This window comes from Myxocyprinus asiaticus, chromosome 28, assembly GCF_019703515.2.
Source record: "Myxocyprinus asiaticus isolate MX2 ecotype Aquarium Trade chromosome 28, UBuf_Myxa_2, whole genome shotgun sequence".
Taxonomy (NCBI): domain Eukaryota; kingdom Metazoa; phylum Chordata; class Actinopteri; order Cypriniformes; family Catostomidae; genus Myxocyprinus; species Myxocyprinus asiaticus.
Genome location: NC_059371.1, coordinates 11,237,330 through 11,472,500, shown reverse-complemented (window position 1 = coordinate 11,472,500; position 235,171 = coordinate 11,237,330). Strand labels below are relative to the sequence as shown.

The following is a 235,171-nucleotide window of genomic DNA, read 5'->3' as shown; positions in this document are numbered from 1 at the left end:
GGAAGTATTTTCCACTCATTTTTACAATAGGGATTTTGTTAAATTCTTCATAAAAGAGCTGTAAGCCATAAACCAAACCAACCAGCTCAGAGGTGAATCACAGCATTACAAACTTTTATGTATTTAAAAACCAGACAAAAAGGCAAAGGTGCAAGACTGTGTACTTAAAGGGATAGTTCACCCAAAAATGAAAATTCTCTCATTAGTTACTCACCCTCGTGTTATCCCTGGTGTGTATGACTTACTTTCTTCAGCAGAACACATTTGAAGAAAAATATGTTTGCTCAGTAGGTCCTTAAAATGCAAGTGAATGGTGATTTCTCATTTGAAGCTCCAAAAATCACAGTCAGTCAGCATAAACATCATCGATACGACTCCAGCGGTCAAATGAATGTCTTCCAAAGCAATACGATCACTTTTGGTGTGAAAAAGATAAATATATAAGTACATTTTTCTTTTTTTTTTTTTTTACTCTAAATCATGCTTCCTGTCAGCAGCAGTACACGTGTGTGACAGTCGCATTACCATTTGAAACACGTGAGAACTAACGCATGTGCGTCACAGCCGAAGAGCAGTGCTGTTTACAAGTGAGGAGGAGGAACGCTGTACAGTTGGTTGGTTGGTTTTGGTTTAGATCTGTATTTATGTTTCTTTCCTCACAATGGTGCATTTCTGTGCTTATTTTGGATGTCTCAACGTGAGATTATGTCAGTATCATGGCAATGGAATACGTCACATGAGAAACTGCTTGAACTCCACACTCTCATGAAGCTCACCAGAAATGTTTGATTGTAGTTAAAAAGAATCAGAATGAGCTTTATTGCCAAGTGTTCTCACGTACTCAAGGATTTTTTTTTATAGTTAGACACAGAATATAAAAAGAGGTATATGCTAGCGTGCTTCTAAAATAAAAATTAACTTTTAGTAAAAATTAAACTTTTACTTTTGAGAAACTGGTCCCAAAATGTACTTAAATGTTGATCTTTTTTTACACCAAAAGTGATCGTATAGCTTTAGAAGACATTAATAAGAGCTGGAGTCATATCGATGATGTTTATGCTGACTGTCTGTGATTTTTGGAGCTTCAAAAGAGAAATCTCCATTCACTTGCATTTTAAGGACCTACTGAGCTGAGATATTTTTCTATTTTTCTTCCAATGTGTTCTGCTGAAGAAAGTCGTACACACCTGGGATATCATGAGGGTGAGTAAATGATGAGAGAATTTTCATTTTGGGGTGAACAATGGGTGAACAATGTCTTTAACTTCTTTCATGTGGCATGACCTACAATCCCATCAAAAACTTTGCGAAAGACGTAATGGAATCAAAGCCAATGGAAAAATATAAAACTATTGATATAAAGATGTTGATCATAAGCACAGAAACAATATATTTAAAATGTATTGCAAAATATTCAGATATGTACACACAAATACAGTAGTATGAGTTGTGAAGTTAAAGTTTTCTCCTATAATTTTTGCTATAACTCGCGCTTATTAATTTAAGGTGTGTGTTCACTTAAGGATCTTCTAAAAGTGTAGATATTCACCATAAATTCAGCAATTAAACACAATTTTCAAAAAATAAAGTTGAAATAATGCAGACTGGTGGCTTCAACAGGAGCATATACTGTACCATTGATTTACAACATCGAAGCTCACATCGGTCTGTTTTTTTGAAGGTTTAGAAGTTATCATTAAATTCTCCTGTGGAGAAAATTATGGGATTTTACTTCTGGAACCAGACTGTTGTGCTCTATTGGCTATTAAAAAAAAAAAAGAACAAGCCCTTCAATATGTCTGGGTCCAACTTCCTGTTTCAATAGGAAATATGTCAACATATGAAACAAAATTGTGTTCATCAAACAGTTTTAATGGGGTCTTGAAGGGCTGCTAGTAATCTGTAAAATCAGTGTTAAAAACCAAGCAAGTGAAGGTCTGCCATATAATTATAAATTACCAGTGTTACAGTCTATTTTGAAACATTAAACTGAAAGTATCTGAAGTTCATGTGGCCATTTTAACACAGAGAAATGCACCACTTCTCCATTGAGAGGTCAAAGTTGTGAAAAAGAGGGGTGTTTAAGTGTGGTTTATAATTAACCCTCATGTGAATGTGTTGCAGGGATAAAGAGACCAGTCGAGATGAGTTCATCTTCTACTCCAAGAGGTTAATGCGGCTGCTCATCGAGAGAGCGCTCTCCTTCCTTCCGTCTCAGGTGAGAAAGAGGATGAATAGAAAGCGAGAGAGACCGGAGAGAGAAGGATTGATGGGAAATCTTTAGATCCGGCCCAGTAACGGCACACAGGGCAGATTTGAGTGTGTGGGTATGGAGGCCTCGCCTTCAGCATGGAAACTTGGCTCACTTATCCACCGCAGTGGAAATTCAGACTAACATAGGCAACATAAGAGAAATCAACTTAGCAATGACCTTTACACATATAAAAGCTTGCCGGAGAAGTGCAGTGAGCAAGTCAAAGTAATGATGATGCTGCTGCTGCTGACATTTTAGTGTGGGTTTTAATCAGAGACGAAGATCAGTTTAATTAGATTTGATTCGCTTGGGTTTGATTTGAAGTAACAGATTGTCTATTGTGTGCCTCAGGTCCATTTTGTTCAGACCCCACAAGGAGAGGATTACGAGGGCAGAACCTTCCATGGGAAGAGGGTAAGAGAACAGTGTTGCTCTAGATTCATTGAGATGTCTTTATGTAAAATCTCTTGTTGGTTCAGTATAATTGTATGCTTGTATTGGCATTGTTTTCTGTTGTGGATTGGAATGCATGAACCAAACAGAATAAGGAAGCTTAGTATAAAATTGAGAGCACATAGCCTAAAAAATTCTCTTTTGCCCCCTCACCATCACCACCTTCTGTGTTTTGAGTAGATTACGGGTGTGTCAATTCTCAGGGCGGGAGAAACCATGGAGCCCGCGCTCAGGGCTGTGTGCAAAGATGTCCGCATTGGCAAAATTCTCATCCAGACCAATCAGGACACAGGAGAGCCTGAGGTACCACCCCTTTTTACCACTACAACCTCCCAAATGAGACAAATCAGAAAGTGAGATGGATATTTAAATGTATTCAAGGTTTGCAAAAAGGAGCTTAAAATAGATTGAGCCCTAAAGGTATGAAGCAGTGCAGAGATATTTATATGATGCAGTATTTTGTGCATACTCTTTATTTTACCCCTTAAAGTGTAATTTTTATTAGATTTTGAAGAATTTGTTGTTTCATGCTTTTTTTTTTAAGTGTAGTGTAAAATACGTACCAGACATACTCTTGACATGCTTTGTGAAATTTTCCGAAACATTCTTTCCTAAATATTTATGCCATGTCCTTAGACTTAATTAGGATGTGATTCATAGAGTAAATTTCACCATGTGTATGTGTGTGCTGGGCCACATTAACACATAGGCTTACCTGGGCTGGGGCCCCGGCTGCAAGGGGGCCCCCAACTTCCGGGAGGGTCCCATTCGCGGCATCCATCACGCTATTTTCCCCCGTCAACGTTCGTGGGAGCAAGCGCGTGTAAAGGTGTGTAGTGGGAGTCGCAAATTTAAACATTGAGACGGTGCACAACAAAGATAGCGATCCATGTAGCTCATGGTCACGGAGTAAAAATGTCCCACTTAACCCCCCCCACCCCAAAAACTATTTTTCTCAATAAATTAATGCCATCTAATGTCCCTGGTTGGACAGTTTCTTCATTTGACATGAGCTCTATAATTTAGGTTTCATAATTCAGTATATGCATCGATAAATTGCGTTCAGTTGACAATGTATGGTCAATGCTAATGCTGTTAAACCCATAAATAAACACATTGCAGGCAGGTGCTCACAATAAAAAAAAATAGAAAAAGCGAGCTCACTGTCGTAGCTTGCAAATGATTATTAGTTTACAGCATTTCCAGGGCTCCAGACTGCGACTAAAACGGTCGCAAATGCAACCAAAAATAATTGATTGTGACAATAATTTAACATCTAGTCGCCATTGGCGACAGTCGGGTTGTGTGCGTTCATATGCGGTTTCGTCAGATACCATCTTGAGTTATTGAATACATCTTTAGAGCATGCACTACCAGTGTGTCTGGCGCCGCTTTTCACCCGTTTTCTTTCTGACGAGCTCGCTACACCGCATGCAACAACAAACCCAGCGCAAGAGAGTCGTGAACAAATGACTCTTTTGAACCGAGTCTTTTTCATGAATCACCCGAAAAGAACTGAGGGTTTGAACTCAGGAGCTCAGGTTAGCAGTTCGAATCAGATTCACTTTCTCAGCGAATCATCCGTCAGTGTGTTCACAACTGGGAGCACAGACATTTCAAAATAAGAGTCCCATATGTATTTCAGACTTCTTTATAATTAAAAGTCCCATATTGTGCACCACTTTTTTACTTCTGGTAATTATTGATTAGGATTGGAGTAGCACAATAAACTGCATCTGGGATTTCATTCAGTTTGCACTCTTGAAGTCTCTGTGTCTGGACCATCCGGTAACAGGAAAGAAAGACAAAAAGGGAATATTTTAAACAATTAAAATTGTGTATATATATATATATATATATAAGCTTTTGACACTTAGGACAATTGAGGGACTTGTACACAACTATTACTCAAGGTGCAAACATTCATCGATGCTCAAGAAGACAACACACTACTATATGCATACTGTACTTTCTGTAAATATCTGTAATGTAGATTCTGAAGAGCAGTAATCTTTTATGTCTTATATTTGTATAAATTATGAAAGGGGTGTGAACATTTATGAGACAAAAGGGAATTCAAACTTATGTTTATTAAACCTCCGATGAATGTGTTATCAGCTGTCTTCCTTCTGCTTTCTATCTTGTTTCTGAACAACAATCTAAATCGAGCAATTCTGTGATTTGGAAACTAAAAACAGCCATTTGACTCCTTAATGTTTCAGTTTAGGAGCCAATGGCTCCTAAGTAATTTTTTTAGTCTGGAGCCCTGATTTCGGTCAGAGAACAGAACCAGAGGAGTTTAATGTAGTGGGCTTCCTCCTGCCAGTGTGAACTTCAAAACATATTACGCTAAAGCTTCATGCCAAACCATTTTTATTGACCTCTTGGACTGTTTGATTCACAAAAGAGCCTCCAATGTCAGCAAAACATGCAATAACAGTAAGTTTCTCACTTTCTATGAGACGCTATTGTGTTTGCTAAATTAAAATTTTGCGATGTAAATGCACTTCATTCATGAAAACTATTCGATTACTGTTCCGCATAGATGTTTAAAGCATTTACTAGTGAGTCTGGTGCCTTCCTTACTTGCCGTTTTCACGGCTGTGGATTATGGTAATCGTGACCCCCATTTACAAATGTTCGGAATACACTAACTTGCACATTTAACTAACGATTCTGCCGTGTAAGTACATTTTTCAAGAAGGTCAATTTTACGTGTAAATTACTGCCAATTTACTCACATATTTACTAAAGTTTTATGAATGAGGCCTAATAAACGGACTGTTCCGCCTGACTGTTCTGATTTTTTTATTTTATTGTCATTTATTAGTGTTGTATTCTAGTGTATAGATGCCATGGTGCCATGTCGCATCCTGTGTGGACAGACAAATTGCTTGTCGCTAGAACCTTATCACATAGCATTTGGTTAGGACATGGTTTTGTAGTGTAATATCTGTAAGACTGTGAAGAATTGAATGTTGGCGTTTCTTTTTTTTTTTTTTTTTTTTTTTTTTTTTTGGTGGTTGGGGGGGGTTTGTTTCTTTTATTTATTTGATTGATTTTTTTAAACATATTATGAAAACTGCACATGATTTTATGCTTAATTATTTATTTGTGTAAACGTTTGTCTTTATGTGCATGTCCAGCTGCATTATTTGCGTCTGCCCAAAGACATCAGTGAGGATCATGTGATTCTGATGGACTGCACTGTGTCCACTGGGGCGGCAGCCATGATGGCCATCAGAGTTTTACTGGTACGAATGTGTTGAAACCTTTTTTCACACAAACATGCGCACACACGTGCACAACTCCGACACCTCTGTTAACCTAATGGAATTCATAGTGTGCTGTGGCACAGGCACACACGCCTACTCAAGCGCCACATGTAGAGCAGCCAGGTTTTTTTTGTCTGTAAGTGTAGGCGTACAGTATCCGTGAAACCTCACTGTCTGACAGTGGCCCTACAGTATGACATACCTTTTTCACATTCTCACATATTATTTCTACAGTTGATTTGAAACTGAACTGTATTCATGGTATTTTTTTTTGGCTGTTGTTTATTAATGTTTCTTCAACTATAGCCACTTTTGGCCCTGTGGATACTCCCTTAACACACACTTTTCACACTCTCACTACTTCATTTCATTTTTCTACTAACAATGTCCAACAGTGGACATGCATGCATCACAGGAGAATCCTGGCATTTTTTTCTTTTTTTTTTTTATATATATTTTACCGGTACCAGTAAATGTAATTTTCACCGCTTCTTGAATATTTATTTTGTTTGATAAGATTCAGTGGTGTAAACTACATTTTAATTTTTTTTTAAATGAATGGCAGACTTATTTGTCATGCTAAGGCTAATTTCATAGCTTGCATTCATATGTTATAAATACTCACAATTAAATAATTTCACACTTTTTTTCATCATTTGACAAAATTACAGCTTTAATTGAAGTGATATTTAGCATTTTTCTTTGTTGTCTTCACATCCCCAGCCTCATATTTCATCTCAAAGGACAGTCGTAATTTGTGTAAAAATGTAGATAAATAATTTTTTCACGATAAATATTGGAATATTTGGGTTATTTCACTCTGTTTAGATTATCAGAGTTTAAAAATGTACGATTTTTATGATGGATTTTCATAGTTTAATGTTGAAAGTCTGTATCTAGGCTAAAACACAGTTAAAACAATGAAGTCTATACATAAAATGCTTTTTAAAGTAGCAAAAATAAATGATGGAAGCATTGTAAAAGTGTCCAGTTAAGTATTGTAAAAGTTATCTTGGTCTAATGACCATGATGTGATCACCACTAATATTATTTTAAGATAAAAAGTATCAGCTGTTGAAAAAGTGTTTGACTGAACAGAAATAGTGTTAAAGCAGTTTGCGTTTAAGCAAGAAGATCAATGTCTCTGTCTACTATTTGTGGCTGTAGACATATTCTATTTCATCTATATATAGACACATTTTAAGACGTGTGTTTGTGTGTGTAGGATCATGACGTTCAGGAGGGTAAGATCCTGCTGGTGTCTCTACTCATGGCCGAGATGGGTGTGCATTCAGTGGCCTATGCTTTCCCTCAGGTCAAAATCATCACCACTGCTGTCGACAAGAAGGTCAACGACCTCTTTCACATCATCCCTGGCATAGGTGAGACAGTGAAGCCCAGCTTAACTTTGGTTGCTTTAATATGACTAATTTCCTAAACACAAAACATGTTACACACTTTATAATACTTCCATAAGGTCTACATCCCTAAATAAAAAGAAAAGAAAAATCTTTTGTTTAAAGAAAAGAAAAGAGACATTATTTTCATGACAGTTAAGCACATTCCCGCCTCCAGTTCTCATTACTGTAATGCAAAAAGAAAAACTTTTTTACTATGAGAAATGTAAAAATAATATTATAACGAATAATAAATAATGAAGTCATAATAAAGTGATAATGAAAGTATTTGTTTATTGCATTTAATTCATGCCTATTTTAGTCAAACAAAAATCAATATTACAGTATTTTATGTTTGTTTATTTGTTTAGCAAACACTTTCATGCAAAGTGATTTACAAATGAGGAATGCAATGTAAGTGTTTCATGCTAAGGAGCCAGTAACATCCGTTGTGCTGCAGTACAATTTTTTTTTTTTTTTATAAAGAGTAAGTGCATTAACCTCTTGAGTCAAGTGCTCAACAAGAGATTCGTCTTTAGATGTGTCTTGAAAGATGCAAGGGAATTGGCTGTTCGGGGGCATTGGGAAGATTATTCCACCGGTAAGGAACAATGAACGTTTTTTTTTTTTTTTTTATTGATTTTTTTTTTTTTTTTTTTCATGCCCATGTGTTCATATCATGAGGCACCACTCAGTCACCGATCACAGGCTTCTGAAATAAGACAAGAAAGAGTTACTGTTTCACTAATGAGAATCCCCATTGAAAATAATGGGAATTTAAAAAAAAAATTGCTTCGTTTTCATGCAGTAATCTCACAGTGCAAATAATAGTCCTTAATGGTCCTAAAATAGGCCTAATTTTCTTTACGCAAATTCTAATTGCTTACCCTATTTATTTTGATTTGGGTGCACTGGACAGGTTTTCATGAGAGTCACCCTAATATGTTTGTTTTTTGTGTGTGTTTTGTCAGGAAATTTTGGAGATCGTTATTTTGGCACGGATGCACCTCCAGACTGGAGTGATGATGATATGGATGAGCCCAGCTACTGAGACCTCTTCTGTACACTCCTATCACCTGCTGTCACTCACCTGGGCTTAATAAAACACAGCAAAGACTATAAGACCACATCTTATCAGCAAGGACTTTATGGTGCCCTGTCTGATAATTAGTAGACATGCCTGATATTTGTACATACACTTTTTAAATATTTTTTATACTTTGCGCTCCCTGAAATGTTCTACGGAAATGTTTTTGTGTGATATTTATGAAGGTTTTATTATATTTCGTTTTAGTTGTTTTAAGTGGGTTATTTAATGTTTTATAAAACTTTCTACAATATATTGTTTGATTGTAAAGCACATGCAGTTCATTAGTTGCCATAAGTGTTTGCTGCCAATTTTAGAATCTGCATTTAAGCATTTAGTCAGTGACACATTACTGGTTGTCATGGCATACTGCGTATCACATCCTTATTAAATTTTTTTTTCTTGGTTGTTTCTTGCAGCAGTCAACCTTTCTGAGAGCAAAATAAGTCTCAGAGCGTTGCCTTGCTACACACAGACTGTGAGTTTCTTTGAAGGACCACTTCATCGGAAAAAATGTGTGGGCGTTGCTTTGTTTTATTCTTTGCTTTCTCTCTTGTTTCACCTGCAGATGGCTGCTGACCAAACCACAGGCTGTTACACAGACAATTACACTTTCAACAAAGAGTCCTCAGTCATGTACAGCCACTTGGGTTATTTGGTTTAAAAGCTGTATAATGTTTATTGCATAAAAAATACCATGTGATCATTCAGTGTAAGGATATTACTTTCAGTGGAGGTTATTTACTTGTCATCTAATGTGATTGTAGGACGAGGAGCTTAAAGGTTCGACTTAACGCTGCAGGGCTTGATCAGTCTATCGCGCAAGCAAGAGTGAGAAGCTCCGATGTTTAACGCAGAAGTTATCGCAACAATTTTTAGGTTATTGAAGTTTTTTTGTTGTTCTACTATTTTGCAAAAACAACAAACGTGTTGTTGTGATAAGAATTACCTAAACGGATCTATTTTGACCCACAATTGCGCATCTTGCATTTGTCCAGTGAGTCTCTATTTGCCTTTACCATATATGGTTTAGATGTGCTGCTTGTTGGCATTCTTGTCAAGAACATACAGGGCGTATAAGAACAAAACTACCCCACAGGAAACATGGGGGTCTAGTCTGAAATTCAACCAAATGAAGTGTAGTGATAGGTTTTATTAATGTGCATTGATATGTTTGTTTAATCATTTTTACCCCACTGAGCACTTTGCGATATTGTACATAGTCTGAAAAAAATATTTAATCATAGAGATATGGTGTAACTGTGTGTGCGCGCATATATTGTTTGATTACCCTACCATACGATTTGTATTTGTAGTTAACCAAAAGTATGATCTTTAGTTCTCCAAGGTTGCAAAATACTAAGCGATGTCCTACTTTCTAAGTTGACATCTGCAGTGAGAATGTCAAGGCCTAGTGAATGTATCTATCTGACCTTATTCCCACAACAGGAATAAAAGTCTTCAGCTCTGTTATTTGTTAAGCTGTATGGTTTGTATATTTATTACACTCTGTGGAATACTTGATTCTGATTGGTCAACTGTGGCATTCTATGTTGAAATATTTTTCTATAATGGCCACTAAACTATAATTGACCGTATAATTTCATGTCTCCCGTATAACCCCGCAGACTCTTTCATTCTCGCATAATAAAATTATTTCAGTACAAATCAACAGTTCATGTCTATTTAATCATTGTATTGGTCAAACTTTACAATGAGGTTCTGTTCATTAACATTAGTAAAAGCATTAGGTATCATGAACTAACCATGAACAATGTTTTACAGCATTTATAATTCTTGGTCAATGTTAAATTATAAATTTATATCTGTACATTGTTGGTTCATGTTAGTTCATTATGCATTTACTACTTTAACAAAGTACAACTTTTAATGGGAAAAATGTATTAGTATGTTGCAATCGGTATTAATAAAAGTACTGTATTGTTTATTGTTTATTCATGTTAACTAATATAGTAAACTAATATTCATGAATACAGCGTTATTGTAAAGTGCGACCACTTAATTGTTGTAATAAGTGGCGAAAGGTACACACTTTTGATTGCAAAAAATACTCATTTCATGTTGGGGTCCTGGTTACCCTGTTGGTGTTTATTTGATATTTTTTATTGCACGGGCTTCCTGTGTAAAAATGGGCACTATTTTAAATAGAAGAATTATACTCATTTTCTAAAAGGCCAGCTGCCCTTTTATTATACGTATTTTATTAAATTAACTTTTGTTTTATTACATGAAGTTTAATATAATGGAAATGTGGCTCAAATTAAATAATTACTTCAGTACAGAGAGAATGTTCTATACATTTGGTTTTATAACGGAGAAAGCGGGATTGAACACACAGGAAGGATGTTGTGGTTGTCCTCTTGATATGGAAACTAACCCAGCTATCTTTGATCAGTTTCCATAATTGACTCCACTCTAATACAGATGACAGTTAACACAACAGTATGAAGTAATTACCCTTCAATATGTTGTCTGCACCGAAAGGTCAGCTGACAGTTTTTATCTTATAAGTTCAGTCCAATTCTAATTAGTGTTAGTATTCAGAAAATGCTGCTTTGGCACAGCGCTGAATTCAATTGAGAACATTTGCCTCTTCTTTGACCCATTTAATTGAGTTATACAGTTTTTGGTTAATATGACTCAGACTTGGGCATAGTGTGGTAATGACTAACAAGAGGGGGCAAGAGTTAATATTTGACTTAAAAATGATTAGAACTGCTTTGCTTCATAACCCCCCTTGAACATTGGAGTTTTGCACCAACATTCTTCAAAATGAAGGAACCATTGAAGAACCTTTATTTTTCAGAATGTACCTCTTCTTAAATGAACATGTGAACATGAAAAAATTAACTTTATAGCCTTTGAATTATTTGACGGCACTCAAATTTCGAAAAGAAAAACAAAATCTGCATTTGTGCTCTTGCTTTTTCAAAAGAACAATAACCATGTCATAAGACATAAAAAAGGAGTTGAGATGAATGAAGCTCTAGTGGCCCTCAATATTGAGATGTCATGGAAAGTTTACCACAAGCTTGTTCATAGTGACAAACAGGAAGGAGGCGTTTTGCTCGTGTGTAGCAGTACTATAGCATCTCCAGTAGCTCATAGGGGCCCTTTAGGTTGCAGAGCTGAGGTGTGTGAGTGTTTGCGTGTGTGTGAGCACGAGTGTGATGGTCCAGTCTCTCCAGAGATACAGGTGTGGGCTTCAGGAGACGTTTCCAAGACCTCAAAACTCTCTCCCAGTGTGGACTGACATGGAGCACATTAGTCATCTCTGTAGGTAATGCAGAGGTGAGTGCATTTCAATGCAGCATGTACCAGCCCATGATAAGTGCCAGTTTACATGTTGACGAATGAGAGACCATGAACCACTTTTGTAAAGTTCATATTTCTTCAAGATGTTGTGTGTGGGCTGCATATGCAGTTATTTTATCATGTAAAGTGAATAGTGTATAGCGGTCGATGAGGTGTGTGCCAATGCATTAGTGATGGTGAATCATAAAACTTTACGCTGGTGAACATCGTCCTGTATCAAAGACAATGGCAGGGGTAAGGTTTTTATGATTGATTTGATTCAGACCGACTCTTAAGCACGTAGAGGGAAAGATAGATGGTTAAAGCTGTGGGACGTTACTGTTCTGAAAGCCACGAGGCCAATAAACTCAAGCAGATCTGGACTAATTGTCTTTAAGTGGTAAAAATACAATACTGGGCATCCTTCTAAATGGTTTTATTTTTTGGCATCACATTTATAAACAATTCAGAATTTCCAGATATAGAGAATAGAATATGTAGAATATAAAGATTTCCAAAAATGTGACAATATCCACATGGAAAAGGCTTAAAAACATACAAAGCACATGACTTTAAGCATATATAGACTGACTTACTGTATATAGCGATATATAGACTTATGCATGCAGTATATGTATAGTATGGCATTATGTATACAGTATACTGCATATATATATATATATATACAGTATATAATGCCATACTATATGCTGAATATAGTATGTTGGTTAAGAATATATTGTTTAACAAATCTCATTGCTTATTTGGAGTATCAGATTTCTATTCAGCAATTTTATACAGATGAATAACTTTCATGTACATTTTCTTATTGAATTCTAACACTTTGGTCTATATATGCTTCATTTACTTCATGTGGAGTGTCTAAAATCAGATTCTTAGAAAATTATGAGAATCTCTTTAGAATTTGTTACAGACACAACACGAAACCAGATTATGGATCCATTATTACACATTTGTCAAATGGAAAATGTAGATGACATTTAACAGAATACGTATTGATTTGCATAGTTCAACGTTTTTCTTTGCTTTTTATTTTATTTTTAATAGCACATTCCCGTTTGATTTAAATAGGCCTGTGCAATGCATGGTTTTCATTTCACTGTTTCTAGTTAAATATATAAACCTTCCAAACCACAATTATCAAAGCAGGTCAAAGCAGTCTAGACATTTGCTGATCAACTGTTTTTTCTGTGTTTTTTTTTTTTTATCAGCAAGAGAAAATGGAAGTAATCTGTGATCAGGGCTATATGCCCATGAAGTATGAGCAGTGCTTTTGAGGACTGTCCAACCTGAGAATGCTGGAATTTTTGGTCAATCTCAGGTTCGTCAGCCCATGAAAAACTGCCTCACTCGAACCCGCGCTGATGCACCAATGGGCCTTCAGAGTGATTGCTAAAGTAAATCAGTGTAGCTTTGTTCATGTATTATTGGTAAATATACAGCTGAAGTTGTCATTTGTAAGCTTTAACTTGATGTAGGTACATATCTCTCAATAGTGAGATGTTGTATTTGCAGTGTTGTATGAGGTCCTTTTTTTGTTGGTTTTTTGTTGTTGGTTGGTTAAATATATTAAATACTACTTATATGATTTAATAGCAACTCACTGAAGCAATTCAACTGATTTAAAAGTTATTCGATATATTAGGCCTACATTATATAGACATTAATTTATTTTTGGTTTAAAAAATGAAGTTTAACTGATCAATGAATCAATTACACGTTTCTTGCATTGTTAGTATTTTATTTCTGTATATCCACTTCATCCAGCGTTTTGTTTGTTCTCTGTTTCAGACCACTTTGCTAACCCATATCGCCAATTCACTGAAAAGAACCGACTCAGAAGAATGAGTCATTCTTGAAGAAGAACTAAATTAATGAGGATAAAATGGTTTCTTAAATTAAATCAAAATAGTAAGTCCAGCCCAAGGACAGAGATCAGAAGACCCTTCACATTTGCCTTTTTTGTCTTTCTCCTTTTATTTATTTATTTATTTTTTAAACCTCTCCCCTTAAAGGAATATTTTTTTCAAAAATAAAAATCTTCTCATCATTTACTCAGCCTCATGCCATGCCAAATGGTGATAAGAACTTTGAAGCTCCAAAATCGCATAAAAGTAATCTAAACAACTCCAGTGGTTAAATCCATTTATTCAGAAGCGATATAATAGGTGTGGGTGAGAAACAATATTTAAGTCCTTTTTTAATATAAATCTACACTTTCAATTTCACTACCAAATTTTCCTTCTTTTGCATTTTGGCGATTTGCATTCTTCGTGCATACAGTATTGCCAACTACTGGTCAGGGCTGGTCAAAGTTGAAAATTTATAGTAAAAAAAAAAAAAAAAAAAAAGAACTAAGATTTTCATCTGTTTCTCACCCACACCTATCATATTGCTTCAGATGACATGGATTAAAGCACTGGAGTCAATTGATTGCTTTCATGCTGCCTATATGTGATTTTTGGAGCTACAAAGGTCTGGTCTCCATTCACTTGCATTGTAAGGATCAACAGAGCCGCAATATTCTTCTAAAAATCTTAATTTTTGTTCAGCAGAAGAAAGAAAATCTGGGATGGCATGAGGGTGAGTAAATGATGAGAGAATTTTTTGGGTGAACTATCCCTTTAACCACCTTTAACCATTTTCCCAGGCAACCAATCACAGTCCTTCTAAAAAAAAGACATAAAAACATGAATTTAACATTAAAGGAAAAACATGAATAACTCTTTTTTTTTTTTTTTTTTTTTTTTTTTTGTACGTTACAGTATGATCAGTTTTCTAAGTGGTGTAATACTTCTCAAATATCTCTTATCTGCAGCTTTTCTGGTCCAGTCCTTATTTGTGACTTAGGACCGAACAGTCGCAGAGCCGATCGGTGTAGCAATCTGATAATGAACAAGAGAAACCCACTTAGAGTGGATCACTGGGTTAAAAGATTAAAACCTTCAACAAAGTAGCAGAATGGTGAAATAGCAATCCGGCTGACGCATGTCTCTTTAAACAAGCTTAATTAAATGAGCTTTCCAAGTGCTTTAAAACACTTAATGTGTAGTTTTATGCACATTTCCCCAAGCTTTAACCTTGAGCCCCAAAGTCTGTTAGGTGTCATTCTTGGAATCTAAGATTCAAGCCGTTGACCACACGTGTGGGACCATTTGAAGCAGTTAAGTGAGACACATTTGGTGAGACACAGTGGTCCATGAGAATAGTGGGGGAAGGTAAATCTGTTCTAGTCTGTCTAGTTCTTTCTCTTTTGGGGAATTCAGAACAAAGCTACGATGGTGCATTTTTAAAACATGTTTGGCGTTCCATCCCCTTAAGTTATTGTATATACTTAAGGGAATCTTGTACAAGTAAGGTAGATCTTTGTTGGACTGCTTGTTACACACTTAGCTTAGCTATTACACACATGATCCTAAGTAATCTGCTTAGGTCTTGTGAGGGTTCGGTAATCTGTTATCTCAAGTAACGGTTTGCTGATAACATACAGCAGAACATGGAGCCTCTGATTGCATGTGCTGCATGTGTTCTGCTGTCTGTGTGTGAGTCTGCAATAGATTACCGCAATAAGACACTCACAATGCACCACTAGGGGGAGCATTGCCCATGTGATTGTGAAGAAATTAACTTGTAGCCTTTTAACTAGAGAACAACACTGATCAAAGACACGACCAGAGACAAATTCAGCAGCATTCAAAATCAGTTTAGATGTTTAATGTTTTAACTGAAAGGTTGAAAAAAGTGTGATATATCATAAATATGACATTTTCTTTTTGGTTTGCATGGGGCAATTTCTTAGTCATTTATGAAAGCTTCACTCCCAAAAAATATTTTAGCCTATTTTTAAGATTTACACATTTCAATTTCATAACAAAGTTCCATCAAATTGAATTGCATAATGTTTAACAACATTGAAATTAATAAAACTTAAAATGTTTGGGTTTTTGTAATTGTATTTTATTATAAATTACTTAATTTGATGGAATTTTGTTATACAATTGAAATATGTAAACCTTAAAATATTTTTTTGAGTGTATAAATTGGTTAGATAATTTAGTTGTCCACAATGTTTTATTTATTAAAGTATTTATTTTACTTGAACAAACAGCACCATCACAAACAGAAGCAGTGTGTACTCGTGTTTACATTCTTATTGGAGACGAACAATTAGCTTCATTATAAGTATTTTTGAATAACCCTAACACAAACAGATAAATGTTTAAGTCCTTTTTCCTTTACTTTCACTTTCTCCTTCTTCTGATTTTGGTGATTCACATTATTCGTGCATATCGCCCCCTACTGGGCAAGGAGTAGAATTTATGACATAAAATGATTTAAATATTGATCAGTTTCTCACACACACCTATCATATTACTTCTGAAGACATGGATTTAAACACTAGAGTCATATGGATTACTTTTTACGATGCCTTCTTGTGCTTTTTGGAGCTTCAAATTCTGATCACCATTCACTTGCATTATATGGACCTACAGAGCTGAGATATTCTTCTAAAAATCTTCATTTGTGTTCTGCAGAAGAAAAAGAGTATTACACATCTGGGATGGCATGAGGATGAGTAAATCATGAGAGAATTTTCATTTTTGGATGAACTATCACTTTAAATGAATATTCCGGGTTCAACACAAGTTAAGCTCAGTCAACTACATTTGTGGCATAAAGCTGATTAACACAAAAATTAATTACATTTGTCCCTCCTTTTCTTAAAAAAAACAAAACAAAAAAAAAACAAAAAAAACAAGGTTACAATTTTTGGAGGGTTTAAAGGCAGAAATGTGAAGCTTCTAATTTTATAAAAGCACACATTAATTCTGTTAAAGCTCATGTCTTTTTTTTAGCTGTAAAGTTGATTAAATCATAATTTTTACAGTCATTTTAGGGTTTTAGGGTTTGTTGACATTACATCTTCATGGCAACAAAGTTGTAAAATTGTCTATAACTTTACACAGAAAAGGTTAGTAAGTGATTTTTATCACACTAAAATCATGTTAACTCATACTGTTTATGTCTTGTGGCTATACTTTTGAAACAGTGAGTATTTTAACGTTTATGGATTGGCCCCATTCACCTCCATTGTAAGTGCCAGTTTTGAAAATGAACAATCTAAACAAAATATTGTAAAAACAAATTCTTGTTCACAGTGAAAATGTTAACATTCACAAAGAACAAGAAGGGTGCCGATCAATCTAATAATCCATAAAATATTACATTATCCTTGTCCTATAAGCCTGTTCAAACTAAGCACAATAATGCAGAGGCGTAGGAAGGTATGTAGTCAGAGACTACTTAGCCCGAGACAGAACACTGTTATTAAAATAAATGGGAGAAACTGGAACACCCAATATGGAGAACATATGAGATAAACAATAAATAAATATAAACAATATAGATAAGGTTGTAGAGACTGTAGAGGATATGACCAAGAATGTGTACTTCCTCTTTGAGTTAATCCCCATTAACAGAAACACTGCAGTACAACAACAGGTTTCATCTTTAAGGGGAAGAACCACACATACTGTACTGTAGGCATGTGAGTGTGCGAGAGCAGGTTTAAGTGGTTTACGAGGATTTTTTTTTTTTTTAGGTTACAAACTGGTAATTTTAAGGGTATTATGCTATAAATGTGATTTATGAGGACATTTCTAGTGTCCCCATAATTCAAATAACTTAAAAACATATTAAACGATGTTTTATTGAAAATGTAAAAATGCAGAACGTTTTTTGTGAGGGTTAGGGTTATGGGATAGAATCTATAGTTCATACCGTATAAAAATAATTATGTCTATGGAGAGTCCTCATAATGATAGCTGCACCAACATATGTGTGTGTGTGTGTGTGTGTGTTGATGAAAGGTTGGGTCTCTGCAACTCATAAGAAGCTGAGTTTGTTTAGGGGTTGAGAGATATCTGGGTAAGAGGTCTGTTCTTTAAGTGTATACTTTGGCTTAAGAGAGAGATGGATGACTGTGTGTGAGTGTGTGTGGGTATGTGGAAGGTTAAACGCCATCTGGATAGATACATTTGACAGATAATTCATGTGTGTATTTATGTGGGATTTGAGGGGTTTCTTCGCTATAGTTTGAGGTCACATTTGTCCCCAGAAGTGAGCTAAATTTGACAAAAACCTCCCTTTGGGGACATCCAGGACTGTCCTCACTTGGAAAAAATGATTAATAAATAAATTAAATACGTTTGTTTTTTATGTTTTTAAAAACATTCTCTTATGGTTAGTCTTAAGTAATTATTATTAGCTTCATATAAAAACAATAGAAGTCTATAATGTCCTAATTTAAATAAGGTGCGTGTGTGTGTGTGTGTGTGTGTGTGTGTGTGTGTGTGTGTGGGCAGGTTTAGGTGGTTTACGAGGACATTTTAGGTTACAAACTAATAATTACAAGGGTATTACGCTATAAATGTGGTTTATGAGGACATTTCTAGTGTACTAGATGATACTAAATGTTTTTTGTTTTGTTTTTTATGTAAAAATGCAGAAAGTTAGGGGATAGAATCTATAGTTCATACAGTATAAAAATCATTATGTCAATGGAGAGTCCTCATAAGGATAGACGCACCAACATGTGTGTGTGTGTGTGTGTGTGTGTGTGTGTGTGTGTGTGCGCATGCATGCGCGTGTGTGTGTGTGTCTGTATGTGTGTATGGGTGTGTGTACATACTGTAGGCTTTGTGTGCTAACAGTTTTAACCAACATTTCAACTTCTCTTTCTTCACTTCTCTGAGTTCCACACCCCCAATGACAAATTGGCCTCCAAAAACACAGGCCGAGGGGAAGAGACGACCAATGATTCTTTTGTTCATTGATTTTGAAGGTTTTTCCACTAACTCTTTTCATCTCATCTCTCTCTCTTTCTTTCACATATAAAGTCAGGTGATCAGTGCCTCAGAAGGATTTTTAGGTCATCTGTGCCTCATCACAGGCTCTGTCTGATTTCACATCCTTCTCCATGATGAGAGAATGAGGGTTTTGTGTTAAAAGGGCAGCAGTTAAAGTTTGTGTCAATCATGAATGCAAGCTAGAACAAGAGGCTAGCAGTCTAACTGTTGTGTAAAATTGACTTTTTGCCACATATATGCAAACTAAATTATTTTAGTGTAAAATAGAGAAGCGAAATCCCAGAGATAATTATTAGTGGTGTTTGCATCAAAATCAAAGTATACTTTAGGTTTAAGTGTCTGCATACAGTAAAATGCATACAGAATACTTTATTTGACAGTGCGCACATACACAGGTGGTTGACGTATTCGCGGTACGACTGCTATGAGACACTGAACTATTCCTCTTAAGAGTTTAGACCCATAAAGATGTCTTTACATTCCTTCAGACTGGAGCTATAGAAATGCAGGTATCTCCTGACCTCCTCACACACATGTTCTTGAAGTCCACATCCACTGTTTTTGTTTCCACTTTCGTCTCATGTTGCTTACCGGAGATTACATCTTCTTCTAGTGCTTCTCCGTGAGAGGAAAGGCTCAATTATAAGTGTTGCCACCTTGTGGACCCACTAATTATTGCAAATAGTTCCAGCCTGATTCTGCGTGATCAGAGTACGCGCGGTTAGAAAAATTGGGCCGCACGTGTTCAGTGCACGAGCACTCTGCTGATGATGAAACTTGCGTCATGTGTCCTGTACGCATACACCTAGCTTTCGCGTCTGACTGAAGTATACTTTGGGCTTAAGTCCATTCAAATTCTGAGTTCGCAGCACCATAGTGAAAATAAAAAATCGTAAAGGCTCGGTCTAGGGTTGCCAAATTTTGCCACGCAAAAACGGGACACTTGAGCTTTTTGAGTGCTACAGTACGAGACAGGATCCCCCTTAAGTGTTTCACTGTCCAACTGAGGTCCTCCTTGAGCATTTTACTGCTTCAATACAGGACAGTAGGCATTCTGTACGCAACGTCTTCATTTCGGCCCAAATATGGCATGTCCCGGGCCTGGCTAATACAGCACAGTTGGCCAGCTAACGCGGTCTCATTTCAATTTTGCATGACAAAATGCAGTCATCTCAATGGGAATCCACACGATCAGGAATTTCACCTGATGGACTTCCGGTGGTGAAGAATTTCCCTTCATGAATTTTGTGTGGGGTTTGCAACCCTCAAGTTCGATTAAATTTGATGTGTTAATTCGCAACATTGGATAGAAAGTAACTTGGTTTGGCAGTGACCTCTATGTGAGCAGTACTTCGGACACAGCTACACTGAATATTCACAATGGGCGAGAAAATAATTTTAGCAGTGAGTTTCTTTATGACTTCTATCTCTCAAAGTGTAAAATGCAGCATTAAAAAAGGCTGCTTGGCAAGTAGTTTTAGTGGGTTTCATATCTTAACCATGTCAACGAGCCTGGGCTGCGTTTCCCTAAAGCACTGTACGCCAAGTAGATCGTAGAAACCATTGGCGCCAAAGAAAAGCACCGTAAGTATGTAGAGGTGAGTTCTTATGACTAGGGCCAGTAGAAAAACAGCCAGAACACCCTAGTAACCACTTAGCAACAGGCTACTGTGTAATGCCCTGGCAACAACTAACAACATGCTAGCATTGTGGCCACAAGTTTTGCATAGGCAAAAAACGCTCACATTTTCTTTAGAAATTATAAAAGTTTTCCGCTATTCCAGTGGCGTACAATTTTAAAGAATGTCATAAGTGCCAAAAGCTCACTAAAACTACAACATTATCAATTGCACATAAACCAAGAGGGAGGTGAATGTGAGTATTTACACAACTAAATAACTCTAAACATTTTCTGCTGTGATGAAATCCATTTTTGACTCAGATTTGCAGTGTGTTAGGAGAACAGTTGTGCTCTGCTAAGCCATTAAGACCTAAATACACAGAGGCACTGAGCTGACTAGAGGCAGGATGCATTGCGTGCAATCTCCCGAAAGTCTAAGATAAAGCCATCGGGGGTTGTGGGTCTTGGATAGGTAGTCAACAGGGGTCACAACCTCTTCTATCCCTTTCCTTCCCCTTTGTTGTCTCCCTCACTCTCTCCTGTTCTTCTTTCATTGTCTGACCCACTTTGCCTCAGTCTGAGTTGACTGCTTATAGAGACTATTGATTGGGGTTCTGTTTGCTTCTCCCTCACAGCATTTTACTCTCTCTCTCTCTCTCTCTCTCTCTCTCTCTCTCTGTCTCTCTCTCTGTCTCTCTCTCTCTCTCTCTGTGTTTCTTTCTCCATGTCCCCTGTGAGATCCAGTGCTCATTTCTGAAGGATTCTTTTTTTAAATATGTTGGAATGAAACAGCTGTATCCATCTCTTCCTCTCTCTGTTGCTCAGAATTTCTCATAACTTCTCAGTTTCCAACCGCTCTCACTCTCTTTTTTCAGAATTTGTTGGGCATGAGTAAACCAGTGTGCGTAAGAGTGTAAAAGTGTTCTTAAAATGTCATTTCAGTCGAGGATGTGACAGACAAACTTTCATGACTTTTATGTTGTTATATTGTCACGTACACACTAAATACGGTTGCCACTCGTCCTTATTCCTATTCTTTATACACAAAGCTCCGTTATTTATGTGACTAACAATTGAATTCACTCTCCTAACATTAAACGGTTTCATGACAACTCTTGTAATAGATGGCAAAATTGTAAGATATCGTACTGCTTTGCTCGTACGAAAAGATACTTGAAAGTCTTTATTCTCCCATAGAAACCAACATCAATGAACAAAGAGAGTTTTAAATTGATACAATACAGGCATCAGATTTTAGCTAGCCTCCTATCCAACTCTGTATATTTAAGAAAGGAAACATCTGTGAAGAAATTTGTTTACTCATTCTATTTCTATGTATACAATACCAATGACTGATATATGTCAATAACCTGTTGTTTTCTTTCTTACATGATACACAAAAGTTACTGTCCTATAAAAATCATGGCTAGGTTTATGGCCCCCCTCGATCTTGGGGATGGGTGGGGGCTGTTCCCCTCAGTCGTTTTTGACTTCAGTCGGGCCCTCGAGCATTTCAGTCGTACCCTTTCGGTCAGCCAACACAGGCACTCCTTTCACTTTTTTACACTTTATGGTTAGGATTATGTTTGGGTTAGTGGTTAAACTTAAGAAAAAACTTAAAATAAAAGTTGTACGTTTTTGTATGAGCCAACTCGTAAGAGTTCTTATGAGACCGATTTGTAAATTCAGACTGATCTCGTGAAAATCAGTCACAAGAGGGGAATGTTTTGTCTGCTAAAATCAGTCTGCTTTCTGAATTTCTGAACTGCTCTCCAGTGGCCGAAGCCGGAACTACAGTTGTGAAAGAACTTACTTCTTTGAATGAAATTAAAGGCACAGTGTGTCCAGTTTTATACATTTTCTGAGTAGTATTAATTTGTTATAATCCAATCCTAGCCCAAAACCTAAACATAACCCCTACAGTACTGAGATCAAAACAGCATTATTTGGCCTACTTTTTGAAACATAGTATCTTGCTAGCTAGAGATCAAAAGGGATGAGACATCAAAGGCACAGCACAGGCAATTTTCAGGTAATGTACATCGCTGAATTTAAGTGGCAAGACATTTGGAACTAACACTGTAATTTCCAGTGTGATTATGTTGATAAATCCCAGGGAAGAAGTATGCTTCATTTGAAAATTTTCTTTCTCCACCATAGTGTCTTCCACCAACCATGCGTTCCACCAAACATGGCACCTCTGTCGACAGCAGTTTACTAGAAGTTACCAGACAATAATATATCTCCAGTCAGCAAGCGCTAATATCACTTCATTCGCTAACACTGAACAGATTAAACTGGTGGCATCCATGTTTCTTGTTTACAGTCACGAGACGCCCAACATTATGTCAATCGTCAAGTCCAGTATCCCGTACACACATGGAACGATGAATTGCAGTAGTCACTTACAAAATCTTTCAGTTTATGTGTAATATGTGGCTTGTGCATCTTAAGGTGTACAGTATATCTGTGATTGCTTTTCTGTGTGCAGGATTAATTTGACTATTATATGACTATTTACTTTTCCTCATAGATATGTGGGTTTCTCCCTTTTGTTAGATATGATGCCATCTTTCAATTTAACACACACTTGCGGACTTAAGTGTTTTTCTGAGTTGTACTTGAGAGAAGGTGAGGTCAGAGAGGGGGAGAGGAGATTTGGTGAGAGAAGAAATGAAAAAGTAAATTAGAGGAGCTGGTCAGGCGAGAAAGGGAGGGATGGATTGAGGAACTGAGAAATGCAGGGATGGGGGAGGAGTGACCTGATGATGGAGTGTTTGTGTCTTCATCGGCATGAATTTGCTGAGGGGACAAGACAAGTTCTTGTGTATTAGTGTGTGTGAGTGTGTGTGTGTTTGTGTACATATTTGCATGTATTTTTGAGTGTCTTTGAATCATTAGTGGTGCTTAAGGCTTATACTGTATGTAGAGTTAGGCATTTGATCAAACCTCTAACCCAAAGTATTAAACATGCGTGTAACTCGTCCAACACTGTTTGTGCAACGGACATTAATGATAACTCAAATTTAGTGGCATGTCGAGGAGAGGTGTGTTCTTACCTTTCTCAATTATCTGAATTATGATTTTTCTTAGTGGATGATAAAACGGGCAATAACAAATACCTTAGACTTACTTTAAATAGGGAGACCTGAGTCATAACTACCTTAATGCATTTTGGAAGACACTTTTATCCAAAGCAACTTACAGTGCATTAAATGTATATTTTTGTCTGGTATGTGTGTTCCCTGGAAATCAAACTCATGATTTTGAGGCTGTTAGCACCATCCTCTTCTAGTTACAGCTACAAGAGCATATCTGGGGTTAAAAATATTATAGAAACTTGGAGGTGGGCTCTTTGTACTTGGCCACTAAAAAGAAACTACCTAGCAACCACCCAGAACACCCTAGCAAAAACATAGAATACCCTAGCACAGTGTTTCTTAGCACAGGGTTCTTCCTCCACTGAAAGTTTTTGCGAATTTAATGATCTCGCATTTGATGCTTTATGCGCGTTAAATGGGCTTATCATCTGAAACAAGCAATTTGCGTGACTGAAGCTAGGCAAATAATCTGCTAATGTCCAATGTAAAATTGAAACAAAAAATTATTGGTGTGTGTGGAAGTGAGTGTGTTTGTGTGTGGCCGTATTTGTAACTTAAGAACTAAAAAGAAATGAATAAAGATAGACAAGATTGAAATATCCAGGGCCATATATTAACGCACAAGCTTACCGGGGGGCCCATGGCTGCAGGGGGGCCCAGTAGTGGCATCTGCCACCTCATTCTCCACCGTTGACATTCAGAGGATGACGCGTATGTAAACATGTTCAGCGGGAGATGCTTATATAGGGTGCTTCTCAAACGAAAGGCTGCAGCCTAGTTTGGTTGTGTCCTTCCTAGACCAGTCCTTTTGAGGCTGTAGGCTAGGCTCCTCCTCTGCATTCAGTGCTAGAATGAGACATCTAGTAAGTGCGAATGGCTACACCATAAAGAACAAGCAGCATCAAAGATGACAGATGTGGAAATTGTGCTGATCCTCTACAAGTTCTTTGTAGATATGGAAGAAGAAATCAGAACAGTGCAAGTCGTGCAATAGCACACAGAAGGACTCGTTTTCCGGCATTTTTTTTAAAATAAATTGACACGTTTGGATTATGGGTGATTGAAGGCCGCAAAGGATGCATTTGATGCATCCTCCAAAATATGCCGAATGGAGGTTGCAAAACGAGGCTGCTTTCCAAGGGCCCTCACAATTGAGATGGACTTCATCGGTAATTGATGACGTGGCAGCCAAGATATCCAACCTAACTAGGCTGCAGCCTTCCGATTGAGAAGCACCGATCAATATGGAGATGGTGCGCAACAGAGAAACCCATCTGTGTAGCGCATGGTTATAGAGTACCAACTTTCCGCCTCCACCAACCCCCATGTATTTGTAACCTAAGAAATACAAAATGAATAAAGACAAACAAGGCTGAGATATCCGGAGTGAAAGCATTTAGGTGATAGATTACTTACACACATAAGGTTAGTGCAGCTGGGTTTGTGTGTATGTGTGATGAGAGATTTAAGCCCCACATCTTGTACAAGGAGACCCACCCTAATAATTTCCACACTCCCACAGGATGAAAAGGGTTAAAGGACGCTCAGGGTGAGGCATCATGTGAAGGCGTGGGATGCTCTATCCGTCCGGCCTGCTTTTGCGGGTAGAGAGAAAAAGTGAAGTCAGAAAAGGAGACGTTAAGGGGGAAGAGTGATAGAGAGCAACAGAGGGAGGGTGCAGGAAGAGCATAATTGAATGGTAGGGCCGCTGATCAGGATACACAAAGAGAAATTTAATCATCATCATCTGAATAACAGATGAACAGACACACTCAAACACACGTAATTCTATTTAAATATGCTAACATGCTACAACAGAGTTAATTATAATATGTATAACTAGATTTTAACATCTTTACAAGAAAATGTGTGTGGTGCTAGCAACCACTATGCTAGCTAAGGGTGGTTGCCAGACAGTTGCTATACAGTTGCTAAGGCATTCTGATGCTTTTTAGTGTGCTAGTATGTGGTAGCTAGGGTGTTTCAGGTGGTTGCTAAGGTGATCTAGGTGGCTCATTGTAACCCACTCTTAAAGTAATATTCCATCCAGCCAGGTCTCCTAAGCAACCAAATTGGCCCTGTTGCTAGGGAGGGTAGAGTCACATGGGGTAACCTCCTCGTGGTCGCTATAATGTGGTTCGTTCTCGGTGGGGCGCGTGGTGAGTTGAGCGCAGATGCCACGGTGGATGGCGTGAAGCCTCCACATGCGCTATGTCTCCGTGGCAACGCGCTCAACAAGCCACATGATAAGATGTGTGGGTTGATGATCTCAGACACGGAGGCAACTGGGATTCGTCCTCCGCCACCCGGATTGAGGCGAATCACTACGCAACCACGAGGACTTAAAAGCACACTGGGAATTGGGCATTCCAAATTGGGTGAAAAAGAACAAAAAAAGATTACGAGGTAAAAAAAATATTATAATAATAAAACATTTGCATGGATGAATCGTTTCACAATAAGATCAATAACATGCATTTCGAAAATAGATAGGGTGAATTTTCATTTCATGCCGACTTTAGTTTTTGTGGTAATCAGCATTTTGCCACAAATGGTGTTGATTGAGCTTAACTTGTATTGAACCCGAAATATTACTTTAAGATATTCTGGTCCCATGTGACTCTGGTGTATTTTTCAATGTTCTGTATTGAGATTTTTTTCACCAGTTTTATTGTTTGTGAGGTAAAAACAATAAGTCAGATCAATTAGTAAAGTTAAAGCACACCTTTCCTCAACAACCACATGATTTGAGGTGTCATTCATGTTCATAGCACGAACAGTGCAGGAAAAGTCACACACCAAAGAATAATATTTAAGGCCTCTGCACACTTCCTACGAAATTGAAGAATGAACGGTTGTGGTGTCATTTAGAACAAAATCTAAATTACACCATTTAATGTTTTTAAGTTTGTTTTGTTGGTTCATAACAGCTCGTTGGGGTGCACTTTCAGGAAAACTTCTTACCGGCCGCTAAACACCTTACTGCCATTGGTCCACATTATTGGTATGTGTGACCTGGAGCTCCACCTACTTTGAGGCTGACAGCTAATTCCTGTTAATTCAGTTAAGATCAGTCAACATGAATACAATGGTGTGCAGAGTTATTACTGAGCTGGTGCAAATTTACCTACATCTGTACGATCGTTCGCATAGAGACATTTTCTAAGATTAATCTACAAAAAGAATAAAATCTTCTCAAATACTCTTAAATGCCCATTCACTCATGTGCCATCTGCAGCCAAAAGCCATTCACACATCTGCCCAAAGTAAGATATGCCTATCATCATTCTTATGTCTGTATTCTACCCATTAACACTCTTTTATACACCCATCTTTGCAGTAGTATCAGTATCATCATAAATTACATTCGGCACATAATATGGTTACGTATCATGTATCAAGAGCATTAGCGCCATGCAAATGCAAAAATAAACATTACAAATTACACATTATCTACTGCATATATATTACTTTAAATTATCGAGTAGTTGAAACAGCTTCTTTTACTGATCTTGTGTGAATTCCACTCATAGAATGAGGCATGAAGTCATTGATAACACATTTTAATGTCATATTAGTTGATGTTTTACATGTAGTCTTGAACGTTCTCATATTTAAATGCACCTTTAAACACCTCCCACAGTGGCGGGTCCGGTGTCTGAATGTTCACAAACAGTATGTCGTTGCTCAGCTTATTCAAACTTCTTTTTAGCTCTGAGCGAAGAACAAAGAAGAACTTCACCGTGAGTGTGCCATTAGGGTAAGAACAGTGGTTCCCAACCCTGTTCCTGGAGGCCCCCCCAACACTACAAATTTTGGATATCTCCATAATCGAACACACCTTATTCAATTCATTAGCTCGTGTCAGAAATGTGCAGTGTTGGGGAGCCTCCATGAACAGGGTTGGGAACCACTGGGTTAGAAGTTTGTTCAAATCACTGACCCTAACACTGTATGTCAGCAATTCACACAATATTCATGGCTTAAGAATGGTCACACTAAGCTCCATGTATCTGCCCTTGTGACACACAGTCATCCTCCACACCAGCACATACCCACATACAGCAGCTCCACATGCCCCTACCCTTTCAACCCACGCTATGTGTTCTCTTTTTTTCTCTCTTTCTTCCTCTCATGAAAGTAAGCTGCTTAAACACCTACCAGCAGTGACATCACAGGGTCTGGTGCCAGCTACTTTCCAATACATATCCCCTTAGTGCAGGAGGGAAAGAGAAAAGGACCAAGACATAAAAGAGAGAGAGAGTGGTTATCGTTCTTTCTGCACTCATGTATTTTCCTAATGTCCTTTCTGTCGCTCTCTGTGGCAAAGGCAGTGGCTGGGGGCCTGTGCTGTCACATTAACCGCTGCTTAGACACATGTAGGCCACCACCTCACTAGTGTGGATATGGGTCTTCAGCCTCTGAGACGATTATGCCAAAAAAGTAAAAAAATAAAATAAAAAAAAACTGATGCTCCCCAAGAGATTTAAGGTGTAGGCTGTTAGAGGAGAAAGAAAGAAAGAAAGAAAGAAAGTAAGTAAGTAAGTTGCTGTCTGAAGGACAGGTCAATTCACAGCTTTATTAGACATGCAAAACCCTAAAACTATACCAAACATTCAAAATAAATAAAATGCATACCTCTCTACCTTGCTACAAAATAGACTAAAATAAAATAAACGCTCAACTGAAAATTATGAATCAAAGAGAATTGATGGTTGTTAAAGGAATAGTTCACGCAAAAATGAAAATTCTCTCATCATTTACTCACCCACATGCCATCTCAGATGTGTATGACTTTCTTTCTTCTGCTGAACACAAATGAAGATTTTTAGAGGAATATTTCCGCTCTATTGGTCCTCACAATGCAAGTGAATGGTGATCAGAACTTTTATGCTGCCTTTATATGCTTTTTGGAGCTTCAAAGTAATCCATAAGACTCCAGTGCTTAAATCAATATCTTCTGAGGTGATATGATAGGTGTGGGTGAGAAACAGATCAATATTTAAGTCCTTTTTTAACTATAAATCTTAACCTTTGACCAGCCCCAACCAGTAGGTGGCAATATGCATGAAGAATCTGAATTGCCAAAAAACAAAAGAGGAAGAATGTGAAATTGATCTGTTTCTCACCCACACATATCATATTGCTTCTGAAGATATCGATTTAACCACTGGAGTCTTATGGATTACTTTTATGCTGCATTTATGTGCTTTTGGAGCTTTAAAGTTCTGGTCACCATTCACTTGCATTGTATGGACCTACAGAGCTGAAATATTCTTCTAAAAATCTTTGTGTTTTGCAGAAGAAAGAAAGTCATACACATCTGGGATAGTGTGAGGGTGAGTAAATGATGAGAGAATTCTCATTTTTGGGTGAAAAAAAGAAAAATTCCTTTAAGTTAAATAAGGCTAAGTAAGGCTAATATAAAAGAATATACTTTACTTAGACAGCTTCTCGCTGTTGTGACCTTCCCAACAGATTGATAAAGGGCTCAAGTTCAAACACTCAATGGACATGCTTTTTTCTTGTCTTTAAAAAAAGTTATTAAGAAACTGTATGTCAGTGTATGTAGACTACATAAGGCACAGGGACACATTTTATCTTGTGATTTGATTTTGACCTGTGCTGCACAACGCTATTTTCATTCATTCACCTTTTTTAGCTTCTATTAAAGAGACTTTTCTATAGTGTAGACACAGCAGCAGGAGTCAGCAAAGTAAAAGCACAGGGAGCTGTAAATATATATATATATATATATATATATATATATATATATATATATATATATATATATATATATATTCTGCAAATGTCAGAATTAGTTTTAAATAAGAGTTTGTGAGCATAACAGACAATATGCACAATCTGTGAATCTGTCCGACTTTGGAGTGCACAACTTGAGCTGTCTCTGCACACAGCGCATGTGCTGCCCTAGACAATGCTGCAACACTAGAACATGCGTAAATCTGCAAGTGCTCAAAAGCAAATTAAGTTATAGATTATTACTTTTTATAATGGAGCAGCAAATCGTGGTTATTGAACAGAAAAAAAACTAGGAAAGATATAATAGTTTTGCAAAATATAACATTTTAGCTGGGGGCACACTAGTCGAAGTGAGGGGTGCACGGCCCCCTGAAGCCTCTCGTAGTGCTAATGCTGAAAGGAAGGAAGAAAGAAAGTAAGAAAGAAAATATTTTAGAACAAAAGAAAGACATTATATTTTGCTTAAAGAAAATTAAACCTATTTTAGGAACATTTAAATTTTTTCCCATTATAACATTATTTTCATAACAAATAATCACAATTTCTCATTACCATTAATACTGCACTGCATTACAGTCTTGAGATTCTAATGAGAATCTCCATTGCAAATAATGGGAATTATTAAAAAAACTCAAAAGTAAGATGTCCAGATGTATTAAAGTAAGGAGAATTGGGTATGAGAGAAATGTGTTTAAATGTGTCAAGAAAATAATGTTACATTCTGTAGCAAAAAAATATAATGGTCCTAAAAATAGACTGCATTTTCTTTTGGTGTGAAATGTGACCTCATGTTTTCGAAAGACTGGCCTAAACAGAAAAAGTGTAACGCAATGAAGAAGAAAGCAAGAGGGGAAGAACACTGGACACAACAGGGGTGGCTTTTGACATTCATTTTAAGGAAGTTCTAAACAGCTCCATCATGTACAGGAACAAGGGTGTTTCCCTGTAAATCACACATTCTCGTGGGCAACAAAATGGTTGTCTGAAAAAAGTTATGGCCTTTTATTGACATCAGTTCCTCTTGTGTTTTACCCCTAAATGTTTTTCTACATGAAACCACACTGTGAAATCTTCAAAAACTCCTGGGAAAAAAATTGTGCAGAAATCACCCGAGGACAACAAAGTAAAATACATGAAACTACTCTGTGCAGATCCTGAAAAGCATTTGTTTTGTTTGTCTAATGAAAGAATACATTGCATTGATTTCTTGCATATAGCGTGCACACACACACACACACACACATGCATATGTACATGTGTGAAATAGTGTAGTTCCCATGCAGAGCCAGAGCGGATGACCTAAGTACACTCGTGGCCAAGCACTGCCCCTTCCCTATGAGGTCAGGGGTGATTAGTTCTGGTGTAGGAGTGTGTCATGGCCCCTAAAGGTCAGGGAAGGTCAAATTAAATGGCTTGCTGCTCTGCTGGAGGTCATTAAATCAGGAGGCATCGAGGATTAACTCTTTCCTCCCCCTCACTCAACACACACACACGGCTCTCAATGGACCTTCAAACAGCTCGTGAGGGTGTAAATGTTGAGATAGCTGTGAAGAATACAGTAACATGAAATTCAAATAAAAATGACTTGACTATTTTCTCTGTAACATTTTTATCAAATCTTTATTTTTACTTTTTAAGATTAACATTTTTATTGATTCAAAGAAGACAAAGAAATACAAAACATATAAACAATGAATCAACATTTAACTCGCACTACTACCCCTCACCCTCCCCAATCAAGAACCCCACCCCGGCCCTAAACGAACATCCCCGTGGTCTTACATAAGTACACACACACACTGAAAAAAAAAAAATATATATATATATATATATATATATATTTTAATAAATACATTAAAAATAAAATAAAAAAAATATAATAATCATACAGCTCTAAAACTATGCCTCTCTCTCCACAGTCCCTCTCCGAAAGTCCCCCAAAAACATCAAATAATTACCTAATTTCCCATTAAATGAATCCCAGATCCCCAGCCTTCTACACGAGACCTCCTCGAAGGTTGCCACCATCCCCATCTCCTCGCACAACTCCCGAATTGAGGGCGCTCCAACTGAATTCCATCTCCTTAAAACAATCTGCCTGCCTATCATAGCACTGGTCAGGACCCAATTTTTTATGTATTTATCTCCTACGTCTATGGCAAAATGAATTCCGAGTGCCCAACAATTCACACACAATACTCTGAAACTTCAACCAAAATTCCTAAATCTCAGCACACCACCAAAAAACATGGGCCGTGTCTCCATCCTCCGATTGGCAACGCCAGCAGGTGGGTGTGTTTTTAAGACCAAGCCTATACAATTTAGAGGGGGTCCAATAGAATCTATGTAAAATCTTGAATTGCATAAGTCACACCCTTGCATCTCTAGATACAGACTTGACATTCTTTAGAATCCCAGCCCACACTCCCTCCTCCAATACCAAATTAAAATCTTTCTCCCATAATCTCTTGATAGAATTTAAAGCTCAGTCCCCCAGACTCTGAACTAGCAGGGAGTAATACACTGATGCCTCATGACCTTTTCCAAAAGCAGTAATCACAAATCCCAGAGTGTCTGCCACTTTAGGGGGGTGTATGCTACTCCCAAAAACAGAGCAGGTGGCGCAACTGTAAATACCTAAAAAACTGAGATCAAAATGTTGAACCAAATTATCAAAGGATTTCAACACTCCACTCTCATATAGGTCACCGAGCGTAGAAACCCCCCTCACAATCCACTCTGACCAGCAGTAGGGGAACTTATCAATACATAATTTTGGGTTCAGCCAAATGCTCGAAGCAGCATTCAAATAAATGTCCGAATCAAACACTCTGGACACTTTTGTCCATACCGAGTGCAAATGTGAGATAACGGGGTGTAACTTAACGTCTCCGATTAGTTTGATAGAGAGTCTTTGCAATGGCAAAATAGGGGGAATAACTTCCTGTTCAATACAAAAGAAATTGTTTGTACCGCTGCTACCGGGTGTCTATAAAGTAACTTAATCCATTCAATAAAAGTATTTCTGAGCCCATATATTTCCAAAACCTTAAAAAGATAATCCAATTCTACCATGCCAAACACCTTTTCGGCGTCAAGTGAGATGGCAGCGACCGGAGTCTGATCATTCGCCACTGACCACATGATCTTGATGAAACGCCTAATGTTATCAGAAGAGCTGCGGCCCCGAATAAAGGCCACCTGATCTAGTATTCCACTACAGATTACAGAATACATGTTGTAAAATTTAATTTGTAATGTATTTTGTTAGATTACTCAAGGTCAGTGACATATTCTAAATACTTTGGATTACTTCTTCAGCACTGGTAGATTTTTTTCACTTGTTTTGACTATAAAAACTCTGCCAGTACAGTAAGACAAAATACATATGTTAAAAATGCATTCTCTGAAAAACCTAAATATCTTATGCTGTGTTGTTTCTAAAACAAGATACAGTGCATCCGGAAAGTATTCACAGCGCTTCACTTTTTCCACATTTTGTTATGTTACAGCCTTATTACAAAATGGATTAAATTCATTATTTTCCTCAAAATTCTACAAACAATACCCCATAATGACAACGTGAAAGAAGTTTGTTTGAAATATTTGCAGATTTATTAAAAATAAAAAAATAAAAATTCAAATGTACATAAGTATTCACAGCCTTTGCCATGACACTCAAAATTGAGCTCAGGTGCATCCTGTTTCCACTGATCATCCTTGAGATGTTTCTACAACTTGATTGGAGTCCACCTGTGGTAAATTCAGTTGATTGGATATGATATGGTAAGGCACACACCTGTCTATATAAGGTCCCACAGTTAACAGTGCATGTCAGAGCATAAACCAAGCCATGAAGTCCAAGGAATTGTCAGTAGACCTCCGAGACAGGATTGTATCGAGGCACAGATCTGGGGAAGGGTACAGAAAAATTTCTGGAGCATTGAAGGTCCCAATGAGCACAGTGGCCTCCATCATCCATAAATGGAAGAAGTTTGGAACTACCAGGACTCTTCCTAGAGCTGGCCGCCCGGCCAAACTGAGCGATCGGGGGAGAAGGGCCTTAGTCAGGGAGGTGACCAAGAACCCGATTGTCACTCTGACAGAGTTCCAGCGTTTCTCTGTGGAGAGAGGAGAACCTTCCAGAAGAACAACCATCTCTGCAGCACTCCACCAATCAGGCCTATATGGTAGAGTGGCCAGACGGAAGCCACTCCTCAGTAAAAGGCACATGACAGCCCACCTGGAGTTTGCCAAAAGGCACCTGAAGGACTCTCAGACCATAAGAAATAAATATTGAACTCTTTGGCCTGAATGGCAAGCGTCATGTCTGGAGGAAACCAGGCACCGCTCATCACCTGGCCAATACCATCCCTACAGTGAAGCATGGTGGTGGCAGCATCATCATGCTGTGGGGATGTTTTTCAGTGGCAGGAACTGGGAGACTAGTCAGGATCGAGGGAAAGATGAATGCAGCAATGTACAGAGACATCCTTGATGAAAACCTGCTCCAGAGCGCTCTGGACCTCAGACTGGGGGGAAGATTCATCTTCCAACAGGATAACGACCCTAAGCACACAGCCAAGATAACAAAGGAGTGGCTACGGGACAACTCTGTGAATGTCCTTGAGTGGCCCAGCCAGAGCCCAGACTTGAACCCTCCAGAGAGATCTGAAAATGGCTGTGCACCGATGCTCCCCATCCAACCTCATGGAGCTTGAGAGGTCCTGCAAAGAAAAATGGGAGAAACTGCCCAAAAATAGGTGTGCCAAGCTTGTAGCATCATACTCAAAAAGACTTGAGGCTGTAATTGGTGCCAAAGGTGCTTAAACAAAGTATTGAGCAAAGGCTGGGAATACTTATGTACATGTGATTTTTTTTTTTGTTTTTTATTTTTAATAAATTTGCAAAGATTTCAAACAAACTTCTTTCACATTGACATTATGGGGTATTGTTTGTAGAATTTTGAGGAAAATAATGAATTTAATCCATTTTGGAATAAGGCTGTAACATAACAAAATGTTGAAAAAGTGAAGCGCTGTGAATACTTTCCGGATGCACTGTAAATCAAATTGATCTTGTTTTAAGGATTTTGAAATATTTTTACGGGAAAAAAATACAAAAATTATTATCAAGAATAAGATTTTTGCCCTAATAAAGACCAGTAATAAAGAGTCTACCTGTGCAAGTCCACCGAGCAAGGACACCGGCAAGGTGCCACTCACCATAGCACTTAAGTATCTTTTAATTTTATCTCTCTCCTTATTTTCCTTGTACATACTAACATGTCTACTTCATGAATAACACATGCTTTCAAGCACATCCCTGTTATCTGTTACAGACCATTTACACGATATTGATGCAAGACCAAATGCAACCCACACAACCTACGGCCACTTTGCACTTCAGCACCTGCTCCGTTTTCTTTCTCAGTGGGACTCTGGAACTGCAAGTCAGCTGTGAACAAAACTGACTTCATTCCAGCCTTTGCCACACAGTCCACCCTCAGCATCCTGGCACTGAGAGAAACATGGATACATCCAGAGGATACAGCAACACCTGCTGCTCCCTCCAACATCTTCTCCTTCTCTCACACCCCTCGACACACCGGTAAGGGTGGGGGAACAGGTTTGCTCATTCATAACATTTGGACTTTTTCACCACACTCTTCATTATGTAACAATACTAGTTTTGAATTCCATGCTATTACTACAATGCAACCCACAAAAATACATGTTGTTGTCATCTATCACCCTCCAGGTCAGCTGACAAACTTTCTTGAGGAGTTGGATGTCCTGCTGTCCTCCTTACCAGAGGATGGTAGGCCACTTGTGGTTCTTGGTGATTTCAACATACACCAAGACAAGCCCCAGGCCACTGAACTGATACTCTTCAGCAACTCACAGATCGGGCAACCAGCTGGACCTCATTTTTACACGTAACTGTACCAACTCAAATATTCTTGTTACTCCTCTACATGTCTCTGATCATTACTTTGTTCAATTCAACATGACTCTCCCATCTACATTAAAACAGACTCCACCTTTGGTTTCCTTTCGCCGTAAACTCCGTTGTCTTCCACCCTCACGCCTTTCCACTGCTGTCTCTACCTCTCTTCCCACACTAAATCTATTTTCCATGCTTGATGTAAACACTGCCACAGACACACTAAGCTCTACTTTAACAACCTGTCTAGTCAACATCTGTCCTATCTCCTCTAGGCCAGCACGTACTACACCACCTAGCCCCTGGCTGTCTGACGTCCTTCGTGAACATCGGACTAACCTCAGGGCAGCTGAGAGATGGCGGAAATCTAAAGATCCAGCAGATCTAGGTAAATATCAGTCTCTGCTTGCAACTTTTTCAGATAACGTTAAATCTGCAAAAACCTCCTATTACCAGAACAAGATCAACAGCACCACAGACACTCGCAGCTTGTTTAGAACATTCAACACACTTCTCTGCCCTCCCCCTCCACCACCTGACACATCACTGACAGTAGATGTCTTCGCCACATTTTTTACAAATGTATAAACCATCAGCAATACATTCTCAGCACCACACCCTGTCAAACACCTGTCCCCTGTATTCAACTCTTCTGTCTCTATGTTCTCTCCTCTGACTGACACTGAGGTCTCTAAACTCCTCCTCTCCAACCACCCCACCACCTGTTCCCTTGACCCCATTCCTTCTCACTTTCTCCAGGCCATCTCTCTGTCCATCCTACCTGCACTCACACAAATAATTAACACATCTCTACTTACAGGCACTTTTCCCACTACACTTAAGCAGGTTTGAGTAACACCGCTACTGAAGAAACCCACACTTAACCCCACACAAATAGAACACTACAGACCAGTCTCTCTCATCCCATTCATGGCAAAAACACTTGAAAGGGCAGTTTTCAATCAAATCTCTGCCTATCTCTCACTGAACAAGCTGCTGGATGACAATCAGTCAGGCTTCAAAAGTGGACACTCCACCGAGACTGCCCTGCTGTCTGTCACTGAGTTGCTGAGACAGGCGAAAGCTGAATCAAGATAATCCATCCTGATTCTGCTGGACCTATCTGCAGCCTTTGACACAGTCAACCATCAGATCTTACTCTCTACCCTCTCCTCGCTGGGCATCACAGGAACTGTGCTTGACTGGTTTAATTCCTATCTCTCAGGTAGGTCCTTCAAGGTAACCTGGAGAGGTGAGGTATCCAAGCCACATCAGCTACTTACTAGGGTACCTCAAGGATCAGTGCTTGGGTCATTTCTCTTCTCTATATACACAACATCACTGGGACCCATCATTCAGGCACATGGTTTCTCTTACCACTGCTACGCTGATGACACGCAACTCTACTCGTCTTTTCAGCCCAACGACACCACAGTGACTGATCGAATTTCAGCCTGCCTGGCAGACATCTCGGCCTGGATGAAGGAACACCACCTGCAACTCAACCCAGCCAAGACTGAACTCCTTGTCTTTCCAGCCAACCCTGCTGTTGAACACAACATCACAGTGCAGCTGGGTGCAACTACAGTAACGCCTTCCAAAATGGTCAGAAATCTAGGGGTAACCATCGACAACAGACTAAATTTCTCAGACCACATCTCAAAGACCGCAAGATCATGTAGATTTACACTCTACAATATCAGGAAGATAAGACCCTTCCTCTCTGAACATGACACACAACTGCTTGTCCAGCCACTTGTCATAACTAGACTGGACTACTGTAATGCTCTCATTGTAGGCCTCCCTGCATGTGCAATTAGACCCCTGCAAATGATCCAGAATTCAGCAGCACGTCTGGTCTTTAATAAACCAAAGAGAGTGCATGTTACACCACTCCTTGTCTCTCTCCACTGGCTGCCAGTTGAGGCATGTATCAAATTCAAGGCTCTGATGCTGGCATACAGAACAGTCACTGGGTCTGCTCCAGCATACCTAAAATAATTTATGCAGAGCTACGCGCCCACTAGAAGCCTGCGGTCAGCTAAGGAATGTCACCTTGTTGTACCAACACAAAGAGGCACCAAAACACTTTCCCAGACTTTCAGCTTCATCATACCATGATGGTGGAATGACCTTCCCAACTCCATCCGTGAAGCTGACTCACTCTCTGTCTTCAAAAAACGACTAAAAACACATCTTTTCCATGAGCACTTAACCAGTCATTTAAAAAAAAAATTCTTGTTGCACTTTAATCTGTTTTGAATACAATTCTGATGCTAGTGAAACTTTGTAGTATGGCACTTTTCATACCACTGTCTCCCTAAGATGATTCGCTTTTGTTTTCCTCTTTTGTAAGTCCCTTTGGATAAAAGCATCTGCCAAATGAATACATGTAAATGTAAATGTAATATCAAAGGCCTTACTAGAAAAAAAATTGATTATGATCCAACGTGAATTTTCTTGATAAAGAAATATGATCGTGCATGTAAAATGGCTAGAAATAGCATTTTAGTTTAGCGGAAAGCTGACAATTTACACAAGGTTAATTTCTATTTCTTCTGCTCCAAACTTACTTCAAACTTGCTTCTCTGTCTGCTCGTATGAATGTAACACATCATAAGAAAGTGTTTCACCGCTGTTTAAATGCACTTTGGATCGCATCATTTATATGTATAAATGTTTTCCATCTGAAAGGACTAAATATTAAATGAAACAAATGACAATGAAATGCAAAGTAATCTCTTCAGTAATCAAAATACTTTTTGAATGTAACTGTATTCTAATTACCAATTATTTAAATTGTAACTGTAGTGGAAGACAGTTAGAATCAGAATCAGAATCAGCTTTATTGCCAAGTATGCTTACACATACAAGGAATTTGTCTTGGTGACAGGAGCTTCCAGTGTACAACAATACAAAAAACAATACAAAAACAGCAGCAAGACATAGATAATAATAAAAAATAAAAATATTATACACATGCGTACATACACACACAGACACACACATACACATACATAGTGCAATCTAATACAAATCTGTTATCTGTTATGTACAGTGCAAATACAATGTGCAAATGTTTTTTTGTTTTTTTGTTTTTTTGTTTTCCAGAGGAATGAAATGGCAGAAGAGGTTGGATGTGTTGGATAAATATAAAAAAGACTAAACTGTGTATTGCACATAGTTATTGCTCAATGGGGCAATTTAACTGATCATGAGATGGATAGCCTGAGGGAAAAAATTGTTCCTGTGCCTGACGGTTCTGGTGCTCAGAGCTCTGAAGACTCGGCCAGAAGGCAACAGTTCAAAAAGGTAATGGGCAGGGTGAGTGGGGTCCAGAGTGATTTTTCCAGCCTTCTTCCTCACTCTGGAAGTGTATAGTTCTTGAAGGGGGGAGGGGGGGGGGGTGCAACCAATAATCCTCTCAGCAGTCCAAACTGTCCTTTGTAGTCTTCTGATGTCTGATTTCGTAGCTGAACCAAACCAGACAGTTATTGAAGTGCAGAGGACAGACTCAATGACTCCGGAGTAGAACTGTATCAGCAGCGCCTGTGGCAGGTTGAACTTTCCTCAGCTGGCAAAGGAAGTACAATCTCTGCTGGGCCTTTTTCACAATGGAGTCAATGTGTGTCTCCCACTTCAGGTCCTGTGAGATGGTAGTGCCCAGGAACCTGAATGACTCCACTGCTTCTACAGTGTTGTTTTGAATGGTGAGTGGGGTCAGTGTTGAGGTGTTTCTTGTAAAGTCCACAATCATCTCCACTGTTTTGAGCGTGTTCAGCTCAAGGTTGTTTTGACTGCACCAGACAGCCAGCTGTTCAACCTCCCTTCTGTATGCAGACTCATCGTCATCTTGGATGAGGCCGATGACAGTGGTGTCGTCTGTAAACTTCAGGAGCTTGACAGAGGGGTCCTTGGTGATGCATTCATTGGTGTAGAGGGAGAAGAGTAGTGGGGAGAGCACACATCCCTGGGGGGCACCAGTGCTGATTGTACAGGTGCTGGCAGTGAGTTTCCCCTGTCTCACAAGCTGCTGCCTGTCCGTCAGAAAGCTGGTAATCCACTGACAGATAGACATGGGAACAGAGAGTTGGTGTAATTTATTCTGGAGTATAGCTGGGATGATGGTGTTGAAAGCTGAACTGAAGTCCACAAAAAGGATCCTTGCATATGTCCCTGGTCTGTCCAGATATTGCAGGACATGATGCAATCCCATGTTGACTGCATCATCCACAGACCTGTTTGCTCGATAAGCAAATTGAAGGGGATCTAGAAAGGGTCCAGTGATGTTCTTCAGGTGGGCCAACACCAGTCTCTCAAATGATTTCATGACCACAGACATCAGGGCGACAGGTCTGTAGTCATGAAGTCCTGTGATTTTTGGTTTCTTTGGGACATGAATAATGATTGAGCGTTTGAAGCAGCATGGGACTTCACACTGCTCCAGTGATCTATTGAAGATCTGTGTGAAGATGGGGGCCAGCTGGTTAGCACAGTTACTTATATTTTGTATTTTAAATACGTATTCCCATTACATGTATTCCGTTACTCCCCAACCCTGTCTATATTTATAAGAGATGTCATAACTTAATCGGTAAGCCAAATTTTTTGACAAAATTTGAACTTCTAGCTGAATCAGGGAAATTGGACGGTAACTCTTACACTCGCTTGGTGATTGTATGGCGCCTTGGGCGAAACCCGCTTCAACACGCCCCCAAAGTTGTTGATCGGGGGTGTGGGGGGTTCTGTGTGGGTGCCTCGTGCCGCCCCCCTGCAAGATGCTACCATGGGCAACTCCCCATGTCGCCCATGCCTAAATCCGCCACTGGGTGGAAGCTTTCCATTCTTTAATGATTCCGTATACATTTCTAACAAATGTGGTGCCAGTTCTGTAGCATAAGATCTAAAAAATTCAGCGGCAAGCCATCTGGCCCCGGAGCTTTGCCTGTAGGTAAGGCCTTAATTACCTCATCAAGCTCCTCCAAGTTTATCTCATTGCTCATTCATCAGTTTAGGGAGATCTAATGGTTTCACAAAGTTTCTAATGTCTTCATCAATAGATGAAGACGTGGAACTATAAAGATGAAGATAGAATTCTTTAAAAGCATTATTAATATCAGATACATTTTTCACCACTAGCAATTTTCACTGAGGGAATGGTAGAAAAAGACTCTCTCTGATTTATATATCTAGCCAATAGCTTCCCTGTTTTATCCCCCGGATTACTGCCTTGCCCTGAACAGCCAAAACTCCACTTTCCGCGACAAAATAGTATTATATCTGTATTTCAATCGGGTCAATTCTCTGAGGCCATCAGATGACATTTGGTGCTTCAGCTTTGCCTCAGCATTTTTAATATTCCCTTCTAACTCCACGAGTTCTTGTGCTTTGGATTTTTTGATGAATGAGGCATACTGTATGATCCGGTCCCTAAGAACTGCCTTAAGTGCCTCCCAAGCCATGCCCACAGAGGATACTGAGGACCAGTTGGTCTCCATATAAACAATGATTTCAGACTTTAACATTTGTTGGAATTCAGGATTTTGCAAAAGGGATACATTAAAGCGGCAACCATATGACCTCTAAACTCACCAGGGCGTGATCTGAGACTAAGATGTTTCCAATTGAGCAATCAACAAAAGATGAAATGAGGGACTTAGATATATATATATAAAATCTATTGTAGAATAAATCTTATGGACTGATGAAAAAAATTTATAGTCCCTACCAGATAGGTTCAAAAGTCTCCAAATATCTGCAAGACCACGATTTTTACACATCCTGTGAAGTGTCAATGTTGCTCTAGAGGGCTTACACACTTTTGCTTCACTATGATCAAGGACTGAGTCCATCAATAGATTGAAGTCTCCTCCCAATATTATATCATGAGGGGTGCCAGCGGCTTGCAACATCCCTTCAAGATATATAAAAAAGCTCTGATCATCAACGTTATGTGCGTAAATATTAGCCAAAATCAACCTTTACCCCTGAATGTCTGCTAAAATAATAATTACTCTTCCTAATTTATCTTTAATCTGTTTGAGACATTTGAATGGTAAATGTTTACTTATCAATGTAATGACTCCCCTGCTCTTACTTGAGCCAGCATTAAAGAAAACATGTCCACCCCATATCTTCCCAAATTTTTCAGCTTCCTGCTGGGAAAGATGCATTTCTTGAAGAAACACTATATCATATTTCTTACATTTAAGAAAAGAAATAACCTTCCTTCTTTTTATGGGGTGCCCCAACCTATTCACATTCCACGTGAAGAGAGACAATCCATTCATATTAACATATAACATTTTGACATATAAGAAAAAATATATTGTGTGTAAAAAATTTAATTATAAAGACCACATTCCACATTGGTGCAACAATCAACCCCTGAACTTTCCCCAGAAAAAAAAAAAAAAAAATGGAAGAAAAAAAAACGTGAGCATTAACCACATGCACGAAAGCTCCAACCGGCGTCCATTCCTCTAAACTCAAACAGTCCATGTACGCCTACAAGAGCCCCCATGACAACTTTGCCGTCGGATTGCTCAAGTCTGGTGTTTCTATACAAAAATTTGTAAAACAGAATTACACAACAGAAGATAATCTATAAAACAAACTCCAGCCAAAAAGTGGAATAAACACACACACAAAAAACATGTAGATTCATCCACTTAACTGTCTCGAAGGTGTGTGCCTCCACAAAACAAGTTCCAGCCGCTAGAGGAACCAGCACAAAAAAATGTAACAATTATTTTTATTCAGTTCTTCAGACAGTCAAACTCACTCCAATGTCCTGCAAGAAATATTCCACAAAACCAACTTCAGCCAATAGGAGGCATAAGCACCCAAAACGAGCAGATTCATCCACAAGCTGTCCTGAAGAAATGATTCTACACAAAACAAACTCCAGCCGCTAGGCGGAACCAGCACAAAATGAAACAAAAAGGTGCCCAGTTTCCTCGGACAGTCAAGTGTATATTCAGTGAGTCAGGTCCATTAGGCGGCAACATGAAATCACAAAATGGCTTACTCACTTGTTTGTCTTTATGTAGGCAATACTTGCTGTGGGCATGAAAATTCTCTACGGCAATCCTTAGTATCTATTCTCAGTTTGGCTGGAAACATCAGAGCAAAAACGAACTTCCGTTGATGTAAGAGATTCTTGCATTCCCTGAATCGATCACATTTCTCTCTTGTCAAATTCGCAAAGTCTGGGAACAAGAAAATGCTGTGGTTCTTCCAAGAAAGCCTTCCTTTACTCTTCACCTCGCATAACACGAGATCTTTATCGGATGATCTCAGAAATTTGGCCAGAATTGGTCAGGGCCTATCTCCCTTCGCGGATCTGCGAGCAGGAACTCTGTGAGCTCACTCAATTTCCTGCTTATGGCCTGTTATGTCGAGCAGACTCAGGAAGAGCCCGTCTAGGAATTTCACCATATCTCGGCCTTCCTCATGCTCAGGAATTCCAACAATTAGGACGTTGTTTCATCAATTACAATCCTCCAAATCCTCCAGTTTTTCCCAAACACGTTCCAAATCCACCTTGGTCGCTAGCGGATTAGCAGCCAATTCCCTCTCTGATGGCCCCAGATAATCTATCCATTTCTCAAAGTCCGACAATCTTGTAACCAACTCAGAGAATTTCATCTCCATGGAAGTGATCGATCGACGTATCACAGCAAGATCCTCCAAGTCTGCAATGACCTTTATCAGCATTGCCGACACATTCATCAATTCACGCCGGATTTCTTTCAGGTCACTATCCGAATTGAGTCCAGGGCTTTCGGCCTGTTTCTCAGGGGAATCAGCTTGAGCACGTAAGTGTCTTTTAATGTCTCCAGAGCCTGAGGATTTTTATTTTTTTGACATATTGTCTTCCTAGAACAGTTAAGAATCAGGGTGTATCGAATCTCACCGGTTTATGACATAAATAATTTTAAAACTAGCAAAGTGCGCAGAGCTCGCCATTCACACATCTGCTCCTCGCATGGCATCACGTGACTTCAAGTCTTTATTTTTAAATAAAAACCCTACTAAAAACAAAGCCCATCGTAAACCAGCCAAAGGTAATTTGCTGGTCTAAGTTGGTTTAAACGTTTAGCTGGTTTAGTTGGTTGCCTAGCTGGTCTCCCTGACCATCTGACAAATGCCCCAGGTCCCTCATAAAATTTTTTTATATAAAAACCCTGCTGGAAAAAAAATACATTAAACCAGACTAAGGTGGTTTGCTGGACTTGTCTGATCTCCCAGTCCCAAGCTGATTTTCAGTTGGTCTAGCGGGTCTCCCAGTCTCACCAGGTCACATATGCCCAAAACCCCACTAAAACCATTTTTATATAAAAACACTGCTGGAATAATAATAATAATAATAATAATAATAATAACAATAATAAACACCTTAAACCAGACTAAGGTGGTTTGCTGGTCTCAGCTGGTCTCCTAGCCTGGTCAAGCTGGTTTTCATTTGGTCTAGCGGGACTCCCAGTCTTACCAGGTCACATATGCCCAAAACCCCACTAAAACAATTTTTATATAAAAACCCTACTGGACTTAAAAAAAAAAAAAAAACAACATCAACAACCTTAAACCAGACTAAGGTGATTTTCTGGACTTGGCTGGTCTCCTAGCCTGATCAAGCTGGTTTTCATTGGGTCTAGCAGGTCTCCCAGTCTTACCAGGTCACATATGCCCAAAACCCCACTAAAACAATTTTTCTATAAAACACTGCTAGAAAAAAAACAAAAAAAAAAAAAACACATTAAACCAGACTAAGGTGGTTTGCTGGTGTTGGCTTGTCTCCTAGCCTGGTCAAGCTGGTTTTCAGCTTGTCTAGCGGGTCTCCCAGTCTTACCAGGTCACATATGCCCAAGACCCCATTAAAACCATTATTACATAAAAACCCTGCTGGAATAATAATAATAATAAAACACCTTAAACCAGACTAAGGTGGTTTTCTGGTCTTGGCTGGTCTCCTATCCTAGTCAAGCTGGTTTGCAGTTGGTCTAGCAGGTCTCCCAGTCTTACCAGGTCACAGTTGCCCAAAACCCCACTAAAACCATTTTTATATAAAAACCATCCTGGAATAATAATAATAATAATAATAATAATAATAAATAAAAAAATTTAAAAAACACTGTAAACAAGACTAAGGAAGTTTGCTGCTCTTGGCTGATCTCCTAGCCTAGTCAAGCTGTTTTTTGTTTTTTCCCCCAGCTTGTCTTGTGGGTCTCCCAGTCTTATCAGTACGCATATGCCCAAAACCCCACTAAAACCATTTTATACACACACACACACACACACACACACACACACACACACACACACACACACACATATATATAAACCCTGCTGGAATAAAGAAAAAACACCTTAAACAAGCCTAAGGTGGTCTGCTGGTCTAAGATGTTCTCCTAGCCTGGTCAAGCTATTTTTTTTTTTTTTTTCAGCTTGTCTAGTGGGTCTCCCAGTCTTATCAGTTCGCATATGCCCAAAACCCCACTAAAACCATTTTACATATATACATATTATATATACTGTATATATATATATATATATATATATATATATATATATATATATATATATATATATATATAAACCCTGCTGGAATAAAGAAAAAACACCTTAAACAAGCCTAAGGTGGTTTGCTGGTCTAAGATGGTCTCCTAGCCTGGTCAAGCTATTTTTTTTTTCAGCTTGTCTAGTGGGTCTCCCAGTCTTATCAGTTCGCATATGCCCAAAACCCCACTAAAACCATTTATATATAAAAACCCTGCTGGAAAATATATATGTAAATATATATATATATATATATATATATATATATATATATATATATATATATATATATATAAACACCTTAAAAAATCCTAAGGTGGTTTGCTGGTCTAAGCTGGTCTTCCAGCTTGGTTTCCAGTCTAAGTAACAGAAGCCCCAAAGCCCTCTAATGATTTTTATATAAAAACACTTATGAGAGAGAGAGAGAGAGAGAGAGAGAGAGAGAGAGAGAGAGAGAGAGAGAGAGAGAGAGAGAGAAAACACCTTAGAGCAGCCTCAGGTGATTTGCTGGTTTTAGCTGGTCTCCCAGCCTGGCTAAACTGATTTTCAGCCAGTTCTAGCTGGTCTTCCAGGTGGGTCAAGTGGATGTTTTACTGGTTTAGTTGGTCAGCTAGCTGCTCTAAAAACCTTCACCAGCAAACTGGACAAGACCAAGTTTGGTCATCAGCTAAAACCAACAATGCACCTTACGCTGGTTTAAACTGTTTCTTTAAAAATTCTATATTTTTCTATTTCAATTCTTTTTTTAATGAAATTTTCTGATTTTATATTTTGGGTTTTATGTTTGTTTCATGGAACACTTCAAGAATATTTCAAGTATCTTCTAAAAGATAAATTTGGAAGACCCTTTCTCTATCAGGTCTATAAGGTTGTAGTATTTCAAGAGAAAAGAGTAAAAAAGAGGGAGAGATGTCCTAGAAGCGTTGTGTTCCCTGACATCATTAAACAAGCAGTATAGTGTTCCAACCCAGAGAGCTCTATCAGAAGGGTGACCTCCACAATAAGATGATGTTTTTGCTTCGGGGCAAGAAAAGGTTGTTTTGTACTGTAATCCACCCCCCGCCCCCAGCCCCCTTACAAGTACTGAGAAAGTAAATGAGATATAAGGTGACGAGAGAGACGCACACACATGGAGTGGAGCTGGTGTGGGAACAGTGGTGTCTGGGTAGCTTTCATTTTTAGGTTTAAAAAGCACAGACACTGAGGGGAGAAAGAAAGAATGCTAGGAGCTTGTTAAAGCCAAACAGGAGGCAAGCCTTCAGTCTGTGTGCTTGTAAGCTGGGGAAGGTCACCTCTGCAAAGAACTGCTTAGAAAAGAAATGAGGGAGCGGGAGAGAAAGAGAGAGGGCCTTGAGTGATTTCTGAGGGGGCAGAGGCAGTGGGCAGCAAGGGGGTGGGTTAGTGATGGTCAGCCAAGGCCATTTGGTGCTACAAAAGAAATAAGAGGAGAAGTGGAAATGGAGTGGGCGGAGTGGGAAGAGCGAGGAGAGAAGACCGGGTTCAGCCCAGCTCACAGCGCAGGCCATCTCTAACATGAAGGGCTCTAACTGCAGTAAAAGCCTTGTTTTAAGTCAGGTAGTCTTCACACTTGTTTTCACACTTGATTCGACTGCCTGATCTGAACCCGATTTCGACTCCACCCCCCTTCCACTGCAAGTCTCACTGAAGTATTTGGTTTCGAACAAAGGTGCATTTGCATCAACAACGTACCACAGTGAGTACCAACAAGAGTACCAGCGGCAGCTGTTTACCACTGTAACCAGGTAACGACTCAAGAGAACGCCTGAAGCTTTACTGATTTAGTCATGTTTTTCTCCCTTTGGTTTTACTACAAATGAACATGCACAGATTGCCGTTTGTGTCTGTCAATGCGGATTCATTGCAAGAGATGCAGAGAATGTGATCAGCTTGCTAAAGGCAGATTTTGCAGAGACAAGCAGCAATAAGAAATGAATAGTACTATAAATCCAGAAACACTCTATGCAAGTACACAAATGAAAATAAAAAATTCCCTGCAAAAATCATAATGTAGAAATTACATTGACAAATTTAATTTATGCACAAATAATTTTTATTATTTTAATATTTTAGCTAATAAATGTGTAAAATATAACACATCTCTATCGCAGTGATCGGCCAAGTAACATAAGTATCTGCTTTCTTATACATTAATGTGTCCAAAGAAGTCAATGGACGCACGGCCTGTAGAGCGATATTGAAGCCGTGCTTCAACGGGATTCCATAGCCACACATGTACCATTAGATGTCAGTGATTTAAAGATTGATTTTCATTGGACCAGGGACCAAAAATGGTTCAAGGAACGAAAACAAAAACTGAAAACTAACTGAATTTTTAGCAGAACGTAACCGAAAACCAGAACAAATTGATTTTCAATTGTTCCTGAGTGAAAACTTTATTTTTAAATACTGGTAATCGGTTATAACCGGTTAATTTGTTCTGCTAATTTTTTCATGAAACTAAAGGCCAAAGGGTTTTGCATATTTTCGCTTATTTTGGTGTGACAATTGGCTTATTTTTGGCTTGTTTTTCCAGACAATGTTGCTTGTTTCTCTTGTGAGATCTGGCAACACTACAGTTGGTATTTCACCCACCAGTTAGCGCAGAGTACTGTCATTTTAAAAATAATGTTGTTATCTGTTCTTTTATTTTGTTGTAACCAGTAGCCTTTTGGAAAGGAGGCTGCAGAACTTATGAACCGGAACGAAAAAAGACAGTTTTTGCTCAGAATGAACCGAAATGAAAAACATTTCGTTTTTTTGTTCCTGCATTGGATGATAGGCTCTAAAGACATCATTTTGAGTCCCGTCTGGATGGTGTGCATCTCTATGAATCTATTGGAAGCTTCATGAGCACTATTTGCATTGGTAACATTCAATTGAGTTAACTGTGCTTCCACACTCTTGAAAATCTACCAGCTGCCACTGTGTTGTACACACTTGACATGCGTTCTGTCATTACTGTTGTGGTTACAAATCTAAGCACTCATGGGGGCAATAGACCTTCAAATGTCTGTGCCACTAAACCCGATGTATTATTATTAAGGTAGCTAGCTATAAACATATAAAAGTCGATTTTAAATAACTTCTTTAAATTGTTTCTCCACCATCAAAGTGGTTAACCTGAAAGAAAAAGACATTTTACACTGTACACTATAGCGCCCCTTGCAGCCACACTGACAGTGCAATGTTGACTTGTGCTGTGTTATAAATTGTTGGTCTGACACATTTCAGAATACGATGCATGAAATAGCATTTGCGAAACCACGCATTTCTATTCATGTACGTGTGTAGAGCATGTTTTGGGACAAACAGGTAAATTATGTGGCTTCGATAGCAATTCACTTCCAGAAAATATGCTGCGTTCCATTTAATTCGGAGTGTCAGAATTTCTAACTTCCGACTAGGAAAGGTGCAGTGGAACACCATTTTGGACTTCCGACTTGGAAACTCAAGTGGGAATCTTCAGCTCCTATGGGGTGTTCGAATTCTCAGTATTCACAAAATAGTAGGTGAGAAATACCTGGATGACTCACAGTAATTTTTCAAGTGAGATTCTGAAGTGCACATCAACTAGACATTTATTATCCCATAATCCCATGGGAGCTGAGGAGACGTGAATAAAGGCAGAGAACTGCAGTTGAGGCGGCTTATTTTAACTGAGTGCTATATTACACAAAGAAAGTTGTTCCCTGTGGTTGAATTGTTGCTTGTTTAACAAAACCAGAGTAGATTATTTTCACGACTGTTGTTGAATCTATTCATACTACTTACCTTATCAGTCGAGATGTACATCCATCATCAAATGCAGTACATACCCTGACAGTATGCATTTTCGGATGCAGAGTATGTGTTGAAGACTACTTCAGGTTGACAAGATTAGACTTGACCAGACTAGACTGTCTGATGGACACGTTGACACCTAAGAGCTGTCCTGTTGTTAGATAGTCTGTCACTTATCTTATATTACAGTACAACACATCTCTCTCCCTTTCAGTTTCTCTTCTTCACTGCATCCATCCTTTTTTCTGTTTTTTTTTTTTTTTTTTACTCATTAACTTCTGTGAAGGTGACATTGTTTTCTTGTCATTCTGTTTGTGTGTTGTGTGTTTTAAGGTGGGGGTAGCATAGGAGTTGGTGTTGGTTTTTGTCAGCTGTCATTACATCACATTGCACCTACAGATGGACACCCCGTCACCGCACTCCCCGTAGGAAACCGCACCATTGCTGAATAGAATAGACACACACCTGGTCTCCCTTCGCATCCACTGACAGACTGTCGGCAACGGAACGCTATTCAGCTCACTGGCAAATTGATGGTGAAAGGTAGTGGGGGACGGTGCTTTGAAATCCATCTATGCTATTTTTATGACAGTTTGTGTTTATATATATTTTACGGCCGCTTTTTTGACGCAAACGATTATTCCACGGCACTGCACGGCAGGGGGGCCTCAATTAATTTCAGAATTCAGAAAGTTTTTAAGGATGCTATTTATATTTCTCCTCCTGTTGTCACGGTTCAAACGCATGTCAGCACTTGAATTCCATTCTCGTTTCCTGTGTTGCCTTTTACAGGAGTGTTTTCTTTTAATTACTTGTCCACGATCCGTGCGTACATGTGTGTTAGTGTATTGATGAGTTAATATCTGTTTGTAGTGGCCTAAATAACAACGTTTTAAGGCAGCAACAACATGCAAGGCCTAATTTGTCGGATAAAATATATGATTTCTTCTAGTGTAGATCCTGTATCCCCCAGGCCCACGTGGAGTGTTGCCCTCCTGCTGGGTGTAAACTAATGGACCCATAAAACAACTTAGACAGGGACATTCACAAACACACAAGCAAAGACATGTTGTATCAGTCTGATGTAAGATCATTGTTGCTGAATACAACATTTGGGTCCAAGTTCAGTCTGTGCTATGATCCACTACAGCCAAGTCTGAGTGTATTTGTAGAGTGGTTTGGAAAGTAGTATGATAATCACTTTCATAGGCAAAGTTTCACTTTTATATGAATATTTTAGGTTCAATACAAGTTAAGCTCAGTTGACAGCATTTGTGGCATAATGTTGATTACCACAAACTGGCCTGACTGTTGTATCTAAGATTAAAAGGTGAGAGACACAATTCAGATAACAAAGTTCTGAAGTTCTGACAGATTTCAGTGTCAGGATTGGTACATTCAAACTGGTATATCTCTCTGAAAATATGCTAAATAAGCAAAAATCATGGTTCCTGTCATTTACAGAAGTAGGTAGGTGACACTTTCCACACAAATTGAAAAAATGGAGAGAGCGTGATTCCATGCACCCCGTCCATGCTTTCCAAATGTTCTCACCACTAGGGGACGTGTCTCACTCTCCACGCATTGGAGAACACGCACGGTGGACAAAAGCATTTATAGCAGAGCTCACTCATCTCTACACGCCCCAGCTGAATGCACACACTCTCCCACTTGCATTACCCATCAAAATCAGCAGTACCCAAAGGAAAGAAAAACGCACATCTAATCTGAACTGGACACATGGTTGAATACCAATACCAATACCAGTAAAATTGGTATAATAAACAATCAATACCAGTAAAAAAAAAAAAAAGGGATTTTCTTTTTAATTAACTATTATTATTATTTTTAAAAGAGTGAGGAAAATAATCATTAATAATAGTAATTATTATTATCATTATTTTAATTATTATTAGTATTAAATATATATTTTATAATAATGTGAATAATTATTAACTGTTATTATTTATTATAATTATCTCTCTTATATATCTTGATAAATAGATAGGTACATATTTATAATTATTGAGATTCATTACTATTATTAATTTAATGATGTGATGACATTTTCAGTGGCTGCAAAAACGAATAAAATACACCTATTTTCCACGTGTCATATAGGTTTGCTAAGCATAGGCTTTATAATTACAAGGTAAGGATGTTGCCTTCTGTAGCTTCAGAAATGACCCGGATACTTTATGTTTGTATGAGTTGAGCTGGAGTTGCCCAGGGTTTGATGGCGAGCGTGAGCGTTTGTTTGTACTGCCTCATTTCCTGTATTTGACTCTCAGTCGAGAGAGAGAGAGAGAGAGAGAGAGAGAGAGAGAGAGAGAGAGAGAGAGAGAGAGAGAGAGAGAGAGAGAGAGATTGGTTGGTTCCTGATACCGAGACACGGAAAAACAGGGAGGGGAGGGAGAAATACAGAAGACGAGCGCTGAGAGACGGAGAGCGAGCGCGAGCGAACGAGGGAATTACACTGACGTTCACACGCGCGTTGCGCGAGACAAACTAACTACTGATATTTTTGACGTGCTCACTATTTCAATCCTATCAAGACCGACAAATTGGGGCTCCGAAGCATCGACATCGCGCTAACCCAGAACTCATGGGTTAACAGGTATGCCTCTCTCACCTTTACACACTATCAGTAAGAGCAGTTCCTTCCCTTCATACTGGCGGCTGAAGCGGCTTCAGCGCTCACGCGTAGCGCATTTGCATTCATAGTTGACTTCTCATCTGAATATATGGCAGAGATATGAGCTCGCGCTCGTAGACAGGTATTCGGCGCACAAGGTAAGTTCAAGTTGTGAGTTTCCGCGAGGCCGCAAATCGTGCCGCGTTTGTTTTATTTTCTGCGTGACAGCAACCTTTTTGACGTCTCCAGGTGAGAACATGTTCATGAAAGATGATGCACGCGTTTGGCTCATGAGAACAGCTGTCAGATGTGCAGAGCAGCCATTCATTCAGGATATACTTTTATTGGAGTGATGAGAAGACTTTATGTTTATTTCAATTTTACCTGACTGTTAATATATATGTAGGCCTATTATAATATTTTCCTCAAGTTTTGATCCTTAAGTAATGTCCTTTGGGGGTCAGTGCTTGTGGCATTTCAATGAAAAGCTCACACAGCTTTGGCATGCAAAGGGCTTAACCCCTCTTCTCTACTCTTCTAATTTAACCTCCAAAAGGGCAATTTCTCCAGCTGGAGATTTCTGCTGCGTCAACACCCTAAACTCAGTGTACTACCAGAAAAGGGAAAGGGAAGGGGGTTCTATTATTTTACTTCCCGTACATCGAAACCCAGGGTCGCGACGGCCATTACTTCTCTCAACTTGAAGAAAGACTCTGCACTGTGAGGGAAAGCGTCAGGTCTCGTCGTGTTACTTCGCTGCTCTTCGGGTTATTGTCTGTTTTTACCCCGTCTGCCCCCTTAAAGCTGGTCAGTTCCGTCTTCCTCCATTTTCTCCTCGCTGACGGGTTGGTTTTAAGGGGAACGACCCCACTTGTTTGGCTCGCCGACGGCAGAATGACAGCGTTTATAGTGATATTCTCGAACCCGCGTCTCTAAAATGATACATGTGAATCCAGCGGTTCTATAGTTACGCGCTACATTGTATCGTTCAAAGCGTCTGTCAAAACAATGTGCCGTTCGCAATCGATTGTGATGTTTTTTTCGCGCCTTGTCGGATTGGGTTTGCTACAGGTGCACCCGATTCTGAAGAAGGATTGGTTGGACACATGTGTTACTGTATATGCTCAATGTTGCGCGTAATACAAATTGAGCCACACACGCGTGAGTATTAGTGCTAAATTTAACGCGCAAAGATGAGTCAATTGAGCACATGAACTGGTTATGAAAGGAACTGTCCTCATGACCATCTACAGAGAATGATGCCTATGGAGACATGACAGCTTCCTTTCCCCATCATTTTTATTTGTCTTCTCTGCCTCTCTAAAGTTCATGGCTTCCATGTTAATTAAAGAATGAGTAAATTAACCTGACAATGACACCATCTATCCTTATTTCCATTCAGTAGCTTTACAAAAAGTTGTGAATGTGGATATTGTGATGTCTTGATGTTGATAGTGTTTTAGTGATGTGTTAACTGTGTTTACATCTAAGGGTGCTGGTAGGTGTTTGTTGTAGCAAGGAGCCCATCCACCTGTCTCTCACTCCTGGGACATAAAACACACCTCTAAAGACACTATGCACAAGGTACATACAGGCAAAGGTGCTGTGAACCTCATACAGCCTCAGAAAGACTAAGATTGTTGTGTTGTTATGTACTTTATATACTTTAATGCCTCTCAGCACTTTCGCTCTTGATGAAAGTATAGATGTCTGAAACACACACACACACACACACACACACACACACACACACACACTTGTTTTTATATCATTGTGGGGACTCTCCATGCATTTTATGGATTTTATACAGATCTAACGATAATTTCTGTCCCCTAACCCTAAACTTCACAGAAACCTTTTTGCATTTTTACATAAAAAAAAAAAAAAAAAAAAAAAAAACATCGTTTAGTATGTTTAATAAGCCATTTCCCTCATGGGGACCGTTGGCTGGGGACATTTGGTCCCCACAATGTAGTATAAACGTACACACACAAACACGTTGGGTTTTCATGTTTTATGAGGACTCTCCATAGACATAATGGTTTTTATACTGTACAAACTTTATTTTTTATCCCCTAACCCTACCCCTAAACCTAACTCTCACAGAAAACTTAAACCTAATTTAGTATGATTTATAAGCTGTTTTCCTCATGGGGACCAACTGATTGACCCCACGTCAAAAATTTCAGGTTTTACTATCCTTGTGGGGACATTTGGTCCCCACAACGTAGGGAATACCTGGACACACACTCACACACACACACACATCAACTCTTCAGCAAAAGCTGTAATTCTAGTGGGCAGTGTTGGTGTACCAGCATGGTCTCCAGGTGTATTTGTTTAATGGTGAATCTCTCTTTTTCTCTCTCTGTGTGTTTATTTGTATATAAGTGGGAGAACATTTTAGGGTGGAGGGGGATTTTGATCCTCTGTGCTTATTGACTTCCTCGCAGGTGTGGCTGTATTGTGTCAACAGAAAGCAGGGGAGGGGAACTGTTTCTTGCTGCACGGGGTAAAGGGAAGAGAGGGGCAGAAATGAGAGTAAAGAACAACACTGTGTTCTTGGAAGTGTTTTAATGGAGCTTGAATATCATACTTGCTCTTGTCTGGTGCTTGATGAGCTGTTATTGTGTTGAATGATGTACGCAGTACCTAAATCTCAATAAAAGGTGTAGTTTTTGCAGTACATTCAATATATTTCTCTGTTTATTCATTTTTTACACAGCTTTCTGGGATAGGCCTACTTAAAGGAATGTTCCAGGTTCAGTGCAAGTTAAGACAGCATTTATAGCATGATGTTGTTTACTACAAAAAATGATTTCAACTTGTACCTCATTTGTAAAAATAAAAAGTAGTTACAGTTACAGTAAGGCACTTACAATGAAAGCAAATGGGTCCAGTCCATTATCATTAAAATACTGTTTCAGAAGTATAGCCACAAGACGTACACATCATACTTGTTAACATGATTTTAGTGTGGTAAACTTGCTTACAGTGTTTACTGGCATTGCGTCATCATGGCAACAAAGTTGTAGTATTGGATTTAACTTTACAAAGATAAGGTTAATAAGCGACTTTATCCCACTAAATTCAAGACTTCTTTTTCTACACCCGCCATATTGCCATGTATATAAAAAATTATGTTTATGTATTGTGGCTACACATTTAAAACAATATGTATCTGAACGTTTATGGACTAGCCCTGTTTAACTAGCCTTACTTGAACTGCCTTTTTTTGTTTTTATAAACAAGGGACGATTCAAAATAATTTTGTGGAAATCAACATTATACTACAAATATCATTGATTGCTGTATTGAACCAGTGACAGTTTAGCCGGAGATGGAACACTTGTTTTAAAATCAGTGGGAGAAATTGGAACGCCCAATATGGCAGGTGTAGAAAAGGTAGTCCCACCTAACAGATAAAAGAGTCAATCACATTCTAGATAAGGACATCACATGCCAGTTACCTCGAACGCGCATGTGCATCAGCTGGACCAGCATGAAAATTTGCGTTTTTTAGTGTGGTTTGTGCTAAAGAAGCACAATTTATGATACCATTGTCGTCAGATATCACTGTTGATTTTAAATATGCTCTTTGATCGTAATCTTGACCAATTGTTTTGGAGATTTTGGTCTTTTCCTATTTAAGTTAAAATGAGCTGTACTTGAATGTCGCTTTTTTCCATAGAAAATAGCTGCCTGGGAGCGTTCCCAAGATGTCAGTTAAGTGGACTGACTTGGCTTGATAGGACTTTGATGGAACCCAGAACATTCCTGATTGGATATTTGCAGCATTCTACATATTTTTGTATAATGACCGCTAAACTATTTTGCGACCTGCTCCATCATTTGGAGTCTCACCTTTCTAATGATATAATTTTTATATTTCTATCCCAAACGTTGCTGAGTTGTAATCATTTGTTTCGAAGTTTGTTGTAGTTGTTTGTTTTGTTGTAATGCTTACATATACATGTTCTGTGTGTGTAGACTTGTGAGTGTATCTAGAGGGAGGCTCAGATGGTGAGTTGAACAAGAAAGTGCAGTACAATGTTTATTTAGGGTAGTTGCGGTTGTTAATCCGAACATTTGCAAAGAAAGGGAAGATATGGGGGAGGAGGTGGCTGATGGTGTAGAGGGATAGAGAGACACTGAGAGAGATATAGAGAGGGGGTAGTTGAACTGGCCTATGTGTGTGCTTGTTGAAGGGGGGGGGGGGCGGTTGACACGACATAAAGCTGAGCTCTAAGTGTGTGTGTGTGTAGGTGGAAGATGGCTGCTCTCACCAGGCTGTGGGCTGTTTTGTGTGAGTAACAGGTTAGAAAGCTTGAACCTGCTACAACACTGGGGACTGGCTTCTCCCCCACACTGTAGAGACCACACAAAGCCCAATGTATATGTGTGTGTGAGTGCTCTGCTCACATGTTGATCTGTCTGCATTTGTTCTATTTAATGGCTTAGAAACACACTCTTGAATACTGTACATAAAACATCTGGATGGCGTGACATCACATGTTGATCCATGTCTCTCGTATGTCACTTCCTGCTCAATTCACATAAATATTTAAAGTTAAACGCAAACACTTCTATTATAGCACACAATCGTTTTAATTTTTAATTTTATTTTTACATCCTCACAACAGATGTGCAATCAAACTCGGCCCTCACCGAAAAGAAAAATCGTTAAAGTGGATTGTGGAAGTTCTTTTGTGTTCGTAGGGATGCATACAGGTGCGCTTCACTCCCTAGAGGTGTTTGGGGGCCAGTGAGTCTGAATGTGTGTGTGTGTGTGTGTGTGTGGAGTGACAGCTGTTCTCATCAACCACTTAGACGTGTTCATCCTCCTAGATTAGGCACTCGGTGTGTGGGTTAAACCGGAGCCGACCTCCCTGGAATCGGCCCACAAAGCCTGTGTCCTCAGGTGCCTTGTGAATATTTCAGTGGGGGCTCTCAGGCTGTGTGGGAAGCCCTAGGGGAGGAAGCGAGTGAAAAAAGCCCCTGGATATGAGATAGCACACCCTAGGCGAGTGCCTCGCTGTGGGCTTACACTCCCAGGCTGAAAAAGAGGATGTGGTCTTGAGGCTTTTCCCCCTTTTTTCTCTTTTCTACTTTTTTCTTGCTAAATCTCCCTCTCTATTTCGCTGTCCACCTTGCTCTGTGTTTGGTGAAGCCTTAAAGGGATAGCTCACCCAAAAACACACAAACTTTTACAACACCCACTGCCCCAGTCACACTTTGTCGTTGCTAGCTTACTTTCTGACCACACGTGGTCTTAAATACAGGATGTTTACACACATGGAGGCATGCTAACCCTTACCAATTAAAACCATCCTCCTCAACCCCTTTAACATGGTGATTAGTGGTTAAGAGTAAGCAGACTTTATCTAGGCCTAATATACATCCCTGCTGAGCTTTAAGTGCAAGTATTAAACGTTTTATTAATTGTTAATATTGATGTTACCTCATGTTGTCTTCAGACTTGTTACAAGGTGTTGGTTAGCTTTGCACTGATGAGCAACAAGTGGTGTGTTTCAGCTTTCAATAACAAAACAGGAGTTTATGTCCTTTAATTGAAGCTCACTCATTGTATGTTAAATTACTAGGGTCTTTTTGTCAGGTGAAACATCTGAGGAGTAGGAGACTTAAGCAAATCTCCATTTGCTTCCATTATACGTCATTGCTATCTGGGTGAAAGAAAAGCAGACATTTACATGCACTTTAAAAGTTTGATTTCAGACAGACTAAAACAATAATTCGTATTTTAAAAATGTCATGTACTTTAAGTGATTTAGCCAGACTGAAAATGTACCAGTCTTTTGTGAAGTCAGGATAACAGACCTAGATAACGCAATTGTAGCTCTGCTTTGTCCAGCATGTGCTTAATACTAGGACTGGGTAAATAATATAGATTTTCCAATGCATTGCGATCTTCGTTTAAACGATCGTGATATCGCTTCTTAAATCCCAAGATTGATCTTTTACTCTACGTGGCAACCCCCTATAATGCAAGTAATTCACTCGCTCAGTGACTGATTCACTCACCAGTGATTGAGTAGTGTAGTGGCGAAGAAATTAATAGCACCATGATTCTTTCAATGTGTGTTGAAAGTAAAAGTTTGGTTTAACTCGTTCTGTGTGTCCTAAAACGAGATCCACGCAATCCTTATGTCATTGAATAATGTCTCTTTTAGTACCCTTTCTGTTCCTTACCATCAGTAGTTGATTTAAAAAAAAGAAAAGAAAGAAACATTTCATTCTAATCGCATATCTTAAAGCGAGTACAGATTTAGCACGTGTTCTACATATCAATGTAAATAATTGTAAATAGTACAAAGTATGCAAGTAAACATGTAACAAAAATATATAAGCAACATAATAGATGCTATTTCAAGACATTTATTGATAGAATAGAGTGAATTTGAAATTTTGTCAAAAGCTAAAATGTGACCAATATGATGAAAAACTACTGATAATATAATTAGTTAAATTAATATTTTTGAATTGTACCTGGAAGGTTATTAAGAGCATTAGCTCAGATAATTTATTTTATATGTAAGCAAAATGGACATTGTTACAGAAATATACCCATATGAATCAATATCGAATCGAGAACTTCAGAATCAAAATAGAATCAGGAAATCTGTATCAATACCCAACCCTAATGTATACATGTTACTCGTAATTGGCCTCAGCATTGTGCGCATGCTCCGAAAGATTAAGGTGAAGCGCAACGTCTATTTAACATTTCCTTAGCTGACATCGTTCCTTCAAATATTCGATTACGCAGAGTTTCATCTATACTTGAAAAGACAGGTGAAGACTGTAGCTCGACAACGCGAAAACCTGCTGCAGCACGAATTTAACTGAGCATGTAAATGTATTGTGTAAAGTATTCAAGCAATTTTACATTGTGATTTTTCCATGGTCTATTCCATAAAAGTAATTGTATTGTTTAGAGGTCGCTCTGAGAGATTTTAAGGCCTTTATCTCATTGAAGTATCAACTTTGATTTAGATATTTCCCCCATTTAGAAGTCCTTACGAGAAATACTAGGGTGACCATACGTCCTCTTTTTCGGACCTTAAAAAAGTGTCCGGCCGGGATTTCTAAATTTGCAAAAATGTCCGGGATTCAGCTTTAGTTGCATTATGATGTGCATCTGGTCTAATACTTCACTGTGTGTGCATGCATATTTGCATTGCTTTAACCCCTCTTTGTAAGTCCCGCCTTCTCGCACACCAGTTGGTCGATTATAAGAGGCTTGCAGCAACTATTGGCCAAATTCCTGCCTGTCAATCTCTCCACGAACGCACGAAGCACTGTTGTGTTCGGCATCAAACAATTGCTTGACAGTAGCAGCAAATGAAACGGAAGTGCAAATTTACAGAAGATTTGCACAAAAAAATTCCCATGCTTTCATCCAGGTCGAGATCCAAGGGAAGCAGAATGTATGACATGTAAAGCTGGCACTTATGTGTCAGTTGCTAATAAAGGTGCAAGTGATTTAGAAGCACACATTAGCTCTGCAAAGAATAAAGGGTCAGCAAAAGGTGAAAGTTCATCAGGTAAATTAACGGACTACTTTTTGCGACCAGGTAAAATTGTTATCACATTGCTTCATTTTCCATGGCCATTCAAAATATTAGTAATAGTAAATGAAGGTACACTCATGGCATCAAATATTTTACATGGACATTCAAAGGAATGTTGGAAATTTTTATTTATTTATATATATATTTATGTTATGCTAATAGAGTGTCTTTTTCACTGTATTAAAATTTGCATTCATAGTAACACTTTTTTGAACCCTATTATCCCCAGGTCATGCTAGAAATAGAAATATGCAAATGAGACCAATGTTGACACAGTAAAAGTAGAGAGCTATAAAATCAATGTGGCTCAGAAAATATGGTCATGGACAAATTTATAAAGAAATATTTGAGTTCATAGTTTGACTTTGGTATCTTGGCAAATGTGAGCACAATTTGAGACATTGTTGAGATCTCTCCTGGAACGCTATAAGAGACATTTGTTAGGGTATTATCACCACAACTTCTTGCAACCAAAAAAGCCATCCTTGTGCTTTCATTTTTCTTTTCTCTTCCTGTATGTACAAAGCCGAAAATGTTAGCATTCAGTGCTGGTCAGGGAAGCCATTGCCATATCAAGCGTTCTCAGGTGAGTCTGTGTACTGTCAGTTGTCCATCCTCCACAGCACTTCTGTCTGTCTCATAAAAGCCCTGTTTATTTTTCAGAGGATGGTTAAGTCTGTGTCTATACTTTTCATCCCATCCTGTTTGCCAAGAGCTAACCATTAAGGGAGGGTGGAGACGCTCCCAACGCTAGCACATTTACCCCACAATACCACAGAACACTTTTCCTTCTCCCTGTGAACTTTGGAGAGCCGATGCAGCCCCATCTCATTGTTAGGGTGAAGGTTTCCTTTCTTTAAGACCTTGTAGATCCTTATCTAAATGCTAGCTTAGCAAATTCCCAAAGCAAAAGTCAGAGTTGGTTAGAGTCCAGCTTGAACATAGCTCACGTTCACAAATCCACATAAACCATTTAAGCATCTGTGCAACTGGTTTTAAATCGGTAGCGTCCACTTGGTCTGCGCTACCGCAGCACTTAGGAGGTGGTATTACAAATGTCATGGACATTGGAAGCCCTCTGTTTTTCCAAATGTTTTGTATGATGTCCTGATCTGCATTAGTCCATTATCAAGGGTCTGCAAGAGGAGTTCATTGCCAAGTGCTAAAGTGCTGTTAACAAGGCCTGTTTAACATGCAGTACTTCCCCCTCAACATACAATTATTCCACTGCTCTTTCTATTAGCATGTAGAGTTTGCCTGCATGCTTTTAATTGAACTGATTTACTGAATCCCAGATCAACTAGTTTCCGTTAATTAGTTCTATCTTAAAAGTGCTATCAGAACATAAAATATTCATCACGGTGAAGAGGTACATTCGTGATGGATAGATAAGTGTCCAGTATGGGAAACTCTCAAACTTGTAGTGATTGTGCCGAGAGAAACCTGGCTTCATATTCTGGCATTTTGCAGTAATGCCGGTCTTGCTGTAATTTTCCCCTGGCCTGTCAGTTGTCAAAGTGCTTCAGTGAGGATTAGCACACTGTGACAATATGCAAAAATCACTTTGGGTGGAACATCTGAATAATGTATAGTAAAATGCATGTTGTCAGTTTGTTGGACAATGCCAATCCATTGTGGACTTTGTCCTTCACACTTGACTCTTCGATGGGCAGATCCAGCTTTCCACCCTTGCCAATCCAATGTGCACTTGACTGACAGTCCTGGAAAACGGGTGTTGAAAATGTGCCCTTCATGGCTCCATTTTTTTCTGTTGTACCAAAATGAAATAAGAACCCCACTCTCCGAGACAGAGCACCCCTGCTGCCAGGTGAGCTTGCAACAGTGCCAAACTGCACAGGAAATCTCGGGAATTGTTTTAGGGAGGAATGGGTAAGGTGTGAACCAGTGGTGGCTGGTGTTTTTCAAAAGTGAGAAATCATAGACTTTGGTTTTTGGTGCCTGCAATGTTGCTCCCAATAGCTGCTCAAACTACTCAAACAATGACATTTCTTAACAAATAATTAACAAAGCACAAAACATTTTTTGCATCAAAATAAAATTTTTAAGGCAAAATATTTGATTATGAAAGCTGAAATAAATCTGTGAATTCAGATTGCAAATAACTGTGCGTGTATCTCTGAGTTCCAAACACTCTGTGCTTGAATAAGGGTTGTTTTTACATATCATACTGTATGCTGTCAATCATGTACATCAACTTTACAATTATTGGCTGTTTGTTGCAAAGTCCCGCCAAATTGAGAGCTTGACCAAAAATATATAGAGAAGCCGGGCTTTCATGCAGGTAAAAATTATATTAGATGCAGATCCAATGCAGATAGCACTTATGAAGCTCTCATAGACTCCCAGAGAAGCACAGCATCTGAGCAGGACCTAAAATGACATCAACATTGATCTTTTGCGCCATTGATATGAATGGTACAGGTAACTGCCTTAGACTCATATTGAAGCATGGCTCTGTGAGCCGGCACGTCACTGTGGGCCTGCCTTAGACTCGTATTGAAGCATGGCTCTGTGAGCCGGCACGTCACTGTGGGCCTGCCTTAGACTCGTATTGAAGCATGGCTCTGTGGGCTGTGCGTCCACTGACCTCTATGGACAAATGTCCATGTTAAAATAAGCGGATTGCGTCTTGAACAAACAGACCGATAGCGGTGTGTGATATTTTACTTGCTAATATACTAAAATGCACGAAGTTTAATGTGTAATTTATATAGATTATTTGTACATACTGTATATTAAACTCATCATTGCAGTGTTTCTTTTGAAATTGTAGGGGAAGCTGAGCTTACCGTGTAGTCTTTAAGCAGTTGTTACTGGTGTGAACACTGTGACACATGAACTAAAGGGCAGCATAACTGAAAAACCCTTACATCTTTTTTCTTTGGTCTAGGGATGGGTCAGGGTGGTCGACTAGTCATTCAAAAGTTTCTCCACATCTTCATCCTCATTTAAACAGAGACGCAACTTCCCTGAGAGTGTTTTAATGCGCTGATAGTCTATAGCTGCCATAACCATTAGACTGCTAGCACGCTAAAAGCAACACTTAAACTTGCATCTGGAATACATCTGTAAATCCTTTATAACACTACAACTACAGTCATCACAACCATTTTTGTAACAAATTCACTGCATTTAATAAGAAGTTTTTATTATTATTATTTAATAAAAATAAGACAATTACAGTCTGAATTCAAATCACCTTTAGTGAGCAATGTTACCATTTGTATACATAATGCATAGGTCTCCATTTTTTGTAAGGTCTATGATAGTTTCATGCAACAATATGGAATGTAAGAGATAATGTAAAAAGCGAAGGGGTCTTGTATTACCCTGAAGGGGTCTATTTTCCAATGATAACCAGCTGACTGTAGATTATACAGCTTATTGCACGGCTTCTTACCAAATAAATAGTCAAATGGACATATAACAATAATTTGAGTTCAAATGACATTGTTATGTGAAAAGAAAGAGATCACATAGTCTTCAGAAACAGTTGAATTCCACCTCTTCTTTGCATTGGAATTCTGTTGGTGTTTATATTGCAAAAATGACTGCTGTTCATTATAACACTTAGTACTGGACTGGCGAAGAAACACCGAGGTAATCATACAGGGCTTCCTTAACACTGACCAGTTGACTAGTCATTCAAACAACCCACCTACTAGTCGATTTTGAAAATATGTAGTTTTGGAAAGATCAGCTTGAATTTCCATGCTGGTCCAGGCTGATTTGTGCTGGTTTGGTGCTGGTCTAGCAAAGCATGGTCTTTTCTTGGTTGATCAAGGGAGGCTTGCTGGTTAAGTTTGTTCTCAGATTTAAAAACGGCGTTATCAGTGTTGTTGTTGTTTTTTTTTTTTTTTTTTTTTTTTTTTGGTTTAGAGGCCTTTTTTCTTGTTTTGTGAAAGGAACAAGAGGTAGGCACAAGAAAGTCCTCCCCTCCCAACCCACCCAAGGGTTTGATCAGAGTGAGTGTTGGTTGGACACTCGATACTGCCACCTCACAACGTGGGAATGTGTGGCTTTCTTTAAAATTAGGTTTGTGAGGTGGGCGGTGTTGCAGAATGATCGTGATCACCAGAGCAACACGCTAGCCTTGTTATTACCAAATGCAGTATGCAGCATTTTATATATACTGGTTGGTCATTTTGTCCATGTTTAATAAAGTGCTTTTAGCATCCTAATTTCAGCAGGTTAACACCGTAGCCATTTGATCAAGGCATTGTACGATGAAATGTACAAAAGCAGGAAAAATAGACAGTATGGGACAGGAGCAAAGCGTCTGGTGACAAGGTTGACTCTTGGCCACACTCATGGTTGCCATGGCAACACAAGCCTGGGTAAAAACACTGGCTATTGTGTTAAGCTATACTTGATTATCAAAAATGAAACAAAAGAAGCTCTTAGATGTCATTAATTATTTAGTATGGTCATATCAGCTTGAAGGGAGTTGATACGGAATGTTTCGAGTTCATGTACATCACAATAAAATCTGTTATATGACTTGTAAGATCCACATGATCACTAATCTCATGGACTCTCATTCTCTCTTTTTCTCACTCACTTCTCTTTCTTGCACCATGTTTTGATAAATCGTCAGACCAAGTAGATCCACTGTTCTTTTTTCTCTGTATCTCTGTCTCTTTCCTCCCCAGTCCTCCTAGAGACAGTGACAAAAATACATCGAGTTGAGAGAAATGTTGATTAAATATACTTGTATTTCATTCATTATTCAAAAGTAATGGAAAAAATAGTTCAATCTAAGTAAAAATGAACTGTTTTACACTATAAAGTGTTCTTATTTAAATTGTTATTACAGTACTGAGTCATTAGCTTAGCAACATGCTAACTTCAAATGCTACTGGAATGAATCGTGACTTAACTGCTTAGAAGGTCGCTGCTTTTGTAGGCAGTAAACAGCAAGCTCACTAGGTTTTGAGACAGAACTATAGTGTAAGTAAAGATAACAGTGAATATAAACAAACATGGAACAGTGTGTTTGAATGTCATAATCAGCTATTTGAAGAGGAGGAATACATTTCATTAGTAAACTGTGAGGCCACTGTGTTATCCTCTGCCCCACTCTTTGTTTCTTTCACCGACTGTCAAATTCTCTGCCATTCTCTCCTGTTCTTTCCCCATCAGTTTTAGTATTTGGCGAGCTGTTAGGGGTTATCCAGCATGGATGGTTTTTAGAAGGATGCCAGTGTTTTGTTGACAGCCTAGCAGTCATGCTACAGACACCCCCTCCTACTGTATATGTCCACCTGCACACTCACACACACACACACACACACACACACACACACACACACACACACACACTCTCTCTCTCTCTCTCTCTCTCTCTCTCTCTCTGAGTCATTGACAGGAGACAGTGTTCCTGATGACAGACACCTCCTGCTAGGACATGTTTTGTGTGTGTTAGTTTTAATCTGGAACTTTAAAAAGCCTGTTTAATCTAAAGTTTTTTCTAACTAACCTTTAGAGAAATGGATTTTGAGAGACCATTGATGCCACTAAACTCTGTTACATTGGGTTCGAGGTATGCATTTCTATGCTTTTCAAGTCTCGTTTTTGCTGTTTAGTTTTGAGGTGGTGCTGGTTTAGATGGTGGACCAACATAGCCATGCTATGCCAAAGCTTAGATGGAGAAGATGGTTGACTATTAAGCCCAAAGTAAGTAGTACTTCGTTTTTTATGCGTATGCTAGCGTACAGTCGAATGTTCAGCTTTTGAAGTTAAACTCCATCTGACTTTGTGCGCGAACACAGCAGGGCCAACTCATGGACACTACGACTGCTTTGCGATTCTGGACTTTTTCTCCTCAGTAGTTTAGATCTTTCAGGACTTTCAGGCTCGAGTTATACAAATGCAGGTATCTCCTGACATCCTCCCACACACGCTCTCGATGTGCACATTCAGTGTTGTTGTTTCCACCTTCGTCTCTGGTCGTTCACTTGCATTTAGTTCATCACAGTAACGGCCCAATGGTGAGTGTTGCCACCTTGTGCAAATAATTCCAGGCGCATGCATAGACTATGCGTGCCTTGCTGATGACAAAATTTATGTCACACACCCTGTATGCATTAGGGGTGTAACGATCAATCGATCTGGATCGATACCAACGATCCAATGTTATCGATACAATGCGTAAATATCGATATAGACAGTTTTTTTTTATTTTAATACTCTCATGTCTGCCACGTCCTTACACATTTACGTCAGGCAATGAAGCAACTTTATTAAATTAATTTCACTTTATGAGTGCTAAATACGCTTTTCATGTGGGACAAGGATATGCGCAGGGCCTGTGAATCTAAATTGCGCTCTGCTATGCGTGCGCGCGCGTCAACCGGGCTTCCCGCGAAACGCGAGCTCCAGACCAGTGACCACATCAGTGCGAGCATGTCAACCAGGCTTCCCGTGAAATGCGAGCTCCAGACCAGTGACAGGATCAGTGCGAGCACGTCAACCGGGCGCTACTTAAAATGCGAGCTCTCGTGACAAGCGCAGAGCAGCACACATGCGCGATTAATTCGGGCTTCCATCGATATCATTGCACATGCGACCATTTGAATTTTACATGATAATTTGCTATTTAAAAGTACCTTGGAGCAGTTCAACCATCATGTGAAATGTCTTGACAACGCCGACATTCTGAACAGCACTAACAAGGGAAAGAGAAATTGGAATCAAGTGATGGGTATGCAAGTATTTTGAATTGGATTAAACTGAAAAATAAGCTATAATCAAAGGATAGATGATCACTTTTGTGTGACGTTATTTTTTATATTATTGTCTGTATACTTTTTTCAACATCTGATGTACCTTATTTTGTTGTGGATGTCCCAATGTGGATACTAAATTTGCACTTTTCAGAGAGCTCAATAAAATATTCAAATTATATTTTGGTTGTATTTGAGGGCAAAACATTTTAATTGATTGTGTAAAATAGGCACATAATATCGGAATATCGATCGCAGGGCCCTGAATCGAATCAAATCGAAAACGCATTGCGGCAGACTTTGAAGTATTGGCAAATATCGGATCGCAGGCCAAGAGAATCGATATAAGATCGTATCGTGATGAAATGTCCGATTTACACCACTAGAACGCATATGCTAGAGTTCGCAACAAGTGAACTGTGAGATTTATGAAGTAGACATACTGAAGTAGTTTAAGTCTTTGGTTCTTTTAATTGTGATGATTTTAGCTCACATTTAACAAAAACCCACCAATTCACTATCTCAAAAAATTAGAATATGGTGACATGCCAATCAGCTAATCAACTCAAAACACCTGCAAAGGTTTCCTGAGCCTTCAAAATGGTCTCTCAGTTTGGTTCACTAGGCTACACAATCATGGGGAAGACTGCTGATCTGACAGTTGTCCAGAAGACAATCATTGACACCCTTCACAAGGAGGGTAAGCCACAAACATTCATTGCCAAAGAAGCTGGCTGTTCACAGAGTGCTGTATCCAAGCATGTTAACAGAAAGTTGAGTGGAAGGAAAAAGTGTGGAAGAAAAAGATGCACAACCAACCGAGAGAACCGCAGCCTTACGATTGTCAAGCAAAATCGATTCAAGAATTTGGGTGAACTTCACAAGGAATGGACTGAGGCTGGGGTCAAGGCATCAAGAGCCACCACACACAGACGTGTCAAGGAATTTGGCTACAGTTGTCGTATTCCTCTTGTTAAGCCACTCCTGAACCACAGACAACGTCAGAGGCGTCTTACCTGGGCTAAGGAGAAGAAGAACTGGACTGTTGCACAGTGTTCCAAAGTCCTCTTTTCAGATGAGAGCAAGTTTTGTATTTCATTTGGATACCAAGGTCCTAGAGTCTGGAGGAAGGGTGGAGAAGCTCATAGCCCAAGTTGCTTGAAGTCCAGTGTTAAGTTTCCACAGTCTGTGATGATTTGGGGTGCAATGTCATCTGCTGGTGTAGGTCAATTGTGTTTTTTGAAAACCAAAGTCACTGCACCCGTTTTATTTAAATTATATTATAAATTATAAATTAAAGATAATTAAAATGCATCACATTAATGTGGCAGATGAGTAAAGCATAGATAAGACAACACAAAAATTGGCTTTAGAATTCAGTATATATTGTTTTTTTACATATTATTGAACATAAGCCAATCATTGGCCTACAGTTCACAGTAATACATTTTGCAATTTAATTCGTCAATCAGTCCGAGATAGATTTATGCTCGTGGTCAATACCGTGTACTGTGCACAAGATGTAGGGACATGCGAAAATTTAAGCATATCCTAGCCTTAAGGATGAGAAAGTCATTTTAAAATGATAATAAAAACTGCATTCCGACTTTATTGGTGTAAGAAATTTAGATAAACATTATAACTGAACTTCAGTATAATATACAGTACTTATTGTAATAAGTTAAAAATGAAAACTAGGGATGTTTGTAACAACTAATTTCACTGACGTTTAAATGTACATTTTGGAGTCGACTAGTCTAAAATCTAAGAAACCCTCTGAAAACAGTCAAAAAACATTGTGTGTTTATGCGACCCATTTAAAATACTTAATCTGTTCCAACAACAGCCAAATCCAACACTAAATTCTGCTGAAAAGGTACATTTATCTGGTACATGCTCGCCTTGCATTATGATCATTGTAAAATAAATGTAGAACATGGCACACATTCACCGAATCAACAGGCATATTTATTGAAAACAGTTGAATGAATAGTGCAGGACCAATAGAGCAACCTTAATAGCCTGTTCTAAAAGGATTTCACCAATTAAAAGTTACTTAACATATTAAAACACTCAGGACATTCTTGAAAATAATTAACAGGTTAGCCAAATCTAGCCTATAGTGCCTTAGCCTATGATCTTATATGACAGCTGTTCAATTAAGAATGTTAACCAATAACAGTTATGATGTTAAAAAACAAACAGGCCTTTGAGAAATGTACAATAAACCTAATGTATTGTTCTAAATGTAAACGGTCCTGCTCGACCCGCTCTGAGCGGGATTCGAACTGCCGCCAGCTGGCATGGGAGGCGGGCGCGCTAACGAGGAGGCTAAAGGCTACAGCCCCTAGCGTCAGTCGCTAGCGCACCTCTTGAGGCCAGGGGAGTGAGGTTCACACATAACCTTGTGTTATATTAATTAATATATTAAATAATATGAATAATATTTAAAATGTAAGATTAACATGACAGTAATTTAAGCGCAGCCTTTTTAAAAATATAAAGCCAAACATAAATGTGTAAAAATGTCAGCCTGATCTCATGAAATTTATGTGAACATGACAACATTTTTTAAATTCAAAATTTGCATGTGGTATAACATGTTTGGCTGCATTTTCAGTGAAATGTCCAGTCAGGGGTGCCAAAAGCGAGTAAAATGATGTCATATTAAGATGAGGTGAATTTAGATGTATGTTTTTAAAACATACCTCTCTAACCTAAAACTTTTGCCTGAACCTTACCAGTAGTGTTTTAAAAATATAAATGACACATTAAAAAAGACATCCTTATCTAATCAACGCCTAAACCTAAAAATTAGTGTTTTAAAATGCAGAAACGAAATGAAAAGCACATATTCTGAAGCAACCATGTCATTTCGTTTCACTTCTATGACTGTCACATCACGTGTCAGCTTGAGTTCATGACTGGTAATTGAACTATGATCCTCCGAGTCAGAGTCCAACGCTCTATGAGGTGAGTTACCGGACAAGCTAATCATGTTAGAATTGGATATATGTAGGTGGGTCTGTGTAATAGAGAGAAAAATAAGTATTTAGTCTAAAAAAAACATAATCACACATTAAAATCATGATTTGAGTGACTAAAACACACAGTTGTTGTAGCACCTCTAGTGTTCATTTCACCTGGAAACTGCAAGGAATTGTACCTGGAGACACATATAACAAGTTTTGCAAAAATGTATATAGAGTCACGTTTTCAGTATGAGACCAGGTTGAAACATTTTGAACAGTTTAATGAGGAAAATATTGCCCAACTAGTAATTCCAGTGTCGACTAGCAGCATCAGTACCGTTTAATTGACTAGCCTTGCACATCCCTAATGAAAATCTAAGTTCAATAAAGTTTGCATTCATGGACCTTATCTAGTAGTGATGAGCCTTACTGTTGTGATAATGGTTTGTCACAGCATGGTGTGTTTTTGTGTGTAAGTGTATGAGTGTGCACCGGAGTGTGTGCTTACAGGAATGCCGTGCCTCAGTGCCGCGTGACAACACCAGTTTGTTGTGACACCTCTCACGGCACAATCTCCAGGAAGGTGTTAAAGATGAGTCGTCGATTCGTGAGTAGCAGTAGCCGAGCTTTAGGGAGTCATCGCCGCGCCATTTGGTGCATCTCAAATGATGACTGTGTGTGTGTGTGTGTGTGTGTGTGTGTGTGTGTGTGTGTGTGTCAATGTGAGCATACACTCATAAAAAAAAAAAAAATAAATAAGTGGGAGAAATCAAGACAGCAAAAGAGAAGGAAGAGGTGGAGATTGTGCTGGAATTTGACTCCCACTCGGTAGCGAGGCTTGTCATCAACCTCTTAACCCAGCTCTTAAGAGAAGCCCCTCCGTGATCATAACTGGACAAAGATACACAACTCATTCACTAAACTCACTCTACTCTGTTGTTGCTGTTGTCTCTTTAAGTATTATGACATGTGACAGTTGCAAAGACGTGAGCAGCTGCTTGAATAGCCAGATAAACTGAACTAGAAAAGGAAGGTTTCTGAAGGCAAACTTCGAATGTTGTCTGAATATTTGAATATCTGAACAGATTTTGAAACATTAGGTATCACTCACTAACCGACTTAAAAATAATTGCCACAGACAAAGAATGGGCATCACACACCAAATGTCTTGGGATCACACACTAACCGACTTTCAAGTCGATCCGATCCCATCACAAAATTGCGTGGAAACACATGCCCTGGCCTTTTAGGAGACATCTGACTGATGTAAACAAACATTAATTTGGAAACGGCTGCTGTTGCTGCTGCTACTCTGAGATCTGTGTCACAAAAGAAACAGGCAAAGTGCATTTGGGTGCGTACTTGGGTGGGAACACAAGGCCAGTATGGCCTCTAGAGACTGCAATGCAAGTTAAGATGAACTCAAGCACTTGTTCGCCATCTCCATTTCTTGAGCTTTGTGGCCCTGCGCACTTGATTTCCATTGGCTGCTCACCGTGACTTAAGATTTGAGTTGTGGAGCATCATGCACTATGAAATTTCGTGTTGTGTTGGATAGTCGGCTCAAAAATATAAAACATGTTTGATATCCTCTGATAAGATTGTGTGAAGGTAAGAAATTGGAGTCATATCCATTATATAATCTGCAATTGGGGGGTGAAATGTGACCTGCATATGTTCTTGACAGATTTTCTGAGATTAACCTATCAATGACCTTATTACTGGTAATGGGAGTTAATGTGTGACAACCAAGACCCCACACACAGGGGATTTAAGACCCCCTATGGACTCTCCCACCAATATCTTCATCCCATTTCTGAGGTACCATTCTACATTTTATGTTACATTAAGTATATTAAGTATTTTAAATTTACACCTGCATGTGTGTCAATGGGACATGAAGAAGTTTGGAGTAGTTCCTAGTTCTCTTGTGTCAACTTTCCACATGCCATCATCACTATGACTGTAAGTCACCCTAGAACATTTCTCCGGGATCCACCCCTGTTTATTTTACTGGCAAATCCAATCTTGACTCCCTTTGTAATGGCAGCTCTCGTGAAACAAAAGACACTCTGTCAGGTTATCTCCTGCTGGACTCCCTTCCTTTCTCCCTCTCCTCTCTCTCTCTTTCTCTCCCCCTACCATTTTCTCTTTTCATTTTCATACAGTGGTAATGAGATGTTTCATTATTTGCATTTCACAGCTTTTAATAGCAAGAGAATTTAGGCTAAGCCCTGGGTTGTTGGAGAGGGAGACTCCACTGGAGACACGGCGGGCTTCAGGGCCTCTGAGGCGAAGAATAGCCCAGAAATACACTAGGACAGAGGGAAAGAAGGAGGGAAATAGTGAGAGAGAGAGAAAGAGAAAGAGGAGGACAAATGTCAGGTAGAGACACACTGTAAAGAGTGCCTCTGCTCAGTCTGGTTTTATAGACCCCATGAAATCAAAATTGGAGTTTTGTGGTTTTTAGTCCATGTGTGTTAGCTTTGAGGCCATCTATAAGCTAGAAGTTGACTAAATGAACTTGTGGCAGGTAAACATATTTAAAAATGCAAAAATACTGATGACTTGTCTTGCACGACAATTTTTTGTCCAATCAGATGCTGTCTTAAAGGAGAATGTCCGTCCTCATAATAACAACTGGCTCCATCATCACATCATTGGGTTTTTAAGGGTTAACAAATTAACTGCTTTTTGCCTGGCATTAGCATTTTCCACTGTTTCCATCAATTAGAGAGGGAAAAAAAAAAATCTGTATTTAAAAAAAAAAAAAAGGGGGGGGGGGGGGGGGAAGGTACAAAAGTATTGTGTAATGGACTGTGATTCTAAGATCATACAGGTGAGAAATGAAGTGAGAAAAGTGGTGTTTTTTTCTGAAATGTATGGACATTGCTCAAAGTTTGAGAGCCAGCAAACTTTGCCCTGATGATGAACAGAAATGTAAACTGAACTTTTCAGCTAAGTGTACCAGGTTGTAACTGAAGAGTACAAAAAGGTCTTTGTGTAGGTTATGAGTTTGCAAGGGAGAAGAGATGTCAAATCTATCTGTTCTTAGTGATCAGGTTAAAACAAATAATTGTAACAATATAATTTTTTCCTACCTAGTCTCATTTTATTATACCTACCTGTACATTTTTGCAAAATGACTTCTAAAGGCCAAAGAATACTTGGCGCATCCACGTTGCTGATCGCTCGCGCACAGTATGCGTGATGTAAATTTCGCCATAATCCAGTCCGCGTGGCCGGCCAGATTTTCTAGAATATAATATAATAATAAAATATAATATGATTAAAATAATATAATATAATTATTATAATTACAGTGAATATTACACACCTACACAGTAGTGATATATTTCTGTAATTCTGTAATTGTTTTACTTTCAGTTACTCTCTGTTTTTGACAGTAGTTTCTCACCTCCAGAAAAAGCAGATCGCTACATGTCTAGTTTGATTATTAAACTGCAAAATGCTGTGATTTCATTAAATAAATATAGTCTGCATATGCTGTGCGCTTCAGAATGAATGCATGCTTTGCTCTCTGTCATCTACTACACATAGAGTCCGTGTGTGATGCTCATGATGCGTGTATTCAGTGGCCAGCTTTACAGTTACTTAGAGCGTGCAACACATGCAGACCAAATAATTAATGCTGCCTTTTGGGGTTAAATAATCACACTAGGACATTCTCAATTTTAATTTCATTACTTGTGCACACAATTATTCACTTTTATTCCAAATGTGTCAAATTCTGTGACATTCCGCATTTCAGAGACAATTCTATTTTATCACTGGATTCTGCTATTCAGTTTGGGTTTTCCACATCACGGAAATCACAGGGCCCTAAAAATGCAGAAAACTTTTATTAAAGTGCATGACTTGTAATGCGATAAATGTTATTGTTTGCATTACATAAGTAACAGCATTTACAAGCTTGTTAAGACACGATCTAATCGCGACATACCTCAACTGATAGAGCATTGCACATGTGATTCAAAGGGCCGATGAATGAGTCCTGAAGAGCATGCAAGTCGACACGAGCTGAAAGTTCCATAGAAACACCACAAAATTAGCACATTTGATTTTATGACACTACAGGTTAGGTTTAAGGTTTAGAGGTTGGATTTGTTGATTTAAAACTTTATAGAGCGATAACCTTAAAAACCCTAATCTTTAAAAACCTAATTGGTTTGGGAGAACATTTGGTAACACTTTACAATAAGGTTTCATTTGTTAACATTAGTTAATGCATTAGGTATCATGTACTAACAATTAACAATATTTTTTTTTATAGCATTTATTAATCTTTGTTAATGTTACTTAATAAAAATATATGTTTATAGTGCATTAACAAATGCTGACAAATACAACTTTTGATTTAAAAAATGTATTAGTATATGTTGAAATTAACATTAAGTTTAATTAATGCTTAATAAATTTTGTTCGTTGTTAGTTCATGTTAACTAATGTTGTTAACTAATGTTAACAAATGGAATCTTATTGTGAAGTATTACCGAACATTTAACACACACTATTAGTGCCACACAGTGGACATTTCACGTGTAATGAAATGTTGCCACAATTGTGTTATTTTCGTGTGATCAGGCTAAGTTTTCTGCTGTGTTGGAACTGCCAACTAACTTCTATGTGTGTGCAGTAAATTACAAATTCTACTTTATATTAATTTGGCCATGCTGGCAAGGAATGTCTAGACATATACAAAGTTTTATTTTAAGAATGTATTTAATGGCAAAATTGAACAAATGTAACTACCAGTTTGTATCATATTGAACTGAATTCAGTGTGCATGTGGTGAAAATCGGAATACAGTTGAAGTCAGAAGTTTACATACACTTAGGTTGAAGTCATTAAAACTAATTTTTTAACCACTCCACAGATTTTATATTAGCAAACTATAGTTTTGGCAAGTCGTTTAGGACATCTACTTTGTGAATGAAACGAGTCATTTTTCCGACAATTGTTTACAGACAGATTGTTTCACTTTTTATTGACTATATCACAATTCCAGTGGGTCAGAAGTTTACACCCAATAAGTTAACTGTGCCTTTAAGCAGCTTGGAAAATTCCAGAAAATTATGTCAAGCCTTTAGGCAATTAGCCAATTAGCTTCTGATAGGAGGTGTACTGAATTGGAGGTGTACCAGTGTATGTATTTTAAGGCCTACCTTCAAACTCAGTGCCTCTTTACTTGACATCATGGGAAAATCAAAAGAAATCAGCCAAGACCTCAGGAAAAAAAACTGTGGACCTCCACAAGTCTGTTTTTTCCTTGGGAGCAGTTTCCAAATGCCTCAAGGTACCACATTCATCTGTACAAACAATAGTATGCAAGTATAAACAACATGGGACACACAGCCATCATACCGCTCAGGAAGGAGAAGCATTCTGTCTCCTAGAGATGAACGTAGTTTGGTGCGAAAAGTGTAAATCAATCCCAGAACAACAGTAAAGGACCTTGTGAAGATGCTGGAGGAAACAGGTGGACAAGTATCTATATCCACAGTAGAACGAGTCCTATATTGACATAACCTGTAAGGCTTAGACAATGCTCCAAAACCGCCATAAAAAGACCAGACTACAGTTTGCAAGTGCACATGGGGACAAAGATCTTACTTTTTGGAGAAATTTCCTCTGGTCTGATGAAACAAAAATTGAACTTTTTGGCCTTAATGACCATCATTATGTTTGGACAAAAAAGGCTGAGGATTGCAAGACGAAGAACACCATCCCAACCGTGAAGCATGTGGGTGGCAGCATCATGTTGTGTGGGTGTTTTGCTGCAGGAGGGACTGGTGCACTTCACAAAATAGATGGCATCATGAGGAAGGAAAATTATGTGGATATATTGAAGCAACATCTCAAGACGTCAGCCATGAAGTTAAAGCTTGGTCGCAAATGGGACTTCCAAATGGACAATGACCTCAAGCATACCTCCAAAGTTGTGGCAAAATGGCTTAAAGACAACAAAGTCAAGGTATTGGAATGGCCATCACAAAGCCCTAACCTCAACCCAATAGAAAATTTGTGGGCAGAACTGAAAAAGCTTGTGAGCAAGGAGGCCAACAAACCTGACTCAGTTACACCAGTTCTGTCTGGAAGAATGGGCAAAAATTCCAGCAACTTATTGTGAGAAGCTTGTGGAAGGCTACCCAAAACATTTGACCCAAGTTAAACAATTTAAAGGCAATGCTACCAAATACTAACAAAGTGTATGTAAACGTCTGACCCACTGGGAATGTGATGAAGGAAATAAAAGCTGAAATAAATCATTCTCTCTACTTTTATTCTGACATTTCACATTCTTAAAATAAAGTAGTGATCCTAACTGACCTAAGACAGGGAATGTTTTCTACGATTAAATATCAGTAATTGTGAAAAACTGAGTTTAAATGTATTTGGCTAAGGTGTATGTAAATTCTGACTTCAACTGGAGTTCTATGTGGAATGCTTAGCTAATGAGTTAAATATTTTTCATACTCTCTTTGCTTCATAAGCTTCCTGGAATGTCCAGCTACATCCAGATTTTTCAAGGATGTGTTAAATTATATTTTTCATTGAAACATAAAGGTACTGTAGCAAAGGTAGTTGCAAAAATACAAATTCTATTATGGTGATGACTCGGCTCATAAATATGAGCTACATATTAATTTTATCACGCTGACACTACGTAACATCCAAACATACAAAAAAGTTATGTTTTGATACAAAGGATTTGATTAATGGAGAAAGTCTGTTTTGCTTTGGTATTGAAATTAGTATTAAGATTGTTGTATTGATATTGACTACTGCATTTCTGGTATCATGACAACCTTATATATGGGAATGATGCAACAGCCAATGATGAGCCTTATATGAATGAGCAAAGGACACAAGGACAAAACATGCCATTAGTGCAGGAAGACCAGAAGCTCACTAAGTTTTAGCGAGTGAGCCCAGGGCAAAGATTCATTGAGTATGTGAAAGTGTTAGATGGAACCTGGCAGGACCTGAGTTTAGCAGGGAGCACAGAGGGACAAGGCCTCCATGTGAACTGGTAAACACTAGAGTCTCTCTGTCCCTGTTTCACATCACTCTCAGCCCGGACTCACCTTCACTGCTCCGGCTTAATGCTCCTGAGGAGGTGAAGGAGGATGTGAGAGGGGGAAGGAGAAGAGCTGCTGAGCGGTGGGGTTAAGACTCTCAAAGTCACTCAGATCCGCTCTTGTCACATTCTAGGTGGTGTGACAGGCTCTTGTCACCTGGTCCAGCTGGAGACTGGCCTAAAGACAGACACTGAGACTGGGCTGCTTAATCTATGTAGAGACACATGGATCTAACAGATACTGTAAGATTTAAAAATACTGTATTATAATGATTGTTTTCAAACAGGTTTACCAAACACTCCCACTGCCTGCCATTTGTCAGATAATCCCACCTAAAATTAAAAGCATTGGTTGAGCCAGTGGCTACATTTACATGTACACCAATACTCTGATTATTGCAATAATCAGAGTATAAGGAATAATTACATTAAGATGTTTACATGATTTGGGCAAACCTCTTTAGTCCCGTTTACATGCTACTTGCCAATACTCCTGTTTATTCGCTGAGAAATGTGATGTTTTAATGCTTTTTTATAAAATAATATTACAAAAAATCATCTTGTTGCAAATATGTATCTTTAAATACAGCTTTGTATAAGAAAAATTAGTCAGTCAGTTTGTGAGTCTTTTTGAACGATTTATTAAAAGAACCAGTTAATAAGAGTCATTTCCGGCTACACTGGATGCGCTGTCTGTTTTGATACACTAAGAAGAACCAGTTCTATCAGGAAGACTTGCAGACTTGAGTGAAATTCAACATGACATTTATTTGATGAATATAAAACAGAAAATGTGATGTCTCTCTTTGGCGTAAGCCCTGTCTGGCGGTCCGAAGAAGTTGTACTCGGAACCGTCATATCCTGCCGGAGATAGCAGGCAGGGACGAGGAGCCTACCCCTGTGCAGGATGGGACTTGACTGGTGGTGGTGGGGTGGTGGAGGTTGCCGTGTTAGCACAGAAACAGCAATGTGATAGAATGTGAGCAGACTTATAAAGCAATGGCTTACATGTGATTGGCTTGGAGTTACCTAGCAAATGGTGCGATGATGTACAGCTGCTATTCTTCCCGCTAGAACTACGCTGCGCTTACATTTCATAAGAGTCATTTGTTTGTCGGACTGCATTGGATGTGCTGTCTCTTTTGATTTACTAAAAAGAATCAGTTCATAAGAGTCATTTGTTTTTCGGATAACACTGGTTGCTATGTCTGTTTTGTTTCACTAAAAAGAATAGGTTCATAAGAGTCACTTGTTTGTGAATCGGAATACATGCGCTGGATGTTGTTGTGTTCCGCCCGTGAGGACAAACTAATTTGAAAGATGTACTTGCCATTTTTTTGGAGTATTCAGTCTTTTTATCTCACCAGCATTCAATTTAGGCTGCAAACGGACATTTACATCTCGGGAAAATATGTTTTCTTTTGCCGTGGGGCTGTAGATTCTGCAGTTGGGGAGCACCACTGCTGGAAAACAGCGCAAGAAGCTGCTGTTTCACTTGAAGCCGAGAAGTAAGTGCAGCTATTATTTCGTGATGTTTTTGAACTTGTGCTTGAGTGTGACATCATCCGTCTGCAGCACTGTCACAGGCGCACTTTGGTCAGAGTGGAAGAAATGCGATTAAAGCGTTTACTTGCCAGTATAAAGCGATTTAAAATTGGAGTACTCCACATATCTTACTGCGATTATCAATACTCTGATTATTAGCATAATTGCAATATCACAATCTGTTTACATGAGCAACAGTTTAATTGTAGCATTGCCTTAATCGCGTTGTAATCGCATTATGAGGGTGCATGTAAACGTAGCCAATGTTACTGTGGCTGGTCAGGATGCTCAGACAGAGCCACAGTGTTCACAATTTCGGGGGAAATCAACTTACAAATGGCTTGCTTATAGCTGACTCTGCCTATTAGGCTGGAATATGGATTTAACTAATGTTCCCCTTGTTATTTAACTAGTAATGATATAAAAACAGATTGTGCCCAGATAATGTATCATAACTTGCTTTTATTTACTGCTTTAAGGATGAAATAATCAGACTTGAATCCTGCCACAATAAAACATACCTTGTTTTTTTTATACCCATTTATCCATATTCCATCCTTTTATTTTATTTTTTTACTTTTTAAATAACTTTCATTATTAAGATTATTGCATTATATAATAATTAAGATATTATTAGTTAATGTGCATTTAAATAGTTCAAAATTTTCTTTCTCTTATTTCATATATACCATATTCATATATTTTTATATACATTATATTTATATTCAAATGTACGTTAGCTACTGATCCATTAATCATAATATTTGCTAACATTTTATTAGCAAAAGTTATAACTATTATAAAGTGTTACCTTCTAGTATTTGTTAATGCTGTGTATCAGTCAAAACACCTTTGTCCTGCTTATTTGCATGTCTATTTATATTACTACCCTAATAGTTATAAATAGTGAACCTAAATGCATCCACCATTTATCCTCAACTCACTCATCGCTGTTTTTATAATGCAATATTCTTTTTAAAAGTATCCAAATTTTTTATGTCCTCGTGTATCACTCTTAATCATATTTTGTTTATATAAAGTTATAGTATGTTTACTTTTTCTGCTTGTTTATGTTTCATTTAGATAATCTTTTAATACCAATACTCCTTGTTTAGTCAGTTATTCATTTTTTCAAGTAATTTATTTATTTATTGTCTCTTTATCCAGTAAGACCACATTTAAACCACTGTTATGGTGCAGCCAATTAATGATTTAAGTGCCAACTGGAAGGCTGTTTTAAGGGTAAAGTGGTGGCCCTTCCCTAATTAATACAAGCTATTTTTATGGCTTAGAACGTAGCAGCTAAGATTTTTGAAGCTATTTTAAAACTTTCAAAAAGTTTCAAACTAGGCCTTTTTTAATTTTATTGTTATCAACACTTGAAATATAAATTGGGTCTTCTGCTATAACTGTTGCTGATGCACCCTTTTTGTTCCACTTTGCCTGTTGCCTGCTCTGTAAATTGTGGATTAACCCCCTCTGATAATGGCACTGAGCCCAGTTGAGTGGTTTAAAATGAGCGGCTGCCTTAGAAACACACTGACGCAGACATGACTTACACCCTTCCTCTATCCACCGCCACCCTCCTCACATGTCATGACTGTCCTTCCCACCATCAGGAACTAAAATGAAAAGAAAAAGGGAATAAAGGGGTGATTATAGCTGTAGGGTTAGGGTTAGTCTATAGTAATTGTAATTAGCTTCATGTAAAACAAGTCTATGATATGCCCTCATTTAGATAGAAGTAAACATGTGCAGGGTTGGGGAGTAACGGAATACATGTAACGGGATTACGTATTTAAAATACAAAATATAAGTAACTGTATTCCACTGCAGTTACAATTTAAATCATTGGTGTTTAGAATACAGTTACATTCAAAAAGTATTTTGATTGCTGAAGAGATTACTTTGCATTTTAGTGTCATTTGTTTATTTCATATTTAGTCCTTTCAGATGGAAAACATTTATACATATAAATAATACGTTACTGACCTAGAGTAATCTAAGGAAATACGTTACAAATTACATTTTACAGCATGTATTCTGTAATCTGTAGTGGAATACATTTCAAAAGTAACCCTCCCAACCCTGAACATGTGTGTGAGTGTATGGGTGGGGGTGGGGGTGGGGGGGGGGGGTTTACCTAAATATACTTTGTAGACAGGTTTGTCCCCAGAAGTGAGCTAAATCTGACAAAACTTCCCCTTAGGGATACTTGGGGACATCCTCATTTGGAAAGATGATTCATAAGTAGCAAATACAATAAGTTTTAATTTAGGGTTTGTGTAACAATAGAACAATAAAAGTCTGTGGTATGTTCCCATTTAGATAAGTAATTGCATGAGTGTTTGTGTGTTCTTGGCCGGAGGAATCCAGCCACTCCAGATCTTAGTGTGTGACAGAAACTCTAAGCAGTGGTGGCATTCTTTAACACTCTATCCTTAGAGACTTAGGAGACTGTGGCCAACACTCCCCTCCATTCTTTGCACATCTCTTCAATCCAATCTCATTACAGGCCTGACCTTAACCCCATTACTACCACTGCTTACACCCTCTATTTTTCTGCTAACAAAAGCCATTCTGTAGTTAAGATAACCAGGGGCGATTCTACAGTATGTGGCCTATGCCAAGGTCCGCCACTGACTAGGAGGAAGGATAATACTTAATGTAACAAACTTAACTTTTCTAGCAATACCTATTGCATTATTTTTTTTTGTTAACTCAATAACTGCGATATTGCCTACGGTGAAGTATAGGGCACAACGTCATGATGTTGTTATGTTTGTGGTGCTGAACATTGAGTGATAGTGCATTTCAAACTTTTTTAAAGCAGTTGCTTCCAATCATCTGTAATCATCCATAGAATGATATCAGTTGCTGTAGTTTTGAGAGCTGCTGTAGTTTTAGGGTTGTTTCCCTAAGTTTGAATGCAGTCAACATGCTTCACTTAAAGCCATCATTCTATGTTTTGAAAGCAGGAAACTACTATTTTTTTTTTTTTTTTTGTCTTCGTCAACATGAAATAAAAATTTGACCTATTTACTTTCTTAATACAAATACCAGGTGTTATTGTGAACTATCCCCGAAAATGATTGTTTTCGTAATCTCTCATAAAAACTCGCTCTGTCTCTGAAACAACTTTCGTTTTCATCAGACGTCATCAAGCCCTCTTATTATATTTCATGTGAATTTTATAATTTGATTGTAATGGCTAGGGGTGGGTGATCCGGTAGACCTGATAAACCGGTAGAAAGGGCGGAGGAGTGGCTGAGGACCAGGCGACGGCATGTCCGGGGACCGGCGAGCAAGTTTTTCTCTCTCCTTCCTCTCACTTTCTCTCTGTCTCTCTCCTGCTCGCCCTTTCCCTGCCCATTCCTTACCCATTACACCATGTTACTCAGCCGGCCAATAAAAAGATATTAATATTCATTGTTAGTTGCACTGTTGAAGTAGTTGGGAATATTGAAATGAAAAGGACTGACTAATTTTGGTGTGTTTGGGGTGAGAGGTAAAGTCCTCAAAGGAAAAGGAAAATAATGAACTTAAATACAGAAAGAGACAGACTCTAAATGATGAAAAATGGGCAACTCTCTGGAATTAATGGAATCATTCTCTTAAAATGGAAATTCTGTCTTTATTTACTCACCCTCATGTTTTCCAGCTGAAAAAGAAAAAAAATCTTAAACCAGACTAAGCTGGGCTGCATTTCCCAAAAGCATTGTAAACTTAAAGGAATATTCTGGGTTGAATACAATTTAAACTCAATCAACAGCATTTGTGGGGTAATATTGATTTCCAAAAAAATTTTTTTTTACTTGATCCACCTTTTCTTTAAAAAAGCTAAATCTGGGTTACAGTGAGGCACTTACAATGGAAGTGAATGGGGGCCAGTCCTTGAATGTTGAAATATTCACTGTTTCAAAAGTATAGCCACAAGACAAAGGAAATGCGTGTACAAATTTATTTTAGTGTGATAAAATCACTTACTGACCTTTTCTGTGTAAAGTTATAGCCAATTTTACAACTTTGTTACCATGACGATGTAATGTCAATGCTAAAACCCTAAAACGACTGTAAAAATGACAATTTAAACAACTTTACAGCTCAAATAATACACAAGTTTTAACAGAAGAATTAATGTAAGTGCTTTTATAAAATTACAAGCTTCACATTTCTGTTTAAACCCTCCAAAAATTGGCCCCATTCACTTCCATTGTAAGTGCCTCACTGTAACTTCCATTTTTTGCTTTTATTCATGAAAAGGAGGGATGAGTCAAAATTAATTTTTGTGGTAATCAACATTATGCCACAAATGCTGTCGATTGAGCTTAACTTTTATCGAACCCGGAATATTCCTTTAAGCTGATCATAGAGACCTTTGGCGCCAATGGTTTCTACAATCTACTTAGGCTAATGATGCTTTTGGCAAATGCAGCCTTGGCTTGCTGGTCTTACGTGCTGGTTTACAGGTCTTTTAGCCTGGCAAAGCTGGTGTTTAGCTGGTAGGCTGGCTGCTCTCCCAATCAAAACCATCTAAAACCAGCAAAATAGGTCAGCTTGAACAGGCTGAGATACCACCTAAGACCATCAAACCATCTTGGGCTGACCAGGGTCCAAAGTCTTTGTGTGAAGAAAAGTGTTCCACAAAAGAAAGTAAGTGTAAATCATAACAGAATTTGTTCTCTTTAAATTGCCTTTAAATTCTTTTGTTGTTCCCTAGAATGAGTCTCTTTTTACTTCATAGTAGGAAATGACAGATTCATGGGCAACGAATCAAAAAAGCCTCAAGCTTAGCTGTTGAAGGCTAACTTAAAACTATTAAAAAGAAAAAAAGTCACTTGTCAACGTCAGTCTCTTCACCTTTCAGTCTTCCCAGTAAGGTGTATTTGTACAAGTGGACATAGGAGAGGCAGAAGATTGATTTGATCTTACAAGCCATCAGGTTGAGAGGAACTTTCCTAAACATGACCTGAAGTGTGCCGGCCCCGCAGCAAACGCTGCTGTCACTATAGCGAACGGGAGCTGTCACATTGCAGTCGGCCCGATGCAAGCTGACAGGCTGAACACTCACAAAACAAATCATGGCCCCATTGGGTAACATGCCACGTCCCTGCGATTCAGCCCCCATAGGACAGCTTATGTGCTGCTCACAGAGGATGTAAGTGGTGAAGTGTATTGGAGGTGTCTGTGTTTGTATGTGAGTATATGTACGAATAGTTGAATGTTCATGAAGTATGAAGTAACATCTCATCATGGAAATCATGGTTTGGATCTTAGTGAGAGATGCTTACACAGGGACACATTCTCATGAATATTAGTCTATGGGTGAATCTCACGAAGGAATGTCCGGGAATGTTTTGCACTGAAATAAAAAAAAAAAAAAAAAAAAATATATATATATATATATATATATATATACAGTTGTGCTCAAAAGTTTGCATACCCTGGCAGAAATTGTGAAATTTTGGCATTGATTTTGAAAATATGATTGATCATTTATTTAAGGATAGTGATCATATGAAGCCATTTGTTATCACATAGTTGTTTGGCTCCTTTTTAAATCATAATGATAACAGAAATCACCCAAATGGCCCTGATCAAAAGTTTACATACCCTTGAATGTTTGGCTTTGTTACAGATACACAAGGTGACACACACAGGTTTAAATGGCAATTAAAGGTTAATTTCCCACACCTGTGGCTTTTTAAATTGCAATTAGTGTCTGTGTATAAATAGTCAATGAGTTTGTTAGCTCTCACGTGGATGCACTGAGCAGGCTAGATACTGAGCCATGGGGAGCAGAAAAGAACTGTCAAAAGACCTGCGTAACAAGGTAATGGAACTTTATAAAGATGGAAAAGGATATAAAAAGATATCCAAAGCCTTGAAAATGCCAGTCAGTACTGTTCAATCACTTAATAAGAAGTTGAAAATTCGGTGATCTCTTGATACCAAGCCAAGGTCAGGTAGACCAAGAAAGATTTCAGCCACAACTGCCAGAAGAATTGTTCAGGATACAAAGAAAAACCCACAGGTAACCTCAGGAGAAATACAGGCTGCTCTGGAAAAAGACGGTGTGGTTGTTTCAAGGAGCACAATACGACGATACTTGAACAAAAATGAGCTGCATGGTCAAGTTGCCAATGCCACAAAAAAGCCCAGTAACAATATGCCCGATAACACCTTGACACGCCTCACAGCTTCTGGCACACTGTAATTTGGAGCGACGAGACCAAAATAGAGCTTTATGGTCACAACCATAAGCGCTATGTTTGGAGAGGGCTCAACAAGGCCTATAGTGAAAAGAATACCATCCCCACTGTAAAGCATGGTGGTGGCTCACTGAAGTTTTGGGGGTGTGTGAGCTCTAAAGGCACAGGGAATCTTGTGAAAATTGATGGCAAATGAATGCAGCATGTTATCACAAAATACTGGCAGACAAGTTGCATTCTTCTGCACGAAAGCTGCGCATGGGATGCTCTTGGACTTTCCAGCATGACAATGACCCTAAACACACGGCCAAGTTGACCCTCCAGTGGTAACAGCAGAAAAAGGTGAAGGTTCTGGAGTGGCCATCACAGTCTCCTGACCTTAATATCATTGAGCCACTCTGGGGAGATCTCAAATGTGCGGTTCATGCAAGAAGACCAAAGACTTTGCATGACCTGGAGGCATTTTGCCAAGACGAATGGGCAGCTATACCACCTGCAAGAATTTGGGGCCTCATAGACAACTATTACAAAAGACTGCACGCTGTCACTGATGTTAAAGGGGGCAATACACAGTATTAAGAACTAAGGGTATGCAGACTTTTGGGGTCATTTCATTTTTTTCTTTGTTGCCATGTTTTGTTTTATGATTGTGCCATTCTGTTATAACCTACAGTTGAATATGAATCCCATAAGAAATAAAAGAAATGTGTTTTGCCTGCTCACTCATGTTTTCTTTAAAAATGGTACATATATTACCAATTCTCCAAGGGTATGCAAACTTTTGAGCACAACTGTGTATATATATATATATATATATATATATATATATATATATATATATATATATATATATATATATATATATATTTTGAATAAAGAAATTCTATTTTTGGACCAATAGAATTTTTGGTAATTATTTTTATGACAATTAAGCACATTTTCCTCCAAATTCTTATTACTTTAATGCAAAAACTGAGATAGAGTTCGTAGTACTTTAATAATAATGAAAGTCATCCTGCATGAACACAAAGATTTTTTTAAATTAAAATAAGCATAAATTAATGGTGACACATATAATTTTTTTCAGTGCTAGCTTTTACTGTTTTCAGTATCTTTTTATTTTGGGGACAAATTTAACACAGATATTTGTTGAGAGTTTTTTGTGAAATTCTTCCAGATGCTGTACTTCTCTTAACAGGTGTGTGTGTGCATGTGTGTAGTTTCTCTTTCCTCTCTCAAGAACAATGCATTGTCTCTGCTAGCTCTCCTCCCCCATCTCTCTATCTTAATAATTCTAGCAGAGATGCTCTGGTGTTCACCGTTCCACATGCAACCCTTTAATCATGATGTTTTTCTCTTTTCGCTTTATTAACTGCCAAATAAAATCAGCCAGCGAGTGTGTAAAGCACTTTAACACAATCATCGCTTCTCCTCTTCTCACTTTTCTCTGTTTCGTTGTTAAATGGCTTCATTTAATTACCATTTTGTGAGTTAGTTGAATAATAAAGGAGAAAATGGAGCTGCCAAAAAGATAATTCATTTTTAGCGAGGAAAGGTGATGGCTGTAGCCCAGAAGAGAGTCAGCCTCAAGCCACGAGCTGGCCAAAGCATGTCACCTGGTTCATAGTGGCATTTTACTGATGTTTAGTGCTTAAATGACTTTTTACAGAGATAAAATACCTCAGTAATAACAACTCAAAGCTATGTCAATTTCTTCTATCAGGTTTTACATAGGTAGGTGTCCTTTCAGCAAAGGCACTTTTTGGTGATAAGTGAAAATTGATCTAGATTTTGATGCTGCGCTTCGTGAAAATGCAATTCTTCATGGGTTTCTACAAAATGCATAAACGGTTAGCAGCAGTGTCAGTCACTTGTCACACTACTTAAACATCTTAAAGTTGTTTGTCGCAATAGATTGCCAGCCATAAAATGAATCACAAATTCAGTCTAGTTCCTGATTGCCAGGCCCACACAGAATTTGTGGCCACAAAACAAGACACTCCTCAGACTGCAAAATCATTTTGCAGTCTGAGAACTCCTAGGATCATCAAAAAAGTTTCTTGTCATAGGGCAAAATCTGCATTCTTTGATTGCTTAGTGAGACATGTTCACAGATGACGATTAATTGCCTTTGCGATGAATCTCCACCTCTGACAAAGTTCTGTGCAGTGTGACTGCTCCTACAATGACCAAATGAGATAAAACACCCACTCAATGCTGTCAGTTAGGACAACTGGGACTAAAGTCTTGGCTGGGTATTGTATATTCTGACATAATATCGTACAGACATAAAGATCTGAATGGGATCATATCGTACAGTCTGACAAGCAACAGTCACAAAAGGAGTGTAAAAATCTTATGGTGTGCACCTGGCATAAGGTGGTTAGCTGTTCACCTAGCCTGACCAAGCTGGATAGGCTGGACTGTTGTCTTGGTTTTATAGGGGTTTTGGGCACTTTTAAGGTGGTCAGACTGGGAGACCAGCTGAGTGACCTGCTAAACCAGCTGACCGCCAGATTGGCCAAGATGGAAGACAAGCTAGACCAACTTAAACCAGTTAAGACCAGCAAACCACCTTAGACTGGTTTAAGATGGTCTTTTCAGCACGGCCTACACTTTCAGTCCAATGCTCTTTAATTCTGTTTCTGCAGAAATATATGGTCTACTTCCTGCCTCTATGGCAACTGCACTAATCAGATTTGTGTTGTATGTTTTTCTTCCAGACTCTGTTCAGGAGAAGCAGCCAACCATTAGTCCAATGAATAATCGGAAGGAAGACATGGAGATCACGTCGCACTACCGGCAGCTCCTTCGCGAGCTGAACGAGCAGCGGCAGCACGGCATCCTGTGCGACGTGTGTGTGATTGTGGAGGGCAAGATCTTCAAAGCACACAAGAACGTGTTGTTGGGCAGCAGCCGCTACTTCAAGACACTTTACTGCCAGGTGAAAAAAGGCACCGAGCAACAGGCCACCATCACGCACCTGGACATAGTCACCGCTCAAGGCTTCAAAACGATTCTTGACTTCATGTACTCTGCACACTTGGCGCTTACGAGCAAGAATGTAATTGAGGTGATGTCGGCTGCGAGCTACCTGCAGATGACCGATATTGTCCAGGCGTGTCACGGCTTCATCAAAGCGGCGCTAGACATCAGTATTCGGTCTGAGCTTGCGGACGAACTAGCGGATATTGAGATGGGCAATGTAGTGAGTTCTATTGGAGTTGGGGCTGGGCCCGGTGTGGTTGGGGCCTCGGAGGCATTGGCGTCTATGATCTCTGGTCGCAGCTCTTCACCATGGTTGGCCAGGCGCACTAGCCCGGCAAACTCATCTGGAGATTCAGCCATCGCCAGCTGCCACGAAGGCAGCAGCAGCTACGGCAAAGAGGACCAGGAACCCAAAAGCCATGAGAGCCAAGAGGATGCTTGTTTGCAGCCCTTGTGGCCTACTGATTACCGTTCTGTCCAGGTCAAAGAGGAGCAGGTCTCCCCCTCCAATCTGCAAGATGGGGCTGGCCGAGGTTTACAGGAAATGCCTGGAGAGCAGGGTGGCAGAGGGGATGGGGGCTGGCAACACCCTGGCTCAGGCCGCAGGAAGAACCGTAAAAACAAGGACACAGTCAGGCACATAACCCAACAGAATGAGGGGGACAGTCGGACAGCATCACCGCTACCGTCCACGCTCTCCACTTCTGGCTGGAGCTACAACAACCAGGACATTCCAGGTAAGACCGCTGCTTGAGAGTTGTTTATGTTGATAGTGGCTGCTTTTTTACTTTTATTATTTGTGATTGCTTAAACAATCTATCAGTACTACTATTGCTCATACTTAATAAACACCCAGAATACCCTAGCAGCCAGATGCTTGTACAACAGCAGTGCATTAACAACCACAGGTAAGCATATTCTTTAGTTGTGTTTTATAAGTGTGATAATGTTTAATAATTTCAAGTTTCAAGTTTTTTGTCATTATAAATGTCATTTTGACAGGTCTGCAGTGCAAATTATATATTATGTAGCTGGTATTATTTCTGGATTGTGCATTTCAATTCACAAAGTTTATACTCATGTCCACTTTAGTCATGTCTGTATCGCAAGTTCATTTTCCGATCTAAAGTGGAAGAAACTTGTTAAGACTGAACATTTTCTGATGTCAGGACTCTATCTGCAGGTGTCTATGATAATTCATTGAAATGGTTCGATATATACTGGTCATGGGTACTTGATATATGTTATATTTTACATTTTCACTGCAAATGCTGGAATTGCCATTGCAGCTCTCTGACTGGCCAAAATGCGCCGTTCGACTTTTCTGAAACCCTCTACTTTTCCCTGTGGAACTCGGATGTTTGACCTCTGTCCTACTTTCTGTAAGATCTGAATTTCTGCATTTTGAATTTTAGTATATTGAATTCTATATTGAATTTTAAAATATTGAATTATCTTAAACTGTAATTTTATAATCTGAATATTTACAACTAATTTCACCCTTCTGCTGTTTAAAAATACAAATCTATAAAATACGCCACTAAAACAATTCAATTTTGCTAAATGCCACATGTCTACAATTCAAATTTCTGAAATTCAAATTGAAAACTATAAAACACGCCATGGAAAATTCAGTTGTTAAATGCCACGTCTAAAATTTGAATTCACAAAATTCTAATTCAAATAATTTGTCTTTTATTTAGCTCTATACACATATGTAATTTAATATAAATTTTATTAATCAAAATTAATCACAATCACAATATGAAGTAAAATAATCAACAGTTATGATTTTCATCATAATACTTTAAAAAAAACTTTTTTGTGGTCATACTCTGTAATACGCACATACATGAGTAAGTGTCACCATGTTACTGCATGCCAATCCCTTGAGTGTAAATCTTCAGGAATACTTTTCCAGAGTGTTTGACTCTATAATTCCTGCCCAGATAAACTGTCAGAAATAGAACTCAGATGAAGATGAAAATTATTGTTGTAGCACTAATGGTGTAGCTGGATAACAAACTACAAATTGAGGTAGGGAATTTGGACTTGAAAAAACTAATTTCCTCATTAATATCAGAAACACACAAGGGAAGCGAGGCAGCCTCATCAACCTAAAAACAAAATCCGTGATGAGGAGCAAATCACGCGAGCAAGCGGGGAAGAGACCCTACCTGTCTCAGATACTGTTGCTTGTAGGTATGTAGATCATTAAAGTGTGGCAGCCCTAATCTCTGGTGTATTTGTGCAGGCCGACTGTGAAATGGGCACACACTCTTTAAGAAAACAGGATAATTGAATTGACCTTGGTGGCGGTGTGAGGATTAAATTGTATGTGTGTGTGCCTGTGTGATGGGATGGGGGGGTGCCCCAAGGTCTTCTGAAGTGTGGAGAAGAAGGGATAAAGTGAAGGAGAGAGGGAGGGGAAGACGAGGAGATCTGTATCAGCTTAGTGCCAGTTTACCTACTTAACTCTCGAGGCTCATCCTCTCTGTTTGCTAGCACTGCTACCTGAGGCTTCAACAGAAATAACTGCACTCGCTGACCCAACCCCACAGATCAAATATCAAGTGCAAGACTCACCACATCTATGTACACACCGGATCACTGTACTATATACTCACACACTCACAAAAGTCACACCCATTTCTTTGTGTGGAACACAAATAGTACACATTCACATTCCACATGCATTGACCCCTAAATAAGCCAAAGTTAATGTGCTAGTCTGGTTCAAGATTGTGAGATATACAGTATGTAATTAAATTCTTAATGGAATTGAACATTTTTGACGTCAACATATGTAGATCTCAGCCCTTTTTACTTCTGTAATTTGATGTATTTCCAATTGAAACAGGAGATTCAATGAGAAAAAACATAGGGTGAGACTTACAGTATATACTTTAAAGTTTGTTATTCTCATTATCCTCATTGATGATTCTCATTAAGTTCTCATTACTGTATTCTCATTATTTAAATAATATATCATAATTTTTTTCGCAAGATACACTATTATGATTGTGACTTTTTCATCACAAATTCTCACAAATAACGTCACCATGCGCAATATCTTAATGGTCCAAAATGTTTTCTTATATCATTTCTTCTTTGTCTTTTGATTTAGGGATGAAATACAACCCACACATGTTCTTGACAAAATTTGTGAGATTCATGAATGAATTCATGGAGTTTCCATGGCAGTGAGGCTGTGTTTTCTGAAGAAAAGGGACTTCTCCTCAGTATTCACTTTTGTGTACTAAATTATTTAACTCTTATTGATGCATTGAATGACAGGCACAGAGTAAATATTCATTATTTATTTGATTTCTTGTATTTTATCACTTATCTATTATATTTCACATGATAATGCTTTACTTTTCATTAAAACATTAGGAATAGACCATTGAGAGCTTTAGTAATTAGCAGGACTCTCAGTTTTGGATATATAAATCACTTAATAATAAATTCCAGTTTCAATGTAACCTGTATACATCAAGAGGTCTTGTCACCAGGCAGTGTTAGGGAGCAACTGAGCTTTCTGAAGAGTTTTCCCAGATTTGGTAAAGGGCACAGGAAGTGTCTAGTTGCAGATGTAATGGTTTGCACAGTTAACAGTGCTGTTTACTGACAGCACAGCTTACTTCTGCTACGTATTTTCCTATTATTTAAATTAAAATGTAAGTGAAACCATACACATTATTCCACAATAAATGTTGCAAACAGTAGAACACTACATTTTTATCATTTGACCTTGTTATTTTACATTTTTAAGCCAGTTTTGTGTAAAAAGTCTTACGTTTTTGTAGTGCGATCAAATAATGAGTCAAGAAAGAGATGCTAAAACTGTGGCTGATATTTCAGTTCATTCATAGCACTGGAAATGGAAGGTGAAGTCAACGTTTTGTATTGTTGGATACAGTATTCCAGTAAGCTTCTCATTTTTGCAAATATAGTAAGTAATATAGGTTTCTATGCATACAAGCTGCATTCATACATACTATATACTGCAGCAATAGTTGGAGTAGTATGCTATTCTGAACATAGTGCAAGTTTGAGTGTGCACAGTCTAATGGTTTTAAGAAGCTTGAAATTGGTGATCAGCATGTTTATAGAAATGTATCTAAATCAAGGGCGTAGGTTTGGTTTGAAAGTTGGTAGGGACATATAACAAGGATAATATTCAAAATGTTTGTTGTAAGAAAATGCGAGAAAGTCATTCTGGTAATATAGGCAAAATAACATTATTACCTCATATACTGACCACTAGGGCTGCACGGTTAGGAGGAAAAATGTGAAATGCGATAAAGTTGGATAATATGCAGCGATATGTAATGTGATAAACAAAAGATTAATGTTCAAAATAAAATTGTATCTTCAAGAAGATTTACAACCGAGAAAATAATATCCAAGGGATATAAAGTGACATTCTGTAAAATGTATTATCAATGATTAAACAAAGGGAAATGTAAACAAAGGGTAGGGAAAATTAACAATTTACATGGCAAAATGACATCAAATGATTAATATATTGTGAGGAGAATGGAACATTGACATTTTTCCCCACTTTCTGCTTTCCGACTCCCCTCACTCCCACATAATCTTTTCTCATATTGCTTATTCACATGTACTTACAATTTTATCTGAAGTAGGCCTCCTGAACAAAGTAGGCTTTAGGCTTAGCCTACAATTAATTACTTTTTTTATTATTTTATCACAAATGCCTTATTTTTGTGACAAAACAGTATTTTGTATATAATCCTGATGCTCTTCTCTAATGTGCAAAATAAAAAAATTATTGTGAGTTATACCAGCATCTTAAAATCCTGCACCTCTTACACAATCGCTTACCAGCCGAAAAAGAATCCTCCATTGTGCTGCATGCAAAACAGGACATTTTTTACTTTTTGTCAGGAAACAGTTTATACATGAAAAGAATGCTTGTTTAAATCTACTAATTTCAAGGACTGGATGTGAAATACCAATGGAAATCTGCCCTCATAATCTCCAGAAAATGATTTTTTAAAAATCGTAGAAACGACTGTGATTGGTGCATCCTGAACAGCTCTGATAAAAGTAACAGATGCCACGTGACAACAGTGTTTATGCTCTGCTTCTGAAGAGGAAGGACAATAATTTACACTTTAATAATTATACTAAGGACATTTAATAGTTGTTAAAATGAAGACAATTATTTGTTTTTCTTGTGTGGTAAAATTGCTCAAATGTTGATCGGGACATTTAAGATTTTCTGTTTAAATTTCTATCTAGCAGAACATCATCTCTCATCCTACACTCTGTGAAATCTATGTTGTTGTTTTTTTCATTGTGAGGATGTGGTTTTTAACAATTAGGGAGCCAAGACCAAAACGACAGTACGGTCAGACTACTGTCTAAAGACTGGGCTTCCAGCCATTTCTCTTTTCCAATAACAGCTTATTCTAATTGGCTCATTCCTTATTGATACTGTTGCCCATGTTTAAATGACCTCATCACAATAGAGATTAGAACGCTGTTTATATACTGTAAGATGAGAGTCAGAGAAGGGAATTAGGCCTATATGCATGCAACTTTAGGTTCTGAAGTTCCACTGAACCCCATTTCAGGCCCCTGTTGAATGATATGGGCATGATTGGACATTCCCTATGATTCATCCTTTAAGCAAACAGATTTTAAAGGACAGTAGCTTTGCAGTTTGTAGAGAAACATGAAGAGTGCTGCTATCAAAGATGTGTGAGTTTCTTTCTTTGCTGTCATGTAGTGCTCATCTTTTTCGTATCCTCCTACAGTTATTTGTTGTATTAATAGCGGCTCTATCAGTACGTCCCCACCCATTTACATGTGCTATGACTACATTACTCTCATCATGAGAAGCAAACTCACTTGTCCATGAGTGTGCATGTGTATGTGTGTATGTATGTATGTATGTAGACTGTGATGAAAATGTATCTCAGGGCTCTTCAGAAAACCATATCTTCTTTGAGCAACCAACCATGCTCTTTCTTGCACACAAACCCACAACTTCTCTTACACAGACCTGAGTAACAGCTCCTTATCTCATAGACTGTTTAAACAACACCCCTTATTGTACTAGTACACTTACCATAGCTGGTGTCAGATATAGGCTTCTATAATAGGCATTATTGCTTGTGATAAACAAAAAAAAAAATGACATTTAAAAAATCAGAGTGAATGAGTGAGTGAGTGAGTGTATTCGCTCTGAAATGCAGAAAAGGAGGATTTTTCTTCAAACAGAAGATCCATCATTTTTACCAGACAGCTATTGTTGTGAAGTAGATTCAAAATGTTTAATGCAAGAAGTAAAATACAGTTAAAAAAAAAAAAAAAAGACTAGTGAAAAATAATCAAATGGATACGGAAGAATATTAAATCATTTTAATTTGTATGCACCATTATAACAATACATAGTAGCAACATGCATAGTTTAACTATGGTACAAATCTATTTTTACTAAAACAAACCAATTGTTTCGATTCCTTGAAATAACTGTACTAAAATGAACAGTTTCGATCAATGAATTGATTCATGAAATTGATTCATTGAATCAGACAGATTGAAACTGCTTCAGGAAAATGAATCAGACTTAATAACGCTAACGTCATTTAACGCTAACTTCACTTCTACTGAAGTTTAAATCAGAGACGCTGTCATTCAAACACTCTCATACTTGCAAGTCACAAGATAAGGAAGGATTGAGATATTAGTCTAATGACACAATCTTTAGAAAGTTTAAATGACCAAATAAAAAGCTAATTGAAAACATTGTGATATTCAAAATGTTACTTAATGTAAATATTGACTCATTTCACTGTGAATTTGGCGACAGTAGGTCGAAAGTTCTGCTCCTGAAATCGGTCTCTACTTACTGAAATTCAAACCACTGCCCCCAGTGGTGGAAGTATTGTTGAATGTATGGGCACATGTGAGCTTCAGTTTCTGGATGAGATGTCCACAGACTTGTGCCAAAAGTGAGTTGTGAAGTGAGTTGTTTTTAGTTGTAATTGATGTAATACAGTGAAGAGGAATATACATTTTTGTAAACATACGCCCTAACCCAAACCCCACCCCTAAAACTAACCATCACTGGAGTAATAATGTAATCTTGGAGGGAAAATGCAACCTCCGAATCGCATTCATCATTGATTATGTGAACGAGAGAAACCAGTGTTTCTCAATGCTAAGAACGCTACTTTGGAAGAAGAAATTTGAAAGGACAGGAGGACGTAGAATGCTTCTTTCATGAGCTTTGATATATGCTGTGATCTTCCTGTTGTTCAGTTGACCATCTCAGCACACTGGTAGCCAGTGAGAGAACAGCTGCATTATTATTATCATCATCATCACACCAGTGAGTTTTTGCAGGACTAGTGACACGTTAAAAGAATAAAGTCTGATAACACTCGTTTCCTCCATGTGTTCCTTACTATATTAAAATGAAGACTAACAAATGTTGACCGAATATTATTATTTTCCGAACCGTCAGACTTTCACAAGCTTACAGCAGGAAACTCTTAGGGGGAAAACACGACAAATGTCCTTCGTCTGCTACCGTAGTGCTGCTATGACTTCTGAGACTTTAAATGGGTTCTTGCCCACAAGTTACCGTCCGATGAATCCTTAATATTCAGTCTGATCAGGAATGCATCTGGGTAATTTTCTGCATTCTCTGTACTTGAGTTCTTGAATATTGGAATTGAACTTCGGCAGTGGGTGATGATGTTGAACAAGTCCACGAGAACATAAGAAATCAAAAGAACGCACTTTGAGAAACAGCTATAGTCTCTTGTGGCTGCTCGCACAATACGCTATCAAGAGCAGTTGGTAGCAGTGTCAAATTTTCATGTTGGAATAGTTGATATACAGCCCAGCCCTAGAAGGCATTAGCTTTAGCATTAGCGTTTACTTTTGTGAGGTCAGAAAATTACAGCCATGGAGTAATGTTTCAGAAATTTACCCAGCTCTTTTCTGATGCTATGCTATGACATCTTTGTGAAAGTGGCTTGTTAGTTGTAGTGTTATTAATGTGGCAGGTTTACTCCTAAATGAAGTGGGGGTTTCTGTGGTTGGGAGGGGAGCTACGCTGTGAACTTAAAACTATCATCAGGGGATTTTTGAAGCTGGTCAGGAAATGGCCACCGATACTTTTTTAGATGATCATCTCATGATCAAGGCTATCGGCTGATCAGAAAGAGACAAGGAAACTTGATGAAGATCTGTTTGATCGTCCCCTTCCTCATCCACATTTAGATCTTTCACTCATTTACAGCCACTGAGGTTGTTCTAAAAGTGTTATTTGTTTACTCATGGTGAATCTTTGTTCCTTAGAGATGTGTGTGGTTTCTCTAATGTCTGTCTTTATTTTTGTGCAGATGTATTTACTGGAGTAAAAATTATAATAAAAATGACAAATGTTCAAATTAATACACCAAAACATTTAGGGTTTGCCCAAATGTATTTCTTTAGGATGACGAATGTGGTTATATTTAGGAATAGTTCACCCAAATCATGAAAATTCTCATCATTTACTCACCCTTTTGCCATCTTAGATGTGTATGATTTTCTTTCTTGTGCAGAACACAAATAATGATTTTTAGAAGAATATTTCAGCTCTTTTGATCCTTACAATGTAGGTGAATGGGTGCCAGAACTTTGAAGCTCCAGAAAGCAAATAAAGACAGCATAAAAGTAATCCATAAGACTCCAGTGGTTTAATCCATATCTTCTGAAGCGATATTATAGGTGCAGAGGAGAGACACGTCAATATTTAAGTCCTTTTTACTGTAAATCTCCACTTTCACTTTCTTCTTGTTTTGCTTTTTGACAATTTGGATTGTTCTCACCACCTACTGGGCAGGGAGAAGAATATTGATCTGTTTCTCACCCACATATCACACTGACATCATATTGCTTCTGATGACAAATATTTAACCACTAGAGTCATATGGATTACTTTTATGCTTTTTGGAGATTCAATGTTTTGGTCACCATTTACTTGCATTGTAAGAACCAACAGAGCTGAAATATTCTTCTACAAATCTTAATTTGTGTTCTGCAGAAGAAAGAAAGTCATACACATCTGGGATGGCATGTGGGTGAGTATATTATGAGAGAATTTTCATTTTTGAGTGAACTATCCCTTTAAGAAATCATACAGAGATGACTTGTTCACAATAACACCAAAGTCATTTGGAAAATGAATGAGGTCAGTTTTAATATCATGCTGTCTTAAATATGTATGTATGTCATTTAGTATGTGCATGTGTTTGCGTGTCCGCCCTTCTGTAAATAAACACACCCATAATCTAACTCTCTGAACAGCCATAATGTCCTGTAACAGTGTCGTCAACCCCCCCCCACCCCCCCATGTCTGCACCATATCTGTCTCAACTCATCAGCTCTCTCTCTCTGTTTTTACACTCTCTTTCACGTCTCTTTCTCTCTGGGTCTCTATAGTCAAAAGGTGTGTGCTTGAAATAATGAGAGAGAGGCCCCTTTAACCCCCATCCTCTTACCACTCTCCCCATAGTATTTACACCTCATTAAACCTGAAATAGCTTTAATATTTAAAACATTGTGAACCGATCTCAACCCTCACACCCTGAGCACCTCTGGATTTTGCCCCCTCCCTTGCCGCTTTCTCCCAGTTTAATAATCTACTTTCACATTTCCTTCCTCTCTATTAAGACCAAAATAGATTTCATATTTCACAAGTTGAACTTTTACAAAAAAGTTTAACCCACTCTCTTCACGCTTTGCCACTTATTGCCTTTCTTTCTTTCTTTCTCTTTTTTTGAGTTTCCCTCCATCTTTTACTTATCCAAAGTGATTCCTTCTTTTCTTTTGAGTTAGGGAAGATTTTGTACTCCTCAACCCATTAAATGACCTACACTACTGTCTGGCCTCTCTTTCTTTGTCTTGTTTCTTTCTCTCTCTGTCTCCTCACCCCCATGGCATTCTGTGTTGCCCCTCAGTGTGTCTGAATGCTTGTTTGTTCTGGGGAAAGGCATCATGTCGGATTGTCAGACAGAGTTCTTGTGTTCTGCCTCGCCTTTCTCTCGCCTATCTCCTCTCTCTTTTGCCTCTTGATCTCCCACTGTTTGTTAAAACTGGCCACATAATTAGGTATTAATTGTCCTGGGTACAATAGCTTTTTAGTTTAGTGCAGGTATTGTTACTGGCTTAAAGAAAACAAAGACAGTATAAGGAGAAGGAGACTGACCTGAAAAATGACTAGGAGAAATCTCAACACTCTATAAGGTGTCTGTATGAAGGATTATATTCAAAAGAGCCAAACACTTCATTGGCACGTCACCTGGTGTTTTTGGTCCATAGAACACACATTTGCACTAGACCTACCTGAAAATTATCATTGTTGTCAGATTTTATTGGTGATTTGATATACAGGTATATGTTATTAAAACATAAGCTTGGCAAACAGTTTTGGAGATTTTGGTCTTTCTCCATGTACTGTAAGTAGATAGAAGCCGTACTTGCATGACTAGACAATAGCAAAGTCCCTTTAAAGGCAAGTTAGTATACACAGTGGCCATCTTGGGAATGCTTCCGGGCAGCTATTTTCTATGGATACAAACAGCATAAAAGTGCAACTCCTTTCTACTTAAATGGGGAAAGACCGAAATCTCCAAAACAGTTGGTCAAGATTATGATCAAAGAACATATTTAGAATCTGCAGTAAAATCTGACAACACTTGCATCATAAATTGTGCTTCTTCTGTTCAGATCACGTTAAAAACATTCTTTTTCAGGCTGGTCCAGCTAATGTGCATACTCGTTCTCAAGCTGATGGACAGCCAATGTCTGTATCTAAAAGGTGATTGGCTCTTTTATCTGTAAGGCGGGACTTCCTTTTCTACATTCACTATATTGAGTGTTCCAGTTTCTCCCATTCATTTTAATACAAGTGCTCCGTCTCAGGCAAAATAGTCTCTGACAATAGCTGCCAGGGTGTTACCAAGATGGCTGCAGAGTGAACCGGCTTGCCTTAAATGGGCTTTAGGATAATTCTGGGTTTTTCTCAGCCTAATGTTTATACTGTATATCTCATGTGTGGCATGCTTTTGACTTCAACAGACAAAAATGTATCAAAATTTCAGACAATAATGGCTTTAAGATGATGTGAATATACTGTATATTAATAAGCTTTTTAGACTTTTTTATTTTTATGTTTAAGGCTATTTGTTGTTTAGGGCTTTCACTAGTCTTTGGGGGTGAGTCTGACAAAAAATAATTGTCCAGGTCACATTTCACCCCAAAATCAAAAGATTAAAAACTATTTATAACCAATTTAACACATTCCACCCAAATTTACATTACCGTAATGCTTTAGTTTTAACTTCCAAGATTCTTGTAATTCGCATTATTCTCATGAATATTCTCATGAATAAAATACAGTACTACTATAGTTCTTCTTATTGAAATCAGAATATATTATAGGCAGTGCAACAAATATATTTACATTTATCCAAAGAGACTTACAGGCTTGCTAGAGCTCTTGTAGCACAAATGGTAGAGCGTGGCGCTAGCAACGCCAATATCATGGGTTCAATTCCCAAGGAATAAACAAACTGATACTATGTATACCTTTAATGCACTGTAAGTCACTTTGAATAAAAGCATCTGCCAAATGCATAAATGCTATCGCCATGCTCTACCAGTTGAGCTACAGGAACCAAATACTACCATGATGTATTGATACTCTACAATTTTAATAATATATGTTTGTTTTTTTGCTTTTCAAAAATGTGAATTGGGGCTAAATGTGCTTAATTTTAATGAAAATAATGGAACAATGAAAAAATCTTAATGCCCTAATAAAGGCTTTATTTTCTTAAAGGAAAATTGTATTCCTTATTTCTTTCTTTTTTGATTTTTGATTATATATATATGACCCGTATATGTTCTTGCTAAGTTTTGCGTGATTCACCTGCAGGTCTCATCTGCGTGTCCTTGTCTTCCTCTCTGATTCACCTGCAGGTCTCTTCTATTTGTCCTTGTCTTCCTCTCTGCTCCTGAACGCATCTATCACTCTACCTTACCCCTCAACCATTTGTGTCTCTCTGTTAGTCTCTTTTGAAGTGAACAGTCTGGACTTTATCATGGGTAGAAAAATCCACCTCGAGGTGGAGCTCCCCTACATCAGTCTCCAACACTCTACCAGAATCCTTTAAAATTGCTCTATATATAGAAACTTTGGCCCCTACAGCCGAGAGGTGCCTCAAGCCAGAAGGCCAAAGGTGTCTTGGCATTGGCCAGAGAAGATGACGATAATAATGATGTCATTTTTCCAAAACGTAAGCACCCCCTTCCCTTGCAGCAGAATCCTCGATCTGCTCAGTAGAGATGGAGGGATGACAGAAGGAGAAGGAGCCATAAGAAGTTCCATTTGGTCTTGCAGATTAGCACAACCCAAATTGTGTCCATGGACTACCAGACCATCCTTTAGGACAGGGGAAAAGTGTCCTACTGGCAGCAATGCCTCAGACGCTCTAACAAAATGTAATTTGTGGGCTTTCTGACATTTTATACACATTTAAACTTAAAAATGTATGAATTTCATTGCATTACTTTAGATACAAAATAAATGTAAAGATGTAAAAACAAAAATGTACAATGTAAAAAGATGACAGTAAATGAATGGGGCCAGAGGAGGAACAGAAGGAGACAATCAGAACAAGACACAGGCCAGACTCAAACCTGTTTCTCCTACGTGAGCACCAAGACTCAAAAAGCAGCAGCACTCATCGGTTATCCATCCAGTCCAACACACAGCCACACAAACAACGATTTCTTTAACACAAAGGGAGTTTTCGGCATTGTCGTAAATAACCCTGTTTGGGGAAAGAAGGCAGCGCTCAACTGGCTGTAATAGACGTCTTTAAGGGAACAGAATATGACAAGCCACTTAGTAACGTGGTGGGCTGTTTAATGGAGGATAATCCCATTAATCAGGACGGATGGTGGGGCATGCTTTTGGTCTCGTCGCTCACCATCAGAATCAAAGCTGATCTCCAGATTAATTGGGGGTAGCTGGTATTGTCCTGCTTTTGCTGGAAAGTTTTTTTTGTTTCTTTCCTCTTTTATGGAGATCACATGTCCTCTCTTATGATATGTGCAGCAATCAGTTTAGGCAAATTACACACTAGAAAAAGCTCTGACGGAGGGTTTGATGGATACGAATGCTTAAGATATGTTTTGAGGGTGTTGAAAGAAGTTTGAAATCAAGCAGGAAGCCGGTCCTGTACCTGCCTCTCTAAAGTGCTCATTGGTTAATAAATGCCTATGACAAAGCAATGAAGTGTCACTTTAGCAAACCCTTGCATTCTTTTTAGTGATGCAACAAAGAATTGGTCAATCATCGGTAAAATCCAAGTTAATCATGCTTTTTGTTTCAGTGTTTTGTTTATAACTGAGACCAATTACTCTGAAACATGGAAAACATGGAGAGACATTGTTAATAAAGTTTATTAAATATTTACATTTATTTCGAAGTTGTGTAATTAATTATCACTGATTTAAAACAAGGTAGCATAAAAAAAGCAGAACAACCGGGGTCCTGGGTTGCTCAGTGGTAAAGACGCTGGCTACCACCCCTGGAGTTTGCTAGTTCGAATCCCAGGGCATGCTGAGTGACTCCAGCCAGGTCTCCTAAGCAACCAAATTGGGCCGGTTGCTAGGGAGGGTAGATTCACATGGGGTAACCTCTTCGTGGTTGCTATAATGTGGTTAGTTCTCGGTGGGGCATGTGGTGAGTTGAGCGTGGATGCTGCGGTGGATGGCTTGAAGCCTCCACATGCGCTATGTCTCTGTGGCAACGTGCTCAACAAGCCATGTGATAAGATGCACGGGTTGATGGTCTCAGACGTGGAGGCAACTGGGATTCATCCTCCGCCACCCGGATTGAGGCGAATCACTACATGACCACGAGGACTTAAAAGCACGTTGGGAATTGGGAGAAAAAGGGGGAAAAATCCCAAAAAATTATAATAATAAAAAGCAGAACAACCAGACTATTGGTATCAGCAGATGTTGTTTGAAATAATTGGTATTGGCACACAAGGTTTATATTGGTGCATCCCTAATTTATTGTGACACACCATCCTCATTAAAATGAATATATTCGAAGCAATCTCTGACTTAAACTCTAGTGTGTAGGTGCCCTAAAAACAGCATTCTGGGACGACTCTCATTTCAATTGTCATTTGCCAACAGATGCATACATGAGAGTGCATTTCAACAAATGTTAAAATTTTTGTGACTTAGTCGCACGACGGAGCATCACTTTAGCATACGCTTGTGTTTTTCCATGATATCCTTGCGGCTCACAATCCCCATTGAAATCTGCAGCGTTTTCTGACATTGCATTAACTCTAGTGTATAGGTGCACTAAAAACAGATACCTGGTTCACAAAGAGAGACACTAAGTGCATTTACAAGTACAATATGCTGATAACTACCAAAAATCACCTTATTCAAAAAAATCTAACATGCAAGAAAAACACTTACATGAGATTTGAAATCCTCTGGTTATTCTCTGCTTTTGACGTCAAAACATGAACAGTCATGCGGACAACATGTTCGCATGTTTGATAAGCCAGTAAGAACGCTGGTAAAAGTGTTTATATGCAACATGAAATTGGGGTAATGAGCAGAATTCTATGTGTCGATCTGTTTTCGTTTTAGCCCTTTATGACCTTACCCCGATAAAGGAAAACCGTGTAAGCTGTTTACATTATCACACACGTCATAGTTAGTAGGATGGTGTACTCATTGTTAGAGAGTGAGAGTGGAGCATTCTGGGACATGATTATATGCCAGACAAGTATCTGTTTGAGGAGAGCAGGCTTCATTTAGGGTTTTTACGCACTCTAAAAGATTATGTTTGATTGCGTAGATGTTCATCAACATGTGATGTGTGCGGGTTTAAACCTCCTTACAGTTCCATTTCCTCTTCTTGCATTAGCTTCAGTCACAGTGGCGTGGACAGAGGGTAAGAGGTGTGTGTTTGTGTGGGTGTGTTTGAGTGTGTCTTAGAGGGGTTAGAATACCACCAAGCCATCAAACTTCCCCATTCAGGTCAGGACAATGCCCTGCTGTTTGTTTTCTTCTGCTGTATTTTACTCTGCGGCTTTTTCTTCCTCTTCTGGTTTTAAGGGAGGTTCTGTTCTTTATAGACAAACCCCCTCCCTCTCTTTCTCTTTCTCTCTCTCTCCTGCTCTCTCCCCTCCAGTCAGACCGGTTTTAATGGAGAGAGAGAGAGGAGAGGAGGAAGAATTGAGCTGTTTGGACAAACGGATGCCCTGGGCAGGATGTGGAGGTTTGCTGCCCTCTGGGTGTGTCGGATTGGCCCCGCTACACACACACACACACTCACACATCCAACATGGGAGGGCAAAATCTCCCTTCCTTACACACACACTCTCTTTCTTGAACCCCACACCCTCATTCTTCTCTCCAACTCATCTCAATCCTCCACCCTGTGTCCTCTCCTCCCTGCTCTCCCTCACTCCTAAAAAAGGAGAGGTTTGGGAGAGAGGGCGTTTGAGGTGTAAGGGGAAATTCCTCTGTGTGTGTTTGTGTGTGTGTGTGTGTGTGTGTGTGTGTTTGTGTTTGTATGTGAAAGAGGGCAATGGCTGATGTGTGAGCTATAGCTACACCACCACATCTGTCTATGTGTTTGCAGAGGATGATGTTGCCACTGTGCTGTAATTTCAATGGTTGAATCAGGTGTGATTTTACTGTATACATTAACGTGATCGCACGGGAACTGGACAAGTTGCTACCAAATGTTCAAGTACCCTGTCTTTAACCCTATTCTGCCGAATTACTGACAAGCGCCAAACCCCAAGAGACATCTTCGCATCAATTGAAATGTGTTTACCTTTTCCTGTTGCTCTAGCAGCCTCAGAGACATGGGTTCTGGTCCCGCAGAAACCAGGAAGTAATCACATTCACAGTCAATGATGAGAGCAAATCTGAGGTTACATTTTCCGTTCAAATTTAATTTTTACTCCACTGACGGTTAGGTTTAGGGATGGGATTTGGATTAGGGTGTATGGTTGTTAAAATGTGTATTCCTGTTGGCTGTATTATAGTCAGATTATAATTTATAACAAAAAATTCAAACTCGCTTTACAGCTCACATTTGGTACCACTCTGTGGACATTTCTACCGGAGACTGGAGCTCACTCATGCCCATATGTTCAGCAACACTTACAACTTCAGCCACTAGGGGCAGTGATTCAGATTTCACACAGGCCGATTTCAGATGAGGAACTTTGGACGCACTGTCACTAAATTCACAGTGAGATTAGTCGGAGGTACGTTGCATGGAGTAGAGTGTGTGTAAGGAGGGGGGTTTACTTAGTTATACTTTGGGGACATCCCCAAAGATAAGGTGTTGAGGGTACAAATCTGTCCTTTGCACTAGTATGTCCCCACTTCTGCCCCACCAGTTCCTTGTGTCATTTCGGTTTTCTCTCAAATAATAGAGTGCAGCAGTTATGTGTGCAGTTATGTGTGTTTGTGTGTGTACTGTATGTGACGGTATGCCCTTGAAGAGATGCAGTGTCTTTGGGTGTGACACCACCAGAAATATTCCCTGGCTTAGGTTTCAAGCCCACCAACACCCATACACACAGAGACACACTGCAAAACTCAGACACACAGTAAGAGAGAGGTGTATTGTGGTTTCCTTTGTGAATACTTTTACACTGAAGTTTATTTTTTTGGGCTGGCTCGCTAAAGAAAAGACTCCTGACATTGGTGTGAAGTTAAAGTCTCCTTTTTCTGTGAAAATGCCAGGAAGTTGGCAGATTGTCGCCCTCTCCCTACCACATTTTCTCTCTCAGAGGTAATGTGTGGGGCCAGAGAGAGAGTGAGAGTGTGAGAAAGGTGTCACCGTCCTTCCCCTGAGGCGGCCAGTATGGAGGGTCTGGCCTCATCACCAGCTCGACTCCAAACAATTACAACCTCACGGCAGGAGCCACACATACACACCTTTTTCACAGAAGTGGTGCTGGTGCCTGAGTCGGTACTTGGGCAGGGAATCTAAAAATCTCTGAATTGGCCCGTGTTTCCATTGACTTCAGTGTTGAGTGATGACATAACTGACAACATTACTACATAACCTACCCACAAACAAACATGCGGCACCACAGTGTTTGTGAACGTTACTTCTAGTTTTGAGAACATTTTTTAACATTCAAATACATTTAGCTAATTCAGCGTATTCATGCCATCATGCGTTGGCTTTGATGTAGCAGAAAGAGGATATTTAAATATAAAATGAATTCATAGAAATCAATTCACTTATATTATGTTTCTAAATAAAATATTATCAATACTACAATTAAAAATTTCAGATAGACTTGAAAAATGTGGTACTGTCTTAAGGATTGTTGGGTGCAATCTGATTACAGTGTTATTAGTTACTGTAATCAAATTACTTTTAAATAAAAAAAGTAATGTAAGCATTAGATTTTAAATGATTGTAATCAGATTACTGTTCTTGACTTTCAGTTAAGTAAATTACTTAAGTACATTACTAGGGTTACACATATTTCTGAAATCACAGTATTTATTTAAAAATACATTTAAAACATGAATTATGTATGTATGTATGTTTGCGATTTGTGTGACAGCTGAAGTGTCACTTACGAGTCATTGTAAGGGAGAAATGTGTGGTTTCAAGTGTATGACTTTAGTACAACAGTGAGCAAGGTGGAAATATAGACATTATTTTGATATTGTTGAGCAGAAAAACAAACTTTTCTGTGAAAAGTGTTTTTGAAAGTAACTTAAAAGTACAATAATTAGTAATATCATTATTATTCATTGAAGTAATCAGTTGTGTAATCTAATTACAATGAAATGAGTAGTGTAATCTATGTACAATCTAATTACAATTTTAGAGATGTAATTGTAAATTTGTAATGGATTAAATTTTTGAGTAACTTAACATACACTGTTCTTTAGGTACTTAGTATCATCTAATTTTCATAACCTGTGGTTTATTTTTGTCCACTAGAAAGTTTTTGGAAATACATTTTCAGTGTTTCATTGAACATGTACATGGCAGTATAATCTATCGAACGCATACTATGTCTATGCCTCAAAGCCTCTTTTTCATTTGTGTCCAATTAAATGTGGCATGTACCTTGACTAAGTTATGTAGAAGACAGAAGAGACATTTGAGATAAGACTTTCTTTTAAAAGAATTCGCCTCAACCTTGAAGTCATCTCGATTCATTGTTTGTCCTCATCTCTCCTCTAGCTCACATTCTCTCGTCTGCTCATTCTTTTACCCCACATCCTCCTTGTTTTTTTCTTTCTTAAATGATTAAGTAGAAAGGGGCAGAAGTTGGAGGAGGTGAAATGTGGAAGATGTGGAATAGAGGTTAAATAAGAAGGCGGTAAGGGAGGGGATGAAAGAAAGACATAAAAGTTTGGACACCCTAGCCCCTCTCTCTCTGATAACTGGCTCCAGAGTCTGTGGGGGTTAAGGATTCTTGTCTGGTCTGACAGGCAAACACACACACACAGAAACCACTCCCAGAACACATTCAGTTCCACTCGTCCTGCATTCCTGAGTCCGCATGAGGAAGCGGCCGCTACTGTCCTCCCAGACAGTCCATTTCTTTCCCTCTCTTTCCACATCCATCCTCTCATTCCTTCCCTATCCCTCTGTTTTTCCTCCAGCTCCAGACTTTTTTCTTCTCTTTTTCCAATTCATTCCTTCTCTTCAGAGGAATTACAGCTATGAATTTAATTATGTCTCTCTTCTTCATTTGCTATTTTCCTCATCACAGTCCTTCCTCTCTCCCTCATCCTCCTCGTCTCTCTTTCTCACCTCTGGTCCCCTGCGCTCCCTCCATGTTTGTCCCTCTTCGCCTCGCTTTCTATTGTCTTTGTTGTCTTCTCTCATATTCATAAGACCTCTGTTCCAAAGCCTAGTGAGCTGCCTACCCAGACAGAATTCAAAAGAATGGTTCACCGTAAATGAAAATTCTGTCATTATTTACTCACTTTGATGTCATACCAAACCCAAATGACTTTCTTTCTTTGCAGAACACAAAAGGAGTTTTTTTTTTTTTTTAAAGAATATTATGGTCCCTCTTCAATACAATGGCATTTGATAACTGCTCACTTTTAAAGTTTAAAAAGGACCCAGAAGTATCATAAATGTAGTCTTTGCAACTCATGCTTCATATTCCAAGTCTTCTGAAGAAATATGATAGATTTGATAAGTAATTATTCAGTGATAATCTTGACGTCCGATTAGGGTTAATTTCGTTAATGAAAACTATGATGAAAAATGTTTGTCGACGACCTTTTTTTCCATGACTAACACGAGACGATGACAAGATGGCACCGACAACATTAAACACTAACTGTGACTATATCAACATGCAATATTGCTGACAAAAAAGACGAGACTAAAATGTAGTTTAAAAAATAAAATCTTTACCAAAATCTCTCTTTATTTTCGTCGGGAAAAAAAGAGGAGACAAAATATTATAGTCTGTTTTGGTTTTTTTTCTAAATTACAATCCAAATATCCTGTTCATTGGATGGCATGAGCAGCAGTTTCCTTTCCTGTGCTGCGCACGGCATATCAGGACTAAGCAAGCACAGTGAGGAGTCCCTTTCAAGTAGTTTACAGAAAACTAACGTTTGTTAAATAATGACAGCAACAGTTGGACTTGGGAGAAAGAGGAGATGATATGAAGGCTAACCACAAAGAAATTGAGGTAGGTTAACGTCTTGTTGGTAATGTTAGGTAGTTTTTTTTTAAGCTATATTAAGACAACTTGTGACAACTATATTAGACAACTTAATAAGCTATATTAAGACAAGGTGGTGGTGTTACATTACATAGGCTGTGTTTTATAGCTAAACCGAACTCATTAAGCTAATAGGCAACACATTTTTGTGAAGGAGCTGAAAATGAGCGGCAAAGGTAACGTAGGCTTGAGTATAAACCAATGACTTATGTATTTGGTGACAATGCTGTTTATTTGTCCTTCACATTACCATCAAAATGAATTTGAATATGTTATAAAAACTAACTGCCTACAAAAACATACCTCAAAAAAGGTGTCTGCAGTAATATGCCTGCATAATCTGCATAAAGTACTTACTTTGTGAGTATAATACCACCTAGTTTTGATTGTGTAGAGTTTTCCTTTTCTGGATACTCAGGGTTTGTGTTAAGTTAAAATCATAGCAATGATTTACTTTATAGTGCAACACTTGGATTTCTTGATGTTGCATCTGTCTAAATGTGACTAAATGTGACTAAAATGTCAACAGTTTTCATTGACTAAAACTATACAAAATACTGAGGGTTTTCTTTGACTAAAATAAGACTAAAATGCCCAGACTTTTAGTCAACTAAAACTTGAAAAAAAAAAAAAAAAAACTAACAAGGACATTGACACAGGACTAAGACTAAATTAAAAAATAGCTGACAAAATTAACCCTACGTCTGATGCATTTTTTGTATGCTAGGTAGGTAATGCTTATTAAAGTGCTTATTTCTGATGCGTTTCAAGCGCTTAGCGTTACAGCTCACAGCTGATTGTCCGCGCTCATAATTTTTTTTAGAATGTTCACTTCTATGAGTTAAGGCCTGGGTATACTTTTTTTTTTTTCTCCGTTCTGGATCGGATCACACCCGGTTGACCACCATAACTTTTTACTCTTTTAACAAGTATACAAGTATTTGAAAAGTAAACTCTTTTGACTGCTGGCGAAAACAAATGCATTTGATGCATGCAAGTAGGTATAGCTGCAGGCCGGAGACCTCCGAATGGGGGCGGAATCTCCTAAAGAGGGCAGAATTACTCAAGAAGGGAGCGTGGTTGCGACAACTCCAAAAGGGGGCGTCACTTCCACTTATGTTTAAGGTTAGGGAAAGGGTTAGGTAAGGGGCTCCCTATATCTTTAATGGCAGTTTGGAGCTTTGCTTGCAGCTATATCCTTCTCGACCCATGCTCACTATGACTGCTTTTAGATACTCTTATAATACAGGTAATGGCAGGCACATGTGCCAACAATGCGCACAGACAAGGACTGTCCGCATGTTGAGAAAATCTGGACTGCACACGGACAGTCTGCACAGACTGTGCTGATGATGAAATTTGCGTCACGCATACTGTATGCAGAGTAATCAGCAGCGTGAACAACCAAAGTATACTCTGGCCTTTAGACAGCCTCAAGCCGTTGTGACGCGATGCAACATCAATCATGTCCGGTGTAGACAAGGTGTAAGTAATGTTTTTTGTGTGGGTCATGTCACAAAGTGTTGGTGCCAGAGCTCACAGCTGATTGTCCGTGCACATCATCTTTTTCTAATGTTCGCTTCTACGCGTCCAGTGTAGACAGCCTCAAGCTGTTGTGATGCAACAAAACATCGGTTGTGTCTGATGTTGACAAGGTGTAAGTAATGCTTTTTTGTGCGGCATGTCGCACAGAGTTGGTGCCTAGATTATGTAGAGTATTCCAGATCATTCCCTTGTGAGGTCCATTTCAGTTAGGATGCTGCTTTATTAGGTATTAGGTATTATGTATGCAGTAGTCAGCAAGGCAACTCAATAGATTTTGGGACAAAGTGTTTAGCTACTTCTAGCTAGTTCTCTTTTTCTGAACCCCAGCCTCATTCTGTCTTCCACACTCAGTCATTAACTCTGATACATTTTGAAGTCTTCTCTGAGAAAGTGTGTATAACTGTGTGGCAAATTACCCGCATGTAAATGGGGCCAGTTCTGTGGCCCCCTCCACAAGGGGAAGAGGAAGTGACACATCAGCTAGCTCAAATAAGACCGTTGAGCCTCTGATGGACTGTCTGCTATGCTCTAGAGGAGGGCACCTTCTTAATCTTCTTTGACTCTGCTGATTTGATCGTATGCAATTAATTTAAATGACCCAGCTCTCGCCCAATGAGTGGGTATAAAAGCTTTTGATTCTCCCCAGCTGATAAAACAGCTTAAACCAGGCCAAGCTGATTTACTGGTCTTAGCTGGTCTCCCAGCTTGGTCATGTTAGTCTGTTTACTGGTTTTAGACAGGTTTTGGGTGCTGGTCAGCCTGGCAGACTGGGAGACCAGCTAGGCCAGCTTAAACCAGTTAAAGCTGGGTGCACAATGTACTATTTTTACAGTCCTTTATGATTGTTGCTTGTCAGACTGTACCAGTGTTGGGCAAGCTACTCAAAACATTTAGCTAGCTAAGCTACCAACTACTCACAAGAAAAATTAGTTACACTGTACAGAAGCTACATGCCAAAAGTAGCTTGCTACATTTAAACTACTTCATTTTTTAAAACCAGATGTACAGAGCATACTTTCAGAGACAAAGCATCTAAAAGACTTTTTCACATGATGTTTATCAAAGTCATGTTACAGTATAGTACAGTTTAGTGCAATACAGCATACACGTATACAGTATGTTGCAGTATAAAATGTATGTACATTTAAAAAAAACAAGGAAATTCATATTTATACATGCTAACTACTGTATACGAACCCATGTGTTCAATATGCAAAATCATTTTTTAAACATTTTATTTTTCATATATATACTACTACCTGTACGAACCTATACCCATTTTGAACAATTTATTTTGCACATATCTGCATAACTACTGTACGTATATTTACTATTCATCTTATTCTGTAATTATGTGTCTAGCTGTTGTATTTCTGTATGTACTGGAAGCTTCTGTTCAGAGGCCAAATTCCTTGTGTGTGTGAGCACACCTGGGCAATAACACTTCTGATGGTATAAGATGGTAATACCATGATACTTTGATATACAACTACCAATTTTATGCTCACATGTGTGATCAATTAATTTTGAAGAAACTATTTAAATGTGTGATTCATTTGTGAATATGACATGTTTAGTTCTGATTCAAAACTGGCCACAGTACATGGAATGATGTAGCGGTAAAGCTTTTGTGAATGCTACACTGCTACCTAATCAAAAATATTGCTTCATTACTGAAAAGCTACTTGTTTTAAAAATGAGCAAAGCTATTACCTCACAACCTAGAAATGTAGTTAAGCGAATAGCTTCGATATTTGTTGAAGCTACTGCCCATCACTAGACTGTACGATAAGATCCCAGTGAGATCTTGGGTAATAGCCATGGCACACTGTGCGGCATTAATATTAGACTGTATTCATCAACGTCGGTTAACATATCACACTTAGCGATCACAGACTGCCAATTTGTCCCAGTGACGAGAAAAATCATTTACAATCCCCGGAATTTGTCCCAGACAGCAAAATCGTGGCCATAACTGTACAACTTTCTTTCTGTGCCCCTCTTTTTTACATTTTCTCTTTCTCACTATACCCCCCTCCTGGAAACCTCCTTATTGTTCCATTTGAGATCGATGTCTCAGTTACAGTAACCTCTTACAGAGTTATAATAAGAATCCGGCAGATCATGCACGATCATGCACAATCCCGCCATCTCTCATTGTTCTAATGAACTCCAGCTCTTCCGTTCACTTTAGGACTGAGCTGTGTTGAAATATTATAACTCTCTACATGAGATCTTGTTGCCATGGAGCTCCATTGACCATGTGGAGCTGCAGACACGCTTGGTGCAAGGTTCTATGACGTGTTTTGACAATGGCAGAATTACCTGCGGAACTTGGAATATGGAGTATGATTACAGTTCGATTGATTGCATCAGGGTTTCACAGTCATTGTCCCAGAGAACCCCAACACTACACGATTTGGTCACATGAGGAAGACCTCCAAAACGTGCAGTGCTGGGGTACTCCAGAACCAGGACTGGGAAACATTGGATTGCATCATACAATAAAATCGCTTGAGTGGGTTTAGATTTAGCTGATGGTGAAGAACTGGCATCTCCTTCCTGATCATTTCTCTTCAGGTCTTCCTCTATACACTCTAACGGCAGCGCTCTATATCTTAACTGACCACTTTATGTCTTAATCTCTCTCTCTCTCTCTCCCTCTCTCTCCATTTACTGGTTCTTGTATTCTTCATCGGCCAAGACAGAAGTTACCAAGGATACAGTCATACAGGCGAGCTGATACACTCCATGATGAGTCAGAAATACAGCAAACGTGGGGCGGGATGCATGCATATATGTACGGTCACAAACTTTTCACCTCCCTTGACCCCCATACTTTTATGACCTCATGGCCGTAACTTTGTTATTTATGGGCATTTTGTCATTTTTATTGATTGGACAGATTGGAAGTGACAAAAATCTACAGTGAGAATTTAGGGGGATGGGATTGAAATATAACGCAAGCAGGAATCTAACTGAGGTCGTCTGCAAATAACCACTAACCACTAGGCCACGTCTTCAACATTGCATTCACTTTTTCTTCCATCATTGAGTTTGTTCACATGTACACCAACACACTGATAACTACCAAAAAGCTGTTAAGTCAAAAAATCTGACTACGCAAGAGTATATGACTATGTAGCAGGGTGAGCGAAGTCAGACACAGTGTGTTTGACATCAGGCCTTGTTCATTTTTTCATTAAAATGAACATAAAATATTAAAAAAAGAGGATAATAACTTGTCCGTGGAGAATATATTGAAGTAGCTGAATGTGGATGGAGTGCCTTCGCTGTGATTTTGGAAAAGTGAAAGTTGAGGAGTGACGACAGGGTTTGCGCCAGGTAAGGGACAGGGTTCGGTTGTTGCACACGCACCCTTACTGATCTGGAGCACATGGGGTGGCGTCTTCCTCCAGGGTTCTTCCCAGCATCCAGGGCAGCAAACAAATGGATGGGGTGGTGCGGATGCAAGGGGAAGCCACACAAAAGAATGCATTGTGTCATGCCTAAGAATACACCTTACCTGTGGTAAAATGACTTTTGAAAAAATGAGCTGTATGAAAATCTTTGTTTGTATGTGGATATGTGTGTTTGGCTATATGTGAGGGCGGCTTAAAAAAAAAAAAAAAAAAGGGCCAGTCGGGTTGCCTGCTCTTTAAACCCTGATTTCTGGCCTGTGCAATGGATTTAGAGCCAGTCACGCCCTCCCCAGAGTCGTGCTTTTAGCACAAAGCCCTACGTGTTTGCTTCCCCTCTCCACCCAGCATTCCATTTTCCCCAAGATCTCCTCTCTCCCACTCTCTCCGGCCCTCCCTTTGTCTCTGTCTGTCTTTCTCTGTCTTTTACGCCCTCTTTTTTCTGTCTGCCACTTTGCACTCTTTCTCTGTCTCTCTCTTCACGGGGCTGCTTTGCTAAGCTGCATTAACTCTCCAGATTACCTTGAACCCTGCAATCCTACACTCCCCCTCTCCACCTCCACCCCTGCTTGTGCTCACCCTCTTGTCCTCTCCATCGCCCACTCAACTCCCCCCTCCATCATTACCCACACTTCTCCTCTCCTCTTTCTCCCTGCTTTCTAGCCTTCAGTGTTTGTTTGATTTATTCTTCCTCTATCTCTCTTTCTCTTGTTGGAAGTTGTGGCCTGACTAGTCCCTAAAAAACAACAGAGAGAGAAAGAGAGGAAAAAAACAACCTCTCTTTTACTTTCCATCATGCCTCCTCTTTCTTTGCTTTTTTCCCTCTCATCCCCCTCTCCCACACTGCTTTTAAATTGCCTCCGAATTCTTCGGCTTTTTTAGTACCTCACTCCTTCCATTCCTTGGAAATTACTTTTTACCCTTTCAAACTCCAGCCATGCTGAGGAGGCAGGCCTGACCTTCCCCTCCCAACCCATAATCGTGCTGCACTGCAAAAAATAAATTTGTCTTGTTTTCCAGCAAAAACTATAAACATCTTCAACAAAATATACATTCACTTGAGAATTGTGTAAGATAATAAGACTTTTTTTTTTTTTTTTTTTTTTTACAGAATATATCTTGAATTAAGTTTATTTTTAAACTTATGAAGTTTATTCTTGTTTTAAGCATGAACTTTATGCTGACAAAGCTTAATCTACTTCTGCTTAATATACACTCACCGGCCACTTTATTTGAAACACTATGGTCCTAATAAAGTGCCCAACGTGGTTTTTCTCAAGGTTCGACTTGTGCATTTTGAGATGCAATTCTTCTCACCACTTTGTCAGTTTGAACCAGTCTGGCCATTCTCTGTTGTCCTCACTCATCAACAAGCCATTTCTGTTTACAGAACTGCCGTTAACTGGATGTTTTTTATTTTTGGCACCTTTCTGAGTAAATTCTAGAGATTGTTGCTCGTGAAAATCCCAGGAGATCAGCAATTAAAGAAATACTCAAACCAGCCTGTCTGGCACCAACAATCATGCCACGGTTGAAATCACTGAGATCACATTTTTTCCCCATTCTGATGGTTGATGTGAACATTATCTGAAGCTCCTGACCCATATCTGCATGATTATATACATTACACTGCTGCCACATGATTGGCTGATTAGATAATCACATGAATAAGCAGATGTACAGGTGTACCTAATAAAGTGGCCGGTGAGTGTATATTCTTAATATATTACTTAATATTTGAAAACAAGCCCTTTTTTTCTTACACTATTTTGCTTCTCAGGTAAATATGTTGTTTAACCCTCAGGGGTCGACGGACGCGCCGGCGCGTCCTGCTGGATTTTTTCCTCATAACAGCGGTAACAACTTAAAATATTTTGTAATTTTTGGGCATACAAATAAGTGTAAGACATCATTAGAAACTATAACGGGTCTACTTTTATTTGTGTACACTCACAATAACAACAAAACCTTGTGCTTTTGTAAAATAAAGAAAATAAACAGGATGCGCTTTCAGCCGTCTCTGTCTCCGCGAGCATCTTTCTGAAACACCTCACAAAAATGAACTGAAACTCCACAAATATTTATCACACAAACATGAAACATATGTCTAAAGAAAGCTTAAAATGTCTACTTTTAAATAAAACAATTCAAATTTAAAACAAATATTCTCATGTAATGTAATCTGTATGAAACTAAAGATATGTACAGTTTCTCCTGGCTCAGCTAATTATCCCTAATGTGATCACACCCACGTGCAGAGGGCGCTATTCATATGGTAATGTGCTGAGGTGATCAATGCAAATGGTAAATGCCCCTGAGGCAAGTTTATATATATATATATATATATATATATATATATATATATATATATATATATATATATATATATATATATATATATATATATTTTTTTTTTTTTTTTGCAGTTTATTCCTGTGATGTAAAGCTGAATTTTCAGCATCATTACTCCAGTTTTCAGTGTCACATGAATCATTCTAATATGCTGATTTGCTGCTCAAGAAACATTTTTTATTATTATCAATGTTGAAAACAGCTGTGTACAATTTTTTTCAGGATTCTTTAATGAATAGAAAGTTCAAAATAACAGCATTTATCTGAAATAGAAAGCTTTTGTAACATTATACACTACCGTTCAAAAGTTTGGGGTCAGTAAGAATTTATTTATTTATTTTTTGGAAAGAAATTAATACTTTTATTCAGCAAGGATGCATTATATTGATCAAAAGTGACAGTAAAGACATTTATAATGTTACAAAAGCTTTCTGTTTCAGATAAATGCTGTTATTTTGAACTTTCTATTCATCAAAGAATCCTGACATTTTTTGTATATGTTGTGTATATGCCCTATATCAGATATTACATTTTATTCTGTTCCCAGGGGAGGGGTCTTTGTCTCCTCCGGTGTGAATCACATCAGTATTCATGATCATCCACGCCTCCTCACATAAGGCCTTTCTAACACTAAAAGTGTCTTACAAAAGTTAAATGACTATATTGTTTTGTATGAATGAGTGATCAGGATGGTTTTCACATAATTTTTGTAGCAAAAAATCTAGAATACAAGTTCCAGTTCTCAAAAGTCTTGTGAACAAATGTTTAGTATGTGTTATGGCCTTATTTCAGTGACTTAAATTTTTGTTTTTTCAAAAACCACACATAAACATTATTTTCTCAAAAATACAAACATGTACATACATGTTGCTCACATATTATTGTAGCCCAGTTTGTGCTGAATACAGTGTTATCAGACATTAGCCATTAATATGTTTTTAAGCAACTGAAAAAAGCACAAATGTCAAAACTTCTCCAGGGCCCAAAAACACCCTCAGACCCCAGAGGATTAAGGGTGTTTTTTTCTGGAACACAAGACAAACCCACAAATTAAAAAATTATATTTTGCAGTATGAACAGATGTGTAGCGTATGTATATTTGTATACCAGTGTGTTTGGTGTCCTAAGGGGACGTTTAGCATGGCTAATAATTGTTACTAGTTCTATTATTTCTTGTTTCTTGATTTGAGTACAAACCTCACTAAATTTTGCTTGACTCCTGCTTAAAACAAGAAAAAAAAATGCATTTGGAGTAAGAAAAGTAACCTTGAGTCAAGATATATTCTCTAAATCTTGTGATCTTTCACAGTTTTGCCTGTTGAGTATGTTGTTTTAAAGAGGTTTGTATATTTTTACTGGAAAACAAGACAAGAACACTGATTACTAAATTGATTTGCAGTGTGGACACATGAGAGGTGTGTGTTTAGCTTATGTTGTGTGTGTGTTTAGTGTCCTAAGGGGTGTTCAGGTAATTGCATCTAATGAGTGTGTGTTGCTAGTTCTGATGTAATGATCTAGTAGATAAGAGTTAAACATTACAGGTTAAACAGCTCTCTTGTCATCGTACAGAAACAAATTCTGCTATGTGTGTGTGTGTGTGTGTGTTTGTATAAATCTGACTGCTGTGTGTGATGGAGAGCATCCAGGGACACCTCGAAGCTGCCTGAAACAAAAGACAGTGTTGAGTTTCAGCTGGGGAGGGCCGAAATCGCCGTTGCAGCTGGAACAGAGGGTCACGGGGTCAGACCTTGTCAGCTGACCCCTCTCTCTCTGTCTTTCTCTGTCTTTCTCTCGTTTATTGTGTTTTAATAGACATTCGCTCTACCCCGTCCCCTCAAATAACCATTAACACTCACAGATTACACTCTCGACCATCACAAAACGCTCTTTCAGAGACTAAACACACATTCAATTCTCTACCACAAGGTCTTACATTTGCCACTACACCAATATTACACACACACACTGGCATTCATGTTCCTGAATGCATATTCTTTCTCAGCAAGAGTTTACATTCTAGCATACAAAACACAGATACATTCGAACTAGCGAACACCCACGCACAGACACACACACACACACACACACACACACACACAATCACACACACACACGGACACAAAGCCAACATCATTGGTCTGCCTATTTGTGTCTACTCTTAAAAGGGTGTTTTATTTAGCATAAATGTTGAAGCCTAAGTGCCTGGCTGCCATGACAACCACATTAAACTGAGATCCCCTTTGCAAGAACGAATCAAACTGATTTAGTCATTCTCTTATGTGGGAATGTGGACAATGCCTGGCATTATTACCACTGTAATCTCACAACACTTCAATCAATGGCCATTAAAGCTTTCGGATAACACACATGAAGATTCCAGCAACATTCCTCAATCACTGCTATTAGAAAGCTGCTATTAGAAACAAAGGCATAACGATCCCTTCTGTATCTCCTAGTGGTGTGTTGAGTAGGACGTAATGAGGGGTAAGACGTTGAGAAATGTGCCTCAGTCACCATGGATTGAATGGAATACATGGTGTTTGAAATATCGGCATATATTGGAAGAATGTAGGCTGTGTGGGAACTATATAGGGACTATATTGGGACTAATATTTGCTCCTGCTAGAATGGTATATGTTGTACTTTATGCACTGTCATTGAGTGCTTTTATAGGTTTCTGTAGGTCTCAATAAACTGTGGAGTTTTCATAACATCCTATACGGACTTTTAGTTTTGTATGCAGCCCAATTCAGACTTATCTGTGCTCCTTCTAGAACAGGATGCTGTATCTCCTATAGGTTCTTTTAGGTGTCTATAAAGAACTGAGTTTCGAAAGTGTCCTACAGGGACACTTAAGGCCCCTGCACACTTCCTACGAAATCGAATAATGAATGGATGAGATGCCATTTCGAACAAAATCTGGCCAAAAAGGTGTTTTTGAGTTCTTTTTGGTAGTTTGTAATAGCTCACTGTGAACTTTCAGGAAAACTTCTTACTGGTTGCTATTGGTCCACATCATCGGTGGGTATGACATGGAGCTCCACCTAATTTGAGGCCGACAGCTAATTATCATTCAGTCTATTAAGATCAATTCAATTGAAAACACTGTTGTGCAGAGTTATTAGCCAGCTGGTTGCAAACCTATATCTGTACGATCATTCACATAGAGACAATTTCCAAGAATATGTCACGCGATTTTTTTTAATTGTTTTTTTTTTTATTAATTTTTTTTTTTTTTATTAGTCTTCTTTACCACTTTTTTTGTATTCTTGTATATAAAAAACAAAAACAAAAAAAAAAACAGAATAAACAATATATACATAATCAATTTTAACACCCATTATTTCCATCCTCTAAGAATTATCTAACTGCCAATCATTTACACTAGTTTGGACCCAACTTTTTTTGTATTTGACACCTAATTTAATAACCGCCCCATCACCCAGTATACATAGTCTGGGGCAGAATGAAATTTGACTATCTACCTCACAGATAAAATTCTGGACTCTTACCCAGAATCTTAGTGCAGACCAACAGAGCATGGGCTAGGTCTCCATCCTCCAACTGACATCACCAGCAGGTAGGTGTGTCTTTTAAACCAAGCCTAAACAATCTAGAGGGAGTCCAGTAGAAACTATGCAAAATCTTAAACTGAATAAGGCGTACCGTTGCATCCATAGACATAGTTTAAAAAATTTTTTTTATTCTTTCCCAGTCCCCATCCTCCAATACCAAGTTCAAATCTCTTTCCCATAACCTCTTAAGAGCTCTTAATGCCCCTGTCATCAAGACTCTGGATCAACAAGGAATAATAAACTGATGCTTTGTGAACCTTTTCAAAGGCTATGGGCTCCATACAGAGTGTCTGCAGCTTTTGGGGGCAGTGTACTACCCCAAAAAATAGTAATGGCGCAACTGTAAATACCTGAAAAATTTAGACCTAGAAATTCCAAATTACTGTGTTATATTTTCAAATAATCTCAAAGCTCCATTTTCATAAAGGTCACCAAGTTTAGCAACACCCCTCTCCATCCATTCTTTCCAGCAAAAAGGGGACTTGTTAATACACAATTTGGAGTTCAGCCATATACTTTTACATTTAGGTAAGTATCAAAATTGAACATATGGGAAACCTTTGTCCATACTGAATATAAGTGTGAAATAATGGGATGCGTTTTTACTTCGCTAGGCAGTTTGATAGAAAGATTTTGCAATGGCGAGATTGGGGCAATGACCACTTGTTCAATGTAGTACCAGGGAGGGGCTCTCTCAGGTGGAAGGGACCAATGGGCCAGGTGTCTGAGACTAAAAGCAAAGTAATAAAACAAAATTATGGGGAGGCCTAAACCTCCTTTGTCGTCGTTTTTAAATTTGTCTTCTAAAGAAATCAAATATACTCAAATATAAGGGTATTTAAATAGATTTTATTCCTTTTGTAGACTAATTAAACAAAAAATCATTGTTCATTCACTCATGTGCCATTTGCAGTGAAAGCCATTCACATATCTGCCCTTAAGAAATGCCTATCATCATTCTTTTGTCTGTATTCTGCCCATTAACATTCTTTTATACATCCATCTTTGCAGTAGTATCATTGTCATCATAAATTACAATCAGCGCATATTATGGTTACGTATTATGTTAGCGCATTAGCGCCATGAATGCAAAAAGTAAACATTACAAATTACACATTATCAATGCATATCTTTATATACTACTTTTAATCATCAAGTTGCCCCTTTTATTGATCTTGTGTGAATTCTGCTCATAGAATGAGGCATGAAGTCATTGATAACACATTTTATTGAAATATTAGTTGAAGTTTTACTTGTAGTCTTGAGCGTTCTCATATTTAAATGTACCTCTAAACACCTCTCACTGGTGTCTGGTGTCTGAATGTTTGCAAACATTATGTCCTTACTCAAACTTCTTTCTACCTCTGAATGAAGAACTTCTCCATAAGCGTGCCTGGGCCTTTGCTGTAGGTTCTTATTGAATCCCATTGGGACTTATATGTGCTCTTGCTAGAACACCATATGCTATACTGTATATGTGATCGTTGAGTGCTCTTATAGTTTTATATAGGTTTTTATAAACTTTCCATAGCGTCCTTTAGGCACTCTTGGGTTCTTATTGAGTCTAATTCAGACTCATATGTGCTCCTGGTAGAACAGTATATGCTGGTGAAGACTCTCCTGTGGGTTCTTTTAGGTTTCCATTCTTACTGTAGGTTCTTATTAAATTCAATTTTGACTCATATGTGCTCCAGCTAGAGTGCTTAAAAATGTCTCGGTTACGTGAAACGTAACCCTGGTTCTCTGAGTGGGAATGAGACGCTGTGTAATCACATTGAGACACGTCCTGAGTGTCACGTGTCATAATTTATTGGCTGGTGGCACTTAAGCAACACCCCTAGGGTGCTACGTCATGGGCTCCATAAAAGCACACGCTTTGGCGCCATTGAGTCAGATTTTCTGCAGGATGGCACAAGCCTATGCAGCTGCTAGAGAGGATGGCCAGCTTACGCAGTGTCTCATTCCCACTCAGGGAACCAGGGTTACGTTTCACGTAACCACGTTTTCCCTTTCGTAGGAACTCGAGCTGCGTAATCGCATTGGGAACAATATACATTAACGCCATGCGAACATTAGCTGCCAACTGTCTATGCCTGTGTGGCAAGCATATAGCGGCACACAAGCGAGCTAAAGCATCTGAATAAAACAGAGAAAATTATGAGTTTACTCCTGTTCCAACAAAGAGAACCTGGGAAGCAGGTGTCAAACCCTCATCCAGATTATAAAATCTAACAAATGTATGCGGAGAGGACCACCCTGCTGCCTTACAAATGTCCTCCAAGGACGCACCTCTAGCCAAAGCCCATGAGGATGCCATGCTCTTCGTAGAATGGGCTCGAATACCCGATGGCGAAGGTAAATCGCGCACTTCTTAAGCACTTGAAATTGCATCAGTAAGCTAATAAAACAGCCTTTGCTTGGACACCGAAACACCCCTGTCTTTTAACCCTCTGGGGTCTGAGGGTGTTTTGGGCCCTGGAGAAGTTTTGACATGCCTTGACATTTGTCCTTTTTTCAGTTGCTTAAAAACATATTAATGGCTAAAGTCTGATAACACTGTATTCAGCACAAACTGGGCTACAATAATATGTGAACAACATGTATGTATGTATTTTTGAGAAAATAATGTTTATTTGTTGTTTTTGAAAAAACTAAAATTTTAAGTCACTTAAATAAGGCCATATAACACATACTAAACATTTGTTCACAAGACTTTTGAGAACTGGATATTGTAGCCTAGAGTTTGTGCTACAAAAATGATGTGAAAACCATCCTGATCACTCATTCATACAAAACAATATAGTCATTTAACTTTTGTAAGACGCTTTTAGTAAAATATGTACATGTTTATATAAAATAGCATGTCAACTAATATGTAAGTAAAACTAAATGACTTAGTCATCCGAAATTGTATCCTCGGCTGGATCAAGTCGCTCTTCAAAATGCAAACGTTCATTGGAGTCCCGCTCTTCTTCTGAGGAAAATGTGAACTCTTCCTCACCTGCGTAGGGTGCCATCTTCCAAACACACAGAAAAGTGAATGAGCTTGATGTTTTTTAAGGCACTGTTGGGGGCGTTTTCCATTTGCATTGATTGTCTCAGCACATTACCGTATGAATAGCGCGCTCTGCTGGTGGGTGATCACATTAGCGATAATTAGTTGAGCCAGGAGAAACTGTACATCGCTTTGTTTCATACAGATTACATTGCAGGAGAATATTTGTTTTAAATTTGAATTCTTTTATTTAAAAGTAGACATTTTAAGCTTTCTTTAGACATATGTTTCATGTTTGTCTGATAAGTATTCGCAGAGTTTCAGTTAATTTTTATGACGTGTTTCAGAAAGATGCTCGCGGAGACAGAGACGGCTGAAAGCACACCCTGTTTATTTTCTTTATTTTACAAAAGCACAAGGTTTTGTTGTTATTGTGAGTGCACACAAATAAAAGTAGACCCTTTATAGTTTCTAATGATGTCTTACACTTATCTGTATGCCCAAAAATGACGGAGTATTTTAAGTTGTTTCTGCTGTTATGAGGAAAAAATCCAGCAGGACGTGCCGGCATGTCCGTCGACCCCAGAGGGTTAAACAATGCCATTGTTACTAGAAGGGCCGTTTTAATAGTCAGAAACTTATAGTGACTGTTGCCAGCACCCAGTGGAGCACCTGAGCGCCGCTAAAACAAAAGATAAATCCCATAAGGGAACGCGGATGAGACGAAAAGGTCTAAGCCTGCGTACCCGGCACATAAAACGAGAGACAAGAGAATGTCTACCGTCAGAGGCTCCATTGATAAGTGCATGCTCAGCTGCTACAGCAGCAACTTAGACTTTAAGTGTTGCCGGGGAAACTCCGGCCCCAAAACACTCTTGCAAAAAAGCCAGCACTGTACTGACAGGACAGTGATCTGGATTTTCACCTTGCGCTGAACACCAAGAAGCAAAAATACACCACTTGAATGTATAAAGCTTCCTATATGATGGAGATCTAGCATTCAGAATGGTAACAACCACAGTGGGGGATAACCCATTATTCAAAAGAGCACCCTGTTGTGGGGCCATACCCATAACTTCCACAAGTCCGGCCGCTGGTGCCAAATGCTGCCCAAGCCTGAGACAGTATGACAGTATTCTGACTGGAATCTCCCAAGGCATTTTCTCCAAGAGAGAGATCGGAGTCGGAAACCTTACTTGAGATGGCCAAAACGGCTCCACTAACAAAAGCTGAATTGATCCTCTCGAACCCTCTGCAGAACTGCGTGCAGCAGACTGATTGGTGGGAACGTGTAAAGACACATTGTCAGGCACTGATGCGCCAACACATCAATGCCCAGTGGTGCCTGGGGCGAGAGGAAAACCAGAGGGGACAGTGTGATGTCTCGCTCAATGCGAACAAGTCCACTTCTGCTCTGCTGAACCTTCTCCAGATTTGTTCCATAATCTGAGGATGTAATGTCCACTCTCCGGGCATCAAGCCCTGTCTGGACAGGAGATCCGCCCCCAAATTCAACCGGCCTGGGAAATGCACAGCTTGTAGAGACAGCACATTGTCCCGTGCCCACAGAAGAATGTGATGTGTCAGTCTCAGCATGGCATGAGAATGCACTCCTCCCTGGTGATTGATGTAGAACATCACTGTCCTGTTGTCCAACCGGATGAGGACATGGCTGCCCTGAATCTCCGTGAAAAAAATCTTTAATTCAAAACACGGATGCCTTGAAACCTCATGCATTTTTTGAAGTACGTGGTGTCAGTGCAAGTCCAAACGAGAGAACGCAAAATGTATATGCTTGCCCCCGAAAGCGAATCTGCGGAAGCACCTGTGCTTTGGTGCAATCTGAATGTGGAAATAAACGTCCTTCAAATCTTTTGTCACAAACCAGTCCCCCAGCTGCACTTGTGAGATTGTTTCTGCATCAGCATTCTGAATTGACATTTCATTAAAGCGAAATTCAAACATCTCAAAATCCAGAATGGGAAGCAAGCCACCTTTCTTTTTTTTTTTTTTCGGGACCATGAAATAACGGCTGTAAAAGCTGCATTCTTTCTGAGAAGGGGGAATTTCCTCCTACCTTTATTGTATTTAGGCATAAATGATGAGCACCCTGAATGTATCTACAGCAGGGACGCTGACAGAATAAACCTTTTCCCTGGTATTTGAATGCGGAAAAGTGTATGAACATGTTTATTTCAGAAAACTGGTTAGCCACAATGGCCCGGCATTCTTTATGGGGGGACAACATGTGGTGCTTATGTTCACTGTTTTTTTTTTTTTTTTTTGTGTACACTTGTGTTCTATGAACATTGAATTCTGTTATGCATGTCTCGAAACCCTGGGTCATGGTGACAGAGGCTGAATTCAGGAAGCTTTTTTTTTTTTCACACCCTGGCAAGCTGTGGGGGAAAACTGAACCATATTCTGGTTGTCGGACGTTCGAGGTGCGTACAACGGCAAACTCATCCTGATACTGACTGAAGGGCAAACAGGAGAGAAACAGACACGTTTATACAGTTTAATTTCTTTGACTGAATAGGGGCTTATCCTTCGTTACACAGCAAGCCCGTCAGGTTTGTGTGTAGACTTATTTTTATTATACATTGAACTATATTATGTGTGCCCCGAGACCCTTGGTCATGGAGGCAGAGGCAAAACTCAAGCTGACAATATTCAGTGCTCGTTCACCAGTGTAAATTACGGGGGAGGCTGAGCCTGCAAAACCATAGTGTGTAGACCCAACAGCTGACTGAAAAGAACGACGTCCATGCCGCCACCAAAAAAATAGCAGTGCGCGTCTCTTGTCTCACAAGAACGCCTGCGTGGTCCACGAATGGGCAAAAGATTAAAAAAAAACTTGTTAAAATACCTTGCATCTCCTGATAGCATCCCAAAAGAATAATGGCACCAATGAAGCGCTCGCACATTGGTTCACCATCACTCCATTGGTGAATATTCTCTTATTCCAGCCCCCTCGTTCTGCGGCCGGGCTCACTGGTCCATGCATGATCCCCTCCACCGCGAGTAATACGCTTCAAACGAAGAGGGGAGAGAGAGCAAGGCCGAGGCTGCTCCTCTATTGCCTTATTCATGTGCATTCTCCCAGAATGACACAGAAAAAGACAATAGGGACAAAGGGACCAATTTGTTTCCTTACCTTCAAAGACGAATTCTTTCATACAGCGTTTTTAATAGTGACGGTTCAAGACGTGCATGGTAACTCTTTCGCACACTTGTTCACCAGAAAATGGCCACCGAGTTAGGCCTCAAAGCATGTCCGACGAGACTCTCGTTTTCACTAAAGGGGAGGGCGACAAACACAAGGAAGAGTCCAATGTCCGTTCGCACTCCAATCTTCTCAGACAAAAAGCTGAAAATCCCAAACTGCCCCTGCACACGGAACTCCAATCTGGTGGCCGTGGAACTGGAACAAGTGGGGGTAATGCCTCATGGTGAGAAATTGCGAGCCTCGAACAGCGCCGCTGTCCCATCGGACCCTTGTAATGTTTGAAAAAAAATAACATTATAATTGCTCTGAAATTACGCTGTATAAAATGACATGAGTCACTTCTTAAATTCCATCCTGTGTTGCCGCTCAAAAGGGAGAATAATAATGATCCTCGCTTCGATGTGACTTGTTGGTACAACATGGGCCAGACGAGATTGTGCAGTGAAGAACAGATAATATGACTCTGGCACCAAAGCGAGTGCTTTTATGGAGCCCGTGATGTAGCTCCCTAGTGGCGCCACTTAAGTGCCACCAGCCAATAAATTGCCGTGATTGTACAAGGCCTTCAGACCACGTGACACTCAGGGTGTGTCCCAATGCGATTACGCGGCTTGAGTTCCTACGAAAGGGAACTCTAATAGGTTTTTATAGGTCTTTGTAAACTGTGGGTCCATCTGGTCCTACAGGGACTCTTAGGCACTGATTGAATTCCATTGAGACTTATATGTGCTCCTGCCAGAATGGTATATGTCATACTGTATCATTAAGTGCTTGAAGACTCTCTTCTAGGCTGCTATAGGGCTTCATAAACTTCTGTAGTCCTATTAATTTGCTGTAGATGCCTTTTATAATGTGTTGAGTGGGACGCAATGAATGGTGAGATGTTTGAAAATGCATCTCAATCACAGTGAAGTGGAAGAAAAATCTGTTTTTGCAATTATGGCAATCCATTGATAGTGTGTTGGCTTTAATGGGTTTGAGTTGGGTGAGGGATCGGGGCAGGGGGGCAAGACGCTTCCCTCTTCATTTGTGGACGTCGAGTCCCGGGGCATTTGGGAGCAGTAGATCTATTTTATTGATTGACTCCTGTGGACTCAGCCCACAGATGTAAGGTGAACTTATCTAATGAATTCCTGCATCTTCTCCTCACTCCCCCAACTTAATTAACTCTGCCTGTGTGTGTTTGTGTATGCCAGTGAGTGTGTATATGACCTGTCCACTCTTTGCTCATTTCTTTCTCCTGTTTATTGTTTTTTTTATTTTTTTATTTTTTTTACTTATTTGTTAACAACGTTCCCTTCCTGTCCACAAACAGCATCTTTAATATTCGTTGTCTTTGGCCACAGTCTGCATAATGTACCTCTATGCAATCCAAGGCCATGTGTATTTCATCATTTCTGGAGTGGTGTGCAGAGATGGGGAGGGTGGCAGCTTTCGAGGAGGTGGCAAGTAGATGGCTGGGGACTTGTTTGTTTGGAAATGGGGTAATTATTTAGATATTTTGAGGGACTCTCGGGGAGGGGATGGGGAGAGAGAAGTTTAATTTAATTATGTATGTTTATTATATTTTCTTTTTTTGTTTTCTTTTTGTGTGTGTGTGTGTGTGTGTATCATTATATGTGACCACAGGGGTGTTCGTTGGGGGTCAGGGTGGGGTTGGTGATTGGGGAGGGATATTAGTGGGGGTTAAATGGTAAATGTTTAGTCGATGTGTATGTGTTGTGTTTTTCTCTGTTGTGTATTTTTGAATCAATAAAAAATGTTAATTGAAAGAAAAAAAGAAATAAATGTCCTGAAAAAAACACGTTTCTGTGATAGGGGTGTAAATCGCAAGTTTCATCACAATACAATCCTTTATAGATTCCCTTAGCCAGCAATCCGATGTTTGCCGAAACCTCAAAATCTGCCGTGATATGATTTTGATTCGATTCGATTCAGGGGCCTGAAGGTTGAAGTTGCTCCACAGTGCTTTAATATAGAAAATTCTCAAGTAGAATTTAAATGTGTCACATGCGCCATGATATCAAGGGAAGCCCGATTTAATCACGCATGTGAGCTGCTCTGCTCCATCCTATCACCAGAGCTCGCATTTTCAGGGAAGCAAATGATCATTGCCCACAAGTGTAGCCAATCAAAAAACAAGTGGGCAGCTCTCTGACAATGCTATGAGTTTGGGGTGGGATTACCCGTTTGTTTAGCCAATTGAAGACGGGAGGGAGTGTTTAAATTTGTTTTGGTGCCAGATGAGCTGGTTTGAGTATTTCTGTAACTGCTGATCTCCTGGGATTTTCACACACAACAGTCTCTAGAATTTACTTCAAATGATGCAAAAAACAAAAAAACATCCAGTGAGCCGCTAGCAAACTAATATATATATATATGATTGTTTTTAAAGCTCTAGATCAGACAGGGTCAATTGAATGATGGCTGCCACCATTAACACACCTTCTCTCTCGCACACATACACATGTGCTTACACACACCTCTCTGAATTATTTGTAATCCGCTGATTTAAGTGGAATGTTCCCCTGAGGCAACTGAGCTAAACCCTTCACACTCACACACATACCTTGGCAGATATTCATGAACACACTTTTCTTATAGAAATGAGTTGCTGCTACACATAATTTTTGAATGAGAAACATTGTCTCTTACAATACACATGAATCTAATAGAGACTAATTAAATGATATATTTACATTTAAAATTGTAGATATGGACTCTTTTTCACTCTGTCCCTCAACTTCCTCACATTTCTACATCTTCCACATCCTCTCTCTTGTTCCATTTCACAATTACTTCATTCGGCACCTCAGTACATGCAGGCTTTTTTTGTTTTTCTTTGCTTGCTCTGTAATTGTCATTTCTGAGGCAGTAAACTGAAATGTACTGCCAAATTCATATTTTTATTGGCATACCTGTTTGTTTGTTTTCTAGTTTTTTCTAAGGTGATTTAACTTAAATTGTTTGTCAAGTCAACAAGTACTTTGTACAATACATATTGTTCTAAAGCAGCTTTACAGAAAATCATGCCTGAGCATACCGAAGGTTACTGTGGCCAGGAAAAAAAAAGTTAAGATGTTAAATAGTGGAGGGAGAAAAACCTTGAGATGAACCAAGTCTGGCATTACATATAATATACATATGCTAAAATATCTTAATTATCATTTTATCTTAATTATCTAGTTACATAATATGTGTAATGATAGTTGTTTTCATTGAATAAATTATTATATTTTTTATGATGTTAATAAAATAAGAGAGTCAAGATGTTTGTATACTAATTGGAGGATTTGCCAAAGTTTGAAAGGTTAGTGGCATCAAATCTTTGAGAGGTATTCAGAGTTTTGTTTGAGGCACTCAGAAGCAGTTAAACTAAAGCAAAACTGTATATTCAGCTTTGTTTTCTGCTTTATGCCTGTGAAGTAATCAGAACTTAAGAAATTCTGATCACAAAGTCTTCACACCTTAATGCTAATTTTTTGGTGTTTTCTGTACAGCTGGTTGTGGACCTGCACTACTTGTGCAAGATTTTGGTATGAGTTTTTTTTTTTTTTTTTTTTTTTTTTTTTACCATGTTGGTTTTTTGTATTGCGTTATCAACTATTTCCATTGCACCTTCCCCTAAACTGCACATAAAGACAAAACTTTGGTTAGTCACTTTATATGTCAGTCATGCAGTCTCTTCCTGTCTATGTGGGAGGGAAATAAGTCTATTTTGGGCAGAGTAAGCTGCAAAGTGGACCAGACTTTATGTTGATAGTGAAAAATCTGGCATCAGAAATTCTAATCCATCACAGATCCAGCACAGAGATTCTAACAAAAAAACAATAATATGAGCATGCTTTTTAATGCAAATGTTATAGGAACAGAAGTTGGTTTGAATGATGCAGATTGTTCTTCTTGAGTGGCCTTCTTGTGAACTCAAGAGGTTGTGGACACCAGAAGAAATGATAGGGATCTTTATGGGGTCATTGCTTCATAAGTGTCTCTCTCTCACACACACACACACACACACACACACACACACACACACACACACACACACACACACACACACGTTGGTGCGGCTATCCTTATTCTCCATAGACATAATGATTTTTATACTGTATGAACTATAGATTATATCCCCTAACCCTAAACCTAACCCTCACAAAAAACTTTCTGCATTTTTACATTTTCAATAAAACATCATTTAGTATGTTTTTTTTTTTTTAAGCGATTTGAATTATGGGGACACTAGAAATGTCCTCATAAACCACATTTATAGCATAATGCCCTTGTAAATACCAGTTTGTAACCTAAAAAAATTTCCTTGTAAACCGCCCACACACACACACACACACACACACACACACACACACACACACACACACACACACAGTCATGCTGGTACAGTATGTCTCTTTCTTTTTCTCTCTCTCTCTGGAAATGAACCGAACCCTGCTCTAAAACTCTTAAGTTGTGTGTGTGTATGTGTGTGTACAGGTTTCGCTATATTTGTCAAATTATTGAAAATCCTCACTAATATAGTGAAACTTGTTGAAAACCCACTAGTGAGGACATTTAATGTGGTCCTCACTAGTAAAAAAAAGGGCCCATAAATCATGTTTAGCTTTAAATCTACTGATGTGCACATGTTTCTGTGAGGGTTAGGTTTAGGGGTAGGGTAAGGGGATAGAAAATATCATTAGACTGCTATGAAATCAATGGAAGTCTATGAGATGTCCTCACTTATATAGTGAAACAAATCTGTGTGTGTGTTTGTTTGTGTTTGTGTGTTTGTGTGTTTGTGTGTGTGTGTGTGTGTGTGTGTGTGTGTGTGTGTGTGTGTGTGTATGTTTATACTACATTGTGGGGACCAAAAACAAGTTTGTGTGTGTGTGTGTGCCGAGAGATGGGGTTTCTAACATTCATTATGTTATATCCCCTCACACTGTCTCCATTTCCCTGTCTGTTTTCACAGGCCCTAGAGAATACTTTTTTAACACAATGCATGCTTCAGAGTTAGCTGTGTGTGTGCGAAAGAGCATAAATGCATATTTTCTGGAAGCGTGCTGACTTAATGTAAGGTGTAATTTAGTGTGAAGGATGGCAGGTTGTGAGTGGGTCTTGCTGTGCTGTAACCGAAGTGGTTTGCTGGCTGGGCCGTCATTCACACCACTTTTAGGCTTGCGCTGATCTGAACTCGAAGCGCCTGCTCCGCTGACAGCTGTTTTGAAAAGCTCCTCTCCTTTAGGCTGTCAGTTTTGTCTAAACAAGCCTCTCTTTCTTTCTTCCTGGTAAACATTTTTTTGTACTTGTTTTCATTTTGTGTCTTGCCACTTTTTTTTTTTTTTTACATTGTTCTTGCAGTTTGTACTTCTTACATCCTAGCAATCATCTTTGTCTTTTGACAAGAGAAGTATGTGCATCTCTGTGTGTATGGGTATTTTGGCAGAGTATATTGGGTACACTTTATTGTCTTAATTTGACAGAAGTTATGAATTGGAAGGTAAACATTCATTTGTAATTATGTTGTTAGGTTTTTTATTATTATTCAATTCTACATAGTTTAAAGAGATTGGATTGCAATTATTTTTTTATTTTATTATTTATTTATTTTTTATCATTTGCTATTTCGCCTTAAAGACAACATGAAATCCAAATTGGAGTTTTGGGGGTTTTAGTCAATGTCTGTAAGCTTTGAGGCTTTGCTGATGTACTCCTAAAAGTTGACAAAATTATCTTTTAGCAGATATACACATTTAAAATTTACAGTCTTTCTCTTAAAAAAAAACGGACAAAAAATATTGATGACTCATCTTGCACTGCACAGATTTTTGTCAAATCAAATGCTCTCTGGAATGTGAATGTCCCTTTCCCTTGTTCCACCCAGCTGACTAGCAAGTACCAAATCATGGTTCACAACTGTGACATAACTAAAGCTTTGCAAGTTGCAAATCATGTATCATGGTTGTGGCATAAAAGTGAGGTGTCCTTCTTTGTGCCCCACCCACACTTGACATATCAACACAGTAAAGAAAACTTTCCTCATCAAGTGATTTTATTGGCTCTTTAAAGATTAGCCTTATCCGAAGTCAATTAAAATGATGTAGTAGAGCACACAAAACTTACACACACATTGATCTGGGCCTAAAACTCATAAGGTAGTGGCCAAATTCCAATCTTGTAATGTGTGTGTCTATTTGTGTATGCATGTCTTTAAGAATTCATTAACACTCCTCACTTTCCTCTCAGGTGCAGAAGTGACAGAGTCCAACATCTCAGACAGTCGAAGTGAGCGTATGGACCTCCTGGTAAAGCAGGAGGAGGCCGCAGCGGGTGATGGGGACTTTCAGCCCGGGGAGCGGGATGAGGGCACAGCCCAAGAGAGAGGGAGCTCGGTGGCCAACCTGCGTGCCGCCCTCATGAGCAAGAACAGCTTGCTGTCTCTGGGGGCGGAGATGCTCGGAGAGGAGAACTCGCTTCTGTTTGACTACCTGCCCAAGGGAGGACACTCTGTCTCCCGTAAGTTACACTGTGATCTGCTGCTCTTGCTCATAGAATCCTATAGTGATTCTTAGGTTCTTATAGAGTCCCGTTGGGACTTGTATGTGATCCTGCTAGAATAGTGTATGCTGTAATTTAAATGCTGTCATTTGCTTGAAGACTCTCCTAAAGTTTCTTATAGGTCTCCATAAAGAATGGAGTTTTCATAGTTTCCTATAGGGACTTTTAGGTCCGTATAGAGTTCCACTGAGGCTCATATGTGCTCCTACTAGAGTGGTATATGCTGTACTTTATGTGCTGTCATTGAGCACTTGAAGACTCCTGTAGGTTCTTGTAGGTCTTCATAAACCATGGAGTTTCCATAATGTCCTTTAGGGACTCGTAGGTCCTTATAAAGTCTCACTGGGGCTCAAAAGTGCTCCTGCTCAAGTGGTATGTGCTGTACTCTGTGATATCATTGAGTGCTTGGAGACTCTCCTATAGGTTCTTATACAGTAGGTCTACCTCTGTGCCCCTATGGATGTTTTGTAGATGCCTTTGTGAGTGATGGTATCCTGGTGTGGACTTGCAAGGACCCCTTTGTTGTCTGTAGTCTCTTTTTTATGAAGTCTTATAGATTGACCTTGCTTCTCAGAGAGAAATTTTGTGTTTGGACGTTCTTGGGCAATAGTGTAGATGTGTGTGTGTGAGTGTGTATCACAGTGTGCTCATAACAGCTCTGGATGAATGCAAGACAGTGTTTGAATGGGCACATACTGAAGGCAATGTTGAATGTACTAGTTGAGAATGAACTAGACTTTTTTGGTGAAGTGTGCGAGTTATAACTTATCTCCTCCTAAAACTCCTTTCATTGCACCAAAATTCATAGAAGCTTTGGAACCATCAAACCAATTTCTGCCTACACTCAATCACTTTGGTAAAGTATTGGATACATGTGGATCTGTGTGTTATGTGTTATTGAAAGCTTAGTTTTTTGTGAATGTGTGTCTCCTTCTTGCCCTCACTTCTAGCTCTCATCCTCTACTGGGTTGGTAATTATCTCTTTTGTCTTTTTAAGTTCAGTCTTCTGAATAGGAGAAGGAGAACAACTCTGGACTACTCCTGTTCTTAAAACCCTTAAGGCAGACCCAAGAGTGTGTGTTTGCTGAACTACATTAAGTTTTAATGGCCACTCTTGAGGATAAAACACAGTTGCTATCACTCAAGCCGTAGGAGCTTTTGTCTCCCAAACTTTAGCTCAAATATAGAGAAGCATTAATCTGATTATCTCACTCATATACAAATCCTGCCTTTCACCTGCACTGCCACAACGCTCCGGTGATCTTTACTTCTGCTGTAAAATCGACATGAAATGTTTTCACTGCCGCAATGTAACTTATGTCCAAGTTAAACAGGATGATCAACCATAAATTGATTTTATCCATAGGGAATTAATTGGATCATGAAAAGGTTATTTGTATGGCAAGTGGTTGGAGGAGAGGAGTTGAAAATTGGTTTTTGGTGATGACAGCCAAAAGTTTATGAAGAAAAACTCAAATGAAATGAATTTCTTTGGAATAACATGAACTGATAAATCTGTCATTATACATGTTCCTGGTCTGATTGTGAAAGTTAAGAGGGTCTATTTTGTTTCATGTTGACTTTAAAGAAAAAGTTATTTTACTCATCTCCATGTCATTCCAAACTTGTATACCTTTCTTTCTTTCATTGAAATTTATTTTTTTTTTTTTAAATGTCTGTATCTCACAAAAAGCTATTGTATGACTTCACAAGACTTGAAATATGGCACTTGTTTGGACCATTTTTATGATGGTTTAATGGTGCATTTGGGTCATTTTTGAAACGTTACAGCCCTAGTCTTCATTAGCTTTCATTATATAGAAAAAGAGTGGCCAGGATAGAAGAAAGTAAAACTGGTTTTAAAATGACTTGAGAGGCTGTGAGTAAATCATGACTGAATTCTTATTTTTGGGTGAACTACCTTTTAAATGTCCTTTTTTCTGTTTTTGCTCATAAAAGTGCAAGATGACACTTTATAATAAGGTTCCATTTGTTAATATTAGTTAAAAACATAAGTTAACATGAACTAACAATCAACAATACTTTTACAGAATGTATTTATCTTAATGTTAATTTCAACATATACTAATCTAATTTTAAAATCTAAAGTTGTATGTGTTAACATTAGTTAATGCACTATGAACTAACATGAACTAACAATGAACAATTGTATTTTATTAACTAACATGAATAAAGATTTATAAATGCTGTAAAAAAAATTTAATGAATGGAAACTTATTGTAAAGTGTTACCACTTGCAATATTTAATGAAAATCAGGGAAGATTGCAAAGATGTTGAAACGTTCTACATGAAGAGACACTTATTGAACTCACCGAGCACAAACACTCACAGGCTCTCCGGAATGTGTAACCGATCAACCAATTACCATTCGGGGATGGCCACCCCTCTAAAACAAACAGCGCTTGTTCAACCGTGCCATGCTCACTCTGACGGATCACTAGTCGCCCTCCTCTCCCAAACCTCAAAGTGGATTTGTTGAAGTCTTGGGGAAAGGAATTGATTTGATTGAGTTGAGCGGGTCACGACAGGTCCCCTTGCGTCCTGCAGGCTGCTGTGATTAACCCAGATTCTGTGTCATTGGCTGATCCTGGGTCAGATTTGGCATTGCGATTTGCTTTAGGTGTGTGTCTGTCTTCTCCACTGATCTATACACACTGACAGCAGGCTGACAACCTGTCCTCTCCACTGCCACTGACAGAGTCTCAGGGGACTGTGTGTTTGTGTACTGATACACTTATTTGCACTTACTAGGAATCAGTGAGCTGTTCCTAAAAAGGAACAATCTACACACTCAATGCGTGATATACACAATAAAAAAATACTAGCAAGATACAATACAGTGTTAATCAATGTCAGAAATTAACTTTTATTAAGAGGCTGTATTTGTCCCTTAGAATAGATTTTCAGAGACATTTCTTTACCTTTTTGAGGGTTGTCATGGATCAATTAATTGCGTTTCAAAACCAGAGACTAAAAATTAAATGTTCGTTCCGGTTCCACTATTCCGCAGACTCCTTCCAAATGGTAACTAGTTAGAACGAAGTAAAAGAACGGTTAATAACGTCCTTTTTAAAATGTCAGTACTGCCAGGGACTGAAAAAAAAAAAAAAAAAATCATTTCGGTTAGTTCTGAGCAGAAACAGTATTTTTTCGTTCTGGTTCCGCTGTTCCACAGCCTCTTTTCAACTGTTAACTAAATAAAAGAACGGTTAATAATGTTCTTTTTAAAATAACATTACTCTGTGCAAAGGATACGTACGCTTGGTGAAATATCAGTTGCGGTGTTTCCAGAGCTCACAAGAGAAACAAGGCACTTGTTTTGGAAAAACAAGCTCAAAATAAGGGACTTGCCTCACCCAAAATAAGCAAATTAAGCGATTTACATTTTTTCCCGTGTGGTGGAATTTTCAGGATAGAAAACATAAGTATAGTGTACAGTATATACATTATATAAAGTAACACCTTTTCAATAAATGTATTCTTTTGTTTGGACAAAAAAGCTTTTTGTTGGCCGAATGATTTTTGTTTTTTTAACATTGTTTTTTAAACTAGCGGTTTCCTTCAGAATTCAGAAATTTACTGTGATAAACATGTTGGTCTTTTGGTTTTATGAAAAAAAAAAATGATCGGAACAAAATTAACCAATTATTAACTGGTTACCAACATTTAAAAATTAATGTTTTCACTCCGGAACAATTGAAAGGGATTTTGTTTCAGTTTTCGGTTACGTTCTGCAAATAAGTGTTTGTTTCCAGTTTTTGTTTCTTGAAATGTTTGCAGTCCCTGTTCAATACACTATTTTCAATTTACAATATCTCCTGTTGTGGCAGCATGTGTTTCTTTGTTCTCTTGTTGTTGATCTATTGATGTACTTTAAGATTTAATCAAATGTCTAAAAATAGTGATTAGTAATTCATCATGACATAGAACAGATGTCATCTGAATGTTTGGTTATTTTTCTTCTGAAAATTCATTTAAACTGACTTGAGCATGTACCTCATTGGATTTCTGTAAATGCTCACAAAGAAGGTAAAGCTGTCCTGCAGTTAAAGTATTTCTACATTAAAATGAACAACAACTCTCAGAAGTAGATTCCATTTAATTGGGAAAGCAACCAAATAACATGTTACATTATAAAGATAATTAATGCGAGAGATGTGAAAGTAAGTTTACCTTTAAACCAAAGTCTGAGACAAATCTTCACATACTTGACCTCCTACCCTAACTTTTCCATTGTCCTGGACAACAGTTGGTGGTTATTAGGCCAGAGGTAGATGATACCCACCTCACATCCTATCAAATCTGCACCACATTGTTTTCACTCATTTGCAATCAAAAGCACCTTTTAGAATTAGGTTGATTTCCCAAAGAAAAGAAAAGTCACATATGAGATCTCTTTATTATCTCAAATGTTTATCCTAGAGAGCAGAAAGATTAAATGGAGAGCAAATGGAGACTTTTGCTTAAAGGTCAAAGTATACATCGCACAACCGCATTGCGGATCGCTCCGCGCACTGTATGCTTGACGTAAATTTCGTCATAATCCTGTCCACCTGACAGTGCGCCGGCCTGTTTTTCTTGATTTGATGAACGCAGTCATCGTCTGTGTGCATCATCGGCGCATGTGCCGGTCATTGAATCCACTAAAAGAGTATCAAAAAGAAGTTGTAGCGGGCATGCGTCAAACGCGTTCTTATTCGCTCGAGTTTAGAAGAGTATACTCACAAAGTCTACGCGGCTGACCGCCGCAAGCCGATCAGGAACAGTATACCTGGGCCTTAAGTCTCTAGCTTCTCAGATTTTTATCCTGAGCAAAAGACCCAAGTACTCTTACAATTGTCTCCTCTAGAGTCTTAAAAGAGCTGTGCTCAGATTTGCCAACATACCAGTTTCAAACATTTCTCACCAATTTCTTCCAAGATTAAATTATCTGAGTTGTTATCCACATTCAATTCATTCTAATATCATTTATAGCTCCATACTCTTACTGTCAACAATTTTTTACTATTTGTATTTTTTCTAGTGAATTTAATTTGAAATATCTGAGACAAAGTTATTACTGAATTAAAACAAAAATGGGAGATCCATACAATTTTTTTTAATTTTAAAAGAGCAACCTCTGAGCAATTTTTCTGTGAATTTTTAATAAGAGGATAACAGTGGACTGCTCACATAGGTTTACAAAGGCAGTTAAGTTCAGTGATTTCAAGTGAACTTTCTAGTGAACCACAGGTTCAGTTTCAGTTACCGTTAATTGACATAGAGGAGTTTGCAACAAAGGTCAGCCATCGTTGAGTATCAGGTCCAGAATGCAGCGAAGGGCAACATGTTACAAACTGTGGACTAGAGGAAAAAGAAACCAAGATGAGAGGGGGATTTTCTGTGTGTGTTGGATGGGAGTGGATGGTGTTGGAAAGGAGAATTCAAGGAATCTATTTGTGGTTGTGCTTTACTGTAGCGTGTGCATCTGTCCACTTAACACTTAACCAACAACTTTGGCATCTTCGCAACAACAATACTCCACAAAAATAATTTTATTCTGAAAAAGGAGTGCTCGAAAACACACATATACACAGACACATTTACTTAGCTATGCATGTCAGATGCTATGGTTTTGTCAGATTTAGCTCACTTTTGGGGACAAATTTGTGCCTCTTCACACAGACAAGAGCATTAAAGCAGCTCAGACAGAATGATTTTCACATTCTGTCAATTCAGATTTGATTTTAACATGCAAACTTCAAATATAAAACTTTGGATTAAAGCTAAACTTTGTAAGATTTTTTTGTTGGAAATGAACAACATTTCATTAATGATCAAGTACACCAACAATCCGTCTTCCAAACCATGTTTTTGCCTTACCCCGCACTATGGTAAACCTATAATAATGATTTATATTTTAGAGCTGTCGGGATGGATTTGGCAGGAAATTTAATACTCCCGTCAGTAATCTGTGCGTGATTATGCCATTTCCGTAAATAAAGAAATGAAGGTACAGAGCTATTATAGGCACGTGTGTATGAGCGGTGAAAAGTGTGGTAGTAGTTTGAAGCTGAAAGCTTGTAGCCACAACACACGAGCAACACTGACCGTGGATCATTCAAAAAGGCAACCATCTGGGGAATTACCCATTTTCAAAATAAAGATACCTCGAACCGAGAAGAGTCTGCAAGTAAAAAGGGAAAGTGACAGAGCCCGCCGACCCAGAGATAGAGTTTTTCTTGCTCAACAGGTAAAATATTTTATTTGACCGATAGTTAGATAGCGTTAGCCACTCTAATGGGGCATTTTATTATGGATTGTGGTACTGTAGTGCTTGATTTCATTTTCTAGGGAGGACAATAACTAATTACTAATTACCTGCTAATAAGACATATTTTTTGGATATCTGTCTTTTTATTTATTTGGGGGGTTGTTGTTAGTGACATTTGCTCTGATAAATTGATCACCTGTAACCATGGTTACGGTTCTACTCAAAACATCAGATTCATCTGCGCAGAGCCAAAGCCCAACTGACGTAATAAACAAAACAGTGTTCCTCCGAAGTAACTTGCACTTCAACCGCTAGAGGGCCAAAAGTTACATAGTGTAGCTTTAATAATCTATTGATCTGACCAAGCTGCTAAAATCTACAGTAAAAGTGTAATTAAAAACAAACCATTCGTCAAAAAAATAAATAAATCACATTTGTCCCCCAGCTGGTGTAAATATGTATCATGTCTCTGAACCGTTGCAAGATCATGCTCCGGTTGAACTTTTTGTGGTTAATAGGTTGTGTATATCCTGTTTGATCCTTTGCATGGATTCTGGCAAGTTGCCTGATGTGGTTTTAAAATTCCACCGTCATTTAAAAGCTTTCCTATTTCTTTATCTCTCACAGTCACACACACACACACACACACACACACACACACACACACACACACACAGCCATCCCTTGTGTGTGCACGTGGGTGGATGGAGAAGAGCTCAAAAAGAGAGCAAGAGAAGCCAAGCCCTAGCCCTGCTCGGGCTCCATTACACTATTTCTTCATATCTTCCCTCCTCTTCCTCTCTGGTTATAAATGAAGTGGCTTTGTTGCCCCTTGCCCCCTCCTCCTCTTCCTCTTCCTCCTCCTCTCTCTGCTGCTGTGTGGAAGATGGCCGCTGGTCTGAGAGTAGGTGGGTGAGACTAGTTTCCTGTGCTCCTCAGGGCCTCGTTGCTCCAATGGCAGCGGCAGCTCCCACCATCCAGGGGCCCTGTTTGGTAGCAAATGCGGGGCGTCTTCGTCTTCTCCTCCGTCTGCTCTTCCTCCTCTTCCTCTTCTACTGCCGCCTCCACCATCCATGCAGCGGCCCCCAGGGGCCGTCGTTCTGCCGCGATCTGGGGGCCCCACAGACAAACTCTATGTGGAACGGGCCCTGGAGGCCTCGCCCACTGAGGTAAGTCCAACAAACACACATTAGACCACTCATATATTATTCATCTCCCTTTGTGTTTTGATGAATGTTGTCTTAAAAACTGTCGAACATCTGTAGATTTGTTGCCTTTTTGCATTGTTTCTGCTTTTTCTTCTGTGTATGTCAGTTTTTTATCTTTATTTCTTATTTATGTTCACTCTTTCTTTCCATGAGATAAATTAGCCTAGAATCTAGAATTAACTTTTTGCCAATGGAAGCAGAATTCAGTATATTTACCAGCCATAAGTACAGTATTTATTATTGGCCACAAAACTGTATTATGTACTATATATATATATATATATATATATATATATATATATCTTTTGTCCCTTGGCAATGGGATCATTTAGACATTTTTCCATGCTTAGTTTCAACCACCACAGAAGACGCTGATAATAAACATGGAGAAGGTACGCAAATGTGAAAGCCACCCATGTAGCGCATGTTCACAGACTAAGAGTCCCCTCCCCCCCCCAAACCCAACTCAACCCCAACCCCATCGGATGACTGGCAGGGTGGGCCCAACAGAACTGTGAGCCCATGTGACCGCGAGGTAACTTAATACGCCCCTGCATAAGAGATCTCAACAATGTCTCGAACTGTGCTCAGATTTGCCAAGATACCAGAGTTTGCAGTCAGTAGTCAGAGATTTTAATATGAACTCATTATTAGGGATAATTTAGGTGTTTTCAATTCATCGCGTAATCATGGCAAAATAACTCTATAAAATAGAGTTATTTGCCATGATTTCGCTAATACTGGGCAGCGAATTTAAAATATGTGGTTTATTAATTGAGTCCAAGTGACTTTGCCCTTTGCACGCATATCTGTGTGTGTGTGCACAGTGTATTTTTGCCCTCGGGTCTTGTCCTAGGTAAGGTTTGTCCATGTGCATCAGCTGTGCTCATTGTCAGTTTAGTTTCAGTTTCCGTTTCCATCAAAAAAAAATTAAGAAACATTTTCTGTCTCCTACAACGTGCATGGCTAAGGTCTGGGCTTGGCTAAGGTCTGGGCTTGGTGCAGGCCAGTCAAGTTCTTAATTTGTTATTATTTATTGCGTGACCGAGCCCTATGCAAATACTCTGTAACAGCTGTTATGTTTCACATTTTCCCTATGCTGACATAGCGCTGTTTGGGTGGAGTAAAGTTAAGATATGTGGCTTGAACAACCAAATTAATTTACACTTGACCAAGTTTCGAATGTAATGTGTCTCAAACTTCCTCTGGAGCTATCCAATCAGTAAAAACGCATAAAGTGACCAAGTGTAAATACCCCCTTTATGACAAACAGCACAGGTCATTGTGTCACTAGCAGTTTACAGTATATGAGATGAGCCAGTCGACAGTGAAATTGCACTTTTCACAACAAGAAAAAAAGACACTAATGATTTTGTCATATTTTAATTTTGGTGTCTTAATGCAAGAATAATTCCACATATGTGTCTATAGTAGAAGTTCGCTTGCATTGAAGTCCCTTTCAAGGCAATTCAGTCTACTCAGCGGCCACCTTGGGAACACTTTCTGGCAGCTACTTTCTATGGATTCAAGCGGAATGAAAATACAGCTCCTATCTACTTGAATTGGAAAAGACAGAAATCTCCAAAACAGTTGGTCAAGATGACAAGCAAATAACATATTTCAAAGCCGCAATAAAATCTGATAACAAAATGTTTTTTATTTTTAAGGCTGGTCCAGTTAATGTGCATTCTCGAGTTAATTGACAAGTGCTGTCTGTATCTAAGAAGTGATCTTTTATCTGTAATGCAAGACTTCCTTTACTTTTGATATTTATACAAGTGCTCCTTCTCAGCTAAAATGTCTCTGATTGCGTTACTTTCTTCATCGAGTGTCGGAATATATATTAGTTTTATTATTTTATCTCACAAGTTGCCTTACACCATGTGTTACAGTACGTTGTAGTTAGTAATAGTTACTGGCCAACTTAGTGACTCTTTCTTTATACTTATCATAGCCAATTTTCCCCCAGATTTAGTGCTTGGTGAGTGTTAACTTTGGACCTTGGATGTAAGTTTAGAATGCATATCATCCTCTATGTGCGTTCAGCACATTTGCCATTCCAGGGACTATAATGAAGACCCAGCAGCTGAGAATCTTTTGATAAGTGGGGGATCCAAGTGGTCGTAGAAATCATGCGAATGTTAAACTCTCGGACAATAAGAAACCAACGCATCAATCTCTGGTTCACATTAGACATTCTCGAGAGGAAGACTAATGGGTTGTGGTCTGTATACACAACAGTTGGAATGTTACTACCTCCTAGGTATACTTCAAAATATTGAAGTTCCCATACCAATGCCAAGGCTTCTTTCTCGATGGTACTATAACGATACTGTGGTTGCGAGAACTTCTTAGAGAAGTAGTAAACTGGATGATCTATACCAGATGCATCTTCTTGCAATAAGACTGCACCGGCACCTGTGCCACTCGCATCCACCTGCATTTTAAAAGGCTGCGCAAAATCAGGTGCAGAGAGGACAGGAGCGTGACAAAGAAGACCTTTAGCTGTCTCAAATGCATTTGTACACTCAGAGTTCCACACAAATTTCTTTGAGGTGCTGAGGAGATTAGTCAATGGAGTTACTTCTGAGGCAAAGTTCTGACAAAACCCTCGATAATAGCTAGTTATTCCTAGGAAACGTCACAGTTCACACTTATTCTTTGGGGTGGGAAAGTCTAGAATAGCGGATATTTTAGCTCTCACTGGGCGTACTTGACCTTGACCAACTTGTTTTCCTAAATAGACAATACTCACCTTTGCAAACTCACACTTTGCAAGGTTCACAGTCAAGGAAGCATTCGCTAGTCTATCAAACACAAGGTTTAAGGTTCTCAAGTGGTCTTCCCAGCTAGCAGAATAAATGACCACATCACCAAGATATGCATCACACTTCGTTATTCCTGATAACACTCGCTGCATGAGCCTTTGGAAGGTTCCATTTCGCATCCCAAAGGCCATTCTGCTTAAGAAACTAGGCACGTCCACCCATTAGCCAATCTGCTTCCACTCCTCATCATTGATGACACCTGGTGACAATTAGTGGGACAAACAGCAAAGAGAGAGAGGGAAACAGAACACGGGCACAAGCACAAAACATTCACAGACAGAGTCAACATAAATAAACACATGTAAAAAAAAAACAATTATATCTGCAACGTAACAATAGTGATGGACAATGCAGAGGGGCAGGGTGGGTTTTGTTTTCTTGAGTGAGGGCAGGAAATTCTTCCTGTGTGAGCTGAGGTGGCATTTGGTTTCGCAGGATCTCCCCCCCAAGAATTTGTACCATCTCTGTGGACAAGCCATCTGTTTGCTTAAACCATAATGTGTCACTCTTACACAAGGGAGGGTGGAGAGAGAATAAGGACTGGGAGGTAACGTGTAGCTATACACATACAAGCTACACACTGCACGAGTGAAAAAACACAATCAGATATGTAACCCCCACCCTAACCCATCCCCACCCCCAACAAACACACACCCCTCTTCAGAGACAAATATTGAAAATCCTCCTGCTCCTCAAGACAGAGCATTTTCTTTGTCTCCACCTGTTGGATTCACAGATGAAAAACACATGGTCAATGGCACAAAATAGTAAACAAACTATGAAAACTTAATTCACTCTTGATTCACATAATATAGATTACTAAAGACCATATAGACCATCTTAAATATTTTGCTAGAGTTAGCTACACTACAAGCTACAGTATATACAGTGTAGCTAAAAACATTGAAGCAATTTAAGTGGGCAATAGTTTTCTAAATATATAACAATCAGATGACATTATTTAGTTCTTCTCTCCGAGCTGTATTTAAAATAATGAAGATCTTAATTAGGCTAACAGTGAATTGAGCAGATACATTTACACTAAATACTAAAACCTAATACTAAAAACGAATAAAAGTAGAAAATATCCCAATTTACGTAACTGAGTCAAAAACATAGTGATAAATAGCAGAATTGGCAACTAATTGAACAATATTTCGCTTCTAAAAAAATATGCAGGGACTCAATATGAATATTCTGCATATAGAAATAGAATGAAAATATTAATGGTCCTAAAAATAGGCTTCATGTCAAATAAGCACCCAATTGTCAGTTGCCTACTGCAATATAAAAGATCTACATGAACATTCATTAAAACTCATTTTTTAACCACTCCACAGATTTAAAATGAGTAAACTATAGTTTTGGCAAGTCATTTAATTGACTATATCACAATTCCAGTGGGTCAGAAATTTTCATACACTAAGTTAATTGTGTCTTTAAGCAGCTTTGAAAATTCCAGAAAATGATGTAAAGCCTTTAGACAATTAGCCAATTAGCTTCTGATAGGAGGTGAACTGAATTGGAGGTGTACCTGTGGATGTATTTTAAGGCCAACCTTCAAACACAGTGCCTCTTTGCTTGACATCATGGGAAAATCGAAAGAAATTGTGGACCTCCACAAGTCTGGTTCATCCTTGGGAGCAATTTCCAAACACCTGAAGGTACCACGTTCATCTGTACCAACAATAGTACGCAAGTATAAACACCATGGGACCACACAGCCATCATACTGCTCAGGAAGGAGATGCATTCTGTCTCCTAGAGATGAATGTAGTTTGGTGCGAAAAGTGCAAATCAATCCCAGAACAACAGCAAAGGACCTTGTGAAGATGCTGGAGGAAACAGGTAGACACGTATCTATATCCACAGTAAAACGAGTCCTATATCGACATAACCTGAATGGCTGCTCAGCAAGGAAGAAGCCACTGCTCCAAAACTGCCATAAAAAAAGCCATACTATAGTTTGCAAGTGCACATGGGGACAAAGATCTTACTTTTTGGAGAAATGTCCTCTGGTTTGATGAAACTAAAATTGGACAGTTTGGCCATAATGACCATCATTATGTTTGGAGGTAAAAGGGTGAGGCTTGCAAGCTGAAGAACACCATCCCAACTGTGAAGCATGGGGGTGGTGGCAGCATCATGTTGTGGGGGTGCTTTGCTGCAGGAGGGACTGGTGCACTTCACAAAATAGATGGCATCATGAGGAAGGAAAATGATGTGGATATATTGAAGCAACATCTCAAGACATCATCCTGGAAGTTAAAGCTTGGTCGCAAATGGGTCTTCCAAATGGACAATGACCCCAAGCAGACCTCCAAAGGTATTGGAGTGACCATCACAAAGCCCTGACCTCAGTCCGATTTGTGGGCAGAATTGAAAAAGCGTGTGAGCAAGGAAGCCTACAAACCTGACTCAGTTACACCAGTTCTGTCTGGAGCAATGGGCCAAAATTCCAGCAACTTATTGTGAGAAGCTTGTGGAAGGCTAGCCAAAATGTTTGACAAAGCGTATGTAAACTTCTGACCCACTGGGAATGTGAAGAAAGAAAGAAAAGCTGAAATAAATCATTCTCTCTACTATTATTCTGACATTTCACATTCTTAAAATACAATAGTGATCCTAACTGACCTAAGACAGGGAATGTTTTCTACAATTAAATTTCAGGAATTGTGAAAAACTGAGATTAAATGTATTTGGCTAAGGTGTATGTAAACTTCTGACTTCAACTGTGTGTGTGTGTGTGTGTATGTGTGTATATATATATATATATAGACACACACACACACACACACACACACACACACAAAGTGCTTGGAAATTTTACGCCTTAATTTCTGTGATTAATATTTTTTGTTTAAGGCGTTAAAAAAAAAAAGCAGTTAGTTCAGTATCCATTTTTTATGCTTCCTGAAACTTCACACGATAGGAAAAAGGTGTCTCGAGTTGTTCCTGGAACAAACCCTGGCACTTTTGTAGAATGGGCGAAACTTCACCACTGTTTTTCCCCACTTTCTGTGGCTAACATTGGCATATATTAATTTTCAGGAGATACTTGCATGACTCAACTGCACAGAAAGTGATTTTGTGAAGCTGTGTATGCTTATTCATTGCTTGCGACGCATGTCCCGGGCATAATAAACACGGCAGATTTACTGCACGGAGAATTACATTTCTTCATCTGCAAGCGGGCAAGTGATATGGGCAAAATGCGGTATCTCTTCTCATCGCATGAAAACGCTCATTGACTTTCATTTGAAACCGTTTCAAAAACGAAACTGCCCTTTAATCTGCCCTTTTGATCCAATTATTTTTTTTAAAGTCCACTGGAAAACACCAGAAGATTTTGCCCAAATTGCCCAAAATGTTCACTGATTTTATGGCATGTATACATATACTTTTATAAAATATTAATACTTGTAAAAATGTGTCTAATTAACTCTATCCGCAAAAAAAAACAAAAAAAAAACAAACAAAAAACTTACCTTTTAACATGTACATATTTAAATAATTAAAATACGTTGTAAATGATGACTAAACAATTTCTTCCAAGTTCTTTGAGACTAAGTATAAAATAAATATATTTATGATGATATTTTTAAATGTTTGTTGTAAGGTACCCCATTGGCCACCCCACTCACAATTGCCATTTTGTAAATTTTTTGTCTTGTGTGCAATTTGTTTTTTAGAGGTGGAACCATCTCTGTACAACTGTAACACACAGGAGACTTAACATGCGTACACCAAGGTCGCCGCACCTCTCCGTCCCAGGTGTCACTGTATCCACTCCCCTCCGTTTTTGTATCCACGCGCCTCCGCTTTCTACACAAGCAACCATACAGATGTGCTTAATGGCATGAAAAGTCACAATGTGAAATATCTTAATGGTACTAAAAATAGGCTTCATTTTCTTTTTTGACTCAAATTGAATAGCATTGCTGCTTTTAATTAGTTATTCTCAAGCACTGTTTGCATCCTGTCACTCTCTGTCTCAGTTTGTTGCGTTAAAGTAATAGTTCACCCCAAAAGGATAATTTTCTCATTATTTACTCAACCTTATGTTGTCTTAAACACGTATAACTTTTCAAGCACCAAAAAGCAAATAAAGGCAGCATAAAAGTAATCCATATGACTCTAGTGGTTTAATTCATGTCTTCTGAAGCGATCCAATTAGTTTTGGGTGATAACAGACCTACATGTAACACTTTAAATCTTGACATCAGCATTCTCCTTGGAGATCATGATTTCAAGCTCGATTACACTTCCTGGTACTCTGCACATGCTGTATCGCTTCAGAAAATTCTTGTGGACAAATAGACATCATATGTCCATTAAAATATTTTCATTTGTGTTCCGTGGAAGAAAGAAAGTCATATGAGTTTGAGACAACATACGGGTAAGGAAATTATGAGAGAGTTATAATTTTTGGGTGAACTATTCCCTTAACTGTTTTGCAGCCAATCGTTTCTATGCTTTTCTATGCTTCTCTTTAAGGGTCCTGCACATTCTCTGTCTGTGTGTGTGTTTTATTACATGAACTTGCATGCCTCAGGACTGCACACCTCTATACAGATCTGTGACCAGAAGAATATGACTTTTATTTTGTATGTGTGGTTATTCTTACAGGAGGAAATGCAAGAGGCAGACAACACTCCACATAACACTGCAGGTATGTAAGTTGACGCCCTTCATCCTGGCCCCACCACATGACTCGCTGTTATTTTTCCCATACATAAGCCGATCTCCTGCCGTTATTTCTCACCTCCCTCTCCGTCCCTCTCCCTCTCAGGGCTGGAGTGCGTCCAGGTTCCCATGGAGGAAGATCAGATGGTGGAGGAGAAGCATGGAGCGTCTGTGGCGGAGGTGCAAGGCGGAGGGCCGGGCTGGCAGCAGGAGCTGGCCTGCTCTCTGTGTAAGCAACTGTTTAGCAGCCTGCTTCAGCTGCAACAGCACGAGTACAGCCACACACTGTCGCTCATGGCCCTCTCCCTGGATTGCCTCGACCACCACCGCCCCATGGTGGCCACATCCCCGCTCAACCCTCCAACTGCACGCTACCACTGCTCGCAGTGCCCCGCCAGCTTCACCCTCAAATCCAATGCTGACCGCCACGAAAAGACAATCCACCTCAAACGGAAGCTGATGCAGTGCATTTACTGCCTCAAGCACTTTCGCGACCGCACCGATCTGAACCGCCACCTGTCGTCCGTGCATTCTAGCGAGCGTGTGTACACGTGTCCCGCTTGTACCCGAACCTTCAGCACACAGAAAAATCTGGCCACCCATGCCAAAGTGTGCTGTCAGTCCAGAATCTCGCCCACTGGGCACCTGTGGAGCCTGCACGCCCTAAAGGATCATAGCGGCAACCATAGCCACATTCATATTGATGATTGATTGGGTGAATCTCATGAAAACTTTCAAGAAATGTCCAGATCATCATATTTCACCCCAAAATCAATAAACCATAAGGAGTTATATTTTCCATATAAAAATTTAATTGACATGTATTGTCATGAAAATAATGTCACAATGTGAAAAATCGGAATTGAACTAAAAATAGGCTTCTCCAACACCCCCCCCCCCCCACCCCCTTCTTGAGATTCACTCGATTATATATTTGGTAATTTGCCACCAATTTGCTGAAACCAGACATATCACTCACTAATAGTTTCACTAACGAGGGAATGTGTTCACATTTACAAACTCTTGGTCATTATCTCCCATTTCATGCCTACTTTGGGCCACCACACTGTTTTTACCTTTTTTTCCTGTGTGTAAGATTTTTATGTTCTTGAAATGTAGTATCTATAACATATACCAGCAGGATTTATTGACTACTGTAAAGAGCCTCCTCTATGGCAGCATATGGCTGCTGATAGGCACAAATGCTATGCAAAAATAAAGACATTTTATGTCATTTCACTCATGTATATAGTGCTGTTTGCTTTTTATACAGGATAATTAAATGTCTCACTGAAGACTGCAGAACACATTGATCTGCAATGTGTGTGGATTTGCACCCCTCAGTCTCTTTACCAGCTAACTAATCTAATTTATGGTTATACCTAATCAGGCACGAGGTGTCTCTCTATCCTGCTGAGTTGTTAAAGGAATAGTTCACCCAAAAATTTAAATTCTGTCATTTTAACTCAATCTCGAATTACTTTTTTTCTTCTGTGAAATACAAAAGGAGGAATGTTGAAGAATGTACCACCCACTCTTTTCCATGTAATGAAAGTGAATGGGCATCTGGGTTGTCAAGTTTCATAAAAACAAAGAAGCACAATCAAAGTCTCATACAAGTCCATGCAACTCATGTTCTATTTCCTGTAAGTCATATGATAGTATTTGAAGTCATATTACAGCTTTGTGTGAGGAACAGACTTAAACTGAAGTTGCTATTCACTTATAGTTGTCCCCAATATAGCTATTGGCAAATGACGAATATTCACATTGCATTAATGTATGATGTCACAACACAACTGACATCAGACCTGACTTGTTGTGTCTAAAGGCACCATATTTCACTGGATTCAGAGAGCTGATGGCAAGCTAGTGAATAACAATTTAAGTTCGGTCAAAACTCGTTGTATGGACTACTTTCATAATACTTTTTAATGCTTTTTTTATTCATTTTTTTTATTTTGTTTTATTTTTTTATTCACTTTCATTACACAGAAAATAATGGCCAGTACATTCTTCAACATTTATCCTTACATGTTCCATAAAATAATTAAGTAATATGGGTTTCTATTGACGTGAGTAAATGTTAATAATATATATATGTAATATTATTATATGTTTTCTGGCTGAACCTTCCCTATAAGTAGTGAATCTATGTTGAATGTGTGCACAATGCTGCCCCCTCCAGGAAAATATTTCTCTTGCATTTTGTGGTTGAGTGAAAGGAGATGATCAGGGATGAGGAAGATTAGGGAATGTCCTAAATCCTTCAGCCTGCTATGTCCTCTTCCAGTGTGTATGTGTGTGTGTTTATGAGTATGCGATTGCACTGAATTATGTCAGTAATTAGCTCTGCTCAGTTCTCACCTTTGCTGACCCTAAATCACCTAGATAAAGGAGATGTGAGAGAAAAGGAGATCATTCCTTTCAGGTTCTCACTAGCCCTTGCGTGACCTCACACTAGCCTCCAGACCAGTTTATAACAGCCAGCTTAAAATTGAAATGGGGCTTGGGTGGTGTTTATTGGAGAGGGAGGACCCGTGCTAACATAGTTGGACTGAAATTGTGGTCTTATTTTACAAGTCTTGTGTTTTCATAGATTTTCTTATTAATATTGTAGGATCTCACAGTGTTGTATCCATCTTTGAGTCTTTGTTTACGACAATCAGTCACAGAAAAGGATGTACTATAATGTAATGAAATCAAACTAGGGGAAAAAAACCTGTCAGAAACACAGCTACTTTTGAATGTCTGCCAATGGAGAAACATGCTTTTTGCCATCATAGGGTGTAGTTCCAGAATCAGACTTATGGGGACATGCTAAAGGCCAAAGTATTCTTTGGGTGTGCGCGTTGCAGATCGCTCCGCACACAGCATGTGTGCTGTAAATTGCATCATCAGTACAGCCGCAGCTTGACCGCGTGCTGTCTAGATTTTCTTGACTCGCGCACGCAGTCCTTGGCTGTGCACATCGTCTGCGCATGCACTGGCCATTGACTGTACTAAAAGAGTGTCACAAAGCAGTTGTAGTGCACAAGCATTGAACGCATTCTTATTCGTTCGCGGTCAGAAAAGTATACTCAGAAAGGCAACGTGGTCGGACGGGCGCGATATGATCTGGAATGCTCAAAAACAAAGTATACCTGGGCCTTAACCAGCTAATTCCTGACCCCCTGTGCGTACTAATTTTGTGTTCACGTCATGTCGGAATTACCGTACAAGACGTAACAAGATTCCGACTTGTTAAAAGCATTCACATCTTTGTAGAATTTGTAATTCCAAGTTGTAAACTGGGAATTCTATGAAAGCTCAGACTTGACAGACATGTCATCATGTAAATATGGGCAGCGACCTCAACAGTTAAACGTAGTGAACACATTTCTGTTTGATATGCCAATTTATGATGCCATCGTTACCTGGAACGTTTCCTTTGTTCTTAAACATTTAGCAAAGACATTTAGAGGTGAATTAATTAATGTAGTGATAAATACTCTGCTGTTATAAATAACAAAGCTGTTTAGGAGTTTTGAGTGTTGTCAGAAAAAAATAACTTTGAGGTCCTGGGACGTGAACTTCGTAGAATTTCTGAGTTGCCTTCTTGTAATTACAGTAATTCCAACATTACGTGAATGCAGCATTAAAATCTGAACTCGTGGAATGCTGCGGGTCCAATCAGATTAGAGGACCGGAATAACTGTTGTTTAACGTTTAATCTGAAGCAGATTTTTTTTTTTCTAATCTTGAGAAATAGCTGTCATTAGGTGTTCCGACCACAAACATATCTATTAGAGGGTTAAGGGAAGAAAGCGAGGCTGTTTACTTATTATAATAAAATTGTTGGGTAGAAATGGACTACATGTGATCTGGATTACATAATCAGATTACAAAAAAATAAGTATTTGTAATTAGATTACCTTTTTAAATGTCAATTATTACATTCCAGTTACTTTTAATAGATTACATATAAATTACATTACATCAGTTTCTTTCATTGATTTCTTTTTTACTAATGTTTAATGAAAGGAGTGTTAATTACTACTTACAGTAAAAAGGATATTTTAATCAAAACATTCAGTCGGTAATACAAAAGTAATCAGATTAGATTACTTAAAAAGTGTAATCTAAAAGATTATGTTACTGATTCTACAATTTTAGTTGTGTACTTTGTAATCAGTACCATATTTCATTTCAGACCAAAACCTGCCCAGCACTGAAAAATTGTAATAACCAGGAGGTAGTGGTGAATGCCAAGCAGTTATCTGTGAGAAATCAATTGATTTTCAGATATATGACAAAATGCTATAACAATTTAAAAGGTCACTAGTGTATTAGTGTTATGGGGCTATTTTGAGGGTGTGGGAAGAGCCGGTTCAGTTTACAGGGAAGCGACTATTCCTTCCTTTCTGAAATTTTCATTTGTCAGAATACATAAACTTTTGGTTTCATGACAAAGTGTCACTTTTGCAAACTAAAAAAAAAAAAAATATGTGACACCATCCCTATTGAAAATAATGGATTTGCAGCACCCTCTGACAGTATAAACTCTGTGTTAGTACCCTAATGCATTAAATCAAATGTGGCAAAAATGTGAATTATTTTCAATCCTGTTTTCAAACATTTGATTTATCAGGATGTTTCACAGATGGTACAGGCCTAATTAACCCTAATTACCCATTTGTCCTATACCCAAGTCTCACCGTGAGCCTCTTCGTTTCATGGACTTTTTTCTTTTTCAAAAAGAATGGAGAGAGATGTTTGTCAGACTTCTTGTTCAAAGGTCTTGTTCATGCTTATCAAACACAGTTTGCATCGATTATCTGATCGGCGTGTCATTTGCAAAGCTTTGTTTTGTTTGTTTTTTATCAATGAAAATACCAGCACAGGTCTGTGCCAAGTCTTTTGGAACACAACTTTCCGAGATTTAAAAGAATTCTGAATGCGTGGTTTAACCATTAGCTTTTAAAATCTGCCACGTGGTGCTTGTTGAATGTTAGGTGCACTGTGAAATGAACCACAGTTTAGCACCTATGCAAAGAGAAAGAATTCTGTAACTTGCACTGAAGTTTTCAAGGCCTTTGCACTTCCTCAGGAAAAGAAAGACTTATGCACTTATATTGTTAGAGGAGTTTTGAATAGTGGGTTTAAAAAATAGCTGTTTTCAATTTGTTACCAAAATTAAAATCCTTTAATGACAGTTGTTTTTAGACATAATGTATAGATTTCTTTACAGTTACATGTATGTATTTTGGAACTAGATTATTGTGTACCTGGTTGTTTGTACATTTGAAGCTAATAAAATTTGCCGTAAAGCATTATGAAAACGGCGTGGTCTGAGTTACTTTCTTGGAACACGTCTTTACATCAACAAGAGATGTTTTAAAAGTGCAGATTATATATAATACAGTAGTTCCAAGGCTTGTTATATACAGCTCTTGAAAAAATTAAGAGACTAATGCAAAATGATCAGTTTCTCTGGATTATTCTATTAAGTACTGACAACATTTCTCCCAAATTCCAAATAAAAATATTGTCATTAAGAGCATTTATTTGCAGAAAAAGACAAAAAAAGATGCCGTGTTTTCAGACCTTGAGTAATGCAAAGAAAACAAGTTCATATTCATTTTTAAACAACACAATACTAATGTTTTAACTTAGGAAGAGTTCAGAAATCAGTAATTGGTGGAATAACCCTGATTTTCAATCATAGCTTTCATGCGTCTTGGCATGCTCTCCACCAGTCTTTCACATTGCTGTTGGGTGATTTTATGTCACTCCTGGTGCAAAAATTCAAGCAGCTCAGCTTTGTTTGATGGGTTGTGGCCATCCATCTTCCTCTTGATCACATTCCAGAGGTTTTCAATGGGGTTCAGGTCTGGAGATTGGGCTGGCCATGATAGGGTCTTGATCCGGTGGTCCTCCATCCACACCTTGATTGACCTGGCTGTGTGGCATGGAGCATTGTCCTGCTGGAAGACTCATTCCTCAGAGTTGGGGAACATTGTCAGAGCAGAAGGAAGCAAGCTGTCTTTCAGGATAACCTTGTACATGGCTTGATTCATGCGTCTTTCACAAAGATGAACCTGCTCGATTCCAGCCTTGCTGAAGCACCCCCAGATCATAACCGATCCTCCACCTGCTCATCTAACGGTTAGACGGAGAACAGGAGAGGCCTTCAAGCCACAGTGTCTCGCACCCACTGTGAAATCTGGTGGAGGATCGTTGATGAGCATTATTCGAGGTCTGAAAACTCATCTCATCTTTTTTGTCTTTTTCTGCAAATAAGTGCTCTAAATGACAATATTTTTATTTGGAATTTGGGAGAAATGTTGTCAGTACTTTATAGAATAAAACAAAAATGTTCATTTTACTCAAACACATACCTATAAATAGTAAATCTAAAGAAACTGATCATTTTGCAGTGGTCTCTTAATTTGTTCCAGAGCTGTGTGTATATATATATATATATATATATATATATATATATATATATATATATATTAGTAAAGGCATTCAAATGACAAATGTTTGTGATTAGGTAAACCTGGTTTTCAGGTCTCTCAGGTCTTACCTAAATGGTGCTCATCCGCTTATTAGCCGAGTCAGTCTAGACCTCTGCCTAATGAGATTACAGTATGAATGACTGCCCATGCTCTATCTGAATCTTTTGTAAACAGATGATGAAAAATGAGAATGAGAAGGAGAGATGTGGAATTGATGGACTTGTTTGGGCCGATGATTTGTGTGGTAATTGTTTGTCAAACAATAGGAAACTGCTGTGCTGTGTTGTGTGTGTGTTTTTTTTATCTTGCTTTGTTAAATTTGAGCAGTAAAATCTGTTTCAGCTCTGTGGTTGCTAAGGAAACTGTCTTTTGGGGATGGTTTTGGTAGCTTAGGGCAGGTGAGTTAAGGAGAGAGGATCCCTCTTGCATGTTTTCAGTGATATAAGAGCATTGGCTACAGTTAGGGTTGTCACTTTTGAAGTTTTTAAATAAGGGACACTAAAATGAGGGTGGATGGGTGGGGGTGATCACAGCCCCTAACCACATCCTCCACAGTTTTAGCAATAAATGCGTTGAGTTAATATGCGTTATTAATAAAAATTGTATACCCTTTCTTATATGCTGAAATTAGAACTTTCCTGACCTGTGACTTATAAAAAAAAAATGTATATGTTAAAAATATATTTATTTTTATCTTTCTTATTTATGTATACATTTTGGTTGGTTTATATGTATTTCTTTTCTTCCTTCACCTGTACTTGTCGTTATGACTCAGTGATTGTATTCACACATTGTTTGATCTTACTGAACATTTATATAGAAAAAAATCCACAGTTTTAGCACAATGTGTGGACTTTTCAGACGGTCCCTTACTCACCATAGACACATTTCCCAACTTATATCAATGTTAAATTAGCGATCTGGAACGATTTCACTGTGACTCCATCTGACCAGCTTAAATACAGGACAAATCGGGTCCCGTATTGATTCGATACGGGATGCATAATTTTATCTTTAAATACGGGACGATCCCGTATTTTACAGGACGGGTGGCAAACCTAGCTACAGTGTCTGGCACTAGACGACACAGTGAGAGGATAGAATTGAATGGAAAGGATAGTGCTTGAGCTACACTGAATATTGACCATGTTTAGGTGAATCTCACGAAAAAATGTCCAATTCATATTTTGCCCCAAATTTAAATGAACAAATAAGTGATATTTAGAATAAGACCATTCTAAAGACCATTAATAATTTTTGAATTTTTTTTGTCATGTCATGACAATTAAGCACAAAAATTCTAATTACTGTAAACATCTGGATGTGATGTTTTGCTTGGATGAGTTTTTGTGTAATTCACAATTATTCTCAATCAAGATTGATTCTCATTAGATTTACTTTAATTAAATAGTACTGTATTATACTAAAAATGACTGTAATACAATAATTGTTCTATTAAAATCTACATCACTTTAAGGCAGCACAACAAATATTAAAGTTACACATTCATGAAATACGACTGTGATGTATTACTTTGTTTTAAATAATATATATTTTCTCTTTAAGAAAACATGGAAATGTCACAATTCAAACAAATGTAATGGTCCTAAAAAATAATAATATAAAATATAAATGTTTGTGTGTGTGTGTGTGTGTGTGTGTATATATATATATAAACAAAATAATAATACAAAATATTATTTTTTTGTATTTTTTTTTGCGATTATCTAATCAGCCAATAGTGTGGCAGCAGTGTAATGCATAAAATCATGCAGATACGGGTCAGGAGCTTCAGTTAATGTTCACATCAATCATCAGAATGGGGAATCTCAGTGATTTGGAGCGTGGCATGATTGTTGGTGCCAGATGGGCTGGTTTGAGTATTTCTGTAACTGCTGATCTCCTGGGATTTTCACACACAACAGTCTCTAGAATTTACTCCGAATGGTGCCAAAAACAAAAAACATCTAGTGAGCGGCAGTTCTGTGGATGAAAAAGCCTTGTTGATGAGAGAGGTCAACAGAGAAAGGCCAGACTGGTTTGAAATGACAAAGTCTACAGTAACTCAGATAACCCCTCTGTACAATTGTTGTGAACAGAACAGCATCTCAGAATGCACAACATGTTGAACCTTGAGGCAGATGGGCTACAACAGCAGAAGACCACATTGGGTTCCACTTCTGTCAGACAAGAACAGAAAACTAAGGCTGCAGTGGGCCTACCATTTGTGTACTTTGGCAGAAATCCAGATTTGTCAGACCAGGCGATGTTTTTCCAATCGTCTACTGTCCAGTTTTGGTGTGCCTGTGCCCACTGCAGGCGCAGTTTCCTGTTCTTAGCTGACAGTATTGGTACCCGGAGGGGTCTTCTGCTGCTGTAGCCCATCTGCTTCAATGTTCGAAGTGTTTTGTGTTCAGAAATGCTTTTCTGCATAGCATGGTTGTAATGCATGTTTATTTGGGTTACTGTCACCTTCCTGCTTGGACCAGTCTGGCCATTCTCCTCTGACCTCTGCCATTAACAAGCCATTTTCACCCACAGAACTGCCACTCACTGGATGTTTTATTTTTTGTTTTTGGCAACATTCTGAGTAAATTCTAGAGACTGTTGTTAGGCTGATTAGATAATTGCATGAATAAGTAGATGTACAGATGTACCTAATAATGTGGCCGGTGTGTGTGTGTGTATGGCAAAAAATATATTAATAATGAAATTATAATACACAATATATTTTTTCTTTCTTTCTTTCTTTCTAAACTACATGTGGCATGTGGCAATTTTTAGTGTCAGGTCATTTTCTCCTATTTGTCATCCTTTCAGGCCTTAAAAGTGCCTAAAATAAAATAGCTCAGACGCAACCTGTTAAAATAATTAGGGTTAACATTTACCTTAATGCAATAATTGTTGAAGTTAATTAAATTCATTCTATCCAATAGAGAGAGAGATTAAGCCAGTGTAAATTGGCTTGGCATTAATGCCATGTGTAGGGCTTGAACTCTTCTCACATATTAAAGGGATAGTTCACCCAAAAATGAAAATTCTCTCATTATTTACTCACCTTCATTAAGTCTCAGGTGTGTATGATTTTCTTTCTTCAGCAGAACACATTTGAAGAAAATTAGAAAAATATCTCAGCTCAGTGGGTCCTTAAAATGCAAGTGAACGGAGATTTCTCTTTTGAAGCTCCAAAAATCACAGACAGTCAGCATAAACGTCATTGATAAAATGTCTTCTAAACTTCTAAAGCAACATGATCGCTTTTGGTACAAAAAAGATAAATATTTAAGTACTTTTTTAACTCTAAATCATGCTTCCAGTCAGGAGCGGTATGTGCGTGTGACGTAATGGCACTGACATTTGAAACATGTGAGAACTAACGCACGTGCATCACAGCCGAAGAGCAGCGCTGTTTACAAGTGAGAAGGAGGAATGCTGTACAGTTGGTTAGTTTTGGTTTAGATCTGTATTTATTCGTTTTTTTCTCACAATAGTGCATTTGTGTGCTTATCCTGGATGTCTCAACTGAGAGAAGAACGTGAGATTACATCTGTATCCATGGCAACGTGAAAACATCACTCAAGAGACCGCTTGCACTCCACCCTCTCATAAAAATCACCTGAAGCTTTTGATTATAGTTAAAAAGTACTTAAATGTTGATATTTTTTCACACCAAATGTGATCATGTCGCATTAGAAGACATTAATTTAACAGCTGGAGTCTTATCGATGACGTTTATGTAGACTGTCTGTGATTTTTGGAGTGTCAAAAGAGAAATCTTTATTCATTTGCTTTTTAAGGACCCACTGAGCTGAGATATTTTTCTGTTTTTCTTCAAATGTGTTCTGCTGAAGAAAGAAAGCTATACACACCTGGGACTTAATGAGGATGAGTAAATAATGAGAGAATTTTCAATTTTGGGTGGACTATCCCTTTAACTCTCATACTTCCAGCAGCTTAAACTGCATGTGAGTGTTCAGTGTCTGATCAGTTTTCTTTCTCTGTCCACAGTTAATGACTTCACAGTGATCAGAAAGAAGTTTAAGTGCCCATACTGCAGTTTTTCTGCCATGCACCAGTGCATCCTGAAGAGGCACATGCGCTCACATACGGGTGAGAGGCCGTATCCCTGTGAGATCTGCGGAAAAAAGTTCACCAGGAGGGAACACATGAAACGCCATACGCTGGTAAGTTCAGAGCATTACCATGATGAGCCAACAGGAGGAGGCAGTGAGTCGATATAGAGACAGAGTTCGATATACTGTATATGATACTGTATATGATACATTTCAAATACAAAATATATCATATTTTGTATTTTAAATTATTTTCGTTTTATTTTAGTTTAATTTTTAGGCATATTTTAATTACAGTCTAAATTGATGTAATGATGAATGTAATGATTTTAAACTAAGCGTACCACAAAAAAAAAAAAAAAAGACAAATCTTTCTATTACTTTATCTTCTCTGGCTGCAAAAACAAACCTACAGCGCGACCAGTGTTGTCTGATTCAGGAACTAAAGACTCTTGTGAGCCAGTTCTTTTTATGCATCTCTGAGTTAAAGTTTTTAATCATTCTAATGAATCATTTAGTAAATCAGTCAGAAGAGTTACTGAATTCACATCTAACTCACTAAGTGAACCACAAGTTACCATAGCTTATGAATCATTAATGTCCAGCTCTTAATAAACTGTTACTGTGTGATGTGTGCTTAATGAAATGTGGTTCTTGAGAATTTAAGACAATATTATTATTGACTGGTTGTTCATATAAAAATTGTAGGCCTAGTTAAAGTTATGTTTTCACAAGAGTTTTTGTAATAAATAGTATTGAAATAAAAAAGGATATAAACATATGTTACAAAACAGTATTGATATATTTAGTATGTATTGAAGTTCAGACCAATTGTTCGGAGAGATTGCACCCGCAATGGAAATAATTGTAATGAGTAGGCTACATTTGGATGTTTAAAATGAACAAAAAGTTAAAACAAAAATCAAATAAAATAAAAATCAAATATTTAAGGAAGTATCTTGTATCTTGTGTAATGTTACACATTTTGAAACCCATGATCTTACATTTCTTTTCATTTCTTTTTTATTGAAAGCTAAACGGCATATGTGCTGTTCGTAAAGATGTTTGTGTGGGAGAGATCCGTGTCTCTTGTGGGCCCCTATTAAATATAGGATTCTGCCATATCCCATAAACCGCTCTTATGACACTTTTTCTTTGCACTTATTGCCAGTAGTTTTTTTTAACACCTCCTCTCCTCCTCTCTTTCTTAAAGCCATGCATTTACTGTGTCTTCTCATGGGAGGCATGCACTAAACATGCTTTGGCACATGCTCTTGGTTGCTGTGTGGCTAAGAGATGTGCCACAGAAATTAGCTCTGGTTTTGAGCATATCAAAGGGCCTGTAATAGTGTGACATGATAACAGACAGCACTGCTTCTGCTTAGCACTGAAAGGTTTAACACCTAAACATTGCTTAATTCATGATCCACACCATGATGGATCGCACCTGATATGCTACCCCGCAGCGCGTTGCCAATGGTTCGTTATAATGTAGCGAAAAATTCAAAGGTCTGCTTAAGAGACTGCACTTGGCTGCGGTGCTTCTTTTCCCTTGCAAAGCCATCACTGACTGCAGCTACACAATTTACTGCTATTCCAGATGGTTTCGGAGACATCTGAGTATATATATATATATATATAACACTTTAAAAGAACCAAGCGTTACCATGGTAATACCATGGTCTTTTGGACATGATATCATTGTTTTATGAACATGCACTATGGTAACTAATAACATACAAAATGACACAAACACTAACAAAAGAAATTAAGAAGTATCATGGTTTATGGACACGTGCAGTGATATTCTTTTAAGTAACTTAGGTGTCATCTAAAGTTACTTTATCATTCAGTACAATGCTGTACTGTATATTAGTGAGTCTCAGCTGGTGGGACGACTTGAGACCTAAAAATATGTATGTTCTGATTGGGTTGAAGACAGCAGGACAATAATGCTAAATGCAACTAATCATATAGTTTTGCATTTAAGATGGCAAAATAATAATAAATGGGCTTATCAGCTTTTAAAGTTGAGTAAATATCTTTTGCAGATATGCACCAATACCACTTTCTCTTCCGATACCAATCCCAATTTGATACCAGTATTGTTTTTTCTAAATCAGTTTAGGATTTCTATACCTCACTGTATGGAACTGATTGGGAGTTCTCTTTTATGTGTAAAGAAACACAAATTTCAAACTATTCATTATTTCATTATAAAATAGAGGGGAAAAAATTATATAAATGTGTAGCTTATTAAGAAAAACTTTAACTAGTCTATTGAACAATGCATCAGCAAAATTAACAGTAATTCCAGTGGAAATCTTCAGTGGAAAAGAAGCCAGTTCTGCACATTTTCCCCCCACATTGTATCTGTACTTACAGAAAATAAATTCAGATCTTTTCAGGTTTTTTTTTTGTCCACTTTAGTTGTGACAGGATATCAGTCCACTTTAATTTGAATCTACTAATAACAATCATAATAATAACAATAATAGTTATTATTATTATTATAAAATAATAGAGTTTTATTATACAATAGTGTAACAAAGGTTCAAGGTTGGGCAGATAAATGAGGAAGCGGGAACCAGTTTCCACAGTTCACGTGAGTCCGTTTTTTCCCCACAAATAATCAGCAATTGCTGTACAGCTTCACTCAAAACATAAGACGGCTTTTCAGCGTCACTCAAATAAACAGTCTGTTTTTCAGCTTCACACAACACAAGACTCTCTCACAGGGGTCAGACACGAAGGTCTGCCTGTCTCTCTCCTCTCTCTGTGAACTGGCCATCTATTTATCTCCCCTGACTCTCACTGTGAACATAGAGATGGTAATTAGTCACAATTCATATCAGGTGGATGTCCTTACTGCTTTCTCTCTCCCCAGATGGGCGCTCGACCACGCCCTCACCTCCACAAATAGTAATATATTTATGTCGTCATTCTTTAATTCTTTTATTTTGGCGAAACACCCCAAGAAGACCTTGGAATTTCTGTGTGAAGTTCACAGTAGTTTTAAAATGCTTCTCATTCAAAATCTGGTTAAATGCTGCTCCGATGCCATTCTCAAAGCATGTGCGAGGATGAGGAGGGTGTGGCCGGTCCATAACGATGGACGCCCGGTGCTGAATCAACACAATCAGCCTGGACAGGGATAAAGAGTCCTGATTCAGCTGATTCAGCGCTGGGCATCCATCGTTACAGCCTAGCTATGCCCTCCTCCTCATCACAGCATGTTATAAGCAAACCGAACTATCACACATCAACATTTGAGATGGAGTTCGTGTGGAGCACTTGCATATTGCTCTCTATATATTTATTTATTAAACACAGCCTTTGCAATTCACAAAGCTATTATATGGCTTCAAGAGAGTTTGAATATATTGCACAAGTCAGATGGACTACTTTAATGGTGCTTTTATGTCATCTATGGAGCTTGACAGTAACGACTATGACTTACACAAAGTATCGGGTTTCAATCTGTCTCTTCTCACCGATAGCTGATCCGTCTAAAAACATCAGTATCAGAGCCAATTCTGATTCAGATCTGTTCAGTGCATCTTTTGTTGTTGACATCTAAAGTCATGCATCCCATCACACTCTATGAAAGCTAGCCAAATTAGGCAGATGCCAACATGGACAGGTCGCATGGCATGTCCTCACGCTGGAAACCAAAAAACAAACCTATGCAAGGTAAAAGGAAATACAATCTAGAGTCAAATATGGGGTTCGGGTTTGGTACGGTGGTTGGTTGCTACTTGATGTTCAATGTAAAATGTGGGTCCTGAAGCAAAACCAGTTGAGAACCACTGATATGCAATACTGTGCAAAAGTCTTAGGTGCATTAGATGTTTAGATGGTTATTTTGTATCTTCTGCTGAAGTGTGTAAATAATTTTTTTTACAGGAAATGCCTATTTTAGATTCCCAAAGCATTCCTTTTGCAAATAGAAGTACAACAAGGAGTCCTGCAACAGATGATATGGCCTCCACAGGGCCCAGATCTCAAAATAATTGAGTCAGAAACAGAAGCATAATTTATTAAAACATCCTCACTATTTTTCTCAACTGCCTAAAACTTTTGTTTAGTACTGTTTATCAAAGTACCAAGGTATTGCCATCTAATGTGCATGGCAAACAGTACTTTAGTAAAATGAATGAAGTTCTGTCTGTTAAAACAGCATTTTCACTCTTTCTCAGGTGCACAGTAAGGACAAGAAGTACGTGTGTAAAGTATGCAGCCGTGTCTTCATGTCGGCTGCCAGTGTAGGCATCAAACACGGCTCTCGTCGCCACGGCGTCTGCACAGAGTGCTCAGGTCGAGGCATGGCTGCCCTGCTGGACCAGAATGGCGAGGAAGTCTCCCCGGAAGAAGAGCTCTTGTATCCTGGTGACCACCGTTTCCCTGACGACACCACCAATGGCGACGGAGAAGAGGAGATGATGATGGAGGCAGAGCTGATGGGAGGAGGAGAAGTGGACGAGGAGAACAGAAAATGGAGAGCAGGCTCAGGGATGTCGCAGCGAGATGACAGACAAATAGACGATAGTAAAGAGGAGAGTGACTCGGCTCTGGAAGGAGATGCCAGGGCAGGAAGTGAAAAGGACTTCAGCTGGAGTTCCTAGTCCAATGCCTGGAGCCTAGTCCAAGCTCAACCATCTAATCCTATAAGGAGATATGCTTAAGAAGGGGCAATCATATCTCAGTTTGTGGAAGGAGCTACAAACTGAGAGGTCCTTGAGATGCCCACAGGGCTGCCAAAGGAGTCAGTGGAGAGTCTTCTCGGCCCCAACTCTATGTGCTTCTGATCCAGGCTTTGGTTTGTCGTCTTTCTTCCTACAAGGACAAACGGGTTTCTGTGTATGTGTTTGCTATTTTTTTCTGACAGATTAGATTTGAGTTGTCTTGAAGATTGTCCAAAATCAGTACAATGCATTGATTGGGTCGGACCGAGAAAGTGTACGAAAGATGTGCTCTTGCCATAAGGTTAGTCGCCACAAGGTGACGCTGGCTTTTCTATTGTGAAGCAGAACTGCAACAGACTTGCACTTTAAACGTTGACTTGATTCCTATCGATTCCCTGTTTCTGTGGTTTACATTTTTACTCCAATTTACAGAGATGAATATGGTGACCGCACCTACCTTTAAGGATGACTGTTATATATGAACATTTGCGCTAGGTCTGCTAATTATAATATATGCCTTGTAATGTTGTTTTTTTTTTTTTTTGCAGTTTTTGTTTTCCTGAACATTTATATTGAGGGAAAAAATCATGTTTATAGATATATATATATATATATATATATATATATATATATATATATATATATATATATATATATATATATATATATATATATAAGAAAGACGTTTGATAATTTTGTGTTTTCAACAACAAACGGATGGGGAAGTAAAGCAAACACTATGCAGAAATGTATCTTTCTTGTTCTCAACAATCTTCATTCTCTCTATTATTGGAGAGAAAACAAGTCTTCAACAGAGGAATCTAGAGGAGAGAGAGTAGATAAGAAGATTTAGGGAATATTACTTCTCTCTGTAATATTTTCTCATTATTTGCATTCCATATAGTGGACATTGTCAGGGATGGGCTCGGTTTTATACAGAGGGTTTTTAGTGTGCCGTGTTTCTTTAAAAAACCTGTATGCAAATGTATTTTGTCGGTTTGGTGTGGGGGTGGTGTATAACACAAGCTAATGTCATCAAGCCTTTACTGAAGTGATTTTGAACTCTCTCCTCATTTTGCGTTTTACGTATTTTACATTTCCGTGCAGCCTTGCTATTGTACTGTACTGAGTCTGCCTCTAGAACATTAAACCCATGTGATTTGACAGGGAGATATCATGCCTTCCCACTAAATATTTAATGCGCTTTCACTTTACTTCTGGAATATTCAGAAATATATGCATCAGTTTTCATAAGCAGTGAACCAGGTGTTCGGTTCATTTAAAATAAAAAAAATCACGTTTTGTGTTGAGATCATCGGGACTGATGTGTGCTTGTAAAGTGAAATTGCTGTTCATTTATTGGGTTTAAATGATTATTTATTAAGTTTGTATGAGAGATTGCTTGCCTTGTCATATGCTTACCATTTTGCTTGACTTATGTACCAATAGAGAAAGTGTGAGGGTTTACTTAGCTAGATTTTGAGGGACCAATTTTTCCCCAGAAGTTAGCTAAATATGTCTTTGGGGACATCCACATTTGCAAAAACTTTTATTTTTATTTTTTTACATTCTTAAAATGCAAAACATTTTAGGCGTAGGGTTTGGATTAGTCAATAGTATTTATAATTAGCTTTTATAAACAATAGAAGCATATGGTATGTCCCCATTCAGATAGCTAAGTAAAGGTGTGTGTGTGTCTGTGTGTGTGTGTCTGTCTGTGTGTGTGTGTGTGTGTGTGTGTGTGTGTGTCTGTCGTGTGTGTGTGTGTGTGTGTGTCTGTGTGTCTGTGTGTCTGTGTGTCTGTGTGTCTGGTGTGTGTGTGTCTGTGTTGTCTGTGTGTGCGTGTGTGTGTGCGTGTCGCAGACCAGGATAATGAATGTCTTTTTCCTCATTGTTTTAACAATCTGTGCCAGAATATTTGACAATGGGAATAAAATACTTTATTATGCTTTACTTATTATGATTAACAAATTGTAATCATTCTGATTACTGTTGATATTGTTGTAATTATTAACATCAATTATTATCATTATTATTGTTGTTATTATTATTAAGTGCTGGATGCTAAGCTTTATTATCTGTTTAATGTTTATATTTCCTTTCTTGAAAAACAGTGTAAAATGTTCCAATCTTGCCTTTCAATGGACAGCAAGCCATGTGGCTTTCAGAAGTATTTATATTGTGCCAGTTCCATGCATTTCTAAGTGATATTTGAGAACGTTTTTTTTTTCATTATTATTATATATTATTTACGAAGGATGAAGTTTCTGAGAGCTTAACTCGCTGATTGTGTTGACAGAAAGGTAAATACAGCACATGCTTCTATATTACTAACTTACACTAAGTAATGAATATTATACCAAAAAAAAAAAAAATACAAAATAATAATAATAATCTGGTATACTTTGTATACATTTAGTGCTTTTGTTTCAATTTGGTGTACTGGTGCAAAGCTTTGATTAAAGAGTGATTTGCTTGGTTGATTTTTTTTCCTCTACTTTGAGAAAGCACAGATTATGGTGTTGTTATGTTATGAAGGTCTGCTTGAAAGTACATTTTTGAACAATTTCAGCTTTAATTCTGTTGCTCTTGTAAACATGATCAAGTTTTAATGGATGTGCTCTACTGTATGACTTCACTCTGAATATATACTTAGAAGGCCAGCCACTGTCATGTGGAATTATGGAAAGTTTATGCTTGACAATGAGAATTTGTACAAGCTTTAGGACCTCAAATATCTTTGGCCCAAGTGCCAGGCACAATTGATATCCAAATCGCTCCAAACTATTGGACATTTCGCTTCATTTTTTTCATTTGTTTAATTTATTGTATTCTTTATCTTAATTGAAATAAAAATCTGTTGGAATTTAAAAGGAAACAGATTATGTCATTTGAGTCCATCACAAATCCTCATAATCTACATTAATGTGGAGGCATGGGATTGTTTTAAAAGCAGATATTTTCAAATAGTAACTTGATTTACAATTGATTTAATCCCATTACAGAAATGTGCATGTACTTGATCTACATATGCTTAAGGTATCATTGTTTGTATTTCTTTGTGCGTGTGTGTGTGTGTGCGTGCGTGCGTGTGTGTTCGCATTTTTATATAAACGCATCACACTGGCATTTTGCCAATATTGCTCTTCATGATTTGACCAGTGATTTGTGTTCCTTGCTTTGCGTTCTTGTTTAGCTGTCTTTGTCTGTTAAAACAAAACTACTTGCAACAGCCTATCAGTATGCCTCTTTTTAATTTTTATTGGAATTATTATACAAATTTATGAAAGACATTGTAGAAAATTCAATCTACATGGTAGTTAGAGTAGCTATTTGCACCAAAAATGTCTTATATTAATATGAAAAAAAGAGATGCCCTTTGAGATTTTGCTATTTTTGCAGAGACTATGATTGATTATTTGATTACTGTTTGTATAAATGTGGCAATGAGGAAAGTTTTAATGATCTTTGAGGGTATAAATAAATATTTTCAGCTGACCTGTTTCCATTGGCATCATTATAGCTGATACTTAAATATTTACATGTTCCTGCTGAGTACTTTAATATTTGAACTCTGATGATCTGATTTAGATCACAGTAGAAAATAATACTTGGTCAGTCCACATAACAGAGACTCTGCATAGATATATTCTATTAATAATTGTATGATTTTATGAAGCAAAAATCTGACTTGTTATAAAATTGTGCACTGTTTGCTCATAGTCTAAATTAAAATATTTTGTATTCACTGACCTTATAAAAACATGCAGGCCTACATTATGAATTGCCACGATATGATTGTTAGTTACTTTTAAAGCTGTATTTAATACTGGTTTATTAATAGTTTATTTTGCCCGTATGATTTTACAATTTGCATGTACTGTGCATGAAATGTTTTGTTTATTCACTACTGATATCTTTAGAGTAATAAGAATAAGCTATTGAATTTCTTTGCATGCTATTATTCTTATTTTGATTGTTTATAATACAAAACAAGTTAAAATGTTTAACTTCACAATATAATTAAATAACATCCACTTTAGTAACGTTAATGTGTTGAAGTTTATAAAAAGACTAGGTGAAGGAGCAGCACAGTGTGAATTTGTTCGGAATGACTACAAGGATGAAAGTTGACAATTAGCACACCATTTTAAAATGAAACAATAAGATAAAGGCATTTAGCATCAGGACCATTCTGATTGAAAACAACATTATTAAAAGTTTGAGTAATTAGTTCCACTTACAGTTCAATCTTTTGTGACTGTTCAACACAAGACTGTTTAGACTTTGTTGTTCTATATCCATGTTATTCCAGTAAACAATAGAATTCATACAGTATATAATTCTGTTTAGCAAAGGATTTAGCAAGAGTATTATGACATTTTTGTATAATTTGGATTTCAAAACTCCTATTCCTATTATATTATGAAACTCATGAAATATGCTTAAACTTCAGCTATACTACACTTGCTAAAATATCATTCTTTTTTTTTGCTCTAACGTAAGACAGCGCTGATGTTTGTGGAGTCTTTCCATTCTACATCAGCTTGCTTTTTCTGACCGCCCTTTCCACGCCTGTTTGTGTAACATTAGAGAGATATTATTTCTGTCTCCATAAATCTGTGGAGAATTAGGGGTCAGAGTGGATCCAGATCACACTATATTCTCACTGCTGACGTCATCTAGCCTTTAAACTCACGGACAAGCTACGCAACCAACAACCTGGAGCTTACATGAACTACTTGCTCTTTTCTTGTGGTCATCATTCTTATGTAATTCTAGTTAGGTATAATGTTTTCAAGGGAAAGCAGTTGAGATCTAGTCATGGCTGAGCCATGGAGGCCATTTGACTGGCATGTCCACCTGCTGCTGTTTTTTTCCACTCTCTCTCTCTCTTTCTCTCTCTCTCTGAATCTGAAGTCAACGGTCATGTTGAAATACATTGGACAGACCAGCTGACTCAAGGCGCTGAAAAAAGATTATGTTCGTATCTCCCCTCTTGTTCCATAAATATCTTCCACTCTGTTGAATGGAGGTTATTTTAGATCGTACATGTGGCGTGAGGCCTTGAGTCCTGCCAGTCTGCAGTTGAGTGACGCTCTTCAGAAACCGGTGGTTATAACTGAGTTTTTAAAGTGGTCATGTCTGAGCACAGTGATCAGCAATCATACACAGAGGAGATCGATGAGGATGAGATTCTGGCAGGCCTGTCAGCAGAGGAGCTCAAACAGCTCCAGAGCGAGATGGACGAAATCGCTCCTGACCAGAGAGTGCCGGTGGGAATGAGACAGAGAGATGCTTCTCACCAGACGACAGTCCGAGGTATTTTGTTCTCTCACCTCTGTTGTTAATATATTGTACTGTTCATTGCTATTATACAGAGTAAAATACTCTGAGGAGCTGGAATAAAATGAGTTTAAGCCTTAATATGAGTCCATCTCTCTTTTTAATAGCTCCCAGTTGACCAGTGCTAAATTAGGCACTGTGTGTTTGGCATTCATTTTAAGTGATGGAAATGTAAAATAGCTTATAATTGCATTTTACAAATATAGTAAACTATATTGTCACAATAATTACTATTACCACTTAACACTTTTTTGTTGTTGTTGATTTATATCATTATAAATGTAATCATGTGTAGTTTTACTCTGACATCTGACCTTTAAAATGACTTCAATTGGTCCTTGTTCAGCAATAATAAATCATTTAGATTTTGATTATTTGGATTTATAAATAATAATTTGACTTGAATACAAGTTATGATCAGTCGACAGCATTTGCAGTATAATGTTGATTTACCAAATAAAATAATTGAATCGTCCATTTTTTTTTCTCAAAAAGCAAAAATCATGGCAACAGTACAAAACAGTTAACAAAATAAATAAAACTGAGGGATGAGTTTAAATTATTTCTGTAGTAATCAACATTATGCCACAAAAGTTGTTGACAGAGCTAACTCGAATGTATTAAACCCTGAACATTCCTTTAAGTACATTTAAAATACAATTTTAGGATAACACATTTATTCATTTTAGACTCCTGTGAGTCACAATCAGAAGAGGAAATCGATGAGGATGAAATTCTGGCAGGCCTGTCAGCAGAGGAGCTCAAACAGCTCCAGAGTGAGATGGAAGATATCGCGCCTGATGAGAGAGTACCAGTGGGAATGAGACAGAGAGACCAAACTGACAAACCTCCCTCTGGATCATTTGATCACAGATCATTGGTGGAATATCTGTACTGGGAGAAAAAGTCCAAACGCATGCTGGAGGAGGAGAGAGTTCCCACATCTCTATTACCCAGCCAGGTAATAGAATGTATGATTGCTTAATAGACTTCAACTGTAGAAGGATTCCACAGATGCTGTCCATAGAGCTTGTATTTCACCCAGAATATTCTGTTAACATGTAATATTTGTAACATGGACACTGTAATGTAAAGAGTTACTCAAAATTTGTAATAGTATTAAATATATTAGAGATCACTAAAGTGCTTGAAACTCAGACGATGATGATGAATCAATAAAATCAACTATTTATAACTGCTGCAACTAAGAGCCCAATACTTCAACAACAAATACTTTCAAACAGCAACAGTGTTGTCATGCATCGTTTTTAAACAGGGCATTCTATTTTTAGAAGAGAGATTATCTTTTTCATAATTTGTAGCCTGTCTTTATAAGTTGTCGTACACATGCACATCAGATCTGACTGTTCTGTCCATTTGTCTTCACCAGAAGAAAATGCTAGATGAACTTGCAGTGAAAGAAGAAGATAAAGTTGAAGATGTGGAATATGTTTACGAGGAGATTGTGGAGGAGGTTGAAGGCGTTGAGGGAGATGTTGTTGTTGATGAAGTGATTGAAGAAGTGATCATAGAGGTTGAGGAAGAGGACAATGGAAGAAGCGAACAGACTGCCAAGACAGGGTTTGAGGTAAACAGCCCCAAAGTGACCTCAGAAGATGTCTTGAAGCCACCTCCAGAGTTTGCAGATTCAAAAGGTGAAGCAAAGGTTGACCAATCAGAATGTACTGAGACTGAATATAAAACAAATGAGGAGAAAAAAGCAGATTCCCTCCAGTCTGAGCCTGCTTCCTCGCCATATGAGAACTGGGTTCCCGAGAAAGAGGAGAGGGTCATATCCAAGCTGAAGATCCCAAAACTTGCCCTAGGTGGAAGTGGTCTCATTAAAAAAACAGCAAGACCCTCTGGGAATGAAACCAATTTGGAGACCACTTTGGATAAGATCCGCAACAACAACCCCTCTGTGACTGATATCAACCTCAACAACATTGAAAACATTCCCAAAGAAATGCTCCTCGATTATGTCAATGCACTCAAGAAGAACAGACACGTTAAGACCTTTAGCATTGCAAACACCGGCGCAGACGAAAATGTGGCATTTGCCCTTGCTAACATGCTTAGAGAGAACAGAAGCATCACCACACTGAACATTGAATCCAACTTCATCACAGGGAAAGGCATCGTTGCAATAATACGTTGCCTCCAGTTCAACGAGACACTTACCGAGCTCCGCTTCCACAACCAAAGGCACATGCTCGGTCACCATGCTGAGATGGAGGTGTCACGTCTTCTCAAGGCGAACAACACTCTCCTGAAAATGGGTTACCACTTTGAGCTCCCAGGGCCTCGGATGGTGGTCACCAATCTCCTCACTAGGAACTTAGACCGTCAACGGCAGCAGAGAATGGAGGAGCAGAAGCTTCAGCAGATGAAGGAGCAAAGAAAGGTCATGGAGATGTACGAGGATTCTCTAAACTTGCCTCCAGGCATGCTAGAAATGTTAGGAGGCTATATCCCAATGGCCCTGCTGCAGGGTTCTCAAGAAATGGATCAGGAGGTTCCTAAAGGTTCTCCAGAACCTTCACCACAACCAAGTCCTCCTCAGCAGCTCCGCAAGACACATCATCCTCCCCAACAGCAGTGTCCTCCCAGTTCAGACAAAGTAAATCTTTTGAAGGAAGTGCAGCTAAAAAAGACTCCAAAACGAAGGGATCCACTTCTGGAACTGAACTTTAGGGATGAGAGAAAAGAGGGAAGGGCTAACGTTCAGCTGAGGAGTGTTCCTAAGCAAAGAAGCACATCAAATGAAGGACCTGTAGAAGAGAGAGCCAACCTTAAAGACATGATAAAGACTCTAAAGCCAGTTCCTCGAAGGCGACAGCCACCTAAAGTGGAGCTAACGCCTAGGGATGAGTTGCTTAATGAGATTCGACAGAGCAACGTGGCCTATCTCAAAGCGGTATGTAGTGTTGAGGTCTCTCAAAAATTATCAGTTAATTAGTCAAATAGCTGTGTGAGTCAGGGCCGCTGTCAGGAAGGTAGTGCAAAACTATAAATAATAAATTTAAATTTAAAGACACAACTTTTCAGAGAGGTTTATACCGTGCAAACTGCTTAACATCTAAAGCACAGCACGCTCATTACAGAACCACAGCTAAAATATCAAAACTAAAATAAACTACCTAATAAGCTAATAAACTACTACAGTAGACTAGTTGGTTTTTAGTTAGTAATAGAATTCATCAGAGCCCACCCACTTTTTCAGCCATCTTGGTTCCAGAAGTATTTTTCCATTCATTTTTTCCATAGGGTTTTCATAAAAGTCTTCATAAGAGTTCTAATCCATAAAACATAGCAACCAGTTCCAAGGTGAATCACAACATTACAAAGTTTGATTTGAAGCAAAACAAATATTTGAATATTAAAAGTACAAGACTGTGTACTTAACGTCTGACATGAGCGAATGAAGGACAATCTCATGAAGAACTGCGATGATATAAATTAAAAACTACGGGGAAAAAAATATAAAACTCTTTATTTAAAGTTGTTGATTAGAAGTACAGAAACAATCTGTTTTGCATTTATTGCAAAATATTCAGTTGTTAGTAGTTTGAGAGGGAGGCCGACTCAATTACATCATTCATAAAGCATCATAGGAGTGGGCGGTCGATGCAGAGCTCTTTTGGCACACTTTGTTTGCCTCGATTCTCTGATTGGTGGATCTTTTCTCTTCAGGATCATGCATAGTGTAGTTCTTTATCAGAAATTAAAATATTAAATTCAGACCTTAACATGGACTGATGGCTTCAACAGTAGCATATACCATCCATTAACAACCTCGGAGCTCAAGGTAGGTCTGTCTTTAAACATTTGTAAGTTATACATAAAAATAAATTCCCCTATGGAAAACATTAATGGGATTTTAACTTCTGTAACCAGACCATTTTTACTCTGTTGGCTGTAGTGACCCATACCCTGCTTCAAAGTCCAGCTCAACCAGCATTCAATTCCCATGCTGTCCTAAGCTGGTTAGTGTTGGTAAGTGCTGGTTTGGTGCTTGTCTAGCTGGTAAGCCAGCATAGCCATGCTTTTCACCAGAAAAATCTAGCTGATAAAGCTGTTTGACTAGCATTGTATTTACTATGAAGCTAGTTAAAATAGTTTAAAAGCCTGGTAGGATCACCAGCACACCAGCATCACCCAAAACACAACATAAGCTGGAGACCAGCAATGATGGTCTTTTCAGCAGGGTACCTAGTCATCAGTGGGTGATAAATGGGAACACTGTCCTGGGCCCTCTCACAGGGAGGGCCAACCAAGTTCCTATAGTATAGCCTGTGCACTGGGCCCAAGGGAAAAAATAACTTTTGACCTGGGCCCCTTGAATTTAAGCAATGGCCCTGGTGTGAGCAGCTCAGATCATGCACATGGGCATTCGCAGGACTAAACTATATTTTACATTTTGTGTATAATGCAATTACATGTACAATGTTTTTATATAATATATATTGCTAGACCAGTAATTATGAATACTGAAACATTCATATTGGAACAGCTAAACATTCACACTATCATTTGCCTGACAACCAATTAACAAGAATTTACTTAAAGGGTAGTTGTTGTGCCATAAAGACTTGCACAAAATTATTTTTGATTGAATAAACACATTCTTCGAAGTGAAAATGTGTGAACATTACCTATATTTGTACATTCTTATGTTTAAAGAAGATGATTTGTTGACAGAAGTGTCAAACCCTTTAGAACACCCAACAATTAGTTAGTGCTGTTTGGCAAGGCAGCATTATTACTATTGCTCATACTTATTGTTGCGTATTTGAACAAACCCATTTATTTATGGCTCCTGTCAGTCTCGAGAAACTATAGTTCTGCACCAAGGGGTTCTTGAGGGCAGCGCCATTCAGGAGTGGCAGACTCTACCTCAACGACCGCATCTCAAGGCTGTGGCTGCTGGAGTGGTCGTCTTGTTTTTCCGGCATTGACGCCTTTCTTCAGCTGCCTGCCTCAACCTGGTTTCTCCCCAGTGGAGGGCTCTGCCTAGTTCCTGCCTCCACAGGTCTCTGTCGCTAGCTAGCTCCTCCCACCTTTCAGCGTATTTGAACAAACCCCTAACCCTAGATATTAAACTTCGATTGAGTAACTTGAGTAACTCATTCGGCACTATGCTAGGAACATGAATTATACCTCACTTCTTGTTAAGGAGAGGTGCACTATTAATTCAATTAATCAAAGCAGTCTGACTTATTTTCTTCTGACAGGTGATAAAAATCTATATCGCCATACCTAGGGACAAGAATGTCATAGAAACTTGCCATCAAGCAAGCACCCAGAGCACTCTAGCAAACTCATAGCAATGTACTAAAAAACATTTTTAAAAATCTGTTTGCAAATACATAGCAATGCCCTGGCACACACTAGCACTGTGGTGGGAAGTTTTGCATAGGCAAGCACCTCTCACATTTTTGTTAAAAATTTGCTCGTGTGTTGTGGGTAGTTGCTTATGTGCAACAGTGTTGTGGGTAATTGCCAGGGCATTGCTATGAGGTTGCTAACACATTTTTGTGTTTTTTCATACATTGCTAAAAAAATTACTAATGAATACAAATCAAATATGCTTTATAGCATAGTGAAATAAGCATAATTTCAAACAAGCTCACTATTGTGTTTTAAACCCACAGGTACCTTTACCAAAAATCCTGGAGTCAAGTGAAACCAGTCTCTTCTGAACCACAGACATGACTTCAGTGACGGGTGGGACATTACACAGATCATGGAGAGAGTCTGATAAATGTGGTCAAACAATTTCATGGTGCTTCAAAACTCATGGACAGACAGGTGTTTGTGCTCCCATTAGGTTTCTTATCACATCTATCATGGAATAAACCAGAAGTAAGCGATTGCATAAGAAGTACAAGCGATAATGTGATGGGCAATTTGATGGGGTCCTGAACTGTATAATTTGACAAGCATATCATATAAGTTATATTTTATATTAAAGGAACAGTTCACCCCAAAAAATTTGAATTCTCTCATCATTTACTCACCCTCATGCCATCCCAGATGTGCATGACTTTCTTTCTTCTGCAGAACACAAACAAAGATTTTTAGAAGAATATTTCAGCTCTGTAGGTCTGTACAATGCAAGTAAATGGTGACTAAAATATTTAAGCTCCAAAAAGCACAGAAAAGCAGCATAAAAGTAATCCATGTGACTCCGGTGGTTTAATACATGTCTTCAGAAGCTATATAATTGATTTTGGGTGAGAACAGATCAAAATATTACAAAAAAAAAAAAAAAAAAAGATCACTGTAGGCTACATCATGCCATTGCAGTCTCTAGGCACAATCATGATTTCAAGTTCAATTACACTTCCTAGTGCTTGACGCATGCGCAGTGTGCTAGATGGAGGAAGTGTAATTGAGCTTGAAATCATGATCGCCAAGGAGACTGCTGAAGTAAAGATTTATAGTAGCGGTGGGCGATATGACTAAAATCTTATATCACGATATGACAAATTTTATATCATGATAATGATATACAGTATATCGTGATATAGTTACATTTTTACAATCAATAAAAATTGGTTTATATATTAAATAACCATATTAAAATGCTGCCCTGTGATGGACTAGTCACCTGTCTGTTTCCCTGCCTTCGACCCCATACAGCTGGAATAGGCTCCAGCACAACCCGCGACCCTGCATAGGACAAGCAGCTATAGAAGATGGATGGATGCATGGATATTGAAATGCCTGTTTTTGAATGATCCAGTCATTGAATTACATACTTTATAAATGAAAACTACTTTTACATAATTTTCTCTTTATTTGGAACTAATTTGGAATAACCTCTGTAGAGAATATCTGAAACCAAAGCTGGTTTGTTTTCTAATATCTAACATCATTCTAACTGAATTTTATTAAGGGTGATGATGTATAGTGTAAAAATCTGCATGACAGATGACATAATTGGTGGCATGACAGTGTTGGTTAGAATGTTGGGCTCTCTTTCCGTTTGAGATGCTATACTTCCTCTGTAGCACTTTATGGTAAAAAACTAAAAATTCAATAGAATTCAAATGGGTCATGCAAGTTTTGAAATTTGTGACGCGGACTGCGAAAGAGAGAAACTGGTTTGAGTAGTGCAAGTGAAAAGAAACAATTCTGCATTTGTTTTATCATTGTATTTACTCCAGATTATTTTGGAAGGATTTAGAAACCTTTATTAATAGAAAACTAGGATGTGTGATAGAAATTTGTTTGTGATAGAAATGTGCTTTTTTATTTTCAAAATGACATTTTGGAATGTAAAGAACAATTCTTGTGCAGTTATTTATTTTATTAGGAAAATACCATATACACAAGAAGAAATGGGCTCTTTGTAAACCCAATTTTTTACGTTTTATAAATGACTGAATTATACATAAACCTTTTGGAACAAACTAAAAAAAGCACTGAAAACATGTAATGTTTTAAAATAACTTAATTTTGTGTAAGAATTGTTGTCTGGCACCTTTAATGTTGTTAATAATGTGACTGTTCAATACCTCTTGTTCTTGTGGCATTGAATTATAATAAAAAAATTAAAATAAAATAAAATAAAAAGGTTAAGCCCTCTTTCTTCAATTCTTTCAGTCTCACATAAACCCGTTCTGCCTTCCTCCTCCATTTCTCTGACAGAATGTGTACCATGTGCATGTTATGTGAATACAATGAAGTGCACATTTCTTGCAAGTGGTGGCGGTTTTGTGTAACCGCAACAGAAGATAATCCAAAATGGAGACCGGCTGCCAAATTTCTACCAGTTTATCGTGTTTAATGGTATATCTCCCACCCTTAATTTATAGTGCAAAAAAAAAAAAAAAAAAGAGTTATATTATTGTCTGTTCTCACCAAAAATCGACTGGATCACTTCTAAAGACAAGGATGTCCAGGCCAAAATTCCCCACATTGGCCCTAATCTGTCGTGGCCTCCTAATAATCTCCATCCCTGAATTGGCTACATCACTCTACTCTCTCCTCTCCGCCAATAGCTGGTGTGTGGTGAGCATACTATGGCACTATGGCTGCCGTTGCATTATCCAAGTGGATACTTCACATGGGTGGTGGTTGAGGAGAGTCCCCCTATACTATGTAAAGCGCTTTGAGTGCCTAGAAAAGCGCTATATAAATGTAAGGAATAATAGATGAAAACATATGAGTCGTATGGATTACTTTTATGCTGCCTTCATATGCTTTTTGGGAGCTTCAAAAATGTTGGTCACCATTCACTTGCATTGTATGGACCAACATAGCTGAAATATTCTTCTAAAAATCTTTGTGTGGTCTGCAGAAGAAAAAAAGTCAGACATCTGGGATGGCATGAGAGTGAGTAAATGATGAGAGTTTTCTTTTTTGGGGGGTGAACTATCACTTTAACTACTTTACTAGATGTTGTGAATATCTGTGAATGTTAAAGTTGCTGAGTACACAAAGTGTATGCGGTAAATGTATTCTCTTTTGTCTAGATTTGTGTATTTATAGTTTTAATAAACCAAATATAAACTAAAAACTAGGCTTAATACATTTCTCAATTATGATCAATATATGATTCTTGCATTATCCTTATTTTCCTATAATCCTTACTGAGGTAAAAACAAATAGGCTAAAATATTATGGAATAGATGAACTAAATTAAAACAGTGCTGCCCCCTTCAGGACCAAACAAATATTGTGCATTTCCTGGTGTTTTAGTCCATGACCATGTTTAGTTTGATAGCAGCTAGTCAGTAACATATTAACTTACCTCCAATTATTAATTTTACCTCGCTATTTTGAAACTTAAGTGTTCAATATACAATGTAGACATGCTCTTAACCTGCAAGCCTTCTCCTCAGTCAACACAGAACATTTACTGAAAACATATAAGGCCTATTCAGTATAGTAAAACAGATGGTAAACACAAGAACGAACAATATATGTAAAATGAAGTTCGTCAAACCTTGTGTAGCTCCTGCCTCTCTGCATATCCTTCGGCAGATTTTTGTATTTCCCTCTTTATATATAAAATTTTACTTTTTATTTTTTTACTGTGAAACCAACAAATCTTTGAAATCATGACAATCAAAATAATTATTGCCAGGACGACACCAAACAAGTTTGTTCTCTAATTTTATTGACAATTGTTTTTCTCAAATAACTTCATAGCCGCTTTTACAAGGTCTTGTTCCTGCATTCTAAAAAATAAAATAAAAGAAGAGAAACCGCAGGTGCGCATATAAACACTGTAAACTGATTTGAAGCCTAAAAGATGGGTGTGAACACAGAGATGCGAGTTAAGAGTCTGAAGAGGAGTCTTTGACGTCTGTGCTCTCTGTGGCCTCGCTGACCTCGCTCATTTCTTTACTCTCTCCTCCGCTGTCTCCATCTCCCTCCTTCTCTCCATCCTGCACTGTCAGCTTCTCCACGAGGCCAGTCACGGATGTGTCCTGAGACGCCGGAGCCTCTGAGCCCCACAGACGCACACCTGGTTTCTGCAACTGTACATCATATTTTTTTTTTTTTTTTTTCAGTGCTGGGTCATAAAGTATTATATTTAGGGTTAGGGGTTTCTTCATAATCCCTGATTGCAAGTAAAAATACTTAGCCTTAGTAAAGACAACAAAATAATGGTTCTTATAAAATGTCACACACACCTCATCTGCCATCTGTGTGAGATTCCTCTTCATGGCATAAGCATCTTCTCCATCTGCATAATATTTGGGCTCCACTTCACTGATTCTACAACACAAATAATTTGCTATGACGATGATAAAATTCAGTACTGGTATGCACAGACAAGAATGCGCTTTGTGTGCTCTGATTTATCACAATACAATTTTTTTTTTACAATACAATAAATGGTGTGATGGCTGAGCTGAACCTGAGATATTTTTTTAAGCACCCTTGAAAGTATATTTATTAATAATGAAAGATATAAAGCTATATATGGAGGGGTGGGTAATGAGTGAGAATTTTGATTAAAGATACTCACTGAAACTTGAGTGTATTTGAGTACAAGTGAAGGGCTGCCCGGTTACTGAAATACAAACATGTTGGAAGAAAAAAAAAATAAGCAAATCTTTCTGACCTAATATGAAAACTGATGAACTCCAGAGAGGGACTGAGCTGAGGAATCATACCTCTTCCTGACATGTAAAGAAACATATTTAGCATTGAAGTTTTCAATCATGGCTCTGCTGGCCTGATCCATCAGTTTCTGTGCCAGTCCAAGACGCCTGTGAGAGCGTTTAACTGCCTGCATAAACACACACACACACACACACAGTGTATTAAGACATAAGCTTACCCACTACTGATTGGTTGACTGAATTTATCTGACAATTTTTTCAAGAATGTACAAAATTTATAATATAAAACACCATCCCATTAAAAAAAAGAAGAAAAAAAAACTGTAGAAAAAAGCTGTAGAGGATAAAACACAATAAAGCCAAAGGCTTATTTCCATTGTAGTGCACTTTTGTCCCATGTATCATTATTTCCAAAAAGATGGGAACACAGGTAAAAGAGGCTAACAAAAACATACTAAGCAAAAATACAATATATACAGTATATATATATTTATATATATATACACACACACACACACACACACAACAGTTAGTTCAGGTCCTTAAATCTGATTGAACGAGAGATGTTCCATGAGTGCTGATGGTTTCACACACTCGGACGCTTCACTGTGTGTATCACTCCACTTGTGTTCGTGCCATTCTAAACTAAAGTGTAAGAGCAGTGCAGATGTGTTTAGAGATGTTTCTTTTAGTGCCCGACCGATATATCGGTATCGGCGTATATTTTACCGATATGCACCGATATGAAAACTTTTTTTCAGAACATATAATGCAGAAAATAATGCTTTAGAATTGGTGTCACAGCATAGTTTGTCCAGCAGAGCGCACTCCGACTCCATTGTTTACAGAGCTGACTCTGAACTGACGGTGGCTCTGCAGACAGGGCGGAGTTAAGTGGTGCAGAGTTGAGTGGTGTCTTCATGGTAAGTTGCTAACTAGTTTGTGAAATACATACTGGAAAGTTAATAAACAATGACCTCATCATTTTCCCTTTTCAATAGAACTAATATAACATTAACCTTGTCCCTGACAACCATGTCACTCATGTCTGTTTGCTGTTAGCCATCTATAGTTTGTCAGTGCAGTCAGTAATGTAGCAGATTGAAAGGTAAACATCAGAGCATCTTTTTGCAGCTCAGCAGACAACGGCGGTGGTGGATTTTGTCTGATGAGTGTTGATTTCACGCTATGCTGTTACCTAATTGGTGAGATGCAATGCTAGAAAGTAAATAAAGTCCATCTTTTACTCTCCATGGCAACGAGCTTACAGCTAACTAGCTAATCACGTAGCTACTTTCATTGTTGTCAGCGTGTGCGCTACGACTAATTTGACTGTCGTTTAAATGGAAGTTTTGTAACCGACTAGTCTGAGAAACCAACCTTCAGAAAACAGTATAAAAAATAAATAAATAAATAAAAATGTTTTTATGCGACCCATTTAAAATACTTAATCTATTCCAAATCCGATGCTAAATTCCACTGAAAAGGGGCATTTATCTGCGACGTGCTCACCTTGAATTATGATCATTGTACATTAAATATAGAACATGACACGCGTTCACTGAATTAACATTAGCGAATATTTAATAGACATTTATTGAAAACAATTGAATGAATAGTGCAGGATCAATGGAACAACCCTAAAAGCCTGTTCTAAACAGAAATCACCAAGTAAAAGTTACTTAACATATTAAAACAGTCAGGACATTGTTGAAAATAATTAACAGGTAGACTAAGCCAAATCTATGAGAGAGAGAAAAAATGCGCTGAAAAGTTGCGCGTATTTCACGATGTGCATTCGTGTATTAGCCACTGATCTAATCTGACAGCTGTTCGGTAAAGAACGTTAACCAATAACAGTTACGATGTAAAAATAAAAGTAGCTATAGGGTAGAAAAAATAGGCCTGTGATGTAGCCTACAATAAAGCTAATGTATTCTAAACATGATGTGCACACAGAATCAAAGATAGTTTAACATGTTAAGCAGTCTGCACCTCGTTGAAAATAGCCTTCTTAATCAGCAGATTCAAAAAATTGCATACCTAGTCTAAAACAGTTATTTTCTAGGCTACTTAAAAGCATAAATTTTTTGATGAGTAAAATTAACCCGTCGACATGGTCCGTCAACATCCATGCATGCACAGATGTAAAGAAGACTCAAATGTGAAAACATCCATAGGGACTTTCAAACATTTGGAAAGCCGATTCCCGCGCCACCTAAGTGATTTTATAACTACTTTGCTGAGTTTGTTTGTCTAGTGAGAGGACATTCTCCTGTGCGCACCAAGAGTTAGAGAGGGAAGAAGCTCTGTATCTGCTCCAGATATCCTCTTTTTTTTTTTTTTAAATAATATTTATATTATTAATTCTATTTAAAATATGTACCATTAATATGACAGTAATTTAAGTGCAGCCTCTGTAAAAATATAAAGTCAAACGTAATTGTGTAAAAATTATGATCAGTTTAATGGGGGGAAATATTAACCGACTAGTAATTCCAGTGTCAACTAGCAGCATCACAACTGTTTAGTCGACTAGTCTCGCACATCCCTAGTATTCATCAAACTGTTTTGTTCAGGATTCACAGTTTGGTACCCCCTTCAAAAGAACAATTCCAGTCTTGTTTATTACATTTACAAAATGTAATATTTAAAAGTCTGGTTTTCCAGACATTAAAATAGGATACGTAATAAAAGTAGATTTGATAAATAGTATATTTGCCCTGTGTAAATAATAATATATAGGAACTGTATCTAAAATAAATGAGGAGTGATAGATAAATAAATACTAATAAAACAGGCTGGAAAAATACACACATAGTAAAAATGCCACCGTTAGAACGGTTTCATGCTGAAGAGCCACTTAAAAGTTTTTTTTTTCCTCTCTCTCTCGTAAATGTAAATGAGTGTAAATGCCAACACCATCATATATGTCGAAAGGACTGAAGCCTGTCAACCAAAACATGAGCTCATTGATGTTATTAAATGAGTCTGCTTTTTTTATACCATCAGTTACTCCTGGTTGGAGGCTGCCGTAAATATTTAGTTTATACGTAGGGTTACATCCTACCTAAATTTAATGGTGCCATGCTCAGATATTTAGTAAAGCATAAATTGTGACTTAGTGCCCATTTACGCCACAACTAGGCTAAGTTGTAACGTAGTGGTGCAACCAGCCCCTGATGTTTATTAAGCTATTTATTTTAATGTATTCTTTATTTTAATGGTCAGCATTTGACTGATACTAAACAGTACTGATGTTTATTTAGCTATTTATTTTAATTTATTCTTTATTTTCTCAGTGTTCATTTCTAGAATTTGTTGACAATGTATAATAATAATGTCAAATGTTCTTTGATAAAAATATTTAAGAAAGCAGCCTTCTGAGTATCTTTGCATAGTCATATCGGTGCAAAATCGGTGAAAAATCCACATTGAAAAGGTCTGTTTTCATTCCAGCTCAAAAATGAACTATATCGGTCACCATATCGGTAATCTGTGAATTTTCCCTCTCTAAAATCGGTATCAGTCTCGAAAATCCCATATCGGTCTCTATTCTCTTTACATTTAATTTTGTGACATTTCATATTTTAGCCAGCAGGTGGAGGCAAAAGACAATTTTTGTGTGTAATATGAGCCAGTTGGTGATGTGAAGTGAATCCGTGTCACTCAGTGTTTATATTCAACAGCGCTCTGTGATCGCTGGTATTACTACTACACTAATAAAGCTAGGAAATAGCTTTAAACGGCTTTAAACGAACAACTTCAGCATTAAGGCTCATAACAGCTGAGAGACACAACAGTGATTAATTACACAAACTCAAGGCACTTATCTCTTACCGGAGTTTCCATATTGGAGAGGACAAAATGTCAGAGGAGATTGCGGTTTCTATAGTGAAAGACTCTTGTGCACGGCTACCACGAAATAGGGAGGAATATCCCTGCTTGGACAGCTATTTTTCCACTGAGAAAATAGGATGCATTTCACCAAAACGACAGTATCTTCAGAAAGCTGACTAACAAACTACAGCATCATCAACAGGTGATTGCACACGCTCCATCTCTCTCTCTCTCACAAACACACACACACACAAATCCTTGTTTCTCCAATAACGTGTTAGAAACAGCCCAAGCTGTGATACTAGTAGTTCTGAAGTTATGTTTTTGAGAGGCTTAGATGCATCATTTGGTTTGAACCAGCAACGGCAGATTTTGATCCGTCGCGTAAGAAAAGTAGTTCCATGCAAAAATGTCTTTTTTTATGACTGTACTCAGATTTTACTTGTTCATTGAACTGTTGTATATAAGCAATATCACACTTGCAGTCGTGCTACATGGCCCTACATCAGCACTGCTGTGATTCGGCCACAGGCCGAGTGCCGTAGGTAATCTGTTTCTAACATGTTATTGGAGAAACAAGAATGGATGTGTGTGTGTGTGTGTGTGTGTGTGAGAGAGAGAGAGAGAGAGAGAGAGAGAGAGAGAGAGAGAGAGAGAGAGAGAGAGAGAGAGAGAGAGAGAGAGAGAGAGAGCATGTGTGTTGATGATGCTGTAGTTTGTTAGTCAGCTTTCTGAAGATAATGTAATTTTGGTGAAATGCATCCTATTTTCTCAGTGGAAAAAGAGCCTTCCGAGCAGGGGTATTCCTCCCTATTTCGCAGAAGCTGGTGCGGAAAAGTCTTTCACTATAGAATCCGTAAACTTTGAAGATGCTAAAATATAACACAGTTTTGATTTATTTTGGATTTTGTTTAGTCACAACATAATTCCCATAGTTCCATTTATGTTATTCCGTAGTTTTGATGACTTTACTATTATTCTAAATGTGAAAAAAAAATACAATTATAATAAAGAATGAGTGTGTTTCAAAACTTTTGACTGGTAGTGTATATACAATACCGGTCAAAAGTTTTGGGTCACTTACTCATTCTTTCTTTATTTTTATCTTTAGGTATGTGTTTGAGTAAAATGAACATTTTTGTTTTATATGGCTTGATTCATGCGTCCTTCACAAAGATGAATCTGCTCAATTCCAGCCTTGCTGAAGCACCCCCAGATCATCACCGATACTCCACCTGGTCATCTAACGGTTAGACGGAGAACAGGAGAGGCCTTCAAGCCACAGTGTCTCGCACCAACTGTGAAATTTGGTGGAGGATCGATGATGATCTGGGGGTGCTTCAGCAAGGCTGGAATCGAGCAGGTTCATCTTTGTGAAAGACGCATGAATCAAGCCATGTACAAGGTTATCCTGAAAGACAGCTTGCTTCCTTCTGCTCTGACAATGTTCCCCAACTCTGAGGAATGAGTCTTCCAGCAGGACAATGCTCCATGCCACACAGCCAGGTCAATCAAGGTGTGGATGGAGGACCACTGGATCAAGACCCTGTCATGGCCAGCCCAATCTCCAGACCTGAACCCCATTGAAAACCTCTGGAATGTGATCAAGAGGAAGATGGATGGCCACAACCCATCAAACAAAGCTGAGCTGCTTGAATTTTTGCACCAGGAGTGACATAAAATCACCCAACAGCAATGTGAAAGACTGGTGGAGAGCATGCCAAGACGCATGAAAGCTATGATTGAAAATCAGGGTTATTCCACCAATTACTGATTTCTGAACTCTTCCTAAGTTAAAACATTCGTATTGTGTTGTTTAAAAATGAATATGAACTTGTTTTCTTTGCATTACTCAAGGTCTGAAAACACGGCATCTTTTTTTGTCTTTTTCTGCAAATAAATGCTCTTAATGACAATATTTTAATTTGGAATTTGGTAGAAATGTTGTCAGTACTTTATAGAATAAAACAAAAATGTTCGTTTTACTCAAGCACATACCTATAAATAGTAAATCCAGAGAAACTGATAATTTTGCAGTGGTCTCTTAATTTGTTCCAGTTTTATATACACACACACTTGCAGATCCTTGGCATTCTAGCTGTCAGTTTGTCCAGATACTCAGGTGACATTTCACCCCACGCTTCCTGTAGCACTTGCCATAGATGTGACTGTCTTGTCGGGCACTTTTTTTTCTCCAAATAGTGATGGTGCTGTTTTTTACATCAGTAATGTCCTGAGGTGAATAGCTCTGAACACGTTGAAGAGATTAATCCAAATTAAAATGTAAATAAGCTTTTTTTTTTTTAAGTTATTTTTTTCCACTTTTGTCCCATGTTTTAAGAATCAGTAATGTAAATAACAAAGAAATGGTGATATTTGAAACACTAACCAGTGATGTGATATGTCCATGGGGCACATCATCAGGATCCTCCTCCCTGAGGAAAGATGCGTAATTATATAAACTATTGTTTACTCTAATAAACAGCTTCTTAACAATAAACAACCCCTCATAAGCACCCTTATAAGAAAGAAATAAAAACAACACTTACATTTTGGCCAAAACATATCCCACTATCTTCCCGTACTCATCCTCTGCTATGTATGACAGCTGGAAAACAAACACAGCTGTTAAGAAACTCACTTTGAGTATAAAGATCAGTGTTTGTAAGACACAGGTAAACATACCTGTGGCCAGGAGAGGCCGTGGTAGAAGTAGTATTTCATCTGATAGTTCTCTGGAAGACACAGCAGGTTACAATGCTGCATGTTCATCAGATCCTCCGGCTGAAAACACAAGAGACGATCATAGAATAAGCGAGTTAAAGACAACTAACCCCAACAACCTGCCATTAACAACACAATTACTCTAATAAACAGGTGTACTGTATTTGACATTCAATATAAATGGCAAAGAATATGTAAAACATGAATTTATTTGCGCTCTTGAAATTGTATATGGACATTTAGACAGCGTATATGTCGTCCAGAAATGCTGTCTATGAAGGTTTTGATCTACTGTATAGACTGTCTCATATGTGCGCTTGGTTTCATTTACTCACCCGCGCGTTGCGTATGTTCATTTTGCCCGCTAGATTACTTGATAAATATATTATATGCTATGAATACAGCTCTCAAAACTACATAAAACCTCTTCAGCAGATGCGAATGAGCAGCCAGATGGAAACAGCTACACATCTGCAACCATGTTGCCCACGACCGGAAGACTCATGTGAGAAAAGGGAAATTCCTTCCGGTAATAAGTGTAATAAAAGTCCCTGAACCAATAGGGATGAAAATGAAAATTAATGGAAACGACAAGAACAAATTTATATCTTCCGTTTTATTTATTTATTTATTTATTTATTTATTATTATTGTAATTTTCTATTGTCCTGCTTATGATCATGAGATATATAAAAACATTAATGTCTCAAACTAATAAAGCCGCTGTAAGCGATTTGAACAGTTCCAGAACCGTCCGCGGGAAATTATTTTCCCGCTGTTTACAGTAAGGATGGGCGATACCACTTATTTTCTTTTCCATCCGATACCAATAATTTCAAATCCAGTATCGTCGATACCGATACTAATACCGATACTTCTATTAAATATATATATATATATATATATATATATATATATATATATATATATATATATATATATATATATATATATATATATATATAATTTATTTATTTATTTTTGAGATTTCTTGGGATAAAATTACTAATTTAAAATATTATTTTTTTTTGTCATAATTCAAGGCAATTTATTTTTATATTTGTGAGCCTAAATAGAAAATTATTAAACTTCTGTTTTGTTTACCCTTACAAATATTAACCATGGTTACCACACAATTAACCATGGTTACTACTACAATATTACTGTAGTAAAACCTTGGTTAACTATTTATTTTTTATTTTTTATGACTTATTAACAACAATTACACACAATTATAAGAAATAAGAAATGTCATCTTTAGATATGTTGTTATTTTAGTGTGAATTTACTCCAGAAGCATTGGTGTAGTAGTGTCTGAAGAAGTGGGCATACTGTGAATGTATGAAAGACCCCCCATAAAAAATAAAAAAAATAAAAACACATGCACCCGATCTCTAAAACTATTTTACATTTATATACAGCACATATGTAAAAAGTGTAAGAAATGTATTTTTTCCATAAAAAATGACATAAACTTATATATCAGGGTAAGTTTCTTGCTGGCATGGTGTTGAGTACACTACTAAGAACAATGGTATGGTAACTTGGTGAAATGTATGGTAAAAATGAATTTAAATTAATAGATGTCATTAATGTTCCTATCATTAGGCTACTATGAAAATTGGTAATACTTTATAATTACTCTTATTATTAAACTAATACATACATTATACGCAATAAACTGTTAAGCATTGTATAGCGAATATGAGTGTGGTAATGTTCACGTTAACACATTATCTTGACTTGTATAACCATATATAGCCTACATTAGAATTAATGGTTATTTGTTTTATTTGTGTACTATAATGTGCTTTTCTGTGTATAGTGAAATTGTTTTCCTACTTAGAAATATAAATTGAAATGATTTGATATCACGAGAAAAAGGTACCACTGACAGCTGTAAAAGTGAAAAGAAAAAGAGCATCAAAAACTAGCACGTGCAATAACATGCAGTATTTCACAGTTTAATTGCATACGTTAAATTTAAATGTATATACTTAGTATATTTACATTTAGCAGGGAAATAATTTTACAGTGCAAATTATGGTTACTCCTTGTGCATTAGACGCTGGAAATGTCCCGCCCCTTAATGAAACTGAAAATATGATTGGTTAGCAAATATCCAATCACGTCAAAATGAATGTTCTGATTGGTGTATCAACATAGTTGGACTGTCTGTCTTGCCAGTGCCGTCAGTATTTCCCCCGCAGCCCCGTGCACGTTTAGATAGAGTCTCTGTACACTTAAAAATAAATAAATAAATAAATAATAATGTTATTAATGTCCTGACTATACATTGTAATCAGTTGAATGCGATTTTGATGAATAAAAGTACCAATTTATTTCCATAAGAGCAAAATCTGTATATTATTCCAAACTTTTGGCCGCCTGTGTGTGTGTGTGTGTGTGTCTGTAATATATATATATTATATATATATATATACACATACACACTATACTGTATGTACACAATTCATTCAACGGTGCTGCAGCATTGCGTTAGCAGATTGAAAAAGTTCCAGGTCAAATGACTACTCGTTGTTCTGGCGGCCCATAAGTATTATTACTTGTTTTAGGTGGGCATATGGCCTGTGTCTGCATATTCCTAGAGACTACACTAGTGTCCAGAAGCTGTTTCTCTGAAGACACTGATCCCTCTTGTTTGAACGAGTCTTGTGACGGCACAAGCGCTTGTCTGCTTTTGTCTTTCAGCATTTATGAATGTTAAGATGAGCGGAAGAAATAGTTCCCATCCTGCACAAAAAGTTGCTAATATAGCCTAATCCTTTTATTTCACTTCAAAGCTTATGATTATTGTTCATGGTAACCAAATAATAATATCCCTAGTTTAATTTTTTTTATTTTTTAGAATCGATATTTTTGTGTGAGGATCGATATTTGATACAACATCAGTATAGGAAGTACTGATACTTTAGGATCGATCTGCCCGTCCCTAGTTTACAGAAACTAGACAGGTGTGATATGTCATTGCACCTCTTTCAATGTCTTTCGGGGAATAGGGACATTTTCTGCTTATTTCATAGCAAAATACTACATATATATATATATACAGGGTTGGGAGGGTTACTTTTTAAATGTATTCCACTACAGATTACAGAATACATGCTGTAAAATGTCATTTGTAACGTATTCCGTTAGATTACTCAAGGTCAGTAACGTAATCTAAATACTTTGGATTACTTCTTCAGCACTGGTAGATTTTTTAACTTGTTTTGACTATAAAAACTCTGTAAATCAAATTGATCTTGTTTTAAGGATTTTTAGATATTTTTACAGGAAAACAACTCAAAAATTATCAAGAATATGATTTTTGCCCTAATATCAAAGGTCTTACTAGAAAAAAATAAATTATGATCTAACGTGAATTTTCTTGATAAAAAATATGATCATGCCTGGTAACATGTGCATGTAAAATGGCTAGAAATAGCATTTTAGCTTAGCGTAAAGCTGACAATTTACACAAGGTTTCTTTCTATTTCTTGTGCTCCAAACTTACTTCAAACTTACTTCTCTGTCTGCTCGTATGAATGTAACACATCATAAGAAAGTGTTTCACCGCTGTTCAAAAGCACTTTGGATCGCATCATTTATATGTATAAATGTTTTCTATCTGAAAGGACTAAATATTAAATGAAACAAATGACAATAAAATGCAAAGTAATCTCTTCAGTAATCAAAATACTTTTTGAATGTAACTGTAGTCTAATTACCAATGATTTAAATTGTAACTGTAGTGGAATACAGTTACTTATATTTTGTATTTTAAATATGTAATCCCGTTACATGTATTCCGTTACTCCCCAAACCTGTATGTATGTATGTATGTATGTATGTATATATATATATATATATATATATATATATATATATATATATATATATATATATATATATATAAATAATAATAAAAATCACTTAAAGCAATTTTAATGACATAAAGGGCATGGTATGCATCATTCATTTGAGTTATTTGGTATTTTATTTATTTTACAGCCTGGTCACTCACAACGCTCCTTAACACTAACTTCTAACAACTAAATACACATAAAATTTATACATTATTTCAATAATGGCTTTATCAAAAGAGGTCAAACATAAGAGGAGAAAAACAAGTAAAACAACTGAAAGGACCAGACAGCTACAAAACATGAAGCAATGACACATTTGAGGCATCTTAACTACTTTTACTATAAAGCATTGTTATCTATTACAATAAAATAGAAAACACTGGGCATAACTTTTTCAGAAAAAGTTAAATAACTCAAAGATGCATAAATAATAATAATAATAATTTCAACAACCAGAAACCAAAGCTTAAAAAAAATAAAATAAATACATTTCAACAACCAAACCAGCAGTTTTTCCCCATCTGCTGATAAATACATCACTTTTAGACACTCTGACAGGATGTTAAATTCAGTGATGCCAGAACCTTCATTCAGAGACACAGCTCAAACATATCCTCGTTACACAGGTAAACTAACGACAATAAAAAAAAATAGCATTTTCTTTTTCTTTTTTTTTCCTTTCTTTTTTTTTTTTTGTCTGACTTGTCAAAAACAATAGTAAGCAGAAAGAAACCAGGTCTGAGTCAGGCTCACTTTATGATCGATGTTTAACATTGAACATCTAAACCCATCTATTATACTGTTAAAGATTATAATGTAAAAAGAATGTACTGAGGGATGTAGCATGTAATGTATGTATCTGCTACAATAAATGTTCGTTCGGCCTAACAACGGGCACATTAAGACATAGTATTTCATTGATCTAGTAAATGTTTTTTTTTTTTTTCCTGTAACAAAGGAGCCCACATTTCTATCCCCTGCATGTATTAAAAATGGAATCAATGGTTCATGCTGCCATTTTTAACCTTTACAGTGTTGTAATACTAATGACATATTTATTATAAACTTGTTAACAGTGGTAAAAGCAGTATGAATAATACAATTATCTTTACAGGGGTAGATTTGTCCTTTTAATCACCCCTCTGCCCATAAAACACATTGGAAATCATAAAGATCAGCACACATAGTTTAAGACTTGTGGAAAGTTGAATGCACAACTGAAGCATTGTTCTTAGGATGTAAGAACACAAATTAAACATAGGGAATGACAGCACAGAATAAAGTCTCTTTACATCAGAATGTTGTTTAGCTCACTGAGCACAAAATATGAATGTTGTTCAGCTTAAGTGAATAAGTCAGAGAATATCCTATAAAGAATGATGTATCACAATGAGCTGGTTATAACTACTGTGCATCTAAAAGCATAACGTAAAAATAATAAACTAGTTTGCTTATTTTGTTTCTTGGTCCAGTTTTAAATGCAGTACTCACACAAGAGTGCATCTTCAAATACATTTTTAAGTGCCTTAGCCTTGTTTTTCTCCCTCTTATTTCAGGCACTCAACCTGATTTTTTTTTTTTTTTTTTTTTTTTTACAGGCTTCAGCTTCTCTTTCACAGTTTGTGTGGGTTCACCCATTTATATGTTCCCGCATACCGGAAACCCACTCTCTGCACCAACTCATCTGCCTCTGGAGGACCACGGCTGCAGAGAAATCCAAACACAGCGTCAGATATGCTACACCTGACTCCTTGGAAAAATGCTTTGCAAAAATAAACTTGTCTTACCTTCCATATTTGTATTGGATGGGAGGTGTCTTCTCCCTCTCTATCTGATGAAGGAGAGGAGTGAAGATTCTCCAGGCTTCTCTCAACTCATCGCTTTAAAAAACAAGTCAATTTCAGCAATGGTGCTTCCATAATTTCTTTTCCATAACATGCTGATGTGCCAATCTACGTTGGCACAATGCTGCCACATACTTATTTTTTCACTAAATTATGTCATAAAAACAACATCTTCTCTCATAATAAAAAGATAATTATGTCATTATAATAACAAAGTTAAAGTTCTCGTAAAAACCCCAAAAATAATTTTTACACTTAAAAACTGACACATTCAGCATATGGTAACCTTGGCACAGTTTTTTTTTTTTAAATGATTTATCTTTATTTTATTCTCAAAAAGAAATGTTATCATGTTTAAGTAAACAATGAACAGTAAATTTGGCTTTTGTGAATTGGTTGTTGGGCTGTAATTCTCAAAACATTCTCACTCAAAAAATAAAATAAATTAAGATTTATGCATTTCAATTTTTATAACAAAATGCAATCAAATTCAGTTGAGTAATCTTTAATAAATTACAATTAAATAAAATAATAAAATAAATCTTAAAAATAAGCTAAAATAATTAAGTTCATTTAGATTCAGCAAATGCATCAGAATATTGATGCACAGTAGCTTTACTTCAAAAAGTTTATTCATTGCACACTTTACTAAAGGGATAGTTCACCCAAAAATGAAAATTCTCTCATTATTCACTTACCTTAATGCCATCCAAGATGTGTATGACTTCTTTCTTCTGCAGAACACAATTAAAGATTTTTGGAAGAATATTTCAGCTCTGTAGGTCCAAACAATACTAATGAATGGGTGCCAACATTTTGAAGCTCCAAAATCCATGTGAAGTCATCATAAAAGTAATCTATATGACTTCAGTTTGATTTGATAGGTGTGGGTGAGAAACAGATACATTTTTAAGTCATTTTTTTTTATCATAAATTCTCCTCCCTGCCCAGTAGGGATGGTATATATATCACAAAGAATGTGAATCACCAAAAACAAAAGAAGAAGAATGTGGAATTGAAGTGGAGACTGACTGAGCGGGGTTGGAGAATTTATAGTTAAAAATGACTTAAATATTGATCTGTTTCTCACCCACACCTATTATATCACTTCTGAAAACATGGATTAAAACACTGGAGTCATATGGATTACTTTTATATTGCCCTTATGTAGATTTGAGTTTAAAAATGTTGGCACCCATTCACTTGCATTGTATGGACCTATAGATCTGAGATATTTTTCTAAAAATCTTCATTTGTGTTCAACAGAAGAAAGAAAGTCATACACATCTGGGATGCCAGGAGGGTGAGTAAATTTTGGGAGAACTATTCCTTTAAGTGTTAAATAAATGTCAACCAAAAACAATATTTTATTTTATTACTGTCATTACAATGCCTCTGTACTTTTGTTTAAAGGCCCGACAAAACAATGGATTGCATATATATTTTATATTTGTTGTTTAAAGAATGATTGATGATAGACAAGTGCACGAATGATGAACAATCTCTCATAAACAAGTTCAATTTATTTATCATAGGCCTATGCTCACATTTGTAACATGTAACAACAACTTTTAAAATTTTACACTATCATAGCTTTTTGAAGGTCAATTTGTGTTAGATAGCCCGACGTAGGTTTTTGTATGAATGTTTGGAAAAACTCCCTAGGGTTACACTTAAAGTCTATTCAAATATTATTGTAATTTGATTATATTAAATTCAATATAAAAAAAGAAAAGAAAATTTTATTCTGGTCCTTTTTGCAAACGCTCCAAAACGTCTCAAGACTAGTACTCTAATTTGATTAACTACTTAAACTTAAATAAAAACTTAAATATAATATAATATAAAATAAATATTACATTTCCGTCTTTTTTGCAACCATGTCTGGCCTTGTCCACCTTAAATAACTATAAGCACAGGTGGGCTGCGACATGAAGTGATATGTAGTAGTTTGTCAATTACAATTATATATTTTAATTGTAAATTGATTGTCAGATAATCAAAACATCTCGCTAGAAATGGCAGATTATGTCGTTTTTATTACATAACTACCTCATTATTATTACGAAAAAAAGATGTAATAAAAAATAAATTGATATCTCGTTATTACAACATGATTGAGTGAAAAAAATGATAAAGTATGTGGCAGTATTGCACCACCATACCAATCACATCCAAAGCGATACATCAGAGATCACGGTGGTAAATTCACCTGCGTACAAAATGCATCTGACTGCCACAGAATACGTCCAAAATCAGGCGTTCATAGGCATCCGGCAGCTTAACATCCTAAGTATGGGACAACATAGAGATTTAACAAGATTTTTACATTTTCTGAAGAATGTGTGAGTGAGTCTTGCCCAGACTAGCTGCCACTATCTAGTGTGTTGTAGGTGGTTGACAAGCAACATCAAAAACCTTCTTTTTTTAAATGTACATTTGGATATCATCATCGTGGCAGTTCATGCCATGAAAGGACTTCAAAATCTTTTAAAAACTGGTCTTACATTTTTTTTTGAGTCTGTGTAAAATCTATGATCTGTATCTGTGTTACCCTGTATCTGCTGTGGTATGTCAGATCCAGCTCTGTCTCTTCAGGGCTGAAATAGGCTCCAGGCTTTTTGCTCATCATCTTGGTATAGATGGCCTCATTAGGCTGCACACGCACCACCAGCTCGTTCCGTCTGCACTGAGAGTTAAAAATGTCTCCAGGAACATCAGTAAACTGCAACCGCACCTCAGCCTTCCTCTCATTCAGAGCCTTGCCACAACGGAGAATGAAGGGAACACCTGGACAGAGAGAGAGAGCAAACTGAGATCAGGAGTCAAACTGGCTTTGTCTGACTCACCCTCATGTTATTTCAAACCCCAATGACTGTTCTACTCTTGTTCCTCAAAACATTCTTTGCCACAGTTTTCTGCAATTAAATCAGGACAAGCTACTCAACATAGACATTCAAAGATTACAGTCTGAATATCTCTCTTGACTTACATTATTTGAATGCTCCTCAATGATGTCAGTGTAATATTTGCATACTGATTAATATGACTGACAAAGTAGTTTAGTATACCTTCTTACATTCTGTTACATTAACAGGTCAACTATTAAAACAACACAACGGTTGCTTCTAATATTCCAGAAATAGCAACAGTATACTGTTTCAGCAAGGTTTAAGGTCTTTGGACAGGACTCTAAATATTTGCTAAATACTGCATCAGTTCTATTGGGTTAATACTTTGAGCTTTGCACACACACATACTGTATAATGTACACATATTTTATAAGCTACATAGTATTCATGTACTGTATAATAAACATGCAAACACTTCAAATCTGGTGTCACAATCTAGACCTCAACTTAAACTCAATTTAAAAAACGCTGATCAAACCATTCAGTTTGAAATGTTTCAGGAATTTGAGCCACCTTATGGCAGTTAATATATTCCTGGGTTCCCACCCTTTGCAAACAATTATTTTCCATGACTTTTCTAATAATTTGCATTTCTGAATGTGGATAAAAAAAAGAAATACTATAAAGAAACATTATAGAATTTTTTTTTGAATAACACAAAATAATTAATAGATAAATATTTTAGAGCACATTTTAACAAAAAAAATATATTTTAAAAATTTATATATTTAAATGTCTACTATTTGTATGATTTAATTCATTTCCATGGTTTTTCCAAGCCAGGAAATCACTATTTTAAAATTCCCTGACTTTTCCAGGAATATACTGAATATATTCAAAGCAAAAAATGCTTTCGAAAGCTGAAGTGTGTCATTTCTTCATAACTACTGCCACCATACAGAATTGCAAACCTGCCATTGGTCGACTAAACCAAGTATACCTGGCTGCAGCTTGCAGAACGGGGAGGGGCAACACATGGGGCAAGACTACACGTGTTGCTCCGCCCATAACTTATTCTCATTGGCTCTGTCATCTTTCATTGGTGTTACATGATACAAAATGTGAAAGTAGTTGGTGTTAAAATAGTTTAGCGAGATCATTTTATAGTGCTGTGGCTTGTTAGTGATATATAATTGTATTGTGCCTCACAGGTCATTGCAAACAAATGTAGTTAGGACTAAGTAGCATGTTTTTGTTTCAGAGCGCAGTAGTCGTCTTAAAAAAACATGAAGGCAAAATTACTAATCCTACTATGGTGAAGATTTAACTCTAATAATAATGCGGACGTAGTTTAGCCAGACAATTTTGATTATAGTGATATGACTCATAATATGACATTGTGTTGTACCATGTCATTTCAAACAAATGTAATGGGACTGAGTGGCATGAACTGATGAACAAATGAATTGATGATGTGCCTGTCATTCAAATCTGTAAACCTAACATTGTGCAATTTCACAAAGCCTTCATTATAATGCAAAATTAATTAAATAAATAATTATAAAATATGATAATTAATTAATATCACTATAGATGGGAAATAAAAAAAAAAAGTGTTTCAGTAATGTTTTACTCTCAAACTGTTAACACATCAATTATGACCACATCAACAAAGACCACATTTCCTTTCAGGTATGTCTGAAAGATCACCGCACCAATGAGAGTAAGTTATGGGCGGAGTGACACATGTAGCCCCGCCCCATTCTGCAGGCTGCAGCCAGGTCCTTCTCGGATAAAGATCCTTCTGGTGGCACCATGATGATTCTAATTGCCTGTTTTCTGTTTCTGGTCTGGCGACGCAACATAAACACTACCAAAGAGCGATCCAGACAAAGAACAACAACCATTTACGTATTAGTTGGAGTAAAAATGAATTTCAGGCTCAACTTGTGCAGTTGTTGACAGTCATAACAACTCAAAGTAGTTAATGGTATCAACGTAACTAAACTTGGACCATCAATTCATGTCATCTACACACTCAGGTGAGCCACTGTCAAAAACAACGGTCATCGTGACTCTAAAGTACTGGGTCAGCACTGCGGAGTCACATGCTTTTTTTGATGATTTTTACAAATGCAATACTCTAAACATCATATTATCTGCTAAGAACATACGCCTATGCGAGTGAAATCACTGGAGCCTGGAAAATGAAAACAGGTATTCATTATGAATTGTGGAACACTTCCGGGTTCAGGAAAAAGGTGGTTAGTCCTGTCCTACCAAACTCTGGTTGAGCCAGTATTACTGTGTCAGACAGTCAGGATGCTCAAACAAACAGAAGAATATTTTGATAGCGCAACAGTTTCACAGTGTTGCTTTTGTCATGCAATCATCTTACAAATGGATTCCTTGTAGTTGACTCTGCATATTAAGCCAAGATAGGTGAAATAATTTTTACATAAAAATGAATAAAAAAAAAAATGGCTTTAAGTACAATCACTTGCCATCCCAGCGTTCATTCTTTACATAAAGCACCGCTGTGGCAAACGTAGCCTGAGTGGAGCCTTTAGGGACAGTTGAGTCGTCTAGGTAACCCAGTTTAGCATCACCCTCTCCTTCTGGATCTCCCATATACTGACCCAACACCACATCTGACAGAGAGACCGGCTCAATGCACTTCAACACCTTCACCTGTAGAGAGGTACATAGAGAGCATTACAAAACAGGAGAATGTTCTGAAATAGTATGGATACTGTGCATGATGTGTGAATTTTCCATATGCAAATAATAACCTAGGTGACCAACTACATCTGACAAAATGAGCAGTATACAAACAGAGCATACTGCACAGAATACAGTATACAATTTACAAAGCAGTACACTCCAAACACAGGCATGTATTACCCATAATAAATATCTAAAAATCAATTCTAGTATTAACACAAAGCTTTACACTATCCCAAAACATAACCTTGAAGCCATCACCTCATACTATGCTTGTAACGAACCACTGACCAAGAATCAAAGAAACCAAAAATCACAGGACTTAATGACTACAGACCTGTCGCCCTGATGTCTGTGGTCATGAAATCATTTGAGAGACTGATGTTGGCCCACCTGAAGAACATCACTGGACCCTTTCTAGATCCCCTTCATTTTGCTTATCGAGCAAACAGGTCTGTGGATGATGCAGTCAACATGGGATTGCATCATGTCCTGCAACATCTGGACAGACCAGGGACATATGCAAGGATCCTTTTTGTGGACTTCAGTTCGGCTTTCAACACCATCATCCCAGCTATTCTCCAGACTAAATTACACCAACATCTCTGTTCCCTCGTCTATCTGTCAGTGGATTACCAGCTTTCTGACGGACAGGCAGCAGCTTGTGAGAAAGGGGAAACTCACTTCTAGCACCTGTACAATCAACACTGGTGCCCCCTAGGGATGTGTGCTCTCCCCACTACTCTTCTCCCTCTACACCAAAGAATGCATCGCCAAGGACACTTCTGTCAAGCTCCTGAAGTTTGCAGATGACACCACTGTCATCGGCCTCATCTGAGATGACGATGAGTCTGCATACAAGGGAGGTTGAACAGCTGGCTGTCTGGTGCAGTCAAAACAACCTTGAGCTGAACACGCTCAAAACGGTGGAGATGATTGTGGACTTTAGGAGAAACACCCAAACACTGACCCCCCTCACCATTCTAAACAGCACTGTGGCAGCAGTGGAGACATTCAGGTTCCTGGGCACTACCATCTCACAGGACCTGAAGTGGGAGACCCACAATGACTCCATTGTGAAAAAGGCCCAGCAGAGGTTGTACTTCCTTCGCCAGTTGAGGAAGTTCAACTTGCCACAGGTGCTGCTGAAACAGTTCTACTCAGCAGTCATTGAGTCTGTCCTCTGCACTTCAATAACTCTCTGGTTTGGTTCAGCTATGAAATCAGACATCAGAAGACTACAAAGGACAGTTCGGACTGCTGAGAGGATTATTGTTTGCCCCCTGCCTACACTTCCAGAGTGAGGAAAAAGGCTGAAAAAATCACTCTGGACCCCACTCACTCTGCCCACTACCTTTTTGAACTGTTGCCTTCTGGCCGACGCTTCAGAGCACTGAGCTCCAGAACCGTCAGGCACAGGAACAGTTTTTTCCCTCAGGCTATCCATCTCATGATCAGTTAAAACTGCCCTACTGAGCAATAATTAATTTGCAAGACACAGTTTAGTCTTTTTTATATTTATCCAACACATCCAACCTCTTCTGCCATTTCATTCCTCTGGAAAAAAAAACAAAAAAAAAACATTTGCACTGTACATTACAGATAACAGATTTGTATTAGATTGCACTACGTAAGTGTATGTATCTGTGTGTGTATGTACATATGTGTATAACTATTTTTTATTTTTTATTATTATCTATGTCTTGCTGCTGTTTTTGTATTGTTTTTGTATTGTTGTACACTGGAAGCTCCTGTCACCAAGACAAATTCCTTTATGGTGTAAGCATACTTGGCAATAAAGCTGATTCTGATTCTGACCATTTATGTGAAAGGCTAACTGAAAGACAGCGGCGATGGTTGGATATATTTGATACTTGATCATCCAGGCTTATTTCAGGATCATTTAGATAAGTGGCAGATGAATGCTGCAAGGGACGAGTAAACACAGATATTGGCCGACTGGCTCGTTACCTTCTCATCTCTAACATCATCAGAGCTGGTGGAAGCAGGCTTCTCCATGGCAACCAGAGACAGCATCTGCAGCAGGTGGTTCTGCATCACATCACTGAAGACAGAGGCAGAAGAGAGATGACAGAGAAAAAAAAAAGAAAGGAATTAATTCATTTACAAATCATGTTAGCTTGTAATATTAAAATCCATTCAGCAGGGAAACTGCACCTCATGCAGCAACATTAAGAAATATTCTGGGTTCAATACAAGTTAAGCTCAATCGACAGCATTTGTGGCATAATGTAAAAAGTGAAAAGAAAAAGTGTAGATTTATAGTAAAAAAAAAAAGGACTTAAATATCGATCTGTTTCTCACCCACAGATATGGATTTTACCGCTGGAGTCGTATGGATTACTTTATGCTGACTTGTGTGCTTTTTGCATTGTATGGACTTACAGAGCTGAAATATTCTTCTAAAAATCTTCATTTGTGTTCTGCTGAAGAAAGAAAGTCATACACGTCTTGGATTTCATGAGGGTGAGTAAATGATGAGAGAATTTTCATTTTAGGGTGAACTAACCCTTTACTGTGGTCAATGTCACAAATTTGTTGACTCTTGATTAGTGACCAAGAAATAGTGGAGAATCTTAAATATTTCTTAATTTTATGTAATGTTTGCTATGTTTAAAAAATGTCACAATCCAATAACTTGTTTTTCTAAATTCTCAATTTTTTACCCCACTGTATTTCGTCTTTTCTTTCTGAGACATAGTAGCATCTTTAAGGTGTATAAGATCAGGATGTGTACTGTAGGTATAACAGGCACTACATTATTTTCCACTTGCAGAACATAACACCTAAAAGTCTTAAAAAATTGCACTAACCGAATGATCCCAAAGTCATCAAAATATCCACCCCGGCCCTGGGTACCAAACGGCTCTTTGAAGGTCAGAACCACACAGGCCACACTGTCCCGGTTCCATATGGGCCCAAATATTCGGTTTCCAAACCTGTAGAAGATGGAATCCTGTGACTTATGGAGCAAGAGAATCCCGATGGTGTTTAAACCTTAATTATGCACAAATGACAACTGTGTGTGACAGCCAGTGAAAAGCAGGAGGCAGAGAGGGATTAAAAGAATGATAAAAAGAGAGAGACAGAGAGAGACAAGGGAGGGAAAGAACCATACCTGAGAACCATAAGGTTTTGGACCATCTCTTTGCCTAGGTAGTGATCTATGCGGTAAATCTGGTCTTCAGTGAAGAGAGCAGAGAGGTGATTGGATAACTCCTCTGAACTCTGCAGGTCATGTCCAAACGGCTTCTCCACGATTATCCTGTTCCAGCCTCTTCCAATCAAACAAACAGATGATGCATTTTAAAAAGGCCTTAACTGGGACAAAACAAAATATACAGATATTTGGCTTATATATTAGTTTAGAAACTACTTGTAGTTAGATCATAACATAAATTATAACTAGAGAGATTGTAAATTTTTGGAGGAACATGTGAGCAGTGTTTGCCTCTGCAAATCTTGCCATCATGATGTTGGAAGTGGCCTGACAACTTTTGCGCTTTACTTGGGTGTTCTAGGTGGTTGCTTACTGGCCTAGGCCAAAAGAGTTCACCCCCAAGTCAAATTAATTGGCCCAAATAATGTGGCTGCTCCTCACTTTGTGCTCATGCAGTGATGTTTGATGTTCTTGGTCACATCATGGTAGACGCTAGGTGGCAGGGCCAGGTAAAAGAGGCGGTTGGTTTCAGCTCCGCCCGGCAGGGACTGTAGGTGGGTGTTCAAGTTAGCGAAAGAGGATTCGTCCACATACTTCCCACTGATGTATGAGTTCCGACTGAAGAACGCAGAGAGACGCTCTGCTTCAGAGTCAACCACCTAAAGGGGTGAAAACAGGGGGCATTTATACACACACATGCTGCATATGGACAAGAACAGATACGGAGAATCTATGTTAACGGTGACCTTCATGTAAGGCATGCAGGCCAAGCGAATGGAATCCACAGTCAGGTCAGAACGAGCAAAGCCGACAAAATAGGTCTCTTCAGGGAGAAGACCATCTCGGAACAACCACCTTCCAGACAGAGAAAGAGTAATATGCAATGTATGCAGACAGAGGCCTTAAAATTTATAAATAAAAGCATATCATTTCAGAGTACTCACCATAACGTTGGGTAGATTTTCTTTTTGGCCAGATCCCCCTATGAAGAGAGCAACATTTATTACATTTAAAGCAATAAGTTATGAAAGGCCATGCTAAAGTGTCAACATAGTCAGTTAATCTGGGGTCGACGGACGCACCGGCACGTCCTACTGGATTTGTTCCGCATAACAGCGGAAACAACTTAAAATACTCCGTCATGTTTTGGGCATACAGATAAGTGTAAGACATCATTAGAAACTATAAAGGGTCTACTTTTATTTGTGTACACTCACAATAACAACAAAACCTTGTGCTTTTGTAAAATAAAGAAAATAAACAGGGTGTGCTTTCAGCCGTCTCTGTCTCCGCGAGCATCTTTCTGAAACACGTCACAAAAATGAACTGAAACTCCACAAATATTTATCACACAAACATGAAACATATGTCTAAAGAAAGCTTAAAATGTCTACTTTTAAATAAAACAATTCAAATTTAAAACAAATATTCTCCTGCAATGTAATCTGTATGAAACAAAGCGATGTACAGTTTCTCTTGGCTCAGCTAATTATCCCTAATGAGATCACACCCAACAACAGAGTGTGTTATTCATAAAGTAATGTGCTGAGGCGATCAATGCAAATGGTAAATGCCCCCAACAGTGCCTTAAAAAGCATGAAGTTCATTCACTTTTCTGCACGTTTGGAAGATGGCATGCTACACAGGTGAGGAAGCTCTACAGATGGTCCTGGATAGTGACGAAGAGTTCACATTTTCCTCAGAAGAAGAGCGGGAATCCGACGAGGATCGTTTGAAGAGCGTCTTGATCCAGCCGAGGATACAATTTTGGTCATTTAGTTTACCTACATATTAGTTGACATTCTATTTTATATAAACATGTACATATTTTACTAGTTGGACTATTTTCAGACTTGCCAGACAGGATTCAGAGTATTGAAATTTGAAATATGTCCTAATAGGCAAGTTTTAGTTACATTTAAATGTTGTTTCGGCTAAAACAGGTATTTAAATTGTATGCTGTATAATATCAATATGATGTAATATGATATAAAAATAATATGAATGTTTAGATTATATTTTAACTAGTGTTTATGCTGCCTCATTATCATCAACGAAGCTTGTGCTTGCAAATATTTGTTCGGGTGTAAATGTGTAAAATGTGCTGTAAATATGCCCATATTAGAAAATCAGCATATTAGAATGATTTCTGAAGGATCATGTGACACTGAAGACTGCAGTAATGATGCTGAAAATTCAGCTTTGATCACAGGAATAAACTGCATTTTACAATATATTCAAATAGAAAAATTATTTTAAATTGTAAAAATATTTCACAATATCACTGTTTTTGCTGTATTTTGGATCAAATAAATTCAGCCTTGGTGAGCAGAAGAGTACCGATCTAAAAACTTTTAAACAGTAGTGTAGGTCTAAAGTTTTTAAGTAAAGTCTTTATGTAAAGAAAATGTATAGTCAGATGACTTCTTTTAACTTAATAATCATTAAGTCTCCTCACATTCATTCTCTCTCAGGGGAGGGGTCTTTGTCTTCTCAGGTGTGAATCACATTAATATTCATGATTCATGATCATCCACTCCTCCTCGCATATGGCCTTTCTAACACTAAAAGTGTCTTACAAAAGTTAAATGACTATATTGTTTTGTATGAATGAGTGATCAGGATGATTTTCACATCATTTTTGTAGCACAAACTCTAGGCTACAATATCCAGTTCTCAAAAGTCTTGTGAACAAATGTTTAGTATGTGTTATATGGCCTTATTTCAGTGACTTTTCAAAAACCACGCATAAACGTTATTTTCTCAAAAATACAAACATGTACATACATGTTGTTCACATATTATTGTAGCCCAGTTTGTGCTGAATACAGTGTTATCAGTTATCAGATGTTCTAGATCCACAAAATAGCACAGCCTTGAATACCTTGTTGCTTTTAGACAATGGTTACTACACACTGAAAATATTAAAGCATAGGTATATCATTTCTGCTCCACTAGCGCCACCAAATGGAATTGCAAAATAATATGCCCCGGTCTGCTCTGTTGTTGATCAAACAAACAGATAACCCCACCACAACTCACGCCATTGGACGAGTCAACGTTATCGTGTCGGAATGAATGGGTCGCTCTAAACAAAGGGAGAAATTTTTATAGCACCACAGAGACAGTGTTTACAATGAGAAAATTAACCTACAAATGGCTTACTTAGTTGTCTCTGCATAAACTGGGATAAGAGAAAGTATTTTAACACAAAAATTTTACAAACTTCAACTTTAAGCGGATATAAGAATGTTCTTTTTTTTCAGTAAGTTAAGTGCCATCCTTCCTCTAGATGATAAAGTCCCTGATATGTAAACCAAGGTAAAGACCTTCATGAGTGCTGCAGATTGATATACACACTGCAGCTAGTGAACTGGCATTTTATGTCATATTTTGTACTATATTGTGTATTTTGACACAGCTAAAACACTGACGAATCAGAATCCAGGACTGGAGCTAACGATTTTATAATGCGGTTTACAATGTTCTTCATTTACCAGCTACATTGTACAAACATCATACAACAGAGCTGATCTGGGATCAGCGTTAGATGATTTAAATAATGATAAACAAAATCATTGTGCGCTAAATGATGAAACAGAACTGTTCACATGGGCCCAACAGCAGCAATATTTCAAGTCTGCCTTAAATGTGGCAACCCACAAAATGAGAACACTGTTGGGAATTTATCGACTTTTATCACAAGGCTACTGTGACTTAGTTGTGACAAATAATTTAATACCAGAACAACCAAAATAGTCATTAAAAACCCTATCAAAATAAAAGCTGTGTGATTAAGCCTTTAATCCATCTATATGCAATTTTACTCTTAAAGGAATATTCCGGGTTCCATATGTTAAGCTCAATCGATGTGGCATAATACTGATTACCACAAAAATGTATTTCGACTCGTCCCTTCATTTCTTTACAAAAGCAAAACTGGAGGTTACAGTGAGGCACTTTCAATGGAAGTGAATGGGGCAAACATTTGGAGGGTTTAAAAGCAGAAATGTGAAGCTTATAATTTTATAAAACACTTACATTAATTCTTCTGATAAAACTTGTGTGTTATTTGAGCTGTAAAGTTGTTTAAATCATTTTTTAACAGTCATTTTATGGTTTGTTGACATTACATCGTCATGGTAACAAAGTTGTAAAATTGGCTATAACTATACATAGAAAAGGTTAGTAAGTGATTTAATCATTAAAATCATGTTAACATGTTGTTTATGTCTTGTTTGCAGGGACATTATATATATATATATATATATATATATATATATATATATATATATATATATATATATATATATATATTCATTTTTGTCAGATAAAATGCTGTCTGGAGTGAACATTTCCCTCCCTCTTAAATTATAAAATACCATCTGCTTCTGACTTGCAATAGCAAGTAGCAATTCTGCCTACTTAGACACATCCGTTCAACACCTATGATGCCCAAAAACACCGTCTAGGTAGCCAGCTCCATAGGTATTGAAACACAGCCATTTTTATTTAGAATCACAATGCAGCATGTAACAATGAGAGCTGACTAAAGATGACAACAAATGCAAAAACAAAAAGCAAAATCCTGTATAATACCACTTGCACCATGTGACTCAAATGTCAAAGACATCAGTTTTACTCCACACCCATCTGAGACATGAGAAACACACTGTACACAGTGAAACAGCAATGTTCTGTTTGTCTAGCCTGAGATATGTCATGGTAGGCGTCCCATATCTGTTGATATGCTATATGAGGGTGTCTAATCATTTAGTCTATATTCTACATACTCTGTTGGTCACTTCACAGTTTGTTATAGTGGAAAGCACTCAGTAAGGGTGACATGATAAAATCCATCCACACACTTCAGAGCATGTAAACTTCAGCATTGGTAATCCATCACAGTAAAACACACAGTAGCCAGATAAACTGAATGTATTTGTTCTAATTATGACCACGGCGGTTCTGATGAAAGTTGTATGCTTTTGTTAGTTACTGAGGAAGGTAGTCTCCCGACGTTTCCTTTTCCACCACTTAAAGGGACAGTTCACCCAAAAATAAAACTGTAATCTTCTACACACCTTCATGTCATTTGAAATCAGTATTATGTATTTTCTCCCAGGGAAAAAAGACAATATTTTGCAGATTTTCAGGCCACTCTTTTTCAAATGAAAATTCCCTCCCTGCCTCTCTCTGTCAGCTTTGCCATGTTTCCACAGCACCCATCTCAAACATCACACAGCAACCCTTCCACTTCTCTCTTTCCACACCTGCTGAATGAAAAGTGCTGACGATAAGTGATATTGAGTGATCCAGCTCACTAGCACCGCTCCTAGTTAAAAACCCAAACAATTAGGACAGGAAGCCAGCAGACAATGTAACAAAGCTCTTTTCACAAAGCTGTTGTATAAAACTGGACTAATACAAATTGTACAAAACAAGGCGGAACAGGGGAAAAGCTAGTCAAAAAGAGGAAGAGGGATATTATTTACAAAAAAAAGGCACTACCATCAGGCCTTGGCAGAAGTGTAAAAGCCTGACCAATAGTAGGGTAGTTGACTTTAAATACTTTTGGGAAGTTGACATGTCCTTTTGGTTGTTATATGCTGTACTACATCTAAAACTATTTTTAACAGAAATTTGCGAATTCTTTCATAATTACGATTAGTGGTGGGTAAAAATAATGTTTTTCCAATTAATCGCGATCTTCATTTGAGCGATCTCGATATCGATTCTTAAATCCCAAGATCGATCTCTCTCAGTGTGCAACCCTCCACTACAATGAGAGGAAATCACTTGCATTTGCAAACAAATGTTGTGCTATGCGACTAAAGTGAATATATTTGGCAACTGGCTGGTAAATGTTTACATTTCACTCACCAGTAATTGTGTAGTTTAGTTGTGAAGTGTTCAACAGCGAGATCCTTTCACTGAGTGTTGAGAGTAAAAGTTATTCTGTGTTCAAAGACGAGATCCACACAACCCATTTGTCATTGAATACGGTCTCTTTTAATACCCTTTCTGTTCTTTACAGTCAGTTGTTGATCAAAAACAACTACAATTTTTTTTTTATTTTAATCATGCAACACACAGATGAGTTTAAGCCATTTGAGTCCTCTCTAGTTTACAGAAATGCAGTTTTTTGTTAAGAAGACAGTTTTAGCACGTGTTCAACAAATCAATGTAAATACCTGTAAATATAAATATGTAACATTCATTAAAATTGCATAATAATATTATAAATATTATAATAATAAAAATTTAAATAATATATGAAATATAATATCTGATTTATTGATTGAATAAATTTGTTCATTTTTAAAAAGCCAAAATGTGACCAATGATGAAAAATTAATAAAATATAATTGGTAAAATAAATATTTTCCTAATGTACCTAGTTAAAAGGTCCCCTGTATAATTAACAGCATTAGCTGGGAGATCATTTCTTTTATATGTAAGCAAAAGGGACATTATAACTGAAATAAACCCATATGAATCGACACTGAATCTAACTGAAATCGGAATCGAAAGCTTGTGAATCAGAACTGAATTGGGAAATCTGTATCAATACCCACCCAGTCCTAATTACAATGCATGGAATATTTGTACTTCGCTGTAATTCATTTGTCACACCGCAGGACCATTGAAAATGAACTAGTGAAGGCTAAAAGGAGATTAAAGATGATGAAAACTTAAATAGTGACAAGTTACGAGGGACCTGGGTAGCTCAGCGAGTAAATACGCTGACTACCACCCCTGGAGTCGTGAGTTCGAATCCAGCGCATGCTGCCAGGTCTCCTAAGCAAACAAATTGACCCGGTTGCTAGGGAGGGTAGAGTCACATGGAGTAACCTCCTCTATAATGTGGTTCTTGCTCTCAGTGGGGCGTGTGGTGAGTTGTGCGTGGATGCCGCGAAGAATAGCATGAGCCTCCACACGCGCTATGTCTCCGCGGTAACGCACTCAACATGCCACGTGATAAGATGCGTGGATTGACGGTCTCAGACACGGAGGCAACTGAGATTTGTCCTCCACCACCTGGATTTTGGCGAGTCACTATGCCACCACGTGGACTTAGAGCGCGTTGGGAATTGGGCATTCCAAATTGGGGAGAGAAAAAAAATAAATAAAATAGTCAAGTTACAGGACCAAAAATATTGGAATCTATTTTCTAAAATAATTTTGCATTCCCACACAATAGTTTGCGCTCCCTTGTAATACGTTTCGCACTCCTTCTGTAAATTTTGTGATAATGGTTTTAAATCTCGTAGTTGAACTAGGGAACTCAAAAACAATTGCATGCGAATGCAAAGCTTTTTATACGATAAACTATTTTAGAAAATAATTACCCTCCCTGTCTTCTTAGGGGCTTCATAGTACATTTTTATCCAAAATGATGTTGATAAAAAAGGTAGTTGCACATTTTATGGGCAGTTAACACTGAATGCATTCTTGCGCTAAAAAGTTAGACACACTGAAACTAAATAAACAGAACGCAGGTATCTCAAGACGTGCTTTTAAAAGTTGATGTTCTTTTTAACCTGACACAGCATCTAAAAAACGCAGTGCTCCTGCACAAGACACAAAAAAAAAAATAACACAGAGACACAATTCAATGGTCAAAGATGCCTGTCTAGCACATTTTTAAAACAACTGAAAACAGCACACATGAATGCAAAAACACAATCAGTGTGAACGACCCCTTATGCATCAACTACCCAGTACAGAACCTTAACCTTTTGCATCCCTGATCCGGTTTCATTATATTGCATTGTTCAGCATCTATCAGAGTTATGGTTTTTGGGGGCCTTGGTAGCTCAGTGGTAAAGACGCTGGCTACCACCCCTGGAGTTCGCGAGTTTGAATCCCAGGGCATGCTGAGTGACTCCAGCCAGGTCTCCTAAGCAACCAAATTGGCCCGGTTGCTAGGGAGGGTAGAGTCACATGGGGTAACCTCCTCGTGGTCGCTATAATGTGGTTCTCTCTTGGTGGGGCGCATGGCGTCTCCATGGTAACGCGCTCAACGAGCCACGTGATAAGATGCGCTAGTTGACGGTCTTAGACACGGAGGCAACTGAGATTCATCCTCCACCACCCGGATTGAGGCGAGTCCTTTGAGGCGAGACTTTGTCCAATTCCCAATTTGCTCTTTCCAAATTGGGAGAAAAAGTGGAGAGAAAAAAAAAAAAAAAATCTGGTTTTCATTAGTTTCGTGCCAAATCCTAATAAAGGCTGACCAGATAAGTCTTTTTATCCGGCCAATCAGAGCTCTGTCAGCGCATGTGACCAATCATCTTCCAAGGCCATAAAGTGTTCATGGGCTGTGAACTGAACTGCTAAATGACAAAACCACTGTGTACGGTCTGGATAATAAATACTGCATAAGCCCTCATTTTTTGATAATGTCCTTCCCGGTTGCATAATTTCAGTTTTACTTCCTTCAAAACACATTCAGGTCAGTTGTTCAGAGGAATCTGAAGATATTTTTCCCCTTCATTGTGTACACATAAAAGGTTGTTGAATTGTAATTTTTTTTTATTTTAATCATGCATCACACAGAAGAGTTAAAGCCATTTGACTCATCTGTGTGATGCATGATTAAAATATGTGTAATGATTTATGTGTAAACCTAAAGTATAAGGTACCTCTAAACTAATAAACTTACAGCACATGAACAAGGATTTGTAGGAAATAGGAACCACAACATTTCATTTATTTTTGGTCCAATAAGAACTATCAAATCTAGATAAATGAAAATAAGAGGATAACCATGCGCACACACACACTGACTCACAGAGGCACCCATGATGATGAAGATATGTGCGTCGGACTGGTGAAATTCCACATCATCATGTAGTTCTTTCCTCAGCTGCCCAAACACTTCGGAGCGAGAGAGTGGAAGGGTGCTCATCCTGTCTGGAAAAAGGCCGGGACAAAGATTAAAACACAGATCGGTCCAGACAGTCACATTAAATAGCACTTTGTGTTCTGCAGTTTCTACAGAAACCAAACCCTCCACACACTGACACACATAACAGTTGTTCTTCAAAAAGCATTTCCACCAAGGTTGCCCCATTCGCACACAGTAGGGTGTCAAATGCATTATAAATGCTAAATATAAACAGACAACACACAGGGCAAGGTTGATTATTAATGACAACATAAACCAAAGTCGGAAAACTTGTTGCCCCCAAATAAATTTGATAAGCTCACCAAAAAGCTCACTGATTTGGGAGATTTTGTGCCAACTTTGGTGTGTGTTTCATAGATATACACTGGTGGCCAAAAGTTTGGAATAATGTACAGATTTTGCTGTTTCGGAAGGAAATTGTTATTATAATTCACCAAAGTGGCATTCAACTGATCACAAAGTATAGTCAGGACATTAATGATGTAAAAAACAGCACCATCACTATTTGAAAAAAGTCATTTTTGATCAAATCTAGACAGGCCCCATTTCCAGCAGCCATCAATCCAACATCTTATCCTTGAATAATCATGCTAAACTGCAAAATTTGGTACTAGAAAATCACTTGCTATTATATCAAACACAGTTGAAAGATATTTGGTTCATTAAATGAAGCTTAACATTGTCTTTGTGTTTGTGTTTGAGTTGCCACAGTATGCAATAGACTGGCATGTCTTAAGGTCAATATTAGGTCAAAAATGGCAAAAAAGAAACAGCTTTCTCTAGAAACTCGTAAGTGAATCATTGTTTTGAGGAATGAAGGCTATACAATGCTTGAAATTGCCAAAAAACTGAAGATTTCATACAAAGGTGTACACTATAGTCTTCAAAGACAAAGAACAAAAGAACACTCTATTAGCATAACATAAATATATATAAATAAAAATTTCCAACATTCTTTTGAATGTCCATGTACTAAAATAAAATATTTGATGCCATGAGTGTACCTTCATTTACTATTACTAATATTTTGAATGGCCATGGAAAATGAAGTAATTTGATAACAATTTTACCTGGTCGCAAAAAGTAGTCCGTTAATTTACCTGATGAACTTTCACCTTTTGCTGACCCTTTATTCTTTGCAGAGCTAATGTGTGCTTCTAAATCACTTGCACCTTTATTAGCAACTGACACATAAGTGCCAGCTTTACATGTCATACATTCTGCTTCCCATGGATCTCGACCTGGATGAAAGCATGGGAATTTTTTTGTGCAAATCTTCTGTAAATTTGCACTTTCGTTTCATTTGCTGCTACTGTCAAGCAACTGTTTGATGCCGAACACAACAGTGCTTCGTGCGTTCGTGGAGAGATTGACAGGCAGGAATTTGGCCAATAGTTGCTGCAAGCCTTTTATAATCGACCAATTGGTGTGCGAGAAGGCGGGACTTACAAAGAGGGGTTAAAGCAATGCAAATATGCATGCACACACAGTGAAGTATTAGACCAGATGCACATCATAATTCAAAAAAAAAAAAAAAAAAGAGGACATACGTTCACCCTACATTAGACAACAGATAATTGGAAAAGAGTGTTATGGATCTTAAACCTATTGAGCTTTTGTGGGATCAGCTAGACTGTAAAGTGTGTGAGAAGTGCCCGACAATAAAGCCACATCTATGGCAAGTGCTACAGGAAGTGTGGGGTGAAATGTCACCTGAGTATCTGGACAAATTGACAGCTAGAATGCCAATGATCTGCAAAACTGTCATTGCTGCACGTGGAGGATTTTTTGATGAGAACTCTGAAGTAGTTTAAGAAGTTCTGAACATTTTTTTTTAATTGTAATAGTCATTTTTCACGTTATAAGTGTCCTGACTATACATTGTGATCAGTTGAATGCCACTTTGGTGACAAAAAGTACCAATTTCTTTCCATAAGAGCAAAATCTGTACATTATTCCAAACTTTTGGTCACCAGAGTATTTTCTAGTCATGCACCTGCATCAAATCTAAAAACCATTTTTTAGAGGTGCATGTTTTCCATGATTTCTCAAGGTTAAATATGATACAAAACTGTGCACCTGGAACTTCAACAAACTCCATAAAATGTTTGCATTTAGGTATTTAACAAGCACTTATTTCTTCCCTGGGATGGTTGACATGACAGGTCAAGCAGTGACAGTAGTGTCCTGAAGTGTGACATGCTATCCTTCATCTAAAGCTATTTAACAACATTTTTCTAATTTTTCTATAATTATTAGTCATGCAATTTTTATGACCTCAAATTAATGAGAGACTACATGGAATATTTGCAGTTTCATGTGTAACTCTGCCAAAAGGCATTAAAATGTAATAGAAATTGTGATCTGACACAACACCTGCAAACATTCATTTATATATTAAATATTGTGATAAATGACGGGTCGATGACGCGACAAAAATTTTTGTCCGCATCTATCAAGTTACTCAAAATGCAATTCACACAAAAAAAAATAACTTCAATACACCTGATGAACAACACATTTTTCAATGTTGAGAGTTCAAAGTTGTTTTCATATTTATTTATTTATTTATTTTTTCTGGGGCTTGAAGTTAAAAAAGTTTCATTAAAAGCCAAAATTCTTGAAAAAAATAAATGGTACAATTAGTAGTTTGGAATAATCTTTTATTTATTATTTACAAAAAAATAAAAAAATAAAACAATTTTGTTTTACATTTCTAAGCAATAATTTTGAACATTTTGTCAACTAAATCAATGTCATCAAAGGTTTAAAAATCAGATATTGACATTTTTAGGAAAAGGCATGTTTTGTTCAGGTCAAACGGAGTAACCCTAAAAATAAAAAAAAACATTTTGACTCAAAAATGCATATTTGTAAAAAAAAATATAATAATAATAATAATAATAATATATATATATATATATATATATATATATATATATATATATATATATATATTAAAGTTATACCTTACAAATATGTTGTGTTATGATCAAGTTGTGTACAGTACATGCAAGTGTATTTAAGGTGCAAAGAAAGTATTTTAATACCAAGTAGTATTTTACTTGGTTACAACACTTGACATTTTTGAGTAATTAAATCGAATTATTCAAAAAGAAAATGCTATGTTTTTCAAAAATTTATAAAACCAACATGGGCACAAAGATCACATTTCTACAAACTCGACTTGTGTTTTAAACTAAATTTTTAAAAGCACCCTTACCACCCTTGTTATTTGTCAATGACCTGATTTTAACCTAAAATATTAACGTTGAAAAAGTAAATGTCCAATTTCTTACTAATGCGGAGCCATTTGTATGTTTTCTATACCACAGACACACAGTACTGACAATGACTGCTCTGACAGTTCCTTCAAATGAATATAAACACATCTAGACATCTTCTACAACTATTCTGCACTGGGATGATACATGTAGTCCTCCCACTCTGATCAGGGACAGTGGTGTGTGCTCTCTCTGTGGCATACGGGGGGAAAATGCACACATAAACATTTCCTAAACTCTGTAAACAAAACCACCTCCCACAACCCACAGTCTGAACTTACTATAATGATATTAACACAATCCCCTATTTAACAGGGCTCAGTCACTGGAATAACAGTTTGCTGGACACACTTAGACTAGCAGGTTCCCTCTGTTTAATGATTTTATGTAAAGTATCACATTCACAATCACAACATATTCTAGGCTTCATGCACCTCGACTATTCAGCCTTTGATTTAACATCAAACACTAAAGATAACCGATTAGTTGTGTTTAGAGACAAGAGAAAAACAGATGCATTGCACAATCCAACACACTCACTCCATGAAAACTTTACGCTACTTACATTTAGTGCTTTTTACCAAACAGGACAAACAATGGCAGGATTTAAAGGATAAACTTAAAGAGAGTGGTAGAGGCTCGTTGTGGACGAGCGGAGAGATGGGGGTAACTACACGGACTACAGCAACATTTCTTTAAAGCAGTTTCCTTCTTCCCTGTTAAAATGACACTGCGGAATTCTGTGGTTTTATTGGTGGAGAGTAAAACTCACCAGCGCTCGCTCGAGTGCCCATCATCGCTGGTGACGAGTGACGTAACCGCGCAACTGCGCTTGAGAAAAGAGCGAAGTGGGCGGAGAAATAATACGGATGGGAGGGGCTTGCGAATCAACGCACGCCGAAGATTGACAGTTTAAAGCTGCAATTGCAAATTATCTGAACGCTCTTCTATCCAATAAGGAGCGCGCACGCAGAATATATAACGAAACAGTCATTGAGATAAGGACGGGTGAAAAAAAATATCTGTCAGCATGACATTGCAGGTAATTTGAAAGAACAATAAATAACTTATAATTAGAGACAAAAAAAAAATAGCCGTATAGATTTTTTAGTTTAGAGAAATACCCATGTGATTCAAAGATATTTTTACATTGATGTTAACGAGAAAAACGTATACATACAAATTATCTATTATAATTCTATTCTGTATTATGCATTAGCGCCACCTTGCGTTGATTTTCATTCTTGTTGGGTTTTCAGAGTGGTATCACTTAGAAATGAAAAATAAGAGAATATAAGGAAAATCGCTCATTTCACCCTAAAACGCATACTTTGCTTGGGTAATTTTTCTCCACTTTTTTTTTTTTTTTTTTTTTGCTAATATATATATATATATATATATATATATATATATATTACACACACTACCGGTCAAAAGTTTTGAAACACTTGACTGAAATGTTTCTCATGATCTTAAAAATCTTTTGATCTGAAGGCGTATGCTTAAATGTTTGAAATTAGTTTTGTAGACAAAAATATAATTGTGCCACCATATTAATTTATTTCATTATAAATCTAAAATGTAATTAAAAAAAAAAAAAAAAAGAAAGTTTTTGAAATTGATGACTTGGACCAAATAATAAAGAAAAGCAGCCAATAAGTGCCCAGCATATAGATGGGAACTCCAATACTGTTTAAAAAGCATCCCAGGGTGATACCTCAAGAAGTTGGTTGAGAAAATGTCAAGAGTACATGTCTGCAAATTCTAGGCAAAGGGTGACTACTTTGAAGATGCTAAAATATAACACAGTTTTGAATTATTTTGGATTTTGTTTAGTCACAATATAATTCCCATAGTTCCATTTATGTTATTCCATAGTTTTAATGACTTTACTATTATTGTAAAATGAAAAAAATTGTAAAAAGAAAAAAAATTATATATATATATATATATATATATATATATATATATATATATATATATATATATAATAAAGAATGAGTAAAGTGTTTAAAAAATTTGACCAGTAGTGTGTGTGTGTGTGTGTGTGTGTGTGTGTTTGTGTGTGTGTGTATATATATATATATTTTTTTCCTTCTATATTTTTTTATTTTACTTGATTTAACACTTTTCATTGGTTAAATCAAGGAATTGCTCAATTAAGGTGTTTTTGATCATATGAACTAATTGTTTCCACATGTTTACTATTTTATATTAAACAGTATTTTTTTTTATTTTTGCATTTATGTCCCTAGTTTCAATATGTGGGTCCAGATATTTTTCAACAATATGTATTTTTCAATGTTAACAATAAATGCAATTACATATAGGTAATATTAAATATCATGTTTATGTTTACATGTAAAGGTTAGGTACACACACACACACACACGCAATCTAAATTATTATATATAAAAAAGAAAATCACTGACAAAAGTTATTTTAAAAAGAGAGTGGTGTCCAGTTCATACCCCTGGCCTTGGAGAGATGTCAATTAGTTCATTCATTTAAGAAAATAATGAGTGTAATTTGGATTTTTCCCTATGAAATCAAGCATTTTATTTATTAAAGGAATATTCCGGGTTCAATACAAGTTATGCTCAATCAACAACATTTGTTGAATAATATTGATAACCAAAAATTAATTTAGACTCATCCCTCTTTTTCTTTAAAAAAAAAAAAAAAGAAAAGAAAAAAAAAAGAAGCAAAACTAGAGGTTACATTGAGGCACTTTCAATGGAAGTGAATGGTGCCAATTTTTGGAGGGTTTAAAGGCAGAAATGTGAAGCTTATAATTTTATAAAAGCACTTAAATTAATTCTTCTGATAAAACTTGTGTGTTATTTGAGCTGTAAAGTTGTTTAAATCGTCTTTTTAACAGTAATTTTTTGGTTTGTTGACATTACATTGTCATGGCAATGAAGTTGTAAAATTGGGTATAACTATACATAGAAAAGGTCAGTAAGTGATTTTATCACACTAAAATCATGGTAACACAGATTGTTTATGTCTTGTGGTTATACTTTTGAAACAGTGAGTATTTTAAAGTTTATGGATTGGCCCCATTTACTTCCATTGTGTCTCACTGGAACACAGATTTTTTTTAAATAAAAGGAGGGACGAGTGCTAATCAACATTATGCTACAAATGCTGTCAATTGAGCTTAACTTGTATTGAACCTGGAATATTTCTTTAAATAAATCAAAGTTTTTAAAGGGAGAAAGTTCGGTTCAATTCAGAGATCAATCCTTCTTGAAAATTCTCAAGATACCTGAGACTGCAAAAATAATTAAACTCGACATCTTTTATGTTACAATAAATACATCTAACAAAATATCCTACAACAAAATCAGTTTGAGTAATCTCCTCTGCCCTTCATTGAGAGTCCAGGTTTCAAAACTTTCAAAATGTTTTAAAAAGTGTGGTGTGACTTATGTCAACATTTAATGCCAGGAACATACAAAAAAACGTGCATTATATGCAGGGGCGGATTTAGGCATGGGAGACATGGCCGAGGCACAAGGCACCCACGCAACTGACTTCCGATCAGTTGAAAGCCCAATGCTGATGTATGTCAGCAGGGTCACCGCTTCTCATGATGACGTTGCCACGTTCCACCATTAAACATTTATTAAATGAAACATTTTGTAGAAGATATATCTGGAAACAATTATACACAAACAAAAAGACAAACTTAATGCCAAATTCACCAGTACATAAAGAAAAAGCCTACAGAAGTTAATATCATAGTTCATATTCGAAGATAATTTTGTGCCCTCCCAGTGACAGGATGCTGTAACATACCTGTCGAGAGACAAGAATGAAACTCCATGTCTGCTGCGGAGTGGAGATGGTTCCAGCACCGCTCAAGTTGCACGGCTCCACTTGTACTGGTGCAGGCTCAGTGGTTGCATGCAGACACGGTTGCTTATTAATATTATGCCTCAGCTCCTGATTTGATGTGAACTCAAAATACTAGAAAGAGACAAGATTTAGTCTAAATTACAACTTGAAGTGTGTTTTCAAAGTATACTGTACATATCATTAGTTGCTTCAGATCAAATATACAGTACTCACTTCAGCTAAATAAGTATCTGAGATCATTAGTAGTTCTATTGGCCATGTAGAAAGAACATGGCCAATAGAAACACAATGCAATGACATCAGCATACTGTAAGAGTACCTGGTTTATTCCCATGTTGTGGCAAATGAAAAAAATCACAGACTTCCTTCCAAGACTCTTCCCACCAATATCAAGACAATGTTCAAGACAGTGTGTTTGTAGCAATGCTCTTCATCTACAGCTGCAATATCCACAGAAAATTAATAATTACATTATTACATTTTGCAGTTGATCAAAATCGTAATAAATATGATCCACTTCTTTCACCTCCTTTGCAATGGTGGCAGCTTGCTTCTTTCTGTTATAGAATATCTTCTTGTAGTCATCCATCCAGACTTCTGCGAGGTGAACCTGATTGCGCGAGATAACATCTAAACCTTTTTGGAAGTTATGTGGACTTTTGGTGCGGAAGATATGGCCAGCCACAGAACAGGGGATGATCTCCAGGTGACCACCAAACATCCATACCTGCAAAAGCAATAAATAAATAAAACAATTTTACCCCAGAATTAGCTTAAATGCGGTTAATAGAGAACTTATTTTAGGGCTGGGTACTGATACAGATTTCCGATTCGATTCCGATTCACAAGCTCTCGATTAGATTAGATTAGATTCCGATTAGATTCAAATGGGTTTATTTAAGTTATAATGTATGAAATTAATTCTCCCCTGGCTAATGCTGTTAATTCTAACTAGGTACATTAGGAAAGGTTAGGGTTAGGGACTGGGTTAGGTTAGGTGAAGGCAAATAAATATTTATATTAATAGATTAAAATCTTTTAATTTGCACATGCAGCATGATAAGATTCCAAGAAACTCATAAATTTGGACCTTTTACCCTGTATTTGACTTTTTTATACTAAAATGTTTTAATGCTGAAAAATAGTTTAAAAAGGAAGAGTCTCTATTCAAAAAACATAGATAACTTTTTCTTAAACCCATTATACCTAGTTTTAACCCTAGCCTCCCACACCATAGAATTATTTTCCAGTCATTGTCCCCCCTGGGTCTTCAAACCCATGTTCCAAAATGTTGTTAGGTGGAGAGTGTAGGCCATTTAAAGCCCTAAAAAGGAAAGAACCCTGGTCAGCCTGCCCACCTCAAGTGATGCCCTCGGTGGTCCTTCAGTATGTAACCCTTCACCACTGATGGTATAGCCTGGGCCAGAGGTTCTTCAACAAACTACACCCAACAAATCTGGACCTCCCAATTAGGGTTAAAGTTAAGTTTAGATCCAAGACTTAGAGTTAGGGTTAGATTTATTTTAAGGGTTGGGGTAAAAGTTTGGTTTAGGTTTGGGTTGGTCTTATGTTTAAAATCTTCAATTTCGATTCAAAATTTATGATTTGGATTAGGTTTAAATTTAAGGTTAGAGTTGAACTTGGAACTTGGACTAATCCCTTTAGGAATTAGTGCATCCAAATGGAAATCCATTGAAATTTGGATAAAAAATGAAACTAGAATGAGGACTAAATACGTTTCAATAGTCAGTCTAAATGGGAATATAGGTCAGAGTAAGGATTTACTCTGTTTAAATTATAAATTGATTTTGAGGTTAAAATCAGACTTACATTTTGAAGTTTAAAATACAGAATGAGTTTTTAGTGCCTAATGTTGTATAAAGTGCCAATATCAAGTGCCCATATAAAACGTGCTTAAAACTCAGAGGTTTAAACTTGCTTCTCTCCACACAAAAGACCACACATAATTAGTGAAAAAGTGATTTTATTCACAATAAAAAAAATAAAAATAAATGAAAAAAAAAATAATTTTGTAGACAAACCTCAAGCAAATCTTAATTAGTACTGTACCCTTATTAGGATTGAATTACCATAAATAATGATAAAAAAAATAATAAAAAGGGTTGGTGTTAGGGTAGGTTAGTTAGGGTTAAATCAATGTATTCAATTATTGTATTTCATATATATATATAATTTTTTTTTTTTTTTTTTTTTTTTACATATTTGAGTTTTCATCCTGAACGAAAAATGAAAAACTCTACTCACAGTGGGAGTCCAGGAAGGCAAGCACCTCTCCTCTAGCCTCCCGTGCACCCAACAGCCTAGAATAGCGTGAAGCCTCCACACATGCTATGTCTCCGCGGTAAAGCACTCAACAAGCCACGTGATAAGATGCGTGATTGATGGTCTCAGACGTGGAGGCAACTGAGATTCGTGAGCATCTTATCATGTGACTTGTTGAGCGCGTTACCGTGGAGACATAGCGCGTGTGGAGGCTTCACACTATTCTCCGCGGCATCCACGCACAGCTCACCATGCGCCCCACCGAGAGCGAGAACCACATTATAGCGACCACGAGGAGGTTACCCCATGTGACTCTACCCTCCCTAGCAACCGGGCCAATTTGGTTGCTTAGGAGACCTGGCTGGAGTCACTCAGCTTGTGAATGACTCCAACTTGCGACTCCAGGGTGGTAGTCAGCGTCAATACATGCTGAGCTACCCAGGCACCCTTCAAACTTTTATTGATCCATTGTGGTGAGGTACTTTACCCTGTTCTGACTTGTGATTAACATACTAATTCTGTCCTCGTTTTGCAGTCCTTTTCTTCAGTTAGACAAATAGATTAACTCCTTCATACATTGGCTTGTGGTTGAACGTTCCTTTTATTCAACATCACAATGAATATGTTGAAAGAGAGTGAAACTGCAGTAAAAGAATGAAAATATAATACATCTACTTGAATCTCTAACAACACCGCTCCAATATAAGTTTTTGTTTTGTTCTTTAAATGGTTTAAATATTTCATTACATATAGCTATATAAACAGTAAATACAGTGATTATCAGAAACACTTACAGACAATGCTTTCTACAAGTGAACACAGAAAGAATGGCTTCGGTAGTCTAGCTGTGATAGTAATTTAAGCAGTGCACTTTACTGAATAAAACTGTAGCAGAATGTTTGCTGGCAACCATTTAAAAGACTGCATGACTAGGAAAAGAATTGATAGTGACTAGCAAGCAATAAAGCATTAAATAAATGATTAAATGCATGATCCGGAACAATACTCAAGTCTCATTCACAGGTGTTCTTCTCATTTCTTATTTTTAAGTTTAGCCTACTCTATGTACAATGATAAACTCATCTGCTGCACACACCAAAGGCATGTTGCACCAATTCCGGCCTTCTATATTATAAGTTGTAGTCACATGAAACAATGTTACCAAAGCCTAATAATTTGAGGAAGCAGTTACATTGAGTGTGGCTCTTCTTGGTAAGATAATGAAAGATTCAAAAGCACTATATGAAATTAAACACAAGATTAGTGTGTGCCACAGAAAATAGTTTATCAAAACATGGCCTTGGCACACTGGACAAATGAAACAGCCTCCAATTTGCTTGGATAACATATTGCCGGTGGTGCCAGCCACTGCAGCTCTCACATTCAATCTGAAAGAGTTAATGACATCACATGAGTATGAATTTATTCTTACAAGATCATGTCAGGTTAATACTCATTTGAATTTTGAAAAGCAAACTGAAATTCCAAATTAGTTTTCATAGTAACACACTAAAATGTCCACTCACAGTGTCTTCTGTGAAATGATATTTGTACCAAAATACTAAACACAAATCTGTTGTCTTTAGTAGAAACAAGTGCATCACAAACGCAAAACAAAAACATAATATTCATAATATTGGTAATGATATCATACTATTTCCTATCATCCCAAATAAAACAATGTGGTAGCTGCAACTATTTTTAGTTTTTGTTTGTTTGTTTATTGCATCAATTCCCATGAGAACTGGTGCCTCTGCACACTACAATAACAATAATAATAATAATAAACGTGCCACAAAAACAAAGCATAAATCAACATTTTATGTTGCAACATTATATTATGGTATATATTGAGTGACCCACATGAATTGCTATCAGGTTGTTAACTGTGGTAAAGGCAGCAACTTGTTTCTTGTTTCCAGTAGAAATATTTAAACATCTTTGTAAAGCAAATTTGCCATAAATTGTTGACTCGCTGAAAGTTGTTTTATTTTTATTTCTTGTTTTCTGACAGCCAATTACAGTAGCATTGAAACCTTAATTGTTAATAAATGGAATTTTTTGAATTGTTGCAAAAAATTACTTAATAATATACAACAGAAGAACTCAGTTAAGAATTTAAAAAGCTGCGGGGTGGTTTAGTGGCTTTAGCTTGCTCTCCTGTATCCTAAAATGTCTATAATCATTACATGCAAGAATGCAAAGTGCACAGACTAATCAAAACCACTTTTGACAAATTATAAAATATTACAGAAATGTAAACTGTTGTAGTTTAGTCTAACTTTGTTAATGTTTAATTACCTTTTCGAAATAATCCTTCATACATGCTGAATCATGACTGTGGTATGCTAACATTTTCAGTTCCTCTTCAATCCGCTACTTAAGACGTGATGTATCAATCTTCCGATAATACTGTTTCAGGTGTTGTGTCGAACTCCGTTTCCGCGTCGGGATCAGTATGGGGAGAACAGTATCTGATGGTAACATTCTCCATTGTCAGAATAAGTTCCCTCATGTACATATCTAAGACTAACACGTCAATACCCTACCCTACCATACCGTACCCTACCTACCCTAAACATAACCATAACCCTACCATACCATACATACCCTAACCTACACTACACTACCTACCCTACCCCTAACCATAACCCTAACCTACACTACACTAACCTTAACCATATCCCTACCCTATCATACCCTACCTACCCTAACCATAACCTACACTACCCTACCTACCCTAAACTTAACCATAACCCTACCGTACCCTACCTACCCTAACCTACACTACACTAACTACCCTAACCATAACCCTAACCTATACTACCATAACCATAACCATATCCCTACCCTACCATATCCTAACTACCCTAACCATAACCTACACTACCCTACCTACCCTAAACTTAACCATAACCCTACCGTACCCTACCTACCCTAACCTACACTACCTACCCTATCCATAACCATAACCCTAACCTACATTACCCTAACCTTAACCATATCCATATCCCTACCCTACCGTACCCTACCTACCCTAACCATAACCTACACTACCCTACCTACCCTAACTATAACCATAACCCTTGTTGTTGAGACACTGAGATCTATGTTACAAAGAACCATGAAAGATTCACTTGCCAGTAATCTTGAATCCACTGTAGATGAAGTGGCTTTTCCACCTTTAACTAGGCCTAGAATATCAGTCACTCCAATGTCTTATGCAATGGTGGTAGCAAAACATACACTTTCAGAACAAGGGATAAAGGAAGATCAGATAAAATTACAGACTTTAGGACAAAATAGTGCCCAATAGTTTCATGTTTCTATGCAGGAAAATGTAATAGTACCTACCGTATTGGAGCCTCAAAGGAAAAAAAAGGTGGAAGTATTAGCGGATGCAGAACATGGTGGTCTTCAATATTCCCTCACTGAACAGAAAGAAACCTTAGAGCCTCAAGAGGTTAGAGAACAAAAGTCATCTCACTTCAAGAGAGTAATTTACAACAATGTAGTGGTTCCATGTAATGACATGATTTCTTCTTCTCCTGATGTCGATTTAGGTCAGAAAGTCTCTCAGGTGAGGACGGAGCGGGCCCCTGTTGTCTTGGTCGAGAGGTTGGAGGGAGATAAACAGATGATGATGATGGGTGACACCTCAAAAGACAATATGTGCCTGAGTGACCCCCAACCTGAGTCCTCCTCCAACGTCTTGAAAGACCCATTTAATCTTGGGAGACTCTAACTTGTCCCGTATCCCATTCTTTTCTAACTCTAGAATCCAAATAGACAGTTTCCCGGGGGCCTCTTTTTATTATATTCAAGGCATACTGGAAAAAATAGAACCCAATTTATTGACTGAAAAGGTTGTATTATCTGTGGGCTTAAACAACTGCTTGAGTAGACAGGAGTCAAAAACTTCTTGGAAACAATTACATCAACTGTAAAGAACATGTAGGACCAAATTCTCAAATGCAGAAATTTTTGTCCCACTGATTAATTTTTCAGACATATTAGAAAAAGGCATTCAAGGATTAATCGGTAAACTTAATCAAATGATAGAGACACGGTGTCAATATGTAAACAAATTACTTTTTTGTACAGAACTCCATGATCCGATTCATTGGACTTCAAAAACTGCTTCAGATATTTTGCACTTTTGGCTAGATCAGTTAAACTTGTGAGTGGGGAGGAGGTGACTTTAACAACCAACTCTCAACTTTTAACTCAATCAAATGTTACTAATCTTTCATCTTACAAATTGAGTCAAGTAGAAATGGAGGTTTTAGAAAAAGGACTCACCTTTATCCCCACCCCAAGTCAGATTAATCGATGGGAACTTCGTAGGGATGTTCACAACTATCACAGGAGATTAAAACTATTTGATTACTTCAGTTATGAAACAGGAAATAATCAGATACCGTTTACGGGTCCATCTATGTTGGAACCAGAAAATCATTTAGTTTCGGACTATATACAAACACTAGTACGAACAGACTTAACCGCATTTTCACGTTCGAGATTGAAACAAAACAATAACCCAAATTTGACAAATCAGCAAAAACAAGCCTTAAAACAATTGTGTCAAAATCAAAGCATCGTAATAAAACCTGCAGATAAAGACTCACAAATAGTCATTATGAATCGGGCACAATATTTATTTGAAGCACATAAACAATTAAATAATGAAACTCACTATTTTTTATTACCACACTCTATTCAATTTGAAACACAGAAAATGATTCGGGAAACAGTGTCAAAACTTTACTCGGATAAATACATAAATAAGAAACAAATGACTCACATTTTTGGTCCGAATCCACCTAGACAAAGACAATTTTACTTGCTTCCTAAAATCCATAAATCTCCTGAGAAGTGGACAATTCCCTTAATGATTCCTTGCGGCCACGGTATTGTGAATGATTGCTCTTCAGAATCCTATAGAATAGCAGAGTTTATTGATTTTTATATTACTCCATTGTTTCAAAAACATTCCAATTATATTAAAGACACATATGATTTTGTGAATAAACTTAGAGAGATACTTTCAATACACTACCCTACCTACCCTAACCATAACCCTAAACTACACTACCCTACCTACCCTAACTCTATATATAAGGAGGTTATCCTTGGTCAGAAATGTAAATTAATTTTCATATAGTCCTGACCAAGGCCCCTCCCTAAACCTAACCATCACTGTCCTGATGCTATACATAATGAGATTGTCTTTGGTCAGAGATATACATTAGTTTTTTATATAGTCCTGACCAAAACCCCTCCCTAACCCTAACCATCATAGTCCTGATATAAACAATAAATAACCTAAAACATTGTTTCCCATATATAGGACATTGATTTAAACCTCTACACTAACCCTAACAATTGGAACCCTAATGATGATAGCCCTAGGGAGATTAAAAACTCCTTTTTGGGGAGACTCCTGTATAAAAATCCTCTTCCTGTTTTTTTATATCATGGAAATAGTAGAGGATGGGGGAAGAATACTTTTGGATTTTGGCTTTTATTTTTAGTTTCATTTTGATCCCTATAGCTTTGGGTTTTAAATTTCTTCCCTATTTTGCATATTAAGTGGTCCGAAGTAGTTTTTTGTTTCCTTCCATTTTTTTTTTTTTTTTAATATTTTTTTCATAATATTTTTAAAAAAAAATGATATATATACATCAGTAGAGGGGGTAGAATTAGGATACCTGTGCCCGTGCTTCCTCGATAACCTTGGGTTTCGAGTTTTATTGTCCACTAACCTAACCTACACTACCCTACCTACCCTAACCATAACCCACAATTTTTTGTGAAATAAATGAATCCTTGAGAGTCTTCCAGAGAATGAGATATGAAAGTTGAGGTACAAGTTTTGAGAGAACAAAGAGACAGACCAAGACAGAAATTAAGAGATCCTGTACTCATGTCCGGAGGGGGGGATACCGCTGAGAAAGGAGGAGAAATGAAAAACATGATGAGAGGGCCTTCACAAGGGATAAATCCCATTTCAATAGCCCAAACTGACTCCATTCTTTCTCCAAAAAAAAAAAAAAAAAAAAAAAAAAAAAAAAAACCTTCACCTAACCTACCTACCTACCCTAAACCTAACCATAACCCTAACCTACACTACCCTAACTACCCTGGATGAAACAGAATATGTTAATTTTAAAAGAACATTACACTGCAGTCAAAAGAGAATTACAAAGTAAAATAGAATGATGGGGACAATTGGAATGGGATAGGGCTTTGAAATGGCCCAAAAATAAGTTCAAGTTAAAACTTGTCAATGATACAATTCAATTGGCGCAGGGGCAGATTGTTAGCTTAATCAACCTCACAGATTGCCCACTCTCCACAGACACAACTTCATACTTCTACCAATTCAAAGGGAGAGGACAACCCTAGAAAAGGAGATATGAAAGTTGAGGTACAAGTTTTGAGAGAACAAAGAGACAGACCAAGACAGAAATTAAGAGGTAATGAAATACAAACCAAAAATAGGAAGATGGTTAGCAATGGGAGTATACAGCCTTCTGAAGATCTAATTATTGAAACTATTGCGGATCCTGTACTCATGTCCGGAGGGGGGGAAAACCGCTGAGATAGGAGGAGAAATGAAAAACATGATGAGAGGGCCTCCACAAGGGATAAATCCCATTTCAATAGCCCAAACTGACTCCATTCTTTCTCCACATAATATTGTTGTAGCGGTGGAACCCACTCTGAGCCATGTTCAAGAATTTTCAAATTCGGAGGATGGTGATGGTTTTTCTGACACACTGCCAATCCATATGCCAACTAGACACTGCAATACGAACAGAAAGGCTGTAGACTGGACATTGGTGGTAAAAAAAAAAAAACCCATTTTGATAATTGGTGATTCCAACCTGTCTAGAGTGCCACCCTATAGACATGAGGATGTACAAGTGGACAGTTTTCCAGGAGCAACATTTCTACATTTAACAGGAGTCCTGGAAAAACTGTCTCCTAATTTTAAAACACAAAAAGTCATTCTAGCTTTGGGTATTAACAATAAAGAACAACATCCACATAAAACAGCGATTAAACAGCTACAATGTCTGTGGAGAGTGGCAACAATGGTGTTTCCAAACGCTACAATCTACACATCCATAATTAATTTCTCAGATATGTTACCAAAAGTGCAACAGGAAAATGTGAACATTTTAAATGGCTATATATATCTGTTCATGGGAATAGTCTGAATGATTTACATCCACTGAGGTTTAAGGTTGATCTGAAGGATTTAGGTCATTGGACAAAACATACTGCAGAACAGTTGTTCAGTTATTGGCTGGACCTATTAAACTTTTGAGGGAGGTGAAGTGCAACTCTTCCAAGTGTACACACACCAACAATATTATTAATTTATCAAAATCTTTAAGACTCACATCAGAACAGGAACAGGTTTTATATAAAGGACTAACTTTTGTCCCCACACCAAGGAGGATAGACTCAAATGATCTTAGAAGGGATATCCATGCCTTTAATAGGAAATTGAAACTTCTGGATTATAGTTGAATATACACAGAGAACAAACCCTCAATTATTTATACAAGACTCAAATTGGGAACCTAAATTAGCAAAAATAAATAGACCCATTCAAAAATGTATACTGACAAATAATAGAATAGCTAGACTTAATTTACAGACATCAAATGATAGAGATAATTTAACAGTAGGAGAAAAAAAAAAAAAAAAGCAATAGATCAATTAAAAAAGAATTTAGAGAAATAATTATAAAACCAGCTGATAAGTGTTCCAATATAGTTATTATGGATAAACATCAATATGTATGAGAGGCTAGGAGACAATTGGAAAATACTAATCATTATATTTCATTGTCACATTCACTACAAAATGAGACACAGAAACAAATGATATCAATTTTAAAAACATTAAGGGAGAAAGGGTTTCTAAATAAAAAAAACAGGAACAGCATCTTATGGGTCCAGATCAGCCAAGACCTCAACAGTTTTATTTGTTACCCAAAATTCATGTTAATCCAGAAATATGGATGGTCCCTTCTGAAGTCCCTAAGGGGAGACCCATTGTATCTGACTGTGATAGTGAATCTTACAACATTTCCCAATATATTGATTAGTTTTTTTAATCCAATTTCACAAACCCATGATAGTTATTTAAAAGATACATATGATTACATTTCTAAGATAAAAAAGAACAATATCCCTATGGAGGCTTTCATGTTTACAATTGATATAGACAGTTTATATACAAATATCAATACAGAGTTGAGTTTGCAAGCGGTAAAAAAGAATTTTGAAAAACATCCAGACCCAAAGAGGCCGGACGAACAAATACTTCAGCTCCTGGAGATTAGTCTCACTAGAAATGATTTTCAGTTTGATGACAAAATATATCTACAGATACAGGGCACAGTCATGGGTAAGAAGTTTGCCCTGTCATATGCAAACATCTATATTGCAGAATGGGAAAGTACTCTGTTCAAGAGATGTACACACTTACCTCTACTTTACTACAGGTTTTTGGATGACATCTTCGGGATCTGGCACCACGGGACAGCCCTCTTCGATGAGTTCATTCAATTAGCTAACGCACATCATCCACACATTAAAATTAAACATAGCAGCAGTTCTAAGTAGGTAAATTTTTTGGATACAACAACATTTTTTGTGGAAATAACTATTACAGACAAAAATATACTTCAAACCCATGGACACACATACCTTGTTACACAAGAGTAGTTTCCATCCTAAACACACTTTTAAAGGCCTTATCAAATCACAAATTATTCGATTTCATAGAATTTGTTCTCAAAAACGACATTTTCAAGAGGCCATTACAATATTATTTCAAGCACTTAGAAGAAGGGGCTATTCAAAAAGATTTTTGAGATCCATTAAATCCATACTTTACAGCAAATGGCAGGAGGGGGGAATAGTCGCGTGGAGCCAGACCCCGAGGGGATTTTCCCATTAATAACTACTTTCGCTGGTCAGGCTATGGTACTTAACAACAGAGTTAAAGAAGAATTTTACAAAATTCCAACAGACATATGAACCATTGCAAAGACTTAAAGTGGTCTCAGCATATAAGAAAAACCAAAATTTTAAAGATCTATTGGTCAAGTCAAAATTCAGTTCTGACTCATACAGACCTCGTACCCGGAGAAGTAATATTAATTATGGAGCTTTTTTTCACAGACTGAAGTACCTGACATTTAGAAGGGAAGGATACCCAATTTCAGATAACATTACTTTTTATAATCACAATGTTATTTATCTTATTACTTGTCAACATTGTGATAAAAATATGTGGGAGAAACAAGATATTCTATTGAAATTAGGTTAAAACAACATATTCATAATATAGGTAAGAATAAATGCAATACAGAATTAGCCATTCAATTTAGACAATATGGGATACAATATCTTCAAATATTAGGTTTGCAGACTGATCCTCGATGGTCCACTCAACAAAGAAGGAGATTGGAATATGTATGGATCAATAGATTAGGGACTAGGTTTCCAGAAGGTTTTAATTTAAAGTTTTAATTGGATTGGGAGTGGAGGTTTTATAAATTTAGTTGTTTTCCTTCTCATATAGACAAATAAAACAAATAACTGTATGACATATCTTTATAAAGATGACACACTTTCTAAAAACGAGGAGGAGTGGAGGAGAGTAAGTTACAGTGGGATTAGTGGTTTACTCAGGAATATATAGAAAAAATAAATACATAAATAAATATGTATGATGTGTGTAAGTGTATATATGTGTGTGCGGATTGGGGGAGAGAGTGGGGTGAAGAAAGCATGGATTTGTATTAAAGGTGTATATGTGTATGTGTGGAGGTGTGTGTGTGTGTGTGTGTGTGTGTACATTTATATACTGAGTAATAGGTATTGAATAAAAACCAACTTTATTCATTTGTGTGGTTTCTTTTCTTAAGGTTTTTTATCTTCCTATTTCTTATTCTTGATGTGATTAAATTTGGATTGATTTGGAGCACTTATATGAATAATAGCACTAAGGGTATTTTATAGCACTTAATGGGTTTTTATTTCATTAACTCTAATCCTTTTCATCTTTTTAAATTTTTATTCTTGATGTGATTAAATTTGGACTGATTTTGAGCACTTTATGAACAATAGCACTTATGGTATCTTACAGCACTTTAAAGGTTTTTATTCAACATCTGTAACTTTCTTATTAATAATTTTATAACTTATATTTATTGATTTATTTCCCTGAATATGGTTATCGACCTTTGTAATAAAAAGAGGTTATCTTGAGAAAAATACAACAATGGTCCTTATACCATAACCTAAAATTCCATGGTACCTTGACCCAGACTTCAATATCTGAAAATTAAAAACTAAAACTTTTGTTTGAGTTTTATTTTAATTCCAGCCTCTACTCAAACTCTAACACTAACCATCCAAAATAGTTTTGAATATTGTAACTTAAAGCCCTATTCCAATTCTGATTTTAAAACCTAATGGCCTAGAAATAGGAATATAAAATGTAATTCCTAAATTTAAAGATAATCTGAATCTCAACTCTAACTCTAATCCTTACCTTAACCTAACCCTAACCTAACTGAACCCTGACTTTAACTCTAATCCTAACCTTAAAAACAAAGCTTGGTGCCAATGGGTGCTAACGTTAGCCAAATCGGCCCTTTGCAGATACCCCTGATATAGGCTATGGATTTTATAGTTTTTGTTCTAGCCAAGCAAGAGCACAGCTGATAATACTGTCTACATCCTGTTACCTGTTTACATCCTATCCTTACCAGTTCTCATTATGCAAATATATAAGTGCAAAACGTGTCTACATTACAGTTTATCATTACTGTACACCTGCCACCATATAATCTTACCACTGTATTCTATTCTATTCTATTACTATATTTAAATTTCTGCAATATTTAATGTCTTAAATTCTTATTTTTACTTTAACTTGTGTGTTTCTCTTTTCTATACATATCATTTGAGCATTGTTGGAGGGAGCCTGAGATTTAAGATTTTCATTGCCAATGACTCCTTCACTGTAATCGTTGTGCACATGACTAATAATGAATTTAAGTAATGGTGATATATATAAATATTTTTTTTTTTTGTTTTTTTTTTTTTTACAGGCGTGAAAACTTCACCCCAAACTCCAACTGTTGGGTGTGCAATTGGCATTTCCCCAATGGCAACTCGCATGGAACAAGGGGAAGATTTACCTTCGCCAGTGACCTGTATGGTTTGAGTGCCTCAGACAATGCAATAACAGCTGACTGTGGACTTCTCCAATATCTACAACCAGGTGATATTGTTATGGCAGACAAGGGCTTCACAATTCGGGACATTTTGCCAGAGGGAGTTTTGCTGAATATCCCGTCTTTCCTTGTCAATAGGCAGTTCACACAGGAGGAAGTAAACAATAACAGACTAATCTCCAGTGCTAGGATACACGTGGACGTTCCATTCAGAGGCTGAAATTGTTTTGCATTTGGGACCACATCCCATACCAGTTCAGAAAAAACATCAACTGAAAGTATGTGTTTCTTCCAAATTTACAAGCACACATTCTCCGCTAAATTGAATAAATGAACTGATTGTCAATGTGTGTTGAACATTGTTGAATAACTGATTCATGCCTGTTAAGGGAGAGAGAGGTGTGCTTTGCCCCCTTGTGGGCATCTTCCCACCTTCTGACTGATTTATGCCTGTTTGTTTTGCAGAAAACATTTATTTAAAAAGTAATACCAGATTAAAAAATATATATACAGTATATTTAACTCTTATTTCCAGAATTTTTTTTTTTTTTTTTTTTTGTCACAAAACATGTTATTGTGTGAAGTGCCAAAACTTCATTTATTATAACTGTCACAATTAATTCAAATGACATTAGTACAGATCATGAATTCAGGGTCATTAGGGTACAAGTGCAGTTATTAACTTACAACTTTTAACAGCCCATGTTGGGTCTTTGAGCACTGGCAGGATGACAAGGTCAAGAGGAGTCCATACAAGTAGGTGACAGCTGTTAGCTCTGGTCAGGTGTAGGTTGCTCTGGATCTGATGCCAGTAGTTATGAGTTTGTTTTAGTGTCAGGGAACGAGCCACTTCATCCAACTCCAGAAAAACATTCCCCACTCTCTGCTGCCTGCAGGATAGTCTTGGTTCTGGCTGACAACGGACACTTCACCTCAACAATGCAATCACGAGATACTGTCCCATCTGGAGATCCACCGAGCAGGCTGCTGTCAGACAGGAACAGTCCCCTATCCTGGATAATGACATCAGTGTGCACCGTCAGCCCATCAAATGTCTTAATAGGGAAAGTCTAGATTTAAAGTTAAGCACATAGTGTCAGATATTTATTTACCTTGCAAGTCAATGAGGTTTCAGTGTGGTGTCCACATATTTTTGGCCACATAGTGTATACAAAATACCTTTAAATTAAAGTGGACAGTCAGATGTCTGTGAGTTGCAAGGGTTTACATACATATCTGTATAGTTTACATCATGTCAAACCACATTTGTCATGGGCCTAAACTATGCAATGTTTGTTTGTAACTACACATTACACCAGTTTGACACCCTTTGTTCAAGTTATGAGAAATGATGAAACTTTTGACATTGTACAAAATTATTGAGTGATGGATGACTTTACCCTAGCTGAATTGTCACTGATTTAATGTAGTGTAATTGTGATGTTTCTGATAACATGGAGGGCACATCAAAGAACAAAAGTCGTACCTGAGGCGTTTCTGGACTCAGAATCCACCTCATCCCAGTAAAATGCCCAAGTTGTGACAAGGATGCCAGTGCCCATTCCTTGTCCTCCTGGGTGACAGGTCTTTTGATTCCAGCTGAAATAATAGTATAAAATGGGTAATAAAATAGTAATAGTAACTGAGATAGTATTCTCACTTGAAACAATCTCAACAGCCTTTTATTAGCACTATTCATTTATAGCACACCTTTAAGCTAAGCTCATGGTGTACACTACAGCCTCCGAAAGGAGGAGGGATTTGGAAAGGAATAAATTAATTCATGATTTCTAAACTTGTTTATTTATTTTATTTTTACAATAAGCAGAAGATTTATATAAATATAGTACAAAAAGCCTGGTATGATGAATCACCCTGAACCCATGTGTGTTTGCGGGTTACAGGGAAGATAAAGCAGGGATCTTCTGTACTGTGTAACCTCCGTGTTTTTTCCTATAGGAGAGAGCGTAACGGTCAATTAGCCAGTTACGACAGCAAGTCACCGTTTGCGGATACCATACAAATGAATGGGGAGAGCCGTAAACTGAGACCTACCTGTCGCAAATTTGTCGTAGTAAACTCCGCACATAGCGGACAGGTGGTCAATTCATCAAGTGAAGAGCTGTTTCCTCACAGAAGCAGTTTACTCAGCACACTGAAGCATCTTCTCCATAGACATCCATTAAAAAACAGCCTCTTGTCTCTTCGCAAGAGTACCGCCCAAAGAATGTCTAGAGACCGTTGTGCATCGTTTTGCTTAACTTGTAGGTTCAAATTGATAGAAGGGCTCTGAGATAAAGGGACGGCAGTGAGTATCCATGGTAACAAGTTAACAAACGCGAACGCGAGGCACATTATTTTCGTCTTCTTTTTCTTCAAGAATCTGTAAGGGTTTCTTTCACCTTTTGTTCGGCTGGTTAAGTTATGGCTTTCTTTGGAATCACATATCTGGGGTATCAGAATCCTATTAGGGACAGGATGTTACCATCTGCCCAAAACAAACCAGAAGGACGAGGTATGACTATGTGCTGTGGCTTTAACTCTGGCCGCTTAGGCACAGTCTTTTTAAACCAGTTCTGCAGAAATGTTTGTCATAGCAACAGTTGCCGATATAAAGATGAAGTGTCGTGGTAATTCATGTTTTCATGACACGTGTAGTATGTTGGTTTTGGTCAGTGCCAAGCTTATTTAAAGGGATAGTTCACCCAAAAATGAAAGTTCTCTCATCATTTACTCACCCTCATACCATCCCAGATGTGTTTGTCTTTCTTTCTTCAACAGAGCACAAACAACGATTTTTAAAAGAATATTTCAGCTCTGCAGGTCCATACAATGATCAGGCCTTTGTAGCTCCAAAAAGCACATAAAAGAAACATAACAGTAATCCATACAACTCCAGTGTTTTAATCTATATCTTTAGAAGTGATATAATATATGTGGGTGAGAAACAGAACAATATTTAAGTCGTTTTTTCCCTCTAAATCTCCACTTTCACTTTTACATCTGATAGTCACATGTGGTGCCTGTTTAGTTTCACGGTCACATCTGAAAGTGAAAGTTAAAGTGGAGATTTAGAGTAAAAAAAGGACTTAAATATTGATCTTTTTCTCAACCATTCACTTGCCTTGTATGGACCAACAGAGCTGAAATATTCATCTGAAAATCTTCATTTATGTTCAGCAGAAGAAAGAAAGTCATGCACATCTGGGATGGCATGATAGTAAGAAAATGATGAGAGAATTTTCATTTTTGGGTGAACTGTCCCTTTAATGTTATTTTGGACAATGTTATCATATTTTTGCACAAGTACCATAGCTCTATGGTATTCTCTTAAGTACCTTGGATTACAATGTAAATACCATTGTACTGCATTACCATCACATTACAATTGTACCAACACAGTACTTTTGTAATGACCCCTATGATCTCTCTTAAACATAAATGCATACGTTTGTGAGCAATGTGACACTGATGATGAGTTCTTCCCTCTCAGCTCCTAGAGAACTGTATCGTGTACCTCTGACAGACAATCAGCAGTATGGTTGGTGGGTCTCCACTGGTGGCCCCCAAAACCAGGAGCCTTGGACTCAAAACCGTCACTTCCCGCGCAAAAACAGCGAAATGACAAAGTATGAAGAATCTTAAGCACTCTGCAGGTTTTAACATTTTGGGAAATGGGTAATAATTTACAATAAGGTTCCATTTGTTAATGAATTAACATGAACTAACAATGAACAATACTTTTACTGCATTTATTAATCATTAATTTATTAATTAAAGGTTTTTTCAACAAATATTAATATATTGTTTTTGTTAACGTTAGTCAATGAACTATGAACTAACATGGACTAACAATTAACAATTGTATTTTTATTAACTAACATTATCAAACATTTATAAATGCTGTAAAAAATATTGTTCATTTTTAGTTGATGATACCTAATGTATTAATGTTCATGAATGGAACCTTATTGTAAAGTTTTACCGGGAAATTTCAACATGTCAACATTTATAAGTGATACAGCATTGATTCCAGGTGTAATCACATATCTCATCTTTCCTTCTCTCAGGTTTGTGAATGAGATGTCAATGACCCATCAAGACTTCAGCTTGTTTTGATATCTGATCAGTAATGTTCCACTGTCGTACACACATACTGCAGCATTTGTTCTGGCATTTATCCATGAGATAGAGACCCATGCCAACCTTCTGTGACCCCGACAAATGCTCAGAATGATATAGCATGGGGTGATGGGATATTATGTCTGGTCACATTAATCTCGGGCATAACAGGATTTATCTGAAAACAATAGATCTTAATGTGAGCGCAACATGTATCTACAGCATATATCTATGATTGTGCCATATACTTTAGTTTTTAGAATTTAGTGCAATAATTGGCCCCATGTACACTAAATGTTATTCTTAACATTAATGTATTTATGGTGGTCTGCAGATATTGAGTTCAGTATTATGAACAAATAAATGAATGCTAAACATTTCTAACTAGACCACCAACATTTCTGTTCTCAGTTCACCTGACACTTGAACATTTCTCCCTGAGTTAATAAAGTTTTTAGTATTCACCATAATGTTTTGATGCTTCTTTCATTAGTACTAGAAACAGACTTGAAAAATTAGTTGAAAGAACTTATCTATGATCAGAGGTTAAGTTACCTTAACAGAGGTGTTAGCATTACAAAATGACTCAACACACCAAATGCATTTGGTTGCAGCCTTTAAAATATTATCAGCATCTGAGAAGGGGTCTTTGTTTATGCTCAACTCACAAGTAGAGAGTCACTATAATTTCAGAAAGAAGAAATAGTTTAAAATAGTCCGGGTGATTCTCACAAAATCGGTCAAGAAAATGTCCTAGTCCTATTCTACTCCAAAATAAAAAGAAACAAAAAATAAATTATATTTGCATAAATGTAACGGGAGCCAGCTGGTATGTGCTGTGCTGTATGTGTAAACCTCACTCCTCTGGCCTCAAGAGGTGCACTAGTGACTGACACAAGAGGCTGTAGCCTTTAGCTTCCTCATTAGCGTCCCCGCCTCCCATGCCAGAGACACCAGTTCGAATCCTGCTCAGCGTGGGCAGAACTGGTTACATAAAGAAAATTAAGCCTATTTTTAGGGCCATTAAGATTTTTTACATTGGACATTATTTTCATGATAGACATTTATCCCCCCCCAAAATTCTCATTACCGCAATGCTTAAAAAGATAGTCATAATGATATTCTCAGTACCGCAACATGAAAAACATTATATATATATATATATATATATGTATATATATATATATATATATATATATATGCATTTTAATGTAATGTAAACATTATATATATATATATATATATATATATATATATATATATATATATATATATATATATATATATATATATATATATTTATATGCATTTTAATGTATTTATACATCATAGTACTACTCCCTTGCCTTTCAGTTTCATTACAAATCATTGTACCGTATAATACAGTAAAACATTACTGTGTTGCGGTGATGAGAATAATCATTGAAAACATGAGAATTGGAGGGTAAAATGTATTTAATTGACATCTTAATTGTCCTAAATATAGGCTTCATTTTCTTTATAAATAGTATAATTCCACAATGTCAGTTATTTAAAAAAAGAAGCAAATAAGCCACTTTCATTTATGTATTATCTCTTGTTAGTCAAACGGAATGCCTATAATATACAAAAATAAGGTATTTAACAAAACCAAAAAAAAAAAAAAAAACCAATCACAAAAAACAAATAAAACAGACATTTTTATTTTTAGAGGGGAAAAGTTTGTCTATATTCATTGAGTTTGTTTCTCAACTTTCATTTGCAAATATGAAAAGCTAGTCCCTTAGTCCTTCGACTAACATAAAAACAATAATGAAACAAACAAAAAGTTAATGAAAATAAAGAGACGATCATGATCTAGACAGAGGTGAGTGTGAGTGTCAGTAGTACTAAAATACACTCCCGCTTGTCCATAGTTCAGCGCATACTATGTTTGCTTCCCTTATGCTGAATCTCCCTTCATGTACACTTTATTGCACATACTGGATGGAACAACAGGGCACCCTGTCTTTATGTATGAATGTGATCAACTGAAATGCAATGACCAAGCGACTATCACAGCAAGTTTTCAATAATTGAAGAACACAAAGCAGGAAATGGACAGTGCTTTGGCAGCCATGCAAGTCAAAACACTGATATAGGTGACTGAGTAAACGAACGTTACTTTTTGAAAGGCTGAAAGGGGTTATGCCCACCAGATGTACATGAGCTGCATGTTTCACATCGTAGACTGATACAGAGAGGCACTGTTATCTCATATTTAAGTTTGTTTAATTAAGGCAAATACACTGAAATTTGCACTGCATCCATGCAATATATGGGAAGTATCTATTGGTTTTATGTTAGAAACTGGCTGACTGAGTAAGAGGGACTTCCACATGACTCGTTTTGGGGCGTCAACGCACCGCTCAGTACGAGCGATAGGTGCCACTTTGTCCTCCACATGAAAAGCGCTGACATCAAGAAGGGTATAGCTGCAGACAGAGCTCCAAAAAGGGGTGGGAGCTCCAAATCGCCAGCAAAGATATAGGGAGCCCCTTACCTAACCCATTCCCTAACCATCTGTGGAGGTTTCGCTCCCTTTTGGAGTAACCCGCACCCTTCTGGAAAAACCAAGCCCTATTCCCCCATTTGGAGATATCTGGCCTACAGTTATACCTACTTGCTGACATCGCCAATGTAATGATACGTTATCAGAATGGCTGACCATTCGAAAAGTCAACGGCAATCGAGTCAAACTTAAAATTGTTTAAACTTTGAGCACTGTGTTACAATGCTTGATGGAAGTGCAACATGGTAAAGCTGATCCCTCACTCCTTGCAGAGTGCAATGTATTCATCACTGCTGATGCATATTTTGTGGAAACCCCATAAGTCTTGGCGAGAAAGATATTTCTTTTAAACACAATGCATGAATTAGAAGTGTACGTTTAAAACTTTCGGCATTGTTCATCCTGCACATAAATCCAATTTGTTTTTTGAATCTAATCTTTAGGACTGACTGCACAGTCATTTTGAAAGTGATGTAATCTGATCAGTTTGTTTAGACAGTGTTGTCAATATTCACTGATTTATCAGTGAATGAATGAATTCAGACACAGCTGTAGACACTACTGCGTATCGTGAATGATCTCACTTCCCGAATGATGGAAAAATCTACTTATCCAATCTGACTCTGTAGGCTGAAAAGCATTTCCAAGAATCAAATTTTAATCTGATTTCAAACCACATATGGATTTGGTTTGGATCAGGTTTATAAAAATCAGATTTTTTTTGCTCCATGGCTCCAGGTTTTTCCATGGCAGAAGCTTATACCACTAACTAGAGAGCTGGATGGTCTATGTGATGTAGACCATTACAATTTAAAGCAATAAACCTTTTTCACACTAGCGCCATCTTTGATTTTTAATGGGAATGACAACGAGGCTGTGAGGGATAGACTTACAGTCTCTTCAATGGGCTGTACTGCAGTTTAAAGTGTTTTGGGATCGTTCCGTGGACAAAACATTGATAAAATATCTGAACATTCAGTATACAAAGAACTCCAGGCAACATGAGTTGTGGAAAATCAGATGTGATGTAGGAGCTTTATACAGCTTTATACTGTATGTCTATCTCTCACAGCCTCGTTGTCATTCCCATTAAAAATCAAAGATGGCGCTAGCGTGAATAAGGTAATTGTATTAATGTACACAAATACACTGACATTAAAATAATGTTTTTAAGAATATTTTGATATTCAAAAAAATATTTGATATAGTATAACTACTTACAATCTAATGCTTCATTTGATTGGACAATTTTGAAAATAGCAAAAAATCGTCCAATTTATTGGCTAAGCTGATATAACGGTCTACAGCCGCAGTCAGACTACACTTTAGACTCATTATTCACTCTTTCAATTGCATCCGAACGTGGGAGACCGGAACCGCAAGCTCAAGCGAATAAATTCCGCTGCGCACAAAAGACCAAACGTCACACACCGAATGCTTGGCTTAATATAAAGTAAACATATAAAATTGGTGTGTTTTAAAATTTTTTTTATTGTTACAGGAAAGTCAGTGGATGGAACATTTTGAAAATAATATTATTTGCAATGTTATTTAATTAAAACTAGAAGCCCTCGAGCATGACTTCATATCCTGTCCGTTACAATGTTCAATGCAATTTTGCATGCTCAAAGCCTAGTGTGACCGCGGCTTATCACTACAGACAATTAAGCATACTTGAGTCGAGTAGCCTATGCCTTAAAAAAACAATCGGATTTTTGGTGCCTGTCTGAACCATATGTTCTCATTTCTCTTGACGTTTTCCTTAGAGATGTTCTCTGATATGAAGCATAACAAGCAATGGAGGGAATACTGGTTATTATAAGTCACTGACTGCAGTTGATCAGTTAGTACCAACATACAGTTCTTGAACATCTCAAATCAAAGTCTTTGTTCCCTCTCTTCAGCTGGAATGGAATCATAATCAAATAGATAAGAACAACCATAAAAGGAATAAAAAAATGGATACAGAGGTGATACAAAATACCCAAAACAGTAAAACTTCAGGGAATCTAAGAAATGAACAAATAAATCGTAGAGAAGATACAACAATCAGACATGCTTTTGAGCTGTTTAGTTTGGCAAGAAAGCAGCTTGTCGTATCATAGAAACCTCACAGTGAAAAGAGTTATGCCCCTTCGAGATTACAAAGCACAGTATTCAGTCATAATTTATAGATATATTTCTCTCGTTTTTAAAAAAGTCCTTCTATAATGAATTGGAATGCGATAAACTGTCTTGTACCGTGGTATCCAATGCTGTGGCTTTTCCCCAGATGCCTCCAAAAAAACTATTTTTTTCCTTTTATTTCATTTTGTACCAAAAATACTTCTTTTGAAAAAGAAGAAATGGCAGAAACGCACAAAACAAAACTGAAGTCAAACCCTTCCAGAAGAACACAAACTTTTCCATCTCAAATTTGTTTTGAGAAAACAAGACT

At 37.8% G+C, this 235,171-nt stretch overlaps 5 protein-coding genes and 1 long non-coding RNA gene across 17 annotated transcripts in view; 3 read left to right on the top strand and 3 right to left on the bottom strand.

Annotated features, from left to right (window-relative positions):
* The window catches only part of LOC127419237 (uridine-cytidine kinase-like 1), a 60,944-nt gene extending 50,806 nt beyond the window's left edge, over positions 1 to 10,138 (top strand). For all 4 annotated transcript variants that reach the window (XM_051660483.1, XM_051660484.1, XM_051660485.1 and 1 more), the window contains exons 10-15: positions 2,125 to 2,218; positions 2,606 to 2,668; positions 2,888 to 3,010; positions 5,854 to 5,961; positions 7,208 to 7,364; positions 8,351 to 10,138. In XM_051660483.1, coding sequence (XP_051516443.1) covers positions 2,125 to 2,218; positions 2,606 to 2,668; positions 2,888 to 3,010; positions 5,854 to 5,961; positions 7,208 to 7,364; positions 8,351 to 8,430 — 625 coding nt within the window. In that variant the 3' untranslated portion in view covers positions 8,431 to 10,138. The remainder of the gene's footprint in view (positions 1 to 2,124; positions 2,219 to 2,605; positions 2,669 to 2,887; positions 3,011 to 5,853; positions 5,962 to 7,207; positions 7,365 to 8,350) is intronic.
* Positions 10,139 to 50,811: 40,673 nt separating this feature from the next.
* LOC127419230 (zinc finger and BTB domain-containing protein 46-like) lies at positions 50,812 to 163,753 on the top strand. 6 transcript variants are annotated; one of them, XM_051660469.1, is made up of 9 exons: positions 50,814 to 51,081; positions 52,591 to 52,683; positions 85,992 to 86,993; positions 129,435 to 129,704; positions 136,961 to 137,190; positions 144,687 to 144,729; positions 144,850 to 144,972; positions 155,252 to 155,427; positions 159,516 to 163,753. In XM_051660469.1, exons 3-9 carry the CDS (start codon positions 86,027 to 86,029, stop codon positions 159,939 to 159,941), a joined length of 2,235 nt encoding a protein of 744 aa, XP_051516429.1. In that variant the 5' UTR covers positions 50,814 to 51,081; positions 52,591 to 52,683; positions 85,992 to 86,026; the 3' UTR covers positions 159,942 to 163,753. The 6 variants fall into 6 exon arrangements, with proteins under 6 accessions (XP_051516433.1, XP_051516429.1, XP_051516428.1 ...); XM_051660468.1 differs by lacking the exon at positions 52,591 to 52,683 and having other exon boundaries at positions 50,815 to 51,081; XM_051660471.1 differs by lacking the exons at positions 50,814 to 51,081; positions 52,591 to 52,683 and adding an exon at positions 51,121 to 51,257.
* A 1,237-nt stretch (positions 163,754 to 164,990) lies between these two features.
* Positions 164,991 to 173,771, top strand: lmod3 (leiomodin 3 (fetal)). The gene is made up of 4 exons (XM_051660475.1): positions 164,991 to 165,323; positions 166,037 to 166,308; positions 166,738 to 168,264; positions 171,002 to 173,771. Exons 1-4 carry the CDS (start codon positions 165,143 to 165,145, stop codon positions 171,047 to 171,049), a joined length of 2,028 nt encoding a protein of 675 aa, XP_051516435.1. The 5' UTR covers positions 164,991 to 165,142; the 3' UTR covers positions 171,050 to 173,771.
* A 685-nt stretch (positions 173,772 to 174,456) lies between these two features.
* LOC127419245 (N-alpha-acetyltransferase 10-like) lies at positions 174,457 to 182,506 on the bottom strand. Its single transcript, XM_051660504.1, has 8 exons — positions 182,332 to 182,506; positions 181,958 to 182,056; positions 181,822 to 181,880; positions 181,662 to 181,707; positions 175,484 to 175,599; positions 175,336 to 175,380; positions 174,998 to 175,082; positions 174,457 to 174,841 (listed from the first exon to the last, which is right to left on the bottom strand). The coding sequence occupies exons 1-8, from the start codon at positions 182,350 to 182,352 to the stop codon at positions 174,638 to 174,640; spliced, it is 675 nt and encodes a 224-aa protein (XP_051516464.1). The 5' UTR covers positions 182,353 to 182,506; the 3' UTR covers positions 174,457 to 174,637.
* A 3,466-nt stretch (positions 182,507 to 185,972) lies between these two features.
* LOC127419238 (glucose-6-phosphate 1-dehydrogenase-like) lies at positions 185,973 to 209,473 on the bottom strand. 4 transcript variants are annotated; one of them, XM_051660487.1, is made up of 13 exons: positions 209,436 to 209,473; positions 205,263 to 205,384; positions 197,410 to 197,447; positions 197,212 to 197,320; positions 196,907 to 197,124; positions 196,424 to 196,582; positions 196,119 to 196,244; positions 195,256 to 195,349; positions 193,065 to 193,251; positions 190,263 to 190,498; positions 189,921 to 189,997; positions 187,652 to 187,744; positions 185,973 to 187,568 (listed from the first exon to the last, which is right to left on the bottom strand). In XM_051660487.1, the coding sequence occupies exons 1-13, from the start codon at positions 209,458 to 209,460 to the stop codon at positions 187,478 to 187,480; spliced, it is 1,575 nt and encodes a 524-aa protein (XP_051516447.1). In that variant the 5' UTR covers positions 209,461 to 209,473; the 3' UTR covers positions 185,973 to 187,477. The 4 variants fall into 4 exon arrangements, with proteins under 4 accessions (XP_051516447.1, XP_051516450.1, XP_051516449.1 ...); XM_051660490.1 differs by having other exon boundaries at positions 205,263 to 205,380; positions 209,436 to 209,457; XM_051660489.1 differs by lacking the exon at positions 209,436 to 209,473 and adding an exon at positions 209,229 to 209,420.
* A 17,313-nt stretch (positions 209,474 to 226,786) lies between these two features.
* Positions 226,787 to 227,825, bottom strand: LOC127419248 (uncharacterized). Its single transcript, XR_007893628.1, has 3 exons — positions 227,569 to 227,825; positions 227,195 to 227,261; positions 226,787 to 227,095 (listed from the first exon to the last, which is right to left on the bottom strand). It is a non-coding gene; the product is annotated as an uncharacterized LOC127419248 (long non-coding RNA).
* Positions 227,826 to 235,171: the final 7,346 nt, after the last annotated feature.

Excerpts from the sequence above, each read along its gene's own strand:
- LOC127419230 (XM_051660469.1), top strand. The coding sequence starts at position 86,027 with ATGAATAATCGGAAGGAAGACATGGAGATCACGTCGCACTACCGGCAG. Across the intron at positions 129,705-136,960 it reads GGGAGGACACTCTGTCTCCC|GGCCTCGTTGCTCCAATGGC; the intron begins GTAAGTTACACT and ends TGTGCTCCTCAG. Across the intron at positions 144,973-155,251 it reads GGAGCTGGCCTGCTCTCTGT|TTAATGACTTCACAGTGATC; the intron begins GTAAGCAACTGT and ends CTCTGTCCACAG.
- lmod3 (XM_051660475.1), top strand. The coding sequence starts at position 165,143 with ATGTCTGAGCACAGTGATCAGCAATCATACACAGAGGAGATCGATGAG. Across the intron at positions 165,324-166,036 it reads TCACCAGACGACAGTCCGAG|ACTCCTGTGAGTCACAATCA; the intron begins GTATTTTGTTCT and ends TATTCATTTTAG. Across the intron at positions 168,265-171,001 it reads ACGTGGCCTATCTCAAAGCG|GTACCTTTACCAAAAATCCT; the intron begins GTATGTAGTGTT and ends TTAAACCCACAG.
- LOC127419245 (XM_051660504.1), bottom strand. The coding sequence starts at position 182,352 with ATGAACATACGCAACGCGCGG. Across the intron at positions 175,381-175,483 it reads TCTTTACATGTCAGGAAGAG|TAACCGGGCAGCCCTTCACT; the intron begins GTATGATTCCTC and ends TTTGTATTTCAG. Across the intron at positions 174,842-174,997 it reads TCACACAGATGGCAGATGAG|TTGCAGAAACCAGGTGTGCG; the intron begins GTGTGTGTGACA and ends TATGATGTACAG.
- LOC127419238 (XM_051660487.1), bottom strand. The coding sequence starts at position 209,460 with ATGATGGGCACTCGAGCGAGCGCTG. Across the intron at positions 190,499-193,064 it reads AAAGAATGAACGCTGGGATG|GTGTTCCCTTCATTCTCCGT; the intron begins GCAAGTGATTGT and ends CTCTCTGTCCAG. Across the intron at positions 189,998-190,262 it reads CATACCACAGCAGATACAGG|GATGTTAAGCTGCCGGATGC; the intron begins GTAACACAGATA and ends TCCCATACTTAG.